The sequence below is a fragment of the Gouania willdenowi genome, chromosome 5 (genome assembly GCF_900634775.1).
Source record: "Gouania willdenowi chromosome 5, fGouWil2.1, whole genome shotgun sequence".
Classification (NCBI taxonomy): Eukaryota; Metazoa; Chordata; class Actinopteri; order Blenniiformes; family Gobiesocidae; genus Gouania; species Gouania willdenowi.
In genome coordinates this window covers 38,697,216-38,931,526 of record NC_041048.1, presented here as the reverse complement: position 1 = coordinate 38,931,526, position 234,311 = coordinate 38,697,216, and the positions used below count along the sequence as shown (strand labels likewise).

The 234,311-nt window shown below is 38.4% G+C and overlaps 3 protein-coding genes and 1 pseudogene across 11 annotated transcripts; all 4 read right to left on the bottom strand.

Annotated features, from left to right (window-relative positions):
- Positions 1 to 1,643: 1,643 nt before the first annotated feature.
- Positions 1,644 to 28,231, bottom strand: phf20a (PHD finger protein 20, a). Of its 6 annotated transcripts, XM_028446746.1 has the most exons (18): positions 28,084 to 28,219; positions 26,829 to 26,853; positions 23,706 to 23,840; positions 22,275 to 22,446; positions 21,984 to 22,068; positions 19,227 to 19,303; positions 18,539 to 19,139; positions 18,396 to 18,446; positions 16,109 to 16,378; positions 14,804 to 14,995; positions 13,979 to 14,074; positions 11,243 to 11,383; positions 10,723 to 10,904; positions 10,516 to 10,615; positions 6,929 to 7,124; positions 6,412 to 6,859; positions 4,842 to 5,022; positions 1,644 to 2,962 (listed from the first exon to the last, which is right to left on the bottom strand). In XM_028446746.1, the coding sequence occupies exons 3-18, from the start codon at positions 23,786 to 23,788 to the stop codon at positions 2,820 to 2,822; spliced, it is 3,018 nt and encodes a 1,005-aa protein (XP_028302547.1). In that variant the 5' UTR covers positions 23,789 to 23,840; positions 26,829 to 26,853; positions 28,084 to 28,219; the 3' UTR covers positions 1,644 to 2,819. The 6 variants fall into 6 exon arrangements, with proteins under 6 accessions (XP_028302547.1, XP_028302546.1, XP_028302549.1 ...); XM_028446745.1 differs by lacking the exon at positions 26,829 to 26,853 and having other exon boundaries at positions 28,084 to 28,231; XM_028446748.1 differs by lacking the exon at positions 26,829 to 26,853 and having other exon boundaries at positions 14,819 to 14,995; positions 28,084 to 28,231.
- Positions 28,232 to 31,421: 3,190 nt separating this feature from the next.
- arhgap46a (Rho GTPase activating protein 46a) lies at positions 31,422 to 107,472 on the bottom strand. 3 transcript variants are annotated; one of them, XM_028446617.1, is made up of 10 exons: positions 107,332 to 107,472; positions 76,051 to 76,530; positions 54,504 to 55,959; positions 49,677 to 50,340; positions 49,390 to 49,482; positions 41,889 to 41,962; positions 39,662 to 39,861; positions 36,404 to 36,495; positions 35,118 to 35,287; positions 31,422 to 32,011 (listed from the first exon to the last, which is right to left on the bottom strand). In XM_028446617.1, exons 1-10 carry the CDS (start codon positions 107,343 to 107,345, stop codon positions 31,817 to 31,819), a joined length of 3,438 nt encoding a protein of 1,145 aa, XP_028302418.1. In that variant the 5' UTR covers positions 107,346 to 107,472; the 3' UTR covers positions 31,422 to 31,816. The 3 variants fall into 3 exon arrangements, with proteins under 3 accessions (XP_028302418.1, XP_028302419.1, XP_028302420.1); XM_028446618.1 differs by having other exon boundaries at positions 49,701 to 50,340; XM_028446619.1 differs by lacking the exon at positions 49,390 to 49,482 and having other exon boundaries at positions 49,701 to 50,340.
- Positions 107,473 to 112,582: 5,110 nt separating this feature from the next.
- sulf2a (sulfatase 2a) lies at positions 112,583 to 208,864 on the bottom strand. 2 transcript variants are annotated; one of them, XM_028446991.1, is made up of 22 exons: positions 208,731 to 208,864; positions 188,626 to 188,685; positions 148,147 to 148,403; positions 143,133 to 143,372; positions 142,914 to 143,065; positions 141,294 to 141,463; positions 135,942 to 136,092; positions 132,993 to 133,168; positions 132,703 to 132,831; positions 132,440 to 132,496; positions 132,202 to 132,331; positions 130,295 to 130,499; positions 127,513 to 127,774; positions 125,785 to 125,881; positions 125,625 to 125,713; positions 125,486 to 125,545; positions 125,192 to 125,361; positions 120,516 to 120,658; positions 117,186 to 117,294; positions 117,068 to 117,101; positions 115,577 to 115,630; positions 112,583 to 113,014 (listed from the first exon to the last, which is right to left on the bottom strand). In XM_028446991.1, exons 3-22 carry the CDS (start codon positions 148,349 to 148,351, stop codon positions 112,984 to 112,986), a joined length of 2,664 nt encoding a protein of 887 aa, XP_028302792.1. In that variant the 5' UTR covers positions 148,352 to 148,403; positions 188,626 to 188,685; positions 208,731 to 208,864; the 3' UTR covers positions 112,583 to 112,983. The 2 variants fall into 2 exon arrangements, with proteins under 2 accessions (XP_028302792.1, XP_028302793.1); XM_028446992.1 differs by lacking the exon at positions 115,577 to 115,630.
- On the bottom strand, positions 176,433 to 176,550 carry LOC114464118 (uncharacterized; annotated as a pseudogene).
- Positions 208,865 to 234,311: the final 25,447 nt, after the last annotated feature.

Sequence of the window (234,311 nt, the reverse complement as noted above, 5' to 3'; positions counted from 1 at the left end):
TATCTTTAAAATATATTTCATTTATTTATTTGTGTATTTATTTTTTATTATTTAATTTTATTTCTTTATTCATTTATTAGTGCCGCAATACATATTCAGTATTTCATTCATTTAGTGTCCTCTACACATATTTATTTTCCCACTGCATATTTTTGTATTTATTTATTAGTGCCGCCATACATAATTTACATATTTTTAAATGTAACTGATCTATATTCACATACCTTAACTCAGAAAGACAAATAAGGATAAACAATGTTTGAAGTTATTTTTGATCTAAAATATGACTACTTTACTCAGTATTCCAACACTTCTGGATACTTTGGCACACGAAAATTTGATGTGAAGTTATGATCAACAAAGAAAAACACAAAGAAACCTAATTACATTAACTCTTTCCATTTCACACTAATTTAACATTTTCCCCAAAATTCATGAACTTAAACATAAATTCGGATTAACAGTAATTTGTTTACATCAAACCAATACTGTAATTTAAGCATTTAACACCTATATAAAGCCTTAAAATGGTGAAAATGGTTTTTTTCTCAGAAAAAAAAAAAAAAAAACAGTAGTTAATCCTATTTATGTTACACTAGTAAACATAAGGTTGGTGAACGCCTGTGAAGTTCTCTAATTTTGTAATTAAAAAGATTTAAACAATCTGTTCATACTTAAAAAGCCCTATTTGTTGCATATACAGTACATGCATTTATCAGATATATTTCTAATCATTTTAATCAGGAAATAGGAGTTCCAGGAACAAGCAAAATAAACCTGTTTGTTTTAACCAAACATTTTTCTCCATTCAACATAAAAGGATAAATTGACTGCACTTAGTCTTCATAAAATCTATTACCTACCGCACATGAATCAGTGGAATGTAGCTACACATTCCACTGATAGGAGAATCTTTATAGACCGTCCTTTGGGAGCAATGCAGGAAAACATTGATTTTCAAGGACATACATGATGTTACAGTTGGGATATACAGTCCTATTAAACATAAAGCAACATTCCCAGATTTTAAATCCAACTATTACACAGCCTTTGCTCTCATTGTGTCAATATATAAAATAGAAACTCAGCAAATGCTCTAAAGTAGGGACCAAATACTCAAGTGAGCCTTAGATTTTAAGTTGGAGTGATTTCAACATGATTGTGACCTAGTTTGCACTTCTACATATACATAAAATACTAAATATGAAAGAAACCCACAATATCCAAGCATTAAGTGATTGCTATCAGTCCCAACAGGATCTTCACTTTATTTTTTTTAGATTTTGTGACTAATTTCTATTTAATTAAGGGAAATGTCATAATTTGTGGAAAATTTAAAGATATTGTAATAATTTAGATTTTTTTTCAACTGTTTAACATTAAAACATGTCTACAATCATGCGATATAAGCCCCGGGAAAACTGTGAACCCCTACAAATGTTGAGCTTCATTTACACAATAATTCATTGGATGCGCCAAAGGGCCGGATTTGGCCCTCAGGCCATGAGTTTGACATTCGTGGTCTAAAGCATTGTGGAGGAAAATTAATCTAATCAAATTATAGCACTTATATTTAGTGATGCTTTTAACATTCATGTGTAAACATGACTATGAATAAAGAAACACAAAAATTCAGCACGAGGGAAATTAATACCAACAGATCAATTTATTCTTGTACGAGGAAATCGGTTTGCATTGTGTCGACATGTTTCCCTGCGTCTAAACCGGACACTCACAGTACAGTAGCATACAATATCTGTATTTGGAACATTGTCAATAATGAGGAACACATTCTAAGGATATATTTACAAAATGAACAAATGCTGTAAATAATAAACAGATCAAACAGAATAAGGAAATGAAATAAATTGTACACGTTTTCTAAGTAACATCCGTCGCTGGTTACGAGATGAAGGTGAAAAAGTTTGCGTTACAGCTTTCAGTGAATGACAAACTAACAGAAATAAAGTGAAAACTACGGACAGAAAGAAAACAGTTACAGAGACAAAACAGATTTCCACTTTATATTCATCTCTGAAGCTGAAAATAAGATGCAGGACAAAGAACACATTAAATGACAGTGAGGTGAGGTGGCGAGCGACTTAAATCAGACACAAATTATAACGTAACGCTTAGAAGCCATGTACACATAATGTGCGTTTTCAAGTTAACGTTTTGCTCTCGTTTAGAACAAGAAAGTGAACACGGTTTGACATCGGACACATGGTCACAACTCAACTTTGGAAAGCTTTTTAATAACAACAGAAACAAACAAAAAGAATCTGTTGAAATTATTGCAAAAAGTGTATGTTTTTCTGAACCCACTGGGAATCAAAAGGAAAACTACGCATCACTGTGCACTGACAGACTGGGTGACTTCAAAGCAGTAGCGCGCACACACACACACACACACACACACACACACACACACACACACACACACACACACACACACACACACACACACACACACACACACACACACACACACACACACACACACACACACACACACACACACACACACACACACACACACACACACACACACACACACACACACACACAAAAAGAAGGCATTCATTAGGTTTGGAGTCACGTGTCATCTTCTGCTTTCCTGCATCTAGAGGTTAACGTTTGTGTTCCTGAAATAACGATGCAACCCTCTCCATAAGCTCATAGAAGTGCTTTAAAATGTTTGGATGACCTTTCTTAAATAGAGAGGGATGGTCAGATTGAAAGTGCTGAGTCATCCGAGTGGTTTGGATGTAGGCGTTGTAGTCCATGTGTTGCAAGCCTGTATTTGCTCTCTAGCGCCCTCATGTGGAGCTGTACTGGGAGATCTGCTGCACTTTGCTCAGCTGTGTAAGCAGTCGCTTCATGCTGTGTTTCAGCTGAGGGAGACGGGCGAGGGGCTCAGGGGGCTCCAGCTCCCCAGTGTAGTCCAACCAGCTCTCCAACACTGAGGAACACAGCAACAGAAACTGTTTTAACATTTAATAACAGGAACATTCACTGTAAAACTCTTTCAAAATCCGAGAGAAAGGCCTCTGAAATGCAGAAATCTGCATTAAAGTAATTTGAGTATGTTTTTTTTCTTTTTTTTTCTACAGCTTCAGTGAAATTAAATTGAAGACTTTTTAAGCTCTTTTGATGCCATTTGAAATTAAATTGAAGACCAACTTTACAGTAAACACAATTGGGGAAAAAACACCACATAAATTACATAGGGTTAGGGTTAATTTTTCCTAATGTCTAGAGCAGACGTGTAACTGGCGGCTCCTAAAGTAAACACAAAATGCCACACACACACACACACACACACACACACACACACACACACACACACACACACACACACACACACACACACACACACACACACACACACACACACACACACACACACACACACACACACACACACACACACACACACACACACACACACACACACACACACACACACACACACACACAAATAATCAGATGTCAGCTGATATCTTGGCTTTCCATGGCTTTATACACCTCCCTTTCAACATGTGTTCAATACCTTTTTCCCCGTGTTATTTCACAATATTACTTTATATTAAAGGTTTTAAAAATAATGTTTTGAAACCGTATCACACATTTCTGTGGGATTTTTCCCATAAAACGAGTGACTGAGGGATGAAAGAGTAGCAAGCAGACATGGTATCCAGTAGAGTTATGCTGAAATAATGAGAGCTTTAACATAAGTCACCTGAAGCATTAAAAACATTATAATTCATAACAGTTGTTAGGGCTGGGCAGTACGAGCAAAAATGCATGTCACGGTATTTTTCAAAATTCTAACAGTTCCACAGATATGACGGTATTTTTTTTTTCATGTATAATCAGGTGTTCACAGCATTTTCTAGTGGTGGAAAGAGAAATTACTGCACTAGATTTACTTAGGATGGTTTATTTTACTGTCATGAGTGAATATTGTAGAATAATTCCACTCTAGCAGTAATACAAGTTACAATGAAACACAGCTTGACAGTCTCTCGTCTGTTATTAATGCATCCAAACATGTAAACGCCCACTGGCTCTTTGCTTAGCTTTAGCATTAGCTTGATTTCTAGCTTTAAATACTGCATGGTGAATAAATGACCATTTTGTTTGCAGCTCCACCAGGACTTATTTCTGCATTATAGGAATTACAAATTGCGATCCTTCGCTCTCTTTTTTTTGTGTAATACTGCCGACATGCTAAGCTAAGTGTGCCTCCATAAGCAAAGACATTATATATGTAAATAATGTCTATGTCTGTGAGTGTTGTCATCCTGTAGCAGAGGCATGAGCATGCAGGCACATGCTCACATGCAGCTTCAGAGCTTTTAATGTATTTCTTATCCATTTACAGTTTAACTAACACCAGAGAGCTACTGTTTACATTCCTATTTAGGAATATACCTCCCAGCCCTAGCAGTAGTTAACACTAAAAACTTTATTTAGCATTTTTTGGTACAGTTTGGCGAAGTGTAAGTCTGTAAAGTATCTAAATATAAAACGATGATGAAACAAACAAGTGTAAACCAATGCATAAATAAACTCAAACAGATTGGGGGAAATTTTGAAACGGAAATCAAAGCTGCTACAGGTGTTGATGGAAAACCGTGGAAAGGATTTCAGACAAAACCAAACATGGCCGAAATAAAATGGTTTATTCTTTTAAACTTGATCTGTAAATGTAAAGCTTTTGTTTCCTGTGTAAGTATAAAATATTTTTATTACTCCTGAGTGACTTAATCAACCATCATGCTTTATTTTTAGTAAAGTGTCACTATTACTATCTAAAGTCAATGCTACAGACTCACCATCCAGCTCCTTCTCTATGAAGTCCATCCTGTGTGAGACCTGATCCTGCACTGAGTCTATGTGATCCAGGAGGTTAATCTGAGCCTGCTGATGTTGGCTGCTGTTATCCTCCACGTCTTCAGAGTCCGTCGTTCCCTCCGTCTTGTTTTCAGGCTGAGTGCGAGAGGCGGCCATAGAGATCTGTAGAGAGGCATAAAATGAGAGAAACAATCAGCCTTTCAAAGTTAACACCGTCATTTTAAATCACAAATTAACACGCGTGCCAATACATCCATTAATAGATTCATCGCGATTTGATAATTACTGAGTGTGAGATTCACTCATCAGGATTAAAAGCTAGCGTGTGAAAGAATCGAGGTTTGTTTCCTGCGAGTTCAAAGTTGGTCAAAGGAAAAACCGATATTCCACAAGTGTTATTAGAGCTGATGTTGTAGGTTTTATGTTATTAAAGATGCTTTGATTGTGCAGAGCAAAATGTTGTGGGATTTATAATAATTAATTTTATTTATAAGCGCTTTTAAAAAAAAAACTCAGACACTTTACAGTTCAAACAATTGCAAACAAGTCAAAAAAGAAAATTACAACAAAGGTAAATACATAATCATAAGTTAAAAACTAGCTTAAAAAGGTGAGTTTTGATGAGTGCTTTGACAGTTGGAGGGTCGGTGCAGTGTTCAATGTGTTCCAGGAAGGGCAGCTATAGAGAAGGCTATTCGGTATTAAAGTATTCTGCTTCGTGTTTACATGGAAATAGTAATTCCGAATTGAGGTCTACATGGTAAATACGTTTATTCGACTTTAATGAATTCCTCTTTAGGTCTGAGGGTTGGGAAGGTTCTGATTGGATAGGGGGCAAACAAGACATGTCACATCTATCGGAAAAAACACAGCAAACCTTTTCTTTTCTACCACAACATATTAGACCACATGAGAACTGTTTTCACCTTTATTTTAATTGTAGTTTTGAATCAGTAACTTGACAACAACACACGGTTTCACTTTGCTTCGCGGAGTAAAAGAGATAGAAGTCCATACTTTGGTCAATCAAAGCCAGCGGTTAATAATAAAGCTGTTCTACCTCCACTCTACAGGACGATTAATGAAAAATTTACTTTATAATGATCCACGCATCATGAGTGAAGCTCTGGTGCTTCAAGCCTTGATGAAGACATTCCGTTTGCCGAGGTCCGCGTGTGCGTAATAAGTCCATGTGAATGTCTGCATGTTTATTCCTCTGTCCATCCTTTTCATTATATCCATGTCTTCTAAAGCTCTTATTAAATGAATAGTTTCTGCTCTCGTCCAGGCGGCGATCTTGGACTATATTGTCACCAGCGCGTCATCATGGCAAGTCGCTCATGCTCAGTACGACCGGAATTAAGTTAAAGCGGAATTAAGTGTTTACAAGAATTAAAGCTCCCATGTAAACGTGGCCATTCTCTGTGTATGCTGTCAGTTACTAAAAAGAAATTGGGATCAGCAGGTCAGGCTTTTTAAAAATCAGTGATCGACCAAAAAATTGCAATTGGTGCAGCCCTACATTAAATGATATTGTTAATATTAATATACCTTGTTGTCTGTTGCTGCAGACTTGGCCTTGTCCGTCTCCAGCAGACTCCCGTAGCGCTGCTCTCGCTCCAGCAGCTCCTCGGTGCTCCTCATGCTGTCCTCCAGCTCTGAACCCTGTCGGGTCTCCACCACCAGCCGCTGCTCCACAGCTGGGTAGTAGGCCCGGGGCTTCTGATAGCAGTGTTCACTGGTGATGTACGAGTCCTGGAAGGAGGGGTAGGAGGATGAGGAGGAGGAGTAGGATGAAGATGAAGAGGCAGCGGTGGTGGCTCTGCTCAGCTTTTCCAGAGCGTTGGACATCAGGATCTCCCCCCTGCTCATGTCTTCATCAGGAGTGACGGGAGATGACGCCGCGTTGCTGCCCACGCGTGAGTCTGAACTGATCCGTGAATGTTCCAGATGTTTCCACGGCTGACGCCAGAGCTTTAGGTCAGCGTGGGGGCTGTTTCTGATATTCAGAAGGAAACATTAGGACCGGATCAACCATGAACAATGTGGAAACTAAAGAGCTACTCACTGTAAGACTTTCATCTTGAGCTGCAGCCCGTTGAGGATCTCCACCACGTGGTGCACGTCTCCCAGCAGCTGGTGGGTGGTGGTGATCTTTTTGGCGTTTTGGTGAGAGTAGTTTTCCCGCAGGAAGGAGAGTCCGTGCATGTGACCGTTACTCAGCCACTCGTGGTCGTACCAATAGCGCAAGCTCTGTCTCTGACCTAGAAATAAGAAAAATGTGATGAAGTCTTCAAAGTCCAGGATAACTCTGAGTAAAAGAATTTGGTGGCCGAATATATTCGACCCAATATTGTAAAAAAAAGTCACATTCAGCCTTCGGTTTAGTGAGTTAAAAACAAGGCCGAATAGTAGCATATGACGCAATCAAACAATGTGCAGTGATTTGGGTCGGAAAAGTGTGCGCGCGTTGCTGCAGAACCAGCAGCTCCTCCTTTCAACACACAAACACAGCCAGACTCTCCTTATCGCTTACTGCTCTCCGTCGTCCGTCACCACGTAAAAGTTGAAAACCGTCCAATTCCACAACTGAGTCCGTTGTTAGCGCTGACAGCCACAAATCCGTAAACATCCCCATTGTTTCCTCCTTACACTACACCGGGTCTCGCTGCATAGGCTGATGTAGCATTAGCACGGAGTTAGCACAGCTGATGTGTGTAAACAATGGGTCCATGGGTCCAAGCAGTGACGACCAACACGATCGGCAGCAGAAAAAGTAATGCAGTTTGGGCGTCCAGTAGTGCAGTCTACATTTACATATATGGCAATAACGTATAACATATAATTTATATTAAACAGCAGTATTTGTTTTAGCTGTTAAATGGTTGGAGAGGGAGGAGCTCACATTCTAGGTGTGTTAGGTGACGTGACCTGCCAACGTGGGCAAAATCCAACTCGTCCATTTGAAGCTGACTTTTTACAAAATGTGGAATAACAACAAGGGAGGGAAGAAACAGAACTTTTTCACTTTGTCCCTCTGAATGAGGCTAAAGGAATGTATATCACTGTAGCAAAACCATTAGAAAGGGATTTTTTCATCATACCTCCCCTTTAATGCACTTTAGGTTTTTTTTGGAATGCATGTTTTGTTTTATTTGAAGGGCTAATATAAATGAAAAACTTTGTTGTGCTTTTTATGAATAGCAAAGGCTACTGGAATATTTAAAAAATGTCAGAATATTCAATAAAGATTTACTTTCTTTAAAAAACATGTCTAAAAATGTATTCTGGGCTATTTATGCACTATAAAAATAGTGAAACCTTAACAAAAGGCCATGTTTCATTCTTTTATAAATTACTTTCCTATGAGGGAATCTATTGTTAATAAAACCAAGGTACACTGGGAGTCAGAACTACAACTTAATTTCTCTGAGGATTTCTGGGAGGGGGCCTTGAGGGCTGTTAACTCGTCGTCCAGTTGTACCAGACTCTCTCTCATACAATTTAAGGTCCTGCATGGATTACATTATAGCAAGGAGAAACTTTCAACGCTCTATCCAGACACAGTTGACCAAAATTGCAATAGATGTTCACAAACCCCATGCAATCTCACTCATGTGTTTTGGTCATGTCCTAAACTGTCCACATTTTGGCAACTATTCTTTAAAACAATTTCAGATGTTTTGGACATTAATATACTTCCTAACCCACATATTGCCATTTTCGGCAAACCTCCAGATGACCTTTGTACTACAAATATTAAAAACAATGTCATAGCCATTGCGTCCCTTATTGCTCGTAGAAGAATCCTCTTGTTATGGAAGTCTTTCCAACAACCATCAGTCAAAGTTTGGTTACGCGACATTCTCTCTCTTCTTAAACTTGAAAAGATCAAGTTCTCACTTAGAGGCTCATCTAATAGATTCTACTCCCACTGGAGACCATCGCTCTCCTATTTGGATGGGCTCCCAGCTACTGAAGTCTGCTTGTAAGCACCACTTCTCTCTGTGTCGGTCCACTGGCGGCAGATGACCCCCCCACAACGTATTCATTATAAAATATGCCAGCATGGCGGTGCCGCATCAACAACAGGGGAGGTTGTTGATGCGGTTGTCAGGCAGGTATGAGGATGCACACATGCATGGTTCATGTGTTAAGATATATAGCTGCACATGTGCACTTAAATATGTGTGTGGACATGTGTATATGTGGGGGTGTATGTGATGTGCAGAGGTAAGCGTATATATGTGTATGTGTATATTCTTTTGTATGCAAATGTGTATTTCTATCATTTCTATTTTGTAGTCATATTTGCACGGTAATTATCTAAGAGGCTCAGGGGTTTGGGGTGAGGGGAGGGCAGGGCTTTCTTTGTTTTGTTTGGATCAAGTTTTTGTCTTTTTTGTCCAAATTGTTCAACTGTATAAAAAGAAAAGAAATTGTACGCTTTTGTATACAATGATATCTGTGACTTGTATTTCATAAATAAAATTATAAAAAAAAAAAAAAGTGAAAAACTTAATCGCATTCGATATTCGGCCAAGCGTTTATATTTTATTTGGCTTCTTCGGCCACAAATTTTCATTTCGGTGCATCTTTAAGGACTATTTCAGCTATAGTTTTAGTCGATTAAATGACATTTTAGATTTTAGTCGACTAAATCTGTTACATATATAGTCGATTAAAATATAAAGCATAAGAGTTTATGCATTTTTTTTTTTAAAACATCACTTACCATTGATCAACCTGATATTGGACGTTGTGTTTTTATTAGTGGACAAAAATGTAAATATGTTTTAATTCCATCAACATTTTTTTTTTTTTTTTTTTTTAAAATCATTGTCACTTAAAAAAAAAAAAAAATAGTCAATGAAAACTATGATGCAAAATTCAAGTCAACATTGGCGTATGAATTTAAATCAAGCAGAAGTTACAATATGACACTAAAAATAAACCCACATAAACGTTTTGGGACAAAATCAAGCATTTTACACACACAATTTGTCACTGTAAACAGAGAAACAAAAATGTAAATTCTTGGTAAAATATGAAGTAACATTATACCAGTGCACCTCCTGGAATAGAAATAGCTATATGACACATATTGTGGGATAATATCACACATTTACTGCCTTAAAATGAAGGTGTAGCAACATTAACAAATGGACAGAATGCTAATTTCGCACAAAATTTCATGTGTGTATTTGACGCAAATACAACAGGAAAATATGAAATAGTAAACTAAATTAACCATATTAAGCATGTTGGGCTATTTATTAGCCTGTAATGACATCTGATTAGGGAAAGCAAATGAAACAAAAAAAACAGAAAAAGAGTACATTTAAACAGTATTGGAGAAATTTTTAATAATGAAAAATAATGAATGAAAAAACAAAAAAAAGAATCATTGTAGTACTAGCTTTTATTATATATACACCATATGGTTAATAAGAATAAGAACTTACACTACTCATTCATAATATCACCTCTCTGTCGCTGTGTTATAACTGATGACTTTTTAAAAAAAAAATTACAAAATCATAAAATAAGTTAAAAAAATTGGTGGTTTGATACGTCAACAAGTCCAATGGAGGGATAGAAGAGTGAATGAACAGGTGTTTATTATTGATGGATGGAGTGACCTTTGTCTCTTACCTGGTGGCTCTCTGCAGATGTAACACGTGTATCTGTCTGGAACGCTGTCTTCTAACAGACCCATGCAGGTCCCATGCTGCCAGCATAAACACTCCTCGCACTAATCAACCACAAAAACATTTGTGTCAAACATTCAAGCTGAATAGGCATCAAACCTGACGTTTACGATAAACGAAAGAGATAAAACTTTTTTTTTTTTTTTTAAACCTGAATCATGAAGTCGTTTTCTTCCTCCACTTCACAGATACATCTCACTATCTCCTGCTCATTTGTGTCCACGGCGCCAGAATCCACACTCAGAGGGGGTGTGGTCACGTCCAGATCCACGTCAAAGTCCTCATCGCTCCACCCACAGCTGTCGGTAGACCAATCGCTCATGCTGTCTTCATCTACAGTAACGGGACAAACGACTCGCGCTGTGATTGGACAAATAAAATCAAAGCAGGAAAGGAAATGCAACTGACTAAAAAAAAAAATCAACCCGTGAATGATTGAAAACCAGAAAAGGTGATTATGATGGAAAATGTAATTGTATTTAAAGCAGCAAAAGCAGCAGAGGATTTAATCCATCACATGTTAGAAATGTAGTCGTTTGTTCCAATGATGCAGAGAAACAAACATGATGGATTAAATCCAAAGTGAACAGATGAGAGCAGGGAGAGGAAGCCATGTACGTACACACACACACTAACTGTATATACACACGCACGGACTCGGAGATACCCACCATCCACATGTATCTGCTCTGAGTAGTGATATCCAGGCCTGCGGGGGTGAGTTTGTGAGGGGGTACTTTTGACTGTCATATTCAATTTGGACTGAAGACCCAATACTGGGATGTCAAAAATCTCCTCACTACCTGTGTGGCCTGTTTCAGGGAGGGGGAGGGGGAGGGGGGAGCAGATGTAGAACAAAAGTGTCAAAGAATGTTCTATAATAAACACCATGGACAGATGAACAACAGTCAGGGACAAGAAAACCCAGAAAGATTAAGGCGGTGTTGGAAATGTCAAACTAACATTCTATACACTACAAACTGAATGAGTATATACTGTCTACTATATACTATATGTACGGTCAGGAGGATGAGCGTTCTCACTAGGCCTGGGCCGATAATCGATAAATTAATTAACCGGACGGTAAATTATAATGAATTTGGTATATTGCCATATACATGCGTATTAGGTGGCCCCCCTGTCGGTTGCAGAGGCTAGCATTAGCGACGAATATCAAACAGCAGATAACTCAGTCAGTTCTAATAATTTATCAGTGAACCTGCAGCATAACTAAAATAGTAAACCACCGCCAGCCAATCTTAGATTTAAATAAATCAAACCGTTATAGTCCGGTAGATGCGGCTACTCTGGACCTAATACGTAGCTTCGGATTTCTACACCGGCTACACCTAGCGGAGCGTCGTACCAGCGGTGTCCGCAAGCTGAGGAGACGTAAGCGGTGTGATCTGAAGCAGAGGCGGGGATGCCGAGCGGGGCTAACAACCAAGCTAAGTCGAAGTATTTTGTTTTCCTTGTCTTTTGCCTTTAAACAGGCTGGGTGACAAGGGGGTTCACCCTCAGCACCTGCATGTTTGTTCCATAGCAGAGTTAACGAGGTAAACTAGAAACTATTTGGTCCATTCTGTATGGTTTAAGACTGAATGAAAACAGAACAGACTGAAACAGGGGGAGGAGGGGCCACTAGCATTTTTGTTTACAAAGGTTCTAACTGGATTGGAAGTGTTACCTGTTAAAGAATGTACAACTATATTATATACCTCTGTGTCTCAATGTTTCATATTTATTGCAAGTTAGATTTTTTGAGAGAGTCTTGATAAACGATTTATTTATTTTTGTTGTGTGTTGTTTTGCATTTAAGGTGTTTTTTTTTTTTCTTAACAGAAACAGGGTCTATTTTATTGTTTTTGTTTGTGATATTTATTAAAGTGCAATTTTTTGGTAACAGAGACTGAGAGTCCGTTTTATTTTAATTGTTTGTTTTATTTGTTTAAAATATTTAAAAGTTCGGGGCGGTGTGTAGCTCAGTGGGTAGAGCACCCGCCCCATGTACAGAGGCTATAGCTCCTCACCTGCAGCGGGTCCAGGTTCGATTCCCGGCCTGGGACCCTTTCCTGCGTGTCATTCCCTGCTCTCTCTGACCCCCTTCCTGTCTAGCAACTGTCATATAAAGGCCACTAGAGCCAAAAAAATCCTTTAAAAAAAAAAAAAAAAAAAAAAAAAAAAAAAAAAAAAAAAAAAAAAAAAAAAAAAATATTTAAAAGTTCTTGACATTCCAGTTACAATGGTAAAAAATACAAAGTTGATTGCATTTGAAAGGGTGTACTTGCATTTTTATGTTATCATTACATTAGTGATTAATTTGGTCTAAAAAATATATCGTCCAGCAAAATCTGTTATCGGCCGAGAACCTACAACGACTAAAACCTGAAGCACACTGAGGCAAGAGATATAAAACAAAGTGGATAATAGATAATATTTTTTCATGTGTATTTTAAAACTGATTTAAGACTTGGGTCAAAACTGACCCGTTATCATAAGAAATGCTAAAAGAAAGCTAACACAAGAGGAAGGATATGTTTTATGGGGTAATTTATTTCAGGCATGGTACATGTGATTAATTAAATTTGAACTTTAGTAATTGAGAACATAATTGTAATTGACTTTCAGGGGGAAAATAATCATTTTAATTTTAATTGTAACTGGAAAAAATGCCAGTCACTATAATCATAATTGAACATGGTTCATTGAAGACAGACTTATAAGTGTAATTGACTTCAGCGTAACTATCCTGTTTTCAGAAAGCATCTGAAGCATGTAAAATGAAAAATTGGCAATACTGGTCAACTTTATTAACCCTATTTATCATGTTTGGTATGATTTTGGGAAATTTAATAAACTGTAAACTCATCTAAACAGGAAAAAACAATGAAAAAGTAATGAAACAGAAAAGTATAAAGTGACACGGACGTGATGAGCAAATGGGTAAACTCTGAAACAAAAGTTTTGAAACATGAAAATTGAAGGCAACAATGTATCATCTGGTAATTTTTTTCATGAGGAGATGCTGCAGGGTTTATTTTATGCAAAAGGTGCTCCAATGCAAAAAAAGCTTTAAAAAACTGCCTTAGTGATCTATGTTTCTATGTTAAGGGCTTTGAACTGTTTCAAAAAACCAATCAAAGGACACTCTTGTGTAAAATCAAAAGAAAAAAAAAAAAATGTATAAATGAGGGAAGCTTTGTCCTTATAAAGAGCTAAAGTGAGCGACTGTAGTTGTAGTGTTTGTTTGGAATAGTGAGTGACGAACTCAGCAACACGTCACACTCCCACACCAACCACACTGTAGCATGTTGCAGGCAAGCCTTTCCAATGATGGCGTACAGTGGGAGCGCATGCAGAGCAGCAATTATTGAATGTTGTTCAAAGGCAGACGAGCTGCTTCTTACCAGATTTGGTCCTTTTTTTCTTTTTCTTCTTCTTTAGTTTAATGCGTAGGAAGTCCTTCTGCCGTGGCTTGTCCTTCAGTTTGTCTTTTACCGAGCCTGGGGGCCACATAAAAACAACAACAGATGAGTTATTCAACCTTTACTCTCAAAGGAGCCATGTTTGCCTAATCTCGCATGGATTAAAACCCTTCCAGAGACTATAAAATACCATCTCAATGAATATAATATTGTGTAAAAAAAAATTTATATACAGTTAAAATTATATCAAAGAATTGTATGTGAGCAAGATTTTTTCGAGTTAATATATTTGAAGGGCCACAAAAAATGGTCAACACATGCTAATTGCTAATTTCTTGCAACCAATCAAGCATGCATATTAAGCCAGCATGTTAGCAGTTAAATAAATCTTTCCCCACACAAATAAAATCTCTATTTTATTGCAGAATAGTCTTTTTGTTAGTTATCTTACCAGGGATTTAAAACTTAAGGTTAGTCACAGGCACAAGGAACGTTGATGGTCTGTAGAGCTTTTAGGAGGTGATGTAGGGAGTTTTTGCACAATGTGATTCATTTTTAGGTCAACAAATTGTTTTATCATAATTTTATTTGAAGTCAATGTCATTAATCCTCAATACCCTCTTTTTCAAAAGCTATAGGGAGCCATTGCAAAATAATCAAAGTCACATGAGTCTCCAGGGCTGCAGGTTGCAGACCCCTGCTCTAGGCTGACCATGGAGGTGAATACCTAAAGAATAAAATCCTACAGTCTGAAAAAACTCTAATAGATACTGTTTTGATGTCCTCCATTTTTATTAATCTACTGACCAACGTCAAAGCCACCTTTGTCTGGGTCCATGTCCTGCATGTGCCATCCGTTTCTCTCCAACTGGTTCTCTTTGCTTTTCTCCCTCTGCAGCACTTTCTGCTGATGGCCCTGAGCACCGACTGCAGGCGGGGCCGACGTGCGCCTGCCTGTAGTCTTTAATTCACAACGGGGAGCTGCTGAAGCTCCGGGGTCTGAAAAAAATTTTCACAAAGCAAATCCATCAAGGATCGTATAATCAATTTACCGTAAGCAGATATTACAAGCAAAGATCCTGTGTTTTGTGCTTGGTTTATTTAAAAAATGCAGGGTTTTGGGAAGAAAAAAAAACTGCAAAAACATAAGAATTAGGGATGCACCGAAATGAAAATTCTTGGCCAAAAATGAGAAAACCAAGGCTGAACTGAACGTAAACTGAAAGAAATGATTATGCCAAATATTAGTATAATCATATTTATGGCTATATGAGTTTGTACTAACCTCAGTATTACAGCTTTATAATTGTATACATTAATATTCAAAAATAAATAAATTAAACATATATGAAAATATGTATTTAGCAGTGACATTTCAACAATATAAAATAAAATCTTTATCTCATTGCCCAGAATGCACTTTTTGGCTATTTTTGGCCAAAAATTTTCAATGGCCAAATTAATAATAATGGCACAAATAAAAACTAAACATAGCAAGAATGTAATAAATGATCTTTATAAGCACTGTAGCTATTTTCGATTCCATCTATAAATATGAAATTCCAACAATCATGAATGTTTTGAGTGATGACGCGTTTGTATTCTGTATTTTTAAGTTGAACGTGTTCATTTGAAACTAAACTACAAACAATGCAAACCAGATTAGAAAACCAAGAGTCATATTTCTTAAATGTTGGAACACTATTTAAACATTTACTACAGTTTGACATTATTAACCTCTATCAATCAGTTTTAAAGTAACATTCTGTTTCTTCTTAACCATTTACCCATCGGGGTAGCAGTAAAAAACTACTTTGGGCACCCGGGAAGCGGTTTGAAGTTAAGGGTCTTGCTCAAGGGCCCACAGTAGTTATGATTAGCTTAATCCTCCCAGAATTTTAACCTGATGAACTTCTGTGACTACTAAACCACCACTCCCATAAGAATGGACCTTGGACATTGAGTATTTGCCAAAACAATTACAGTTTTTGTTAAATGCAGGGCAATTTTGCAAGTAAAAGATAGAAAAAAGTCACATTACTTTTTAAATTATTTATAACCGTTAATATTGTTCATGTAAATGTGTTGATGCAGGATGTAGAGTAGACTCACGTATAGAGGCAGAGATGGTTCGCCTTCTCTTCATGTTGTCAAACCCGGCCACAGCTGAATGTTTGTCGGAGGCCCGTGTTTGGACGCTCCTGGTGGGGCTGCTCTCCACTTCCGGCAGTTGTTCCTCACCGTGATAATATTTCATGTGGTAATGCAGCAGCTTGGCTTTCCTGAAAGACTTGGTGCAGCCTGGAGCGCAGCACTTGAACGGATTGTGGTCGAGGTTGATTGACAGGACTGGGGGAGGTTGGTTTTTGATGACTCTGTACACTGAATCAAAGTGATGGAGAAAAGCTATTAAACTGATGGCTGTACACAGCAAGGCCTTCATTAATCAGCCATTTGCGTACGACTATGTTTCACGCAATTCTGACGTGAACGTTTGCTAGGGCAGGGCGATATGGACCAAAACGCATCTCGATATTTTATTTCAAATAAAGTCTGACCAGAAAGACAATGGAAGGTTAAACTTGATGATCCAAATGCCACACAGGCACATTTATTAACAAACAGCTTCACAATACGAGCCACTTTATTCTTTTTCTGTAAGTGAAGATTGGCTTGTTTAGGGGAAGCTCTGGGTTAGCATGCACTCAGTGATCCATCCAACTGTGCTTTTAATGCTGTTTTAAGAAGTGAAAGCAGCAACTCATAAAAAAGTATTTGAATACAAAATAAGCTATAAAAAAATATATATACCGTATTTCTCGGACTATAAGGCGCACCGGATTATAAGGCGCACTATCAATGAATGGGTCTGACCGGGTCTATTTTCATACATAAGGCGCATCGGACTATAAGGCGCACTGGTTTGTTATTATTACTATTATTAAGGCTCCTTAAGCAAAACAAAACAGTCAGATAAGTTAAACTTTTTTCAACTCATTAACAATAACTGTCAACATTGTTCAGGTTTAACACATAAAATATAGAACAATACACTCACTTTTTCAGTTCAGTATGTTGAAGCACAGAACTGGTACATATCACTCCATGAGGTGTCTGACTACATTAGCCCTGAAGCGCCAAAAATCCATCAAGAGGTGCAGCTTCATAGTTTACCCAAGTTGTACTAAAACAGTTTGACATATTAATTCCATACATAAGGCGCACCTGATTATAAGGCGCACTGTCGATTTTTGAGAAAATTAAAGGATTTTAAGTGCGCCTTATAGTCCGAAAAATACAGTATATATATATATATATATATATATATATATATATATATATATATATATCGATATAGGCAATATTGTAATTTTTTATATCCCTAAAATAGAAAACTCAAAATATCTTGAATCTCGCCATATCGCCCAGCTCTAGCATACGCTACGATCAGATCTCACGTCAGGTCTGACCTCATGTACAATAATCTGAGAGGAATAGTAGTTCAGCAGTAAAATCGGACTGAGACTGAAAATAAAATATTAAACAAGCCTCAGCTGTCATTTAGGCATAAACAGACAATCAAAAGAGATAAAATTGATTATTAAAACTAACTAAACTAAAAAAATTGAATTCCAAAAAAGTACATAATTTTTAGCCGGATCAGGTTTTCCATAACATCGCATTGGTAAATGGAGCCCCTTTTATGTGCACAGCGCAGCCTGTGGCGACTGTATGGAGGAAATAGGAATTCATTCATGCTTTTAAAATGTCAAATATACCTTAATGTTTTGCAAATGCCCTACAGTTTAACTGGTAATGTTATGAATTATAGGTGAAATTGGCTGAAGGCATAATTAACACAGAAAAGGAAGAATATTTGTTTTTTTTAAAGAGTTTTGATCGTTTATTTAATGATGTGATACTTATTGCCTAAAGCGTGCGAACTGAGGCCAGTATAATTTTCATATTCAAGCGTCTCTCCGGGACCTCTGTAGTGAAGTTGTTCACACAGGGGGGCAGACGTCACCTGTTGGTTATCTGACTTTCTTCTATAGAGCGTTTAAATTAGCTCTTCAAGTCCAATTTTTTACACGTTCAAGAAAACACATCTTTGTTTTGCTCCACCTCTGATGTGAGGATGCCGATTTTAATCTTGAAAAAGTTTATTTTCTTCTTTGACCTCATTGGGCGGGGCCTCCGAAACAGGAGGGCATATCAAGTTAATGACGATCGAATTCAGCCACCGAATTTATCAACACTCAATCATTTGTACGCTGGGACTGGTCAGATATGAATGTTTCATAAATCACACGTTGATCCTGTCGTACAATAAAATCAGATTTGCACCCGTTTTCAAGCAAGGTTGATAAATGAGGCCCAAGGATGGAGATGCACTTACATGGTTCTCTGCTGAATCTGTTGGGGTTGTGAAATCCCTGCTTCCTCACTGCTGTGAAGAGAAAAAAAAAAACATTCACGTTCAAGCCTTTTGTTTCAGATCCTAAAGAGGAAATAAGATGAACGGATATGATGAACACTTACGTTTCACAGGCTGAGGTGGTGGTACCTCTGCTGTGGGCTGAGTGCTCTCTGATTGGACGTTGGGCTTTTGCTCTACGTCCCCGTTGGAGCTGTTGGTTGTCATAGAGACAGACCCCACTCCTGTCTGAGCAGAGCTCTGAATGGGTACCTCTGTGTATGGCTTGGTTGACTCTGTGTATGGCTTTGTTGTTCCACTGTGTTCAGCCTCGGCTTCTTCCTGCTTCACGTCACCGTTGACACGACACGTTTCCTCTTTCTGCGTCTCTTCCTCTTCCAACTTCACTCCATTTAACAGTTCTGTTCCCTTTGCCGTAACCTCCAGCGTCTCCTTGTCCACCTGCTCTGACGCGTCCTCTTCCTGTTTTATAGCGAGCGTCGTCTGAATCTCACCGTTTGCTTTCTTGTTTTTCTCCATCGTCGGGACATCTTGTTGCTCCTCTTCCTCGCTGTTTGTTTCTTCCTCCTGATCGGACGTGCTGCGTCTGGGCCGCTTGTTCTTGGGACCCCCGTTCTCCTGAGAACCTCTGTCTCTGCGGTTGGGGGCCCGCCGGACCATGTTCCTTTCAGAGGACCGACACCTCCCTCCTCCTGCACCACCTCTCTGCTCATCAACACAAAAAAACAAACAAGTGTTGGCAGATGCTTGTGACAGTGGTGATGAAAAGAAGGAACTGGAGTAATAGATTACCTCTCTGACAAAGGGCTTCACATGAATGTCTTTCACCGTTTGGATGACCCCATCATAAAACCTGACAGTGTAGGATGCTGAAATGGAACAAAAGAACCACAATAAGCAGCAATAACTTGCAGATCAACTGACTCTTATTTTCACTTTGAACCTTTCCTAATATTTACATTTTCAATATTGGAAACTAAAAAACAACATAGAACCTTATTTATTAGTGATGCACCAAAATTCCGGCCACCAAAAACGGTCCAAAAATGCATTTCGCTGAAACACTTTTCTCACCGAAAACAAGCCAACTGCAGTGTAAGGGCGCACTCAACCAACGATTCGCATCCCGATTTGAAAAAAACCCAAACTCAAATCAAAGATTGCGATGTAATGATGCACTTAACTCTTTTTAATTTTAATTCATAGAGATCATACTTTGAAGAGAATAAAACAGATTAAATTATTATTATTAAAAGAATTTTCTTCTCCACAAATTGATGCTGACACCTCTACATGCGCGCGCACAGACATGAATAGTGTCTAGGTGAAATGGGTTCTTGCTTAAAGAGACATCTTTTGGGTCAAAAGGGTTCGGGCCGGGTCTTTTTTTTTTTGGGCCCCATTAAAGCTGTTCTCCCACCGCTGCTCGTAGCTCAGCTGAGTGTGGGCTGAACCAGAGACCTTGACGTCCAAACAAGTATCACTAAAACAGTCACAACACTCCCTATTGTTTAAGCAGAATATTGAAGAAAATACTGTGCTGTATCTTTTTTAATCCCCGGTTATTTGCAACGATTTTTAGCCGATTTAGAATATTCTAGTGCAGTGCCCGTAGGAAGTATGTCTTGCTATAGAAAAGTGGGAGGTTAAGTAGCTCTTTCATGGACAAGGTCATTTTCCTCTTTAAAATGACTTCGTTTGCTTGGAAATTAAATATTAGATATTTAAAACTCCTTTTTTAATTTCCAAGTTCAATAAGAAAACAACTGACCAATGCTGGAGACTCTGTGGTCAGGTTGGAGACCACACACACATTTTCTGGGATTGTCCTAAATTAAAAAAATTCTGGGAGGAAATTAGGAATGAAATTTCAAATCTTTTATACACTCACTTTGAAAGTGACCCGCTGGCTTTTGTCTTCAGGGTGCTCCCCCCTGACTACTTAAATAAACCAAATATGTACTTGTTTAAAATACTGGTGTTGGTGGCTAAGAAGATGATTACAGTGTCTTGGTTGAAACCGTTGCCCCCTACAGTGGATCAATGGAAACAGAGACTCATGAAAGTGTACACAATGGAAAAAATAACAGCAAGCCTCAATTTGACTATGGACTTATTCAAGAAAAGGTGGAATCCAGCTATTACTTATTTTGGACTGACATAAATGTTTCGGTTCCATCATACCAATGCTTGACTCTTGTATAAGTGTGATGACCATACTTCATCACTACAACTATGATTATTGTTATCTTTTGTATTACCGCATATTTTGCACTGCCTAAACGACCATCTGCCGTAGAGTTTGTTTTGTTTGTTTGTTAAAAGGATACTACACTACAGCTTTATAAATGTGATGACATGAGTGACGATAATTTGTAATGCGTGAAATATGAATAAAAACTTTTGTTCAAAAAAAAAATAAAACGACCTCGTAAACACTTAACTCCTAATAAAAAATTTCTTCTGAATTGAACACACACAAATAACTTAGCTTGAGTATTTTAAAAAATAGCCAAAACACAAACCAATTCCATGTTTTTACCTAGTTTTTTAACATATTCAAGGTAAGTTACAGATAAGTAAAGTATTTTTTACATGACAATGTTAAGTGAGCATATCTGATCGGTTATTCCTTTAGGCGTGATTAACATGTTCATGTCTACTCAGTTTGCCAAGGAGACGGCTTATTTAGAACAGGCAATAAACCCCCTTGGTTTCATAAAGGCAGGACAGGAAAATGTAACATTTGACAAACAGTGCCCATAACTGCTGTTCAGAGTAAAAAAATACTACTTTCTGACGCACACTTTCCAGGACAAAACATGCCCTGAATGCCGTTGAAAGTGAATTAAGTGTCAACAGTCACAGCTCAGAAGGCTTTGGTGAATTAAAAATGAGAAGGCAACAGAAACCCTTACAGTTTTGATTGTCTATTATTCATGTCATCGTCAGCGCATAAAAATTTGCAACGCAGAAAGCTAACATCTTAAACGGGATGAAATCTGGCAGTATAAACAGACTAACGTATAGCTAGTCGACTAAATGAACTGTGCAAAACATAATATTTAGCACTGTAATATAGGCTACATATATATATAGTAAAAGCCCATTGCAGTCCAAACAAATCCGACATTGCACACACGTGTACCAAGCAGCAGCCATGTTGAAAGTCTCATGGCAGTCTGATCCTGACCTACAGAGATATTTGAGGAACAGAGATTCCTTGCTTTATAGATAGTCAAATTTTCTTTACTTTCTTCTTCTCCACAAATGGATGCTGGCACACCCTGGATATTCTCATGTTTTTAATGAAGTTATTATTTGAAGCATTAATATCAATTCATACAACTGCAATGTTTTAACGTTAGTTACATTCCGAGCCATAAATGCAATGAGACTAATAATTTGCATAATTTCTTTTGGTCTTTCAGTTTTTCGCAAATCATTTTTAATTTGGTGCATCCCTAATATTTACTCTTTCAATATTGTAAACTAAAAACAACAACATAGAACCTTATTTATGTGGAAGGTTTATTGACTGATACCCACAATCTTTGTTGACTGAGATGACTTTTGCAGGATAGAAACGGCAGTCGGACCAGCTGGCTAGGACCTTGTCGTTCACACGAAAACCCTGAAGAAGAAAAAACAAAACACCTATCAAGAAGAAGCTTTATTGTAATAATGAGGTTCGAAAGTAGAATATGATATTAGGTTTTACATTAAAATCATTGTGTTACTTTTATATTTAGAATCCAGAATAAAGTTTCCAGTGTAGAATGACTTATTCATAATGATTAGTCATCCAGGCTAGCAGTTAAAGATGCTTGGCTAGCTTACAGGTACGGGGGAATCGTCATTCAGACCCAGCCGCCTCAGTTGAATCCTTTCCATGGGTCGCAGGTAGGGACTAGCCCAGTCAAACCACTCGTCGTAGCGATGGCTCCACTGTCGGTAATGAATTAGAACTTTCTCATCGTCGTAATCAATCTTCTCAATGTTTGCAGCATACCTACGTGAGGAGATGAAACACTGTGTGACATTGATGGGAGAGGGAGCAGTGGGTCTTGTTTAGGTAGAATTCTCACAGTTTGTCAAACATCAGCATTAATGAAGGAGATGGAAAATGTTGAATGAAGCAGGGTTTAAAAATAAATAAATAAATGTAACATACAGTAAAACAAGGAATTAATTATGATGCAAATCTTCAAACAATGGTGCATGTAGATATATATCTAAAAATGATGGCTGGGTGATATGGTCCAAAATTCATATTTTAATATTTTTTCTCAAAATGGCGATATATGATATAAAGCTTGATAATTTTAATTCAAATAAAGTCTGACCAGAAAGACAGTTCAGGGTTAAATTTGCTGATGCCAAATGGCACTCGGGCTAAAATATCATCACCGTGCTTTAAGATTGGTGATAAAAATTTTAAAAAACATGCGCGTTTCACAAACATGGCCAAATAGTGGCCTCAAAAGTAAATGCACAAAATGACAACAAAAAATACACAAAATTACTGCAAAAACACAAATTAACAGAAAAATACACAAAAGGAGAAATAAATGCACAAGGGGACATCAAAAATCCACCAACACAAAGAGACATCCAAAATTATAAAGATATATAGGACAACAATAATACACAAAAAAAGAAAAAAATATAGAATGGTACAACAAAAATACGTACAAATAAACAGAAATACACAAAAGAACAAAAATTAAGAAAAAAATGCAAAAAAGGGCAACAAAAGAATATACATACTAAAGAAAACACATAATTTATTAACAAACAGCTGCATAATATTTGCTACTTTTGCCTCTTTTCCTCCTCTAAGGGACAGCACATGTGAGTTCTGTAGTGTGGCCTGTTTAGATGACAGTCTGGGATAGGACACACTCAGAAATCATCTAACTGTTCTTATCATTCTGTTCTGAGATGTAGAGAAAGCAGCAACTCCCAAAAAAACATGTATTTTGATAACAAAATATCAATATATATATATATGCAAAGGCAATATTGTAATTTTCTATATCGCCTAAATAGAAAACTCAATATGTCTTGAATCTCAATATATTGCCCAGCCCTACTAATACCTGCCTAATCATGATTTTTTTTCAGTCACGTGTGTAGTTTGAAAACTCGACCTTGTCTTATTTTTCAAAACTTGTGTCCAGGAATGTTAGAAGAGGCCTTGGTTTGATAAGATGAGGAACCCAAACAGCAGCATGGTTAGACTGAAGCGAGAGAGAGACCATGACTCACCAGTTTTTAAGGCTGTCTCTGGCCTCGAGCTGAGCTCCCACCTCAAATGTTATTCCTCTTCTGTTCGGAGGCGTTTTATTCATAATGCCCACATCAAGCCTGACTTCCTGTACATCTGCACAGACATACAAAAACCTGTGAAACAAAAAGAAACAAATTTAATCCACCTTAGTTTAGCCATTAAAGCCAAAATAAATAATTCAAACAAACCCTATTATAAGGTCAGGGTAAGGGTGTGCGATATGACAATATTAGATCTTTAAGGATTTCAACATGACGACGATCTCCCAAATCACGGAGATCGTAGAACCGTCTGTAGTTCACATTTTAACCCTTGCTGTGCCGTGTCTGCGTCATGTGTCTGTCGTCCATACACAGAACATGCAAAGGTTTTTTCTCTGCCAAATCACACCATTTGCTCGTCAGCATTACAGACATTAATTAAGCGCTTAAATGGGGCAGAAGTACGCTCTGCTCCCCCTCCTCCCAGTGCACTGACACAGAGTTAGCTGTGCTGTTAGCGGCTGTCTGTCAGAGGCTCAGTGCAGATGTCTGTCTGTTAAACTCCATCAGTTCTGAGTGTTGAAGCACTGAAATATGTTTGAGGAAACACTGCATGTGTTTCTCTTCTGTAACTAACGCTCTGTCGCTGCGCTGTAGCAGAGATCTGCTGCTGTAGCTAACAGGGCTGTTTACACATTCTTAAAGAGACAGTGTCCTGAATGTGATTTACTTTAAAAACTACTTTCAACAACTCAGAGCTGCCCTGAAAAAAGCAACACTACATAATTTAATCACATTTCAGCCTCAATGAAGGACAAAGTCAAAAGTGACAAAATGTTGTTATTGTGCTGCTAGTGATTAATAAAAGGGTCTTTGTGGCATTTTTCTCCACTGACTTTGACCCATTATTGTTTTTCTTGGAAAACTATTGAAAAATAATAATAAATAGAGTTTATATCACCTATTGCCATTTTGAGGAAAATATATAGAGATATGAATATTGGTCCATATCATCCAGGCCTAATGTAACCAAAGCAGTAACGTTTTATCTTTTAAAGGATATGATTGTTTAAACTGTGCGAAATGAGGCGTTCAAACACTGCTTAAAGTAGAATTTTATTAATATGAGTGTGTTACCTCAATAACAAATAGAAATCACTAGACTGATATGCTGCCTTGTTATGTAGGAAATGTTGCTAATGCTAAAGCTACACCACTTTAAACAAAGTAAAAAGACTGTGCGACTAAAATAACTTGTCAGCCTTTTTGTTTGATGTTAATTGTACTTTGATGAATTGTTTACATACAAAAAAAAGAAAAAAAAAGATAATTACTTTGTCCTAAATGATCTTTTATTCCTTTTTTCCATTTAGGGCGAGAATTTTAAGAAGGTGATTTGGTTTGTTTTGATTTGATATGAGACCAATATCGATGGTTGGGGATCATACAGACCTTCCATCCAGACTACACTTTACCATGCACAACTCTTTAAAGTTCTTACCACCAGAACCTGTAAGGCAAGTTAGCAATAGGGGGCCCACAAAGTAGCGGGTTTTCCTGCCAGCACTCGTCGCCACTGGAGCAGACGGAGGCGGTGCGACAGATGGCAGAAGCGTGGCTGCCACGGAGGACTATTGGCTAGGCTAAAGGCTAAGCAGTGGAGAACCCTGCACGGCGCACACACACACTCATCTGGTTCTGCAGCGACACACTCTGTTATGACTCAAAATCACAATAGCCTCTTAAATAGCCATGTGTTTAGCTGTAGTGTGTAGTTTTTTGGCTGAAAACAATAACAAATGTGTAGATAGTGTCTACAGACACGCCTACTCATTAAGCGAGGCGAACAGGCTAGCACCGTCTACAGTAGCCCCTCCCATCAGTCAGCTCTGCATGTGGGTTCTTAAGGTGGATTGACGCGCAGCACGGTAGAATCAAGGCTTGACTGAGACTTGAGGATTAACGTCATCTTAAAAATACCGTTATCGGTCCAAAAATAAAAAATCAGAGCCTTTGCGATTAGAAAATTGTGTTTTATGATATCGTGAGAATATCGCAAATGCAATTAATCGTTCAGCCTTATTGTCCAGCAGTTTATTAATAAATGTTCCTATGTGGCATTTAGCATCAGGAAATTTCCTCAAGATATGTCTTTCTGTTAAGACTTCATTTGAATTAAAATGTAGCAAGATTCATATTGTATAATGCTATTTTGAGGAAAAAATAGTGAAATATGAGTTTTGATCCATACTGCCCAGCCCTAATATCAGGATATACTGTAACGCAGACATAGGCAACCAGCGGCCCAGGGTCCAGGTTTGGACCTTGTTCTAATTTTTTGTGGCCCCAAAAGTAAATGTATAAAAACAACTACAACATTGCAGAAAAACACAGTAAAAAACAAGAGAAAAACACAGAAAATACTCCAAAAACACAAAACTACTACAAAAAAGAACAAAACGACAACAGTAATACACAAGATTACAGAAAATAACAAAAGTACAACAAAAGACAAGAAAAACACAAAAATGACTCTGAAAACCAACAGTACTAACAAGCAAAACAACAAAAATTACTCAAAAAAATGCAAAACAACAGCACAAATACATAATAAAACCTATATTTTATAGGAAAAATAAACAAAAGGAGTATAGAAATGCACAAAATGCCTCACAACAAACATACACAAATTTACTATAAAAACTCTTTGTTGCTCAAATTGGTCACTATTCTAAATGCTGACATGAATGTTGATCATGTGACCCTCCGATAAAACAAACAAAAAATTTCTGTGGCCTCTGCTGTACAGTATCATGACATGCAAACCGTGAACCGTATTGTCAGATTTAGGGCAATGCACACCCCTATTATAAGAAGTGTTTGTTTTATTTTGACATTTTGATGCAGCTACAATCATTTGCTACAAATATTTGACAAGAGAAGATTCTGGGAAATGTTCTCATTAGGATAAATATCCATGTAAATGTAGCCACTCATGCTACGTGGACATAACCTCTACAACCATCACATGCAGTTTGTTTCATCCTGCAGCACAGAGTGCAGTGAGGATGGTGATTAAAGAAAGCCATGCCCCTCTATGCCTAATGTTGTATACCTTACCAACATATGCAAAATGTCTTTATTCCTAGAGGGGGAAAAATCATGAGGTGCATGAAGGACCAACAGTGATGACGGACACAGAGGTGGTGGATCATCTGATTCTGAATTCAAACCAGGCGTGGTGCAAAAGCAGTCTCAATAGGGTAAAAAAAAAAACACCCCCACGATAATACGGTTCCACCCTCTCGGTTTTCACGATAATTCCACAATGCATGGAACAAAAAAAAAACACATAAGTATATGCAATTCCTTAAGAATGAGGAACAAACGTCACAAGGTCTTACTTTAGTCCGGGATGCGGTGGATGTAGCTCCGCATAGTGAGGCTGTCTGTCTGTCTGTAGTGACTGTCAGTGCAAACCGGATGTCTTCACAGCACCGGCCCACGTGTTTTTCTGCTCCGCCGCTTCCACGCGCAGACAATGGGAGACAATGGCGCAGACCAGCGTGACTGTGCGTAACCACGCGAGACTGTAGTAGAATGTATACTACACAACATCCGCAATTAAATGGAGAATTTAAAATGGTTATTATGGGTGAATTTTAGCAACAATAGCACGAACAGCGAAATTAGGTTGTGACGCAACGCAAATTAAAGGTGCAGCTTCACTAAACATTTACTATACATTTCTAATTGGGGATTTTATGAATATCAACGACACAAGTGATGCTTTTAGACACTATAATATGTTAAGTCCTTGTACAAACAGCCACTATGTCCCATTGTTGACCGCAGCCCGCCGCACTGCTGCTACTTTTATTGTCCACTGTTTTATAACCAGTGGACAGTGAACGATAGACGCCTACGCTTACGTTAGCGCCTCTGACGAATCTGATTGGTAGAGCGGCTACACAAGGGGAGGGACGCGCGGCTGTGATTGGTGGAGCGGACTGTCACTCTCCGCAGATCTTCGGGGCCTTCGCAGGGCCTACTTTCTTGCTAGGAGCGAGCAGCGTGGACGCACCACTCACTCATCAAACTTCTCCAACTGAGAGCCCACATTGTTCACCTAACACGGACTTTAAGAACCCGGACTCACTACCGCGTCATTTACGCCACACTGACAAACATAAAACAACTCAATTTAGCGTTTTTAACCCACTTCGCCACGTTTGTTTTGAACTCAGGGACGCCGACATGCGGCATCACACTGTCTACGATGTTATTGCATCCAGCAACAAGGCCAAAAACCACGACGTTACTGCGACTTCTAAACTCCGAAATGAGCACAGTGGGTGTGATTTAAGCTCCATACCTGTTTACCAGCCAGCGTGTGTCCGGTCAGGGTGTAAAAGGTGCAGTTTATGTCCTTAAACGCGCAGCTAATGCGCCTCCGCCTGTCTCCTCCGGATCACGCAGTTGAATTTCTCCCCGTTGCATTCAGCACCGGCGCGGGCTCTGTGGAGCCACACTGCGCATGCGTGGACAAACAAGGCCAGCCTGAGTGACACAAACACTCATTGATGTTATGTCACTAAATATCACATCATTCATAACGTCTTCTATTGAACACATGTCCTAAATATTTACACATTTTGTTCACAGAGTTCACACATAATAAAAAAATAAAATTAATTTCAAAATAAAATGTTTTTTTAAATCAGGAAGTAAGAAGTTGACATTGAAGAATATGGATTTCTTTTTTGTTTCCTGTTCAAATAAGAAAAAAAAAATATTTAAAAAAAAAAGGGTGATTAGAAATGTATTGCGTACAATGGATCACATTATGTGCAAGGAGATTAAATGACAATTTAAAAATATGTGAATATTGTGCAACTTTACACAAGATCAGTGTTTTTCAACCTTGGAGTCATGACCCCTGTGGGGTCGCCTGGAATTAAAAAAGTGACCGCCTGAAATGTCTATTAATTGATGAAAATATACAGATTAAAATGACATATTTATTACATGTGTTTTTAAATATTATCATAACTAATTATTATTTTATTGTTATTATTTACCACACATACAATTTCAAACATAAGTTTTCAATTTTTCCTATTTTTCTTCTCAAATATCATTCTAGTTTAAATAAAATGTAATAAAAAAAAAAAAAAGAAGAAAAAAGAAAATATATCTGAGCTGGCACATCTTGTGCATCTTTGTGAACTAATCCTGTATAAGAAACATGATAAAAGTTAATTAATTATTATTATTATTATTATTATTATTATTATTATTATTATTATTATTATTATTATTATTAATATAATAATAACAATAATAATAATAATAATAATAATAATAATAATAATAATAATAATAATAATTCTAGAGATGTTTTGGGGTCACCAGAAATATGTGATATAAAAAATTGGGCCACTCACCCGAAAAAGGGTTTTTAATATAAAGCAAAATCTACATAAGTTATTTTCCACTGTTGGGTAAAATGTATAGTAAATTATTTTTTTTTTAACGTACCAAAAACAAAAGCTATTATTACATCTTTTACTTGTACTATATTAAATTACAGCAACTGGCTTTTGTTTGCGAAATCCTTTATAATTCAATAGTAGAAGAAAGGTGGAATTAAATGAAACGAGAAACAAACACATTCATCTCCCATGTGCGTTACAATTACGTCTGGCTCTGTGGAGCCACACTGCGCATGCGTCAACAAACAGGGCCGGCCTTAGTGTAAATATCACCTCATTTGTAACGTCTTCTATTGAATAAATGTCTTTAATATTTACACATTTTGTTCAGAGTCCACACATAAGAAGAAAACAATAATTTCAAAATAAAATACTTTAAAACCAGGAAATAAGAAGTTGACATTGAAGAATATGGATTTTTGTTTTGTTTCCTGTTCAAATAAGAAAAACGCATTTAAAAAAAATATGTAGAGTTAAAAGTAGTACTGGACAGTGATTTTAAATGTAGTTTGTTCAATGGATCACATTATGTATGTGTATAGTGCATCTTTACAGTACACTAGACATGTCATTATCATTTTATTTTTCCTAGTTTATTTGTTGTTTTTTACTCACTGGAATGGGTTTCCATTCTTGTGTATGTATGTATATATATATACACACCATGAAGCTGATTGAGTTGACATTAAAAAGTGTTGCAGTGTTACTGTTGCTCGGATATTGTAGGTTCCTTACATCAGTGGTTCTCAGCCTTGGGTCAGGACCCTATCATGGGTCGCAAGACACTGGGAGGGAGTGGCCAGATTCCTTCAAGAAACTTAAAAATATTTTTTGAACAATTTGAGCAAATTTTTGTTTATTTTTACACTTTTTCTGCAACTACACCAAACTTGCCATATTTGAGCATATTTTCATTACTTTTTCTTGCCATATTTATCCTCCTTTTCCTTTACTCCCATTTCTGCCACTTCTCCATCAAATTGCAATGCTTTTTCTGCACTTTTTTTTTTCCCACTTTCAAGACATTTTCAGCACTTATAAACACTTTTCACCACTTTTCCACCTAATGTCACATATGTTGAGTCATTATTGTCACTTTTAACCTCTTTTCACCATATTTCATGCTTAATTTTGCCAATTTATTCACATTTTTCAAGCCCGTTATTTGCCAGTTTAAACTAATTGTTCCTACTTTTTAAATTACACTACCCCCACCCCCCTCTTCTGCCACTTTTATGCCAATATTGACACTTTGAACCCTTTTTAAACCACTTTTTCTGTCTGTTTTTTAGCGACTCTAATTTGCAAGTTCTATCCACTTACTGTGGTTTTTAAAATCCCATTTCACCACCATTTCACCACCATTTTTGGTCACTTTAAACCCATTTTATTTCTGGTTAAGACAAGGATTTATAGCTATAAGATAACTTTATACTATGAAACACACAATAAACTTCTTTTCTACTGTAATGTCCACCATTAAAACACAAGGCAGTGCACAACTGAAATAAAATGTTTAATTTCTTGGTTCATTCTGTATTATTACAAGAAATGATACAAACACACATACACGCACATACATGTACAGTAGAGTGGTTTGGATGGTTCCTATGGTCAAAGGCAAGCGGTTACAGCAGACAACTGAACAAGTATCATCATATAAAATGTTTTGCTCGTCAAAAACAAAGCTGGATTTCACCCATTAACCCAGCGCATGAGCATATATTTAAAGAGTTATTACTTTCTTTACACACAAAATGTATTTACATCAACAAAAGCCTGAGATTAGGCACAAAAACTCCATCCATTTACATTCCCCACGGGGCGGTGAACAGTACAAGCCTTTGAGTGAGTGAGAAACAATAGTTATTATCACACCAAGCACCAGTTTTATTTTATTATAAGACCTGAGCCAGAAAAACAGATGAGAACAAAGTGTTTCTACTCCCAAAATAATAAGATCCAAATAAATGCTTCTTCAAACAGGCCTCAGTGTTTCAGGATAGGGAACAAATGAAGCACTTCCTTTTTTTTGGAACTTATTTTTTAAAATTAATCAAAATCAGGTTTTTGTTTTTTTTTTTGCACATTTCCAGTTTGTGCTTTCGAAAAAAAAAATCTGCTCCCGAAAAACAAAAGACGACAACTCGAGATCTTACAACAAACTTAAAAACACATTAAAATAAGGTTTTTTCATTTTTCTTAATTTTTTTTTTACTTTTCTGTACATGATAAAAGGACGCTGTTTTTCACACATGCACACTCCCACACACACACACTTGGCTGAAATCACAGCGATCAGTGTCAACACTGCTGCTGAGTGATTTCTGTGGTGTGAACGCCTCCTAAACAAACACTGACAGACTCAGTGTGTGGTTTAATGAAGCTGCACGACTAAATAATGGGTTAGAAACACATGCAGCAAACAATCGTTAGCGCTAGCTGCTCCAAAGCGGCCAATGTGAGAGCAGATCCAGGTCTAAAGTTCAGGCCGTTTCCTGCTTCTTTAACGTAGGAGGGGCTTAAAGTTTCCAGTGTGGCTGAAAAAGAAGTGTTCACTGGTGCTGATGATCTGCTCCCATCATGCACTCTGTTTTAACTGTTTTAGAGGCTCTAAACCACGCCCTCCACGAAGCTGGTGTCCAGGTGGACGATGAGCATCCTCAGGAACGACATCTCCTTCCGAGTGTTTTCAAAGATGATCCGCGGGTCGTCAGACTGACAGCGGAGACAGTTGGGGGCCATCACCATAGCCAGGTTATTCACGTCCATTTTGGTTATGGCCACGTTGGATGGTTGAGCAAACACCTGAGGGAGAGAGAGAATTAGAGAAACATACTTTGTCCACATTCCATTGATTGTCCTGCATTGTTTACTGTTCCTTTCTACTTTATGTATATTCTCCTTTACTTCAGTTTCAAATTCTATTTCTGCAAATATATTTATACTTAGGGTGTGCGATATGACGATATTAGATCTTTAAGGATTTCAACATGACGACGATCTCCCAAATCACGGAGATCGTAGAACCGTCTGTAGTTCACATTTTAACCCTTGCTGTGCCGTGTCTGCGTCATGTGTCTGTCGTCCATACACAGAACATGCAAAGGTTTTTTCTCTGCCAAATCACACCATTTGCTCGTCAGCATTACAGACATTAATTAAGCGCTTAAACGGGGCAGAAGTACGCTCTTCTCCCCCTCCTCCCAGTGCACTGACACAGAGTTAGCTGTGCTGTTAGCGGCTGTCTGTCAGAGGCTCAGTGCAGATGTCTGTCTGTTAAACTCCATCAGTTCTGAGTGTTGAAGCACTGAAATATGTTTGAGAAAACACTGCATGTGTTTCTCTTCTGTAACTAACGCTCTGTCGCTGCGCTGTAGCAGAGATCTGCTGCTGTAGCTAACAGGGCTGTTTACACATTCTTAAAGAGACAGTGTCCTGAATGTGATTTACTTTAAAAACTACTTTCAACAACTCAGAGCTGCCCTGAAAAAAGCAACACTACATAATTTAATCACATTTCAGCCTCAATGAAGGACAAAGTCAAAAGTGACAAAATGTTGTTATTGTGCTGCTAGTGATTAATAAAAGGGTCTTTGTGGCATTTTTCTCCACTGACTTTGACCCATTATTGTTTTTCTTGGAAAACTATTGAAAAATAATAATAAATAGAGTTTATATCACCTATTGCCATTTTGAGGAAAAATATATAGATATGAATATTGGTCCATATCATCCAGGCCTAATGTAACCAAAGCAGTAACGTTTTATCTTTTAAAGGATATGATTGTTTAAACTGTGCGAAATGAGGCGTTCAAACACTGCTTAAAGTAGAATTTTATTAATATGAGTGTGTTACCTCAATAACAAATAGAAATCACTAGACTGATATGCTGCCTTGTTATGTAGGAAATGTTGCTAATGCTAAAGCTACACCACTTTAAACAAAGTAAAAAGACTGTGTGACTAAAATAACTTGTCAGCCTTTTTGTTTGGTGTTAATTGTACTAGGAACCAGTTTGATGAATTGTTTACATACAAAAAAAGAAAAAAAAAGATAATCACCTTGTCCTAAATGATCTTTTATTCCTTTTTTCCATTTAGGGCGAGAATTTTAAGAAGGTGATTTGGTTTGTTTTATTGGTAAATAACTTTAAAATAGTCTAAATGATTTGAAGGAAAAAAATCGTGATAATATCCTGATCATGATTTCACAAAGAAAAAATCGTGATATGATATTTTTCCCATATCATCGCCCACCCCTAATTTATACTATTTGCTTTTAGTTTAATTTAATTTATCTTGTTTTATTTTTTAATTAATTTTTAGATTGTCTTAAATGTTGTATCGTAAGCACTGAGGGTTGAGAGAAACAACATTTCAATCCTCTGACCAGAGCTTCTCAACCTTAGGGTCAGGACCCCATTTGGGGTCGCGAGACACTGGAAGGTGGTCGCCAGATGCCTTCAAGAAACTAATAATATTAATTTTTTTTAACAATTTGAGCCCATTTTTGCTCATTTTACCCTTTTTCTACAACTATAACAAACTTCATCAGGAGTTCTCAACCTTGGGGTCAGAGACAGTGGGAGGGGGTCGTCAGATGCCTTCAAGACACGAGGAATGTTTTAATATATTTTGCTTATTTTTACCCTTTTTTGCATCTACACCAAACTTGCCATATTTTAACTCATTTTTTGCTCTTTTTAATGCATCTTTGCGACATAAATCCCATTTCTGCCACTTCTTTTGGGCCTGAGCGATTTCCATTCTTCAAAGGGGGGCGCAGCAGAAAAAGTTTGGGAACCACTGCCGTTTACAGGTTATAGAAGTGTTTCTACTTCATTCTTACTACTTGTGTTTTTTGCCAAACAAGGAAGACAGAGATTGGTTTCACTACATTTTTGTTCCAGTTTGTTCCCGGTATTCCCCCAGGATTTCACTTTCATTCAATTTCATCCGGATTTGGATCTTTCCATGTAAATAAACATCTACCATTGTTTTACCACAACTTTTAGTGAAAACACCAGAAATGTGAAAGTCACTTTGGCAAAGTTTTTGGTCGTAAACACAAGAAATCACAGTAAGAATGAAGTAAAAACACTTCTACAGGACTCCACACATCCCACAATGCACTGCACCAAACTTTTATGACAATGTCAATAAGAGAGTGTTTACAGTGGAGATCAGAACAAACATTTAAGCAACAATTTTAACATTTTACCTCTTTTTTCCAGAGCAAATGATCTTTTATTTATTGATCTGTGAGGCCTACAGCTTTAAATAAACTGCAAAATTAAATGTTTGGAATATTGGGGAACTAGTGGAAGTGATGCAAACACCTGTAGTCGTAGCATTAAATCAGGGGTCCCCAATCCTGGTCCTCAAGAGCCACTATCCAGCATGTTTTAGATGTTTCCCTCTTCCAACACACCTGATTGAAATGACTAGGATCGTTATCAGGCTTCTGCAGAGCTTGATGATGAGTTCATCATTTGAATCAGGTGTGCTGGAAGAGGGAAACATCTAAAACATGCTGGATAGTGGCCCCTGAGGACCAGGATTGGGAACCCCTGCATTAAATCAACTCTACATATGCACTCAGGAAAAATCACAGGATTTCCTGGTTTGAATTTCTCCTGAAAAAATGAAATAATCATAGATTTTAGTTGGAACTTTGGGAAAAACCAGGATTTAGCTTCATTCATGTATCACTTAATGTGAACTCTTTGTGTACACAAGAAACCTTTGAGCATTTATAAAGAGAATGTAATTATCAGTCTAAAATGGATTTATTTCTGTGTACTACTAAATTATGCTAGGAACTGTTGCTCTTGTATTCAGTCGTTCTATACATAGTTTTAGCAGCACTGGATGGTTTTCTACTCGTTCTGTGTGTCATCCTAAAGTTTACCTGGAGGAAGTGGATGAAGTAGCAGAGGACGAGGCGGCTGAGCTCAGGCAGTGACTGAACTACAGCGATAGCAGCCACTGGGTCGTCACAGTTAGTCACACATTGTTTATAGAAGTTCATGGGGATGAGAGGTTCCTCCAGCTCACGGTACCACAGCTTCATCAGAGACGCTGACACACACACAGATATAGGACATCTTCATTAAACATCATACTAACACTACTAGCAATACAATTAATGGGCGGGGCCAGGCAACTCTAGGCAAAACAAGACAGCAGCTGTTAGTGTTTAAAGGCAGATTTCAAACAAATGTATAAAATTCAGATATTAAGACAAAAATACACAAATTCCATCTAGAAAGCATGTTAGTGATTAGTTTTTACGATTAAGATTAAAAGATGAAATTGGGGCTTTTGCCTTTATTGGTCATATATGTTTTTACATTTTTTTCCTCAAACCCATCCCTGAGGATCAATGATTTATTGGCTCCATCAGTGAAAAAACAATGTTCAAAAATAACATTTTGCATTGACTAAAAATTGAGAGCAAAATACAAAATGTTCAAAATTTATTTTTTTGAGTATGAAATTCTGATATTTTCCAAACGTTATGTACAATCACTCCAAAATTGTGTCATTTTTTAAACATACATTAAACATTTATTTAGCAGGAATTGACAATTATATGTTTACAATACCGTTTATAGTCAAATGTATAACTATAATATATATTATAATCATTGCAATTTAAATTTATATTTATATATATAGTCAACATTGAGCCTAAAGTGCTTCAAAACGACTGTAAACGTTATTGTTAACATTGTTTTAGTCATTTTGAGGCACTTTAGGTGAAATTTTTGATCAATCAAAAGTCTGTATGGATCGTTTGTGAAAGTTTGCTGTCAAAAGAGATAAAAATTGTGTGAGGAGATTTATTATATTTTAGTGTTGGACTTCGTAATGTGCAACAGGTTTAAATATGCAAACGTTTCTTCAGTATTTAGGCACAATTTTGGTGAAAGTTGCTACTCTGTAGCACATGAGGTTGATTTGTTGTGAATTTACAAAATGTTGAACTTTAGATGCTTGCTGTAGCGCCATCTTTAGGACGATTGGTCTGTGCAAAATTTGGTGATTGTTTGCGCAATTTCCTCAGAAGAAGAAGAATTAAAAAAAAGAAAAAGGAGCATACATGATAACAACAGGTTGCTGGTCCTCTAATCAAAGGATATTATTGATAACGACAGCCAGTGAGTAATAATCTAATAATCAGAGAATCCTCACCAGGAACGTTGGGGTCAGAGAGGTTCTCTGGGATCCTCCACTGGTCCACCTGAAGCTTCAGAGCGTTCACTTCATCAATGTCTCCTGGTACCCTGAAAAAAAACACCCTACAGTTACAGCAAGAGGCCACAAGAGGGAGCTCCCATCTCACACACACACACACACACACACACACACACACACACACACACACACACACACACACACACACACACACAGAGTCCATTGGTATCAAATGAGGCCGAGCAGGAGAATCCACGTATTTGTTTGTTTCTAAATAAAACACACGACGAAGCCTCGCCATGTGGGGGCGGAGCTTCTTTTCCCAATAAGTACAGGGTACATGAACAGCAGATAGTGTGCACAAACACACAGCGCTGAAGCGCTCACATGCGGGTAAAGCTGTAAACATGCATCACAAAGTATTAAATCAAACACTGCGTCCTCTGTTTGCTGTGTGTACTGTACACAGGGAAAGCCCACGTGAAAATACAGACCACACACATTAGTTTATATTGCTTCTCAAAGAGTGTGGTGCCACTCCCCCCGGTGGTGGATAGAGGTATGACAGGTGGGGCGCGACAAACAGGAGGACATTCCAGTAAACAGTTTGTGGGATATCCCTTTGGAATAGACTTAATAATACATTTAAAAGTTGTAACAAAATAAAAAACTTTTTTTTTTTATAGGCAAATCTTATTAAATCAGTACAAAGACTAGAATCTGATGGTATAGGTCTGGGGTCTGCAACAATTAACATCATCTCACCTGGATTAAAGTCCTCCTGGAGCCATAAAATACCTTCTCAATGAAGACAATACAGTGAATTAAATTATATACAGTTAAAATTATATAGAATAATGTTTGATTTCATTTGATTCATATTGATCATGTAAATGAAAACTTAAAAACCGTTTGAAAGAAATAACAATAAAACATTATCTTGCATCTTCAAATTCTTACGCATCTCAGTTTACATGAACACAATCTTATACAAAGAAGATTTTTTTTTTTAAGTTAATGTATTTAAAGGGCAACAAAAAAGTAACTTGAATTTTGATAACACATGATCATGTGATCAACACATGCTAATTGCTAATTTCTTGCCACACATAAAACATGCATATTTAACCTTCACATTGGTGGTTAAATTAATAAAAATCTCTATTTTCTTCCAGAATGGTGTTTTTGTTGGTTTAATTATCTTTTTTTTTAATTATTTCATTATTATTTTTTATTTAATTTAAAACTTAAGGTTAGCCACAGCTGCAGGAAAGTTGATGGTCTGTAGATGTTGAAGGTGCTGAGTCATTGCACACCGTGATTTATTTTTAGGTTAACAAATTGTTATATCATAATTTGATTTGTCATTAATCATTAATAGCTTCTGTTAGGAAATAACTCTTTATTTCAATTTTTTTTAACGCTTTGAGGAGCCATTGCAAAAGAGTCAAAGAGCCACATGAGGCTCCAGAGCCGCAGGATGCAGACCACTGCTATAGGTTGACATGTGGATGTTGATGTAGGTAGGTAGATCTATGAATGCTTGTTTTTGTTTATATTTGTGTGTAATTTGTTGTGTATTTATATATGTAAATACATGCATTTGCTCAAATGTCAGATTTATTTTGTTAAAAATATTAAGCTGCTCATTCTCAAACATTGCTGGCGCTTTTTTTAACTGATTGCTTTATATAGTTTTTTAATGTTTGAGATAAATAAATAAATCCAAAATTTCTTAAATGTCTTTCTTCATTATTCACTAACACTAAACAAAACGCCTACACCAGTGGTTCCCAACCCTTTTCTTGTCGTGACCCCAGTGCTATATGACCACCGGACACTTTCTTTTCTCTAAAATACATTTTTTGATCATGTTTGTTATACTGTGTTTTTACAAACACGGAGTAGCCAGTATTAGTGCACAACAGTGACAATATGTCACAGCTTTTTATACTGTGTGGTGTTTATATTTGAAAAAGAATAATCATTATTTCAGCTCTTTGACTTTTCTTCCTCTTCCTTACTGTATGTATATTTCTGTGCTATTATGTATAGTTTTTTAATTGTGCAAAATAGATCAATAAAAATTAATTATCATAATTTTTATTTAAAAATATAAATTTAATAATTACATTTTTTTATTTCATTACTAGACACTTCAGGCGACTCCATTTTTGTTTTTTGTCCTGGCGACCCCACGTGGGGTCACGGCTCCAAGGTTGAAAAATTCTGCTCTAAGGACACTGCTGCAGTTTAAATGTGTTTTTTTTTTAATGATTAATTTTTAAATATTTTATTATGACTAGACATTTCAGGCGACTCCAAGGTTAAAAAACTCTGGCCGACACACAAAGAAAGTAATAATAAAAAGTCTAAAAATGTAGCAGAACTGAAAAGAGCATTAAATTATTAGACTGTATTAGATTAGTGAACAAAATGTAACGTGCAATAATAATTATTTCCATCGGCATTTGAAGTGAAGCGGAACAAAAAAATTAACTTTCAATACCCGACTTAAAACATTCATTTCCTGTTTAGTTTTCTTAAGCTTTTTGGCACAGGTTGTAAACAATGTGTCATTATTTCCTGTATTTTTGACAGCTGCACTTTTATTTGTTTTTATGGAGGTGATTAATTTAATCTAGTTTTGCATTTTGATTTATTAATGAAATATGTTACTGGCATTATGAAATATGATGTTTCCCTCTTAGTTCATTTCATACTTTTTTTGTTTTCTTCATCTTTTTTTGTCACAGATTGCAAACAATGTTTGGTTATTTCCTGTATTTTTTACATTTGATTTTTATGCAGATGATTCTAGTTTGAATCTAGTTTTTGATTTATTATGAAAAGTGATGTTATTTGTTCTCTGTTGGTTCAATAAATGTGTTATTTGTCAGGATTGTTTGGGGGGCAGTGGGTGCTGGTGAAAGTTCACCATTGTTCCAAGTGGTTTACACACACACACACAGACACACACACACACACGCACGCACACACACACACACACACACACACACACACACACACACACACACACACACACACACACACACACACACACACACACACACACACACACACACACACACACACACACACACACACACACACACACACACACACACAGACGCACACGTGCACATGCACACACACACACACACAGCTTTTGACCTTTACTGATATTACAGTGCGTGCGTTTGTCTGATCCTGAGACATGTTGAGACATGTAATTCAGCTGAGCTTGCATCTTACCTGAAAATGCCCTCAGTCTGAGCCCCGCCCAGGGCCAGGACGTACTGGGAGAGCTGAATCTGCACCCAGGGCAGCTTCCTGTCAGGGAAGAGCTCGCTCTGCCTCTCCATCACCTCCTCCAGCGAACTGCCAAACAGTGAGGGCGTGACGATGGCCCTCCTGCTGTGGTCGATCTCCTCTAACGTGGGCTTACGGAGACCCTGGGGGGGGGAAGAGAAGAGGCCAGGGCGGTGTTTTATTACCCTGAACTGGTGAAGACTATCATATTAATCATTGCTGTGCCTAAAGCTGTTGGCTTTGACATGTATGAGGTTTGCTCTGTGACTTCATCAAAATACCTGTTATTATGTCTCCATGAAACAACATCCCTGATGACTCACAACAGTCACGCTGATACAGACCATTTTTTTCTGTGGTGCTAAAGTGACTCTAAGGCTGTTTGAAATGTAATATACACTACAAACTCAATAAGTATATACTGTCTACGAGATACTACAAGTGTGATTAGGATGATGAACGTTCCCACTGAAGTATACTTCCAAGTTTCCCAAGATGCATTTGGAACCTACAACGACAAACACCTGAATCACACTGAGACTAAATATCTCTGTTGATTCTCCACCTTTGAAAGTTCTAATTCCATCCATCCCCCCAAAGTGAACGTATAAAATTACAGAAAAATACACAAAACAAAAGCAAGAATATATCAAAAAATACAAATAATTAGAATGTTGCAGAAAAATACAGTAAAAGACAAGAATACACACAAAATGACAACAAAAATACACAAAATGATTTAAAAAATATTCAAAATGAACAGAAAATGACAACAAAAGTGCACGAAAGACAAGAACAACACAAAAACAGTCTCTGCAAACCCACAGTACTAAGAAACAAGCAAAATGACAACATAAAAACACAAAATGACTCGAAAAAACTCCATACATTTTACAGAAAAAAATACACAAAAGGACAACAGAAATGCACAAAATGCAATCATAACAAGCAAGACAACAACAGACGTAGCTTTATTTAAAAAAGCATTAAAAAAAGGAAGACAAGAAGAGATGCTTTTATTTTGAAAAGGGGATGTTTGACTTTTAGCTTGAAGCTGGTCCCAGGACCATTTTACATTCCACTCGCAATGCATCATGGGACGGTTGAGTATGAGTATTGTGCCCACCATGCACGGTGTCCCAATATAGCATACATCCAGGTATTTATTGCATACTCATTCTATTCATACTATCTAATGTGAACACACTATATAGTCATTTAGACGTCAAACTTAGTATGAGTAGTACGTTAGTGTGAGTAGTACGTTAGTATGAGTAGTACGTTAGTATGAGTAGTACGTTAGTGTGAGTAGTACGTTAGTATGAGTAGTACGTTAGTGTAAGTAGTATGTTAGTGTGAGTAGTACGTTAGTATGAGTAGTACGTTAGTGTGAGTAGTACGTTAGTATGAGTAGTACGTTAGTATGAGTAGTACGTTAGTGTAAGTAGTACGTTAGTATGAGTAGTACGTTAGTATGAGTAGTACGTTAGTGTAAGTAGTACGTTAGTGTGAGTAGTACGTTAGTATGAGTAGTACGTTAGTATGAGTAGTACGTTAGTGTAAGTAGTACGTTAGTGTGAGTGGTACGTTAGTATGAGTAGTACGTTAGTATGAGTAGTACGTTAGTGTAAGTAGTACGTTAGTGTGAGTAGTACGTTAGTATGAGTAGTACGTTAGTATGAGTAGTACGTTAGTGTGAGTAGTACGTTAGTATGAGTAGTACGTTAGTATGAGTAGTACGTTAGTGTAAGTAGTACGTTAGTGTGAGTAGTACGTTAGTATGAGTAGTACGTTAGTGTAAGTAGTACGTTAGTGTGAGTAGTACGTTAGTATGAGTAGTACGTTAGTATGAGTAGTACGTTAGTGTGAGTAGTACGTTAGTATGAGTAGTACGTTAGTATGAGTAGTACGTTAGTGTAAGTAGTACGTTAGTGTAAGTAGTACGTTAGTGTGAGTTGTACGTTAGTATGAGTTGTACGTTAGTATGAGTAGTACGTTAGTGTAAGTAGTGCGTTAGTGTGAGTAGTACATTAGTGTAAGTAGTACGTTAGTGTGAGTAGTACGTTAGTGTAAGTAGTGCGTTAGTGTGAGTAGTACATTAGTGTAAGTAGTACGTTAGTATGACATTTACAACACAGCCCTAGTCTGTTTTTCTTCTTTGTTGGCTTACCTTTTTGCCACCTGTGATTGCCACTTTCTGCAGCTTACGGTAGCAGAATTTCGCATAGGTGCTGATGGGAAGGCCTGAGGAAAGACAAACAAAAGCAACTTCAGGACAACAGAACCACGTGTGCACATTTTTTTATATTCTCACAGACCCCCAGAGTAAAACCTTTAAGCATCAGGCATTACTGAACACACACAAAAACAAATGATTTACATTCTTTCCCACACGATACGTGCGTGTTTTTCCCAGAGAATCCAAACTGAGGCAGGCAGTGGTAAATGTACGGACATGTTGGTGTGTGATTCTGACATATGGGGATTAGACCGAGCCAGGCTAACATGTCAGGCTAAAGAGAGATTTACTGCTGTTCAACACACGATAGGATACTAATCCAACGCCCTGGTCATTACTCAGCATACTCAGACTCCCTGTCCTCCCAAACAGGGGTTCTCGACCTTAAGGTCAAGACCCCATTCGGGGTTGTGAGACACTGGGAAGGGTTCGCCAGATGCCTTCAAGAAACTAGGAATATTTTTTTTTTAACAATTTGAGCCCATTTTTGCTTATTTTTATCCTTTTTCTGCAACTACACCAAACTTACCATATTTTAACCTATTTTCATCACTTTTTATTGACATATTTTTGCTCTGTTTAATGCATTTTTGCTACATTACTCCCATTTCTTCATCAAAAATCAATGCCTTTTCCACACATTTTTTCTACTTTCAAGACATTTTCGACACTAAACCCTTTAGACCACTTTTACCACCTAATGTTGAATATGTTGACTCATTATTGTCACTTTTAAACCTCTTTTCACAATATTTCATGCTTATTTTTTCCAACTTTTTAAAATTACATCAAATACATTTCCTGGATAACAGTGGATATTATTCAGATGAATAAACAAATGTGGTTATCACAGATTCATAGAACAATGGACCATCATTATAGACGACCCTGTCTCCACATGACTGTTCTTCAATGTTCATGTTCAACCACCTTCAGGTACAGTGGGGGTCCCGGTCTCAGGAACCTTTATTTTGGGGGTCGTGGGTTAAAAAGGTTGAGAACCACTGCTCCAAAAGACCCAAATAGCTTCCAATTTCAAACATAGATTTAGTTTCAGAAGAAGAAAATCTGTTCTTTCAACTTTAAACTGTCATTGATTAAGTTTCACTGGAAATCATCCAAATACCAAAGCTTGAAGGATAAACAAACAGAAGCACTCAGAGTCAAATCTCTGCCAAGCTCCAAATCTCCTCTTTGCCAGATATTGTCATTTATCTAAATCAATGATTATGATCATGGTGCCAGGATTTTTCACACTTCAAAGGCTCGGAAGACATTTATACCTCCATTAATATCCATACAGTAGGTCACAATGTACGGACAGCCTAATTTTTTTTTTTTTAGAAAAAATTGCAACAAAATGTGCAATCCAAACTCAATCTGAATGAAACTTGGAGGGATAGTTGAGGAACCAACCCAACATAGCATAGTCAAATTTCACAAAGATCGGTCATTTACAAACCAAGATAGAATTTTTTTTGGCCAATAATGAGAGAGAGTTATTTTTTTATTTTTAAAACTGATCCAGAATCCGTATTTTGATCTGGATCGCCTCCAATTTAATGGAATATTCCATAGCGTTAGGACTGGCTTTGGTTAAAATTTTGCACGTAATTCTGCTAACAAACAAAGAAAGAAATAAACAGGAGTACTCAGAAGCTGCGTTTCCATTACAGTTTTTTGCACTTTGAACGTCTTTCCATTGAAGGTTGTTTTTGGAGCTTCGTAACTCTCGTGAAATCTCATCCTGTGAGATTTCTCTACAGGAAGATGGACGCTCCAAACCTCCTTATAACACTCTGTATTCCTTCACGTCTAATGTGGTAGTAATCATTTTTACATATAATGCTAACAAATGTCTGACTCTCCTCCTCTGTTTACACATACCGCGCCATGTTTCCTCTTAGAGAAGTGGTCATGTGACCAGGTACGTCACGTCTGGTGACGTGTAATTGCAGAAAAAGTGTTTCCATTGCGCTTTTGCGATATATTTCAAGATGGAAATTTCTGAAAAAACCTCCTCATGAAAGCGTAAAAACTTTTTAGTGATATTTGAGTTTTTCCCCCCGAAATTCAGGTGTTTCCATTACCAGTTTTTATTGAGCTATTTAGATTTTCCAAGGTACTGCAAACGCATCTAGAGAGCGCAAACATCCGTCAAGCGTCAAATCTCCTCTTTTCCAAATATTGTCAGTTATCTGGATCATTGGTACCATGATCATTCACACTTTAAAGGCTTGGAGGACATTTTTAGCACGTGAGCATGTGGCTGTTTCGGAACTTATGACTAGAGCATGTAATGTGCAAAATCACCAGCAGGAGGTGTTGTAGAAGTAGTTTAAAGAGCTGAACATAGGGATTTATGGATTATTCAAACTGAACCAGAATCAGTTTATTGATCTGGATCATCCCCAAAATCTAATCACTTGTTCCTAATCCATTTTCAGATATTTCCTGAAAATGTCATAAAAATTAGTCCATTAGTTTTTGAAGCTACACTGTCCACAAACAAATCAATAAAATAACATATACTTCTTGGTAGGGATGTAACGATTCACTCAACTCCTGATACGATTCGATTCACGATACTGGGTTCATGATACGATTCTCTCACAATTTATTTTACAAAATGGGACTGTAGAAAATAATTTTTTTTGGGAAAAAAACTAGAAAATACTGTATTATTTTCCTATTATTTTTTATTGTCAAAAGAATTCCTTGATAAACTATTCAAAACAATGCAATTTAACTAAAAATAAATCTTGAATGAAATAAATAAAGGAATAATACAAATGAAAATGAAGCCTATTAATTTAAATTCTGGTTCTATAATAAACAATGCAAAACTGCATAATAGTTCTTTTTCTTTTAAAAGTGCAACTGAAAATGTATTTTGTGCCTTAACAATTGGACTTAAAAAAAAACAAAACAAAAAAAAAAACGGGATTGCACTGATTTACGTCATATTTGTTTGGACCAGCAGAGGGCGCTGGTATCGATCACTATATTCTACTAGAGAGATTAGAGAAATTACTTGGAATCACAGGGACTGCCCTAAACTGGTTTAAGTCCTACCTATCTGATAGGTACCAGTTTGTACACGTGAATAATAAGTCTTCTGTGTACACTAAAGTAAGCTACGGGGTTCCTCAGGGCTCTGTGCTAGGTCCAATCCTCTTCTGTATCTATATGATCCCCCTTGGTAATGTTATGAGAAAATACTCTGTTAACTTCCACTGCTATGCTGATGATACCCAACTGTATGTATCAATGAAGCCAGGTGAGACAAATCAGCTATCTAAACTTGAGGCCTGTCTAAAGGACATTAGGGCCTGGATGGACCAAAATTTTCTTCTTCTCAACTCAGACAAGACTGAGGTCATTGTACTGGGCCCGCGACACCTTAGAGAAACCTATGCTAGCCTAACTGCCCTAGATGGCATTACTCTGGCACAAAGCACAACTGTTAGAAACCTTGGGGTTCTATTTGATCAGGACTTATCCTTCAACTCTCACATAAAACAAACTTCAAGAACTGCCTTCTTTCATCTCCGTAACATTGCTAAAATCAGATCTATCCTGTCTCAGGGCGACGCCGAAAAACTAGTCCATGCTTTTGTTACCTCTAGACTGGATTATTGTAATTCTCTTTTAGCAGGCTGCCCGAGCAAGTCGCTTAAGACACTTCAGCTGGTTCAAAATGCTGCAGCACGTGTACTGACTAAAACTAGGAGAAGAGATCACATTACTCCTTTATTAGCCTCTCTGCATTGGCTTCCCATAAAATATAGAATAGAATTCAAGATTCTTCTTCTCACTTATAAAGCCCTAAATGGACAGGCACCAGTCTATCTCAAGGAGCTTGTAGTGCCATACAATCCCCCCAGAACACTACGCTCTCAAAATGCTGGACTACTCGTTGTTCCATTTGTCTCTAGAAGTAGTATAGGAGGAAGAGCTTTCAGTTATCAGGCCCCACTTCTCTGGAACCATCTACCAACCACGGTTCGGGGGGCAGACACCCTCTCTACCTTTAAGGTTAGGCTCAAAACATTCCTCTTTGATAAAGCTTTTAGTTAGGAACCAGCTCATAGCTCATAATTAAGATGCAATAGGCATAGACTGCCGGGGGGGGGGGGGTCTGGCATGCTCGGTTGGAGAGAGGTTGGAGAGGGCGTTAAGAGAGAGGTCATTTAGGTTAGAGAGGGACCGGAGAGGGTCCCATTCCTCTTTCAAACACTCCCTCTATGTCTGCTTCTTCCCTTGTGTGTTTGCTCCTGTACTCCTTCTGGCTTTTGTCTTGCAGGTCCGTGGGATCCTCAGTGTGGAGTTACAGAGACTCAGCGGCTCTGTCTCCACCCTTTTCTCTGCACACACCCAACACAGCATAACGTGGATGGCTGTTCATCATAGGAATGGGATCCACACAAGGTTCCTGCTGCTTAACAGAAGGTTTTCCTTGCCGCCATGATGAATTCATGTTGGGTGTGGGATACATATGTATGTGTATATACGTATATATGCATATGTGTGTATCCATAAAATGAAGAGTCCGTCCTTAAGACTGCTCTACTGTAAAGTGCCTTGAGATACCATTGGTTATGATTTGGCGCTATACAAATAAAGATTGATTGATTGATTGATTGATTGGTAACACAGTGGTCGGTTGGCATGCAGATATCTTGCAGTGAAGAAGAGAAGCTATGCTAGCAGACAGAGCTAATAGAAAAACGTGACTTTTACAGATATTCAAGTAATATTACAGATATTCTTTCGGTGCTAAAGGGGTAATGAATCATTTATTAACATATTTAAGAGTAGAAGGCAGCCAGAAAGAAAGTATTAGCAGACTCCGCCCGCCGCCTACACTTGTGGATAAAAAAAGTACTGCGATTCAATTTTCAGAAAATCGTTATCAACCGTGATACCTATGAATCGATTTTTAACTGCCTTACGATTAATCGTTACATCCCTACTTCTTGGTGAAGGGATTTTTTTGTTTGACCAAAAAGACAGTTTTCCAACTGCTGTGCTCACTAAGTTGTAATTGGATTCTTTCTCTTCCTACATTCTTTGCTTCCGCAACATGAACCACAGCCAGATGAACAAATGTTTAGATGTGACTGAAAAAAGGCAACACACACTTTTCCCAGCATGTCAGAGTCCAAAGATTTATAGCAAGCAGGTGACTCCTGTGCATGTTTACAAGTCCTGCTAATCTGACTGCATCTGACAGTACTTACATCTAATTACCATCATACCGATCATTTACCCTTCATCTTGTTTTTCCCCTCAAGGTGCACATAATGGAGAATGTACTCTAGTAGGAGTACTGAGGAGTCCCTGAGACAGAGAGAGAAAGGAAGCTAACTGCTACAGGTGGTCTATATTTACATCAGGGGGGTTTGATGACATGAAAACAACAAAATGCCAGGCAACCAAAGCCCGTGAGAAAATAGGAGCTCATTAGACGCTGGAGTGTTCTGTGCTCGACTGAGAGCGACATGACACCTGTCTGGAGCTAGAAGCTAAACTAAAACACAAAGCCATTAAAGGAGCTGGAGGAGACGTCTCATGTCCTGCCTTGGCTGTTGGTTATGAAAACACACACACCCCCCCACCCCTCCCTGAGCCGGTTCAGACCACATGTGACCATCACTGATCCATCCTGCAAACAGAAGCCTTTTTCATGGTGTTTTCGTGTGGCTGTCGGCGGTCATCGTGAATCAAATGAGTCAGAAATAGTCAGTGGGCTTTTTGACCTCCAAGTCAGCTGGACCACTCACTAAATAATAATAAATGTGGTGATGGCCATAGGATTCTTCTGTGGTGACATCATCAGTACTGGCAGTTTGGGTCAACCCTAATGACAAGCACGTGCTGATGAGCTGCACCTCTCTGACTTACAACTGACCAGAGACTCTGAGTCACACTTTGGTCTGTTGTGTGTGTGTGTGCAGCAGCTTCTGGAATTCTCATCCTGCTCTTTTTTTTTTAACTTCCAGCTCGACTCTGTGAAACCCATTCTTTGTGTCCGCTCACACATCAGCCTGTAGATTTCTGACAAACAACACAAAGCACTTTTCCATCCCTATGACTCGTTCCTCTACAGGGAAAGATATCTTTGATTTGTAGTGGTTAGCGGTAGTTTACTACCTGAGAAATGTTCAAAAGAGTACAAAACAACATGTTTGGGACACGCTCGTCCTTCTTCTTTAAAGGGATCCTCCGCTGTTTTTACAAATGTAGCTTAAAACCTTTAGAAATATACTATTGTACTATTTACCATTTTATAGCCTGTGTTCCTCCGTCATCTTGAAATCACGTGATTGATGATGTCACATGGCCCCACAGCCTGTAAACATCCAATTGTTTTCTATTGGAGTGAAACTTTCAACCTGCTTTTTAGGTCAAAATGATAACTTGTGCTGGTTTTGGTTGTTCTAATTAAGCAGGAAGTTAAAGATGTTGACGCAAACCTCTTTTGTTTACCAAAAGAAGATGAAAACAAGTTCTAGCGACAGTTTTAACTCTGCAGTTTGGTAGTAAACAATGAAGCGGAGAAGAAGAGCTCTCCGAAGGGACCTTTACTTCCCCTTAAACAGTGTGCGGCCGATGCTCTGAAGGCTAAAGTGAGTTTATAGCAATTAATCACGGACTTTTGAAGACACACAAACCAGGAGAAAAGATGTCCTTTTGGGTGGGAGTCCTTTTCTAGTATTAGTTTTTGATCATGTTTGAGCTTTAGTGAAAGTATAGCAATACAGTTGTCTAAGATTGAGCTTTTTTTTTAAAGAATAATAATTAAAACATTTCAAAAGAAATTTCAGGAAACCACACATGGGGTCACGATCCCAAGTTTAAAAAACATTGATTTAGTTATCATTTCCGCTCACACGGGGGTGGGAACAAGACTGACTCTATTTGTTAAGTTTTCACCCGCTCTCTCTCTCAAGTACCCGCTGTCGTGCCATCGTACCCCCATTTGAGAAAAACTGATTTCGAGCAACCAAAAACATCACAAGTTGTCATTTTCACTGAAAAAAGCTGCTAAATGATGTAAAAAGTTACTAAATGATCTATAAATCAGGCTGAATGCTTCACTCCAATAGAAAACAATGGGATGTTTACAGGCCGTGGGGCCGTGTGACATCATCAATCACATAATTTCAAGATGGTGGAACACAGGCTCTAAAACTGTAAAGTAGTCCCGTTTTTAAAAGTTAATATAATATAATATATAATATAAATATAAATATGGTGCAAAATGATGTGTTTTGATAGACATAGATCAACTAATAAGTACATTTGAAAGTTTTTAGGCCACATTTGTAAAAACAGTGGAGGATCCCTTTAACATCTGTCAAACATCTAAATTCTACATTTTTTCAAGCTTCATTTTGTTCTGCAGGGGAATATTAAAAAGGTTTACCATCTTCCTCTTCCGTGCTCTGTTTTCTCTTTTTCCTGCACTTTGAATTCTTCTTTAGCTTCAGCTCCTGCTGTTCCAGTATAAACTGAGTTACTGTGAAACACAGAAGGGAGCAAAGGTCGCTCAAATAATCTCCGTGGAGAAACTCAGCTCAGGCAAGTGTTACTGTTCCCTAATTAAACACATAAAAGAATCTCAGCAGAAGGAAAGAAGAAAGTGTGAGTTAAAAGAGTAAAACGTCATGGTTAGTCAACAAAGGGAGTGCAAAGAAAAGAAAGGTGACCCACCGTCTTCCTCAGTCTGAGACTCACATTTCTGGTCGCTGGTGGGCTCCGTGTGTCTCTGAATGTAGCCCTCAAGGTAGCAGCGGAACTTGGGCGACGGGGCGAAGAACGCTAAGCTGACGGCCATCAGCTCCCAACCCGCGGCCAGGCTCCTCGGGGTGGCGTTGCCCGTGGTCTGCCTCACCAGCTGCACGTACAGCTCATCCCGCAGTCCCGGCATGTCCCAGCACTTGGTGACGATGAGCAGGGCGGAGTGGCGGCGGTCCAGGCGTGACGGCCGGTCTCCCATGTAGGCCTGCACCAGCTTGAACATCTCGCAGGCCTCCTTCCTGATGGAGCGGTTGCTGGTGACGAGCATTGGCTTCTTGATGGATCCGCGGTTCCACGACAGCATGTTGGCAATGGAGACCCTTCGCCGGAACAACCCTTGCTTGTGCATGTTGAGGTGTTTGCTAGCCCAGTCCTCAATGCCCATTTCTGGAGGCGGCGGCTGACGTAAAGTGGCGTAGGAGAGCTGGTAGGCAGACCCCGCTCTAACTCCTGTGCCATCAACGCCATCTCTGCTGTCGTGGTTAGCGGGTCGATGAGGGCCCAGAGAAGCAGTCCGACCCTCCACCATGCCTTTCTTCCTGTTTTCCAGTTGTGCTTGTAGCTCGAGGGTGCCAGCCTGTAGGAGAAAAGTTAGATGTTAAAGGGTACAAACTGAGCTACAGTACAGCTGCTCTTTTCATTGTGTCACTTTGGGAGCTGTGTGCTTTATTTTCAGCGTTGTGTTGTTCAGTGCCAAAGTCTGGAGGGGGAAACTGTTGCAACATCGGCACAGTTCGTCCTTAACTCTCAAAAAGAATTATAATGGGAAAAAAAAATCTCCCCAAATCCTCATGAACCGTGGCCTCAACAACAGGTGAGCTCATAGTTCCACAACAGCCCTTTACAACAGGCACATGGAAGGCTTTCCTGTGATCCCAAAGCCACCTACTGAGGAATGCTCTACAGAAAGCAATAAACACAAACCACCAAACCCAAATCAAAGCTCAGAGCTACAAACTGAAAAGCAGTACCATGTCACTTCAGTCAGAATCGGAGATATGGTTGAAGTAATGAGTGGCAGCTGGACTCGTCCTTAGATTTAAGGTTTATTGGCTTGATTTCTTTCTTGGCTCTTCATCGTCAATTCGTCATTCACAAAAACATTAAAAAAAAAAAAGCACCCAGAGGTCAGCATCCAGACATCAAACACTACACTGCAATAAATCCCATGTGTAACCTGTGAATAAGACTTCTGCTGTACCACTTCCACGTTTATCAAACAACTCCAACACCAACATGTGTTGGAAATTTGCTTTCACTATAGAAGTGGGAAACTGCAGGCGGACAATGGAAAATGCTTATAAAGCATAGGCTGTTATAAGGTCCTCATAAATACTGTAGTGTAGTTTAAAAAGTTAAGAATTGTGGACAATAAACTGATGAATGGCTTCAACACCCTGTGACAATATGTAGGGACTACGATTTTCCATTTCCTTACTTCGATGACTTTACTGTCTATTAAACTTCCAGAATAAATAGTTTTAATAGAGTCAACTCCTGTTATCAATTTTATATTTTTATATTGAAGATGATTTGTGGAAGCCAGGAGGGTAACGCTGAAATCCCATGAGATTACAACACAAGAAATATGACATTGTCTGTTTGCTAGATCCTCAGCCACCCATTTTACAGTAAAAATCCTATGGAAATGTGTGATACAGTCCCAAAACATGTGAGGGTTTAGTTTGTGTAATGTAACTATTTACATAATTTTTTCACGAAATTACGCACAGCAGTGTGATTATGTAACCCGACATAACCCAAAATTTTATATATTCGTCCATTTGCTACACTTGCGAGACATTCTGTCCCAAATTTTCCATAGGGACATATTAGCTGTGCTGTATGAGTAGCATAGCAGCAGTGCTGAATTCTTCTTAAATTTTGTTCACATGGTGTTTGAATGATAAAAGTCTTTCTACTCCATTACTTCAAAACGGTAACGGAGTGGAGTGGCAAACGTTGATCCCAGCCATCACACACTGAGCTACAACCAGTGACATGCAGTCAGGGTAGGCAAGGTAGGCAGTGCCTACCCCAGGGTGAATTGATATTTTCACTAATTGTGTTAATTATATTTAAATTATAAATTATTTATTTTTCCATTCCAGTGTCAGCATTTTGTGCTTTTCATAGCCCAAATGACTAAACATCGTTATTTCCTGGTATGGCAGAGACGCTGCACAATCTCCCTCCGCTAAAACGCAGGAGGAGGCCACACCCTCTCCCAAAAGCACATTGCTGCTCTGCCTCTGTTCCCATAGCGTGTTTTCATGTGTTTGCGCATGCGCAGTCAGTTCCCCAAGATAAAAACCATTTAAGTAAAAAGGCAGCTCTCTACGCTGCCTTTGGACGTAATCGCGCTATGCTAATGCTATACGTACGTTCACAGTGCATTAGTGAATTGATAAAACGTGGCTGCTGCAGCTGCTACGTTCTCTAGCTAGTGGGCGGGATAACACTACAGGCAGGATGACAGCGCTAGAGATGATAGAAAAACTTTCTTTTGAGGAAAAACGACAGCTTTTAAAAGATGGGAGACCAACACCTGAGTTACCAGACCTTCAGCAAAGATCAGGTCAGAAAATGTTTCGTACTTTCCACAGTGAATGAAAGGATTGGCTTTGTGGATGCGCCTCACTGAGGCTGTTCCGAGTTGTTGTTGTTGTCATTTCTTCCGTGTTTCTGTGTTTCCAACACAAAGAACAGATGCGCTGCCGTGTCATGAGATATATCTTGTTGGGAGAGTACGGAGGCTATATTAAATAATTGTTTATGTTTCTTTAATGGTGTTTACGATGTTGACTTTGTTAGATTAACACTTGCCAGCAGAAAAATATGAAATTGTCATTGGTGGTCTCGATTTGCAATGTGCCTACCCAACCCTAGTGGTCACGGCACGTCACTGGCTACAACTAAATGGTTCCTGTTCTAATACCTAATGTCCTTCATTGCCTTTTTAAAAATGTACATGAAAAAGTTATTCTCGGGTTTCCATGGATATGGTTGATAACAGAATATCGAGTGCTGAAAATCGTCAATCAATTATAAAAAAAAAGGGTAACTAGACAGCTAGGATTTTTATGTTTTAATAAGCGATACACACTTGATATTTCAATAGGGAAAATGTTTCTTGAAAACAATATGTTAAAAAGTAGAAGGCCTGGACATGTTTTTTCCCAAATGTGCCCCTAATGAAAATTTTGCCCGTAAATGTTTGATATTGTCCCAAAACATGTGAGGTATTTCTGTGTCATATTGGGACCTGATTTTAAACACATTTAAAAAACAAAAACTGTCCAGATGTTCCATTTCAGAACATGAACTTTCACGAGTTTTGTCCTTGATCACAAAAAATCTGAGTCCTTACGGTGGACATGAAAACTAAAAAGGTTGGGCACCGTTGCTCAGCGTGCTGCGACTACAACATGCTAAGTCTATTTTGGTACCAAAAAACACAATATCAGCTAACCACCTCCACTATTCTTCAGCTAATATCTCTGCCAAGAATCAACCATATGGGACCCAGTGGTCGTACTTCCTGACCAGGAGAAGCCATGTCCTGAATTGTACTGGCCTGGCCGGAGCCCCAGCTGTCGGAACAGGGGCTGGCATATGAGAATAAGTCACCCATGGTGTGGGGCAGATGGATCTGTGACTCATCCTCCTCATCAACACACGGCAATGTTTCGGGTACTCAAGACTGGAATGTAGTCTGAAAGCATTACTCACAAAATGCTCCGCACAGCTTTCAAAGTGGGAGATTAGCTTCACTGTTTTCATCCCAGAGGTTCCCGCTAGACCAAACACTCATTATGGTGTAACAAAGTAGGAGTTGGACAGCTTTGAAAAACAACAGCCTTTTATATCTACAGTGGGGATGTGACTAGATCTTACACTCTGCGTATAGGGGTTTTTCAATGTCAAAATGTTCTTTTATTGTTGATTATGTGCATTTTATGTAAGCACCCTTGATATAAACCACATTCCATTCAAATTTTATCCCCGCTCAAAGTCAAAATATTGCCAAATCTTCACTGCTGTTTATGGTTTTAAGTCTTTTTGGCTCCATTCATCAAAGGCTGCTAACCCTATTAACCTGTCGCTTACAATGGGAAACAAACATGCACACACACTTTATCCAAGCATGACTTTGACAATGAGACTAAATTCTGCATTAATCTGATGGTAAATCTGCAGAGATATCTGTAATCTGAGCTCAGTCAGACCAAACAAAGCTGGATCCAAACAAAAAGCCCGAGGTAAACAGACCACACAAAAACACAAACAGCTCAGCTCCAAATCAGGAAATACTTCAGTATCATCTCCTGAACTTCCCTTTAAACTTTCAGCCTTACATTTGTCACAAACAAACATGATGGGGTCGGGCTGGCCGATATATCGAGTTTTCTATTTTGGCGATACTGAAAATCGCAATATTGCATACATTGATATACTTATTTTTATAGCTTATTTTGAATCAAAATACTTGTTTTAGAAGTCGCTGCTTTCACTACTTGTAGGAGAAAAAGCCAAGAGAGTGGCACATATCGTGACACTGATAAATGAGTTTGTTTGGCATATTGCATCATCAAATGTATCCCCAAATATTCTGAAATTCTGGTCATACTTAATTTCAATTAAAATGATCAAGATTTAAATCATATATCACCATTTTGAGAAAAAATTTGAGATGAGTTTTGGTCCATAATGCCCAGCCCTAGATGGGGGTGTGGTTACCTGAGAAGTTGGTCCTGGGGTCTCTGGTGAAGACAGGCTAGTCTGGCTGTTGATGCTCATCTCCAGGGTGTCCACCTTTTCATAGGTTCTTTTCTGCCTTCCTGGTAACTCCAGAGGGGTCAGGGGAGGGTTGCCATAGTTTCCTGCTCCTTTAAGTGACCGTGAAACCTCAATGTCCTCTCGTGACGTACACCTGCCTGCTGACGGTCCTCCTCCTGCTCCACCATACCACCGGAGTGAGTCTGCAGGGGAACGAGTCCGGGAAACGACCACCCTCTCCCCCATCTCCGGGTCTAGCCCTGCTCTCATTTCCCTCATGGTGTTGGAGCGACTCACCACCTCCCTCATTTCAGCCATCAACCTCTCGTTGAGCGCACATAGCTCTCCGCTGCTCCCTACTGACCCAGGCCTGCCACCTGCCCCTCCACCAGCTCCCATCCGTCTCCTGCTTTTCCTTCTCAGACTTGGAGAAGGACCTGTGGAGTAGCCCGAGTCTTGATAGTTTGCTATGGTCTGAGGGGTAGATGAGGGGAAGTCTTGAGACGCCTGGCTGCTCTGCCTGCTGTGCCGCGCCTCCATCGCTCGCTGCACCGTGGCTTCGAGGACTCGCCAGTTCTGTTTCTTGTCCAGTGAACTTGGGCCCGTATTCCCAGGCTCTCTGTCCCTCACCTGAACACGAGTCTGCAGTGAGGAGTGGGCCTGAGGCTGGAGATGTGGCTGAGTCTGCACCAAGACCGGGTCCTGGCGTGAGGTAGGGGAAGAGGCACGCGTAGGCACAGGCGAGCTGGACATCAGTCCTTGTTTAGGATCCACGTTGACCATGTGCTTGATGCACTCCAGACCAGCTGGACTGTAGTCAGATGAAGATGGGTTCCTCCTGTGTCTGGATCCTGGCTGTGTGGAACCAGGGTGCTGGAGAAGTCTGGGTTTTTGGAGACTGTGGGTCGGAGTCAGGCGTGAGAGTGGCTGTCCGTTGTACAGGTGCGCCCCTTCCACCTCCATATCTGTCGGCGGTTCATCGTAGATTGGACATTCTGAAACGGGCTCATCGTAAATTGGGGCAGTGCAGCCATACTGAGGGGAGATGGGACGTGGTGTGCTAGTCTGGGACCTGTGAAGTAGTGGACTGGGGTGAGTACTCTCTGATGTCACCAAACAGAAGCTGCCGTTGCTGGCTTTCCTCAGATGATGAGCCTGACGACCGTCGCCTGCCGTCTTGCAAGAAAGGGTGTTTTTATATCCCTGAGTGGAATTTGGTGGACCTCCTTGGACCTTGTTGCAGGTGGAGTGCAAACTCAGTGTGTTGGTTTTGCTGTTTGTGCTGTTTGTCACGTGCTGTTGCTGTTGCTGCTGCTGCTGCATTGATGAGCAAGGCTGGGTACGACTCATGCTGTTCACCTTCACCAACATGGCAGCCTTAGAACCTGGTGCTGGTTGCCATCTTTGAGAAGAGTCCCTGAAAGAAAATAAACACAAGCAGAATGAAATCTGGCATCACTTCAAACACAAATAGTCTAAATAAACATCTAAATGAAGTCAAGAGAGAACACAAAAGCAGCATCACAGCGTATTACCAAACACAGGCAAAAAGCCATTGGCTACATTAATCCTGCTCTGAAACATGCCAAGATGAGTGGACTGGGAAAGTCGCAGCAATCCATGAATTCCTTTCCAAACATTTACTCACCCTAATTCACATTTCTTCCATTTTTAGTCTGGTGCAAAAACAGTTTTTTTTTATTTTTTATTACAAGTTGCATAACTCCAAAGTGAGTTGTGGAAATCAAGGACTTAAAAATACAGAGGAACTGTTCTGGGTATCACAAGTAAATCCCTAAAAATGTTAAAGAATTAAACAGACAAACATGTATACTGTTTGTGTACCTTGTAGCAAATATTGTATTACAGTTGATTGGTAACAACAGCTAATAACATTAGGACAGTGCCAGAAAATGCAACATACAAAGAACAGAACATCTTGTGCCTCACAAAAGGTCAAATACTGTATCCATCCATTCATCTTTAATATCTAAGTTTGAAAATAAATAGTTTGTAATTTATGACGCTTGTTACCACCGAGCACTTACTGGGCAACTGTTAGTGATCTTTTTTCTTTTCTATTATGTACATTTATGGAAATTAAATTTGGTCAAACTTCTGACTTTCTTGTCAAGATGAGGGCAAAGTCGTCTCACAGCCTTTAAGCAACGGATGTGAGAAAAGATTACACTGGTTCACAGCAATAAAAAAGTTCAAGGGTTGATCCTAGAACGTTTTGCTTGAGCAACCAAGCTCACTTCAAAACAGAGAGTCCACTGATAATCCCTGGTTGCCTCGACCAATCTGCTTTCAATCTGCTCACACGTCTGCTGCCGCCTTAAAGTCTTCCACCACAGTAAGGAGTTTCTGCTTCTCCACTGATACGGCAGTGTAACCATAGCTGGTATTATTATTATTACACAAATATGTGTGAAGACGGGTGGTGAGAGTCAAACAGAAACAGGTGAAACTCCTCACATGGCTGTTTCTATCCTGATTTTCCTCCTTCCTGACCAAGGACAGCAAACACAATTTTATCTTACATTTTATATGATTATCCTGTAGTCTGAGGTGTGTTCAAAGTGAATTTGTGTTGATTATCTGTTCTGAAACGGTTCGGGGCCGACAATCGTAAATATATTGTTCAATATTTATGAAAACAAATTTTCATGAGTGTGGGGAAAGCCGACGACTCCCAACTCATGACTTCAAGAATTTTGACGTGGAACTGAATGTAGCCAATCAAGAAGTGAGCAGACAGGAATAAGAACACATCCTTCTTTTTTTGGTTTGAGGTTTTTCAGACAAATAAATAGTTTTAAGACCACCATCATCTCGTATATCCACTTTCTTGTTACGTGTTACTTTATTTTGGTGGATTATCTTTATTCACGCAAGATTTCTGACTGGACGAACAGAGTGGTTATGAGTGTGTGGTGTGATGTTGTGAGGTTTTTGAAGCACACCACACAAAATATGATCCTAACTGTTCAATGGCTGTTTAGAAACTTCGTGTGTGGGGTCTGTAACATATTAGGTAACTTATGTGTGTAGCCAGCTTTACAGTTAAATAAATAAATGTATGCCAAGCTTACATTCATTTTCCTCCATCCAACTACCATTAGGTGTCCTGATCTGATATTCATAGTAGATATACAGCCATCTTCTACCGCTTATCCATAGTCGGTTCGCGGGGCAGCATCCTTAGCAGGGAAGCCCAGACTTCCCTCTCCCCGGCACCTTTGTCCAGCTCTTCCTGGGGGATCCTAAGGTGTTTCCAGGCCAGCCAATGGACAAGACTCTCCAGCGTGTCCTGGGTCTTCCAGGAGGTCTCCTTACGGAGGGACTTACCCTGAACACCTCACCCAGAAGGCGTCCTAATTAGGTGCCCGAGCCACCTCTTCCGGCTCTTCTCAATGCAGCGGAGCAGCGGCTCTACTCCAAGCCCCTCCCGGATAACTTAGCTTAACACCCCATCACTAAGGGAGAGCCCAGCCACCCTACGGAGGAAACTCATTTTGGCCGTTTGTACCTGCGATCTTGTTCTCTCCGTCATGGCCCAAAGATCATGACCATTTAATGTTAATTACATAAATAAATAAATAAAGAGATTACATTGACCTGCATCTAAATACTCCAATATAAGCGCTCCATTCCAGACTCTGCTTGGGTACTTCTAATAAATGGGTCAGTTTTTCTCATACCTACCGTTGCTGACTATTGTGCTCTATTTTAGTAATACTACTTGATCAAGTCTTTCCTAACATTCCACATTACAAAATAATAATAACATGTATGATTCGAGGTGACAATGCATCGGATAAACATCGGTGTCAGCCAATATTCCACGGTTGGAATATCTGTATCGTATTGGAAGTGACAATTCCCTATCAGGCCACACCTAACTACTACCGTTAAGTTGTTCCATGTAGTGATAAATCCAAACACAAACACACTTAAGTATAAAAGCTTTTCCAAGAGCAACAGGATTCTGTTTACAGTTGGGCCGTAACGTCAGGAAGAGGACACACAGCGAGGAGAGAAAGAGGTGGTGTGATACTAGCCTCCCTCCTTTTCCTTCCACATTGCTCCAGAACAATGCACCAACAATTCCCCTGAGATGCTCAAACCAACGGCAAACTTCCTGTATTCCTCAGCACTGTCTCTGGGTCTCTGTGTCCGGACAGTGCCCCCTCCCACCTCAACCGTTTAACTGTAAACAGTCTCTCACCTTTAACAGTACTACAGACTATTTACAGGGAGGTCTGAACACCTGGCACAGCACCAGGCTAGGTCGGGAACACTCAAAGGACCCCCGCGTCCTCACTGAAACCAATCAAGACACTTTACTGCCTAAATAACACACAACATGCTAACACACAGACACGTGTGAAGACGCACTGCGATCGATGGGATTCACGCCAAACAAACTACTGCTGTTTGGTGGTTACAGGCTAGTGTGAAATGTCTACGGTTACAGAGGGTGGTCAGGGAGGGGGGGGGGGTGCATAAACATGTGAAACCACCGTTTGTACCCTTTGTAACTGTGTGTGTTTTCTCACTCTGGTTTGGTGGAGCAGAAGGATGTGAGAGGAGAACAACTACATCACTGCCACCTCAACAGCTGACACACACAGCTGAATGGTTAGCACTGGTGCGTCGAGGCAGGAACTACCTCACTCATGACTTAATGGTACCAACCAGGGTTGGGGTCAATTATGTTTTTAAATTACATCTTCAATTATCCATGTTCAATTACAACTCAATAATGATTACAGTGGCTGGCCTTTTTTACAATTACATTCTCAATTATTACATTTCAATTACAATCATTCACAATTACTGAGCCTGAAATAAATAACCCATAAAATGTAACCTGCTCTTGTGTTAGCTTTCTGTTAGCATCTATTATGATAACGGGTCGTTTTTGACTCGTGTCTTAAATCACACATATATATATCATATATATCAAAAAAACTGTTTATCATCTAATTTGTTTTTCATCTCTTGGTTATCTTGCTAGGCTTCCTAATTCATGAAAATATAAGTTTTATTGTTTTTGGTGTGAGAGTCTGAGTCGTTTTTTCTGTCAGTATACGCCTCGATTTATCCTTTCCTTACCTTTGATTTATTTTTGATTTATTTTTTAAATGGAATAGTAAAATGATCCTCAAGAAAAGTGACAGGTAAACTTGTGTGAAAAATATCTTAATGATTGTTGACTACATACTGTATGTGTAAGCAATAGAATTGTAACATGGTTCTCCACATAATAGACAATTTTTATAGGATTTCCATGCCTATTACAATTACAAAGTACAATTTTTGAAGTCCATTATAATTAAATTACGATTAAAACAGCAGTTTTTAAAATTCTAATTACAATTAAAATTCTGCCATAATTGAAAAATAATTATTAATTATGCTATTATTAATTATAATTGACCCCAACCCTGGTACCAACACAACAATCCAATCTGATTCTCATTCAAATCTCAGAATTCCCACATTTAACATTTTGGTGAAGTCAGAAACTGTAATGGAAGCCGTGTTTTTATTTGGGTTTTTTTTGTTCTCATGGTTTGGACACAAAAGTTATGACGACTGACCCTGACATACTGATGACTTCTTATTTGTGTACATCTTCCTGTGGGGAGTCAGACAGAAATCTCCTCCATATGAAATACAAACAGGAAATGCCAAATGTGTTCACACGCTGCTCACTGGTCGTAAAGATTATTGTGCTCTTTCTATAATCAATTTACAAATAGATAAAATAATTAAAAACTCCTCTTAAAGATGATTTTTACTTGATGATCAGGTGAAAATCATCTTTAAGAGCAGTTTAAGACCAGATGATCAGATCAGTTCATCATTTGGAGGAGGGATGGGTTAGTGCAAATGGGCAGGACACAATTTTAAATTGGCTAATCAGACATCGCCGCAGTGGGGGAGGCGGGGTTTAGTAGATCTTAAAACAGGACTGGTTAAAACAATAAAATAGAGTTTTAGACAACTACAGGAACCTTCCTCACTGAGCATTCCATCAACTGCAAAAGAAATCTGATTACCTATTTTTGTCATAAACCCAATAAAGATTTAATCAGAAGAATAAAGATAAGGCTTAATCTAAAGGAAAGATTGTTTTGTGAGACTAAAATGTGTCGATCCCAGCAGTGAAACACTGAGTTGGACCTCAGCAGGGAATTTAATGTGATTATCATTGCACTCACATGTGGACCTGAAGCCAAAGTTAACAAATATGGCAACACAGTGTCTCGGATCTCTAACGTAAAGCATGTAATCCTTTTACACATCTAGAATAACACTGGCCTATCAGTAAGATCTGGCTCCACTAAATAAAACGTAATGAAAAACAATGATGAGAAACGACAAGTAGAGCCTTGACAAGCCTAAAGCGAGGGGACATTTGGGGGTGCTGACATGTTTTTAGGGTGAAGGAGGAGCACAGAGGACGGTGTGAGTGTGTGTAAATGAGAAGGGCTATGGATTAGTCGTGGGAGAGTGCAGCCAGGGAATGAGCGGAAAGCCTGGAATTCCTTAGGGCTCATTCGGGGGGGGTGCTGTATAAATGTGGGGGGCATCACACAATGCATGGCTGTGCCATCGTCCTGGAGACGCCACCAGAATGATGGCACCAGACATCAAAAAAAGAAAGGGTGGAGCAAAGGGCATCCTCTACCACCAGTGGTTCCATTGCGTAACGCAGAGCAGGCGCGCACTTTATTCCAACATAATGAAAGTTGTTTAGAGAGGGTGTGTTAGCCGCTGGTATCGAGCTGCCAGGTGCAAACTGAATGTAAGCTTAAGGAGGGGATTACAAACACAGAGGGAAGAGAAAAAGCTTGTTCTTGACTCATAAAACTCTCCCTTTGTGTACCGTTAATACTTTTTAAATTTCAACTGCTTCTCAACAATACATACGTTTACCTATACACACACTTGAATGTATAAGTTTGACAAGTCTCTCCTTTGAGAAATTAGAACTTTTCAAGTGAGGACCTTGTAGATATCATAAGCAGATACACCACACATAAGGATTTTCGAAATGTGAAGAGTTTAGAAAACAAAATCTGTTACAGACCCTTCACAGAGATAAAACAAAAATCAGGCATAGAACGACGATGGCCGTAAAAGCTCACAACACAACAAAGGATGAATTCTGGAATTCCAATGGGGTCTCCTAAAATGTCTAGTAATTGATTACAAAAAATACTAATTAAAATCAGATTTTTTTATTTTTATTGTTACTCCTTTTTAAATTAAAAATCACACATTATCTCAGATAAGTATATTCTAAACCTTCACTTTCAGTAATGATTAAATAAATACATCTAAATTTGTCTGCTCGTAACACAATATAACAAACGTAAAAAAAAATTTTTCTTAGAAAGAATTCAAAAACAATTTGTGATATCAAAATGGGGTCACGACTCCCAAAAGGTTGGAAATCATTGATTTAGTCCCACCACCAATCGTCCTCCAAGCCATAAATGTTTCGTGGTCTAAAGGTGCGTTCACACCGAACGTGACTTTAGCGACTCCAGTTGCTCAAATCTCACGTGATGAGTCGCTTGAACATAGTCGCACTTTTTGCTCACTTCATTGCTTCATCTACCGCAGCGACGTGACGATAGGAGGAGTGACGTGGGGAGAAAGTCTTTGCCGATTGGATGTCGCGACACGTCACTCTAAGTCGCTTGAGAAGTTCAACATTTTTAATTATGAGCGACTTCTGATTTCACGATTGAGTCGCTGGGATCGTGCTAGCCACGACGCTTGAAGGGAGCTCGCTTCAAGTGGTGTCATTTACATCGATTTTGAATGTAATCTAGTCTCCAGAGTCGCTGAAGTCCCGTTTTGTGTGAACGCAACTTAATGATTCATTACAAGCATTTCAGAACGCTGATTCTTCTGACTTCCTACTTGAAAAAGTGACTTGGGACACCACCTGAAGTCGGAACTCCTCCTCTGTAAAGTCTGGAAAACAATCTAATGTTCTCGCGGTCAGCCATGTTTGAGATATTTCTATGTGGTGCCGCTGAACTCAGTTAAACTTGAGATCTGAATTTTCATCTTGAGTTCTAAGTTGCCTTGAACGCAGGATTACGTGTTTCTCAGCCAGCTTCTTGATTGGCTACATTTAGTTCTATGACACAGATCACAGTGTCCTAACTCAGCTTTCTTCACACACACAAGGAGTTTTGGTCATAAATAATGAACATGTTTAGTAGTTTTGATTGTTTTAAAGCAGATTATCAGGACAAATTCACTCTGACCGCACCTCAGATCACAGGACAATCTGATAGCATCATCTAATAAAATAATCTGGCGATGATTGTCCTTGGTCAGGAAAGAGAAAAATTGGGACAAAAACAGCTTAATCATCTTTACGTGTGTATGCCGCTTAAGAATATTCAATAAAATGGATAATCAGATTGACCATTAGAGGCAGTAAACTAACTTACCAGAAAGCAAAAACATGTACTTGGTGTTTTAAAGTATGCATATCTGTGCTGAGTTTATATCAATGGAACCCTGTGCCTCTACTGAAGCTCTGCAGTGAGCAGATGTTTTCTTTCCATCCTCCTGATCCACGCCTGTTGGAAAAGCTATCAGCTCAGTTCACTTTGGCAGATCAAAATATGGATTTGGAAACTGTTATAAATGCCTGCGGGGAATATGGGGGGGTCTGAAAACCACAGTTATTATTAACATTGGCTGCACAGGAAGAGGAAATGAGGTTGCCTAGGCCAAGCTTCTGCTACACAAACACCTCAGAGCACGGGCCAATGGGATTACTGCGATACGCCTGGAGGAAGGAAACTGGAAGGACAAAGAAGATTCGTTGAGGACAAAGCTGCATCCACTTCCCCCAACAAATCAATGCTGACGTTTCTGCATACTTTAGAACTTCTGTCATGAATGCATACATTACACGGGGGCTGGAGACGAAGTTGGGAGTAATGTCAGTAATGCACCACCACGGGGGCAGCTGTTCTGTAACAGCTGAGGTGACGCACCTTCCTCTGAGACAAAGTGTCTACCAGCTGTAAACTGTGGGCTCAGCAGTGGAATCACGTCTCTGCAAAATATTGAGTTTTCTACTTTGGCGATATAAAAAATTACAATATCGCCTGTATCCAAGAAAAAAGGCAAGTCAATATTGATCAGCTGTTTGTTAATCAATATGTCAGTCCCATTGTGTATTTTATTCCTCCTTTTGTTGTCCCATGTATTTTTCTTGTTCTTTTGTGTATTTTTGGGTGTCTTTCTGAGTCATTTTGTGTATTTTTTTGGTATGTACAGTATGTTGTTCTTGGATTTTTCTTGTCCCATTGTGCATTTTTTCTCATTTTGTAGTTTTTTCTTTTTTGTATTTTTGTTATTCTTTTGTGTATTTCTCAGTGTATTTGTGTTTTTGTTGTCATTTTGTGTATTTCTTGCTGTCATTTTGTGTATTTACTTTTGGGGCTGCTAGTTGCCCATGTTTGTGATACACGCACACATTTCTATTTATTTTTTTTTACCAATCTTAAAGCAACATGATGTTATTTTAGCCTATGTGGCATTTTGCATCTGCAAATTTAACCCAGAATTTATTTATTATTTAGTTTTGGTTCATATCGCGCAGTCCTAGAATAATCCACAATTTAATAAAATAAAAATAAGTGAGAAGACCTGAAAAATAACCTCAATAAAAAAAAAAATTAAAAAAATTATATATATATAGAGTCTGAGAAAAAAATTATATATATATGGGTAGTACCACCTAAACATAATAATATTCTAAAATTAAATAAATAAATTAGAAGCCGCAGAAAAATAACCTCAATAAATGAATCAAAAATAAAATAATTTTAGATGCAGATCAAAATAATACAATACTTGTTAATTTTTTATGTGATATTGAACAGATATTTGTTATCAATATCAAACCAGGACAACCTTACTTTCCTGACAAATGCAAACCTTTAGAGTCTCAGATCTTTGGCTGATTGACAAAGTAAACAAAGATGACAGGAAAAGTCATTACTGCATTAAGTTATTATAAATGACTGTAATTTAGTGGTTTGTGCACAAAGCTGCCGAACTTCAAATTATAGTAATTATAAATGAGTTTGTGCAAACGACTGTATTACCAGCTGTAATAAAAGACGTATTGTTCATTCATTGTGTCCTATACTAAGCACAGGTCATCTAATGTTCCATTTTCCTATATTTTGTGTGAATCCTTTTGTGTGGCGACGTGTTTTACCGGTAGTGCACGTTCAGCTCTCGTGTGCGATTTCGTGCACTTCCGTGAGAGTAGAAAACTGGGAGGGATTATCAGAGTGGGGGACGGGATTTACGGTTCGAATTCAGCCACGCCCCTCTGTCATGGTTCAAGAATCAGGTGGTGCAGCTTTAATCAAGCACAACTAAGACTACAATAAACAACCTTAATTCTGACTTGATAAAGATACTTACATACATTTATAAAACAAGCATTGTTAGGACTTTATTACATCAATGTTGCAATTCTTTTAGAAATTGAAAAAATTAAAGCTCTATTTTATGGCATTTCCTATGAATGTTTTCAGTCATTGTAGTGATATAGAGTAACTTCTCATTACAAATGGATAAACATGGGGGAATGAAGCTTCTTAAGAGTACCTGGGGCCTGTTTACAAATACATTGGCTTTATCTTTTTTGAATAAAATCATTAAATGTATACCTTCCCACCACAGCACCAGACATGTTCACTGTTTTAAAAAAACCATATCTTCAGTGAACTTAAAGCTAGTGTCTAGTGAGGTACATTCACATTAAAATCCTGCCACTTAAGACTGAAAAATTCACCAAGTATGAGAAATAAATTAAAAAAAAGGTCAAAAATAGGAAGGATTAATGGAAAGAAGAGAAGAAAGGATGAAATAAAGCCCACCACACCAGGGTAAAGTGCTTTTCCAGTGTGTGTAAAAACCTGTGGTGGAGGCCAGAGATGAAAAGCCTGAGTCGACTGTTCCTGCCGTAAAAACACGCACAGTATGTGCGACTCCTTAAGATCCGACAACTTTATCCGCACGTAAGACGCCCCCTCGTTTCCTAAATAAATAAACCCACCACTGATTTCTCCCACATGACTCACATGGCCTGTCGGGGGGGAGGGAGGGGGGGAATGTTGCTTTCAAGATGCAAAAGTTCCCAGAAAGAAAAATAAACCCTCCTGACAGTCTAATCTGAAATACAAACTGATATTAATAACACAGTTTTCTGTGCTGCTTTAAATGAACTAATATATAATAGTGAAAATTCCAGCTCAAACATGTGTCACAACATGTAGAAGCAGTTATTAGTTAATGATGATCAACTTGTGTCTCTTTATGTCTTAATTATAAATATTATTCCCCCTGGAAACCTTAATAGGGGGAAACTTTTTAAATCCCTTTTTAATTATTTCCTTTTTGCAACTTCTTTTGTCCCATTTTTGCTTGTTTTCAAAAGGTTCTGACACTTTTTTCAGACATTAGCCAATAAATATCCCTTTTTTTCTAAGTTGTTTTTGACAGTTTTATCCAATTTTTGTCTCTTCTTTAATTTTTTGGCCACTTTTAATCCAAATAAACTAACTTTTGCCCAATAAATACCACTTTTTCCCGACATTTTGCCTCTTTTTGTTCCACATTTTTGCCCCATTTAACTATTGTTCGCAACATTTTGCCCATTAAAGCTACCCTCTGCTATTACATACCACCTGTTGCCTCTTTATTTGCCCATTTTTTAGCCACTCTTGACTGCTTTTGGTCCATTTTAGTCACTTTACACTTTTTTCTTGCCATGTTTTTGTCACTTTTGGACCTTTTTCGGCCACCTGTTTGCCTCCAGTCTCCAGCAAAAAAAAAAAAAAAAAAAATAACACACAAAAAAACATAGCAAATTGGATCGGCCCGCTTCGGTTCGACAGTCCACCGGGACAATGCTTGGTATGCCAGATGGCCAGTCCACCCCTGGCTTTATCAGACGAAAAGAAAGAAGCTGAAAGAACAACTAAACCAAACAACACAGAAGCACCACCGGGCATCAAATATCTAAGAATTCCGAACTAGCCAACGTTCAAAAAAGACAGTGTCTGTCAGCACGAGCGACCTCACACAGAACACTGCTGCACCGCCTTCTCATAACAGGCCTAAATTAGAGGGCGCATCCGACTTGTTTGGTGCTATTCTCCATTCAGCACACCTTGACTTCCTGCTCAGAGAAAGCCTTGAGCTGATCCTGGGGGGTAATAAGGTTTACCTCCAAGCCTTTGTTCCTTTCAGTGGCTCATTGCACAGCACAGGCCGGCCACACCAGACACAACAGCATCAGAGCGCTGACGACGTGCACCACCCAGGGTCGCCCACAGGCTGCCCTGCATCACGCTGTTAATGCTCAACCTCAGCATTATACACAGTTAGGGCCTCCCATTCTCCCTGATAGTGGAAAACAGATGGAAAAAAGCACCAGGAAAAGGAAAAAGCAACACTTTCTTGATTTAAAATCTGGCTCCATCAGCTATTTTTCAACAGAAACGGGTGATTAAACATCTAGAAAGTGTGACAAACATCCATCCATCCATCTTCATACCCGCTGATTCCCGTTTAGTGTGACGAACAGATAAATATTTCCAATTATGTCCATAATCCCATTCAAACAATTACAGTTTGTCTAGTGATCATGTTATCCTGTGACTGAAAATTAATGCAGAGTTTCAACTGAAGTGGTTCAGATTGTTATGACTGCATTCAAATCTGAAAAGGTGCCGGTACAAAGACAAGTTTATCTGTTAGTGTATTAGCTGAACTGGTTATCATTTTACCTGGTGACAAGCCTTTTCACACTCTAGAACTGCGCATGTGTGACCTGGGGGAGGACCAGGGTTTTCCGCTGATGCCCCTTTTGGCCAATCCGAGGACTTTTAAAAACCGATGGGAGCAGCTCAGCAGCAGTATCGAACCAAGGCAGTCCTCTCGCTTCCACACAGGTGACACCTGGTGCACGAAAACCCGACTACCTGGGTCTCCAGCGGCGGGATTCAGAATCTACCCGGGAATGATGCACATATCTGAGCACTTTAGTAAAACCGATGAGAATCAGTATCAAAGCGACAGACCTCCTCTGTATCCACATTCCTTTCCCAAGCTTTTAACTTGTGATTATTATGTATTTTTTCTGTATTTACCTTTATTACTTCGTTTCTTTTTTTGATTTGTGTAATTGTTTTTTCCAACTGTAAAGTGTCTTTGAGTTTTTGAAAAATGCTTATAAATCAAATGTATCTTTATTGTTGATGGGACAAGTGAGAAAAGGACAGTATTCAGAGTTCTGACTTTGTCTTTGAAAACGTAAATTCGCTAACCAGGTCCATGATTATCTTTATTAAGCTATTATTTTATTTAAATGTACAAATTTGTTGAAGTAAGTGCACAAGAAGCACACTAAACAGGTCGATCAGTGAAACTGCACTGATCAGCTGATCGGTCACGGTGTAAAAAACCAGGAAAAACCTGAATTTTGAGCTTAAGTGCAGCATTGGCTTTAGCAGCATTAGCACTAGCAGCATTCATTTCGCAGCTAACTCTGCCTTTCTGCCATGGAGACCGATACCACGTTTCCGCAAAAATTCTTTCAAGGAATCAATGCTCTAACAGTAAAAATAATCTAAATCTCTGTCAGACTCATTGTCAGCCAAGGAGAGTTTATCCCTCTTGACCATTGAAGTCACGTGTGAGAACTGAACGAGAGCGAGATTTCCGAGAGTTTGCTTATGACACGACTGCGTCAAATTTCAAGCAAAACGTGAGGGTGACTTGTTGGTTGGAGGAAAATAACGTTTTGGGACCATATCACACATTTTTTCCTGTTAAACTGGTGGCTAACCCCTAATTTCCACAGGATGTGTAACTGCTGCGTAACAGCAACGAAGCTGACAAGTTTCCATTAAAGTCAATGTGTCAATTTACACTGCGTAACGACTCATCTCGCCATGCCGGAGCCCTCTGCAACAGATACGCAGTTGCAGACCTTTTATTTTTGCCAGATGCCAGGGCAATGCTGCATAAACTTGCGGGACAGGAAGTAAGCAGGGCTCCACCCTGGACAGAGTCGTAGTGGATCGTATTTCACATATAAATATTGACCTAATCCATGGTCGAATTACAATAATCTCCACAAAAGCTGAAGATCTACAGGACGGGTGGATTTCCTTCTGATCCTCTCCAAGGACACAATGAACTGTTTGTAAGGCTTTGTGCTTCTCTTCTAATTCACTATAACACGCTATACTGTATTGCGCGATTATGCATGAATTAACGAGAACTCCTGAGTCCTTGTGACAACAGTTACGCATCACAGACGGAGGCGGTGAGGACTGACAGACAGTGGAGCACACAGCGGAGATGTTACGCATCCAGTGGAAATCCAGTGTAAGGGTTTATAGTACTGACGCACCACAATTCTGGCCACCCAAAATTTTTGGACGAAAATGACCCAAAAATATATTTTTATTTTTGGCCGAAACACTTTTCTCACTGAAAAAAAATGATCAAAACAGGATGTCATAAAGACGCGTGCAAACAGCGCAGGCGAAAAATATTAAACTAATAACAGTAGATGATAATGGATATGCTGTACTCTTAAACAGAACTCTGGAATTCTTTTAATCGGAATTCTTTTAATCGGAAAATGGGAGGTTCTACATAGTGAAGATAGCTCATCCTCTGCAGGACTCACTCTTTTAGCTGCCGACTGCTCAACAAAGTATGTAAAGAAACGGTACCGCAAACCATTCCTTTCTGCTGCTGTCAGACTTGACAACAAACAGCACACACACACACACACCTCTGCATACCATAACTATCACTGCTGAGTCTGCTGACACTTTTAATGTGATATTATACTGTATTAAACCCTTGTTATTGTACTTATATCTACTCTTGTTATTCATGTTTCATTTATTTATTTTCATTGTGTGAAGTGCTACTATCTTTTATTCTTCTAATGCTGTATGTGATAAAAACTAATAAAAGTCAGTCTTATTATATCCAACACACTAAACCTACAAACGCTAATGTTAGCTAACACAACAGGCAGAGAGGCAGCAGTGGGCGAAACCTGACGCCAAAGCTGTTAGCTTTCTGATCTGTGAAACCTTTGGGGCCAACATCAAGAGAAGAGTTGTGCACCGTACGTTTCCTGATGATAACCACATGTGAGTGACATGTTTATTCACAGAGAACGGAGTTAGGGTACCCTCCTGACCAGCTCCACAGGCTCCGAGTACCCAGGGAACGTGAGCCAATGAGTAACAGGTTTGGTACTCAGGTGGATTTAAAAACACACTCACATGTCTGTACATTCCACGACCAGGAGCAAAGGCTAATAAAGATACAGAGCTAGACACAGGAAGCTGCATCAACCTGACGAAGTTAGAAAAACAGTGCAGGGAGTGCTGTAGGAAACTGTGGATGATCTATTGTGGGCAGATGTATTAATATCCTGAAACAAAAGGAAATTAGCAAGGGAGGAATTGGGATTTCTCCTCTCTACGGCTCGCAACAATGTTTTCCAAGGTCAAGTGTTCATTTAATCTTTGCAGGAATTTCACATAAAAATACTGCTGATAGTAAGTCAAATTACATTACAATAAATAAATAGAGTGTAAAAAACTTTAATATGCTTCTTTTGACATAACAGATCCTGAAATATATTTCAGCTTCCCAAGTAGAAGATCAAAAACATAAATACAACACTTCACTGTATATAAAAAAAGCTAAAAATGTAAATGAACTGAACATGTTTGTGGATGGTGGGAGGAAAAAGGGAACCAGCAAACTCCCAGAGAGGAAGTGATAACATGAACAGAAAAACCCCAGAGAAAAATTGGACACAAACCCACAACTTTTGAGCTGTGAGGAAATACCAATCATACCAAGTATCACTATGAGCTTAAAGGAAGAACCAATAAAACATCTTATTATTACTGTAATTATTCTAAGTAGAACCCGACCGATATGGAATTTGGGGCCAATCCTGACACCAATATTAGATGTATCTACTGATAACCAATGTATCGGTCTATATATGAAATAAGAACATATATACACAGGATATATATTGTACATGAACACAAATTATTATACCTAAAATATGATTCACGTCAAACAATTAAAACATTTAATACATTAAAATAAGGAACTTTAATTAGTAACACAGAACTGTAAACTAACTGCAAACTATATTTCCAGAATACAATGTAAAAAAAAAAAAAAAAAAAAAACGTAAAGTTGCTAAAAATCCAAACAGTAAACATTGATAAATTAAACTACTATTGAACTCGTGACTTCTCCCAGTGTTGCTATTTGGTATTAATTACTGCTGACGATAATACAGAAAGCTCAGCACAGAGTCACAGAATTTCCGTGCAGCAAAAAAAGTTAATACATCAGTTACATATTACAGATTAATTACCAATGTTAATTATTCAGTGAATACTAAAATCGACTGATTAATTGGTCGAGGTCTAATGCTACGTTTTATTTCTCCAAACCATAGACTGTAAAAAGAATGGACAGGACAAGCTCCCAGTGGAGTGAAGCTTTTATTGCTAGAGCTCCCCCTGATGCAATATAGGTCATAAACCCCGCCTCCTCAATGATAACAAATGGGATGTGGGTCAAACTGTTAAGTTAAAATACTCGTCAGATAATATTTTTCCAAACCTAAACTCTGCTGTGATCATTAGTTAATATCACCCTACATTGTGTTCAAGTTCATTTTTCTATGAAGTTTGTTATTTGAGGTTGAAAAATGGGTTTTTACATCATATATGACAATAATTGACAGTTGCGGATCTTGCGTAGCTCTCTTTGTGATCAGAACCTAGTAACTGAAATGCTATGTTTCTTGATATTGTTAGTTATTGTGACTGAAATTGTATTTAAAACCAAATCGTAATAAAACATCTGCACATAGATGATGTACAATACATCTGGTAAGGTCTAAAAAAAGATGCTTATGTTTTTGGCGTAGCTGAGCTGCGTAAGTCATCAGGGCAGTACGCTAAATGGGCGGGGCGTGTTACCAGAGCTCCTCCCGCCGGACCCTACTGCGCAGACTCCGGCTTCAAATGACGTCAAAATTGCAAGTTGGAAGCGCCCCTAAGCGCTGTATTTTGGCTGGTAGCAGCTACAGTGCGCACCCACTGCTCCAAACAAGTGCACAGAAAAGTGCTATGTATTCATGCAGGTAATCAATCTGTTCCTAATTAAGTGTATTAATTTAGATTAATTACAAATACGTTGATGACCGTTACCACTGAAGTACACTTCAAAGTTTTCTAAGATGCATTTGGAACCTACAAGGACAAAACCCTGAACCACACTGAGGCTAAATACAGTATCTCTGTTGATTCTGAAAACATTTTAAGTGATAAAGTGATCAAGTAGAATATCAACACGTGCTCATTTGATCCATAAAACTCACGTAAACACATTTTATGCCGACATTTCGGAGATTCCATATTGTCCGCCATTTACTACTGACAAAATGTCCGGTTTACCTCAAAACAAGAGCCCTATTTATTTATAAAAGCATTAAAAACTAATGGAAGACAAGAAGAGGTGCTTTTATTTTGAAAAGGGAATGTTTGACTTTTAACTCGAAGCCGGTCCCAGGATGATTTTACATTCCGCTTCCGATCCTTTCATAGTATCTAATGTGAATGCATTACATGATAATTTTGACATCAAACTTAATATGAGTAGAACGTTAGTGTGACATTTACAGTATTTTCCCATTAGGTGACAATTAACCTCAAATCGTTGTGATCACAGCAGGTTATTCCTCGTTGCCTTCATCATAAGACGAACCAACTTTGAGTTTGTTTTGATTCTTTAAAGCCTCCAGTGAGTAGAAATGTGAATGAGAGATGTGCACGTCAAGGTCCATATAGATCAGGGGGTCAAACTCATTTTAGTTCAAGGGCCAAATATGGACCAAGTGGGCCCATGGTTTTAGGCGGAAAAACAAACAATTTCAACATTAATGTGGCCCAGTTTGCACTTCCAGTTCTAAATGAGACCAAGTATGGAAGGCATCAACAATATCTAAGCTTCATCATCATCTTGTTGCTGCTGATTTTAATGTTATTATTGCTTTTTAAGCTTGAATGTTTTCTGTTGCACTTCTTGATCATGTAAAGCATGTTGCCTTGTGTATGAAATGCGCTATACAAATAAATTTGCCTTGCCTTGCCGAAGCAATAAGTTACAGATACTTAAATGTCCTTTGATTTATTCATTTTTAGACCAATTTTCATTTAATTTGTGGATATTTGGTGGAATAATATCAGAAAAATTGCAGGATTTTGGAAAAAATTTAGAGTTTTTAAACAACAATTTTAAGACTGAAATATTTGGTAATTTACACGACTCATGTTTTTTTTAATGTCATTTTCACTTTCTCCTGCGGCCAAAATCGGATGCTCTGAAAGGCTGGATTTGGCCCCTGGGCCTTGAGTTTGACACATATTATATAGACAACAAGAAGGGAATCAAACAAAGTGCATTAAACCACTGCATGAGGCACAGCAAGACATTGTTTTAAAGTTCTGGGAAAGTTTGAGTCACTGAAGAAGAGTGGGAGGGGGGATTTACATCTTCACATACACATGATGGTCAACATGAGGTACAGGTGAAACTTTAGAGCTTCTGTAATTCTGGATAAAACTCTAGGATGTATTACTTCAGCATGTTGTTAACCTCTGACATCTCTTTCACATGCACACAGAGAGGAGGCGGCATTATAGCCCTGCATGGCCCTGGGCTGGGTTTGTTTTAGCAAAATGAGCAGAGCAGTGGAGTGAAGCAGAGCAGGGTAGCGGTGAGCACACAGAAGGGCACTAAGACGGCCTTAATGGGCCGTAGGCCAGGGCCAACACAAGTGGCATGTATGGAATCTAGCTCAGAGGGAAAGGACGGACGGCGGTTTGGATCTGTGAATGACTTAGTGTTAAGGCCTGTTCTGGAAGCCTAGCGTGAGGGGAAACCTGGTGCTCTGTAATGCTACTGGCTGCTTTCCCCCATTTGGTAGCGATTTGCTGAATTGGCTAAGCACGGTTCACAGGCAGCGGTGTGGAAACATGGGACATATGGAATGTTCAGATAAGTGAGAATGAAAACAAAAAGTCAGTGTGGGTCTGGACTCAGTGCTTGAAATACAAAATAATCCTGAAAGCAGTTTTCATTTTGGCAGGCATTTAAGGATTTAGTTTTAGTTTTACTGTAATCTGAAGATAACATTTGGTTTCAGTTTTTGAGATATTTTAGTCCTCAATAGTTTTAGTCGACCAAAAGAAAATGTTTTTTAGTCCTTCTTATTTCAGTCAACTTTTAGTCAAGTTTAATTGTTCATTTTAAAGTTCCGAAAGTAGTTTTACAAGCCAAACACTTAATTTCACTCACTGCCATTGACGTAAATATACATCAATTGTGTTTTTCAACGGCGGTTGCTAGGAGACACTGTTACGGACCTCTCCAACGAATATCGGCATTGTACTATGATGCAGTGACCAATTGGTGCCCTGTAGGTGGCAGCAATGTACCTTTGGATGAGAGATTAGCCGTGATGTGCACCATCAGCAGGGAGGGAGAAACCATGGACGAGGGATAAAAAAGCACTACGAGAAAAGAAGGTGAAGCTCCTAGCAGCTCACACTCGAGCAGAACATGTGTGGACCTAAGTGGACTATTGAGAGTGTCATGATCGTGAGAGAAGACGATCAACAACCCAGGCCAAACGGGTCGACTCTGCAAGTCGGGGAGTAGGAGGTAGTTGAGTGTGTAGAGACTGAGGGGGGGAGACTTGGAGGAAGGCCAAAATATGGTAGGGGAACATACAACTCTGGCCCAGATAGCAAAATAATAATAATTTTGCCATCAAAAGCCCGGTCTCAGTGTTGTTTTTGTTGTTTTATAGAAGGAAACCAATATTGAGGTGTCACTCAAAGTCACTAGCAAGATTTTTTCAGAAAAAGCTTTTTTTCTCAGCTTTTTGTCAGAAACTGGCCTTTTGTGTGAAACTTACCTATATTCAACTGCTGATTACGGAAGAACGAAACCAGTTAGAAACAAAGAAAATTCTGATAAAAGTAGAGTCTATTCTTTCATAATCTGGTTTCAGATTTTACATAGTCATATTACAAAATGTTCTGTGGGTCTTTAAAATCAGTCAAAATGTTGTAAAATGGCTGGCAGTGAGGGGGTTAACTGTTCTGAAAATGGCTGGCAGCACATTGAGTTAAACATGTTAAGTGTCCGCAGATAATAATACTTCTAAATTATAGAACTGTTAAAACAATGTAAGCCTTTTTATATTGATGTTCTCTTTTGTAGGAAACAAACATTTATTTGAGTTTAACATTAACACTTAAAATGTATCAGACACAATCAGATTCATTGAGAAGCTTAAAATAAGTTTACACAACAGTAAAAGATTGTAGGCACTGATAGTTTCATATACGGGTATTACAGTATGTCAAGAAAGTTCACTTCTGAGCACATTGACTTAAAATAAGGGCAGATCTGCAGGCAGACACCATGTACATGTGTTACCATGGCAACATAATCAAACAAAGTGGTAGACTGTCGACATATTGCTAGTTTTTGTCTATTATTGGACTTCACTGGGAGAACAGTTTTAGCTTGTCATAGAAAAAAAAGGTTGTTAATGAATATATTTCTTTATTATTTTCAATTTGATGAAGCAATTTAATAAAATAATTAAAAAGATGATAAAATAAGAAAGTCAGTGATCAAAAATAAAGCAGAGAAGGAAAAACTTTTTAAAACATAAAACTACAAAATTAAGAACCTTAAAAATTATAAAAATCATAAAGCACTAGATAAAAGCCAGACTGAATATTTAGGTTTTTTGGTTACGTTTAAAAACTGTAATATTCTCAGCTCCTCTCAGATACTCCAGCAGACTGTTCCACCGTCCTTAGAGAATAAAAACTGAAGGAGGAGAAAATGTTTAGTTTTGCTCTTTGGAACAGTTTAAAGTGTAGCAGAAGGTTTGTTAAACAATCCACTAATCCTGAATCTGAACCCTCTCTCCAGCCTTACTGTTGTTGTTGTTGGTGTTTATTATTATTTTTCAGTCGTACTGTTGTTGGTGTTTATTATTATTTTTCAGTCGTTCTGTTGTTGGTGTTTATTATTATTTTTCAGTCTTTCTGTTGTTGGTGTTTATTATTATTTTTCAGTCGTTCTGTTGTTGGTGTTTATTATTATTTTTCAGTCGTACTGTTGTTGGTGTTTATTATTATTTTTCAGTCGTTCTGTTGTTGGTGTTTATTATTATTTTTCAGTCGTACTGTTGTTGGTGTTTATTATTATTTTTCAGTCATACTGTTGTTGGTGTTTATTATTATTTTTCAGTCGTACTGTTGTTGGTGTTTCTTACCTCTGTGAGTCTTTGCTTCCATCGGTGCTGCTCCCGTCTCCCTGTGACCTGCTGTCCACTGCTGGGTCCAGCTCAGGTTCTGCACCCTCATCGTTGTTCTCTGGTTCTTTGGGTCCAGGACAATCTGGTTCCTTCTCTGATGGGAGGCTTCCCACGCTGCTGATAGTCCCTGTGGTCTCAGGTGTGCTCCTGTGGCCCTCGGCCTGCTTGGCCTGTTTGGCCCTGCAGCGCTTCATGGCCTGGAGCTGGGACAGGGGGACTATATCAGCCCCCTTTGGTCGGTGCCAGACGGTGCGGCGCCCCGTGGAATTGTAGTAGTAGAAGCGGCCGCTCTGGGGGTCAAATAACTCCCACCACTGGTTGCCGTCGGCCTGGCGGACTGGAACACCTGGAGGGGGCTCCCAGCCACATTCACCGGTGATCAGATTCACATACATGCGCTCGTGGGAGCGCGGCTCCAGGATCTCCACCCAATCAGAGCTGCACGAGAAACAGAAACAATGTTAGCGTTGTTCCTGCTGCATATATGTCTAATAATTTTTGCCAAGATGAGGAAAAACAGCAACATCGTATCACCTACAATACTAATGTCCAACTCAAGGCCCATGGGCCAAGTTCAGCCCGCCAGAGCATCTAGTCTGGCCCGCAGGAAGGTTCAAAGTAGAGCTGGGCAATATATCGAGATTCAAGATAAATCGTGTTTTCTATTTTGGCGTCGATATAGCTGCGTTTTTGTTTTTTACTTGTTTTTATTCATACAATCATTGTAGAAATCACATTATACACGTATTTATTAGTTTTCATAGAGTACAGTCAAACAGTGTCCTTTACAATTTTTCCATATTTCTGAGATATGTATTTTACAGCTTATTTTGTATTAAAATGCTCGTTTTAGTAGTCGCTGCTCTCGTTACTTCTCAGAACAAAATGAAAAAAAACAGTTACTGATCATTTCTGAGTGTGTTCTAAGACAAACCTTCACCTAAGCAAGCCACACTATACTATACTCACTCACATGTGCTGTCCCTTAGTGGAAAAAAGGCCAAAAGTAATAATTATAATAATAATACATTTTATTTGTATAGCGCTTTTACAGTGCTCAAAGACGCTTTACAGGGATAAACAATAAGTAAAAATACTGAGGCAAAGACTTAAGTAAAAACACAATTAATCTAAAAAAAACATGATTTTATTAAGATATGACTTTTTTTATCACAAAATTATTACTTTTTCTGATAAAATTATGACCATTTTCTTAAAATTATTACTTTATTCTGAAAATATTGACTTTAATCTCATAAAATTATGATTTTATTGAGATACGACTTTATTCTCATAAAAGTACGACTTCATTCTCAAAATATTGTGACTTTAATCTCATAAAATTATGATTATATTAAAATGCAACTTCATTCTAAAAATATATATGTAATTTTATTCTCAAAAAATTACAACTTTAATCTCGTAGTACCTAGATTTTTTTTTTTAATTGCAATGTGGTAGAGAAAAATCTAATTCACCAGAACATTTTGGAGTCAAAGAGGACAGAGCTGAGACAAACAGGATTACACACATTCAAACCTCCATGAACTTAGTTTCAGAGAAGTTGTCGGACACGGTCAGTGGGAAACGCAGCTTGTGAGAGAGTTAAAGTAAAATAGCAATATTTGATGCATTAAAATCTTTTATATCAAGACTTAAAACATGCAGTGCAACATCTATTTAAATATGAAAGTATACATTATGATCAATCAAATATTGAAATACATATTAAAGGGGAAATATTATATTTTTTTTTACTTTTTAAAACAGTTCCCTGTGGTCTAAAATAATGACATATCTGTGCTTTTGGTCAAAACATAACATGAATCAAGCAACAGGGGAAGTTTATGAATTTGTATAAATTAGCTCTTTCAGAATGCTCCGTTATGCGGGGTGTGTTCCTGGAGTTGTAAAGACCTCCCCCTCCCCCGCCCTTCTCTTCCACGGGGTGTGCCAAAACAAGCCGAACATGCTAGTCTTTGCAACCTACAAGTTCTGTATGTCATTTTACCATTAGCCATCACTCCTTCGCTAGCAGGAAAAACAATGGCAGACTCTCGCAAAAGTCTTCATCAGGGGGAGGGTGGAGATACCAGCAGAGGGGAGGGTATTTTCTTTCCTGATTCAACTTGTGATGTCACAAACTAAGAAAATTTGAAACTGAGCAAGAGGAAGAGGAAAGGAGTTTACAAGACAGAAAATGGAACTACGAGAGTTGATGCTGAAGTTTCCAGCAGCTCACACTTGACCAGAGCATGTGTGGAACTAAGTGGACTGTTGCGAGTGTCGCGATGGTGAGATAAAACAATCAAAAAAATGGGGCGAGCGCTGACACTCGGCATGTCCGGGATGAGGAGGAAATGATGGGGGAGAGACTTGGAGGAAAGCCATAATACAGTAAGAAATCCATTCAACTCTGACATAGATAGCAAAATAATAATAATTTTGCCATCAAAAGCCTGGTCTCAGTGTTGTTTTTGTAGTTTCATAGAAGGAAACTAATGCTGAGGTGTCATTAAAGCAAAAAAAATTGCTTCAAAGTCACTAATAGTTTTTTTCAAAAAAAGCCGTTTTTCTCAGCTTTTTGTCACAAACTGGCAATTTGTGTGAAACTTGCCTCTATTCAACTGTTGATTACAGAGGAACGAAACAAGCTAGAAACAAATGTCTTTTTTCTGATTAAATTAGAGACTTTAATCGTTCGGAAATGGTGTCAGAATTCAGATTGTCATAGGACAAAATATTCTGTGGGTCTTTAAAAAATTGAGGGGGGTAGAAATTTTGAAAATGGCTGGCACTGAATGAGTTAACAGAGTTGTACCCGTGGGAATAAATTTGAGTCACCAGATTCTACTAGAGGGGAATAATTGTTAAAGCCTTAAAAGGAACAGAGCAGCTTTTCTTTCCTCTCTTGTCATCTTTGTTTGTGGTGAGTTAGCTGAGACCATCCCAGGGGACACAGAGTTCAGTATTAGACAGAACACAGTTACAGCCACCAGTTTGTCTTTTGTTTTTTTTTTACACAAAATCAACCTGGTGTCAGAAATAAACGCAGTCTGTGTCTGTTGGCAAACGTACACTGGCACCCTGTTAGCTGGGAGAGCAAACACCAGCTGTTCATGGTTTGTAGCAGCAAAGCTTTGAGTAACACCTTTGTAACCATGATGTATTAATCTGCTTTCCTTTCATGTGCCTTTAGCAGCAGACTGCATCCTCCCCTTACACCACCTTGTTCTAAAAGCCTGGTGAACATGGAAATAGAATGGAAAGAGTTTCTGTCATTTCTATATATTTTAGTTCTGGTTTTGTGGATTTTTGTTGTTGTTTTGTATATTTTTCTGTTAGTTTTGTGCATTTTTGTTGTCATCTTGTAAGTTTTTGGACTATTTTTTTTATGTTTTCTGTCATTCTGTAAATGTTTGATGTTTTGTGTGTAATGAGTAGGGATGATAACTGGTTCCCAGTAATCCAATTCCTAGGAATCCTTTGTTTGCTTGCCTGTCAATGCCACTTATCGGTTTCTCTTACATCACAAATACGTGATGACGTCACACGCAAGCAGCGTATTTTGGTTCTTAACTTTTCAAACATGGCACCAAAGCAGAAAACTTGATGGTTTGGCTATGTTTCACTATAATTCCTCCTGGAGGATTTTGTATATTTTTCCATTTTTTATTTTTAGTCCTCTTGTGTGTTGATATAAGCAATTATGTTTGTTTTGTATATGTATATGTGTTTTCAGTAGTTATTTTGTGGATTTTTGTTGCTCTTTTGTGTGTTTTTCCAATAAATTTTACATGTTTTTGTTGCTGTTTTGCACAATTTACTGTTATTTTGTATAATTCAGTTGTTCTTTTGCATATATTTGTTGTTGTTCTGTATATTTTTCTGTTAGTTTTGTGCATTTTTTGTTTTAATCTTGTAAGTTTTTGGACTAAATTCGATTTTTTTCAGTTTTCTTTTCTGTATTTTTGTTCACATTTTGTGTTTTTCTGTTGTAGTTGTGTGTGATTTTCTGTCATTTCTCTACATTTTAGTTGTAGTTTTGTGTATTTTTGTCATTTTGTATATTTTTTTATTTTTTATTTTTTAGTCATCTTGTGTGTTGAGTCTGTTTTTGTTGTCATTTTGTGTGTTTTTCAACTAATTTTATGTATTTTTGCACATTTTTCTGTTTATTAGTTTGTTTTTTTAAAATAATTTTGTTTTTTTGCTGTTGTGGTTTGGTGTAATTTTTTGGTGTGGAAGAGTGCAGGAAATGTCTACAGTTTCCATGTGTCCCTGTGCTCTATGATCTATGCTGTGAACCCATCTGCTCCAATCTCTCAAAACAGGAAAGCAGCTCTGACCTGAGTGGGCTCAGCATCAAAGGAATTTACTTCTTACTATCATAACATAAAAATAATTCTAAAAAAAAATCATCAAATGATTGCAAAGCAACATCAAAGTTTCAACCTTTTACAAAAAAGGCGTCCAACTGAAAGGAGACGTTTTTTTTCTTCATCTGATTATTAGATTGGCAACACTTAATGTCCGAGAAGGCGAACAAATAATAGGGCATTGAGAAGTTACTGCCCTCCCACACATACCAGATCCTTCATCCTTTTATTGCTCCAGCTCACAAAAGAGGCGTTCCCACACGGAGAATCTGATCTCTCCACGCTGCATTCTTTCTCCGACACTGCCTGTGTTTCTCATCTCTGAGTAAATGGCGTTTGTATCCAAAATCCATTCAAATCTGTTCCTCGTGAACAGCAGCAATGAGCATCAAATAAGGGAAAGCTGTGGCTTTTCATGCAGCGAGGAAACGAGACGAATAGATTTAAGAATTAAAACAAACCCAATGATGACCCCCCCCACACCCACAGTGGGACAGGTTCTGCTGCACAGGGTGTAACGATTGCAAAAGCTCGCCCTGTCCATGCAAATAAACAGCCGTTAAAAGCTGAGAGTGTACCTGCTGGTTTATGTTGACTCAACTTGATAAGCAGGAAGACAGACCGGTGTAACGCTTCCAAGGTCTAAAAAACATCACACGGCTCATTAGAACACAATGAGGACTATCTTTGATACTCCAAGCCTCAACTGATGTTTAAATCTGAAAAATTATCAAATCATCATCATCAAAATCATCATTTCTGGTGAAAAAAAGGGATTTCCCAGTCTTGTAGTGCACATTTTTAATAGATAAAAGCAATTATGTGTGAAACTGATCCACAGAATCAATCACCCCTGATAAAGGATGCAGACACATGTTCATAAAAGGTTATTATTAATGTTCTCTGGGAACACGCCAACACTAAAGCTCTTTATTAACATTTCATTTACATTGTACAAATGTGGTTCCAAGACATATTACTAATAAATTCCATGTTGGGCTGAGTAAAATTACTTTAATTTGTGTTGACGTTTCAAAACTTGGACTTTTAGCTGAAGAAATTGAAAATGAAATAAAATAAACTGTTTCCATGAATTTTGCAGACGGTCTAGATCATTTGTCAGAGTAGTGGCAACAAAAAAGTGATTGTCTGATCTGAGGGCCACATTTAGAACCAATGACCAATCTGAGCAGGAATACAAAGGAATTCTGTGATTGTATTGCAGTTTTGTGTATTTTTAGAGATGTGTCTGTTTTTTATATTATTTCTCATTTTGTGTGTTTGTTGTGTTTCTTTAGCAGTGTTTTGTATTTTTGTTGTTTTCTGTGTTTTTCAACTCATTTTGTGTATTATTGTTGCCGCTTTGCATAATTCATTATTTTGTGGATATTTTTTGTAATTTTTGTGTGATTTTCTGTAATTTCTCTATATTTTGTAGTGGTTTTGTGGATTTTTTTGTCTCTCAATCTGTACATTTTTTATGTCTTGTGTGATGAGTCAATTTGTGGATTTTTGTTGCTGTTTTGCATAACTTACTATTTTGTGTATTTCTGTTGTCATCTTGTAACTTTTTGGACTTTGCTTAATTTTTATGTAGTTTTGTGTGATTTTATGTGTATTTTCTTGTAGTTTTGTGTATTTCTATCTCTCAATCTGTAAATTATTTATGTTTTTGGACTCATTTTTGTTGTCTGTATATATTTTTCCATTTTTATTAGTAGTTATTAGTCTTGTGTGTTTTTGGAGCAATTTTGTGTGTTATTTTTGCTTTTCTGTGTATTTTTATGTCATTTTGTGCATTTACTTTGCGGTGCGGCACAAATTAGATTGAGGCCCTTTGTCCATGTCTGGTCTAGTATAAACGTTCCTTCTACACACATCAAACTGGGATCAGTTCCAGTACACTGCCACCACTAACAGGATAAGCAGGTTCAGAATATGACGAGAAAGGAAGTACGAGTTTGATTCCTCACTGGAACATGAAAGAAGTGAAAACACTGCTCATAAATGCTTCATCAGCTGTGTGTAAATAATACACCCAGTGTTCTCCTATCCCACACAGGCACAGGCCCTCTTTCACTATCTGGTTAAAGGAGATGCTTCACTAGGCCACGTTTATTGCACACAGACTAAAAATAAAGATTCTGAAAAACCCCAACGAGGCGTAAACATAAAAACTGGTGGATAGTACCCACGGTTTCTCCATCGTCCCACTACTACACCCTGTCCCTGTTGTGTCAAGGACAAAAAACACGTTTATTACCTATCTTTCATGGACAGCTCTAAAAATAATATAAACTGAGAGAGAACGTTTTCCCAGACAAGGGCAAAAACAACTGGATCCAGTTAATGGAATCTGCCCTATTGTTCCAAGCCTACGCCAAATGTAAATGGCACCTTTCCCAGCGGCAGTAAACACGCACAAGTGAACAATGGAGTCACTGGAAATAGGGTAACAAGCAGCCTTGTGTCATTGTCCCACTTTGGGTTTGAAACAAACTAAAAATGCCAGTGTGGTTTCTGATTACAGCTACAAGATAAACCAAACCCCGAGAGAGAAAAACACATCATACATAGAGCGAACAGTTCTACACACAGTTAAATAGTTCCTGAAAACTTTAGGAATCATTGTAACATTTCTACTCAGGACAATTTTAAAAACTCCTCAGCCATAAACTCATTTTTACTCAAGTACAAGTACAAGTAAGCCTTACATAAAATACTCAAGTACATGTAAAAAGTAGCTCAATTAAATAGTACTCAAAGTACTTGGTAATACATTTTACCATGGTTCCCTTGCATACAATAAACATCTCATGTATAAACTTAAAAAGGAAAGAGACCAAATCTTTCACAATTGCAACTTCATTTATTTTTCCACAAAAGCATCTATATAAAATAAAAGGTTTGTCAAAATGTACAATTATTTTTCAAATAAAAAAACACCAATTAATTAAATTCAAAATACAAATAAAATAAATTCTCAGGCTCTAAATGAAGCTACATTTATGAACTTAATTTACTCAGTAATGGTTTGGCGTAGAAATGTGATCGATAACATGACTTCTTTTAAAATGTACCTAAACTGACCTTGTAATGTTAACACATAATTCTGAATGAAAATGGTACGGTAATTCCAAATTAGGTGGTTGGATTATTCCGATTTTAATTTTTGAATTGCACAGGCAGTAATATGACCAAGTTTATCAATGTACCGGTTGTTAGAGCTACTATCTTTACCAGGGAGCAAATATTTATTCCTGTTGATTGTTTTCCATAGTTTTATTGGGCTTTATTTACCGATGATTAGTTCCCATCTCCTCCTCCTGCTCAGAGGACGAAAGTGAAACAATGTGTTATCATCGAGCTGCTGCTTCAAAACTACAATCAAAATAAAAGTGAAAATAGTTCTTATTATGTAGTTTTCTATATTGTAAACCTGAATAAGTCACCACAGCTCAAAAACTTCAGGCCATTGATTGCCTCAATTTTTTTTAAGTTCATTAACTTAAAAGTCCAAATTTTCCAGAACTTAAAAGGTTGAATGACTGGCTACTTGTACTTTTTGATAACACTTAAATTAAAGTGCTATATGAATTAAGTTTATTTTTAAATAATCCCTAATTGGAACAATATAACTTCATCATTCTTAGCATGTAATTACATAATTCTATTAAGTTGTGTTTTTAAGTTATGCTTACTTATAAACAATCAGAACCCTTCTCACTCCCCAGACCTAAAGCGGAATTGAATAAAGGCAAATAAATCCGTTTTCAATGTGAACCTCAATTCGGAATAATTAGTTCCACTAAACATGAAGCAGAGTTCAAATTAATAAAACATCATGTAATCGTGGCCATTGTAACATTTCTAATTAGAACAACTTTAAAAACTCACTCCAGCCTCCTCAGCCATGAACTCATTAAGATTAGATAAAATTCAAAAGCAGCGAACCGATTAATCTCCCATTTATCATGTTCTCTGCTGCTAAGGTAACCCTTAACCTTCTCCAACAACACCCTATTCTGAGCCGGTGCCTGAGACTGTCCCTGGAGGACCGGGGCAGGCGGGGTTCTCAAACAGGGGCTGCCATTCATCTGGGCTACGTTAGCATGACTCCCACCATCAGTGCCAGTGTCCTCTCAGGCCTGGTGTATTTACAGAGCCTCCACAACGTCCTATTTACAGACATAAAACACTCTTTCTGCTTGGATACAGGTGTAAATATATACATCTTACCTTTAGGAAACGTGTTCACAAATGCAACATAACTGTTAAAACTGAGCAAGCAGAGACAAGTACCTCACCCTGAAACCAGCTCTGATGATCTGCCAACAAAAGTAAACTTCCATTCTATTTGGATATGTATATGAAACATGGACAAAGTGTATTCAGCATGGCTGCTAGGCAACCTGCTTATCTAAATACTGTAGGAACACGGGCGTGCTGCTGGCTAAAAGAGAGTGTAACTGTAAACCAGTGCACTATGTGTGTGTGTGTCTCCTGTGTTAGAAAGACTAAAGGTTCCCACTGTGGGTAAGTTACAGGGACAGAAAGGCTGCCTTGGAACAAACGGACAAAAAACACCACTCAGGAACATTTTACACAAATGTTCAGCACAACAAATAAAATATGTAAGGAATTTAGCAAAAAAAATGTAAAAATACATTAAGTGCTGCGAGTCATAAAAGCTTAATAACATACAAATCAGTCCATGGGGGCCAAACATTTTTAGATTTATATGTTAAAGTTTTCTTTTATTCATTATTATTTCCTTTATTTTTCATGTTTCGACTGTCAGCTGCCAGTCTTCTTCAGAGGCTTGTCCTAATGCAGGGTTCTCACAGTGTAAGTGGATCACGTGGCGCGCAAACAAGTGTTGCAGTGTTTTATTATGTGGGACCCGCAGTAAAAAATGTAAAGATTATGAAGCACACTGTTTATAGTGGACAGTAATTATGGGTTACAAAGTGTAGGATGCACACAGAGCTTTAATCGGGCTAAAAAAAGAAGTCCTGACCCGGCCTGAGCCCGACAGAACACGGCCCGACCCCATCTGACCCGAATTAAGTTGTATTCGCTTCTCGATTGTGCAGATTAAAGAGAGAGTTTAAACAACACGGACACGTTTGGAAGTCCCTTTCGTGTCCAAGTATGCAACAAATATTACGCTACTGTTTAAAAAAGAAAAAAAAAAAAAGGAAAACCCCCCTATTCTGGTTGAATCACAGCGCTGGTGTCCCCTACGCTCAACAGCGGTGGCAAGAACACTGATTTAGCTGCGACATTTGCTCCCGTTTGATATCCAAAGTATAGAAACAATTAGATCGTGGCCGATAAATCCATAAACTACTGTTTCCTGTACAAAGTGCATGTTTTGGGAAAGGATTCATGATTATTATTGGTTTTCTACAGCCTAACATGACATCTTAGAGCTGGTGGGGACTATATTTTTTACCATAGATTTATATAAATCATCAAAAGATAATTTGCTTGAAATGAAGAAGATGAAATGGTTGAAATTGCTGCTTGAAAATTTGTTTTGTTCTCCACTGGAAACACTCTCTAATTCACATTGACAAGAAAGTTTGGTACAATTGTACAATTGTGGGATGTGGAGTCCTATAGACAGATGCATAGAAATGTTTTTACTTCAATCTTACTGTGATTTCTTGAGTTTGACACAAAAACTCTGTTGCGGCAAAAAAATGGTGGATGCTTATATTTGGGGTTTACGCAGAAAAATGCACTAAATGTCTGGCGGCATGAGGTGATATCACAGGGAATACAGGGAACAAATTAGAACAAAAATGTACAAAGAAATCATGGTAAGAATTAAGTAAAAACACTTCAATGCAACCGCCTATGGGACACCACATCCCACAATGCAATGCGCAAAACTTTTTTGAAAATTTCAATAAACTGAGGGTTTAGATCAAAACAAATTTTCAAGCCTCGATCTCAGCCTTTTACATCTCTTCTTTTCAAAGCAAATGATCTTTGATTGATTAATTTATGAGGCCTACACTTTGTCTTTATCTGATAAATAATCCTTGTCTCTAGCAGCTTTAAATACGTTACAATTGTGTGATTTGCAACAATGAAATGGCTCTATCTATATATAATTACATTCATTCTGATGAACCAGAATGATGTTACTTTACTAAAAACATGTTTAAATCCCTTCACAAAGTTCCTGCAATCCTTAAAGCAGATGTTTTCATGTGTTCTTTGAGTTTTGTCGCTATATGAAAGATGATGAGCAGCTACTGGAGTCCAGAACAATCCGTGAGCGACGGGAGGACACGGCTAGAATGACAGGCGAAAAAAATGCCCTGCACCTGTCATCCTCACATTCTTTGGCTCTTTTGTTTCACACCTCTCATTCCTGCCCTGTCACCACCGTGTGTGTGCGTGCATGTGTGTGTGTGTGTGTTCAAGTCAAAGTCACGGGACAATCGGCCTGTGTATGCTGCATATAATTCAACAATAAACAAGCTGGCGTGAGGCGTGCAGACTGTGTTACAGAGCAATGGGCTCACAGGAGGCATTTCAACCCCTCAGCAGCTCTAATAAAAGTTAATGCTGCGGGGGTTAAAATGCCCTTTACTTTTACAGCCCTGAGGGGATAAACATTGACTCCGACAGAGAAGTTAATACAGATAATCAGTAATGGTCGAGTGATCAAGTAACGATCAGCAAAAACTCATCATGAATAAACACTGAAATATAATGTCTATAAGAGATAAAAAGGACAGAGCAGAGGGAACATATTGGACCATGGTCTCATAATGGGTTTTATCTAGAGCAGGGGTGTCAAACATATTTTAGTTCAAGGGTCAAATATGGACCACTTTGACCTCAAGTGGGCTGCGAACTTTAGCGGGAAAACTAGCAATTTCAACATTTTTCTGCCATATAAATATTTGTACATTAATTGACGTTAAAGACAATGTCCAATCCAATCCAATACATTTTCAATCATTTCACGTGATGGCAGTCATTGTTCTCGTAGGAGTTCTTCCTATTATTTTTCTTCCGCAACTTCTATGTCCTGGAACTCCTCCGAGGCTATTACTGCAACACTAATGACACGTATGTCATCTCATAAGAGTAATATCAACGATGTGCAGTCGACCTTTTTTGGAGACAAAATGTCAAGGTTGCATCAAGTGTCAAAAATCAAAAATTTCCATATCTCTATAAATATTAATCGTACAAGTTGAATGCTTACATTTAAGAAAAGCTCATCTCAAGTATTTTATTTATTTGGACCCAAGCTGGACAACCTACCAGTAAAAAGATCGGTAGGGGTCAAAGTTCATGACGTCACAAAAAAAAGAAATATATATATATATATATATACTTTTTTCCCTATAACTTGACCACAAATTGTGATATAGTGCTCAGACTAGTACTATTGAACAACATTTCCTTTCAAAATGTGACCTTGACCTTCGTCTCAAGGTCATATTTAAGGTCAAGGTCAGTCTTCTGTTTTTCCTGCATTATTACTTTCAATTTATTTAGTAGAAAAAAATTTGTCAACAAACCAGATACAGGTTGTCATTTTTGTCAATTTTCTCAATTTCCAAATACATATTGGCCTTGCGAATACAGGTCTTGCCTAGTTTTTAACCTGAAATTATTGAAAGAACTCTAAATTTTTCCTCAAATTAAATAAAAATTGCTCACAAAATGAAATAAATTAAAAGTAATTGCAGGGACTGATATCTGTCACTTATTGCTTGATAATGGGTCGGTTTTGACCAATGTCTTAAATAAGCTGTAAAACGCACTAAAGATCTTATCTATCATCTGATTTGTTTTGTTTTTCAATCTCTTGGTTACTTTGTTTGACTTCCTAATCAATGAAAATATTGGTATAAATATTTTTGGTGTGGACGTTTGAGCCTTTTTTTGTCAGTATACCCCTAAATTTATATTTCTCATTAAATAGTTAAGAAGAACCAACTGGTAAACTTGATACAAAACACATTTTAATAATAATTAACTGTGCATGTTTAAGATGTAACATGGTTTCCCAGTTTTGCATTTAATTACATTGTAAATGACAGTTTTTATTAAACTTACATGCCAATTACAACTACAAAGCCAATTATCTGAACTTTTAAAATTACAAATACAGTTATAATTATGTCATAATTGTAATTATTTACCATTTAGGTGATCCCAACCCTGATGGAGATGTGTTGAAGCTTTCTTTAGACTAGGATTTATTTTAAAAGTAAACCTGAGCTCAGGCTCTTTTTACTTTGTCTAACATTGTTCTCTTTCTTTCTTTCTTTCTTTCTTTCTTTATTTTTCTCTTTTTAAACTCCACCAGTGGCAGTTGTCAGTGTCCATTCCCCAGGCTCCGTTTGCTGACACTGGCAAACCAGTCTGAACGAGAGGTGGGGGGTGGGGGGTCATCTTTCACAGCCTGCAACACGTGAGGCAGGATGAAGCTTGTGCTTATGTTGAACCAAGTTGGCAACGTCCCAGGGACAGCAGAGAGAAGTAAAGCCCATTAAGACCCGAGCTGGGCGACTCCATGCCTGGCAGATAGAGCAAGTCTAATAAGGCAGGAAAAGACCAACAGAGGGGAGAGAGCACCCAAGCTCCTGATAATACTCCCCAGTGAGGGAGATCATGTGTTAGGTAGAGAGACACTGGACAGATCCAGGCTGAGCACAAATACACAAAAGAGGCAAGACTAAAATCGCAGCGGTAGACGCACGTAGCGCTCTACGTAGGCGTAGACCCCCTCCCAGTAACCTGACGTGCTCCTCCCAAAAATCCTGACTACACATTGAGGCAACATGGAACACAGGGGCTGTGATTGGTCCGCAACAAAACACACATGGTTAGGTACAGCAGGTAAGTAATAATTCAGAAATAAATTACATCTTAAGATGCTTAAAAAACATAAAACATTGTTTTCTGTGGCCGGAAAATAAACAAGGGTTATTTAATGCTCATTTGTAACAACACACACACACACAACCGCCTAGCGGCACGGCGGCCAATCGCTTAGCGATGCGTTCCCTCGAAGCAGAACTACAGTTGGTTAACATCTGCTTCACGCTGGTGGCGTAGGTCCTGGCACAGAAGTATATACCTGTCTTAAGGCTGTGTTGTAAATGTCATCCTAACATACTGTACTATGGTACTCTAGGGTCCGATAAAATCAGTTTTATTTTTTTTCCAAATTCCATTTTATTTTTTCCCAAATTCGGTGTTTTCCACATAATTTTTTTTAACTTCTGTCTTCTTTAGAAATATTAATTAAATTTTTTCAGAAAATATTAGTTTTTAACTCGTGCAAAGAAAACAAAATAAATACTAACTAGGCAAGACCTGCATTCGCAAGGCGAATACGTATTTGGCAAAAATGGCAACCTGTATCTGGATTTGTTGACAAGTTGTACGTGAAACTGTCTCGTGAAGTCATGAACTTTGACCCCTATTAATGTTGCAAGTGGGAGGTTATACAGGTTAGGCAAATTAAATTTAAAAAAAATTCCCCCTGATATAAGATGTTTAAAAATGTAAGCCTCAAAATTCTGTGATAATTATTTCTAGAGATGTAGCCAAATATAAGCCACACATTTATTGCAATCTAGCAAATGTTGCTCTTTTAGATAATGAAACATAAGAATAACTGTAATCTTTTTAACAATTCTTGAGCAAAGAATGTGAATGCATGCATAACAAAACAACATAGTAACAAGTATAGTTAACTGCATTTATTGATGCATTATCTTGGAACATAATATTGAAATGCAATAATAAACCACATAACGAAGTTTATTGAAAAGTAAATGTAGAAGTATTTTGAAACGTAACAGATTTTTTAAAAAATATATTCAAAATAATTTCCAGTATTCAGCATTCACAGAAAAGGAAGTAATATGTATTTTAAAGAGACAATATAAGTGGAATATTTGAGAACTGTCTATTCTTATTTATGGTTTACAGGTAAATGAGTATTTAGGAGTTTCAGCTGTGGATGACAGGTTGTCTGTAGATGAACAGGAGTGGCAGCAGCATTGGAATCTGAAATGAAAAACAGTGTATTGGTTATTTTAGATGTTCATTACAAACTTACACATCAATGCACTTATGTATGTTTTTTAGATTAATTCCACATGGACTGGGATAACATGTTTATGATGCAAATGCAAACAATTACAATAATATAGTTACACTTACCTACACTGAGATGTTGGATGACTGGAGATGACAACCCTTCTGAATCATCATGTTTGTAGTCATCTGTTTTCTGAATGTCATAACTAATTTTTCCACTCTATAACATACAGGTATGGAAGTCAAGATCAAAATAGAAAAGTTAAATTTAGACTTTTCTGTATGACAAAAGAGTTGCCTTGCATTATAAGAGCTTTTAGGGCATTACAAAGAATAATACATTCATCCAGATAACAGACAAGCCTAATTATAGTCCAATGTCATTGAGGCTACACAGAATAGTATTTTGTTGAAATTATGTTTTCGTCACCAGGTATTTAACTGTCCAATGTCTGTGAGGACCAAAGAGCTCAGATTCAATTGAGGACTCCCAGGCCTTGAGAATGAACATATCAACCATTTGCACTTTTGGCCCACAGTCTTTGACTTTCAGTTTCCCAATTTGGGATGACAGTTTATTTCTGTAGGTTGTTCTCATGATTAATTATTTGTAGTTGAACTGATTCGTGGTCAGAATAGTATGTTTGGATAACATTTGTAACTACATTTGGGAATGAAACAGTCTTTGTAAAGATTGCATCTGGCAATGAACCATATTTTGAGGTAGCAGTCTTGATATGCTGAGTGAAGCCAAAATTTCCAAAAACTTTGTGAATTGGATGAGTTCTGTCAGACAAGAGGTTCTCATTGAAATTTCCTGTAATTATGATATTGTCACATGAGTTCTGGTCTAAAGAAGCAAGTACTTTTGTAAAATCAGAACAGAATGCGGTCAAAGACTGGCTTGGTGGTCTGTAAATAAGAACAACTGCACACTTGGTGAACTTGTCACGGGTAATGTTGAGTGGGTCAATGTGATTAAGATTACATTTTTCATCACATCAGTATTGTTCATGAAGTCAGACATTTTGGACTGAAGACCTTGAATATTGTGATGGACAACAGTCAGCAAAGGACTACCAAGTAACGTGGGTAAACTGGTGACAAGGGGTTGCATCATTTGAATGTGTCTGTGCACTTTTTTGCTTCAATAAATAAGAGCTGGATTGAAGTTCTTCATAAAAAGTTCAGATAGTGTTGTTACACGACTCAGTGCATCATAGGCCTACCCACATGAGAAAGTTTGTTTTATGTCATACACTATTTGCTGTACAGTCAGTCCTTGTGTTTTATGCACAGTTGATGCCCATCCAAGTTTTAGGGGGAACTGTTTTCTATTGACATTAGCAATGTCTGACAAAGGTTGTTCAGCTCTTTCTATTTAAATTCCCTAAAGCATTTGTGACTGCTGTTTTTTCAGTTTTCTTTTGCCAATGTTTCCATTGTCAAATCTAACTCATATTTTGGGTATGATACCATCTGTATTTGGCTTATCAACTACCACAACAGTGCCAAATGCTCCATTGACAAGTCCATCAGCTGTATCTATATTTCTTGTAAGAGATTGTGCCATAATTCAATGCCTTGTATGTGATCTGGTACCACTAATGGTTGTGCTTTGACAGGTGGTAGTTGGTACATATCTCCAACATCCAAAATGGCAACATTTCCAAAGTAAAAATTCTTGTCATTGATGAAAAAGATTCACAGTATATATTTTATGCTCCATATTGTGCTGAACTGGACAAACTGGCATATTAATTACAATGTGGAAGGGGCATGCCTACAAAAATTATGGGAAATATTCACTGCTAAAATGTTGACAGTGAGCAAATCCACAAGTTTCTGAAAGCAGATGATGTATTCGCACACATGCCTGCCATTCGAGGTTCCCCAGAATACTGGAAGAAAACGCTCAGTGACCTATTTGCCATGATTCGACAGTTGGGCCTTCCTACATGGTTCTGCACTTCAGTTGTGCTGAACTGTCACGTTGGCCTGAAGTTATTGAAACTATCGTCAAAATGGAAGAGATGTACATTTTTGGGAACTTGATTGTCTACATTCAAAAGTCTTGCATTGAAATACTGACTATGAGTCAGATTCTTCTCTCTTGGTTGATCAAAGGTGTTCGCTCCTTTGGGGAATAATGCAGGGAATGCTCTGCCCTCTCCATTGTCCTCCTGGAATACACTAACTGGTGCATTTCCTTCAGCAGGTGCGACTGCATAGACTTTGTCGGACAACTGTGCTTCTGTTCTTAAATCTGGTGGCTGTAGGCAAGAGTCATTATGAAAACTTTTCATGTGATCATGCTCATTCGATTTCATCCTCTGTATATTTTTTCTTTTGGTTCTCATTGTTTTCAGCCTTTTTTTCAATAGCTGAGAGTATCATATCATCAGTGATGTCATCTTGCTCATTTAACAAATGCTGGGCCAAAGAATTTGTATCTGCTTGTTCAGACCAGTTGTTGTCAATTTTCACATCTTTGTACAAAGAATTGTTTTATTTGAGGAATTTCAGAGCATTTTCAAACTTGACAGTGTCCACAACTTCATAGGATACGTGTCCCTTAAATTTAATTTTGCATTTCAGTTTAGCAGGTATGATCTGGGAATCTTGAGTCAAAGGCGTTGGTAAGCCTGATCGGGTTTTCTCAACATCAGCATTGAGCATTATGATCGGTCCCTTTATTCCTTTCTGTCCACCTTGAGGTAAAACACCTATTTTCATGAAAGGCAAACGCAAAGCTATCAGTTGCTTCTATAAAGTATTCATGTCATTTAGAACTTGTGGAATTGGTTGACCCTGCCTGTAAGTTGTTAATAACAGCTTGTGGAGCCATACTTCCTTTCAGAAGATGTTTGTGACATGTTATGCAAATCCACTCTTCAACTTTTGCTGATTTAGTGATGGAACAGTTTGGTTCACAAGTTATACAGCAAATGTGTCAAATGTTGTTTAATGCACACATTGTAGCAAGACCCTTGTTGTTTTAGTAGTTCTTAATTTGATACTTTTAAACTTTTTTTTTAAACAATAGGCTCTGACAGACAATACAAGTGAACACAGGTATGTCAGTTTCACATTGTTGTCGAAATTCATTGATTACATTTGTTGGATTCTTGCCAATCTCTTTAGGCTAGATGTGTTGATTCCTAGCTTTTTGGATGAAATAGACTGAACTGAAAGCATGGGCTTGTGCTGATTTCTGTTTTACTCTTTACCTATGATCATCATTTTCCGCGTACTTCTGGACTGACCTTCGCTTAACTTTTGTTCTATGCTCATCGTTTTCTGCATACTGTCAATGGATCTCTGTTTAGTTCATTCTCTGTAATCTATGTTGTGTGCATAATTATATCTGGCTCTTTTCTTCTTAACCTCTTTGTACTATTCTTCTGCATACCTGGATTTTTTTTGTTTTTTTTCCAACTTCTGAAGTGTTCACTCTCTGAATACATCTGTCTATATTTCCAGTTTCTTTGAGCTCTGTATTCATCAGTACCAACTGTCAGTTTCTTGGGCATGATCTTTCTTCCCAATACGTCTCTTTTCAAAGCAATATTATCTTGAGTCGAGTAGTTAGTGCATAAAGCATACACCTCACGGACTACTTCATAATGGTTCTTTTTGATGGTTGATGTAATTTGACTGCCTGTTCATTTGCAAGCCAGGTTCTAAACTTTCTCCACTGAACATTGCCAACAGTGTGTCCTTTCAAAGCCAGTAACAGATGGTGAGTAACAGTAGATGTTTGTTGCCAGAAGGTGTGAGGTAACAAAAATTTCAACTTCTGTTGCCCAAGTGCCAGTTTGTGTCATTTTGGAATTGTTAATATATACATCTAGGTGTGTACGAGGTGGAAGGCAAAAATTCTCAACAGTTTCTTTGATATTATTCATGTGGGTTACAACAAGAGCCCACACTTCTATGTCTTAAGTTTCACTTCCACTCACATAATAACTGAAATATATAATTTGCTGAGGGTGATGTGCAACACACAGGCAGTCTCTATCTGCATCAAGATGATAACCTTGCTAGAAAAGTTTCCTTGTATCTGCGATGAAGTAGATTCCACTGGGCGAACTGAATTGTCACCTTCATTGCTGTCTGCAGAGAGATCTTTTGAGGAACTGGTGTTGTAAATGCTAGTATCGTTTTGTACACAGTTTGTGCCTTCATAAGTCGTAGAGAATCTTTCATTTGTGCTACAACTGTTAATTCCCTTCATTTCTCCAGTTTCCACAACAGTAAGGAAATTTCCTGCAGTGGCTAGTTTATTTGCATATTTCGCACGTCTTTCATTTCTTTCCGTTCGCAGAGATTTTCTTGACCGTTTTTTAAGTATGGTGACAGCCACGGTATCAAGGTTTTACTCGTGATGTTTGTTTTCTTTTGTTGTTTCTGTAGGGTATCTCTTACTTTATTTTCAGTTTTCCACAGTTTATCCAATTGCAGGTCTAGGACAGGAACATCCCAAAAAAACAAAAAAAGGAACAACATGAAATATATTTGCTTCCAGAAACATTTTCTTGCAAGTGCTGCGCAATTCTTTTCTCATATATAAGAATCATGATTTCTATAACTGTCAGACTCTTTTTCCTAAATCCTAAAAATAAATTTAGCCAGTAGAACATGTGAGATTTAGATAGATATTGGAACTCTTAAACAAAGGTTGTGTTGGTAACATCAGTGGTGCAATCTTACAAGGATTACTTTAGGAGCCCAAAGTGGCATAGCCCACTAATTTCAATTGTAACCTTCAGTGCACAGAACCTTCAGTGTGTTCTGCCCTTTACCAAGACATGAATTGAATAACAATGACAAGGGTAAATTAACAAAAATACATGAACTTTTCTTGAAGAGTTTACTTTACCTTTCAATTGATGTGATTGTTAAAGCTGTCAGGTCAGCCACAGGCTACAAACACATGTATTGCAGCAGCAATGGCCGTGCAATATCCTAAAAAACAGTACACTGTGTATCCATGTTAGTGCACACTTTTAAAAAAAAGACTGTTAAGAGTATCTTTCTTCCTGGACATTTCAGAGTGGTTGAGAGTTGTCCCTACTTTAGCATTAAAACACATGACCACTGGTCATTGGGTTCACCTGGACATTCACCAATATTCATTACAACAACATTTAAAGTTATTCAAGTAAACTATTTGTCGAAATTCTTCAGAAAGTGATGCTTAGATGTAAGTCATGGCAACCTAGTTTCCAGAATGTATACAAAAGCTTAGCACAGAATTAATGATTACTATATTTACACTAGGATTGTATGTAACCTTATATACAAATGTGGCACAAGTAGTTCTATATGCTTAAGAGTTGACAAGCAAAATTATTTGTTTTTACGAACCTGTAAGATGAACACCACAGTAGTCACGTCAGGTTGGGATCAAGGTCTGTATGAAACAAGCAGGAGAAACGATGTGGCAGAGGCTGCGTGCCTGCGTCTGAGTCTTTTCTGAGGCACTCAAAAAAACATTGAGTCCCCGGTGACGGTAATTGACGTGCGCAATTTAAATAACCGTAACGCCGAGACCATTTGTGCTATGTAAAAAAATAAAAAGGACCAGAAAGCCAAGAACTAGAGCTTTGCGCTGATATATGGTACATTACAGTACCACTGTCCAATCACAGACAAGATTCTGCAGCGCGGACGCATTTGTAATATGAGCTTCTTCGAACCGTAACTCCTGAACAAAATGCGCAATTCAAAAGATTCCAATGCTTTCTGAAAGCAGCGAACGAGAGCTTTCCAACGTGAGACAAAGACATTATGGTAAAGTTCTCTAAGCAAGACAACAACTCTTAGCCGGGGGGAGGGGAGAGACGCTCCCCCTGGCGTCTCTGATGTGGGGCGCTCTGTCTGCAATTGAAAAGATACTACCAAAGCCAAAAAAAAAAAAAAAAAAAAAAAAAACACCAGGAATTTACATATGAAACATGGGGGAAAAATAGGACATACAAGGCCAGGAGTGACACTGTTTTTTGTAAGTATGTAATATAGGTCGGAGTTGCACAATTTTCATTTGAAAAAGTTTTATAATGTCATTTCCATGTTGTAATCTAGCAAGAAACTTGTAAAATCGATATCAGTTGTTGTTCTTTTCCTACTAAAACTGTTATTGCACAGTCAAAACACAGCCGTATTTAAAAAAAAACTGCCAGATATTGAAAGGGAAACTTATCTTGTAAAGAGGCGTAGAAGCACTCACTCATTGCACATTTATTGACAATTGTAGAGCCATATAACCAAAATAAGTCCAGGCAACCATATTTGTATTATAGCTGTTAAATATAATATATATAATATATATAACATTTGCAATTACAAAGAGAAAAAGAAAATCCATGTTAAGCCCATTGTAAGAAGTAGGCCAAACTGGAACATGTCGGATGCCAGAATTTTACAAGCGGTCAAATGAAAAAATGTCAGTATAAAAAAAATTCCTGTTTTGCATATGTATTTTTTTTTCTTCAGTGGAACATTGTTCAAATATAAAAGCAGCTGTTGAATCCAATATTTCCAACTAAGTCTATAAAAAAGGAGAAACTTGCTGAGACTTACAAATACTTATTTTTTGTATACTGGTCATATTGTTGTATTATTGTAGTTGTTAATGGAATATGCAATATATATATATTTCGTATAGAGTCACACCCTCCAGTGTATAATAATAGTATCAAAATGCTTCATTTTATTAAAAAGGACTATATCGTCACTTCTGACAGGAATATTTTATGAATAATTTGGATACCCAGTGAAAATCTCTAAATGTTTAAGTCATTATTTTTATTATATTCAATTGAAAGTTGCCTATATATAGTTGACCATTACAAGAAGCAAGAAAAGAAAAGATAAATGGGTCTGCAAAATTTGTAAAAAAAAAAAAATAAAAAAAAAAAGTCTAATTACATAAAACTGTTGAACCAGACATGAAAGGTTCTTAACTACAGGTTTGATGTTATGGACAAGTGAACTGGCTAATGTAGGAGAGTGTTTTGTACTGTTTTGTGGTGCGATATAATAATATAAAATGGTCCTCCTGGAACCGGTTTCAAGCTAAAAATCAAACCTCCACTTTTCAAAACAAAAGCATCTCTTCTTGTCTTCCATTTGTTTTTTAACACTTATGTAAATAGGGCTCTTGTTTTGAAGTTAACCAGAAGTATTTGTCAGTAGTAAATGGCGGACAATGTTGGAATCTCCAAAATGTCCAAAATAAATGTGTATACGCGAGTTTTATGGATCAAATGAGCACATGTTGATATTCTACTTGGTCACTTTCTCACTTAAATTGTTTTCAAAACTTTCAAAGGTGGCGAATCAACAGCGATATTTAGCCTCTGTGTGATTCAGGTTTATGTCGTTGTAGGTTCCAAATGCATCTTGGGAAACTTGGAAGTATACTTCAATGGGAAGGCTCATCATCCTAATCATACTTATAATATATAGTAGACAGTATATACTCATTGAGTTTGTCGTGTGTGAGATTTCAAACACAACCATAACCTCTGTATCTAAACCTGCTGGTCTTACTCAACATTGTGCTGATGTTCAGTAACTCTGTGTAGCAAAGTTCTGTCATCAACACTCAGTGAGAATGAGTAAATACATGACGCTCCATCAACCCTTTCATTATGTCTCGTATCGTCTGAGACGAGTGAAACTGACTGACAGACGCTTCCCTCTGAGGGCGATGACACAACTACAGCCTCAGGAACCAGGTGGTCTGGTTTCTAGTTATGCTCACTTACTCTATATGAAATACTCTGAATGCAGGGTTTGTTGTCAGAAGAGCTTCTTAAACAGCAGTTAACTTATATGTTCACAATGTGTGGTGAAAAACAGTTCAATTGGTGTATTAGCTGAACTGGTGATGAGTTTACTTGGTGAAACGTCAAGTCAGAAGAAGCATTACACCTGCACAGGATTTCGTGTAAACTTTAAGGTTGATTCCCCAGTTGGAGGTTGTCAATGGTTTCACAAATAATGTTTTGAGATTATTATATATATATTACACATTTCAATGGTATTTTTCTGTTTGTGGCTGAGAGTCTAGTAGTGTAGCTCAGGGATTCTCAACCTTGGGGCCAGGAGCCTCATTTGTGGTCGCGAGTCACTGGGACGGGGACCAGATGCCTTTAAGAAACAAAGAATACTTTCTGAACAATTTGAGCCCATTTTTGATTATTTTTTACCATTTTTCTGCAACTACACCAAACTTGCCATATTTTCACCAATTTTCAAAAGTTTTTCTTTAAAGCATTTTTGCCAGATTACTCCCATTTCTGCCACTTCATCAAATTTCAATGCCGTTTCTACACGTTCTTTGCACTTTCGAGATATTTTTTGGCACTTATAAATAGGGGTGGGAACCTCTGGGTACCTCACGATACGATACGATACGCGATACAAGGCTCACGATAACTATTATCTCACGATATGACGATACTACAATTATCGATATATTGGTCAGAAATCAATCTATGATAATCTATGACATAACAAGAAGAAAAAGATTAAGTGAAAAAATAAAATTTTTATTTTATATCTCTGAAAGACAATAAATTGAAAAAGTGTCCTATGAACAGTGACACTATTTTAGTGCAACATTTCTGTAAATAAGTGTCATCATACCAATGTAAACTAATAAGTATCTCCATTAGTGCTTTCAGATAAACAAAAAAATAGGGTCTTTCTTACCAGTGACACCATTATAGTGCAATATTCCAGTAAACAATATATTGGTTCCTTCAACAAACAGTGACAAAATTTCTGTGAAGACATACCTGCACATTTTAGTGAAACGCAGAAAGGTTTTGAAAAAAAAAACAAATTCAAAAAAATAAAATATTCAGATGAATAAATGAATGTGGTTATCACAGATTCATAGAACAATGGACCATCCATACTGACTTTATGGATGGACCCCAAAAATCTCTCCCCTTTAATCCCCCTTATACGTAGATGGCCCTGTCTCCACATGGCTGTTCTTCAATGTTCATGTCTGTGTTCAACCACCTTCAGGTATAGTGGGGGACCACAGTCTCTGGAACTTTTAATTTGGGGGTCGCAGGCTAAAAAGATTGAGAACCACTGGTGTAGCTAACGTTTTCCTGGCAATGTAATCTCATGTGATTTCAGCATAAACATCCTGTTTATGCAAGTTCTCTGAAGCATATAAATGTCAAATTAATATCAGTACTTGACTACAAATTCTTATTGGGCATGTTTGGTATAATTTCAGGACATTAATTAGCCATCTAAACGGGGAAAGATGATGAAACAGAAACCAAACGGAAAAGTGTATAGTGAGGAAGAAATGGATAAACGCTGAAATGGACTCTACCGCTTGTGTAAAGTGAAGGCACTTACAAATATTATCTACATGTGTGTCATAGTCGTGTCCTGGGGGGGGGGGGGACCAAAGTGATCAGTGCTACACTTATCTATGCATTACAAAGCCAGTTTAAAGCAGTCTATTCTAAAGCAGCCTCTGACGGTGCAGAACAATACAGACTATTGTCACAGACTCAATTCGGCGAGAACCTTCACTACTGCTCCCACACAGGGGGTGGGCAGGTCCGGCCAATTGTAGCCGCAGGGGGGAGGAGCCTGGTACATACAGTACATGCACAGGACTTTGGGTGACCTCCTTCAACAGCTGCTCTAATCTAGAACCTGAGACAGTTTCCTCTTTTCCTTTTGCTGCTGGATTAGACCAGATCTCAGAAGGTCGCCCAGATCAGCTCCAACGTGGATCGTACGTAGCCTGAGGAAATTCATCCTGTGTATGAGTTAACTATGAGTTAACAAGGCCGACATCACTCAAACATGTTTGTGTTGGCAGCATAAAATCCTGTCGTCCACCTACACACTGGTGGTGAACAGCAAATCCTTGTCATTTCTATATGACCAGTATCGTCTGGTTTGGGAAACAATGGGAGCTTCTGGCACTAATCAGTATTATTGTCTATCTTACTGTTTTATTTGGAGCCATAGATATTATCTAATTAGCCCCAAATCTGATTAAAAAACTTTCCAACGGCCCGTAAACACCCCTCGTTTACCGCACGACAACAGAGCGACAAAATCTCTGTATTCTGCACCATCTGTGATGCCAACAACATTAGGGTGACGATATCTCCGGATTTACTCTAAGATATTTTATAAATTCATCAATTTATCCCAGTTTCCTAGGGTCCCTGAATGCATCTCGGTGAACACATTAGTTTAAAACACTGTAACCACTAATATCTGAGAAATTACACCAGTTTCTGAAAGCTAAAGAGTTGCTATTTACAGCCAGTATCATGTCATTTTTAAGGACAATTACAACTTAATATCTACTATATTGTATTTTGGCATTTCAAGGTAAATTCCACAAAACGTTGAGCACTTTTTAAGCATGCCGAGGTTGGTCCAAGAGTCCTATTTTTTGGAAATCTAAACATGGTCACCCTCGACAACAAACTCTCCAGGATAAATGAATTATACAAAAAGACTCACTTGTCTCAATTTACTCTGAAATAACTTGAATGGAACTTTGGTTATTAAAAGCTATAATGAACATTATTACGCTCGATAGTTGTTTTTTCACAATATTCTGAGCAAAACAAAGGGAGCATAAATACTGGGGTTGACTTGGGTGCCATGTCCCCCCTAAAAAATCCTATTGTAAACACATAAAAAACAACTGATTAGTACAGTAACTTTTTTTTTTTAATCTTTAAAATACAAGTCACGCAGTTTAGAAACACTGTTTGACAATGTTAGGAACTGAAACATTATACCTGCCCCCAATTAAAAACAGTTTTCATATGAATTTATTGTTTTTAAAAAAATTATCTAGAAGTTTACTTGAGCAGATGCGGTTTCTCATTTTTCTAATTAAATTCTGTTCATTTCTACTCGCATTTGTCCTCCAATTGTAATCAACAATTTTTACATTAATTTTCAAGTCAGATGATTTTTTTACTGAATGTGTAGTTCATAGTGCTGTGAACTTATAGCTACACATTTGCACTAAAACGGTTACATTTACTCAAGTTTTGTGGCATAGTCATTTGTACTTTATTATCTTTGTAAAGGTTTGCATATTCTTTAGCTTTAATTTAACATACTGTATATTCCGATAGCAAAAACTAAAGCATTTATTTTCATGTCAGCCACCATTGGTCTATCTGAAAACAAGCCTTGAAACAAAGAGCATAAATTCTCCTTTTCAGAGGAGAAGTCAAACCAACAGACGCTCCCGTCCTTCCAAATATTCCACCCCTTTCTCCTCCTGGGGAGCATATGTGAGAGTTTGAGGTCAGACGAGGCTCTGGACGAGAGTGAACATGTGCAGGAGAGGCTGAGGATGGGATCAGGGTGTTTAGGGTGTTTACCAGTTCCAGGCTGGTGGGGCTACACCAGCTGTCAGGGCACCAACAATAGGGTCACTAATCCAGAGAAGAAAAACGAATGGAGCTAATAGGATGTAATTGGTCTCAAATGATCATTTTTCAGACTTTTATTTGGACAAATTATCCAAGGGGTGAAACGTGTTGAAAAAGTAATATGATGCTCTCACGGCCAATTAAAAACATTTCTCATCAGTGTCTGACCTGTTTGAATCAATTGTGTCTATACCAGGGTTGGGGTCAATTATAATTGGAGTTGTGTAATTAATTACAACTATGATGTGATTATAATTTTAATTGGAAATACATGTTGCTGTTGTAAGTTCTATGGCTTACACATAAGTAGTTAACATTTATTAAAATATGTTTCATATCAAGTTTAACTATCAGTTCTCTTGGGAATCATTTTACCATTTTTTTTTTTATTTAATTTAAGTATATGTATATATGGTATATGACAGAAAAAAAGGCTCAGAAGCTCACACCAAAAATATTGGGTAATAGATAATATATATTTGTGTATTTTACAGCTGATTTTCCAAAGTGGGCTAGTCCCAGTCCATTACAGGTTTTTTTTTTTTGACGAGCGAGTGGAGGCATACGTGGTAACATCAAACATGTGACCAAAAACGGTCCAAAAGTGGCACAAAAGTGTGAAAAGTGCCCAAAATAGGCTAAAAGCGGTCAAGAGTGGCCAAAAAAGGGTAAATAAAGAGGAACCAGGTGGTATGTAATGGCAAAGGGTAACTTAAATGGGTAAAATGTGGTAAACAATAGTGGAAAAGGGCAAAAATCTGGACCAGAAAGATGAAATGGAAACAACTGGTATTTATTGGGCAAAAAAAATTAAGAAAAAACAGATATTTGACAAAAGTGTCAAAAAAAACTTGGTGGAATTTTTGTCCCAGTCCACCTCTGGTCAAAATTTACCCTATATCATAAGACAGAGATGGGCAACTTCTAACAGAACGGGGCCACAAAAATGTGATTGTGTGATCCGAGGGCCACATTATCAACATTCATGTTAGCATCTAGAATAAAGACCAATCTGAACATTTATACAGGAAACAACAAAGGGGTTTGTCTTTGTTTTTGTCAATATGGCAAAATTTTGTTGACTTTTTGAGTGTTTTTCAAGTCATTATGTGTGTTTTTGTTACATTTTGTGTCTCTTTAAAGTCCTTTTGTATATGTTGTTGTTTTTGTAGTCATTTTATGTTTTAGTGGTTGTTTAATTTGTCTTTGTTATCATTATGAATACTTTTGTTGACACTGTGTGCATTCTGCTGTCGTTTTCTGTGTTTCTGGAGTTTTGCTTGTTATGTTGGGCTTCATATAACTTCCAACTTCATAAATTACAATTTTGTTTTGGGGGCCGCACAAAATTAGACTGAGGGCCACAACCCTGGTCAGTGCTGACCTGACAAACAAGGCCCAGAGTCTTTTTCCAGGAGCAGAGTTCCACACGAAAAAATATGGTCAGCGATTGGAAAGGAAACCACACAGAAAGACATTCTGAGAGCGTCCGACGGAGGAAGTGAAGACGCAGACAGCAGCAGACGACGACACACACTCCAGGATTAGAAACACAGAGCGCAGCACAGTGGGGCCTGGTGAAGACGTTAACACTGAGGCCAAGGGGGTGCCGAGGATTATGATTTAAGAGGCCATCAGCTGTGTAGAGACACATTATTGTTTTCCTAGGAACATGACACGGTGGGGTGGAAGTATTGCGATGCTGCCTTACTATGGGAAAACATCTCACAAGTTCACTATCCTGACATTTATGTATGGTTTGGTTAAAATCAAACAGTCAATCAGTAAAAAACACATTTCTCTCCTTTAACATACACATACGCACACACACTTCTTCATCATCTTTTAATCTCCTGAGGCAGGTTCACCGTGAGAGTGGTTCAACAGTTACACCCAAATATGTCCAGACTAATCCGCTTCACTTAATCTGTGTGTCTTTCTGGCAGCCAGTCAGAGAATGAAAGCCCAAATAAAAAGTGTGTGGTAAGGGCACAACGAGCTGGGATCCCATCGTGGGTGTAACCAGGACTAACCAGGGAGGAACGGGTGAAACATTTGGTTTAAACCAGGATATAAAAAACCTCATTAACATGTCACAACATGTAACAGGCGCTTAGTGGATAACCAGGTCCAAATTCACTTCCTCTACATGGCAAGGCAAGTTTATTTGTATAGCGCATTTCATACACAAGGCAACTCAATGTGCTTAGAATTACATAGAATCAAAGTGTCTACTATTGTTCTTTAGTGGGACACATTTCCAGGCTCATCATTGTAAACTCATTTACTGGTTCATCCAATACTGCAGGGGTTCTCAACCTTGGGGCCAGGAACCTCATTTGTGGTCACGAGACACTGGGAGGGGCTCACCAGATGCCTTTAAGAAACTGATAATTTTTTTTAAACAATTTGAGCCAATTTTTGTTTTTTTTACCCTTTTTCTGCAACTATACCAAACTTCCTATATTTTAACCTATTTTTCCCACTTTTTCTTGCCATATTTGATATTTTTGCTCCTTTTATTAACGTATTTTTGATACATTACTCCCATTTCTGCCACTTCTCCATCAAATTTCAATGCTTTTTCTGCACATTTTTTCCAATTTCAAGACATTTTTGGCACCTATAAACCCTTTCCACCACTTTCCTACCTAATGTTGAACATGTTTTCCATTATGATCACTTTTAACCTCTTTTCACTATATTTAATACTTATTTTTGCCAATTCAACCACATTCACACCCATTAGTTGCCAGTTGAAACTAATTGTTCATAGTTTTTTCTGCCACTTTTAATCCAATATTGACACTTTTCTGTCTGTTTTTGGCCACTATAATTTAAAACTGCTTATCCATTTTAGAGTGGCCAAAATAGACAGAAGAAATGGTAAAAGTGGTTCAAACTGGAAATATTGCAACAATTTGTTTAAACTGACAAATAATGGGCCTGACAAGTCATGAATGTGGTTAAATTGGCCAAAATAAGCATGAAATATGGTGAAAAGAGGTAAGAAGTGACAATAATGGGTCAATATATGCAACATTAGGTGGGAAAAGTGGTGGAAAGGGTTTATAATATTTTAAAAGTAGAAATGTGCATAAAAGGCATTGAAATTTGATGAAGATGTGGCAGAAATGAGAGTAATGTAGCAAAAATCCATTAAAAGGAGCTAAAATGTGGCAAGAAAAAGTGATGAAAATAGGTTAAAATATGGCAAGTTTGGTGTAGTTGCAAAAAAAGCAAAAATGGGCTCAAATGGGGTCCTTTCCTCAAGGTTGAGAACCACTGATCAAAACATGGAATGACGATGAAATGGAACTGAGTCCCTTTACAATTCCCAGTCCTTAGGCTGACAAATGAAGATTATGGGAATGAATGAAATACTCACAGACCAGAACAATATGATTTCAAAGCTTTACATGAGTGTCAGTTTAACAAAGACATGAGGAGACATGTCGCTATGCCAGGCTAAAGTATTAGCTTCAGGGAGTTTAAACATGAGCCTGAGGGTACTGTCAGTCACACAGTGTGTATGAAATATGGATAAGCAAAGGTGGAATCACGGAGCAACACAACACATCTGACCATGTAAACCACATTTAACCACGTCTGAGCAGCTTTAAATAGACTTGTAAAGAAAACCCTCACAACATCTGTGATCAGAGCAGATGGAGAACAAATTACACACGTATACAGTTTTAAAAAAACCAGCAGCGTAAAAAGCAACAGGACCACAAGTAGAACTGGGAGCAGCAAATGGACGCTGGAACATTTGGCTTCAGCTGCCAAAAGGCTGGACCAGTTCAAACACAGAAGGTGGATGTACTGGTGATAGATCCTGGATTTCAGCGTACAAACACTGGACCTTGTACTTATTACAGTGTCGGTCGCTGTAAATGGGAGCAAAGGTCCTGTTCACGAGTAAATATTACAGTTTGTGCTCAAACAGCGCTGCAGAGAGGAATTAAATAAAGGTGGAAATCACTGAAATTATTAATAGATAATAAAGCAGTACAATTACTGATCAGTTAAGCAGCTTACAGATGGTGTGAGATGAATCAAAATAAACAGTTGTAATAAACAGTAAAGGATGGACGATATATCGCACAACAACAAGATTATTGTGATATAAAAACAAGACATTGTTGAGAGAACAAGTGGGATTATCTGCCTTTTTTCCTTTCCAAAAATATTCCATTATTATTATTATCGTCTATCATATCATGAACTCAGTGTATCGTCCCACCCCTACTATATAGTAATACCAACTGTAAATCGATATCAAAAAGTCTACCACGAATCGATACAGGGGCCATATTAAATATAAAGACATTATTATATACCCATTTAACACAATTAGTTATATTTCACCTAAACCTAAAAAAAAAACCATCTGTGCGGTGCTTTATCGACAATATTGATCGATGGTTTGAGTCTCCATTGATTTGATTGGAACGTTGCTTAACCAATCGATGTATTGATCCAGATCGATAGATCGATACACCCCTAATATTTAAGTAATACTAACTCTGTGGAGACTTGATACTCCATCAAATGTCAATACATAATCTGCAAATGTTTTCCTATTTCAAGACATTTTCAGCACTTATAAACCCTTTCCACCACTTTTATCACCTAATGTCTCATTATTGTAACTACAAACCTTTTTTCACCATATTTCATGCCCATTTTCTGCCAGTTTAAACTAAAAACTCAAAAATAAATGAAAATAATAATAATTTCTACCACTGTTAAGCCAATATTGACTATATACTATGGTGCAAATAATAATAAACTTCCTGGATAACAGTGGGTATTATTCAGATCAATAAATAAATGTGGTTATCACAGATTCATAAAAACTAACAGACAACAGCGGATATTATTCTTTTCTTTTCACCATATTCCATGCTTTTTTGCCTATTTGACCACATTCACCATTTCTCATGGCCATTATTTGCCAGTTTAAACTAAATGTTCTTACTTTTTAAATTACACTCCCCCTATTATCCATTATTGACACTTTATAAAGTAATGCTAATATAATCTTTGGTAAAGTCATGGTAAAGCTAACTCGTTAGTAAACAGTAACGCAGACTGTTTGGTGAAGTAAAGTAACTTTTAGTAGTTATCAGTAGTAGTAGTAGTAGTAGTAGTGTTTCCATTATTACTACAGCGCGTGCTCTGTTCAGTCGGTGGTCTCGCGGCTCTCACCACGCTCCGCTCCCAGCGGCGGGAGAAGCGCGAGCGCCGCTACAACTTCCTCCAACGTTAACTTCGGAATTGTCTTTAAAGTGAAGTCTTACCTTGTAGCGGACATTCTGTTCACATTGTAGACGAGACGCAGATAAAGTAGAAAGTAGCGCTGTAGAGCTGTAGAAGTAGAGCTGCTTTACGGACTCTGTGCTCCCTCCGTCAGAAACGGGACAATCTGACCGACGGTGAATCCCGACCGGAGGCTCCGCCCACCGCACGTGAGTCATAGGCTACGGAGGGGGTCGGTGTGAATGTGCATGTGCACCCCCACCCTGCAAAAATTCAAAATAAATGAATAACTAAGTAAACGTAAAAACAAAATAACAAAAAAACAAAATTGAAAATTAAATACTAATTAAAAAACATAAATGGGGAAAAAATACAAAAGTAAAAAAATAAATGCAAAAATATTGTCCAAAAATGAAATACTGATAAATAAAAGTGGAAATACAAATATAAATTATTTTTATTTCATTTTTTTTTCTTTTATTCATTTAATCATTTATTTTATACATTAAAATATTTTATTTTATATGTTTTATATGTTCATTTTTGTTGAGTTTTTTTATTTCTATTTTTACGGAGGGGGTCGGTTATGAATGTGCGTGTGTAGTGTATGGAGGACCAAATCTGCAGAAATTCAAAATAAATGAATAACTAATTATAAACGTGAAAAAATGGGAAATAAGATAAATATATATATATATATATATATATATAAATACAAGAGTAAAAATAAATGCAAAAAGTAAATAAAAAAATATAAATATAAATTTAAAAAAAATTATATAGATTGATAAATAAAAAGAAAATACAAATATGATTTATTTTTGTTTTCATTTTTACTTTTATTCATTTATTTTTAAATCATCTCGTTATGGAACTTTTTTTACTTTTAAATTTACTTTGTATTTATTTGAGCTACTATCTCACATACACACACAAAATTACATAGAAATTACACAAATTACCTGTAAAATTGTACAAAGTGACAACAACTACAACACACAAAGTGACTCCAAACACACACATATGGACCAAAGAAATGTACATGACTCAAGGAACACACAAAACAAACATAACAACACATAAAAAGTGAGATAACACTATACCTAAACTACACAAAACAATAAAAATATACAAAACAACAAAAAAAGACGAAACCTGTATTCATTTTTGGATTGGACAAATTGAATATTCTGTTATTGCGGCCCTCACATCAGACCATCACATTTTTGTGGCTCCTGCTGTTCATTTTACCCTGTGATAGACTAGCATCAGATTAAAGGTGTAACAACTCACACCTATAGATCTTTGAAAAGCGTACATATGTGTATGGAAGATGAACAACCAGTGTGTTGAACCCTTCCCCAGTTTATCCTCCAGGAAGAGGTTGAAAGCTCACGTCATTTGCATGGTTAACAAGTGGAGTGTAATAAATACAAGTGTGTGTATGTGTGTGTGTGTGTAAGCAGTGCACACAGCAGGATTAGAAACCAGAGAACATGTGTAAGTATTGAATAAGCCATACTTTACAATAATTACAGGCTCTAGAATTCAGCTGCAATTAAAACCAGTGGGCAATATTTTAAAAACAGTATTTAACACGTAAAAATCAAAAACATGCAAAAATAAACAAAACTCGACATGGGCAATTGGCAGCCCAGGGCCACATGTGCCCACCCCCAAACCAAAATGACTCTAAAACACACAAAATTACAGAAAATACACAGTAAACAGCAAAAAAATACCAAAAAACAACTCATAAAATGTATAAAATTACAGAAAATACACAGAAAACAACTATACACAAAATTACTCCAAAAACATGCATAACGACAAAATAAATGACTGTAAATAAATAACTAAAAAATATTAGAAAAAAAACAAAATATAAATGACACAGAAAACTAAGTATACAGAATGACAGAAAAACATACAAAATTACAAAAACACAGAAAGCTACACATAATTACAGAAAGCTACACAAAAATGACACAAAAAACAGGTAAAAAAAAAATACATATAATTAATCCAAAAACACAAACTGCAAAAGACTTACAATAACAAAAACGCACTAAACAATTAAATACATTAAAAAAAAACCAAATATACACAGAATGACAGAGAAACCTCAAAAACACACACAAACCCTTTGTTCTGGTTATTCTAATGCTGACGTGAATGTTGATTATATGACCCTAAGATCAGATATAATCATATATTGATGACCATGATGTGATAAAAGTTGCCAGTCTCTGAACTAAACCTAAAAACAAACATTTAATGTCTCAACGATTATTTGCTGCTCAGATTATTTGACGATGTATGAGACAAAGTGGACAAAGAGAAACCATCTGCAGTATTTACATATTCAGCTTCAGGGCTCAGGTTTCCTACCAGTGGATAAACAAATAGTGCCTTTGCTTTAATAAGTATTTCTCATATGAACAGAGTTCCTGTAGGAGTTGGAATTCTACTGTAAACAAATAAAAATAAACTCTGTAATGGAGAACTTACTGGAAACGTACTGAAGCACACACACAGAGATCCTCAGTATGTGTTTTTATTATGTTTAAGTTGCTACTTTCCCCATATGATGACAGTAGTGATACAGAGACATCTACTGGACACTAAAAGAAAACAAACCACCAGTGGTCAAAACATCACTTTATTCACATAAAACTATTAGCACTCAGATCTAATGAAATGTTTGCTAGAAAACAAACAAATAATGGGACAAAAGGCAGGTGTCTAAAGTTCACATCATACAGTAAGTGTTACACTATTGTTGTTCTTTTACTGCCTCGCTGTAAACAATATCCATTAAAACAACACAGGGCGCTTCTCTTCACAGTGAACCTTTATATAAGTGCTTTACTCAAGCTTTTTTTTTTTTTACTCCTTCCTAATGAAATCACTGCTGTCCACTCACATCATACAGTGAGTTCTGCCTCTTCGGGATTATAAAAAATACTGTAAACATTTATATTAATTGCACAACATACATTCAAATACATACTGTACTGTACAGCAAAGATTTATGTCTTTATTGTTATCGTGTAGCACCATGTATAGCAAGCGGGGGGAGAATAAAACAAATGAGTTGGGATGTTTTTACAGTGTGGTACTAAGAATTCAAAGGAGTAAAATGGTATTTTATGTTAAAATTTCATTTCTTCAGACAACTGTTCATTACGAAAAACCCACTTTGATCTCCTGAAAACTGTCAGTCTTCTACAGAGGCGTCCTGGGATGGGGTCAATTATAATCGCGTAATAGATAATTACAATTACGACATAATTATGATTGTAATTATATTTGAAAAAAAATCTGTTGCTGTTGTAATCATACTTGAATTGTAATTGAGTTCAGATAATTGACTTTGTATTTGTAATTGTCATGGAAATTCTATGAAAACTGTCAATGCCAAGGCATAAAAATTTAAGGAAAGTGGATTTTAGGGTCCCTAAAGACTTTCTAAAGAATTTCAGAGGGGAAGGCAAAAAGATGGAAAAAAATTGCCATTTTTTTCTGAGATGAGGCTATTAAAGGACTCTAAAATGTTTTATGGGGTTATTACTTCAGGCTCAGTAATTGTGATTAATTAAAATAACATTTTAGTAATTGAGAACATAAATGTAATTGAGTTTCAGGGTAAAAATAATAATTGTAATTGGAAGAAATGCTTGTCACCGTAACCATAATTGAGTTATAATTGAACACTGATATGCTAACAGAAAGTTAACACAAGAAGGTTACGTTTTATGGGATTATTAAGGTTCAGTAATTGTGGTGAATTAAATTCAAATTTTAGTCATGAAGAACACAATTGTAATTGAGTTTCAGGGGTAAAAATAATGTAATTTTAATTATAATTGGAAAAAATGCAAGTCACCATAATCATCATCATTGAACATGGATAATTGAAAACAAAATTGTAATTGAAAAATTTAAATGACCCCAGCCATGGAGGCTTTGATGTTTCCTTTGATGTTTCTTTTGATGTTTCTGGAGGAACAGTTGTCTGAAAAAATGAAACCTTAACATATTAATTAAAAAGAAGACAAAGATAATCTTTCTGGAGTTAAAATGGCATTTTGTTTTTTGCAGTGAGACAGTGCAGGTCTGTCTAATGGGACAGACAGACAGATGAACAGACAGACAAGGTCAGTGCACAGGGTTGAATCATTCCAGGCAAACTCACATGTCACGGCTGTGAGGAAGACGGTGCTTCATTGAGGACATTCATCATTGTTAGATCAACTATGTTACAAAAAAAACAGAAAAAACGTCTTTTACAATCCCTCACACAATAAGGTCCATTTGACTAAAACCGGCGAGTGTCACTGCGACGTCATGACAACATGAGATCAAAGTGTAGCAGCAGTAGAGTCCACATATGAATTCTCTGTGTGACGTGATGACAGGAAGCTGAATAAAGCTGTTTGCTATCTACAAGCACCACTGCTACACAGTACACTGGACACACCATTCTCTACAGCAGTGGTTCTCAACCTTTTCAGCCCAAGACCCCCAAAATAAAGGTTCCAGAGAGCAGGGACCCCCACTGTAGCTGAAGGTGGTTGAACACAGACATGAACATTGAAGAACAGTCATGTGGAGACAGGACCATCTATAAGGGGGAATAAAGGGGAGAGATTTTTGGGGTCCATCCATAAAGTCAGTAAAATGATGGTCCATTGTTCTATGAATCTGTGATAACCACATTTATTTATTTATCCGAATAATATTCACTTTTATCCAGGAACGTTTATTATTTGAGACATAGTGATAGTCATCTTGTTTTAATCAGAAATAAAATGGGTTAAACGTGACCAAAAATGGTGGAAAAGGTGGTGAAATGGGATTTAAAAACCACAGAAATTGGTTAAAAGTTGCAAATTAGAGTGGCCAAAAACAGACAGAAAAAGTGGTTGAAAGTTTCAAAGTGTCAATATTGGCTTAAAAGTGGCAGATAATGGGAAAGTGGGAACAATCAGGTTAAACTGACAAAAAAACAGATGTGACAAATTGTAAATGTGGTTAAACTGGCAAAAACTAAGCATGAAATGTGGTGAAAAGAGGGAAAAAGTGACAATAATGGGTCAATATATGCAACATTAGGTGAAAAAGTGGTGGAAAGGTTTTTATAAGTGCCAAAAATGTCTCGAAAGTGGAAAAAGTGTGCAGAAAAGGCATTGAAATTTGATAGAGAAGTGTCAGAAATGGGAGTAATGTAGTGAAAATGCATTAAAAGGAGTAAAAATATTGCAAGAAAAAGTGATGCAAATTGGTTAAAATATGGCAAGTTTGGTGTAGTTGCAGAAAAAGAATAAAAATAAGAAAAGATGGACTGAACTTATTTTAAAAAACATTCTTAGTTTCTTGAAGGCATCTGGCGACCCCCTCCCAGTGTCTCGTGGCCCCAAATGGGGTGCTCAGCCCAAGGTTGAGAACCCTTGCTTTACAGCTTCCTGTTAATGGTTATCGAGACGATAAAACATGTAAACAGGTCAGAAATGTGCTCCAAAGAAGATAAAAGCCAACGTGTGTTCACTGTGGGGTCCTCCATCCAACCTATAGGTATGAGCAGAGCAGTGCGGTCCATCAGGTGCGCTCCAGGTCCTTGGATTAGTTCTGTTCACTGAAGGAGGTCCATGTAGGGTGGGGGGTGGGGGGGGGGTATGTGGTCAGGGTGGTTAACCAACCCACCCTTCCCAGATCTGCCCTCTGTAGGAAGGAAACAGAACCTGTTAGGTCCAGTTGAGACCACCGACTGGAATCTGTGGCTCCAGTTAGAACCTGTTCCTATAGCAACACTGCAGAAAACAAAAATAAATGACAATAACGGTAGCGACAACACAAAAGAAGGTCTAACGATGATACAACTATTTTGTTTGACTAAATTCAAATTGCTTGAGATGATACATTTTTATCAGATAAAGACGTGTTGACGTGTCGACCTCAGAGATCAATACATCAAAAAAGATGTGAAAGGCTGAAATTACTGCCTGAAAGTTTGTTTTGATCTCCACTTTAAACAATCTCTTTAATGTTGTCGGAAACATTTGGTGCATTGCATTGTGGGATGTGGACTCCTGTAGACAGATACATAGATACAAGTGTTTTTACTTCATTCTTTTACTGTGATTTCTTTTATTTTTTCCAACCTAGTTTGTGTAGGCAATGGAAGATCAACACAACATCTACTGCAATCTTTTTGCAACAAAAACAAATTATGCGATAAAAACATTTATTTTATTGCATAATTGCAAAAATTTGGCGACTAAATTACATTCAAAATCAATGTAAATGACGTGACATCAACCAACCTCCCTCCAAGCAACGCAACTTGCACTCAATTGCTTGATCTGAGTCACTGGAAGTCGCTCAAATTTGAAAATTTTGAATGCTTTAAGCGACTGAGTGACGCTGTGTCGCGACATCCAATCGGCAATTAGTTTCTCCCTCCCCCAGTCGTCAAGTCACTGATGAAGCAAGCAAAAAGTGTGACTCATCACGGGCAATTTAGGCAACTATAGTCGCTGAAGTCATGTTTGGTGTGAACGCATTTTTACCCTTCCTTAAAGCTGCAGTTTGTAATTTTTTTTTGGTGTTATTTGGTCAAAAATCTATAATCATCTTTGAGCATTTTGTAATCCAGTGTTCTGAGTGGACAGTGAATCACTTCTCCTTCTCCTGGCTGTAAATGAGCTTTAGAAAAACAGTGTCACTGAACTTCAGGCAATCAGAGATATTTCTACCAACAGGGCAATCCCATGAACTGTTTTAAGCATTACTATTGGCTGCTCGAGCTGCTCGTCAAAACTCTATGCGAGTTTTAAATCTGAGAGTAGTGACAGTCCCATTGCATTATTTTCCAGCAGAAGTCTCTAACACAGCTTTTAACACAAAGGTTACACGACGAAGCAAGAGGAAAAAAGGAAGAGCGAGGAAGAGAAACAACAAACGTGTTCAGGAGGAACAGACTCCGAGGAGGTTCCTCTGACTGTGTATGTGCGGCAGACTGCGCGCGATCCACTTTCAGTCTGTGCACAGTCTGCCCAACACACGAGAGAGAGATAGTGATAACAGACTTGATAAATAGCTTGTAAACCTAAGAGAAACATGATATAAGGTGTAGAGAACAGACCGAATTCATTTGCAGTGTGGATGGAGTGTGGAAGAGTGGCTGCTTGTGTGAGGAGCAGCTCCAATCCTCTTATTGTCCTCACAGCAGTGAGTGATACATGCTTTCATGTCTCTAATACATCAGAAAACTCCAATAACACAAAATAAAGTCCCCAAAATTGTTACTTGTTTCGAAGGAGAAAACAGTCGCAAAGAGTTCCACAGTGTGCGTAAAAGAGTTTTCATTCAGGAGGGGAAGGAGAAGCACAGAGCGTCTCATGATTCTACAAACTGCAGCTTTAAGGTAACCGAACGCGACTTCAGTGACTCTAGTGACTTGATTCCATTCAAAATCTAGTACCGGTAATTGACATGACGTCAAGTGACCTCGGTCAAAGTTGAACTTTTCAAGTAACTTTGAGTGACGCTGTGTCGTGACATCCAATCGGCAGTCACTTCCCCGGTCATTGCGTCACTGATGAGGCGACTCATCACGGGCGACTTAAGCAACTGTAGTCGCATTCGGTGTGAGCACACTCAGATAAACTAAATTAGAAGGAAGATGTAAAAAGAGAGGGCAGAAGTGACAAGTGTTACACCTTTGTGAGGGGAAAGGAACAGGGGACAAGGAGTTTGGGTGGGTTTTCCTGTGATTTCTGTTGTTTCTTGTCCAGACGATAAGAACAGTGATTGGCTTGGCGAGGTTAGTTTTCTCACAACTTCCAGTGAAAACACTAGAAATGTGTTGGGAAGTCACTCTGAGAGAGTTTTTAAGAACAAACACAAGAAATCTCAGTAAGAATGAAGTAAAAACACTTCCCACAATGCAATGCACCAAACTTTTCCAACAATGTCAACAAACGGATTCACAAATTTCAACCTTTCACATCCTTTTTGGAGCAAATGATCTTTGATTTATTGATTTATGAGGTCTACACTGTGACTTTATCAGATTAAAAATGTTTATCTCCAGCAGCTTTAAATAGAAAAGACTGGATGACAAAACAGATTGTTGCAGTTTGCGATGTATGTGCAGCTTGTTAGCATCGCTACAGTTATAAACAGGAGAGCATGCTGCTGGGTGAAGCAACATTTGGATGGAACAGAGGACCAGGAGCACACAGAGAGGAACAGAGGAACAGATGCTCATGATAAACTCACAGCGACTTGGAGGACGGCTTCTTCACTTTTGGCCTCTTTCGACGATGAACTGGCCTGAGGCATGCACAGCACGCAGGGCAATGCACGTGCATGAAGACACACACACACACACAGACATACAAGGATGAACACATACACACACGCGCACACACATACATGCATGAGCGCACACACATTCACACACAAAGCAGAGACAAGCAATTAGGCTTCTTCATACAGGGGAACAGAACAGCAGCAGCTGAAAAGCACACTAGCATTTGTTGTTTTCTCCGTACAATAAGGATCTTGGTTACAGTGGTAGAGAACGTCCAGGGTTCTCACCAGAAATGTTTCATAGGTTCGCATGGCACACAAGTGTTGTAGGGGGGTGCAGGGGCATCCCCCTCTTGGAAAATTTTGAAATTTATAACCCTCTGAGGGCCACATTTTGTGAAGTAAAACTTGTTACAGCCTTACTTTAAAGCCAAATGTTTTTTGTTAAATTAATAACTGATGAATTTCCTTTATATAGTTGATTGCTTTTGTTTACATTATGAAGCACACTGTTTATTTTAGATGGTGATTATGGGTTACAAAGCAGAGGATGCACACAGTAAACAGAGAGCTTTAATCGAGCTGAAAAAAGAAGACGACCCGAAACCATCTGACACGAATGAAGCCGATGTCTCTTTAAGACCAAACCCGTTTCCACCAGACACTATTCACGTCCGTGTGCGCGCATGGAGAATGAGTTTTTGCGAGTTATAAACATGATGAGCAGCTTCTTGTGTTGCTACACGCTACGTCCAGTTCATATTGGACGGTAACTATGGGTTACCAAGCGGAGGATGCAGACAGGCAGCATCAGGGGCAGCTAAGTAGCTGCAGGGGTCCTCAGGTGAAGGCCGGAGCATCCGAGAAAGTTGCCTGTATTTAATACACGGTGTGGCTGACGTATGTGTTTCTCAATTATTCAGAGTAAAGAGAGTTTAGTGAACCTGTGCACGTCTGGAGGTCGCTTATACTGTATGTCCAAGTGTGCAACAATTATTATGACGGTACCGATTGAAAAAGGAAAAAACAACAGAAAAGCCAACTACGGTGTGTTTCGACCAGCGTAGGGGGCATTTCTGTTGTTTTTGACATCATATCAAAAACAACAGGGGAAATATATATATTTATATTCTTTTGGTAGCCAGAACATCACCAAAATTGATTGAAAATTTCATCAAAATCCGTTCACAACTTTTCAAGTTATAGTGTACACAAACATACAAACACATAACCAACATACTTCTGACAACCATTCAAAAACAACAGAAAAGCCATAGGGGGGCGACATCACACCGTAGGGGACCCCTACGCTCAACAACACAAGCGAGAACCCCGCTGTCACTCTTTTCAACATCGTCTATCTTCCATGAAATCCACATGACTCAGAATCAGCAGGAACACAAAGACAGTCTCTCAGAGTTTACTGTAACTGCTTGTGTTTGTGAGCTGAACACATACCTGTATTCACTGAAGTAGTTTCTCTCCTTTCCTCCTGAAAGGAAGCGGACGTGGCGTTAAATTCTGAAACTGAAACTAAAAGAGACATGGTGTAGAATCATCGTGTGACTCTACTCACCCTTCTCTGGGTTGCACTGCTTGTGTCCCTTACAGCTTCGAAGCTCCATGAGCTGCTGATGCAACGCGTTCAGAGTGTTTCGGTCGAGGGTGCTGACACCGTTTATCAGCTGAGGGAAGAACACAGCGACATACGTTAGTTAGATCACTTTTGATTAAATCTCCGGAAACAGTTAAAAGTTACTAGAGCTGATAATATTATATCAGATGAAATTAACACCAGTGGTTCCCAAACCTCTTTTGATCATGACCCCATTTTGATATCAAGAATTTCCTGGCAACTACATTTTATTGTTATTATTAGCTCCGCCAAGAGCGAAGCGAAGAGCGTTAAGGTTATGTTTTACCATCTGTCAATCTGTCATTCTATTAGCAAGATAACTTGAAAAGTTATGAAAGGATTTGGATGAAATTTTCAGGAAAATTGATAAATGGGACAAGGAACAGGTGATTAAATTTTGGTGATGTTCTGGCTCCCAAAGGAAAATATAGATATATATATATATACTGTATATCCCAAACATTATCCCATCCACACTGTGGAACTTGTAATGATGTCATAAGTTCTCTCAGAGTAACAGCTCAATGTTGACATGTAGTGAATTTACCATGTTACCATGTCCGGAGCGTGTTGGCTGAGCTTGAGCTGCTTGGCGGAGCTCTGTGCTCTCTGAGTGCTTTTGTAGTTATTATTATTATTAGTAATAACTAGATTTATATTTGACAATTGTTTAAGATTGTGTTTTTATTTAAAAAATAATAATAAAAACAATTAAAAAATGTATTTCTAATCACTAAACTGAATCATTTAATACACACAGTTGTTTAAGATTGTGTTATTTTAATTTGAAAAAAAATAACAAGATATTTTTCACTAATTAAATTATTTATTTTTTTTAATCAATAATTAGACAGTTCAGGCGACCCCATATGGGGTCCCGACTCCAAGGTTGAAAAACACCGACATAGGCCCTCATTTATCAACCTTGCATAAAAACGGGTACAGAATTGAGCACACGTTTGGTCGTGCGATAGGACCAACGTGTATTTATATGAAACATTTGTATCCAACCAATCCCTGTGTACGCCCTTAAATATTCCTGCTTTCAGAGGCCCCGCCCACTGAGGTCAAACAAGCATTGGCAAGAAAAGAAATTTTTCCGAGACGAAAATCGACATCTTCACATCTGAGGTGGAGCAAAACAAAAATGTGCTATATGAACATTTGAAAACTGGAATTAAAAGAGCTCAATAAAACGCTCCGTGGAAGAAAATAATGAGGGAATCAATGATAGTGTTTACAGTGGAGATCAAAACAAATCATTAACAAGCAATTTCAGCCTTTTACACTTCATCAAATGATCTTGGATTTATTGATCTATGAGGCCTACATTATTTCCTTATCTGACAAAAAAGAAAAAAAAAACATCATCTCCAGCAGCTTTAAAGCTGCAGTATGTAAAATGGTGAGACTGGAATGGAATAAACCACACTCCCCCCTCCCCTTGCTGTTTGGAATTCACCGGCACAACTGTGGAGCTCTTAGATACTTTATTTCTCAATAGCAACTAGTGATAAATGTAGGGACTTTATCTTGTGTTATTGGAGATAATTCTGCTGTTTAAGAGACTCTGACATGAATGCAAGTATCACTCTTTATTTACTGTCCTCAATTTGCAGCGGCTGCTGAAGTTAGATCAGCCCTGCTGTAAAACGACAGAGTTTGTGTAAGGCTGGGGTTGAAAACATGGGCCACATGCAGCCCTTGATCTAATTTGGTTTGGCACAAAAAGTAAAGGCACAAAAGGACACAAAACAACAGCAATGTATACAAAAGAACAGCAAAAATACACAAACTTACTTCATATACACACACAATTACAAAAACACAATAAGATACAACAAAGTGACAGAAATACTAACAAAATGAATCCAAAAACACAAAAACCAACAGTAAAAATACAAAAAACAGCAAAAATACACAAAACAACAACAAAAATACACAAAATAACAAAAATACACAAACTTACTCCAAATACACACACAATTACAAAAAACATTAAGATTCAATACAATGACAGAAATACTAACAAAATGAATCCAAAAACACACAAAACAACAGCAAAAATACACAAAAACAGCAGAAATACACACAACAGCAAAAATACATAAAATAACAAAAACACAAAAACAAGAAAAATACGCAAAACAGCAACAGAAATACACAAAACAGCAAAAATGCGTCCACAAAATGTCAGGAAAATACATAATACAGCAAAATACAAAAAAATAATAGAAAAATATGAAAAACATTAAAAATACAAAATTATACTGTTATGGCAATTTTTATATTCATCATAATATGGTCAAATGTATGTTCATGTGTACAATTTGTCATGTTTTAATACATGATGACTCCATTACTCTTTGCACTTTTGAACAGCTGAATCATGTTAGATTAAACAGTACAGATTGTATTGTACTCAGTGCAACACAGAGTCTCTGCTGAAGGCCAAAACTCAAACTCACGTGCAGATATGCACACACACACACACTATCAAGGATAGATAAGAGTGGCGCCCAATCTTCCTCATAATATACACGTCTTCATCATCCTCAAATGTTTCCACTGTTGGGCATCTGACTCCCTCCTTCTCCTCACCTCGGGGTGGAACTTTTTCTGTTATCTGTATAAAAGCTAAAGCTGTGAAACTGTTAGTTAGAGTGGGTCTTGCCTTTTTGCTCTGCCACGAGCCTTTTGCCTTTCATTCTTTCAGGATGGAAGCTTCTTTTTTACTCCTTTTTTCTTTAATTTTATAATAAATCTTTTTTATAAAATCATCAATGCCTCACCTGGACTCCATCATTCAACCAGAGCAATAAATCATGTCTCCAAATGAGGTCAACCGAAAATTTGCCGTGACAATACAAAACATTAAAATACAGGAAATGAATATGCTTGTCCATGGTTTACACATGATTTATTCTGTCTGTTCTCACTCTGTCACCAGTATGTGGCAAAAACTGCACGCGGTCACGGACGTCCACTTTTACTACCAACAGGACGTGCATCAATTTTAGCCGAGCGCTGAAAATGGCTCATGGAGCACTCTGCTTGTAAAAATATCTCTGATTTGCTGAAAAGTCACGTCTCGCTTTTTGTTTTCTAAAGCTCAAATACAGAGTCCAGACAAGGAGCAGAGGTCCAGAGTCCTCTCAGAACACTTTAAATTACAATATGATCAAAGGTTAGCAAACTTACACACTGCAGCTTTAACATTAATCGTAGTGTTACGGTAAAGAAAAGCTGTGTGTCTGTGTAAGTTCATACCTGGTATGGGTCGGTGTTGAGATCAAAATACTCCAGGAAGCCCGTAGCAAACTCACAGAAGAGGAAGTTGTGCGTGTCGTTGATGGTCCTGAGGCACCAGTATGTGTTGTTATTGGCACTGGTGCATGCACAGAATGGTCCCACTGAGGCATTACCGTAGGTCGGGGTTGGTCAGGAACAGAAACGAGACAAGAAGAAGAAAAACACTTTCTCTCAGTCGCTCTCAAAATGTTGTTATCAACTTCACTGCAGAGGAAATAAACAGTCAGACGTTACCTCGCTGAACCGTACAACTGACACAAAATGTCACTTCAGTGCACAGAGGGCGTCGTGTCACTTTTTCCATTCAGTGATCAGTTATTGCCCATCAGCGCAATAGTGGACTCCACCAAACTGGGTCAGGGCCGACATGTTTCACTAACTTTCAATCCTCAAAAACCAAAGACAGAGTTTATGTTTTAATATTGGAATATCTGAACCTTATTTAACCTGGTCCTGGAGGGCCACAGTCCTGCTTGATTTGGACGTCTCTCTGCTTCAACACACCTGAATTTGATTAAGGTGTGGTCATACAGCTCCACAGAAATCCTGGTAATGAGTTTCTCTTTATAATCGAGTGAATGTAAAAGCTGCAGGACTGAGTTAGGAGTAAGATCAGCGTCGCTCTAAAACAACAGAGTTTATGTGACGCTGTGGCTGCAAACATGGGCCACATGCAGCCCTCGGCCTAATTATGTTTGGCCCAGAAAATAAAGAAACAAAATGAAAATAAAATAAGAAAGAAATACAAGAAAATGACAGAAAAATACAAGAAAATTACAGAAAATTAGACAAAACTATACAGAAAAAATGCACAAACTTACTCCAAATACACACAAAATTATATAAAATTATATTATTACACCACAATAACAGAAATACTAATAAAATGAATCCAAAACACACAAAAACAACAGCAAAAATACACAAAATAACAGCAAAAAGACAAGAAAATAACAAAAAATTACATAAAACACAAAGAATACATAACATAACATAACAGCAAAAACACACAAATCACTGATCAGCAGCAAAATACACAAAATAACAGCAAAAATACACAAAACAATAAAATACACTAGAAAACATACAAAATGAATAAAAAATATACACAAACAAATATGACAAAAAAAAACCTTTTGCTGTTTCATGTATTAATGCTCATACTGGTTATTACTTTAAATGCTGACATGAATATTAATATTGTGGCCCTCGGATCAGATATAATGACATTTTTGTGGCCCTTTTAGTGATGAAAGTTTCCAATCCCTGGTCCTAATAATCAGAGTCAGCTCTGACAGGAAGTAAACAATCTTTAAAGTGGGAATGAACACTGGGAAGGTTCAAATAATGCTCTCTGAGCCATTCTGTGTAGCAAATGTAGGAGTTAAAATAGAACGACTGCTTGTGACCATTTGTGGGGTCAAATCCACGGGTTATAAAATGATGTGTGGTCTGCTCAGCCATGGCAGATGGATGTTTGGACAGAGCTATTGATAACCCACTCCACACACTGCTGGTAAATACACAAACAGTGTGTGGTGGTGCTGCAGTTGTTTGATGCTGACAGGTGTTACCTACACACATTAAACCTGTTGGGGCGACAACTTTTACACAGAAACACTTTATTCTTCAATAAACAGCTTTGTTTATAGACATGACTAAATGTATTTCCTCTGCAGTGAAACCATTCATAACTTTAGCAAAGCTGATGAAATGCAACCATGTTTGTTCTTCAGTTCTAATGCAGTGTTTAATCTTTATTATTTTGTTTTATAGTTTTACCCCATAAACATATATATATATGTGTATATATAACAGTGAGATATGGAGCTTTCTCTGAATAGTCACAGAAATGTCATGGATGCAGACCATCACAGATTAGGAATGTCTATATATTTGTATAAGAAAAAATAACAAGCATACTTAGAGGCTCAGATTTTTTGGTTCAAAACTTTTATTTCCTTTTGATCGGTATACAGTATGCATACCGTCCCAACAGGTCCACCTCGGACGCCATCACCACTGCCTTCCACACTTCCTTCTCTCACCTGGAGAATATAGACTCCTACATCAGGATGCTCTTAATCGACTACAGCTCAGCCTTCAACCGGTCATTCCCCACATGCTCACCCAAAAACTCTTTTCCCTCGGACTTCACTCCACCCTCTGTGATTGGCTGCTGGACTTTTTGACTGACAGGCCTCAGTCTGTCAGGATTAGGAACACAACCTCAGCCAGCATCCGCACTAATGTTGGCACCCCACAGGGCGGTGTCCTCAGCCCCGTCCTCTACACCCTGTTCACTCACGACTGTGACGCCTCCCACAAGGACAACACCATCATGAAGTTTGCAGACGACACCGTAGTGATAGGATGTATCACTGGTGGAGACGAAGCGGCCAGAGGAGAACAACCTCACCCTCAACACGGACAAGACCAAGGAGATGATAGTGGACATGAGGAAGGAGAGGCGCTCTCATCAGCCACTGTCTATCCGTAAACAGGAAGTGGAGAGGGTGAGCAGTATAAAATACCTGGAGGTCCACATCAGTGAGGACTTCACCTGGTCCCTCAACACCACAGAGCTGGTGAACAAGGCTCAACAGCGGCTGTATTTCCTGAGGAGGCTGAGGAATTTTGACATGCCACCAAAAGTCCTCACCAAATTGTATATCTGCATCATTGAGTCCATCCTCACCAGCTGTACCACCGTGTGGTACGGCAACACCACGGCCATGGACCGCAAACGCCTGCAGAGAGTGGTGAAGACAGCATCTAAGATCACCAGGACGCCACCCCCTCTCTGCAGAGCATCTACAGAGTTCACAGCAGAGCTGGCTCCATCATTGAAGACCCCATACACCCCCAACACAGTCTGTTCACACTTCTACCCTCTGGACGGAGGTACAGAAGTGTGAAATGCAGGACCACCAGACTGAGGAACTCCATCTTCCCCTCTGCTATCAGACTCCTCATCAGCCAGTAGGACTGGATATATTTCACTATGCACAATGCACAATTTATATTTATATTTTACTTTTACTTTTCTACCTTGTACATATTTATATTTATCTTTATTACTTTTTAAATATTTATAATTATTGTTGCTATACTATATGTTTTCTTTGTCTGTTCTTGTTTTTTTGTGGCATCCAGTGTAGTGAGAAAAATAGAAATTTCATTGTACAGGGAAACATGTTTCTTTACTGTGCACATGACAATAAACACTTCTTTGAATCTTTTCTAATCAAATATCAAAATTGTGCCAAACATGCTAAATACGGGGAATTGAGTTAACAAGTGTTATTAAAGTCGTACTTCACTGCTGTATTTACACTAAATGATCCTACTGAAATCATGCAAGATTTTGTACGAGATTTGACGTCTGTCCGTTTGCTAAACTTGCTACCAGCTACGCATTACACCATCTGTTTTGTGTGTAAATGTGTGATACTATCCCGATCTATGTGTGTCACATAGCCATTTACATATCAGGAGGTAAACGCAATCATATTGCGTCATATTTTGCAAGAGAAATTGAGCATCGCATTAGTTCAGGCAGGCACAGAAGAAGTCAAGCTAGCCCCGCCCCTTCATCTGTCAGTAGCAGTTACCAACTGACAGCATCCATCCCCTAATCAGTAAATCATCCAGCTGATCATGTTCTACGCTTTCCATTGGTTAGAGTTTGTCTCAGCGCTGCATTAAAAACACAGCAACACGCCTACTTCCACACGCTTCATCTGCTAACGCCTCGCAACCCACCCCCACCCCAGCTCGTCCTCTTCTGTCTAATTAAACACTATCTTTTGTTGCCATCTAAACATCTGTGCTGTTCCAGGGGGTCTGGCTGACCGCTCGCTCTGCTTATGCCTCTCCATGTAGCTCATGGAGAAGTGAATGGGAGCTCCCTTCACTTTGGGCTTTCCACGCAGCTGCTGGAAAGAACAGAGCCTTACCAAATCTAAAATGCATGCTCAATAAAGCTATTTGACTAAAGTGATCCTGACTGATCAGGTGGTAGAGGGGTTGTCTTTCGATCGAGAGGTTGGGGGTTTGATCCCAGCCTATACCTGTCTATGCGTTGAAGTGTCCTTGGGCAAGACTCTGAACCCTAAGTTGCTCTCAGTGGTTGACTAGCGCCTTGCATGGCAGCTCAGTCCCATTGGTGTGTGAATGGGTGAAAGAGTTGATATTGTAAAGTACTTTGAGATGACTTCAGTGTGGGGATAAAGCGCTATATAAATCATGTCCATTTACCATTTAAAAATATTGCATATTCTGATTTTGGAGGACAATTCAGTTTGTTTCTCCCTCCGTAATTCACCCCCTCAAGACATTTCAAACTGTACCACTCTGGACTCAAAATTAATCCCTTCAGATTTCCTTTTCATGATAAAATTACTTTTAGCAGTAAAATTTTCATTATTACATGAACTATTTTCTTTACTTTCATTTTAAAGTATCTTTGAGCTTTTTGAAAAGTGTATAAAAATAAAGATATTATTATTTTTTCAATGTGTTTTCTGTGATCACAGAAAATTGGAGCCGATTTGCAAAGATACATATGAAGGCTCAATGCCGTTCCATCATAAATGCTAATAATAGCTAGTGCTAGGCGTGTTATTCCTTACTTGTCCAGAAGGGGGCGGTCTGCCAGTGGTGGTTGTCGTGGGTGAAGCAGGTGAGACCAGGCATGCTGCATGTGTCGTTGTTCTGGAGCCTCTTCAGGAACTTACGGATCTTCTTCCTGCGTTTCTGCTCCTTCTGAAGCCACTGGGCTTTCTGCTTGGACGCCATTTTGCTACAAACACAAGTCACTGAACACTCAGCAACATGTGACAACATGCATTCACGCGTTCACGCGTTCACGCATTCACGTGTTCACGCATTCACGTGTTCACGCATTCATGCTCACTCAGATTTACCTGAAAGAGTGCGTACGTCCCATTTTGAGCCGGAACATGTTTTTATTCTCAGGTAGATTCCTGCAAATGTCAAAGAGAACATTGTTGGTGTTCCGTCTAACAGTTGGTCAGTCAAACTTTACGAAAGAGAAAAACTAACCCAGGACAGTGGCACTCATTCGGCCGCACTCTTTTCAGGTGACCTTTGACTTCACGGAGGTTCTTGATTTTCGTCTGCAACGTTTCAATCTAAAACAGTAACACAACTCATTACATGCTGTTAATACACCACATGACATTAGCTCATTTTATTAGCATACCTCATGCTCGATGTGGAGCTTGTGGTCCTTCCATGCTTGGAGGGATTTATAAAGGCCTCCATCACATTTAACCGTGTCATTCATCAGGATGGAGCATCTAAAGAACACAAAGAAAATAAAATAAAATTACTTTTTGATCATGTTTGTGATATAGTGTTTTAAATTACGAGTAGTGCTATAGTGATGAGATTCGCCATCTCAGATACTTTCATACTTTATATTTCAGAAAGTGAAAGTATAAAATAGAGTTATTTGATGCTGTTTTCAATCAATTACTAGACATTTCAAGTGAATTCCTGGCAACCCCACATGGGGTCATGACCCAAAAGTTAAAAACACTTTTATTATTATACCACTATCATTATATGGAGAAAAGAAGAGTGGGTACTTTATTTATTATGGATCTCTGGTATCACATGTCAAAAACTCATCAGTTAACTAGCAGCACAGATCATTTTTCTCACAAGCTAACAAGTGGAAAACATTGTGTATCACTAGTTAAATAGTCCTGCAATACACTTTTACTAGCTGAGATGTATAATAGTCACACATCATGTCACTGCTTAACTAACACTAGTTGAATTAATTTTGTTCCAATAACTCACTGATGAGTAAAATGTGTGTGTTACTAGTTAATTTGTTAATGTTTCTGGCTACAACTAGTTCACAAGACAGAAAAATAAAATGCATGCACATGTTAACACGTAAAGTGAGAAACTAGTTGACATGGAGGTTCACAATAGACCCAAACTAGTTAACCAGTAATCACTGTCCCTATTACTTATTAACATGTTGCATTTCCTGAGCAAACACGGTCACTACTTAACTAGTGCAAATGAAGCAGTTGAGACAGGAACAAAATCCTGAGTTTTCATTGGTTGTCATGTATCATTATGGACTGGGGAGCCAATAGGAAGCCTTGGTGGAGGCTCCTCCCACCTTAACACATTTTTGTTTCTGTAACTATTTAACGAGTGATTATTGTTCCTTATATTAGTAACCTAATTCACACTTTTAGTAAATACTCCTGAAAATGTGGTGAAATGGGGTTTTAAAAACCACAAAAAATGGTTAAAAGTTGCATATTAGAGTGTCCAAAAACGATGGTGGGTGGGGTAATATAATTTATAAAGTAGGAACAATTGTTTAAACTGGCAAATTATGGACATGAGAAATCGTGATTGTGGTTAAATTGGCTAAAATAAGCATGAAATATGATGAAAAGAGTTTAAAAGTGATAATAATGGGTCAACATGTGCAACATTAGGGGGGAAAGTGGTGGAAAGGGTTTATAAGTGCCGAAAGTGGAAGAAATGAGCAGAAGAGTAATTGAAATCTGATGAAGTAGTGGCAGAAATGGGAGTAATGTTGCAAACATTTATTAAAAGGAGCAAAAATATGGCAAGAAAAAGTGATAAAAATCGGTTAAAATATGGCAAGTTTGGTGTAGATGCAGAAAAAGAAAAAAAATTCTTAGTTTCTTGAATGCATCTGGAGACCCACACCCAGTGTCTCATGACCCCACGGTTGAGAACCCCTGCACTAGAAATCAGCGCACGCGCACACACACACACACACACACACACACACACACACACACACACACACACACACACACACACACACACACACACACACACACACACACACACACACACACACACGCACACGCACACGCACACGCACACGCACACACACACACACACACACACACACACACACACACACCTGTAGGTGACTTTGAGTCCAGCAGGGTGTGTGAGTGTGTTGCTGGTGCTGGGTCTGGTGGTGACCCCCATCCCACTGAACTCCTCAACTTCTTCTTCTTCATTCCATCCTCCCGTCCCAGGGTCTCCGGTCCAGCTGCTGTTCTTCATTCCCATTGGCTGGTAACCCTCCTCCAGGTCCACCGCGTACAGGTCTCCGTCTACTTCAAATGAGATGGAGCGGGCCCAGCGCTTCCTGGACACGTCCTTACTGGATTTTGTCTCTGTGGAAGAAAGAACACATGAATGTGACTTTAGTCTAGGGCTGTATTTGGACCCTGAGGCTAAGAATGAACTTCATTATTTGATTAGGGACACTGTATAACCTAGAAACATATGCTGCGTTCAAGACAGCTCCAAAAACACAGGTTTGTTTAAATATGTAAACGGAAGTGTGATATGTTATTATTATGTAGTTACATTTTTCACTGTACATTTCCTTTCATTTGTTCTGTTTTAGGGTGACATTTGAACATTCTGACCAGGGACTACAGATGAAAAATAGCCTTCTGGCTAAATCTGGTACATTTTCTGTATGGATATTAATGTACACAGTCCCTGAGAAAAATTTGTCGAGAACAGTGTTTCTCAAATGGGGGTACGTGTACCCCTAGGTGTACTTGAGAGAGAGAGAGAGACAGTGAAAAATTGACAAATTGTCAGTCTTGTTCCCACCCAAGGGGGAAGTTGACCGGAAATGATCAAAACCATAAAAATAAATATATTCCGGAGCCATTAAATCAGTGTTTTTCAACCATGGGGTCGGGACCCCATGTGGAGTCGCCTAAAATTTCTGTAAAATTATAATATATTTTAGATTTTTTTTAAATATTATTCTTTTTTTAAATTAAAACACACAACCTTAAACAACTGTATTTCTATACAATAATTTAGTGAAATATAAATCTAAAATGCAGTAAAAAATATCTGAGCTCAAACATGACCAAAAACTAGTTCTAGAAAAAAATTATCTTTGGGGTCGCCAGAAATTCTTGATATCAAAATGGGGTCACGATCCAAAAAAGGTTGGGAACTACTGCATTAAATGTGGTGACAACAATAGCGTCATGCATACAGAACCATACAGTCAGTGATTAAAAGCATTTTCAATGCTAAAGCTATGTTATTACCTCCATTACATACTGTAGGCCATATTCTCACCGCCATTTATTTATTTATTCATTTATTTGTTTGACGTTGTTAGCAGGATTACATCAAAATCACATCAGGGAAATGAACTGAGAGGAGACATGTTGAAAAAGACACTTGTGACCTTGTGTGATTTGTAACCATTTTTACCTGCAATTTTATTTTTTATTGTATTCGTTTCATTTGAATTTATTTATTTTGTCTGCCCTTCTATTTCATGATTGTTCAAAAACAAATTAAAAGAAAGTTGCAAAAAAAAAAAAAAAAGAAAAATTACTCAACGGATTTCAGATTTATTTATCTTTTTAAAAATGGGATATTATGTACAGTATGAAATAACATTTTCATGTAAATAAAAGGATTGTAGCCAGGGGGGGGTAATGTCCACCCTCTGTCCCATTAGCATGTTGGTGTTAGCATAAAACAAACATTAGTTATGGAATAAAACACACAGAACGTAATAAAAAGCATACGATAACCGTGAACAGTGATAAATACTGCAGAGATTCAAAAAAATTTGGGCATCATGACAGTTATACATTGTTTATTGTAAAGTGTTAGAGTGCTAATTAAAGTGCTGTAGTGCTAAATTGCTAAAGTGAATAGTTCTACCTCATTACATTGCACATTGCCAGATTATTGTACAGGATTATGAGAATATTACATTGCACACTCCCCTACTTTCCTGATTATTAAACGCTATGTTGGCTATAATATTGTACGATGCATGTATGTATATTTTGACAAACCTTTAACCAAAGATAGACCTTAGGCCATGGAAGACTCCGGATCATCATTGGTAAAATTTCAACAATTCATATCTGGGTTCATAATTAACTGAGCTTTAAGAAATTTGACTCATTTATGTAGCGTTTCATCTGAATCAGATCTGGATTGTGCATTTAATCACGATTTAAATAAAATAAATAAATAAATTGTGACCTACTGTACGATTATTAATGGAGATATACTGTAAATGTCCTCCAAGCCTTTAAGAGTGAACGATCATGACACCATGACCAGGATCATTGAATTCAATAACTGACAAAAGATGAGGTTTGAAGCTTGGTGGAGGTTTGCTCTCTCTGAGTGCTCTTATTTTAAAAAACGTGTCATGTTTTAAGGCCTAATGTGAATCACTTTCAATGCCTTGTTGCAGAAATTTGCAAAATAATATCACCTTTTTGGCCCAATAAAAAAACAACAACAAACTATTCTGAATAATGATTGATTGAATCATACAAACATTAATTATTGTCTTTATAGTAAAAATCCTGATCGGCCATTTTTGGAGATAATTCGACGTCTCGGAAATTTTGGCCTCAGAACTGCAGATTTCAGAGTTGTCTGGAAACTGTACTGTATGTATGTTTATCCACTATAAAGTCAGTTTTGATACTGGATACTTGAACTCCCATCAATATAAAGCTAATTTACTAGAGTACACCACTTGATGGCAGTAATGACACACAGCCTGGTTACTACTGGCCCTGAGAGGCGGGGCTTTGTACCACCACAAGGACAAAAGTCTATCTATACAAACTCTATAATAACATTTACACTAACATTATGTGACAGTGGAAGGACAGACTCACTCTTTAGCAGCCTCTTTTTCTTCAGTAGGAACGTTTTGAACCCATCGTCCTCACAGTGACACTCGTCTGAGTTGGAAGCGAGCGACATGTGAGCGGGGCCGCTGGACATCAGGGCCTGCATACGGGGGGCGGCCAAGAGCCCGGCCATGCCTTTACACTTATACAGCCTCAGTCGGCCTGTTGGCTCCTCCACACACTGCCACTTCTAAAGAAATATACAAAATAAAACACAAGCACATGGAAATATGAGCAACTTCTTCCTGTACATTTCTCACCCTTTCCTGAAAAGTTTGTGCAAACATTTCTCCTTGTTTCAGCTCAATAAAATACCAGATATTCTTTGAAAGGTGAAATATTTCAGGAGTCTAACATGGACTTTAAACAAGCCTTAGAGCAGGGTTGTCAATTACGCCAAAATAAGTTTGATCTCAAGTGACCCACACATTTTATGTGAAAAAACAAGTAATTTCAACATTAATGTGCCCTAGTTTGCACTTCTACGTATATATAATATACAAAATATGTAAGAAACCTAGAATATTCTCACAATAACTGATAAATATTAGTCCCAACAGGATCTTCACTTTAAATTTCCTAGATTTTTTTAAATTATTTATTTAATTTAATAATTTAAGGAAAACTGAAGGATTTGTATGAATTTGGAGGTTTTTTTTTTTTGTTTTTTTTTAAAAAAACACTAAAAAAAACTGCAATCATGCAATATAATAATATAATGAGTTTCATTTACACAATGATTCATGTTTTCTCCATAATTTTTACTTTGTTGAAATTGGCTGAATTGGATGCTACAAAGTGCCAGATTTGGACCCTGGGCCATGAGTTTGACAAATGTGCCTTAGAGCAGTGGTTCTCAACCTTTCCAACCCCCAAAAATAAATGTTCCAGAGAGCGGGGACCCCCACTGGACCTGAAGGTGGTTGAACACAGACATGAACATTGAAGAACAGTCATGTGGAGACAGGATCATCTATAAGGGGGAATAAAGGGGAGAGATTTTCGGGGTCCATCCATAAAGTCAGTAAAATGATGGTCCATTGTTCTATGAATCTGTGATAACCACATTTATTTATTCATCTGAATAATATCCACTGTTATCCAGGAACGTTTATTATTATTTGTGCCATAGTATATAGTCATCTTAAAGATGTAAATCCTTGTTTTAATCGAAAATAAAATGGGTTAAAAGTGACCAAAAATTGTGGAAAAGGTGGTGAAATGGTATTTTAAAAACCACAGAAATTGGTTAAAAGTTGTAAACTAGAGTGGCAAAAACAGACAGAAAAAGTGGTAAAAAGGTTCAACATCTACATATTGGCTTAAAAGTGGCAGAAATGGGGGGAAGGGGGTAATATCACTTGTTAGTTTAAACTGACATATAATGGGCATGACAAATCATGAATTTGGTTAAATTGGCAAAAATAAGCATGAAATATGGTGAAAAGAGGTTAAAAGTGACAATTAGGTGGGAAAGTGATGAAAAGGGTTTATAAGTGCAGAAAATGTCTTGAAAGTGGAAAGAATGTGTAGAAAAGGCATTGAAATTTGATGGAGAAGTGGTTGAAATGGGAGTAATGTGGTAAAAACGCATTAAAAGGAGCAAAAATATGGGAAGAAAAAGTGATGAAAATAGGTAAAAATATGGAAAATTTGGTGGAGTTGCAGAAACGGGGTAAAAATAGGCAAAAATGGGCTCAAATTGTTCCTGACTCCAAGGTTGAGAACCCCTGCCTTAGATGGTTGCAGAGAGAACATTTTTTAACAAGAATCCTGAGAGAAGAGGGACTTAATATGAGATTGGATTAAAAAGTAAAATGCTAATTCTGGCCCAGTATTTCACTCTCCTGAGACTTTATTAATCCGTTTCCCTGCAGGTGGAGGACCCGTACCTGTCCTGGCTGCTGGCAGGAGGTCTGGTACTCAGCTTTTTGGCACAGGTCCTTGACACGCTGGTATTTTGGGAGGAAGTTCTCCTCCTGTGCCACTTCCTTCCCATCAGATCGACTGTGCGGAGGCTTCCTGAAAACACAGGGGAAACATGATTGTTTTTCTCGAGAAGTGAAAGACAAAGAGCTTTGATGCTGCCAGGAAACACACGCCGCTAAAGGTCACTCAATAAAAACCTACCCTCGCTCTACGAGGAACGAGTCTCTCCAGGTTTTCCCTTTTCTGTTCAACTGGAACCTGCAGAACATTTGACCATAATTAGATGTATTTCTCATGACGTGACATGTCTAATGTCTTTATATCATTTTCAGTCATTCATAGAAAGCTAAAGACAGAGTTTAACAATGAAAGGTTTGACCGATTGCTTTTATCGACACAGAGCTTTTCGTCTTTGTCTCTGTAAATGTCATGCATGCGTTTGTTGAATGCAGAGCGTTTCTCACCGATTCACTGGTTTCTCAGTGTCCAGCAGCTTCAGAATAGACTTCCCGTCCATTTCTGCAGGAATATCAACACCAGCCATATCCAGCAGCGTGGGCGCCAGGTCAATATTCAGCACGATGTGAGTGTTACTGCAGCAGCACAACAGGAAGAAAAAAAAAACAAAATTTATCACACTGCGCTTTAATCGGACGTTATGCAACGTTGGCGTCCGTCCACCCACTGCTGAGAAAAGTCTCAGGATCTCAGAGGCTGCTCTGTAGTGATTGGCATACAGCGGTGAGTCACTCACATGGCGCCTTGCTCCACGTTAGGGCCTCGTACGAAGAAGGGAACGCGGATATCGAACTCGTAAGGCATGGATTTGCCCTTCACCAGGCCGAACTGACCAATGTGGTAGCCGTGGTCCGACGTGTAGATGATGAAGGTGTTGTCCAGTTCTCCCGTCTCCACCAACATGTTGTACACCTGTGTTGGATTTGGAAAGTTACAGTCAGCTTCATAAATAACGTCATTTCATAAATTGCAGTTTCATAAAGTACATTTAAATCAGGTTAACAGTCTAGTATTTCATTTATGCTCTAAATTTGCTATTAAGAAGATTATTTAGATGAAATAACCAGGGTTTGGACTAATTACATTTTAAAATTACAATTACGTTTTCAAGCATCTATGTTCAATGAAAATGATTACATTGACCAGCAATTTTTGCAATTACAACTTTTTATTTTTACAATTACTGAACCTTTAATAAATTACCCCATATAACATAACCTTCCCTTGTGTTAGCTTTCTGTTAGCATGTCTTAAATAATCTCATCTGTTTCTCTTGGTTATTTGACATAGTTAGGCTTCCTTTTCCATGTAAATATTAGTATTCATGACTTTGTTGATGGAATCGAAGCGATTTCAATTTTTAAACGGTGAAATGATCCCCAAGACAACTGAAAGGTAAAGTTGATATGAAACTGTTTCATAATTTTTAACTTACGTATATACTGTAGCTATAGAACTGTAACATGGTTCTACAGTTTGGTGTTTGATTAAATTGTAAATGACAGTTTTTACAGAACGTTCATGCAAATTACAACTACAAAGTCAATTATCTGAACTCAATTACAATTCAATTACGATTATGACAAAAAGAGATTTTATCAACTGCAATTGTAATTACATCATAATTGTAATGAATGATTAATTACATGATTACAATTGTAATTGACCCCAACCCTGGTTGAAACATTCACAGCACTTAATGAATAAAGATTTGTGTGTTTACATTTAAATCAGGTTAACAGTCTAGATTGTATTTCTGCTCTAAATGTGTTATTAAGAGAAGATTATTTAGATTAAATACCATGATAAGTCAATATTACTTCCAACATTTGCTGCAAATCCCTTGTATATAATCTATCAGCCTGAAAAATTGAACCCATTGACATCAGCAGACGCTCTGCTCGTCTCTTACTGCAGTGGGCGTCACCTCCTCATATTCCCTCCGTATTGTCTTCTAAGGGTGAACTACAGGCTTAATTAATTTCAGGTCAGGTGTTTGACCTGATTCTGCCTTCATATAATTGTTATGATGCAATTAATTATTTTCAATCCACACAGTGAAGCGCAGATTGACAATAATTGTGTTTTGAAGCATTTTGAGTTATTATATTACCGGTATAATAACATTACCTAAAACAATATAATTAGCAGCCCAGTTTCACAAAATAAAAACAATATTTCTAACGTTTCGCCAAAGTATAATTGCGCTGTGAACGTCTTTCCAGTAAAGGTTGTTTTGGAGTCTTGTAACTCTTGTTAAATCTCAATCCGTGAGCAGGAAAATGGACGCTCCACCTCTGCATTCCTTTGTTGTTTCACGTCTAAAGTGGCACTGATACGTTTTTACGTTTAATGCTAAGAAATGTCCCGGTCTCCTCTTCTGTTCACGACATGTTTTCTTGGAAAGATGTGGTCAGGTGACCATGTACGTCACATCCTGTGACGTGTAATTGAGGACAAAGTGTTTCCATTGAGCTATTGCTCTATTTTCCAATATGGAAACGTCTGAAAAACCTCCTCATGAAAGTGTAAAAACCTTTGAGCGATATTTGAAGTTTTTTTGTGAAGTCAAGTGTTTCCATTACCAGTTTTTATTGAACTATTTAGATTTTGTGCATTTCCAAGGGCAATGGAAACACAGTTAATGACATGACATTTTATGCTGTGTATGTAGGGATTAAAAAGCGATGCATTTTAATGAGTTATCACATTACCCACAACCCAAACCCAGAATTTTTGTGGCCATACCAGCCTGTCATTAGACCTCTGAAGCTAAGCAGGTCTGGGCCTGGTTCGTAGTTGGATGGAGACCACTGAGAATTCCAGGTGCCACAGTGGAGGACAGTCACCCCAGTGGTATCTGTCATTGTGTCCTTGGGCAAGGCACTTCACCCACATTGCCTAGTATGAATGTAGTGTGTGAGTGAGTGTTGGTGGTGGTCGCAGGGGCAGATGGCGCACTATGGCAGCCTTGTCTCCGTCAGTCTGTGGCTACAATAGTAGCTTACCACCACTAAGTGTGGAGTGAAAGAATAATCAGTTATTTCTGTAAAGCACTTTGAGTGTCCAAAAAACTTCTATATAAAATTGATGCATTATTATTATTATTAGAATCAAGTGTTGTAATAACATATAATGCTTGAAACACAATGAGGTTTAAAGTTGTGCTATGCAGCATGAAAAAAATATGGAATTTGTGGCGACACGCACGAAAAGTCAAACTATTTCTGTGACAGTTTCATGTTTCTCTGTGAGATTGACTTATGATTGAATGATTAGGAAGTTTTAGAGAACTATTTCTACATGCTGAAACCTTCTATAAACCACTTTACTAATGTGGTGGGGCTCTGGATCTCCAGGAATCAAGATTGTTTTGTCAGCCGAAATTACTTTTGGTGCTTTGAAAAGATTCCAATCTTTTGCAATATTACTCAAAGCAGATATAGTGAAAAACATGTCACTGGTGTGTCCAAATATCTATGGATGTAACAGCCTGACCATATCTCGTGCTCAATGGCTCAGATCAATTCTGCGAGTTCCAGGAGATAAAAGCTTGAACAATTTATCCGTAGCGTGGGTGAATACATCACATTGTCAGAACAAGCACACGTCTCTGAGGAGTTGGAGGCTGTCTGAGGTAATGCGTAACGTTTCTGCCTCTGCCTGAACATGGATCTGTGCAGACCTTCTCTACGCTGTCGTCCACAGACAGCAGCGTTTGCATCCTGCGGCGCTGGAGCATGTTGGTGAACTGCATGTGGACGGGCTTCATGGGGCCAGTGTAGCGCATGATCCAGTGCTTGTCTGGGTTCGGGGCGTAGTTGTAGCTGGGGGTTCTGCAAAAAAATACAAAAGAAAAGTGGTTTTTTTTAATGTCAAGGGATCCTTCACTGTTTTTACAAATGTGGCATAAAACCTTTGAAATGTATTTTGTAGATCTATGCCTAACAAAACACGTTATTTTGCATTACGTGTTTTATTCACTTTTAAAAATCTGAATCAGAATCAGCTTTAATTTGTCATTGCACATGTTACAGAGCAACAAAATTACATTTCAGTTTCATCCCGTCCAAGAAAGACAATCACAGATAACAATGGAGGACAAGGGCGGGAGAACGCGCATGCAGCCTCTTGTGGGAGCTTCATCCACCTCTCCTGTAGCTTGCAGGGAGGGAGAGTAGGTTGAAATATATTCCCTTTGCTTCATTTCTGATACAGTCAGATAACGTGTGACGACCTTGAGTAGATTTGGTTCAGAAACAAAGTTCCAGGTGGCGGTGGCGGAGAGGAGGCGGGCATTCAACTTCTCCAAGGTGGAATCAATTCCTTGAATACGTTCCAGTCTGAGTGTTGAGAGCCCTGCTCCATCCTTTAGAAATGACTGGCAGCATTCCCAAAACAGCTGCTGACAAAACAGGGACTTTGCGATAGGTCAAAAAGCTGCCAGCTCCAATCAGCAGCATGCCTGCTACCATAATTCTAATCATGTAGATGTCTTTCACGTTTTCAACAGACACACAACTTGCCACTTGTTCCAAGGGTCGAGCGCATTTCCACCCGCAAAACGTACTGCACGGACAGGCGGGCTCACCACTACCTGTTCTTTTTGTTGAAAAATGGGACTACTTTACACTTTTAGAGACTGCGTTCCGCCATCTTTAAATCACAGGTTTGATGATATCACATGGCCACACTTCCTGTAAACATCCTATTGTTTTCTATTGGAGTGAAACCTTCAGCCTGATTTTTAGATCATTTAGCAGCTTTTAAAATCATTTAGCAGTTTTTTCGGTTAAAATGATAACTGACAAGCTGCTTTTGGTTTCCCTAAATTACGTGTCAAACTCGAAGCCCGGGGGGGTCAAATCCGGCCGTTTAGAGCATCTAATTTGGCCCGCAGAAGAAAGTGAAAATGACAGAGAAAACATGAATTATTGTGTAAATTACCAAATACTCCAGTTGTAGATATCTCAAATAATCCAGTTTAATAAGCTCTACAATATTTTTAGGTATTTTTCCTTTGTTTATATCACATGAATGCAGTCATTTTATTGCAAATTACAAATCTTGCAATTGCTTGTAAAAATTGGTATGAAAATCAAGAATTTTTTAAGTGAAGTTCTATTGAAAACTAAGGTACAATGATGATGACAATGCTCTTTTTTTCCTCACCTAAAATTGAGTTTAAACAGGTCTGGATTTGGCCCCTGAACTAAGAGGAGTTTGATGTCCCTACTCTAAATAATGAAAAAAAGTTAAAGATGTCGACGTAACTCCCACCCAAAAGGACTTTTATCCTTAGGGTTTCTGCGTCTTCAACATTCCGGGATTTGCTCGCTAACTTCAGCCATCAGAGCATGTCAGCGCACTGAGCTTTTCTTCTCTGCTTCACTGTCTACTACCAAACCGCAGAGTTGGAACTGTCGCCCCCTGCAGTCATAGATTATTTTTCGGGTCTCAGCTGTTTTTATACTCTTTCGTTAAACAAAAAAGATACTTTGACATCTTTAACTTCTCCTGATTATTTAGAGCAACCAAAAGCAGCAAAAGTTGTAATTTTGACTGAAAAAGCTGCAAAATGATAATAGATGATCACTCCAATAGAAAACAATGGTATGTTTACAGGCAGTGGGGCCGTGTGACATCATCAATCACATGATTTCAAGATGGTGGAACACAGGTTTTAAAACGATAAAGTAGTACTATTTTTAAAAGTTATTAAAACAAATATGATGCAAAATAATACATTTTGTTAGGCATAGATCTTCTAATAAGGATATATCAAAGATTTTAAGCCACGTTTGTAAAAACAGTGGCTTAAATGCGTAAATCATTGGTACGATGGATTGTAGAAAATGTCTCCGTTTGCGAACAACCATTGTGCGCTTCACAATGGATCTGTGCATTCCTTTCTTTGCAAAGTAGCAACAAAACTGTTTATCAAACGCTAAAGTGGTGCTTACATAAGGCATGTATAGAGCAAAGTGTTGCAATCGATGGACCAGCACAAACCCAGCACAGATGGATCAATATTCAACTCCAAGCTATATGGAATTTTAATTATTTCAAAATAAAACCTGCTAAATAGCTAATGAGATCGATTTCACTTCTTAAGCATTGCGAATCTCTCTCAGCTCCATTTGCAATGGCAATCTGTATGAAAGGTACCAAGGTGATGAGCAGGACTGAGCCGCTGGGCTCTCTGTGTGTGGTTGTGCTGATAGGACGGAAGAAGATGGAAAGAGAAAAATAGTAGAAGAAGAAGGCTCTGTGGAAGCATTCCCTGAGGGAGAGCGGATTTATCGGGAACGAGCAATTAAAAGTTAGCACGAAGACACTGGGGCCGAATCTCCTGAATATTCTGTGTATAAAGCTTTTGTGGCACAAGTTAATGATGCTGGAGGGATTAGATTAAGCAAGAGCAGGGAAGTAAAGAAAGAAGGGAAAAGGGTAGAGGTGGGAACAGCAGACTCATTACTGGCCTTGGATACATCCCGAGAGGCTAATATTAGGTCTGCTAATAGCTAGCAGCACCAGACAAGCAGCAAGGAGAACAAAGAGTGAGGAAAGTGATCGGTGAATGTAAAGATGCACAATCGCTAAACACTGTCTTTAATAGTGGCTTACAAAATGATGCCATTTTGAAAAACTTCATATAGATGTTCGGCTAATGCATTTGTGGTCCACTGGCGGCTCTGCCACGTCATTTTGTGTGGCCCTCAATCTAAATGTAATAATTCCAAAAAAAATACACAAGACAAAAGCACAAACCTACAAGACAAGAGCAATAGACAAAGTAACTGAAAAAAAGTCACAAAAAATAGACAAAAGAGACAAAATTACCTCAAAGACACAAAATGATGTAACAATATATAAAACTACAACAAAAATGACTCCAAAACACAATGTAACAACAAAAATGCTAAATTTACTTGTACAACACGCAAGACTACAACAAAAACACACAAAATGACAGAAACACACACAAATCAACTGCAGATATACACAAAATTATTGTAAAAAGACACAAACTAATAGAAAAACATACAAAACAGCAGCACAAATGGTTAAATTTACACAATATTACTTGTAAAATATGAGACAAAAGAAAAAATATACCAAACTACTACAAAAAATGACTCAAATCACACAAAACCACAACAAAAACACACACAAAATAAGAGATACATATACAAAACAACAATAAAAACATTCCAAAATGCATCCAAAAACAATGGAAGCAGACACAAAATGACAAAATGAAGCAAAAACAGGTACAAATGTTTGTACTTTGTACTGTATTTATGCTCAGATCGGTTATTTTTCTAAATGCTGACAAGAATTGTAATATTGTGGCCCAGATGCTCCCCCAGTTTCACAACAGTTGCCCACCGCTGGGCTCAAGTCACCACATGATGCAAACAGTTTGGAACCAATCTTGGGATAAAAAACAGCACAGTACAGCAGGGGACGATGGAGGGAGCTGAGATTATGAAATGTGTGTCATTCTGGGTCATTTCAAAGAGAGTGTGAACGTGTGAATGACTGGCAAAGGCCTGCACAGAGCTGTGAAAGTGGAAATGTAAAAATGTACTCGTGTACATGTTTTCTTTCACCTTCAGCTCATGCCAAATATGCAAATGCAGTCAAACAGTTTACAGCTACTTGTGCCTGTTGTAGAATGTTCCAGTGGCTGTGAAACTTAGTTGTCACAGTGATCAGTAAACCATGGACTTCATGGAGAATAACACGGATCACAAGGGAGAGAAAAACAATGTAGAAGCCATTACATCCTCCATACGCGTCCATAAGACAGAGCTCCTGTCCAATCCCATGTTCTAGATGTTTCTCTGCTCCTTCACGTCTGAAGCTAACGAGACGTGTCATCCTGCAGCTCTGCAGAAGCTACTGATCTACCTTTAAAGATTACAGTGAGTCATTTTAAACATGCTGAACAGAAAGGAGTGGAAGGGGTCTGTTTGAGTCTTTCCAAGCTCACAATGTTGGACAAAACTGTTCTATCAAGTAAAGAATTGGATTATTCTAACAAATGTGTTTTTCATTGAAGAAAACGGTTTACTGCACAAAGCTTAAGGGGGTTCTACCTCACACAACCTGGACATATGTTTACATTTATTTATGCAAAGCTATCACTCTGCCAATTCTTAACCGATCTACACCATTCAAATGTCAAAAGTCTTTCACTTTTTATGTAATAATAAGTTTTATGATTTTAATGTAAACTGCAACATCTGTCAATACTTAAATGCACAATTCCAGCGCCAACATGTTGTTCACTTTCTACTCCTAGACCTATGCACTTTGTAGTGGTTGCACTTTCAAAAAAAAAAAAAAATGTATATTAATTTTTGAAGTGACCCTGTTTGTCATGCTAGAGTGCTTGATTAGGTCTGCTACAGTGTGACAGCTGCTGCTCATGAACTACAAGGAAAAACTGCTGTTAAAGCTTTAATCCTGCAGCTACAGCCACAATTTGTAGCTTAAAATGTTGTTACAATCTTCTTCCTTCTTAAAATGATACTTTTAGTGGGAATGCTTAGCGTTCACCCCTTACTTTGCTTCTCTGTGCAGCTTTAGCTCAGTGTGATCAGAGCCTGCTTCTACCATTCTCAGAACAATCGTCAGTAGATCCTGGTTTGAATCTTGCTCTGCACAATGTCTGTAAATTTGACTGTAATTGTAGTTTGTTAAACCCTCAGTGAGTGAATGTAATGCTGTTCATTCCTACAGATATCTAAGCTTTTGGTAATGTGTACAAAACTTGTGTTCATTGATAATTAACACATACAGCCAAAGGAGTTGGAAACTATTTTTTGTGTTCCCACTTGCATTGTCGTGGCAATGCAATTTAAAAAAAAAAAAAGACTATATATGTCAATTTAACACAGTATTGTTGTGTGTATGAAGCCATTCCTATAACAACAATAAAAATGACTAATTCTGAAGAACTAAAATCCATATACACGAGTTCCTAGAGTTGGAATATAACAAAGACTCAGTGTTCTCGTTCTCTTACATGTGCTGTGATGCGTTCAGGAACATGGCGCTGTATTGAGGGGCGGAGTCTTCTGGGCCGTGTGGAGCTACGTGGCTCAGGACCATCATCACAGGGCGGTGAGGATACATCTTCTTAGACATACGGAAGTAGTTACAACTGTCGTTGGTGATGAGGTCGGTCAGATAGTCCTGTGCAGTGGATAGAGGTCAGTGAATGAGGGCTGCTTATAAATACTGATTAGCCACATACGCATTAGCGAGGCACGACTACATTCTTCAAACATAACGACAACGGAAAGTAGAGGTGCAGTAGAATATGTGTGGCAGGGTTGGGCTCAATTAATTCATTACAATTATGGCGTGATTATAATTGCAATTGTAATTTAAAAAAACGTCTGTAATTAAATTCACTTTGTAATTGAAATTGCCATGAAAATTCTATAATTAGCAAAACTGGGGAACCATGTAACAGTTCTATGTACTGCTCTACACATATGTAGTTAACAATTATTAAAATATGTTTCATATCAAGCTTTCCCACATTTTAGCAACTTAAAAAAAGGCTCAGACGCCCACACCAAAAATATTATAACCTATATTTTCATTGATTAGGAAGCCGAACAAGGCAACCAAAAAATTGGAAAGAAATTAGATGATAGATATTTGTTTTTAGTGTATTTTACAGCTGATTTAAGACTCATCATCATAAGAGATGCTAACAGAAAGCTAACACAAGAGGAAGGTTACATTTTATCAGAGGTGTAAAGAGTACTGACATATCCTACTCAAGTTACTTCATTTAAATTGTACTTAAATAGAATTACATGTAAGTCATACATAAAATACACAAGTACAAGTAACTTAATTAAATAGTAAATGTTACTAGTTAAATTCACCCCCACATTGATTTTTGGTAATAATTCTTGGCACGGTTCCCTTACATACAATAAACATCTAATATATAAACTTAAAACTTATAATTTCCACAAAAACGTCCGTATGAAATTAAAAGTTTATCAAAATGTGCATTTAAAAAAACAAAAACAAAAAAAAACAAACAAAAATGAATTCAATTCAAAATTTAAAATAAATCTCAGCCTCTAAGAAATATAGCTACATTTATGAACTCTAAAAGTGAGAAAATAACCAACATTCAATGTTGCTTTGGTGTGGTACATTACATTTAATCTGATTGGTCGGCTATGATGTGATGCATTTGATTGTTGTCATTTGATTTTTTTGTAGTTTCACAATGTCCGTTGATCATTTTAAAACAAAAATATACAATTATTAAAATAGTAACGATGGGTGTAGAAATGTAAAATTACTTTACTTCTTTTAAAACGTACTTAAGTACAAGTAAAATGACTGATTTTGAAAGTAGTACCTATAAAATCAATTCAATTACAGTAACGTGAGTACTTGTAATCCATTACTTTCAGCTCTACATTTTATAGGCTTATTCATTCAAGGCTCAGTAATAGTGATTAATTGTAATTGAACTTCTGTTATTGAGAATGTAATTGTAATTGACTTTGAGGATAAAAAACTTTCATTGTAATGGGAAAAAATGCTAGTCACTGCACTACAATAATTGAATTGTAATTGAATATGGATAATTGAAAAAGTCCGTCCGTACCTTTGCGTAGTCGCTGCTGTGTTTCTCTCTCACTCCGTTCCTACTGAGCGTGTAATTGTAGAAGCGAGAGTTTTTCACCAAAGCCACCCATTCCTTCCATCCAGGGGGAATGTAGGAGCCGTTATACTCATTCAGATACTTCCCAAAAAAGGCTGAGAGAAGAAGAAAACATGAGCTGCACTGTAAATATTCATCCTCGTTGTATTTAGTGGCGCTCACCCGTCCTGTAGCCGGAGTTGTTGAGGTGCACGGCGAAGGTGTGCGGCTCGTGGTGGGCTTGCCATGAGGGTGACGAGCAGTTCTCGTTGTTGGTGTAGGTGTGGTGGTTGTGCACGTACTTCCCCGTCAGGATGGAGGAGCGCGATGGACAGCACATGGGCGTGGTGGAGAAGGCGTTAGAAAAGAGGGTGCCGCCCTTCTCCAGGATTTGGCGAGTTTTGTTCATGGCCTGCATCGAGCCTGGGAGGGAAAGGATTGATGAGAGGGTTTGAATTACGACAACATTGGGGTTGTCTGGAATTCAAATGGGTCACTTGAAATGTGTAGTATTGATAGAATTTTTTGTATATATAAAAAACATTTTTCATTTGTCCTTTTTTTTTAAATTAACACACTAACAAACTCAAAAAACTGTATTCCTTTACGTTTCCTTAAATATAAACCTAGTGCAGTATAAAAACACCTGAGATTTAGTCACTAATCATAGCTACTCTGTATTTGTAATTTTTCATATGAAAATGGGGTCACGCCCCCAAATAGTTTGGAAAGCAATGAATTACGGTAATGATTTCTGGGCAAAGTTTTAAAGTTTTGGTTTAATACTGGCATTAATTCCTGTGATCAAATCATGACTAATCAAGTCCATGCTTGTATTTTTAATTTATCTTGTAAAATGACTTACAGTAACTGATTTAAATTTAAAACTATGAGTCCTCACTTGCACAAAAACACAAAGTATATATTTATTTTCAAAGTAAAAGTGTTTTAAACAATCAAGCTGCACTGGAAAATTGTAAACATGTTGTATTGTTTCATCATGTTTTAAGATGAACTAGTATTACTACGAATCAACCCGTTTTAACACTTGGACTTTGCCAGTGTTTGAGCTAACTTCAGTTTCTAAATCCTTCGTCTGAAACCTCTTTAACGGCTTCCTCGGTCAAACTGTCAAACTGTATATCTTGACATTTCCAAAGTTCAAAGTCTACTTGTTTAAAAATTCAAACGTCTCTTATGCCATGTTTCAAAGGCAGGCTGTTCTCCTAGTGTAGATTAGCTAGACGCTAAGCTAAGCTACCTCCATGCAAAGATTTGCACAGGAATCTGTACAATTTTGGATCAAATGTAATACAATCCCCAAAAATGCTTAAATGATGTTAATAATTAAATATTGCATTATTATTTATGCATTTATAGACAAACATTTTGGACTTAAATCCTCCACTGTTTTCACAAATGTGGCCCAGATCCTTTGAAATGTACTTATTAGAAGGTCTATGTTTATCATTTTGATTTATTAACTTTTAAAAACAGGACTACTTTACAGTTTCAGAGCCTGTGTTCCTCCATCTTCAAATCACGTGATTGATGATGTCACATTGTTTTCTATTAGAGTGAAACATTCAGCCTGATTTATAGATCATTTAGCAGCTTTTTCAGTAAAAAATGACAACTTGTGTACACTCATGTATATATAAATTATAAAATTTGTACCGCACTGATAATATCAACGCAATAAATGACAGATCAATCCCTGCAGGATCTTGACTTTCAATTTTTTTTGATTTTGTGACCCAATTTTTATGTAATTTAGGGACATTTTGTGGAAAATTTGAAGACAATTGTTTTTTGAACAATTTGAGAAGGTCATGTCCTATAAGCATGGGGAAAATGTTTGTTACGCTAATATTGTGGAGTTTCATTGAATTTGTTAAGTATTTTGGAGAACGTACACACTGATGAATGGTTTCTCTAGGCATTTCATACACAAGGCAACTCAATGTGCTTTACATGATAAAACATTCAACTGTTTAAGATCAATAAGAACATTTAAAATCATCAGTAAAATCAATTCAAATAATCAACAAACACATTACATCAACAACATGACCAAAAATCTCCAAAAATGTTCACATTAGATGCTGACTTCAGTTTGTTCCACTTCTTTACAGCATAACAACTAAACACAGCATCACCATGGTTACTGTGAGCTCTGGGCTCCACTATCTGACCTGTGTCCATAGATCTCAGAGACCTGCTGGGTTCATACCTGACTAACATGTCACTGATGTATTCTGGACCAAACCCATTCACACATTTATAACCAGCAGCAGAACTTTAAAGACTATTCTGAGGCTGACTGGGAGCCAGTGTAATGACTTTAAAACTGGAATAAAGTGTTCTGACCTCTTTGTTCTGGTTCAGACCCGAGCTGCAGCGTTCTGAACCAGCTGTAGATGTTTGATGAAGACCATTACAATAGTCCAGTCTGGACTATTGTCCTCTAACATTTTTGCTTTCTGCTGCAGCCCGAATTGAATACTCTGAAGGGTCGGATTTGGCCCCCGGCAGTGGCGGCCGGTGCGACTCCAAAATATACACCAAAAACAGGTTTTGTGTAGCTTTGAACAAACAAGTAAGGACAATTGCACTTACAGAACTGCTTTCAAACTAACCACATTTATAGTCATCAAACCCATAAACAAGTAAGAACAAATATAGTATATACTAGTAGTATATACCAGTGATTCTCAAACTTTTTTGGCTCAAGTTCCCCTTTCTCTCATTTCTGAATCCAAGTCCCCCCTTATGTCCAACGACCACATTTTGCTGAGAATACTATGAAAAAACAACTATAAATCATAATGATGGTATGAATGAGTGATAACACACATTTTAAATAATCTAAATAAAAACAGTATTTAGTGCCTCATGAATAGATTTATTTCTACAGTTTTTATTATTTATGGTCATCTCCCTCCTGACGTGGGACCAGGAGAATGATCCTTGTTTTTTCATATAATGTTCTAATCAGTATCATTTCTATCTTCATTTTGTGGGTTTTATGTGTCAATGCGTGTGTTTCTGGTTTCATTTTGTGTATTTTGTTTTTGTGTGTGGTTGGTATTATTTAAATTATTCCATCTCAGTCTGTTTCTAATTTCATTTTGAATGTTTCTCTGTTATGTTTCTGTAATTTGTAGTAATGTATCTTTGTTGTTGTTTTGTGTGTTGCTGGTAATAGTAAGTATTTTAATCTCTTAGTGTGTGTTTTTGGTGTCATTTTGTGTATTTTGTTGTTGGTTGTCTGTTGTTTTTATTATTCAGTATATTTTTCTCTTATTTTGTGTTTTTATTGTCATTTTGTGAATTGCTGGTAATATTTAGCATTATTATAATTTTGAACTAAAGAAATAAACATTATAAAACCCCATATTTTTAATGCTGTCATTTGATGATTTTTCTTCTCTCTCTTTCTTAAGTACCCCCTGTAGTGCCATCGCGTACCCTTAGGGGTACACGTACCCTGATTTGAGAAACTCTGGTATATACAATAGAGTGAGTGAGTGTGTGTCAGGTTTATTATACTTCTTGAAATATAATTTGTTTTGTTTTTTAATTTTGTTCTTCAGATTTGACCTTTTTTCCAGTTTTAGTTAGTTTAACAAGTAATTAAATAAAAACGAGGGGTGAAAAATGAAGTGGTAAATGAATATACATAATTTAAGACCTGACAATATATCATTTAAGACCTAGTTTACAAAATATGGACAATCATCAAATTTAGTTTGTTCATGTTTCTTTGCCTTCTCTGAAAAGTGCTTTAAATGGGTTCTACCTGTCCTTATTTTGCGTCTTCAAACGTTCCACGGCTTCACCTGTCAAAGCCACTTTATGACGGACCACTGTGATGTCAGCCCCTCCCGTGGCGGGAGGAGGCGTTGTGTAAATGTTACGGCAGCATTCAACTCTGCACAGCCGCAGAGTGTCTCGGGACGCAGGTAAACTGCGCCCAGAGACTCTCCATAGACTCATAGTGAAGAGGCGTTACTGTAAATACTTTGAACAAGAGTGGACGGTAAAGATTTTTGTGCTCCAAGCAGGAAACACGTCACCAATCAGACACAGATGAACGAAACAACTTCACACATCATCATGATCTATATAATATTTATTCAGATTATCTAAATACAGACATACATCTGTTACGTAGTATTTTTAATTCATCAATAATGTTTTATTATTTTTTATGTCTCACTCAAACAAACGTGGTGGGGCGGCGCCCTAGCGCCCTCTATTGGTCAGCTGCCACTGGCCCCTGGGCTTTAAGTTTGACACGTGTACTCTAAATAATCAAGAAAAGTTAAAGATGTTGATGGAAACCTCGACCACCAAAGAGTTGGAACTGTCGCCTCCTTTAGTCACAGGTTTTTTTATTCTCTTTCAGTAAACGAAAGGTTTACATCAACATCTTTAACTTTTCCTGATTATTTAAAGCAACCAAAAGCAGCACAAGTTGTCATTTTGTCTGAAAAAGTTGATAAATGATCTAAAAATCAGGCTGAATGCTTCACTCTAATAGAAAACAATGGGATGTTTACAGGCCGTGGGGCCGTGTGACATCATCAATTACATGATTTCAAGATGGAGGAACACAGGCTCTAAAACTGTAAAGTAGTCCCAAATTTTAAAAGACAATAAAATAGTGCAAAATAAAGTGTTTTGTTAGGCATAGATCTTCTAATAAGGTCATTTTAAAGATTTTAGGCCACATTTGTAAACACAGTGGAGGACCACCATAATGTTTTGGGTATCAGATGGCTCATCATACATTCCTGCTTTTCAATGGCAGGATTTCCACAAGCAATCACAGTAACACAAAAGATGCCACCAGGCCATTATGCAGCCACTCCACTCTAATACGCCGCTAAGGACTAAGTGGGTAGGGGAGATGGCCAGGGTTTGGCATCATGACAACTAAAGTCATGGGCCGCCCTCGTTTCATGCTGCTAACAGAGGAGCTGGCAGTGGGAGCCCATGACTTTGAGTGGACCAGTTGTTCTGATGCCAAGAGGGCGGATTAGGCTGGCGCTGTTTAGCTGCTGCTGTTGGATACACTGACAGAACATATCCATACTCATGGGACACGGAGACAAAGCCGACTGAGGGACCGACTCACAGCTCCGTAGTACACAAACAAAGCATGAGAGATTAGCGTTGGAACACATCTCACCCATTTCCATGTCCTGGTCGTCCGTGAGAATGAGGATGATGTTGGGTCGGATGTTGCGGACGTGTCGGTCCCTCTGTAGGCGAGACCTAAGGCGGTACCCGGGCAGGTAGCTGGAGCCCAGGGCGTCAGGGAGGGCGCCCACCAGGACCAGAGCGAGGAGAAGGAGAGGGACAGGGAGAGGGGTGCTGAGCCCCTGCCCTGCCATCACCTCGTCAGCTCTTCTTCCAACACACGTTAGTCTGAGGTCCCGTCACTCACTGAAAAACAAGCACAATAAATGGCTAAGTTTACATGAGACCTTTAATCCCCCTTTAAATCAGAATGAAAATTAAATCATCTTGTAAACACCTAATTCTGAATGAAAATGGCCATTCGGAATTGACCTTAAATCCAAATTAAGTGGCTGGTTTATTCTGATTTTAATTCTGAATGGAGAAATTCCTCAATCTTGTAAACATTTAATTTCGCAAAAAATGAATTCCAGTTGTTCTGCACATGCTCGTCCTGTGCTGGTGATGACAAAATGAAAGATGGCCGCCCAAAACAAGCATGGGATTCAAGCCAAGACTATTTATTTAATAAGAGCCTTAGAAGATATGGATATATTGAAAAGAGTGGATGAACAGAAGCATAAACGTGGACATTCACACACACACACACACACACACACACACACACACAGACATTTTACACACACACACACACACACACACACACACACACACACACACACACACACACACACACACACACACACACACACACACACACACACACACACACACACACACACACACACACACACACACACACACACACACACACACGCACCAGGACCCAGAGCTTCACTAATGTCCCACGGGTCATCTTAAAGTTCTCCTTACACTCAACATCCTATAGAGCAGGGGTTCTCAACCTTGGGGTCAGGACCCCATTTGGGGGTCGCGGGACACTGGGACGATTGGAGCCCATTTTTGACTATTTTTACCCTTTTTCTGCCACTACACTTTAAACTTACATATAATAACTTATTTTTATCACATTTTCTTGCCATTTTTTGCTCCTTTTAATGCACTTTTGCTACATTACTCCCATTTCTGACACTTCTCCATCAAATTTCAATTTCTGCACATTTTTTTCCACTATCAAGACATTTTGGGCACTTATAAACCTTTCCACACCTTTCCCAGCACATATGTTGACCCATTATTGTCACTTTTAACCTCTTTTCACCATATTTTATGATAATTTTTGCCAATTTAACCACATTCACCAATATTGACACTTTGAACTCTTTTCTACCACTTTTTATGTCTGTTTTTGTCCACTCTAATCTGCAACTTTTAACCAATTTCTGTGGTTTTTAAATCCCATTTCACCACCTTTTCCATCATTTTTGTTCACTTTTAACCCATTTTATTTCTGATTAAAACAAGGACTTACATATTTAAGATAACGATACACAATGCTAAACTTCCTGGATAACAGTGGATATTATTTAGATAAATAAAGAAATAAATGTGGTTATCACAGATTCATAGAACAATGGACCAACCCGGTCTCTGGAACATTTATTATGGGGGTCACGGGCAAAGTTGAGAACCACTGCTATAGAGTAAAGGTAGAGCAGCGTTGCATTAACAACTGGCTTTGATCTTCTATCTCCTTCTCCTGCTCAGTGGACCAAAAGGAAAGTTTGTTATTGTCGAGCTGCTGCTTTAAAAACTACAATCAAAATAAAAGTGAAAATACAGTAGTTGCTATTATGTGGTCTACGTCACATTTGCCCCCCTGTCCAATCAGAACCGTTCCCAACCCCCACACCTAAAGTGGAATTGATTAAAGGTAAATAAACTTGTTTTTCATGTAAACCTCAAAATGGAATTACTATTTCTATGTAAACATGAAGCAGAATACTTTAATTCAGATTAATTAATTAAGATTTAAAAAAAAAAAACATTATGTAACGTGGCCATTAAACACTCGTGTACACACACACACAATTACAAACATGTAAAAACAAGCAGCTGTATGCCACGCACGGCCACTACGTGTGCCCAGTACAAGACGAAACCTAATATTAATATTAACCTAACCACTAGGAACAAGTGTATCATAGTGTATCATGTTTTTCTGCAGTCTGTGCCTTCTCCTCGCCCTCCTCTCTTCTGTTTCAGGTGTCTTGGCTGGAGATTTTACTTCAATTCAATTTTCAATTCAACTTTATTTATATGGCGCAAAAAATACAACAAAGTCATCTCATCCTGTTATAAAAACAAAATAGGGAGTTTTTTCTTCCCACTGTCACTAAATGCTTGTTCATGTGGATCTTGTTGGGTTCTTTCTTTCTTACTATGAATTTTATATTGTTGTACTTCTGCACTATATAAATGAAGTTGAATGGAATTGAAAATTACAGAGCTAGTGCTTTTACACGCTTTCAGGCTCATTAATCAATCATTAATGATCCATTAGAGTGGTGTCTCTATCTCTGCTGATGAGCACATGGCTGCCAGGTTGGGGCTAATGGGCACATGGCCAGCCCGGGACTCGCCTCCCCCCTCATGGGGGCGGGGTCAAAGGTGAAGGGGGATTGGAGGGATGAGAGGGAGCATGCAGACATGGGTCAATGAGCAGGGCGACAGCATGAGCAAAGAAATGGATTCATATGTATAAAAAAATAAATAAATAAAAATCACCCACTCTGTACTGTTACAAGTAAATCCATTGTGTAGACTGGAAAAAAAAAAAAAAACGGAGGTAATTGCAGGGGAAAAAAGAAGCTAGAAAAATAATTGTGGTAATATCACCAAGGCTGATAAAAACAAACAGCTGCTGGATGAGCAGGAAATTAAAAAGTCTGCTCCCCGCGCGTAGATTTACAAACAAATTAGAGTCAAATAGATGTTAAAAACTGCTTCTTCTTGATTAATCTCCCCATGCAGCCGCTGAAATTACACCTCAGTATCACTGGTTGTGGAATAACTCGTCCTCATTTACATCTCCTCAGAGTTTAACACAACAGCAGTCGCACACCGCCGCAGAAAAGCGCTTTAGGATGCATACAAATGCTTCATAAAGCAACATCATGTACAGTATAGATATCTATACCTAATCCAAGGAAAAGGCATCTTCACATTTACCTTTATGATAAGATATTTGGTAATCTGAAATTGATTTATATTTTCGTTAAAAGCAAACTACAAAACTACATTTATGATGACATATCTATAGAATCACACTTTTTAGATGATATACATTTATGTAATATTCCTTATATATAATATTCATTTTAATTATGTAATATTTTATTGTATACTGAATATTTGTTTACATTTGTTTGTGTAAATATTGTAAATATGTGCCCATATGTTGATGCTGTTGTTTTTGTAAAATAATAATAATTATTATTATTAATGAATTATTTGATCCTATTGTCATTTTGCCCTTGTTATTATTACCAGGAATTTATGATATTTAGAATCACTGCTGACACTTTATATAATGTATATATACTTTATTTATTATATATGATATTTACAATATTATGCATTTATTATTTTATAGTATATTCATTATTTTATATTTGTGTGTGTAAATATGTTATGTATTATTATTATTATTCCTACTACTATTATTATTATGTACCCTTGTTATTTAGGTTTCATTTATTTATTCCTAATTATCAATAATTTATCATATTCAGAATCACTGCTGACATCTTCAGTATTGTATTTATATATATCATATTTATATTATGTATTATATTATAGTATACTTATTTTTTATATTCATGTTTGTGAGTGTAAATATTGTATATATATATGCTCATATGTTGTTTTATGTATTATTATTCCTATTATCATCATCATCATAACATTATTTCCTTTTATTATTATTATTCGACCCTTGTTATATGTGTTTATTTTCCTCTTCTTGCTGCTGTCACAAACCTAATTTCCCACCTGGGGCCAAATAAAGGCCTAGTATCTTCTCTAATCTATACCGTGCGTAGGCTGTAATTATAAAGGTGGTTTAGAGGCAGCGCTGGGCTCACTGAGAGGCTCTGAGATCATGCAGGACATTTGTGTGAGTGTCTTTAAATGTCTGTGAGAACACCAGGGGCCTATGCTACGAAGCTAGATAATTACATCCTGGATTCATCTCCGTTAGCGGGCTTCACCTAACCAAACATTCCCTGTCAGAGAGAAGCTGTCCTACGAAGATCGATATCAACACGCTAATTTAAAGGGATCCTCCACTGTCTTTACAAATGTGGCCTAAAACCTTTGAAATGTCCTTATTAGAAGATCTGTGCCAAACAAAATGCATTTTTTCTTGCACCATATTCGTTTCATTAACTTTTTCACCCTCTGGCTCTCTCTAGCTCCCTTTTTGGCCTGGCTCTGACTGATTGTGGCTCCACTTGTGACAGAATTGCTGTTTGTTGCCCCAATGTGTTGGGGAATAAACTCTAGTGCAGTGGTTCTCAACTGGTCCCACCCTGGGACCCACATTTTGCTACGGACATTAAATCGCGACCCACTTTTTTCTTTAGGATTCGGCCAACAAAATTTAGTTTTTCAAAAATATGTTTAAAACACATATATATAATATTTTTTCCAACATAAATCTACATATTTTCCTGTGTAACATGCATTTCACAGCATGCCTATCAAAAGAAAAGTTTCTTTCAAAATAAAATACAACATGAGAGACATTAAGCATTTATTTAATTTTGACCAGCTGTCCGCAACCCACCCAGTACAGGTCCGCGACACACTTTTGGGTCCCGACCCACCAGTTGAGAATCACTGCTCTTGTGCAGACATTTATCTACCTCTTGTTTTTTTATTCTTGTCATGGTCCTAAGCCAATCTGTGACAATGAATGAATGACTTCACCTGTCTGCGCACACAGAAACACAGGCTTCATCAGCTGACTGTAGATCAGTACATCAGATATAAATCTATCTTTTCTAACGGATGTCATCGGTATAATGAAAGGATTGCATTTATCCATTAATAAGCTTTCTGTCCTAAACGCAGCTGTCAGATCTGCACCAACCAGGATCTTCTAACAATGGGCAGGTCAGAACTGCCAGAACTGATTGGTCAGGAGGCGGGGCTTTAGCACTCACTAAGATCCTAGCCAGAACAAAACCTGGTCCCGACCAGGTTAGTCGTTCAGCCTAAGTTACCATGGTGATTTAGCTCTCGTAGCATACCCCCCCCCCCCCAGGAGCTCATGGCCAGAGACATTTTGGTTTAGAGGCGAATGTAATAAGACGGAGCAGAGCAATCGTTCACCTCTGGGACTCAACAACAGCCTGACATGACGAGAATAAATAGGAACAAATGAGCAGGCGCTACATGTCTGCGTTAACTCATCCTACACTGTTTGTTCAATTTTCACAAAGAAGCTATCAAAATGTTCAGTAATATGCTTTTACTTTTATAATTGTATTATTATAGTGTAGAGTTTGTTAAGCTAGAGTGGAGTTGCTCCAGTTTTTACCATCAAATCTTTGCAAAGAAATTACAAACTATTCAACCTTTAACATGTTCACCTATTACGTTCAACCCATTTCAACCTTTTAGCACATGTTAAGCTAATGTTTGGTTAATGCTTAGCTAATACAATGTTAATGGTAATACTAGGTAATGTTAATGCTAAGCTAATGCTAGGTTAGTGCTAACGCTAGATCAATGCTATTGCTAGCTTAATGCTAATGCTAGGTTAGTGCTAATGGTAGGTTAATGTTAATGCTAAGCTAATGTTATTGCTAGGTTAATGCTAATGATAGGCTAATGCTAGATTAGTGCTGATACTAGATTAATGATTTTGCTAGATTAATGTTAATGTTAGGTTAAAGCTAATTTTAGGTTAAAGCTAATGCCAGGTTAGTGCAAATGGCAGGTTAAAGCTAATGCTAGGTCATGCAAATGTTGGTTTAATAATATTGCTAGGTTAATGCTTAAATAATGCTAGGTTAATGCTAATGCTTGGTTAATGCTACTGCTAGGTTAATGCTAATGCTTGGTTAATGCTACTGCTAGGCTAATGCAAGGCTAGTGCTAATGTTAGATTATTGCTATTGCTAGGTCAATGTCAATGCTAGGCTAATGCTAGGTTAGTGCTATCGCTCGGTTAATGCTAATGCTAGATTAGTGCTAATGGTAGATTAATGTTAATGCTAGGCTAATGTTAGTGCTAGGTTAATGTTAATGTAGGCTAATGTTAGTGCTAGGTTAATGTTAATGCTAGGCTAATGCTAGATTAGTGCTAATGCTAGGTTATTGTTATTGTGAGATTAATGCTATTGTTAGGCTAATGCTAGATTAGTGCTAATGCTAGGTTATTGCTATTGTGAGACTAATGCTATTGTTAGGCTAATGCTAGATTAGTGTAAATGCTAGCTTAGTGCTATTGTTAGGTTAAAGCAAACACTTGGTTAATGCTAATGTTAGGTTAGTGCTAATGCTATTGCTAGGTTAATGCTAATGCAAGTTTAGTGCTATTGCTAGGCTAATGCTAGTTAATTCTAGTAAAAGCTAATGTAAATGTATGCTAATGTTAATGCTAGCTAATGCTTATGCTAGCAAATGTTAATGATAAGGCTAACAAATGTTAATACTCGTTAATGCTAAGCTAATGCAGCAGGACGCAAAAAAGCACCTGCATCCTCACTTGCATTTTCTTCAGGAAATGCAAATATTCTGGTTCATAATGATTTTATTCATTGGAGGACAAATAAATGCTGCTGCTGCGACTCCAGAGAAGTAGTAAACAACAACAACAATAACAACAACAGATATCTGCTGTGTGCTCAGGTCCAGACTGTGCTCATTAAGGCCTTCCCATCACACAAACCTCCTCCATCCTCCTCAGCTGGCTTGCTTAACACACACACACACACACAAAGACACAGTGTACACACACACACATGCACATAAATGAAATATATAAGAGCAGCTGTGTTTGCGCTCAGGACGTGTGCTGCTCCTCCCCAGAGGACCGTATGAGCTCTGACCCTATGGGCTCGGTGACGTTTGAAATTGTCCTCGCTCCCTTTTTTCATGTTCTCTTTTCATTTCTGTCTCTGGATAAAATTGAGGCAGCAGCAGGAGAGAAATCCCAAAAAAAGACTCACACGTTTAACCATCACCGTCTGCATTCAGCTGTGAGCATTTTGTGAGCAAAATGGATTCCCAGACATTTAATGTGAGAAAAGAATAGAGTCATTGTGTTGAAATAAAGATCATCCTGCGTGTCTGATCAGGACTCGCCTTTGATGGCTGCGGTTTATCTTTTTTTAAAGGCTGAAACAAACAAAGGAAAGCCAAATACAAAAATTACATCTTGATTAGGGTGACCATATTTTAATATTTTAATTTAATTTTACACTAGGGCCGAACCTGACAGTATTCAAGGTTTTCTTGAATCGACCGCATAATGCCAAAATACAAGAGAAGATAAACAAGTTATTGTCCAAAAGGTTTAAAAATACATTTTTCTCTTTACAACAAATACTTCAAAACATTCTGAAATCATTGTTATGCTTTATAACACGTGTCAAACTCAAAGCTCGGGGGCCAAATCTGGCCCTTTGGAGCATCCAATTTGGCCCACACGAAAAAATAAAAATTACAGAGAAAACATAAATCATTGTGTAAATGAAACTCAACAATATTTCCAGATGCTCACATTTTTCCTGGTGCTTATATCACATGATGGCTGTCTTTTTAAATGTAAAACAGTTGAAAAAAAAACTCAAAATTCTTACAAAATTCTTACATTTTCCTCCAATTATGACATATTTTCCTTTATTAAATAGAAATTAGACATAAAATCTAGAACATTTAAAGGGAAGATCCTGTTGGGACCAATATTTATCACTTATTGCTTGTATATGGTCGGTTTCTTATATGTTTTGTATTTTATGTATACGTAGAAGTGCAAACTGAAGCACATTAATGTTGAAATTACTTGTTTTGCAGCATAAAATCTGTGGCCCACTTGAGATCAAACTGCTCCGTATTTGGCCCCTGAACTAAAATGAGTGTGACACCCCTGTATTATAACAATCTGTACTTGAAAAATCTCATATAAACCTTCTTAACGTCTCTCCATCATTGAAACAATGAGAAACATCTCCTCCTAGAAACTAAAACTATAGCAAAAAAACCCCTCAAGGGTTACAGTACATTAAATAATCATTAAATTTACACTTCAATAAATAACTGTAACCTTAACTTCCTATAGGATATGTTTCTCTGAACCTCCATGGAGGTTTTATCATCCAGGAGGGTTTCAATTTAATCCACCGGGATTTTGGTATCGTTCAGTCTTTCTCTTCTCTCTACTGCGCTTGTGACGATTTCGTCAAAACAAAGAGACATATTCAATAATTCCATCATGTGTGAGTAAAAACTTGGCTGTAAAGAGCAACTCTTTAGCTTTCAGAAACTGGTGGAATTTCTCATATAGAGCAAATATTAGTGGAGTTACAGTCTTTTAAAAACTGACATTTTCATCTATTTATAATATCTGGCCAGACGTGAAAAGAAGACATGTCTGGTAAAACCGGACACATGGTCACCCTAATCTTGATCAATACAATATTACACTCACCTATTAATAGTAGAGCATGTAAATGCTGCTTTATTATTGTCATGCCACAGTGGCGGATCTTTCCTGACATTGCTCCCATGGGGCCTCCTCCCACCCTGGTTCTGTGGACTAATTGGATTTCCAGGCTTTTATCATCTCCCACTGACACACACACTTCTTTCTCTCCCACTTGCTTTTATCTGCATGTATTGTTTATCTCTGCGGGTGGCAGATGCTACATAAAACCACAGAGAGAAGCCAGACAAACAGCAAAAACGTCCAAACAGACAGGAGCCATTTCACTTTGAAGACACATAGAGGAAAGAAAAAAAAGAGAGAGGAAATGGACAAAGAGCAGCAGGACTATTCCAGGCATCAACAAAAGGACCAATTTCATGGTTTATAACAGGGGTGTCAAACTTGTTTTAGTTCAGGGGCCAAATATAGACCGGTTGGATCTCAAGTGGGCCACAGCAGATTTTAAGCAGGAAAAAGAGAAATTTCAACATGAATGTGCTTTAGTTCCGTCAGTGATTCCCAAATCACAGTCCCGTACCCCATCAGATACTTAACCTGAAGCCATGTATTTATATATATATATTTTTCTGTCATTTTATATATTTTTGTGGACATAATGTGTATTTTTTTGTATTTCTGTTATCGCTTTGTAAATTGTTCCATCATTTTGTGTATTTTTGTTGTTATGTGTCTTTTTGAATAAATAAAGGGGAGAGATTTTCGGGGTCCATCCATAAAGTCAGCAAAACGATGGTCCATTGTTCTATGAATCTGTGATAACCACATTTATTTATTTATCTGAATGATATCCACCAATATCCAGGAAGTTTTTAATTATTTGGGCCATAGTATATTGTCATCTTAATAATATAAATCCTTGTTTTAATCATAAATAAAATGGGTTAAAAGTGACCATAAATGGTGGAAAAGGTGGTGAAATGGGATTTAAAAAATCACAGAAATTGGTGAAATGTTGCAAATTAGAGTGGGCAAAAACGGACAGAAAAAGTGGTAAAAAGGGTTCAAAGTGTCAATATTGGAAGAATTAGTTTAAACAAGGCAAATAATGTGCATGACAAATTGTAAATGTGGCTAAATTGTCAAAAACAAGCATGAAATGCGGTGAAAAGAGGTTGAAAGTGACAATAATGGGCTAACATATGTGACATTAGGTGGAAAAGTGCTGAAAATGTCTTGGAGTGGAAAACATGTGCAGACAAGTCATTGAAATTTGATGAAGTGGCAGAAATGAGAGTAATGTAGCAAAAATGCATTAAAAGGAGCAAAAATAGACAGAAAAAGTGGTAAAAAAAAAAGGTTAAAATATGGCAAGTTTGGTGTAGTCGCAGGAAAAAGGGTAAAAATGAGCAAAAAAGGGCTCAAATTGTTCAAAAAGGTCGAGAACACCTGCTCTAGAAATTTGACATGTGGTTTATAAGGTTTCAGAAAGGAAGTCAACTTTACCCACATCCGCTCTTTGCACTGAGTGAACAGCAAAACAAACAAGGCCGATTCAGTCCGACACAACCAAACAAGGTGGGAAATCTTGCCATTTAGACAGAAGCACAGGACAACGCAAGTAAATATTACTCTCAGCAAAACTCATTAAAGACTGGGAGGCAGGGGAAGAAGTGGGTGTAAGCTAACAGAAAATGTGCTCACAGAGTGTTCAGAAGGAGGAAGAAGAGGATCATCTGAGGTTAGAATGTACCAAGCAGAGCCTGGATTAGAAGCCAAAAGAAAGTTTTGCTCTTTAGCCACTCGACTGCAAAGAGAGCAGTGGATAAAAACTTCATGTTACCCATCATTTATTGACCAGGCTGAGAAAATGAATGTAGTGACAAGCGTGCTGTCCCTGTCACAGCGTGTACGCGATGGTAAAACAGCAGCAGAGTGTGGCGTGACCAGATGAATGCACTCACACTGCCCAGCTACACCCATCTACGCCAGCTACACACAGTGGAGAGAGGAGGCCAGCCTCGCTACTTGATAAATCTTCCAACGACTTTACAGAGGCGGTAATGTGCTTTTCTCTCTATAAATAAAACACCTTGAGCTTTGCAACAAGCATAATGTTTGATTCATCCAATTTGAAGCCTCTTGAAAAAGCAAAGAACACGTACAAAATATAAGAACACCATCAAAAAACCCTGACGTTCATCCCACACAAAGGGAAGACGAACCATGGCGCACCCTTGGAATTTAATTAGAGGTGTATGAGTGTTTCAAAAACAGCCAACAATCATAAAGCCAGACTCGTGGATTCTCCATCGCAAACGTTCGAAGACGGGGAAAGATTGAGAGAGACTGCATGGAGAATTGAGAGAGAAAACCTCCAGGCATGTCGTCTGCAGAGAACAAAGACCCAGCGTCGACATTGAAGACGGATTTTTCAAAAAAGCCCAGACTCACAAACCAAGGCTTCCATATAAAATAAGACCGAATCAAAGAGAAAATAGAAGCAGAGAGTTTTCATATCTGCTCCATGCAGCTCCTGACACAGGAATGTGGCCTTAAGGAAGCGGCCAGGAAAGTTTAAATGGACACATCCCGTCCTGAATGTGGAGCTCTGAAACACTATCAAGCAAATCCTTTAGGTCATAATTGAGGCTGGCAGGCCTTTGCTAACGTGTGACTTTGTTCCCACAGGCCTGAACACTAAGTGCCGAACCTCCGAGAACCCTTGAATTTACCAACAAAAGTTGGTATTCAGATGCTAATGCTGCAGCCATGTTTGAGTAACTTTTTCTCAGAGAAGTCTGCGTGCGTGGGCGCGGCTGTTCTACGCGCATGTGTCGCTGGAAAATGGTTGTGCAATTTGCAAAACTGCAAGGAATTCTTTTTTCATGTTAATATAAAGCCACAGTTTTTCTCTCTTTTTTTGGCCATTCCTCATCCGTGGCTGCTGCCAATTCTCCATCGACACTTTCAGACTGATTGCACTTAAAGGCAATGGTTTTCAATCCAAAATGGATTTTGCAGCACTCTGTGCAGAAATTCTTACATTCTGATGTTTCACATTGTCACAAGTCATACCTCAGTGCATTTGCAGAAGGGAATTTTTCAAATTAGATAGACGTGGAACAATATATAGAATAATGACGCTATTTTGGAAAACAAAAACATTGCAGTTGGACAAATAGCAATGCTGGTATATGACCATAACTCTGGACATACTGATTGACGAAAATCTGGCCATTGTTACATGACATTTTGAACATTTAGCTCATTTCCCTCACAATCCTCACATTTAGGTCATTTTTGTTTAATTTCAGACAAATTAATGTAAAACAGCATGTTCTATACCACTGTTAAAAATGTGTACACATGAAAAATAAATCTAAATGTTAAATTTAAATGTTAAGTGTAAATATAAATGTTAATTTAAATGTTGAGTGTAAATATAAATGTTAAATCTAAATCTAAATGGTAAATCGGTCGGCAAGTGTAAAGCTAGTTGTTTACAAATTATACAAAGTGGGCAGGTCAGCGCCTGTCGATCACGCAGATTTACATTTAAGTAAGTAGTTTATTTTAAGTAAGTAGTTTATTTATAAAGCGCTTTTTGCAGATAAAATCACAAAGTGCTGTACAGAGTTGTGGTAAGAGTACAAGTGCAACACAATAGAATAATAAAACAAGAGTGCATAAATATCATAAGAACAGCAACATTAAAGGACCAATAAAAATTAAAATCCAGTTAACTAAAAGCTTTACTGTAAAGTGTAGTCTTCAGCAGTTTTTTTTTTTTTTTAAACCTTTAGATTTACATACTCTGGGTCTGTCCTTTTAAATTAAATTATTTTTTTTAATAATAAAATTAAATAAACAACATAAATACTGTAAGACCATTTTGTCCTGTATGAAGGGCAAAACGTGCCACAGCAAATAGAACACAAAAACAAAGAGTGACAATTCATACCGGATTAAAATTAAAACCAATTCATGTCATCGTCACAACATTCCTCAAAACAATATTACTATCTGTGCATGAACTTTACATAAATTTTTTAAAAACATCCTACTAGAACAGTCTAAACAGCATAACATATTTCAATATCAGCAAAAACAAGTATCAGATTATATTGGCATGAATCAAAGGCTATGTTCACACTGCAGGTAAATTCTGACATTTTTTTTTTTTTTTACCATTTCAGATTTTTTCACTTCTACGTGGACAGTGAAATTCCGTTTTTTTTTTTAATCCGACTCAGGCTACTATATAAATCTGATATTTTGCAATGCGACTGCTCTCTGAACGGCCAGATCGCATTTTATCCAACCTTTACGACATCAAAATGTGATAATGTCATAATTCTGCATCCCATACAGAGCGGCAGAGTGAGTTCATGAAATTAATAAATATCTATTATATTATACATATTAGCAGTGCCACAGACACGTAGAGACGTGATGGCTCCATATTTACTTTTGTAAACAGTAGTTCAGGACGTGTTTTGCGCATACGGGTCACTTCAGGGTCACATTCCGTTCATACTCGGGGTGCGACGAGATAAAACTTGACGGTGGGGGCCTTGGGGTTGGGGTCGGTGGTGGGATGGGCTGGGTGCTCGGCTGCTTGGGGCTTCCTCGGATGTGTGTGTGGGGGGCGGTGGCTGCCTCTCGGCCTGGGATCTTGGGGGCGTCTGGGGGGTTGCTCGGCCGTGGGGGGGTGGCCTGGGGCTCCCTGGCCCCCACTCTTTCTGCTGGCCTGGCTGCATCTGCAGGCCCGGGGCAGTTCCTGGGTTTGCGGTAACGGTTTTTGCACATATACTGGTATACGATGCACTGGCACGCCTTGGGATGTGGGATAAAACTCATACTGGGCTTAACTTTAGACACGTTAATCCCAAATACCTGCTTTAGGTACTACCACTCACTCATTCCCCCTGTTCACAGCCACCACCATTATAGCTAAGCTTCACACTTGTCACTATACTGGCTTGATTACACAACATACTGTAATAAGTACAATATATTCTACAACTTCTATTCTCCCCACCCTTTTTATTTCCTATCTTGAGTCTCTCATCCCTGCTCCCTTTCCCCTCCCCCTCCGCCTCCCCCTCCACTTAGGTGTAACACTGCTCTCCCTTTTTATATCCTCCCTATAATAAAAGATTTCTTACCCTTCCTTAGGGAGGGCTGGTGATGGTCACAATTAAGCAATAAAATAAATCAATTTATTTTATTGCAATAACAAAACATGCGTTGCTGTCTCATAATGATTGCACTTCTTGTAGTGTTGACCTTTGACAGCATGTGCAGACAAGGAAAAAAAAAAAAAAAGAAGTGAAAATGGGGGGAACACCCTAACTACACACCACAGATTTTAGATATGGACATGTTTTTTTGAATAATATTAGCACGTCTACATTGTCTGTCAGCATTTGAGACCTGTGGACATTGACTCTTGTCTCCTGCAGTTAAAAAGACACTTGCTTAACACAGATGTGAAAGGTTTGCTATACAACCCCCTTTGCTATGCTACTACCATCGTAGATAGATGTTGTGACGTTTAATATATTCACAGTGGCTCTGTATCAGGTACAATTAATAAAAACAATCCTGTTCTTTAGTATTCCAGGTTCTTGGTTGTTTCCGCTGATGTAAAAAATGCATTTCCACTTGATGCTACAATCTTAGTGTCGACTGAATTTAGTTTCCTCCGTCTAAAGACAAACCGCTGTGTACGTGTGTGGTTGCCATGGTAATTCTGAGTGAAACTCTGCCTCTTTGTCAAAAACATACAAAAACAAAGTGCATCTGCCTTGCTTGAGCGTGGCCGTGGGATGATTTCACAGACCAATCAACACTGTAGCTGGATTGTTAGCCTGGAGCTTTATCAACAGTGGATTAACACATGGCACAGTGCACTGCAGAATGAGGATGGATGCACCGATGTTTCACACAACAATGCCTTTTCACAGCTGTCCAATGCAACAGCGTCAATAACTTTTGTCTGGCGAAGGAAAGACGACGCTAAGTGGAGTCAATTGGTTGATTTACAGCGTTATATACAGGCACAGGAGCTCAGAGCAGCCATTTAACAGGTCAGACATAAGTTAAAGCTGGCTTTTAAACACCTGTTCATGAAGTTTATCCACCATTCATGTATTCATTCCCCACGGTTGGGGTGAATTACATTTTTAAATTAGAATTCCATCTTTAATTATCCCTGTTCAGTCACAATTCAAGTATGATTATTTTGACCAGCAGCATTCTTTTCAATACGATTAAAATTATAATTCTTATTTTCCCCTGAAATGAATTACAATTACGTTCTCAAATACTGAAATTAAACAATTAATTACAATTACTGAGCCTGTAATTAATAAGCCCTTAAAACGTAATCAACCTTTCTTATTAACTCTTATGATAACGGCTCAGTTTTGACCTAAGTTTTAAATCATCTGTAAAATACACAAAAAAATGATTTCTTTTTAATCTCTTGGCTACCAACCATAGTTACACTTCCTTATCAATGAAAATATTGCTGTTAATATTTTTGGTGTGGGCGTCTGAGCCAGGGTTGGGGTCAATTACATTTTTCAGTCACAATTACGGTATTAATTATTATGGTTACAATGAGCAGCATTTTTTCCAATTACAATTATTTTTTTATCCTGAGAAAGTCAATTTCAATTACGTTCTCCATTACTAAAGTTCAATTACAAATAATCACAATTACTGAGCCTGAATTAAATAACCTGATATACCTAATTAACTTTCCTCTCTTGTTAGCTTTCCGTTAGCATCTCTTATGATAACGAATCCTAAATCAGCTGTAAAATACACTAAAAACAAATATCCATCATCTCATTTCTTACCAAACCTTGTTAGCTTCCTAATCAATGAAAATATAGATTTGTAATATTTTTGGTGTGGGCGTCCGAGCCTATTTTTGTGTCAGTATAGCCATCGATTTAATTTTTTTTTAATGGTAAAATGATCCTTAAGAGAACAGACAGGTAAACTTGATATTAAACATATTTTAATAATAATGACCTACTTATGTGTAAGACATAGAACTGTTACATGTTCCCATGTTTTGCATTTAATTACATTGTAAATGACAGCTTTTATGGAATGTTCATGCTAATTACAATTACAAAGTAATTTATCTGAGCTCAGTTACAATTCAATTAAGATTAGCAGCAACAGATTTTTCAGTTACAATTACAATTAGGTCATAATCGTAATTAATGACCAATTATAATTGTAATTGGCCCCAACCCTGCCCTTTGTACACTTATACTGCAAAGGATCTTAACCCTGGACAATGTTAGCAGCTTTGAATAAAGAGAATATGAATAAATCTTCATACTTTCTCATTTTCATGCATTGTAATAAATTCCAGCCTTTTAATTGAATGCCAAGTGTTAATATGTCCAGGTCTGATATTTACCCAATCCTTCATTTTCAAAATTACAATATAATATAATAGATCTATCCAAAGTCATTTTCAATCGATGTCATGTGCGACTCTCGAGGTAATCATTTCAGGTGTGCTGTGTGACTGTGACAGTGCATTTATTTCACTATAGATGAGCAGCAGCGCCATCAATATTCATATGCAAAGTAACTGAATCGTCCTTCATATCAGTAGTGGCAGTAGGTGCAGCAGGAATGCATAATAATGTGTGCCGAGGGCTCACTAAAGTTCACAATATTCAAGTCTGGAGCTCATCTCGCTCTTCGTGAATCACCGTCAGTGAAGCAAGGCACTAATAGGCAAAGAAATATATTCAAGGAAACTCTTCATGCAGAGAAAAAAATGAAGTTTGGGCAAAATAATTGTTTAGGAAAATTTCAAAGGTAGTGTGAAATGTTTAAATATGTATGAGAGTGATTATGTATTATAGGCAGAGGCTGTGTTGGAAATGTTGGAAAAGTATGATTAGGATGATGAGCGTTTCCCAAGATGCATTTAAAACCAACAACAAGTCTGCAGGACTACACAGCCCACAAAACCTTTAACATGTTTTTTTTCTCTCAGTTAAAGCTGATATCTGGAGTTTCTGATAAATCTATGTTTAAGTATGATTCTTTTGAAATGCGAAAAAACTCCTAACTAGTCTTTTACTATGGTCTACTGCTGGTGGTCATTCATATACATTAATGTATACAAGTCCCTCCTTCGTCCTATAGACCCCTATACAAATGGAAACGATCGCCCAGCCAATAGGCTTCGACTTCCTGTTTTTGAGACTGTCAATCAAAGTGAATGTGGAACTGAGCACAGAAACAAGGCCGCGCGTCACAACAGCAAACAGGTAAATATGATTTTGGCTCTTATCTGACTCATAGATCTATATCAATGCAACCTTGTTACAGTATGTTCCGCGATACGCGTTCAGAAAAGTAGAGGCGTGGCTTCTGGTAGATTGGCAGAGGCAGTGGGAGGAAGTGGAGCTGTTTAGGACGGTACATCGAGACGTTTCTCAGAAACTCTGGATATCAGCTTTAAATTATTTTTGCTTTATTGATCCATGAGGCCTACACCAGTGGTTCCCAAATTGAGGTACGTGTACCCCTAGGGGTACTTGAATACCTTTCACAAGTTTATTTTTTAACATCATAGATTTTCTTTTTTTTTACATGCACAGACTTTGTTCTCATCCATCAATAACAATTTGTCGCACAAGTCTTTAAAACACACCAAAAGGTGAAGTTCAAATGCTAAAACAAGCAAAATCTCAGAAATAAATGAATAAAAATGCTTAAATTCACTGCTAATGTTGAACAAGACATAAGAAAGAGTTTAAACGAGCCAGCAGACAAAAATAAAAAGCTAAGGGGTACATGTGATAAGATGTAAAGGCTAAGGGGTACATGTGATAAGATGTAAAGGCTAAGGGGTACATGTGATAAGATGTAAAGGCTAAGGGGTACATGTGATAAGATATAAAGGCTAAGGGGTACATGTGATAAGATATAAAGGCTAAGGGGTACATGTGATAAGATATAAAGGCTAAGGGGTACATGTGATAAGATGTAAAGGCTAAGGGGTACATGTGATAAGATGTAAAGGCTAAGGGGTACATGTGATAAGATATAAAGGCTAAGGGGTACATGTGATAAGATATAAAGGCTAAGGGGTACATGGGGCAATAAAGTCTGGGAAACACTAGCCTACACCATGTCTTCATCTGATAAAGTAGCTTCCAGTAGCTTTAAATAAAAAAAATAAAGCAGAATTGGTTCTTTGAAAATGAAACAATTGCTAAAATTAAGAGAAATATATTTTGGTGCATGACTAAACGTAAGTATTTCCACCTTTTTAAGTTACTACCCGTCATCCTTCATCATCTTTCCCTCTAATTAAAGTCAAAAGCTGAAATTGTTGCATTTCAGAAGTGTATATCAAACTGGTAGTCGTTCGGATTATTCAGCCCCTTTGAAGTAACTCAGTCTCTGAAAGGTTTGTGACCCCCCGCCCTGGTATAAGAGAACATCAAAGTGAAAATGACCCAACTAATAATAGGTCCGCCAGGCTTATCCAAACAGCGTCTGTATATATATATATATATATATATATATATATATATATATATATATATAAAATTGAATAATTTCCCACGGCCCACCCAATGATCTCTCACGTCACACAAGTGTGCCACGGCACAGTGGTTGAAAAACCCTGAACTAAGGAAGCCTTCACTATGAGACAGACGCTGTTTGGATAAGCCTATATATATATAATGTAAAAAAACATATTTAGACCAACAATTGAACTTTATTCTGTTAAATATTGTTTTGTTTAATCACATTTTATGTTTTGTTTTCAATTTGTACTCAAGGCACTTTGGTAAGAATGACTACACATTGTTAATTACACTTTTTATTTGAAAAAATAAATGCAAAAAAAAAATCAATGTTTTTGTTCATTTGATTCCTATTAAAGACAAGAATGAGAATGACTGCAGATTGTTAACTGCACGTTTTATTAGAAAAAATAAATATGAAATATCATTAAAAAAACCTTTTTTCTTTGTGTTTATTTGATTCCTTTTCAAGACACTTTGATAAAAATGATTGTATGTTGTTAATAGAGGCAACAAAGTTTTGTTTTTGAACACTTTCTGTTGGTGATGTGGCTTTTTTTCAATACATAGATAAAGCTAAAAAAGGTTAATTGTGTTGCACTAAAGCAAAAGAAACACATTTGATACCAAAGAAAAGAGAAGATGAGTGTGACACCTGCTAAAGAATCACCCACAACTCGAACTTTTCTTGGTTCTAAAGCAGACCTGCAGACTTTACTTTCTAACATCTAACATTACCAATTGAGAATGACACTAGATAACCTAGAGCCTGATCCCATTCAAATTAAAGATTTAATTTAGATTTCCCTCAGGTCTGATAAGTGTGACGCTCTAAAGGTGACAGCCACAATCTAATAAGCAATTTTGTTGTTAACAAAAAGCCTTTAAAAAAAATAAATAAATAACCCAGTGATGGGACTTTAAACATTAGATAATGAGTTTTGTGCTGCACTAAAGGGAATAATACGTGAAATATTCCTCTGTGCACTGAGGAGTGGAGCCTGTCGTTTATGTCTTTTCTTGTTTAAAGATGATATTCATTCCTTACCTTTATTACTCCCACTGGAATGTGCGAGACAGACGGTGAAATACGAATGTGTGTAATTTTAGTGCAGAACACATCATTAATCCTGCATGTTGCTCTGAGGGAGGGGGGGGGGGGGAAGCAGGGACGTGTTCAGGCTGGATATCTCCCTCACGCTCACATTTTTGGGCAAATGTTACGCAACAAATCAATGAATCAGTTTTAGACAATGATTGGCTGATGAGTGAAATCCAAAGCCAAATATCTTTTATGATGACTCAGCACATTAGAAATGTCACACCCGGTAATAAACACTATAAACTCAATGAGCATATACTGTCTACTAGAGATATAACGATTCACTCAACTCCCGATACGATTCACGATACTGAGTTCACGATACGATTCTCTCATGATTTATTTTACAAAATGGGACTGTAGACCAATGATGACTGAAAATATTCCTTTATTTTTTGGGGGAAAAAACTATAAAAAACTATACTGTTTTCCTTTTACTTTTCATTGTCAAAAGAATCCCTTGATAAACTATTCAAAACAATGTAATTTAACTAAAAATAAATCTTGAATGAAATAAATAAAGGAATAATACAAATGAAGAAGAAGCCTATTAATTTAAATTCTGGTTCTATAGTAAACAATGCAAAACTGCATAATAGTTCTTTTTAAAAGTGCAACTGAAAGTGTATTTTGCGCCTTAACAATTGGACTTGAAAAAAACAAAACAAAACAGTAATTTCAATGTATTTACATCAGATATGTGTTTGGATTAGCAGAAGGCGCTGGTACCCCAGTGGTCAGTTGGCATGCATATATCTTGCAGTGAAGAAGAGATGCTATGCTAGCAGACAGAGCTAATAGAAAAACGTGACTTTTACAGATATTCACGTAATATTACAGATATTTTTTCGGTGCTAAAGAGGTAAGGAATCATTTATGAACATGTTTAAAAGTAGAAGGCGGCCAGAAAGAAAGTATTAGCAGATTCCGCCCGCCGCCAACACTTATGGATAAAACAAGTACTGCGATTCAATTTTCACAGTATCAATGTTAATCCTGATACCTATGAATCAATTTTTAACTGTCTTACGATTAATCGCTACATCCCTACTGTCTACTATATACTACTAGCATAATTAGGATGATGAGCGTTCTCACTGAAGTATACTTCCAAGTTTCCAAAGATGGATTTGGAACCAACAGCGTTAAAATCCATGTTCACACTGAGGCTAAATATCTCTGTTGATTCTCCACCTTTGAAAGTTCTGAAAACATTTGAAGTGAGAAAGTGACCATGTAGAACATCAACATGTGCTCATTTGATCCATGAAACTCACAGAAACATATTTCGGAGACCCTCCATTGAGCTACTGACTAAACTGAAAACTTGAAAAACAAATAGAAGACCAGAAGAGATGCTTCTGTTTTGAAAAGGATGTTTGATATTTAGCTTGAAGCTGGTCCCAGGACCATTTTACATTCCACAATGCATCATCGTAGTTCAGTTGCGTATGACTAGTGTGCCCACCGTGCACACTTAAAAAATGTCCCCATATAGTATACATTCCATACTATCTAAAGCAGGGGTGTCAAACTCCCATTAGTTCAGGAGACAAATACAGACCAATTTGATCTGAACTGGGCCACAGTTTTTAGGTGGGGGAAAACAGAACAATTTTAACATCATTGTGCCCTAGTTTTCAACATCAGTTCAATTCACTTGATTTTGTTATCAATTATTGTGTAATTTAATGAAATTTTCTGGAATTGTTTGTGAGAAATTGCAAGACTTGTGGAGAAATTGAAAGTTCTTTCCAAAATTTCTTATAAAAAATGACGAAATTCATGTGATATAAAGTATGGAAAAATGCAAGCCCCTAAAAATGTTGTAGAGTTTCATTAAATTGGTGAATATGAGATATTTAGAACTATCACCCGTGGACTCTACAATCTGTGGTGAATAGGTTGGATTGAGAGAATGGTGAATAGAGTGGTATAGTGAGTATTGAGCAGCTAGTTAGCATAGCATTGATTGTTCTTTGGAGATTTTATAGGCTCGACTGGGGCTTTGTTCGAAACTGTACACTAATGTACTTCTCATACTAAGTCTGATGTCAAACATTGTTCACTTTAGAGCACTTGCGTCAAACTTAAGGTCCGGGGGCCAAAGCAGAGACTTTAGAGCATCCAATTCTGCCCGAGGAAGAGATACAACATTAATTATTGTGTAAATTACCAAAATATCCAGTTCTTACAGGAGGGGCGGGGCTAGCAGTGATGCATGATGGTCCAATGACATCACAGAATCTTGTTCTCAGCGAACAGCAAAATTAAATTGTAACAGCCAAGTTTCAAGTAATTCTTACATTCTGACATTTTACAACAAAATACGACAAGTTGAAATAATTTGACTAAAATGTTGAGAGTTAGACCAGGCTCAATCAACAGCACGACTTACAGTAAAACCAAAATGCATTTGATTTCAGCACAAAAAAGTGGTTTTGGGGTTTAGTTTCTCTTTAAACACAAATAATCAAAGTACAGCCCTTATCACTGGTCACCCTCTGGTAATCATAATAAACTTGCACCACACCAAGACCTGGAAAGATAAAAGCTCTTCACTACCTTTTGCATCTTCATAATCTACCACACCCATTATCTTTTAAATAGTCTTCACACACAAGGGAGCAAGTGATGGGATGCTGCCTGAATGATTTAATGTAAAAATAAAAGTGAGCAAGCAGAGCCGGGAGAGAGGAAAGGAACAACGGCGTGATGGTGTCAGTTTAAAGTAAAGGCTCGGCCATGATTTGTGCTCACTAAGAGTGCTCACGTGAATCACCAGAATAAAGTACACTCAGCTAAAGTAGAGAGGAAAACACACTCACACCCTTTGCATCAGACTTCAAAAGTTCAACTTCAACTTAAAGATGCAGCATGTAAGTTATTTGGCTTCATTTGGTCACAAATTCCATCCTAACCATAGATCATATTGTAATTTAAACTGTTCTGAGAGGTCTCTGGACCTCTGCTCCATGTCTTGGCTCTGTATTACTAACCTGAAAAGAGCCAGAATGATGTGTAGCCCACCCTCTATCTCAAGTTCTCCACATTGATCTGGGTCTGTGTCTGGCGAATCCTTTCAGAACCATGGAGGGACATAAACAGAATGCTTGAAGCTGATTGGGCAAAGCGCCTGTCCACCATAATTTGTTTTAGCCAATCACACGGTAACAAATGATGATGTCGTTATCGGCATGCGCCGCAAAGACGCTGCTACAACAACAAGGCTTCGCTGGTGAAAACTTCTTTTTTGGATAGTAATGCTGCGGTCATTGAGTGACTTTTGCCGTTTTTGCAACACAAGTACGTGAGTTAAGGGCACGTTAACCATCCTCCTGCGTCAACATCTTTCTATTTTGATTTCAGAGCTCTGCTAATAGCGGTAGCCCAGCTAGTTCCTCTCCCCGCAACTGCGCCTTCTTCACACCCGGATATAAAGGCGGGAACAGTTCAAGGTGGATTCTTCTGGTGTTTGTGAACACCTGGATAATCCATCTTGCAGACATGGTTACTGTATTACAGTTTAGAAAACAAGGAGAGTGACGCTACTTTTCAGCCAATCAGACATATTTTTACAAGTGCACCATGAGCTGCTTTGGGGCGTTATTATTGGTTGCCCGGCAAATGCACATAAGCAATTAATTTGCAGTCTGGACGTGGAGTGGTGTGGGTCTGCTCTGACCTGCAGCTAGGAATTTTGAGGCGGGGGAGGGGCTCATGGCTGAAGCCGCCAGCTCCTGCAAATTGAAGACAGCAACGAGAGAGTGATACAAACTTTGATGTCAGAGTCACTAAAACAGTGTTTTTACACCTTGGGATCGCCTGGAATTAAAATGGGGTCACCTGAAATGTCTAGCAATTGGTAAAAAAAATACCTCAATACCAGTTCAATCTAGTTCCAATAAATCACTGTTTAAAAGTATCTGAGGTGGCGCACTTGCCACTTTGTGCACTAATACTGGTAACTCTGTATTTGTAACACATTTTAATAAACATGACCAAAAACTAATTCGAGGAAAAAAAATGTCTCTGGGTCTGGTCGTTGGACATTTGTGATACAAAAATGAGGTCACGACCCGAAAAAGGTTGGGAACCTCTGCTCTAAAAAAATCTGATAACTGAAAAGTCCCTACATTTGTCAATTGTCTCTATTGAGAACAAAGTCACTGAGAGCTCCACAGATGCTGGTGAATTTGATACAGGGAAGGGAGGGGGAGTGCAGTTGATTCCATTCAAGTCTCATGATTCAACATACTGCAGCTTTAAAGCAGACTTGGTCTAGTTATCCCTGGACCTGGAGGAAAACGACAGCATCAGCGTTACAAGTCATCAGAGTCACTGTCGACTTGTTTGTGTCTCTTAAAACTCCAGCAGTCAACCGGTGGTGGTGGTGGTGGTGGTGGTCTGCATTGACACAAACCCTAACTGCAGCTGAGAGGATGTTTTGGTGACGGGTTTGGTCTCCACCATTGAGACTTTCACTATCACACTCGCCCTCGCAGCGTATACGTTTCCAGCAGCAACCAAGAGGCATGCAGGGCTAGCGCGGTGGTCTGCTTTGGTTTCTTTGTTGGGGGGGGGGGGGTTTCTGGGTCCACCATGGGGTCACATCATCCTCTCCTTTTCCCTGCACCCCAGCAGTACGCCCCATGAGAGCTTCAGGAGAACATTGGGGGGTTAGCGGAAACACAAACAGAGCCTCGATTGTCCCTAATGTGGGTTCAACCCCCCCCCACGTCTCCGTCCAGGGGTTTAAGGCTGAGATAATAAGGATCTGTCAACTGAGTTTTGTAAATACGTAGCCGTTTTCACTTGGGATGGGTTTATTCAGATGTTGGAGGGAATGCATGTGCTTTGCAGTCAGCCAGAGTCCCTGCCTTCCTAAACCCATTCAGGTCTGTGAGGAGAAGCCATTATTCGTGCACAGGCCCAATGGCCAGCTCCTTCTGACATGGGCGCTGACAGCTGAAACAAGTGAGTAAGCTGGTGGACAGGGCGACCTGCTGAGTGATGACTGTTTCTTATTGGCACTTATTGACCAAAGCAAAGCACCCCCACAGTGAGTCACGTCCCAACTAAACGGATTACAGACAAATCAGCCGCTAACCCCACCATACCTCCCTCAGACCAGACCGCACAGCAGCCATGTTGACTTCTATATGACACATCAGTCAGATGCAGGGTTGGGGTCAATTACATTTTATTAATTACAATTACTTCAATTATCCATGTTCAATTACAACTCAATTATGATTATGTTGACCAGCAATTTTTCTACAATTAAAACTGGAACATTTGCATTTCCTGAAGAAAATGCAAGTGAGGGAATTCAGAAGATCCATCTGTAAGGTTTTTATTCACAAGCAGGACTCAATACATCACGCTTCCAGCACGCAGAATGAAGGAAGACTCCATACAAACTTCAAGCAGTACAGATATCGTGTTGGGTTTTTTACCCCCAACCCCAGCATGACGCCGGTAATTTGCTGCCATATGGCTTTTCTTAAAACACACAATGGAACAATGTAATGCCACAATCTCTTGTAAGTCAATGGACACGGTTACATGATGTTATTTAGTTCGGATTTAGTTATTCCAAATTAAATAATTCGGAATTAAAGTGTTCCGCTTTAGGTCTGGGGGTTGGGAAGGCTCTGATTGGACAGAGGGTGAACATCTATCGGGAGAAACACACAACAAACTTTTGTCGGCTGTAACACAGAAGACCAATCAATCAATCAATCAATCAATCTTTATTTGTATAGCGCCAAATCATAACCAATGGTATCTCAAGGCACTTTACAGTAGAACAGTCTTAAGGACGGACTCTTCATTTTATGGATACACACATATGCATATATACGCATATACACATACATATGTATCCCACACCCAACATGAATTCATCATGGCGGCAAGGAAAACCTTCTGTTAAGCAGCAGGAACCTTGTGTGGATCCCATTCCTATGATGAACAGCCATCCACATGAGAACTGTTTTCCCCTTTATTTTGATTGTAGTTTTGAAGCAACAGCTCGACAATAACACACTTTGGTTCATGGAAAAGCCCACAAAAGCCCAGTAAAACTCCAGAAAACAATAACCAGGAAGAAATATTTGCTCCCTGGTAAAGACAGTAGCTCTAACAACCGTTACAATGATATTACAGTCTGTGCAGCAGTATGGAGACGCATTAACACGGACACATGGACTTATCACACACACGGGCAGGTCGTAGTATCACCCGTCTGATGAAGCCGTTCGGTTTGCTGATCTCCATGTGTGTGATAAGTCCATGTGTCCGTGTTAATGTTTATACCCCCGTCCATCCCCTTTTTTTATTATATCTATGTCTTTTAAGGCTCTTATTAAATAGTCTCGGCCGCCATGTTGGATTATGTGCAAAACGACTGGAATTAACTTAAAGCAAATTGAAGTGTTTTTAACTGTTTACAAGAAAGAGGAATTATTTAATTTGAAATAAAAAAAAACGGAATAAACCAGCCACCTTATTTGGAATTAAGTTTAATTCGGAATTAAATTAGCATTAGTAATTTAGTGTTTACAATGTCATGTTAAAGAGGAATTAACTTTTATTCTATTTAAAGAGGAATTAAAGCTCTTATGTAAACGTAGCCATTGATACAATCAAGTCTCAGGACTGAGGTCTGATCATCTGAACAAATTCTTTACACATCCATCCATTCCACTCTAGACATGGGATTGGAGCTGTTGAAGGGCTGTAGGTCAAAAACAGTTGAAGATAAGAGTTGAAAGACAACTGAAAGCTGAAGATTTTAAAGGTTAAATGGTTGAAATCGGTTGTTGAAGAATGGCCCAACAGCTGAAGTTCAAATTTGACGGGAAAAAAGCTGAAAAGGGGGATTTCCGAATTATTATAATGGAAATCTTTTTAACATTAAAATCGATCAAAAATATTTTTGATAAAACTTGCAAATCACAAAAGTACAAACAAATTTTTGACACATTTCGAGATCTTAACAGTTAAAATCAGTCAAACGCTGAAAGAGGTGAAACGCGCAGAAATCTGCGACAGAATAAAAAGCTAAGATAATGAAATAGAATAACAATAGTGACAATGCCTTCTGCATCCTTATGTTGACATGGATTATTATTCATGGTTTCTTATTTAACATGCTATAATTAAATGTCCAATAGCTCCTACTTACCCATAATAAAATATATTCAGGTCAACCTTCTCAAAGCCTACAGAACAAACAGTTTCAGAACATCTGATCACGACTTCATTTAAATCTAACAATAACACAAGCGATGAGACAAATCAGATATAAATAACTGGGACACTCAGATTAACACTAAAAAAAAGACAGTTTGACCAAAGTGCACGAATTCTAAATCATTAACATATGAGAATAATTCTATTTTATATATTAAACAACTCATCAGTGTCGAGTGGAACTAGTTATTTTTGTAATATATTACAGTAATATATTCCTTTTTGAACTAACTCAGTAGTGTAACTAGTAATATATTACTATTACAAACATGAATTTTTAATTTAAGTGCATATTTGCTTTGTTTTCTCACTGTTTGTAATTATCTGAGGAAAAAAAGATGATCAATACAGTTAAATATAAGTTATGGGGAACAAAAAAAGAGTATTTGAAACAAAACTTAGACCGATGTTATTTGAACACTATCAGTGTGATATAATTAATGTTCTGGACCAAAAGTGACTCAAAGTAGTATAACTCAGTTACATTTTAAAAAACTGTCATACTGTAAAACAAATATTACATATTTGTTCCAGTAACTAGTAGTATAAATATATTACAAGTTTGGAGTAACTTACCCAACACTGCAACTCATATACATATACCTAATAAATCAAATAAACAGACACAATAAACCCCTAAATGATAAATAATAATAATAATGAATAAATCAATAATCTTGAACATAATTTGTATTGCTTTCAATGTAATCTTTAACTAACTATAAAAACTGATCGTTTAATTCCTAAATGTAAAACATCTTCTAATTAAAAAAATACTGTAAGATTCAAACTTTAGAAAATTTCATGAAAGGTTAAAAATTTTTTAGCAATATTTTAGTGTATTGTTTTTTAATTCAGGTGTTTTTATTTGGCTATTTAGATTTTGCATATTTCCAAAGGTAATGGAAACTGTAAATAAGGATTATTATTATTGGTTTCTTTTTTTTAAACATACTATAATTAATTGTCCAGAAGTTCTTATTTAACATAATAAAATATATTCAGGGACAAGGTCAAACAGTTTCAGAACATCTGATTTCAACTTAATCTAAACCGAACAATAACAAGGAAGTACGTATGCGATGAGACAAATCAGATATAAATAACTGGGACACTCAGATTAATACTAAAAAAAAAAGACCTGCCTCGGCCACACGTGACGGAGAAAATGAATCCTGTTCCAAAGGACTCGCAGTTTTTATGCCGACATCTGTTGAGTTTTAATTACATGCCATTTCTCTGCCATTATCAAATTAGACCCTGCAGTGGGAACTGCTCCTAATGGCCTGACTTAATGATGATTACAGACAATACTAGTTTCAACTTTCAGTAAACAACTGCTGCTGAATGAATTACTGACATGCACTGGTAGATCAATGAACGGACCAGAGTCTACACTGAAGCCAGAGGAGGAGGAGTCACTCATGTGGGTTTAGGATTCTTTAAGTCAACCCATGAACAATAATAATAATGCATCAGTTTTATATAGCGCTTTATCATAGACACTCAAAGTCGCTTTACAGAATTAAGGCATTATTCTTTCACTCCACACTTAGTGGTGGTAAACTACTATTGTAGCCACAGCTGCCCTGGGGCAGACTGACGGAAGCGAGGCTGCCGTAGTGCGCCATCGGCCCCTCCGACCACCACCAACACTCACTCACACACTACATTCATACTAGGCAATGTAGGTGAAGTGCCTTGCCCAAGGGCACAATGACAGATACCACTGGGTGACTGCCACCCCACTGTGGCACCTGGAATTCTCAGTGGTCTCCCATCCAACTACTAACCAGGCCCAGACCTGCTTAGCTTCCGAGATCTAACGGGATCGGGCAATGACAGGCTGGTGTGGCCACAATGACTGTCAACAACTCAGAAAGGCCTTACGTTACGGCCAACCATTTCCAGTGATCGCAGAAAACGGACGGAAAGAGCGGAATTTACATTATACAAAATAAACCCAACAATTTCCATATTGCCCGCCGTTTGCTATGGACAAAACTTCCAGTTGACTTCAAAACAAGAGCCCTATTTACTAAAGAGTTAGAAAACTAATGGTAGACAAGATATAATGCTTTTGTTTTGAAAAGAGAATGATTTTTAGCTTGAAGTCAGTCCCAGGACCATTTTACATTCCACTCGCAATGAATCGTGGGGCGTTTGAGTATGACTAGTGTGTCCAGCGTGTATATAATATACATCTGTGTGTTTCTCACGTACTCAACCTTTTCATACTATCTTTGAGTCCTTTTAGTTCAGGGGTCAAATACGAACGGATTTTAGGTGGGAAAAAAAGAACAATTTTAACATCATTGTGCTCTAGTTTTCAATATCAGTTCAATTCACTTGATTTTGTTACAAATTATTGTGGAATTTGGAAGAATTTGGTGGAATTGTTTGCAAGATTTCTGGAAAAATTGAAAGTTCTTTGCACAATTTTCAATTAAAAATGACGACATTCATGTGATTTAAACAAAGGAAAAATGCATATAGTATCTTTTCATAATATCTAATATGAACGCACTACATACTCATTTAGACGTCAGACTTAGTATGAGCCGTACATTAGCATGACATTTACAAAACGGTCAATGACACAGGAAAGTGTTATGTGACACAAACGTTATGTGGAATTGTCTAAACAATAAAACAGTTTTTGGTAAATGTTGAAGCAGAAAATGGGACGTCCTACTTACATGGCACAGGATGTTTCACTGAGGGATGTTGGTAGTGCACTAATGTTTTGTTACGCAAACCTTTGGAGAGGCCACAATGACTTCTTTACTCCTTCACTCCTCCCATTCTATGTCCTAACCCAACGTCACCCCCCACCACCTTCACTTGCTGAGTTTCTTTTGGGCCTTTTGTCAGTGGATTATTGAGGTTTAGAGACGCACACATTGATTCCTCCCACCTATATTGGAACCACACAGGCACAGCTCAGAGGGGAGGCCTTCACACACAGATTTGACTTACTGAGACTTTCTATGTTTGGCCACTTATAGCCCCCTCCCTTCCAAATTTGCTCGACCTAAATCACCACAGAGACCCGTTTTGTGTTTGTGGTTTTTCCCAGCAGGACCGTTGGGCTCTTTGCCAGAACTCCGACACCTTGCATATCAAGTGTCTAAACCATACGTGTCAAACTCATGGCCCGGGGGCCAAATCTGGCCCTTTAGAACAGTGGTTCTCAAACTTTTTTGGCCAAGTATCCCATTTTGACTAACCCACAAGGGGTCCCGACCCCAAGGTTGAAAAACACTGATTTAGTGGCTCCTGAATAGATTTATTTCAATTGTTTTTATCATTTCCAGTCATCTCACGTCAGGTGGGGACCAACCTCTCTCTCTTAAGTACCCCCTGTAGTGCCATCGCGTACCCCTAGGGGTACACATACCCCCATTTGAGAAACAATGTGGCAGTAATCATATTTAAGTATAATCCTAAAAAATGTCTGGGTCTCCTCTTCTGTTCACACATACCGCGCCATGTTTTCCCTGAGAGAAGTGGTCATGTGACCAGGTACGTCACGTTCTGTGACGTGTATTTGCAGAAAAAGTGTTTCCATAGCGCTTTTGCGACATTTCAATATCAAAATGTGTGCAATTCTTCCTCATGATAGCGTAAAATTTATTTATTTTTTTTTTAATTCAGGTGTTTACATTACCAGTTTTTAATGTGCCATTTAGATTTTGCTCATTTCCAAGGGTAATGGAAACACAGCTTATTGTCTTTTAAACTGTATATCAGTTATACATGGAAGTGAAAATTAGGGCACATTAGCGTTAAAAGTACACTTTATTTTTGACTAATCTGTGGTCCACTTCAGCTTAAGCTGCTCCGTATGTGGCCCCTGAGCAGAAATGTCTAACACCATGAGGTCTAAACGGTCCACGTTATTGGCTTGAACCCAAACATGTGACGCTGTCCTTGGAGTCGTATGGTGCAGAGACACTAAAGCAAAAAGAAAATAACAGCCACACACTGACAGGTGTCAGGCACGCACGCACGCACAGCTCATTGGATGACAGAGCGCTGGCTGTCTCTTTCTCTGCAGGTCAGTATCCATCTCTGGATGCATGGTCTGTGAGCCAGCAGCCCAGACAGCCCCATCTGTCTGCACTGACCTGTGTTTGTGACCATGGGGGGAACCTAAGTGGCCCACAAAAGGGGGTCGTTGGCACACTGCCCGCTTGGTAATGACGGCTGTGCTGCCCGCAGCTTGCCTAACGGCTCTGGAGGCCTCTCTGTGGTGCTACAGTATTGATATTGTACTGAATTGCAAATAGCTTGGCAGCCTTTTAATGAGAGCTCAGATTGATCAGGCAGCAGTGGCTCTCTATTTACTGTGGCTCCAGCTCATTGGCTGCCCCCGCAGGCCTGACCTGCTACTGACATCAGACTCACCGTCTCAGACAGAAAGGAGAAAAACACGCCTAAATATATACAAATGTGTGTCAAATGTATTCATGTATAAACCTATTTAAAACGATAGCTAAATCGTGTTAAATGCTGATTTTTAATTGTCCTGTAAATTCTGGCCTTAAATCACGTGTCAAACTCATGGCCCAGGGGACAAATCCGGCCCTTTGGAGCATCCAAATCGGCCCGCAGGGGAAATGACAGAAAAACATGAGTCATTGTGTAAATGAAACTAAACAATATTTGCAAGAGCAAAATTCTTGCGGGAAGGCAAAATAAAAAATACAATTAAATAAACAGACCGTCTTGAGATTCACACCAACCACAATGTGTGTACAATGATGCAAAAATGACTAATGACATAATTGATAATGTTAACTACAAAAAGTTGTGTTGATGCATCGTTAAATGTTGTAAATTAATGATAAAATAAAGTCTGGCTACATTGTGAAGAAAAAATGGGCAACAGAAGAAGAACCAACCTAAAGTCTCAAATGTTTGGGACCATTTTACTACACACCTGAGGTAGAACTAACATCTGTGACAAAAAAACAACAGGCACTCAAAATATTTATTTATATTAAGAATTGTTTTTTTCCGAATGAATTTTGGAAAACTGTAAGGAAACCTTTGCCCACAAGGGGGGGCACAATGCTCCCCCTGCTCCCGCAAACTCCGTTTATCACAATTTTCCCGGTGCTTGTATCGCACAATTGCAGTAATTTTTAACGTTAAAAATTTGAAAAAACTCAAAATTTTTACAAAATCCTTAAATTTTTTTCAAATTATTACATAATATTTCCCTTAATTAAATGGAAATTGATCACAAAATCTAGGAAATTTATATTGCAGACCCTGTTGGGACTGATATCTGTCACTTATTGTTTGGATATTGTCGGTTTCTTACATATTTTGTATTTTATGTACACGTAGAAGTGTAAACTAGGGCACAATAATGTTGAAATTACTTGTTTTCCCGCATAAAATCTGTGGCCCACTTGAGATTAAACTGCTGCGTATTTGGCCCCTGAACTAAAATGTGTTTGACGCCCCTGCCTTAAATGTTTTACTGTGGATCTGTTTTATGTTCCAGTAAAAAAGGAGACAGTGAGCTGCCTGCAGTGTGGAAAATAAATCAGTGGCTTTATTAGGCATATCTAAAGTGAATATGTTCTTTAATAAAAAGTCATTTTGGTTTAGCTAAAACTACTGATGGATGGAAAACTGACTAACAACTTTAAAACCCATTTATATTTTCTTATCCATTGCCAAAGTCATCAAATAATGCTAGCATTACATTTTACGGGATGTAATATAAATTTAAATTCAGCCCCAAATAAAACCCAGCTGTGCTAACGGAAGATATCGAACTTCTGTTATCTCAACAATTATTCTCTTGGGTAAAACATGTGATAACCACTTCTACTAAATGTGTTTAAATACTTTTAGAATTAAAAAGAGAACAGAAAAACATGTACCAAACCATTTGTAATTCCTTCATACACCTAAATATACACATTACTTATGTGTATTTCCACTGGTTTTACTATGTCTTCACCTCCCTGTTTGTCTGATATAAATTTGTTGTTTTGCTATTATTATTTTATACAGTTTAATTTCATTTGTATTTATACTTATATATATTTATTTGTTTATTTGTGTGTGTGTGTCTGTGTACCTTGAGAAGAATCTATGTAAGAACATATTTTAAATAAAAATGTAAAATACTTTTAAAAAAAAAAAAGGAGGAAAAACAACAAACAGTTGTAGCAAATTGAGTCTTAAATTCTACGTTTTCATAAATTCAGACTGTTATCTGTTATTGTGGGGGTGAGTCGGTGTAAAACAAAGGTAAATAAAGATCATGATGTGTAAAGTTTAACAGGGTGTTTGTTAATGGCTGTGTAAACTCTCTCGTCCACACAAGGACAAATCAAAGGTCTGCGGGTTTTCATCCTGTCCAATTAACCCTCCATTAGGCACCTGTCAGGGAACCAGCCGGGCTGTCAGCCCCTGGTGTCCGCAATCATGACCGCCATGCAGCCCCTGAACCCCCCCTGGGAACCACAGCAGGGAAGCAACAGGATGAATCCCTGCTCAGTGTCACTGAGGTGAGGACGGGGACCTTTCCACTGATGATGGTTCACCACTGGGCTGGCAAATGTTCCCTGAAATGTGACTCAAACACAGACCAGCTCATTTATTATTAACCAACCTGAAAAAACACCTCAATAAATCTAACAAAAAACTAAAATAGGGCCCTATTAAATCCATTTTATTATTTTTTTTTTCCAAATTCTGTTTTCCACATTAATTTTTTTCAATTTAGTTTTTTTTTGGAAATATTTTATCAATTTTTTTCAGAAAATATTAGTTTTCAACTCCTGTGAGGAAACAACAAATACGCTACATTTAAAAGATAGATATGAGTTGTACTGATGTGGATTATTCTCGTTTTTAAGTATTCATACTACGTCATTTGAAGATGTATGAGAGCAGCATTAAATGTTACCCAATTTCCCCTCAGGGATCAATGGTTTCCTGCAGTGTTTTTCAACCTAGGGGTCGTCACCCCATGTGGGGTCGCCCTGAATTCAAATCGGGTCACCTAAAATGTTGATTTAAGTGCAGTTGGGATGTAAAGTGTGTTAGGGAACAAGTGCTGAAAGGGTAGAATTGTGACTGTTAGCGGATACGTCATGCACCTGAGTCAGGACGTCATCATTCGTGACGGAAAAATGGCGTTGATAGCAGCTTCACTGTCTATATTGGCTATAAATATATAAATGAAAGAATTGATATCACTTACACTTAAAAAGACATTTTTTTTTGCCATTTTTGCTGCCAACTGGGTTTATTTTGAGTTTGTCCGCCATTGCTTTTTTAAATTTTTTTATTTGGAACGTCGCACGACAAAAGGACTTATGGGTAATTCCCTTCATTGTCCACTTGCATGCACGCTTCGCACAGGTGTGCATTAAGGGTGCATAGTGGGTGGAGCTAAAGCACACTCCATACAATTGGGACACCCTATGCACTCGCACCCGTCAGCAGGAGTGGGCAACCGAGAGGGCATTGGGACACAGCCCGTGATGAGCTTGGCCTTAGACGGTGTTTTGGGTGGATGCCTTTACATGTTGTTGAGCTCGGGGTGGGAGGGGTGCACTGAATGAGCGGTCCCAGGAAACATTTCCCTAGACAAACGTCCTTCGTCAAGGAGGGGGTTATGTGTCAATTTTCCTTCGTCCTTGTTTTTCTTCCATTTTCAGCTTCCAATATCTCTGGAACTACAGCACATAGGAAACTGAAATTTGGTATAGTAATACAGCTCCACCTACTCTCTCAGAATATACAAAAACACCTGATGTACATCCTATTTGGTGGACATGTCAACCCCTTAAAATTGGAAAAAAGTTTGTCGGGCTTTCGGACTTGAACATGTTTGGGTCTTCAGTAAACAACTTAGCATATGCATCAGCTCAATGTGATTTGATCAGCTTTGAGCTATGAACATAGACTGTTTACATCACTAATGATTAGTCACATATAACCTTTTGTTCTTGGGTGACACACTCTTGAATTGCAAAAAGATTCATTTTTTAAAACAATGACCCATAACTCCATGTGGGAATGTAAGAAACACATCTGATCTGTGTTTTAATTTATAGTATAAAGGTTACTATTTCTTGGGATATAAAACAACTTCTTAATTTTTACTGGACCCCACTTTGGGCTATTTCACCACTCGCTAATATTTAAAATGATTTACATGAGGCCATTGTAGCTTACCTCTGTGTCTTATAATCATTTATTGTTTATTATTTTTTCCACTGACCTAATGGATTTCAACCACTTGGAATATGTTCCTGTTTAATTATTAGCTTTCTCCTTTAACACCTGACTGGATCTCATAGAGACTCGTTTTTTTCCTCGTTGTTCTTCAATTAAACATGACTTACAGAAGCTTAGATCAAGTTCATCAACTCTTTGTTGTAATTAGTGCAATGTCAGAGCTCAGCGCACTGCCCATTTTACTAATGCAGTAATTACTGCCCTGTCAGGCAGATTTACAAGCCCCGCCCCCTCCCCCCCTTCAAACCTCCTTATGTGGCCATTTCGTCATGGGCTTGGGTTGAACATGACGCATGAGACAGGACAGGAGAGACGCCAAAGCTTTTCAACCCCGACGGGATTAATGGGCACCTATAGCCTTTTACTGAGGACCGCACTCAGCAGAAAGGTCAATCAGATTCATGAGAAACGTGCCCGGGATGAATGTGTGCAATTAAACAACGCTGTATATAATGCCCAGATGTCTTCTGCGCTCCTTTATGTTTGGGAGAAAAAAATAATAAATAAGAAGAGAATTAAAAATAAACGAGCAGAACAAATGTGTGAGGCACATGAAAAGCTCAGTAAATTCAAAGGGTAAGCAGACAAAGGGAAGACAGATCCATCTACAGATGAGAGAGAGAAGAGGACACTGTTTTACAGCCCAACAGATTCAATGAATTATCCTTGGATTGTGTGTGTGTGTGTGTGTGTGTGTGTGTGTGTGTGTGTGTTATACACGCCTAGCTGGAGATGGAACGCTTCGGTGGGAGTTTTTCATGAGCTGGTGAACATTTTTTCCCTCTGAGTGGCCAATGATGACAGACTTGGTGTCATCCCCCTGTTTGCTAACCTCCTTTTTGTAAACACAGCTGCAATTAAAAACTATTAAAGCAATTACCTGAGCAGCAGCAGCAGGAAAACAGGAGGAAAAAAGAGGCTTTTGTGGCGTGGGATGAATGCTTCTTTCACCATCGCTGCCCCAGATTGCTTAAGCTCGATGAAGGGTTATGCAAGTGGCCTCTCACACACACACACACACACACACACAGAATCACACACACTTTTATCACAGCCAGCCACCATTCTTACAAATAGACAGCCAACTTCCCAGCTAGCTGATTGGAGCCGACGCGGAGCACAGAAATGAGTCGTCTCTTGGCCGTAGCGTTGAGCGGCCTCCCAGTGGTTGGCATGCTCTGGTTGGCATGCTCTCAGCGGCCCTTTATTGGGGTGTCATCCTGAGCGTCAGGCAGCGTGCCCGGTGTTGACAAAGCCTCGTATCGCCCGCTGTCAACCCATTCTGTGTGCACCCGGCGGAAAGAATCAATTAGGCCGCGCTCACAACAGAACACTTTAATATTTGACTTTTAGTAGCAGGCGGTGGGATGGAACAGGCAGGCAGAGCTGGCTGTTTCCATCCTGCTGATGTGGAAAATAAGGGTCAGGGGGGAAAAGAAAAAGACAATGCGTGCATTACATCTACTAAGAGGAAGTGAGCAACATGTCTGGGAAGAAATGGACACGAGTTGCCAGAAAAATCTTGTCTTTGAGACTCACGAAACAAGTGGATTACAAGTTGTGCAACGAGCTGTAAGGAATGGGGTGAATCATCTCAAAACTGTCTGAACAACTGAAGCTTTGTGCATTAAAGGGATCCTCCACTGATTGATAAATGTGGACTAAAACCTTTGAAATGTCCTTATTGGAGGATCTATGTCTAATAAAACATTATTTTAAACCATATTCATTTTATATATGGTTATGAATATGGTGCAAAATAATGTGTTTTATTAGGCGTAGATCTTCTAATAAGTACATTTCAAACAGTGGAGGATCCCTTGATGAGCTCGACGCTCAGTGATAAACAACCGTGCAGAGTTCTAGTTTTTTCCGTCCACTGCTGCCAACGCTCTGGTCTGAACGCTGCCCTCACACCAATGTTTTGAAGTTAAGTCCTCAAACAGAATATCTAACCAAAGGCACATCATTCACCTGTCTGCTCCTCTACATGTCACACACAAGAAGACGCTTCTGCACTTTTTCAAAGGCTGGCTTCATAAAATTCAAATGGCCTCGTACAATTTTAACACCGACTAAACACCACACCTGCCCATCCACTCCTTTGTAGTGAGATGTTAGGAAAAGAAGAGCTGATTACAGTCTGTTTTGAGGCTTATTACACAAGTGGTAATGAGTCAGCTGTGCACAGCTGTGCACATCATTTGGCCACATGTGCTAAGGGCTGTTTCTTCTCCTGCTCTCCAACTGTTCAAACAGGATGAATTCTAATCACAGCAGCAGCAGAGCAGCTTTCTGGTAAACGGCCAACAGGACAGCGGTCGCATTGCGGAGCTGAAAGAAAGCCTCACATTGTCAACACAACACGTTTGTGTATCGAGGGCAGGGTTGGGGTCAGTTACATTTTTCAATTACAATTACATCTTCAATTATCCATGTTCAAATACAACTAAATGATTACGACAGCATTTTTTTTTATTACAATCATTTTTTTTCCACTTAAAGTCAATTACAAATACATTCTCAATTATTAAAGTTCAAATTTAAATAATCACAATATAGCTTTTGCAAAACCACGCCCACAACCAGTCATGGTCCAATCATACGTCTGAGCAACCGTTACTATGTAAACAATGTCCGACATGCTCAGAGCAGCACAATGGTGGCGCGGTGTGCTCATGGCTTGGGCGAGTCGGATACCAGGTACCCCGAGAGTTTGGCTAGGAGTCATGTTATTTCTATTCCCAAAGCCGAAAACACAACTGGAGCGATGTCTACAATATGTTTTTAACGTTATCTCATCTTGTCTGCACTTGTATGTTCAGCAAAATGACAATAATTGATTTTGATTAAATAAGGTGTTGAAAGATATTACAGTACCTTGACATAAATATACATTAATGTACCTAGTGAAAAAGGGGGGGCAACGACGACGGTGACGTCTGGGGTATGCAGTTATTTTCAAACGATCACTTTACCATATTACTATCAATATTTCAGTCGACATCCTCCTAAAGCATACAATCTATCTCCCAATCTATATTAACTCATGGAGTGCCATTCACGTCTATAGACATTGTGTTTTTCGGCTGGGGTTGCTAGGAGACAGTGTGACGAAGCTCTCCGGTGAATATCTAACTTGTACCATGATGTAGTGACCAACTGGTGACATGTGGGTGGCAGCAGCGCACCTTTGGATGAGAGATCACCCATGATGGGCAGAGCTCGGAGGGAGAGGAAAATGGAGCTACGAGAGTTGATGTTGAAGTTCCCAGCAGCACACACTCGACCAGAGCATGTGTGGAACTAAGTAGACTATTGAGTATTGTGATGGTGAGAGAAAACGATAAAAAAAACAGGGCAAGCGGTGAGACTTGGCCGGGAGGAGGAGGAAGTTGAGTTTGTAGGGAGACTGACGGGGGAGAGACTTGGAGGATGGCCAAAATACAGTAAGAAATCAATTCAACTCTGACCTAGATAGTAAAAATAATAATTTTTGACATCAAAAGCCTGGTCTCAGTGTTGTTTTTTGTAGTTTTATAGAAGGAAACCAATATTGAGGTGTCACTAAAGCAAAAAAAAAAAAACAGTTTCAAAGTCACTAATAGGTTTTTTCAGCTTTTTGTCATAAACTGGCGATTTGCATGAAACTTGCCTCTATTCAATTGCTGATTATGGAAGAACAAAACAAGCTGATGAAAGTACACAGTTAAATCTTTCAGAATCTGGTTTCAAATTTCAGATCGTCAACGTACAAAATATTCTGTGGGTCTTGCAAAAATCAGTGGAAAATTATAAAAAATGCCTGACAATATGGGGTTGGCTGCTCTGAAAATGGCTGGCACTGAATGAGTTAACAGGCTTTGTTAGCACTTAGCAGCGTTATTAGCTGCTATCTTATTAGCCTTGGGTCACCTGTAGTTTAGCTAGCTATAGCTAATGCAACAGTTTGTTTTATTAAGATGCCAATTAGCTGTGGTAACGCTCATAGCTTAAGGAGGATACAGACAATATAATATAAGAAAACGTATAAAGCAGTGACTTCGATAAAGTTAGAAAGAAATTCATGCATGACTGGTACGGTATGCTTTTGCTTCAATAGTTGTAATGTCCCCTTTGTTGTTTATTTTAATATGTTGATTATATCCCTCCACAGCGTATTGTAACCCCTTTTTGTCTGGTGGATCTGGAAGATATCGTGCAGGTATTGATCCAAAACTCAGGAACATGACGGACATCCCAAAAGTAAAGCTGTAAAATCCAGAAAAAAAACCATTATCTTTCAACCTATTTGTTTTTTATCTCTTGGTTATCTTGTTAAGCTTCCTAATCCATAACAAATTGTTATCACAGTCTTTTGTGCGGGCGCCTGAGCCTTTTTTCTGTCAGTAGGCCCCTCAATTTCAATTTATTAAAAAAAAAAAAGATAATGAAATTATCCTCAAGAGAACCGAACTGTACTTACTTTACTTGACTTGTTTATTTGGAAAGAACAGTGCACAGTAATAAACACTAGTACCATGTGTAAATGTGTCAGATTCAGCCATGAGCTACTTTTCACCTGTAGTCCTCATACATTAAAGACAATGACAATAAAAGACACAGACATAGTATACACATGGTCATGGACATAATATTTACATTATTTACAACCAACCAAAGCTATTTCTTATGGAAAAAAAACTTCTATAGATGATTACATGACTGATTTGCTTTTAACTATTTTTTCAGCTCTTTTTTAAAAGCTGTAAATGTGGAACAGTCTCGAACAGTGATTGGACGACTATTTCAGCTTTTGCATCCATTTACATGAAGTGGGAGAACTTGACATGAAACATAATTTATTCATTGTTAACTACGTATGTGTAAGCCATAAGACCGTAACACGGTTCTCCCGTTTTGCGTTTAAATATAACAAGTGACAGTTTTTATAGAATTTCATGCCAATTACAATTACCAAGTCAATTATCTGAACTCAATTACAATCAAATTATGATAACAGCAACGGATTTTTTTCAATTACAGTTACAATTCTAATTACAGCATAAAATTAGGCGATTACAATAATAATTAACCCCAACCATGCATTTAAGGTCACCTTTTACTGTTTTAATCATCACTGCTTCACCATGCTGCTCTTCTTCCTGTTCTTTTGGTTTTTGTGCTGCCAGCGTCGGCCCAGATGGGGCATCGTCTGCGGCCAAAACGCACCCACAGGCCTCTTTGATCTTGGATCCCATCACTGCACTGCAGCTCTAACAATAACCACAATGTTACTTGTGTGTAACATTCTGATTACTGCGAGTCAAAATGAAGGCGCCGCACGGCTTCTGAAGCTGATACTGAGTCGAGTTTGGAGTTGATAAATGTATTTCCAGCAGTATGTTAAGTGCTGACACTAACTGTGGCCCCGCTGGGTTGTTTCCTTTGGGAGCGGTAGACTCCATGGTAACAAGAATAATAATCAGAACCTGGCTGAGCTCTGTCACAGAGGTGGGCTGATAAATATACAGGAAACAAATGATCACCCATAACATTATAACCAGTGAGAGGAAGTCAATTACACAGATCAGCGAAGAAGATTGCTTCTTTCCTTCGGCGTGTGTGTGTGTGTGGAATGATAGAAATGTCACTTAAGCCGTCAAAGGTCAGATTTCTTACCTTGTTTTCTGCCTCTGTGGCTTTTTACTCCCACAAACGTCAGCATGTGATCGCCGAGCTCTGAAAACAAACACAAGGGCAGACTGAGTATTCTAAACACAGGAAAGCAGAACTAACAACACAGGAAATAACTGCCACAGCGGTCTAGTTTGCACATATCTGGATCTTATACAGTCAAATCATCACACACATTAAGACGAGTGAGCCACTTTTCTATGTTTTCTAGTTGCAGAAATAATGCTAAGTTGAACTTTGTGCAGCAGCTGCACAAATTCCTAATCTTACCAAGTTTTTTCAGCAGTAAAGTAACAATTTCTTGCTCAAATTTTATTCAACATCACAGTTTCTCCTTTGATAAAAGAAAGTTTCCCAATCCTTTGGCCTTTAAAGATATTTTTTTTCTCACAAGTCTTTATTTTAAAACTAAAACTTAAACAAGAACAATCTTCCTTTCGCTTCATACGACTAGTTTTTTACTAATCCAAGCCAAACAGACACAAATACAGCAGAAAGCTGCAGGACTACGATTTTTCATGTCAAAGTTTACACATTTACGCTTTGGTTGCTATTTCCGTTTGGTTTCTGTTTCATCAACTTTTCCCGTTTGAATGACTTTACAGTTATAAAACTCCCAGAAATCATAGTAAACATGCTAAATGGGGTTAATTGAGTCAACACCCTTAATTAATTTGATATTTATATCCCTCGGATGATTTACAGAAGACAAGATGTTTAAGATGAAATCATGCAAGATTGCGTGCGTCGGTTTGCTATGCTCGCTAAACTCTCAGCCACTCGTTTTAAAGAAAAAATAACATGGAAATGTGTGATATAGATCCAAAACGCATTGTTTACTTCAGCCGTGTCATTATATAGTGTAAGATTTTAACGAGATTATGAGCAAAATTTGACAAAGTCTACACTTGCTAAACATTCAGTCACCAATTTTTCAGAAATGAAAAAAAGTGTAAATGCCTGATATTTTTCAAAAATATCCATGTAAGCATCTTTGTGTCATATTGGGCCCTGATTCATTGCAGAATGTGGGTTCTGGGTTTTCTGTGATAGTGAACAATCAGAGTCTCTAAAGGTGCGACTCAAACAACTACAGTCGCTTAAATCGCCCATGGTGAGTCGCTTGAACATTGTAGCACTTTTTGGTCGCTCCATCACTTCATCGCTTCAGTGACGTGACCACAAGGGAATAGTGTGTGTCTGCAGAGCCGGCTGCTGCATTGAGAGGGCTGATCACTCTTTCTTCGACCATATGTTTACAGCACTAATCATAGACAGCACCGCTTGTACTTACGCTTTAAATGATCAACTTACAGAGTTACGAAAGGATGAGTTCACTCAGGAAACACTTAGAATGTAGGCGTATTCAAGGAGTATGCTGCTTTCATTTTGCCCCGGTAAGTTGAGGAAGTGTACAGCCCTCCCGCTGCAGCGAGACAGCTGTAGGGCAGCAGCCTCGGCTCTACAGACAGTGACGGACGGGGGAGTTGTCGCTTGAAGTCAATTGAAATGTTCAACTTTGAGTGATGCACAACCTAGTTGCTGGAATCCTGTATCTCGCGTCGCTTGAAGGGAGGTCACTTGACGCCGCGTCATTACATTGATTTTGAATGTAATCGAGTCGCCAGAGTCGCTTCAGTCGCGTTTTGTTTGAAGGCACATCTTTTAATCTTACTTCTTTCATCTCTAAAGAAACCATTGCCATGGACACAACACACAGAGAAAATGTCACATGTTTAGCCAATGATCCATAGCTTGAAGACTTCTGCTGTTGCACCTTCATGTGTTTGACGTGAAATATATAAAATAATAAGACCAACAATGGAAGTCATACCAAAACTTTTTAAAAGGTGTTTTTCCCCCTCACCCAGCTGTTGATCTATTATATTAATGTTTTTCCATCATTGCAACCAACTTCTGATTGGTCCAACATGTCTGCGTCACAAAAACAGTAGGACATAGATGAACACACACACACTCATTTCCTCTGACCATCACAGGAGATAAAGCTAGTGTTTGACTGATGTGGCGCCCGTGGCAGCAGGAAGAAGTTTCTCTAATGAACTCAGTGCCAGGAGCAAAGCTGAACCTGCTCTCATTTGGAACACAACTACCTCTCAGGCTCTCACACTGCAGAGAAACCATGCTAACAGTCTGTTTGTGTGTGTAACGTGTAAGCTCTGCCTACTTTCAGTCATGCAAATATGTCCATTTTTATCCTGCTTTAAACTAGGTCTTAGAAACAGCTGAGCTTCAGAGAAACAGCTGTCTACAGCGAGCTCCTTCAGTCGAACCGTCTATCTCTCTGTGAGCCTCGACAACTGATCTGGTGAGCTACAGGGCTGTGTTGGATGTCTGCCTCTGAAGACATGATGACAGGAATGGAGGCGCCTGATCGGACAGCTGTCAGTGTCCTGCACGAGAATATTTAACAATAGAACAATTTAAATAATTATTGAAGAATTACATCCATCTACACATTTCTCTTCTGAACCTATTTATCCAGATTAGGATGCAGAGGCTCATCTTATTCAAACCCATTGTAAGCTCTTCCACAGGGAAAGGTGAAACCGAATGATTTCAGGCACATTTGCTGAGTTTGTTTGCAAGAGATTAAATTAAATGTTGACTTTCAACTTAAACTGGATTTCAACACTGTGTCATACAAACACCACTGTGGTTAAAAAACTCCCACTGGCTGCATTGTAAATGGCAAACTCCGTATTATACACTACAAACTCAATGAGTACGTGTCTACTAGTAGTGAGACAATATCTCGATACGACAATATATCGCAATGTTTCGTCTAGTGATACGTTATTAATTCACTGGCACCAAACATCGATATTTATTCATTTAAAAACTGGAAACAACAACACAAACTGTTACATTAGCTATATAAAAAATAGATAAATATTTTAAGTGACAGATATCGTGATGTATCGCGGAATAAATTTTCCACAATATATTGATTATCGCTATATTGTCGTATCGCGATATCGTTATCGCGGGCAAAGATATCGTGATATATCATGAGGTACCTGGCGATACCCAGCATTAGTGTCTACTGTATACTGTAAGTATAATTAGGACGATGAAAGTTCCCACTGAAGCATACTTCCAAGTTTCCCAAGATGCATTTGGAACCTACAAGGACCCAAAGCACACTGAGGCTAAATATCTTTGAAAGTTCTGAAAACATTTAAGAGACAAAGTGACCGAGTAGAAGATCAACATGTGCTCGTTTGATCCATAAAACTCACGGAAGCACATTTCATTCCGACATTTCGGAGATTTTCAGAGACCCTCCATTGCGCTACTGACAAAACTTCTGGTTAACTTCAAAACAAGGGCCCTACTCACAAAAGAGTTAAACTAGTGAAGACGAGAAGAGATGCTTTTATTTTGAAAAGAGGATGTTTGAGCTTTAGCATGAAGCTGGTCCCAAGACTACTTTACATTCCGCTTGCAATGCATTATGGGGCGGTTGACTTTAAAAAATGTCCCCATACAGAATACATGCAGGTATTTTTCTCGCGTTATCAATCATTTCATACTATCTATCAATGATATTTAAACCCACAAGCTATGTAGCGTTTGTCTAGAGTTATTTATTTATTTTTTTATTGCTATTGAGTGATGTGTTAATATTGCCGTTTTTCTAAAGAAAAACACAATACATTAAGTTATTAAGACAAAGTTTGTAATTAATTTGATTTTTTTTTTTTTTAATCTAGTCCCACCAGTATTTTTTATATTTTTGTATCACTGTATTAGAGATCTTGTTCATTAAGCACAGGGGAATATAACTTTAGAGCAGGCATAGGCAACTGGTGGCCAGTGGGCCACATGCGGCTCACGTTCTAATTCTGTGTGGCCCCCAAGACATTTGTACATGCACAAGGCAACTCAATGTGCTTTACATGATGAAAAAGTGCAACAGAAAACATTCAAAAACTTAAAATCGATAAGAACATTAAAGTCAGCAAAAAACAACATTTAAAATAATCAGTAAAATCATTTATTATAATCAACCAACACAATACAACAATAACATGAGCAAAAATCTCCCTCTCAATCATACGCAGTCGAGAAAAAGAGAGTCTTTAACTTTGATTTAAAAATGTTTCCATGTGATGCTGACTTCAGCTCTGCTGGCAGTTTGTTCCACTTCTTTGCAGCATAACATCTAAAAGCAGCATCACCATGTTTACTGTGAACTCTGGGCTCCACTATCTGACCAGCATCAGAGCCTCCCTAGTTCTTACTGCAGCCAGGGATGGCGCTGTAGTTTGTCCAATCCCGGTCGCTGCTTCGGGTCGAAGGTCTGACACTGACTCATGAAGTCAATACATTCTCGAGACAGAAAATTGTAGTTATTGTTGGTGTAATATTTGTAAGTGAAGATGAACCTCAGCATGGCCCCTATCTGCCACACCGTAGTAGGCTCTGCGTGGTACCCAGTCTGCTCTAACACCTCCGGCGGTTCGTAGCCTAAAGTACCACAAAATTCGCTGTAGGGTTGATCGAAGACAAAGCCAGCACAGCCAAAGTCAACGATCCGGATTGGAAGAGATGTTTCTTCTGGAGAAACCAAGACGTTCTCCCCCTTGATGTCCCGATGGAAGATCCCATTGTTGTGCATCAGCAGGGCTGCATCCACCACTTGTTTCAAGATGCTCTTTGCCTCGCTCTCTGAGATTTGTCCGTCCCGCTCCTTAACGAAGTCAAAGATGTCCATTGATTTCTCAGGACGCTCCATCACGATCAGGACTTCCTCCTCTAGATCGTACACATCTAGCAGGCCAATGACGCCGTGGTTTTCTTTACTGCCATTGCAGAGTAGGCCGGCCGCCTGGGCCATGAAGACCACCTCGGACACCCACACGTGGAACCTATTCTGGCAATACACCAACATGTAGCTCACTTTTTCTTTAGGGATGTGTTTTATTGCCACCTGTTTTGAGTCTGAGCGTCGTATTCCGGCATAGACGGCTCCAAAACCTCCTTCTCCGAGCACCTCACGTTCCTCATATTGGGCTTTGAACTCCTCCTTATTAAATTTGACATTGATGTAATTCTCAAACAATGGAATTATTGTTTTTGAACTAAAAGTGGAAAATGTGAAAAGGATCCTGTCCTCATCATGTAAGGGGACTGGAGGGTTGCTGGAGCTCTCCTTGGACCCAGAGCTTTGGGGCTTCACTGATTGGACTTTAGGTGAGGGGCTTTTGGCTTTGATCTTTGGCCTGTGTTTCCTCTTCTTACGGTCACCCCTGTCCAAGCAGCGTCTCTTCACAGGTCTTTCCTTCTCCAATTCTTCCCCAGCCTTCCGTTTTTTGCTGCTGGGGGTCAGAACTTCTCTATTCTCTTCCTTAACGGGAAGCAGTTTCCCCCAACTGCCTGAAACCCACTTTTTTTGTGTCATCCTCTCCAATGATTAGTAAATTAGTGTAAAAAGTAGCAAAAGTGTGTAAAAGTTTGGTAACATATGATGTTCTCTCACAGGAAGTGAAAGATAAAAGCCAAATAGAATGTTATGGTTTGGCAGCAGCATCGCCATGGAAACAGAACTCATGTTCTATGATCTGTTTCTGCATCACAGTCTTTATGAATAAAGTTTTTATGCATAAAAATACATATTGCAATAAATTGTATTGAACCTGAAATGTAATAAATTTACCATTGAAAGTACAAAGTCATTATTAATCCCTGAATTGGATAAATATTTTTTTTTTTTTTGACATTCACACTGTCCCAAGGCTTAAAAAATACAGTTTATTGAACTTTGTACTCAATAAATGCACAGTTTTAACAAACAAAAAATATCAACCCTCATATTGGGTTTATTTTTTGTTAATTAATGGTATTGCTGATTTTATGAAGGAGAAAAACACGTTTTATTATACTCTGTACTTAAAAAAAAAACAGTTTTAATATACACAATGAAATTTAAACCCACACGCTATGTAGCGTTTGTCTTAAGTTATTTATTTATTTTTTTATTGCTATTAATGTGAATGCATACTCATTTTGACGTCAGACTTAGTATAAGCAGTACGTTTGTATGAAATTTACAACACAGCCATTTACTGGTTTGGTATTCATGCTGGGTATCATGGCCAATTTACTGAATCAATTCAATTCCGATTAATAAGGTTTTGAATTGATTAATCGCAATTTTATTGCGATTCAGTATTGATTGATTGATCAAATTTTAATTGGATATTAATAAACTTTTGACTTAAGTTGGAGCGGCTTAACCAACGGAGCTTCATCTGCTCCAGACTATAACGCTAGACTACTGAGGTTAGGGTTTCAACAAGACATCGATTGCAGCACCTATGGATTGATTTTGAAAAATTTCAATAAAATCGATTCATTTTTACTCAGCGTTACTTGGTATGGCTGAAAATAAGGTAGAGAACACTAGGGATGTCCTGATCCAATATTGATATCGGTCCGATATTAGCAAAATAACGAATATTTGATTATATCAGCCTGTATGTAAAATGTGATACAATGTACATCGTTTTTATTAGATTTATTGAAGATATTTTTCAGGGTCTTAGCATTTATTTTTTATTTATTTTATTTAGTGGTAGAATATTCATATGTTTATGAATAAAATGATTGGATTTCTAACATTCCACACTGGAACATATCTAATAAAAGCATGATTTGTGGTATTGGAAGTAGTTAGCACTAAGCTAAGTGTAATATCTATGGCTAAATACTGACTCAAAGCTCTCTGACAAATGTCCATCAAATCCACACAAGTCAACAAATCCATCAGAACTGAAGAGCCATAAAAAAACACTCCCTACACAATCTACATATTCCTAGTGTGACATTCAAATATCAGGAGCTTCATTTGTGTGACAACACAGAACAGCAGCTGACACGTCCTTTATTCTGACGGTTTATTCTATGAACTTGAAGATTTCAGGAGACAAGGTAAAGCTGTAGCCGGCAAAAGTGATTTACTTTGTCTTTCTCTCGCTACCAAACAGAGTGACACATTTAATATAAATAAGCAGAGAGAGGGGGAGGAAAAGAGTGAAACAGACATGGTGTGACGAGGCAGTACGAGATGACTCAGGAAACTCATGAAATGTGACACCTGGCCTCGTCCTTGAAGAGAATAAAAGACAACGGTACATTGTAAAGTGACAAGATGGAGAGATGGCTGTTAACCTAAAAAATGAGAGCGAAAGCAAGTTAATGAGCTGTCTTTAATTCACTATTTAAAAAAACGTGAGAGAAGTAGGGCTGGGTGATGTATAAAGTTTTCTATTTAGGTGATATGGAAATTTAATGTACTGGCTATATCGATACTGTATATTTTTATAGTTGATTTTATATTAAATTATTAGCACAGTTAGATGGATTTCTGATTGTGTCCTAACCAGTGACGTGCCGTGACCACTAGGGTTGGGTAGGCACGTTGCAAATCGAGACCACCAATGACAATTTCATATGTTTCTGCTGTCAAGTGTTAACACTTGACAGCAGTGTTTTATTTGTATAAAGCAATTTACAACAAAATCATCTCAATGCGCTTATCAAAATATAAAATTCATAATAAGAAAGAAAAAACCCAATAAGATCCACATGAACAAGCATTTAGCCATCTAACAAAATCACTATCATAAACACCATTAAAGAAACATAAACAATTATTTAATATAGCCTCCATACTCTCCCAACAAGATACAGTATATCTCATGACACGGCAGCACATCTGTTGTTTGTGTTGGAAACACAGAAACACGGAAAAAATGACAACTTAGAACATCCTCAGTGAGGAGCATCCACAAAGCCAATCCTTCCTTTTGTACCATTCACTGTGAAAAGTATGAAACATGTTCTGACCTTACCTTTGCTGAAGGTCTGGTAGCTCATGTGTAGATCTTCATCTTTTAAAAGCTGTCGTTTTTCCTCAAAACAAAGTTTCTCTATCATCTCTAGCGCTGTCATCCTGACTGTAGTGTTATCCCGCCCACTAGCTAGAGAACGTAGCAGCAGCGGTCACGTGTCATCTATTCACTAATATGCTGTGAACTTACGTATAGCATTTAGCATAGCGCGGTTACGTGCAAAGGCAGCTCTCTACATCCATTTACGCTGCCTTTACGCGTAAATGGATGTCATATTGGGGACCTGACTGCGCATGCGCAAACACGTAAAATCCCGCAATGGGAACGGAGGCAGAGAAGCAACGTGCCTTTGGGAGGGGGCGTGGCCTCCCTCTGTCTTACAGCGGAGCGAAAAAAAAAAAAAAAAAAAGACTGTGCAGCTGTTTCAGGAAATAGCGCTGTTTAGTAATTTGGGCTATGAAATGCACAAAATTCGGACACTTTCAAATTTATAGGTACTGTAGGCTATTGGAAATGGAAAAATAAATAATTTATAATTTAAAAAAATATATATATAATTAAATAATCAAAATATCAATTCACCCTTGGGTAGGCACTGCCTACCTTGCCTACCCTGACAGCACGTCACTGGTCCTAACCCAGATCTACCACTTAATTGCACATTGTTGTGTTTTTATGCTGTTACTGTTTTAACTTTTTTTAAACATATTTTATTTTTTATCTTTTTCTCATTTATGTCGTATATTTGCACCATTATCCTATGTATATTTTTGTTCTTACTGTCTTCTATTGTGTTGTTGCAATGTGTGAATTTCCTCTACAGGGATCAATAAATATCTATTCTATTCTATTAACAAGCCACACTACAGACACTCACTCACACATGCTGTCTCTTATAGGAGAAAAAGCCCAAAGAGGCTCATATTGTGCAGCAGTTTGTTAATAAATGTGCCTGTATCAGCAAATCTAACCCTGAATTGTCTTTCTGCAGGTAAGACTTTATTGAGTTGAAATTATCAAGATTTATATCATATTTTGCCAGTTTGAGATAAAATATAGAGATATGAGTTTTGGCCCCAAGCGAGTCTCACCCGGGGGCGATGTGACACCCACACTTTCATTGTTGTAAACGTATTGATCCAGTTAGATTGATTGAATGGTGATCAAGCCAGTCACAGCCCAGCCATTTGACAAAGTCGCCGTTCTGAGAAGGTAATTAAAGAATGACAAAACATGATAATGAAAAAGTGAAAAGTGACAAAAAATGGTCAAAAGCAATCAAGGGTGGCAAAACAATAGTGAAAAAGGGCAAAATGTGGGACAAAAACAGGCAAAATATAGCGAAAGGAGGAGTCAGCGAAAGTTTGGTTTCAGCAGCAGGGTCGGGTTTACGTGAACGATGGCTCCGTTACGATTTCTGACCCGCCCCTTAAATCCTGAACACAGACATTTGAAACACAGTTCGTGAAGCCTTGCTCTACAAGTACATTGTAATATGTGGCAGTGGTGGCCTAGTGGTTACAGAAATGAGCTTGTAACTGGGGGGTTGTAGGTTCAAATACACTGTGGGACCCTTGAGCAAGTCACCTAGACCTAACTGCTTACAGGACTCTCTTGAAAAAGAGATTATTAATCTCAATAAAACTTTCCTGGTTAAACAAAGGTAAAAACAATGTCTGAATTTGTTTTACGCTGAATCAAGAAAAATTGAACAAGTGTCAAAATGAACTAGCAAAAATTGACAAAAATGAATATTTATTGGCAAAAGGAAGCTGAAATCTGAAAAAAAAAGTGTCACATTTTTTAATAATAATTCAATTTAAGACATAAAGAGCCACATGTTGGGAATCACTGACTGAATAACAGCTTTATCATGGTTTTAGTAAATTAATTTAATAAACTAAATTGGGAGTTGACGGTTGCCCGACCCTTTGGGTTTTAAAATTGCTTCTCCACCCCTGGAATGATCCATATCGCCCAGCCCTATAGAGAAGTTCACCTGATGTGTTTTTTTAGTTGTTTGTTTTTTTACCCATAATCCAATGTTTCACACCAAAAGAAAGTAATTTCCAAACAACATGATGAAATGGCTCCAACTGAAAGCCATGGGGCGACTCTGTCCTGCTTTAAATGAGCTGTGGTGGAATGAGCTGTCGGCTCAGGCTGATCCTGATCAAGTTTGACTGAGAGAGTAAATGAGCAGCAGCCCGAGGCCCTGCTTTCTTTGATTGGGTGCGTTCTTTTTCCCACTGGACTGAGAGAAGGTGGAGGGTTGGGGGGAGGGGGTGATTGATTTCTGTAGAGTTGGAACCAGGACACAGTCTATCGATCCCTCGATCCTGGTCCCGTCTCCTCCTCAATTAAGAGTTCACCATGCCAGCACTTGGAATGAATACCAGCTTCCTGCCAATAAGGTAATGCTGCACTCACACCACAGTCTAGGTTTTCTCCCTTTGTTTCTCTCATTTTAGCATTTCCTCCATTTCAACAAAAGAATAAATGTGCACCAACACAAACACGTATTACGAATAAAAATGATTTTGTGCACATACAACTTAATGGATGATTTTATTTAGGGTTTGGTGATAAACACCAATGACAATAGGGTCATTCCATGTCATTTTAACACAATTTTCAGGAGTTCTCACGCACTTTGGTCTAAATAAAATCATACTTTGTGAGGTATAGCTTCTCGTGATGAAGCATAATATGGCAGTATTTTGAAGGAGAAAATGTAGAACATGAGAAATTGGTTCATAATATTATGTTTTAAAAAATAAATGTTTTTCTAATGCAATGGTTTGTGTATATTTTATGTCAGTAGTGAAAAACTAATAAACAATAAATGATTATGAGACACAGAGTCAAGCTACAATGACCTCATTTTCAATAGTGGTGGAATAACCCAAAGTTTGGGTCCAAAATTAAAATGAAGAAGTCACATAAAGAATTAATGTTTTATATCCCAAGAAAGAGCAATCCTTATACTATAATTAAAACAAAAACCAGATTTAATAAAATCTGGGGACGGATTTAGATAAGCAAACTGCTTTTTCCGTCTCCCTTTCCGGCATGCAAAAAGACTAAAAAAAAAACAAAAAAAAAAAAACAGTGTGATTTCTGCTCTGTATGTCAAAGTGAATTTCTGTGATTGCAACCATGTCGGATATGAACTGAATAAAAAAATTTAAAAAAAATGGTTTCTTACAATCCCACATGCAGTTTTGGGCCAATAACAAAAGGTATAAGAAAGTGTTTTTCGGATTTCAAGACACTGTCACCCAAGAACCAATGCATAGATGTGACTAATCACTAGTGATGTAAACAGTCTATGTTCATAGCTAAAAGCTGATCAAATTACAGGGAGCTGAGGCATATATTAAGTTGTTTACTGAAGACCCAAACATGTTCCAGACCCAAACCCTGACAGACTTTTTTTCCAATTTTGAGGGGCTGGCATGTCCACCAGATAGGATGAACAGCAGATGTTTTTGTATTTTCTGATAGAGTAGGTGGAGCTGTATTACTAAACCAAATTAGAAGCTGAAAATGGAAGAAAAATAAAAACAAGCGAAAATCAACAAATACCCCCCTCACTAAAGTGCCCATATCGCAAAAAGTATTCATCCCATCAAACTAAAAAATGACAGTGTAATAATCACTGAACAATTGGTAAAACTTTCAGAATTATTTTAGACCGAAGTGCGTGGACCATTTGTGTAATGACATGAACCAATACATCAGTTTGAAATTTGTGCCGCGCAGCATGAAAATAAAGCACAAAACCATTTTGTACAAAGTCAAATGCCAATGCACGAAAAATCACACCAAGGCGTTTTTGTGACATAGTTTTACAATCCTCGAGAGACCGGGCTGCTTAATACACATCCTGGCAATGATAAGTAAACTAGTCAAATCTGACACTTCCTTATAAAACAGTCGTGGGTATTCTGTTTAAATCTCACATCACTAATTCACCTCTAGCAATGTTTTAAGAATCACAACCATGTATGGGCTTCTTTGAAAGTAGAAATCAGAGTACAGTCTGTGGAAATGGGGAGCATCAAAGAATCATTAGCTGAAAATTTGATCAAACGCAGTCAAAAGTTGAGAGGATAGAAAAGAGGAGGAAAATAAGAAGAGAAAATATCTGCTAACCAGGTACGGTGTGAGCTCATGGAAACGTCGACCAGCCAAGACTTTTTTGATCTTCACGATTCAATAAAAACAGTTCAGTCACGGGTCAGTCGTGGCCCGATGGATGTGGCCTCTAACGTTTAATCCTACAGCGACGGTGGAGGGACAAAATCCAATCTCAAAGATCTGTAATTTTATAAACCACATTAGACTCAACAATGGCTACTACACCCTGAGGGAGGAGAGAAGGTGTGTGAGGCAGGAGGTGAATGGCTGACGTAGGCACACACGCACACGCACAGGCACACACACACGCACACACACAAAGAGCGACAATCCAAGAGTGGAGCAAATCAGAGAGATGAAGACAGAAAGGCTGATGAAACAAACGGAACACTGAGCTTTCACAGGATGGAACTTTCACCTTGCCACTCAGTATTGACAGCAGGGGTGTCAAACTCATGGTGTACATTTTAGGACATCCTGAGGTCTCATTAGCTGTGTTTTCATTACAGATTTTTGCAAAATAAAAGCAATATTTCTAAATGTCAACAAAGTATAACTGCTCTTTGAACGTGTTTCCTTTGAAGTTGGTTTTGGAGCCTCGCAACTCAGTTGAAATCTCATCCTGAATATATCGCAACGTCTGATTTCATTAAAACGTAAAAACTTTTTAGCAATATTTGAGTATTTTTCCTGAAATTCAGGTGTTTTCATTACATTATTTAGATTTTGCACATTTCCAAGGTAATGGAAACACAGCTAGAGTGAGGTATCAGGAATCAGGAAAACCTCTATCAAATGAAACAGCCTCAGACTTCAAAATAAAAGTCAGAGTCAACGGTTTCAGTCCGTAAAACACAATATGCCGTTTGGGGGCCAAATTCAGCCCTTTAGATCATCCAATTCGGCCCGTAGGAGAAATTAAAAATGAGATTATTTGTAAATGTGTGTAAATGAAACTAAACAATATTTGCAGGTTCACAGTTTTGCCAGTGCTTATATCACATGATTGCAGTCATTTTAAATGTTAAACTGTTGAAAATACTGAAAATTCTGACAAAATCCTTTATTTTTCATCAAATTATGGCATATTTCCCTACATTAAATAGAATTTGGTCACAAAATCTAGAAAATTTAAAGTGAAGATCCTGTGGGGACTAATATCTGTCATTTATTGCTTATATATTGTCGGTTTCTTACACATTTTGTATTTTATGTATACGTGGAAGTGTAAACTAGAAATTACTCGTTTTCCTGCATAAAATCTGGCCCCTGAAATAAAATGAGTTTGACACCCCCGAATTAGAGGAACTGAAATACATGCAACTGAACTCTCCTGCGGGCCGAATACAAAGCTCTGTTGGCCCTGATTTGGCCCACCGGCCTTGTGTTTGACAGCACTGATTTACAGCCTCATCCAACAGCTTTAGCAAAGGCTGAGCTTTCTGTTTCACACAGTAATCATTGCTATTCTTTTTTTTTTCATTCATATCTTTTCATCTTGCAAGGTTAATCCCTACTTTGCCTAAAAAGTCACGAGTTTTTTCTCATTTGTTTTTCTCGGTGTTCGCGGCTGCTTCCTGTTTTTATTCATCAGTGCCGTCCATGAGCCGCTCACACTGATGCCATCTGTGTTTTTCTTACATTGATTGACTAAATTCAGTAGGGTGTGTCTGAGTGATTGTCCTTATAGCAATAAACATGGACTCAGCACCAATCGTCAGTCAGGAGGACAAAAGCAGAAACAGCCAGAAAAAGACAATCACAGAGCGACCGATAAGAGAATTGATATGCGACGGACTCAGGTGGGGACGCTGCAGAGCGAAGCCTATAAAGCAATAATTACCTCCAAGCTGATAAGCTTTTGCTCATCGTGAAGAAAAATGGTTTTAAACGGCAATCGATGATGATTGGATGACTTTGGAAAGCAGCCAAAATCCATAATAATTCCAGCAAGTTCATTTTGTCTTCTTTTTTTGAAACACGATATGTTAAGGTTGGGTTTATTAAGACAAGTGTTTTTCAGGAAATGTTATCTCCTGATATGTTTCTACTGTCAACCGCCAGTCTTCCTCAGAGGTGATTGCTTTGGTGCCGTCAATGAAAAAACATGCAATGAACTAGGACTGGGCGATGTGGCCCAAAACTCATACCTCAATATTTTTTACTCAAAATGCCGATAAATGATAGAAATCTTTTTAATTCAGATGAAGTCTGACCAGAAAGACAATTCAGGTTTAAAAGTGCTGATACAAAATGCCACACATGCACATTTATTAACAAACAGCTGCACAATATGTGCCACTTTAGGCTTTTTCTCCTCTAAGGGACAGCACGTGTGAGTGAGTTCTGTAGTGCAGCTTGCTTAGTGGTAGATCTGGGTTAGGACACAATCAGCGATCCATCTAACTGTGCTTTTCATGCTGTTCTGAGAAGTAGAGAAAGCAGTGACTCCTAAAACAAGTGTTTTAACAAAATAAGCTATAAATATATATATATATCAACATAGACAAAATTAGAAAACTTGATATATCTTTAAACTCAATATATCTTCCAGCCCTACAATGAACACGGCCATAAAACCACACACCAAACTCAGACAGCTGCTTGTTCACCCTAAAGACAAAATAGAGCAAGACAAAAAATGCAACGTAATATTTTAAATTCCATGCATGTCAACACACATATATAGGACAAACAGGAAGAATGTTTAATACAAGCAAAAACGAACATCAAAGGGAATGTGAAAAGGAGACAGCATGGATGACGCACAAGGATGGGGAAAGAAAAGGACTACAGGAAAACCTGAAATCTGCAACATCAAAGACCATTTATAGATCAGAATAATATAATATGAGACCACTGTAGAACAGAAAATCATGTCATGGATTGGGACAACGCAACAATAATTGGGACAAAAGGAAAAACACAAACAGTGGATCAAGGAGGCCATTGGGATTGAACCTAGGGCTGCACGATTATGGCCAAAATGATAATAATGAACAAATAATCAAATGATCAACGTTGTAATTACGATTATAATCGATTATTCATTATGTTAGGGGGAAAAAAAAAAATCTGTTTTTATTACACTACTTTTAAACAAACAATATGTGTACAATTTACAGTGCAAAATGAAGCTTTAAATAACAATTGTACTAAAATAATAATAATTTAAAAAAAAATTAACCCACAAATTTAAAATATACCAAAGGCTAATGAAATAAATACATTATTTTAAATATTGCAGACGATCAGATTAATCGTGGCAACCAAAAATCATGATCCGGATTAAAATTTGATTAATTGTGCAGCCCTACCCACACATGGGACCATCGGGCGACAGGACAGAAATCAATCAATCAATTTTATTTGTCCCCAATAGGGGAGATTCAGAGTGCAAGGATATGGGGAGCATAAAAGACATACATTCCACAATAAAACACGAGTACATAGCATATAAAAACATAAAACAACATAAAAACATGGAGCGGTGCAATTTGACCCAATAAAAACACAAGGTAATGTAAAAACAATGAGACAAATATGAATATGGAGTTATTCTTCTTCTTCTTCTGTGTAGTTTTACGGCAGTTGGAAACCAAGGCCAGGAGCATTACCGCCCATTTTAATGGCGTTAAGGAGGGAGAAAGAACTCAAAAGGACACATGAAAGCTATCAGAAGATGCTTTGATGCTTTCCTTATGACATAACTCATGGGGATACATCAAAGCAATCACCTCTGAGGAAGACTGGCAGTTGACAGTCAAAAATGTCAGGGAGATAACATTTCCTGAAAAAACTTGTCTGACTAAATGAAACTTGAACATATATAGCCAAGATCCATCATCTACGTTAACATAATATCAATAACATTGTAGAAAAAGAGCAATGACATCCAGGGGGTCTAAGCTGATTGGAGAAACAGAGTTCAGTGAGGGTTTAATAGAAAATCCAAAGATGGAGCAGGGCCTCCGTGACATCTCTGCCGTTTCATATTGTGGATGAGAAAAAGCCCCCATTCGCCGTCTCTCCAGAGACAGATAGGGCAGTGAAGCCTGTGCTCTGCGGCCAGCGGGGTGTAATTACATTTCCCCGTAGGGCATCGCCGCCGGAGCAGCCCAAGTCATAGAGAAGAAAGAGATTAAAACCTGATTGCACCAGAACATAGCGGTCGAGCGCACGCCTGTCCATGCATGAACATTGAAAATCCCACACTGGCATATTGTCAGATAGCGTCACATACAAACACAAACACCAGTGTCCATCGCCTTTACGCTGAGTCCTATCAGGAGACTAAGACCCACGCTCTGCAGTATCTGAGCGCGGTCATTATCAAAGGCCCTCTATCAGCAGAGGGAACAGGAGCAGAGAAATGTACTTATTGATCTCGAGAGGTTTCATTCCAGGACCGGTTAACATCAGCTCATAAATACAGATGACCAGAGATATGAGTGAACGCTACTTACAGTCAAGCTACGTTCAATGACTTTTAAACAACAATTGTGACAAGTGGAGTAGATGATAATGCACTGCTACTCCTGAATTCGTTGAATATCAATCAAACTATGTTTCAAGCTTGTCATTTAGAGAAATATCCTCTAGAAAACACAAATATCTAACAAGAGCACTCAGAGACCTCAAACCTACGCCACGCACCAAATCTCCTCTTTTCCAGATACGTATTGGCAGTTATCTGGATCAGTGTGTCTTCAATGTACCCGCTTTTCTCTTATTTCTCAATCCAAGTTTCCCCTTCATTCGGCTACAACATTTTGCTCAGAATACTATCAAAAAACTACTATAAAGTATAATGATGGAATGAGGAGTGATAACACACATTTTAAAGAAACTCATTTTGTAAATGAATGGAATGAAACTGTATTTAGTGCCTCCTGAATAGATTTACTTCTATAGTTATACATATATATACCATGACTGACCCTTGTATTTTAAGCTCATTTTCTAATCAAGATCATTTCCATTATCATTTTTAAGTCAAAATAAACATAAAACCACATTTTTAATGCTTTCATTTGTGATTTTTCCAATCTCTATCTAAAGAATGTACTTCTCCATTAATAACCATGCATTAGCTCCAAATGTATGGACACAAATGAATGGAATGCACAATCCGATACAGATGAAACCCAGTGGGATGACTGAGGAACAAACCTCACATAACGGAGTCAAATTTCATAAAGATTGGACAAATACAAACGGAGATATTCATTTTTATAATTCTCCCAATAACGAGAAACAGGAATTTTTTGATTTTTGAAACTGATCCAGAGTCAGTTTATTATTGATCAGTATCCAAATCTTCCATGGCGTAATGGCGTAAGGCACATGTGTCAAACTCAAGGCCCAGGGGCCAAATCCGGCCTTTTAGACTATCCAATTCGTCCCATGGAAAAAGTGAAAATGACAGAGAAAACATGCATTATTGTGTAAATTACCAAATAATCCAGTTGTAGATATCTCAAATTCATCAATTTAATAAAACTCCAATATTCTTAGGGGCTTGCCTTTTATCATGTGTTAATATTACATGAATTCAGTCATTTTTTATTGCAAATTGTGGAAAGAACTCAAAATTACAAAATCAAAAATTTGTGAACTAAACTGATATTGACAATGGTACAATGATGTTAAAATTGTTAGTTTTTTCCACCACCTAAGATCTGTGGCCCACTTCAATTTAAACTGGTCCCTATTTGGTCCCTGAACTAAAAGAAGTTTGACATCCCTGGCGTAAGGTCTATCTTTGGTTAAACATACTTTTGATGAAATTCTGCTAACAGACAAAAACTCCAGCAAAAATATTAAATCATATCTTGTGCTGTTATAGTTAATTATTCCACATCTACCAAGACAAATGAAGCTCAGTTTCGGTTAACGTCAAAGACAGTGAAAACCAATTACGAAACTATTCAAACTGGAACTAGACTGTGAAATGGAAGTGGAGCAGGTGGAGAAGTTGAAGCTAATGTCAATATATTGCTCCAAATAAATCGCACCACTGCAAGAACTACTGACATAACCCATGGTGTCAAACGGAAGGCCAGTTAAAAGTCAAGGTGGCGGGAAAACGAGCAGATACCTGTGACGTCCACAGAGAACACAGAATGGTGTCACCTTGGCCGCTGTCACCGATATCTGCCACCTGTCATCGCGCTTGCCCCAGAGGCCAGAGAGCGACGCCGCGCTGACAATAGGTTTGTCGATAGCCAGAGCGGTGTCGGTGTAACGTGTCCTCTGCTTTCATCAACAGCTTGAATAAAAGGCCAAGATGCGAGGCGTGCGGCATTAGCATACGATCCATATTCATGCTGGTGTCTCACTTTGCCTTCTTCCATGGCTTTTCTTGCACTTTGTGGAGCATTTTCTGTACAAACAGCGTGACATGCGGCCCACATGACCTCTTTACTATTCATCAACATGTCTACTGCAGAAAGCATTAACAGGCCTCAAGGTCGTAATGCCCATTGACTGTATGTCTGTGAGTGGTTAAAGAGAAAGTGGAAAAGACTGAAGCACTGTTGCTTCTGCACAAGCTATAAATTGGAAATTCTATGCTATTCCCATCACATCGGCAAGTGGAACCAAGGAATTACCAATAGCAGTGTGAGTGTGTGTGTTTATGCGTACAAAGTGGTGAAAATAACCACATACCTGGGAGCGTATGTGCACTCCAGCTGTAACATACCCAAGTAAGGACTGACAGGCGTCCTCCTTTAGCCTGCTAACATCTCAGTGGGAGGCGAGGCCAGTAGATGAAGGGTTACAGCTTTCATGGTAAGACTGTGTGGTGATAAATAATTAATGCCTAAAGAACAGATCTCTGGAGCTTCCTTACTTTCCATCCACCTCTGCATCTTTTGCCTCTGCCTGGCACTCGTATCGCAACAAGCAGCTCGGGGATGTTCCGCTGGTCTTCGTCGTAAATATTTCAGCCTTTAGGTCACCACATCTTACGCCCCCCCTCCCTCCCCACTCTGCTGCTCTCAAACTATTACCACTTGGTGATGACACAGCCTTTTGACCCATAAACATATTGACAAAACACTGAGAGTGAGTACATTCAGCCACACTCAGAATACCAGTGCCGGCTCTCCATCGGAGAGGCAGTAAACGCAATGGTTTGGATGGTGACTCTACAATGACAGATGGGTGTTTAATGGAATGAGAAAGTAATGAAATAAAACATGTACAGTAGCTGACGATATGCACCTCTTCAAGTTGGTTGCAACATGCCAATAACCAGGGAAGAAGAAGAAAGAACAGATGGGTGTTTCATTCATCAACTATAGGGGAGGTATCAAACAATGAAGAGCCAAGTCTTGTTTATTTGTATTTTGACCTTTGTTTGGAGGAACTTGAAGCCACTAGTTTAAATAACATCCCTTTCTATTGAAGGCAGGACTCAAATGAGTAAAGTCAGAGATTTTATTCATCACGTTTGTGCCAGATTTCTTATACCAGAACACAAAAACCACCATTCTCCTACTGGATTTAAAAGCTCTGAACCAATCCGTGAGTTACAGGAGCATGGGGCGTACTTACTAGTTAAGTAGATTGTTCTCATTATTCTACAAAGCTGGAATGGAATAAACATCTTTCCACTAAAAACTCAAGACTTAAGCAGAAATGGTAATAACTTTGGAGAAGATTAAGCACATGTTGACAGCACAGGGACTCGAAAACGACCAACTTGTTCCACTGAATAAACAGCAGCTGCTCTCCACAGTGCTCTGATTTAAAGGCAAAGACACTCCACAGCCAATGAGGAAGAATAAGTAGTCTCCGCTCTCTCTTACTTACGCGAGCAGCAGCGTTAGCGACTCGATGCATAAATCTCAGAGGTGAACAAAACCGATCAGAGCATTCAAGTGTAAACTAGGGCAAAAGCTCCTACACTGTACCTTCTAAGATAGGCTACAGGGAGCGTGTCCTGAGGAATGGAGAGCAAATCGCATGCTGAGTCGGACACATGCTGCCCTCCGTCATCAATCACACACACACACACACACACACACACACACAAACGACAAGCAGAAATGTACACACCTGTTTGTCTGCAGGTCCAGTAGCATCCAAGTCTTTTCTGTTCTGTTCAGATACGGTGGTCTGTGGAGGCAGAGTGAGGAGCTGCTCTCACCCCCACACATGCAGCGCCCGTTGCAGGCAGCACTCTGTTATAGATGCACTGACAAGTGAAAGGAGGGAGGTGTGGTTTCACATGAGATAAATAAAGGAGGGAGGGAAAGAGGGAGGAGAGAAGCTCCCTTCATCTACAATTCAATTTTGCCCTCGCTCTCATTTTTGTCCTCTTCTTTATTTCAACGTTTCTTGCTGTTCTTCAAACTTTCATTTAATTTCCCCAATGACACTGTTTGTCAACGCTTTGTTCGCTTTCCATTAGTCACCTTTCCTCTGTGTTACTTCCTGTTTCTTCACATTTCCCTTCTCTCTCCACTATTATTCATTGGGCAGCAGTGTGTGTGTGTGTGTGTGTCTGGCTATGTGTGTGTGTGTGTGTTAGACAGTGAACCAGGGCAGCTCCGGCCATCTGTTGGAGCCTGTGAGCTTCACCTATTCAGAGTCTCATAAAGGCAGAGGCACTCAGAGGAATAAGAGAGAAAAGAATGGGAGGGAACCAAGGATCAATCTTAATGCTGCAGGACTGGGGAGGGAAGCCACAGTGCACGCACACACACACACGCACACACACGCACACACACACAGAGTATCTATCAAGCTGGCACCTCCAAGCAGAGCTGGCATGAGTGCTGTCGTTTGCTGGGCCTGGGCAGCTCAAGGGATTTGGCCCCTGGTGAATGAGAATGCAATAGGAAGAGGAACACCAACCCCAAATCAATTGATACACGAGCACATAACGGCTCAGTTTGGGGATCAGACTTCTCACAAATCAACGAAAACAAGATTTTGCTTTTTGACAAAACACACACATACAGACCTTATCGTGACGGATGACCTCAAGAATTCAACACGACAGAACCAAATCTGCAATAACATCAACAACATGTCCTGAAATGCCAATCTTTGTGTTGTGCCCAAGATCACATTATCCAAGACCAATACTTGCCCGAGACCAGAATAAACCAAGACCAAACCAAGACCAAGACTTTTGGGAGTCAAGACGAGACAAAAACAAAACCATAAAAATCAATTCAAACAAAACCATGACAAGGTTGAACAAGTTAAAGAACATTCTCGCTTTAGTTTTAGTTGCTTTAAAATACATTTGACAGACAAAAAACGTAGCGCATGAATCAAAGATATTTATCATTTTACCAAGTTCTCCTCATTATCACATTTGTAAAGTTGAACAATAGTAGAAATCAGCGCTGGTCTTGACAAAAAAATCCAGAGTTCGGGCACTCCGAGACCAAGACAAGATGCTTTCAAGTCTAAGACAAATCTGGCCAAGACCGGTTTCGAATTCAACAACACTAGCTAATCTACAATTAATACAAAACAAGATTAACATTGAACTCATATGTGCACTAAGTGCACTCAAAACACCTCAGACACTTAAATTCAAGCATTATGGTTCTGTTCACCATTTTTGGAGATGGGTGATGGAATCCTTATATGCCCTTTTAGACTCAGAGTTCTCGCCAGCGCTTTTGAGCGTAGGAGACCCCGACGTTGAAATTTTGCTCCCCTACGTTCAGTTTTCAGCAACGTAGGGAGGATTTCTGTTGTTTTTTTTCCTTTTTTAATCGGTACCGTCGTAATAATTGTTGCACAGTTAGACACAAAAAGGACTTCAAGTATGCACGGATTGTTTAAACTCTCTTTAATCTGAATAACCGAGAAACACATACATCAACAGCACCGTCTATTTAATACTGGCGATCTGCTCGGATGCTTCCGTCTTTACCTGAGGACCCCTGCAGCCCTTTAGCTGCCCCCGAGGCTGCCAATGTGCACCGTCCACTGTAAACAGTGCTTCAACCAGGCGTAGCGCACATGAAGCTGCTCATCAGTCATGTTTATAACTCGCAATGGATCACTCTACATGCACGCGTACAGATGTGAACACTGAAACATGTTTGGTTTTAAAGAGACATCGGCTTCATTTGGGTCTGGCAGGATCGGGCTGTGTTCTCTTGGACCGTGTGCATCCTCCACGTGTATGTGTGTGCGCGTGCACGTCATCCACGCGTGTTCCAATATTACTGCATGTCCCACATAATACCTCATTTAAAATTGAAAAGCACATCTTGGAATTAGTCTTTTGAATAAAATGTTATTTCTTGTCTCTACAGGGTCGGTGAGTATTTGTTAGTGAAGGAACTATACCAAGGATGAGTAACTCTAACTACATGCATCATCACCAATTCCACAAATAACTTTTAGCTTTAAAGTAAGACTGGAACAAAGATAAAAAAACAAACTTTAGCTTTACTTCACTAAATTTGGCCCTCAGAAAGTTAGAAATTTCTAAATTTTCCGTGCCAGTGGTGCGCGCCTGTGCGCCATGCAATCTGTGCTGTGAAAAATTCCTGGTGGGAACCCTGTTTGGACTACCACATCCCCTCAATCTGTCTGCTTGGAGACTTATCTATTACTTTATTACCACCAGAGAGCAAATTCCTACTTGTAGCCCTAACCATACTCATAAACTGAAAATCAAAAACTAATATTATCCCACAATGGAAAAACATATTATCAGACTACATATCCAACACAAGAGACACCCATTCAATTCCCAACAACACTCATACACTTTGGTCAATGCGTTGATCGCAGAAGCATTTTGTGTCGATCGCGCACGTGGGCCTGATGACATGAATGAAAACCGCACAGTCACGTATACCAGAAATGAAACCTAACAATTCAGCTTCTGACCACAATCTGAGGTGGCGCTAGTGCACTAATGTGTTCAATGACAACCTCTAATAATAAGTAGAAGAAGACCTTCCTCCAGCCCAAAGCTGCTCTCACTCCCGCTCACACCGACTGACATTTATTACCAGCATCATCAGAAAACCTACATGTGTGGAAGCTACTGAAGTTCTTCTAAAGAACAAAGTGAGCTACAAATACTGAAACGCTCCGTGTGCTACTGACTGCTTTTTATTGTCGGTCTTTGATGAAGTGAGCAGCTGTGTTTGGAGCTTCAGTAGATTTGAACTTTGAGACGATTTGAGAAGCTGCTGGAAAAAAAAAACTGCTGACCGTCACACTTTCACACAGTTTTGGTTCTGCTATCAGGAAATGGAAACTTCATTTTCAAAATATTTTCTTGATCATAATTATATTTTAAAAATATATTTCAATCTAACGCAGTTACTGCTTCAATGCTATTATTGTATTTGAATATTATATAAATATTGAATCCCAAAATTTTTATACCCAGGGCACATCAAAGGACAAGTAAAAATCTGAATGCACACCTATTGTGCAAAATAGCCTTTATAACACGTGTTATCACTCATATCATGTACAATGTCAGGGGCAGCTGTAGAAGAAAGCGCTCCATTTTCCCTCTCTCTGTCTCTCTGTTTTAATGTCCTACAGCCTTTGTCACAGTCTTTTATTAAAGAGAAATTTGCTATGTTTTAAATACTAATTTATTTTAGCCGTTAATTACATAAACAAGGTTTTAAGCAAATTTCAAACAATATTCCTCTTCTCATGTAAAGAACTGAACCCAGCAAATTAATTGAGCAAATGAATTATACAATGATGAGGTCACAATTTTCACCGTTAGCCCTTTTGGTTTTAGTCCTTTTCCCATGCGTATTGTGCAGTGCACGTTTCAGCTGTTATCAGCTTCGTTGTGCACAGCCGAAGGCCGTTTATAGGGTGACTTTCTCATCAGTGCGATTACGCTCACCTGTTGAGGTGCACCAGCGGAGAATCACGTGTGCACACGGAGCAGTATGAGTATGCGCTTGGAGCGGCACATGCACCCAGCATTGCGCACTCGGAGCACTCGGGCAGATCGCCGGGTGTCACAAAATCCCACGGCACACCTGGACTTGCCTCAAGTCGCACACCGTTTATTAACCACTGTTCTAGAGAATCAACCCATTGGCCAGTTCCTCTAATGTTCCATGACATCATTTAAAATAATTAACACACACACACACACAGTGTAAATCTGTAAATCAACTCCTCACCTATTGTCTCATTGGACTGTATTATGTCTGTATCGTGTATATGTACTGTATGTATGTTGCAATACAAAATAAATAAAAAATACATGTGGACAAAACTATATCAAAATATATGAAATTTTAATCGACTTGAAGGAAAATGAAACAATAAAATAATAAATTCAACATGACAGGAGGATGGATGAAAGGTCAAATGTTGCCATCACACATGCTAAGCTTATAACCTACAGCCTGATTCCTATCACTGCAGAGCCTAAGGAGGCATTTCCCGGCTTACTTTAAGCCAGGTATTTCTCCTGAGTGCTGGTGTCACCTCCTATCCCTGACCACGAGTGCAGAGGTGCAGCAGAGGGGGCGGGGGGCGGGGAGGCATCCATCACTGTCCGCACCAGCCGTGCCATGATGGATGCACCTGTTTATCCCCCTCTGCAGGTTATTTAGATGCAGTCACAGCCAGAAAGATTACTGATGGAGAACCCCCTGCACCTCTTCGCCTCTCAGGCCCAGCCTATCTAATCAATAACACTCTTATCTGGAATCTGCATCTTTTTTTTTGAGGCATTTCTCCACGGAAAATCTGAAGCAGCAAAAAAGGCAGCGAGAGATTAATTGTCTCACCCCCTTTCAGTGTTTTCAATTACGACGTCTGCAATGCATCATGTGTCTGTCAGCTCGGCACACTCCACTATTTGTGTCACTGCAAGGAGATGAAATCCTGCTGTTAGGAGGGAATCAAACGCTATCTTCCTGCCCATGACTGTCCCTTGTGGATGCAAAACAACTCATTCAGAGTGATTTGGCATTGACGACAGGTACATTCAACATTAATCCTGCTTTTAAGAAAACACAAACAAAGGCATGTCATTCTAACAGGAACCATGAGCTTTTTATTAAAAAAAAAACGGATTAGTCCACTTTAATACTTGTTATAGTTATGCCAAAAACAAAATAAAAGGATTTTGCTAATTTATGCGTACAAGAGGACGTCTGAGCCTCTGGGAGTGCAAACATAAAGAAGCCATCTATCTGCTCGTACATGCTGGATTTCATACAATGCCCCAGGGATCGCCGTCTTTTTAACGGATTGATGCCGACATGCCAACACAGCAGCCTAGTGACACCACTTTAGCACATGGTTTATTCATGCACGCACGCACGCATGCACGCACGCACGCACACCAACCAGCTCATTTGCACGCACACCGAGCCCGTGTCATCCCACTGGACTCTAATCAAGGCATCTAAACATTCTGCTTCTAGTTTGTTTTTCTTTAGATCCCCATTAGCTATACTGCAAAAGCACGAGCTATTCTTCCTGGGGTCCACATCGAAGACGATATACATCGAAGACAGACAGTTCCTAATACAACAAACAGATTAGCTAGGATATACAAACAACATTCACACAGAAAATATAACCAAAAAAAAACCACAATAACCAAAGCATAAATGATACACAAGAAGATTAACTGAAATATACAACATAAAAATACAATAATTAAATTAAACTAATAATTAAGAATTTAAAAAACGGTAACACTTTTTATACATAAGGCTGACATGACGCTGTCATTATTAGGACAAGACACCAGTCATTAGTATGAATAACGCATCATGACGGCTGTCATCAAGTGTTGTTCGTTATCCACACAGCAGGAGCCACAAAAATTGATTGTCTGATCTGCGGGCCACATTATCAGCATGTGTGTCAGCATTTAGAATAAAGAACAATGCCTTTCTGTGTTTTTGTTGTTGTTTTGTGTATTTTTTAAATTTTGTATATTAATTTTATTTGGTTTTGTTGTCATTCAGTATATTTTTGATGTTTTACGTATTTCCCTCTCCTTTTCCTGTTTGGTTTTATTTTTCAAGTCATTTTGTGCGTTTACTTCGGGGCTGCACAAAATTAGACCTCGTCCCTGGGCCGCCAGTTGCCTACCCCTGGCCTAACCCTTAGTTACCCTAACCATCACCCTAATCTTAACCCTAACCCCACTAGATGCCTCCACCTAACCCCTAAAAATGCCAAAATAGCTCCAAAGGTGTCATAATTTACCTAACGACACCTAATGACAGCTTTCATGACGCCTTATTCAGCTTTGTGTGTAAAACTTAAAGTAAAGGGTTGCAAAAACAGTACAAAAAAACCAGTCACACCTTTGCTACACCACTACCGATCACGTGGGAGATGTAATTTAGTTTGTAGTCCTGACAGCACAGCAATGGATAAAGTAAAGAAAGGAAGCATAATAGATAAAAAACACAATACACAAACAGTATGAAAATAGAACAAATACATGACATTGAAGGATGAGGACACTGCATTCACCTCAGGCAGACTGTCATAAAATGCTGCGTCTAAAACGTTATTAAATATTAGAATAAAGCACTCTTGTCAAAATCTACATTCAAGCCCTTTGGGTGTAGACAGTCTAGTGTGTGAATCCAAAACAATTCTTTCTCCTCTCAGCAAATGTACATGTTCAGAAAATAATAATAATAATAATAATAATAATAATAATTGTTTTACTTGCATTGATCCAAGTGTACGAATCTCTTTTTTGCACAAATATGTTAGAAGCACTGGCACCTTGGCAGTTTTGGCCGTGAATGTGGTGGTTCTACTTCTGATTGCAGTCATGCTTGAAATCAGAAATAATGGCAGGGAGTTCCATGCCACCATTGTCCTATAACGCACCGTTCTCTGTGTTTGATTGGAGCCTTTAATTCCATTGGGTGAAAAAAAAGACAAGTCACCACTAATACACAATAATGGCCGCTTCTTCCTTGCGATGGCGTAGAGTGATACATATATATATATATATATATATATATATATATCTGTGTTTAATCATGCTGAGATCTCGTCCTTGGTTGAGTCTGCTGATACAAATGAAGTGTTACCGACTCTGCTCGGTGTGTGCCAGGCAGATAAAAATATCTGCTGTCAGCTGGCTTTATGAAGAGGGCAGGTCTGAGAGTAAATGAGGCAGACCCCCCTAACCCCCCCACCCCCACCCTCTTCTCTAGCTCTACATCTGAGAGCTCCATTGCAATCATTTCCTCAGTACGGACCCCTCGTTTTCAGGCCGACTTCTCATTCCCTGACCTCAGTATTCCCAGCATTGATCATCTACCCATTTACCTATAAAAGCAAGAATGTTCTGTATGCGCCTGTGTGTGTGTGTGTGTGTGTGTGTGTGTGTTTGTGGAGTGAATGTGTTCGACCTGAAACTTTGTCAACGGCTTCCAAATACTACAAGTGTGTGTATCCGTTATTTTGGAGTAATTAGGTGTTGCAAAATGTTCAAGATGTTAAATTTTAAGATTACGGCTCCCTTGAGCGTGCAGTATACTTCCGGTTCCAGGTTCATCACGTCACTGTGTCCTAGTTTGTTTGGGTGGGGTTTAAAAAAGAAGGTCAATATTAAAAAGTTATTTAAGTTAATATGTCATGGTTATTTTTAATTATCCCTGTGATCCCAAACTCCCTTTAAATCACTTCCTCCTCCGTCTCCATGACTGTGCGCAGCGGCACCATATCACAAACTTATTTATCAATTCATCACGCGCATGTTACATAGAATTAAACCAGGGAAATCGCACACGCTATTTTACTTTATATACTCCTTCATAACACTACAGAGTATGGACACCTTTTTTGTACATCCAACCTTCAAACACATTCATTCGGCCATAATTGACAACTCTACTTAAGCCCCCACATGAGTACATACTTCCGACGGGCACTATACTAGCCTATCTATAAAGCAAGGAATCTCTGTCTATCTGTGTGTCTGTGTGTGTGTTCCTCAAATATCTCTGCGAATCAGGCTCAGATTGATCTGAGACTTTCAACATGGCTGCTGCTTGGTTCAAAGGTGTGCAACGTTGGATTTGTTTGGATTGCAATGATACCGTTAATAAATTATTTCATAAAAGTGTCCACAGGGAGCAGACAATTTTATGAAATTTTAGAACTGATGACATTATCACTGTGGTTGAGCCTTTGTCACGCGGCACAGTTGGCTGGGTTAGAGGCAGCCTGTGGGCGCATCAGAGCCAATCACTCTGTGGACAGTGGGGAAGAGGGCGGACGGTGTGCCTGTCCCGGGTGTGTGTGTGTGTGTGTGTCTGTGTGTTTAATTCAGAATTTTATTTGCATTAGGAATTAAGTGCTGACAAAGTCAGTTTAAAGAGGATTTAACTTTTATTCTGAATTAAAGAGGAATTAAAGCTCCCATGTAAACCATCCATGAAAAAGCTACTTAACCTCCCACTTTTCTATAGCAATACATACTTCCCACGGGCACTGTACTAGTTGTTCTAAACCACAATCATGTTTTCTCCTGGATTTACAAAAGCAGTAAACTCTGCGCATTATGACAGCTTCACATCACCATGACTACAATACAGTGAAAAGCTTGGTGTGAAAACAAAGCAGATGTCTGTATGATCTTGGCGTTGAGACTCAAGGACACACAACAGCCAGATGTGAGGATAAGAGAAGTCCTGGAATTATGAAATGATTGTAAAGGGAAAAACAGCACCGTGGGGACAACAGCAGCAGCAGCAGCAGCAGCAGCAGCAGCAGCAGTAGTAAAGATGGTTATCTACTGTATGAGTGCATGTCTTCAGAGGCTTGTAGTCATATTACACACCCTGCTCATCTTGCAAATGCTCACGTTCACTATAAACTGGTCTCCAGTGTGTATTTAAAGTTAATGCTTGACATCAGAGGATTAAACATATGTTCACGGGACAGTATTCTCCCCTAATTACGATACAAGTACTTAAATTCTCCTCCACAGCTGTGCTCAACCTCCAAAAGTAAGTTTCCTTTAGCACAGAAGTAGGGCCTCCAAGTGTCCATGATCTCAGAAAATGCACGGAAAATATGGAATTCAGTTCCTGGAATATTGCCATCATCGGAAATTACAATATGACACTGAATATAGTCGCACATGCATGTTTTGACAAAATATCACAAATTTACACGCGATTTGTCTTCGTAATTGCATGGTCAGAGAGACAAAATATGTCAATTCTTGTGCAAAATCTGATGATAGGTCGGTGTACCAACAACTTTTTTCACTTCTGATATATCGATATCGCAGCCTTGAGTATTGGCCAATAAAGGTAATTTATCCGATTCGATATTATCATAAATTAAATGTACTTTTATGACTTGTTTTGTAGTGTGAATTGTTAGAAAAGAATCAGAACGTCATTTGGGGAAATGGAGCAAACTGCCTGAAAACGATGGCCACTCATCGCAGCCTCATAAAGTATTCATACATTCAGCGGGAGAGTCGGGTGGGATGGTGACAGTCGGGAATAAACAAATAGGTGGAGAATACATCAGGGTGACAGGAGGAATGACAACAATAAATACATAAAAAAATAGAAGACCCTGAAAAATGACCTTAATAAATCCAGTAAAAACAATGTATATTAATTGAGATTTTAGATTAAGATTAGAATCCAATACTCTTTTTTTTTTTTTTTTTGCTGATATCTGTCCAATATCCAATATCAATATTGAATCGGGACAAAGTTACTGGAAGTATCTATCTGACATAGATTAAACCCAATATCACACATTTCCACCATATTTTTCACTGCTAAACAGGTGGTCTAACGCTAGATTTAGCAAGTCTAGCAAACGGCTTGAGGTCAAATCTCGTGCAAAATCTCTCGTGATCCGAGTGTGTGCTTTGTTTCAACAAATTTCTGCTGTGTAGAACGATAAACTACCGGTAAAAGCATGTTTGGCATGATTGTGGGACGTTAACTAGCCTGTACTGACATTTGATGAGGTAAAACTGGTGAAATTGACACAGAAAATGGTAAACTGAAAGGGTATTGGTGAATATTTGGTAAAGGTAAAAATGGATGACTCAATAGAAGGTCACCTGGCTGGCAGACTGGAGTCCTTGATTACCCCACCACATGCTGCCATCCTGTCATGCTGATGTATTCTCTACCTATTTGTTTATTCCCGACTGTCACCATCCCACCCGACTCTCCCGCTGAATGTATGAATATTTTATGAGGTTGCAATGAGCGACCATCGTTTTCAGGCAGTTTGCTCCATTTCCCCAAACGACGTTCTGATTCCTTTCTAGTCGTGCCACTGTTTCCTTTGGTACTATTAGAAAAGAACTGAGGCTTCACTGTAAACTGCTGCTCTGTGGACGGAAACAAACCCTGCATACTGATTCTCCTCACAGCTGTGGCATTATTAATGATCAGTCAAAATGTTGCATTGATCAGCAGCATATTTTCCAAAATACATTTTAGTCTCAACACAAAAACAAAACCACGAATACAGAAGGAGTTGGATACATCGCTTTAAAACTTAGAATTTGCCAAAAACGAAATAATTGTGCCGTATCTACTTCCCTCCTACAATGCCTGCAGTTAATTCAAGTACAAAACCGTACACGACATTAATTTGATTTGCATATTCTCTCTGCCATGTATACTTGTGTTATTGTAGCCGAACAAATTGATTAGAATTAACAAAAGCGTGCCAAAGCCAAAGCCATGTTGTGTGATCTACAGCCAGCAGGGGGAGGCGTAAGAAGGTCTGGATGGAATATCATTATCCACGGTGCATCAGGAGGAGAATTCTAAATCCTCTCTTTTGTTTGAGGTAGACGACTGCATTGATCAGAGAAGCCGATTCTTCTCTGGAAATGGATTTGAGTCATTTCAACAAATGGCCCACGCACTTCGGCCTCAGAATATTCTGAAATTTTCACCAGTTGTGCCGTAATTATTCAATAGGCACGCTGTACATTTTTTGTTTGATTGGATGAACACTTTTTGAGATCTGGCCAATTTATTGAGGAAGGTATGTCGATTTTTGTGAATCCTAATTTTTCTTCCATTTTCATCTTCCAATATCTCATGAACTACACCACATAGGAAAGTGACATTTAGCATAGTAATGCAGCTCCACCTACTCTCCAACAATATACAAAGACATCTGTTATACATCTTATTTGGTGGACATGCCAGACCCTCAAAACTGGAAAAAAGTTTGTATTGGTTTTAGGCTCGAACATGTTTGAGACTTCAGTAAACAACTTAGCATATGTCTCAGCAAAATGTAATTTGACCAGCTTTGAGCCACGTACATAGACTGTACACATCACTAATGATTAGTCACATATACAGTATGCATGGCAGAAAAATACTGAGGATGTTGTACGAGTCAGTGGTAGTGAGTGTAATCCTCTACGCTGTTGTTTGCTGGGGGAGCAGACTGAGGGTCACAGACACCAACAGACTCAACAGACTCATCCACAAGGCCAGTGACGTTAAACTGGACTCTCTGACTGTGGTGACAGAGAGGAGGAGTCTGGCCATCTTGGTCAATGAGTCCCACCCACTCCATGATGTGCTGGTCAGTCACAGAAGCACTTTCAGCACCAGGCTGATCCAACCACGATGCTCCACAGAACGCCACAGGAAATCATTCCTTTGTATACTATTATTATTATTAGTATTATCTATCCTACTTTATTTTCTACTTCTGTAATGTGTGTGTATCTGATCCCTATTTTTTTAACCCATTTACTTATTTACACTTAAACGTTTATTCTTTCTTTGTCTTTGTTAAACGTTTTATTCTTTTATTTGTGATTTTTTTTCTGTGACTGCAACATAAGCGATTTCCCCCTGGGATTAATAAAATAATTCTGATTCTGATTGGTTCTTGGGTGACACGCTCTTGAAATCCAAAAAAATGCTTTTTTTTTTACGACATTCATTGACCCATAACTGCATATGGGAATAGAAGAACAAAAATCTGATCTCTGTTTTAAATTACAGTATAAAGGTTAATCTTTTTGGGATATGAAACAATTTTTCTTCATGCAAATTTTTCAGTTTTATGTTAGACCCCAACTTTGGGCTATTTCACCACTCGCAAATATTGAAAATCCTTTACATGAGGCCATTATATAAAAGAATATAAGAATATAAAAAAGAGGGCAGTCTTACAGGTGTTGGGGAAGGGAACAGGGAAGAGGGAGTGAGGGTAGGAAAATGGACGTGGTGAGCAAGAGTCTACTGTTTGCTGTCGAAAACGTTACTGTTTAATGTCCCTCCCAATAATGAAAAGGGATTTTTGCACCTAAAAGGGGGAGTACATGGATTCAGAAATAAAAGGGGGTATTTGAGCCAAAAATAAAGTTTGAGAACCACTGATCTAAGCTTCGTAAACTGGTTAACGTTGGATTTGTGGGTGCACACAGTAACAGATTGGAGCTCCTTCCCACACTTTACGTGCATGAGGCTTCATGCAACTGCACTGCAGAGGGTAGAGGAACCGTTAGCAGACCGTGGGATCCACAGATCAAAGAGCAGCCCCCCCGTCGAGGTCTGCAGTCCCATGGAACACAAGTCGCTCTGGGGCTGATCCAGGCTTGCATCGCATCTCCCACTAATGAACTGAAAACCCTTTTGACGCCGTGTTATTTGCATTCATAATGTAAACGTATTAAAGACGAAGCGCTCGTGTTTGTCTAACAAGCACTTCAGTGTGTTTTTTTGTTTTTTTTGTAAAAAAAAAATACATTTGTAAACAGATTAAAATTGTGTCAGGGCGTCTCCATGGACGGCGTAAACTTAATGGGTGCACATGTCCAACTCTTGTTTCAGCACTGATTGATGCACGCAGCCTCAGTTATCGCACGTATTTCTGCAGATGCAGGGGGCGAGCTCTGAAAAGATCCATGGTGTTCAAGTGAAATTTCAAGTGCCCTCAAGTGCAGCCTCCCAGTCTCACAGCTCAGCCGAGTGAAAGGAGCGCCTGAATTATAAATCAAGGGCCTTAAACGATGATGTAGATTAGCAAGCAGTCGTGTTTGGTAGCCCCAATATTTTATTACTTGTTTGCACCAGAGTGGACTGTGCATCATTTAGTATGGGTCTCTGTGTCTGCAGACAAACACATGGAGCCGGAGAGCAATCAGGAGCTGTCAGGGTGTGAGGATTCAGGAAGGCTGCTGTCCAAAGACCTGACATCACACGGAAAGGTCAGCGCTGCAGTAGAACTTTCACTAAGTGTCGGGAAGTATTCCTGCCAAGATTTAAAGCCACAGTCAGAGTAGGAATCTGTCCTCCATGTGAGAACGCCTGAAGCTAACATTGCTTACACCAGTGGTTCTCAACTTTGGGGTCGCGAGACACTGGGAGGGCGTCGCCAGATGCTTTTAAGAAATAGAATATTTTTTTGAGTCCATTTCTGCTTATTTTTACCCTTTTTCTGCAACTACACCAAACTATCCATATTTTAACACATTATCAAATTTTCTTGCAATTATGTTGTTCTTTTTAATGCATTTTTGCTACATTACTCCCATTTCCACCATGTTTTCCACCAAATGTCACATATGTTGACCCGTTATTGTCACTTTTAACCATATTTCATGCCTATTTTTGCCAATTTAACCACATTCACGATTTGTCATGCCCATTATTTGCCCGTTTAAACTAATTGTTCCAACATTGACAACTAAGGCTGCATGATTATGGCCAATATGATAATCACAATTGTTTTGATCAAAATTGTAATCACGATTATAGTCACTATTATGTATCATGTTTTTACTACACTACTTTTAAACAAACAATGTGTACAGTTTACAGTGCAAAATTAAGCTTTAAATAAGAATTATACTAAAAATATATATATTTGTTAAAATGAATCCACAAATTTAAAATCTACCAAAGGCTAACAAAATAAATACATTATTAGAGTGCAGAGCCCATATTTCAAATGTAAATATTGCCAATGATCAGATTAATTTAATTGTGGCAAACAAAATTATGATCACGAATTAAATTTGATTAATTGTGCAGCCGTACTTTGAACCCTTTTTTCTTATACCACTTTTTCTGTCTGTTTTTGGCCACTTTTAACCAATTTCTGTGGTCTTTAAAATCCCATTTCACCACCTTTTCTACCATTTTGTGTCACTTTTAACCTATTTTATTTCTGATTAAAATGCATGGAGGTGAGACAGAATCATACTGTGTGTGTGTGTGTGTGTGTGTGTGTGTGTGTGTGTGTGAGAACACAAACTCTCTATTTCCAAATCACTGAGAAGGGGAAAAAAGATATGAAGAATTAGCTTTCAACCTGGAGTGAATTGGTTTGCTCTATCTTAATGAGGTTTGCCATGTCAGTGGGAGCAGCTCAGAGCGTGAATGCTAAACAGACTGAAGCTGGAATAGAGCACTAGAGTAATAGCTCTGAGCTGCACAAATACATTCTCCAATTCAAACACTGCCATGCAATTACCCCTTATACACCGTTTAATCTCGTCACTTTTCAAACAGGAGTCGACAATTAAGCAGAGCAGAAACTTTCATTTCTTTCCTTCTTTTTTCACAACAAATTCCCAAATCTAATTATCTGCAGGAAAACAACAATGGCCCAATGTTGATGGAAATATCAAATGTGGTTATGCAAACGCTCCAGTGGATAGTTGGTTCTAATTTAACAGGATCAGATGCAGGATGACGCACCCATCCATATGTGAGTGCAGTCCTATAATAACTTATTTTATGGTTGACTTTGGCTGGTTGACTTATGTGTTGTCCAATCGGATGGAAAGACATCTTTTTTTGGGGGGTGGGGGGGTGTCTCCAATGGGCCGTCCCTCAGCTTCGTCCGCGTCAGCACTTTTCAGCTTCTTGCGTAGCCAGCTTAATCTTTTTGGCTTTTTTAATATCAGGTGCCAAATAAGATTTTACACAATTCATCATTTTGCTCCTCACGGGGGGAAAGGAGGCGCTCTCTCATCCTCCCACTTGTCTCGACTACGCTTACAGTGCAGTTTCAGGGCAGCCCGAGAGAAGTGACCAAAGTGAGTCTTTGGAGACGACGAGAGGGACGGGGGGCGAGGGACGCTTCAGGGTTGTCGCAGTGTTTGTTTGCATTTGTCATTCTGCAGGAGTGGTTGTAGGTGTACATGCTGTGGTTCTGCTCAAGTTTGTCACTGCAAGTGGTTTTATCTGTCAGTGTTTTTGATTATAGGCTATGTAACCGAAACCTTTTTTATTCATTTAATCTAATGAAAGTTTTTACTATCATTAGATAGCTACTATTAATGATATCACTATTATTACTTATTTATTTTTGTATAAAATATTTACTGTTTTGAGCAACTGTTAAATGTATACTGTGTGAATGTGGGTGTGTATGTATGTGTGTTTATCTATATTTTGTTGTATTTATTATTTTTGAAATATTGAATTTTTGTATTGTCTGCTCTGCTGTATCTGTCATTTTATGTAAGTTGAGGACCCCCTCGAAAACGAGATGTTCCATCTCAAGGGGCATATCCTCCAATAAATAAATATGAAATATGCAAACCTGCTATGACATAGGTTCCCAAAGTGGGGTACACAAATTGTCATGGGGGGGGGGGACGTATAAAAATTAAACAGCATGACAACTAGAGCAGGACAATATAGTGATTAAGGATATATCAAGTTTTCTGTTTTGGCAATATAGAAAATTACAATATCGCCTATATCAACTATTTATATAATCACACAGTACAAATCACATCATACAAATATTTAATAATATTTATAGAGTACAGTAAAACAGTGTTCTATATTTCTATTTATTTTGTATTAAAGGGGACATATCATGGTTTTAAATCCTTGCTTTTTAGATATAAATCATACAGTTGTGGTCTATATAAAGTGGAACTGCAATGCTTGGGTCTGAATTCCTCATTATTATAGCTCCACCCCTTTTCTACCCTTTTCTGATGTGCTTCTAAGAGCAACTCGTTTTGGTGCGGTCTCTTTAACTGCAAATGAGACACTCCATACCCCGCCCCCTCTTCAGGTTTAACTCCACCCTGCTCGGCCATTTTTGGAGTTTGATAGAAGAGATATGGCTTTGTAGCGGCGCAGAAAAAGTTTATTCACACGTTATTTACACAATGTCAACAACGGAAGACTTGTCCATCCAGCCTTACATGTTACAGCCAGAGTCAGACCCGGCGGAGCGAGATGAAAATGAAGATAATGAACCTGCAGAACCCTAACAAGTGAGCTAACACAAGCACCGAGCTAACGCTAGCGCCAAGCTAACGTCACGAAATGCATTTTAATACAGACTTTTCGGAGACAAAAATGGCAAAATGAAATGACTAATGAAAACTTTAGACTTAAATTAAATCACGTAGGCCATATCATCAAGGATCTAAAACGAGCACACAGCGCTAACATATGAAGACGGTGCAACTGCTAATGCTAACAAAACAATGACAGGGACGTCTTATCACACTTTTTAGCGTTATTTACAGCTTACCGAAGTGCTCTGTTCATCGTCTCCAAAGATAGAAGGAATTGAACCCTCAATCAGACAAAGTCTTTCTGTAAATCCTTCTTTATACTGGTGGAGGTTGATGAAGCAGTCATCATTGAAGTGCTTTGCGCACACAAAAATCACCTTACCCACAGATGTGGGTACAATTCCGTAAAACATAAAACTCAACAAGGCACTTTAAAAAGGTTCTGATGCTGGGAGACGGTGTAATGAAGCGTGTGGGTTACTACATCCAACAACCCAACATTTTGACTTATCCTCTCGTAACTTCTGCATCCTGGAGCTTGGACTACAAAATAAAAGCGAGAAATAAAAATGGCGGATTGCTCGAAGTGTTGGACCTGGAGTTGATGTACTAATTTGTCAGTTCCGCTGACGTTATTGTTCAAAAAACGTAATAGAGAATCGAAAAATCGAAACAGATTGAAAAATATGACCAAAACAGAATATAAAGATATCAACGGAGCACCTGAAGAGATTAATTTGAACTTTTCTGTGCTTCTAAACAATCTAAATATACATCAAGATGTATTTAAGGGCTAAAAAAGTGGATTTAGCATGATATGTCCCCTTTAAAATGCTCATTTTAGGTTTAGCTGCTTTCTTTACTTCTCAGAACAGCATGAAAAGCACAGTTAGATGGATTTCCTTTGTGCATCCTAACCCAGACCTTCCCCTAAACAAGCCACACGACAGAACTCACTCACACGTGCTGTCCTTTAGAGGACAAAAAGCCAAAAATGGCTCATATTGTGCAACTGTTTGTTAATAAATGTGCCTAGACCCAGAAATGTCTTCATCGTCAGACTTAATTGGAATTTGAATTTCAATTGCTTTGCTTTGATGCACTTAGCCACCACATACTTGTGTGAAAGTAGATTTTCAGCTTTGACAAACGTGAAAACAAAATACAGAAAAAGACTTTGCATCGAGAACGATTAAAGACTCCGATAGATAGATTTGTTTCAGACTCGGGGTTCATAAAAAACAAACATATACTGTAAAAAGGTCTAAGTCAAATTTTAAAAGGCACTTAAACCAGTGCTTCCAGAGCTGAGACGTGCAGTGTTTGTAATGTTGTCCAGTACAAAGACAATGTCTCAGTACAGCTTGGAGAGTGTTCACACTGGCAGTCACAAACATTTCACTGGCATTAGTCCCTCCAGGCATTTTTAACAGTATTCTCAGTGCATCATTATAGGCCACTTGTATTTTTTGAAGGCTCACTTTTTCATACTTTGTCCCCAGATGTGCAGTGTACAGAGGTGTGCAGAATGCTTTGAACAAAGTCAGCTTCAGTGCCCTAATTTACGAGACACTACATTAGCTTGTACGTACAATGTGCAACACTGATGATAAATGTCTTTTTCATCAGTCAGCTGATCTGTGATCACATGACCAAGGTTCAGCACTTCACTGCATGTTTTCAATCAGGAAAATATGCAGTGTTTAAAATCAGGAAAAGCCATATGTTTATCTTCCTTGGTTCTACAGATCATAATAGCATACTTTGTATCATTGTACTTGACATCGTATTGTTTTCCATATGTAGAAGACGGCTGAAAATCACACAATCGTCAGCGTACATGAGATGGTTTACCACTGTACCGCTAAGTATACAGTCTGTTCTACATGAGCCTAGTTGTTTAGAGAGGTCATTCATGTAAAACTTAAACAGAATAGGAGATAAAATGCTCCTGTACGACTCCATTACTGACCTGAAAAGGATCAGACACACACATCTTACTTAACTTGCATGTTCTGATGAACATACCAATAGGACAGGATTCTGACCAAATACAGACGGACACCGGTTTGGCTCAGAATTCTAATAAATTTATCATAACTTACAGGATCAAATGCTTCAGAGGCATCTAAAAAACACATAAAACGTTTTTCCTCTTGTAGTTAGTTAGAAGTTCCTTTAGGACTTATATACACATGTGTTATGTTTGGATTTGAAGCCAAATTGATTGTCTGTTGAAACAATCAATTTCTGGATCCTTCCTAGGAGAATGTGTTCCACCACTTTGGATATTATGCTCGCCAAAGCAATGGGTCTATAATAGTCTGAGCAGCCCACTTTTCCTGACTTCTCTTTAACCACAGGGACCAGCACAACCTTCATCATGGAGTCTGAGAGAAAGCCATGAACTAAAACGGTGGAGAGGCATAGAGCCAGAAGCAGTCCTAACCTTAAGCTTGCAAATTTAAGATGTTCAGCAGAGACAGAGTCCATACCTGTTGATTTATTCACTAATCAGTTTTTGATAGCTTGATAAACCTCATGGGAGCTTATTGTCTCTACACTTTAATTATTATTTACTTGGTAGCATTCAGATGGGACACAGTTGAACAGTTTATTATAATGATGTCGCCAAAGCTCAACAACAGCATCAGTACCAGAGACGCCATCTATTATACATTTTAAGGATGGTTTGCAGAAGTTTCACCTCTTTCCAAAATGCCTTGTTATTATTGTATAACAGTTTCTTGGCCATAGAGTCAGCCCTCAGTTTGATAATTTTTCCTGATATAGCAGAATGCATATTTATATTTGGCATTTGTATGCTTTTTATGTTCAAAGATGGATCCTTGTCTTGGTTTACCAGACATTGCCCAGGATTTGGTGGCTTCACGGGCTTTAGCATAAAATTCAACCATACTGTATGTGCTCAACCAGGCCTAACTTTTCATTTCGTTTCTTAAAATGAGGCTCACTGGCTTCAAGTAGGGCTGTAAAAATATATGTACACATTGCAGATATATCTTTTTTATGTTTGACCTTTCTACAATTTTCATTTTTGCACACAAGAGCCTCTCTATGCAGATACATAACACAAAGCAGAAAGAGAAGACCAGCCCAACTGGTCATGAGTGGAAGTGTCTGTACTTTTTACAGTTGCAGGGATGTTATCAAACATAATTGCCATCTTCACGGGGATGTGATCAGAATTAGCTAAATCATATCAAATGTGCATCAGCAAAGCGTTAGCATCAGCTGTATAAAGACAATGGTCTATCCAGGAAGTAGTGTGCCATGCCTCAGTTCCTGAATGTGAGTCTAGCTTCCAGATGGCAGAAGCTCCTGGCTGGAGAGGATTCGATTAATATCACTTCAAAATTGATACAGGTGGTTAGTAAAGACTGAGCTCCTGTCTAAGATGTCAGCATTCATATCCCCAACAATAAAAACACTTGTGAAACGTTCATTTTGTAAATAGGAGCTAATAAAAGCAAGCTTATTCATAAGGGCTCTATTCTACCATGTGCATAAGTCCAAAAAGCCGCACAGCGGCGCTGTTTTTGGCTGTGCGCTATTCTCCCTCTGTACTTAAGTCAGTCGCTGCGCGCCTTCATCCCAGTTACGCACTGTGGGTGGAGCAGCCCTGAAATGTGGGTGTTCCCATTCAAATCTGGCTTTATGCACATTCTCCAGTGTGAGTTAGTCCTTTCCCTCCTACACGCTTTTAACCCTGGAATAAGTGCAGCGCCCCCATGAGGTGAAACATTATACTGCACTAGAAATATGGACTTACATTTGAAGCTCAGCTGCTTTGTTTTCAAGATGAGCATGCAGAGCTTCAGTGTCTATGTCAGGAGAGAACCTGGTAGCAAAGACCCTCACCCATATAGTTGTAATCAGTTTAATGTTACCTGCATTTCTGTGCCCACGACTTTTGCCAGCTTTCCTTTGTCCTAACATAGATTTGTCAGTACATATAGGTTTAGCAGCCACCATCTCTTCCCCTTCCTCACCACCTAGTTCCATGATGCAGCCGAGATCATCAGTAGCCTTGGTCTAGCTGTTGGTGTAGCGCTCTCCACCGTTGAGTTCAGCAGCCCCTGTGGCTTACCTTCTCGCTGCCCGTCACCTGCAGCCTCAGTCACACCCGTTGATTCGTCAGCAGCTGCTGAGCTGATGTCCTCAGTGGCCAAAGTAGTCCCTGCACATCGCCGCTCCACCGGTGCAGTGTGGCCAGCACATCCGTGATCATCGCGTTGCTCCAAAGCACAAACCTAGCCCCTCACTGGTTTCGGTATGCAGGAGCAGCGCATGTTTAACGGTAAATACTTCAGTGTGAAGCTGCTCTACTTTTCAGAGCAGATCAGACATCCAAGTTCGTAAAAGTCATTGGATGCAACTCATCTAGATAGTGCGATACAAATCGCGGAACACTGTCTCCACACTCATTCAACACTTTGAGGCAGCTTTTGATGTTATTGACGTCTTTCTGAGCTCCTTTGTGTGAGATGTTTCATTGCGTGGTAGTACAAAGTTCAAACGGTGTCTTCTTAGAAGCTTCAATCCAATGTGAAACAAAGCTGTTGGCAGCCAGCAGGATCATTTCATCCTGATGATTTTGCCATCAACAGTTCAATATACTTCTGGTTTTAATCGGGCTCTAGCAAGCACTGGAGCACCTGAGCAGCACGCTGTTGTCACATCTGCCATGCCACGTCAGCGATCAGCTGCCAGATCTCCACGTCTCTCAAATTCAGCCAAACATTGCAGAGTTATGTTCATCCTCTCAACCTCAGCCTTCTCATTAAAGTTGTAGTGAGTTGTGTTTCACAGTTTCAGGGAGATGAATATGTTGAATTACTGCTATATGTACAATCAACAAATGTTTGGTAGAATTATTTTTCCAAAACAAAGAGATTTGTTTCTCACTAAAAATGCCAGTAGGATATATAAAGAAAGAAAGCCTTCCCCCGTGACTCGGCCCTTAGGTCTCGCGAAGCCCGTGGAAGTACGTCACGAAGGATGACGGGCTTGTGGCGAGCGTCAGGACACAACCCAACGTGTCATTTGCTGTGAACAGGTGGATATGAAGTTTTGGATGATGTGATTTCAAATGTGAGTTACAGGCCAAAATGCATTTGCACCCATTATAGCACCACCTAGTGGTGCACGTTTTGGTATGGGTGATCTGTGTGCTCTTCTATAGTTACCCTGTAAATTTTACAGCCCTCAACATAATACTTCAGCTGAAATAAAGGTTTGTGTATTCATATGTTATGTAGTAATAAGCCACGCCCACTTTGACCACACCCATAAATTTCTCATAACTGCAGTGCCCCCTGATTTTAAACAATTGAATGTTTTATCATGTAAAGCACATTGAGTTGCCTTGAGTATGAAATGCGCTAAACAAATAAACTTGCCTTGCCTTGCCTGGAGACCTAAGTTATTCAAATTTGGCTCATACCCCCACAGTCACATGCCAACCAAGGATCTCAGATTTGGTGGCGCTAGCAATTGTTTTGACCGAGATATGCAACAGTTCGGCATTTTTATAGATAGCTAGAAAATTTTACTCGCTAATATTTTGCTCATATTTTGCCCGAACAAAATTATTTGCTGCACTTTAGAACAGGTCCAAGTGAAGACTCTATGTGCCAAGTTTCATGCTGATTAGACAAAACCCCAAGGAGTAATTCGAACAAGTAGGTTTTTGATATGTAGTGACTTACAAAGAGCAATATGCCGTGGGAGTGGGCGTGGCCTATGTCAGAAGATGCGACTCTATATAGGGAACACGTGGAGATTAAGTTTTTGAAGATGTGAATTAAAATGTTGAAGTTAGACACCAAAATGTGTTTGCAATTAGAGCACCACCTAGTGGCACATTTTTTGGTATGGGTGATCTGTGTGGTCTTCTATATCTACCCTGTAAATTTCACAGCCCACAACATAATAATTCAGCTGAAAGAAATGTTTATTTATATGTCATGATGTAATAAGCCACGCCCACTTTGACCAATCACGAATAACTTTGAGATATGGCCTCAGGAGCGACCCAAGATCATACCCTCCAAATTTGGAAAAAATCTGTCTTGCCATTTAAGAGATATAAATATCCTATATTTGCAGTGCCCCCTAGTGGCCTACATTAGTCAACTTTGTCACATACCCTCACAGTGACATGGCAACCAAGGATCTCAGATTTGGTGTTGTTAGCATTTATTTTGACTGAGATATGCACCAGTTCGCGTTTTTAATAGCGAGCTAGAAAACTTTATTAGTTAATAATTTGTGCATATTTTACCCGAACAAAATCATTTTATTAACTTTAGATCAGGTCCAACTGAAGACTCTGTGTGCCAAGTTTCACGCTGATTGGACAAAACCCCAAGGAGGAATTTGAAAAAGTAGGTTTTCCAGTTTTTGCGATTTTGCTCTGAAAAAAGTCAAGGCGGAAATGGGCGTGGCCTAGCCCAGGTGATTCAGTGCTATTCAAAAAATCTGTGGATAAGAAGTTTTTGAATGTGCAACAAACGGTGTGGGAGTTATTGGCCAAAACGCGTTGACCTTGGTTATAGCGCCACCTGCTGGCAGACAAATGTGAGTTTTTGCGTCAAAGGCACGCGGGGGGTCTAGACCCACCCCCAAAGGGCATCGCCCTACCTTCCACGGTTTAGCCTGCAGCACCACTTTTACCGGGGGAAACATAATAAAAATCCTTACAGTTACAATAGGGTTCCTAGCACCGCTGGTACTAGGAACCGCTTGGCCCCCTAATTAACTATACATTATGCGATTATAATTGACCCTAACCCTGGTCTACAGTGAATTCTGAATGTGTTCAGACTAACCTGCCTGTGTCTATTCTAGTGGTTTACCTTTTATGAAGGTTCAAAAGAAAAGAATGAATGAAGTGATAGAGATGGAGGAGTCAGAGGAGGTAAAGGAGGGACAAAGCATGAAGCCCGCGATGCTAACCAAGCGCTCAGCGTGGGACATGGCCTTTAGTGAGAACAGCAAAATACCAAAGCTATTAATCAGGGGCTTGAAGGCCAGCTGTATCAATACCTCTAATCACACACACACACACACACACACACACACACACACACACACACACACACACACACACACACACACACACACACACACACACACACACACACACACACACACACACACACACACACACACCTCAGAATGAGACGTTTCTCTGTGGATCAAGTATCTTGGCTGTTTTCCAAGTCTAACCTTAATATTTCTTTCTCTTCTCAAACTAGGACGCACACTAAGAAACGAGATGAATACATCTCTTTACACACTGGCAGAGTAAAGCTTGGGAGATGGCATACATTTTCATTCTGTGGGGAGTTGCAAATTGCTTTTAAATAACCAGGGTCTAATTGACAAGAAAAGGATGTGCTGTCACTTTGCTGGCGTGAATGTCGTTAACACGTTTCTTATTTGGAACACGCTCACAGCCATTACTGTTTGCAATGGCCCCGATCCCTCCCCTCTCTGCACAGAATACGTTTTAAAATGCTTGTGAGCAGAATGTTGTTAGCTACACAATGCTCCCTGAGGGAAACAAAACACAAGAACAATTGGCTCATTAGAGGCAAGATATACACTTGAAATCACAACGTGGCTGGAGCACATTCAGAGGACACAAAGTCAGCCAGGGTAACGCACACACAACACAAGGAGGGACTGGACTGGGGGAGGAAAACCACCAGGAGGAAAAAATCAGACATGGGAGACAAAGACAAAAAAAAACAAAAAACCAAGGTGAATTGCGAGAACTCTTGAATGTAAATAGATGGAGGGAGAAGCAATACCCACATCTATAGACGCAAGTACAGTTCATTACCTACAGTTAAAGTGTAACTAAAGACTGAGGATTTGGATGATGTGCAATAAAAAAGGCCTTGATTAGGGGCGTGGCTCATGCAGTTAAGACACGCCCAGTCCATAATATAAAATCTCAGATGAACAAAAATGAATAAATAAATAAATACTTAATCTATGTTGTACTTGTCTCTTATTTTGAAATAAACGTTTATTTTGACAGGCATGCTGTGAAATGCATGTTGCACAGGCAAATATATAGATTTATATTTATGTTTGAAAAAAGATGATATACTGTATGTGTGTTTTCAACAGCTATTTTTGAAAAACTAATGACCGTGGCAAAATGTGGGTCCCAGGTTGAGACCAGTTGAGAACCCCTGATCTATGCTACGCTAACTAGCTACTCTATACACACTATAGCTCTCTACACTCAGTTCTTTCACTCCAACCTACTCACCACAGATTGTAGAGTCAGTAGGTGGTGGTTATTATCAAAGGGGCGGGGCCAACAGTGATGGTTTGTGACGAAAGCTAATCAAGATATGGATATTGGTTTATTATCAGCACAAAAAACAAAAACAAGTATTGGATTATATCAACATGCATTTAAGACTTGAAGTGCAGCAGTAAATGAAAGACGAGTAACTAGTTGTTTTATTTACATCAGTGTTTCCCAACCTTTTCACAGTAAACATGGTGATGCTGCTTTTAGTTGTTATGCTGCAAAGAAGTGGAACAAACTACAGCAGAGCTGAAGTCAGCATCACATGGGAACATTTTAAAGTTAAAGGCACTCTTTTTCTCTACTGCGTATGATTGAGATGGAGATTTTACATCAAAAATATTGTTCATTTCATGTTTTTAGTATTTTTACTGCTGATTTTAACATTATTATTGGCTTTTAAACAGTTAAATGTTTTCTGTTGCACTTTTTAATCACGTAAAGAACATTAAATTGCATTGTGTATGAAATGCGCTATACAAATAAGTTAGCCTCGCATTGCATTTTCTGTTTTGTGTTACACCCCGAGCCTCTTTTTTTTTTTAAATTGGAATACTAATTTGTCACTTTAATTAAGTACAACTTGTTTTATTTACATGTTGTTTATATGTCTTCATGTTTACATGTTGTTCATATCTGAACTTTCCACTACAGCTTGGTCAACAGCAGCTTAATTATGTAAACCTGTATGTTTTACCCTGAATTAAATATCACTTGTCTTTAGAGATGCAAATATTAAAAACTAAGTATTTCCTATGTATTCATAAATATTGTATTCTAAAAAATATATTGGCTTACATTTTTTAGATAAGTTTGATCATCCTAAATACGTTGCTAAAGGTTTTGTTGGAAAATAAGGCCATTAGTGATGATTTCATTGACGCATTTTATTGTCAACAGGTGGAGAAGCTGTCAGCTGTGCATGTACAGTGACTAAAATAGGCTTATAAAATTACTCATTATGATGGAAATAAATTCATAAATGTTTCCTCCTGCAATGTGCTCAAGTACTCCTGGTTGGAAGCCA

What these genes read in the sequence shown, in the direction of transcription:
- phf20a (XM_028446745.1), bottom strand. Translation starts at nt 23,788, where the DNA reads ATGAATAAAACGCCTCCGAACAGAAGAGGAATAACATTTGAGGTGGGA. An exon ending in GAAAAAAAGGACCAAATCTG is followed by an intron (nt 11,384 to 13,978) that starts GTAAGAAGCAGC and finishes TCCCTGAAACAG; the next exon opens with GCCACACAGGTAGTGAGGAG. An exon ending in CTGCAGCAACAGACAACAAG is followed by an intron (nt 5,023 to 6,411) that starts GTATATTAATAT and finishes GCCTCTCTACAG; the next exon opens with ATCTCTATGGCCGCCTCTCG.
- arhgap46a (XM_028446617.1), bottom strand. An exon ending in CAATCACAGGTGGCAAAAAG is followed by an intron (nt 39,862 to 41,888) that starts GTAAGCCAACAA and finishes TCCCCCCCCCAG; the next exon opens with GGTCTCCGTAAGCCCACGTT. An exon ending in CTCTGACCCCAACGTTCCTG is followed by an intron (nt 35,288 to 36,403) that starts GTGAGGATTCTC and finishes TGTGTGTGTCAG; the next exon opens with CGTCTCTGATGAAGCTGTGG.
- sulf2a (XM_028446991.1), bottom strand. Translation starts at nt 148,351, where the DNA reads ATGGCAGGGCAGGGGCTCAGCACCCCTCTCCCTGTCCCTCTCCTTCTC. An exon ending in CTGAACGCATCACAGCACAT is followed by an intron (nt 136,093 to 141,293) that starts GTAAGAGAACGA and finishes ATTTTTTTGCAG; the next exon opens with AACCCCCAGCTACAACTACG. An exon ending in TCGTTCCTCGTAGAGCGAGG is followed by an intron (nt 132,332 to 132,439) that starts GTAGGTTTTTAT and finishes CTGTGTTTTCAG; the next exon opens with GAAGCCTCCGCACAGTCGAT.